General features: G+C 35.1%; 2 protein-coding genes across 5 annotated transcripts; both read right to left on the bottom strand.

Annotated features, from left to right (window-relative positions):
• Nucleotides 1–21023: 21023 nt before the first annotated feature.
• LOC143223501 (DBH-like monooxygenase protein 1 homolog) lies at nt 21024–65712 on the bottom strand. Of its 2 annotated transcripts, XM_076451568.1 has the most exons (14): nt 65375–65712; nt 60815–60961; nt 49131–49307; nt 45549–45635; nt 42592–42783; nt 40187–40286; nt 38388–38554; nt 35259–35316; nt 33540–33625; nt 32655–32693; nt 32339–32398; nt 30761–30876; nt 25453–25624; nt 21024–22932 (listed from the first exon to the last, which is right to left on the bottom strand). In XM_076451568.1, exons 1-14 carry the CDS (start codon nt 65648–65650, stop codon nt 22714–22716), a joined length of 1896 nt encoding a protein of 631 aa, XP_076307683.1. In that variant the 5' UTR covers nt 65651–65712; the 3' UTR covers nt 21024–22713. The 2 variants fall into 2 exon arrangements, with proteins under 2 accessions (XP_076307683.1, XP_076307684.1); XM_076451569.1 differs by lacking the exons at nt 60815–60961; nt 65375–65712 and adding an exon at nt 49959–50149.
• A 24705-nt stretch (nt 65713–90417) lies between these two features.
• LOC143223500 (uncharacterized) lies at nt 90418–269007 on the bottom strand. Of its 3 annotated transcripts, none has more exons than XM_076451564.1 (24): nt 268610–269007; nt 190988–191177; nt 184422–184524; nt 181328–181418; nt 179306–179351; nt 174695–174767; nt 172609–172711; nt 126440–126550; nt 125496–125603; nt 110139–110230; nt 109751–109832; nt 109241–109305; nt 108277–108426; nt 107287–107328; nt 105613–105700; nt 105396–105473; nt 103189–103258; nt 102130–102282; nt 100304–100482; nt 99852–100013; nt 98302–98411; nt 95797–95980; nt 93767–93932; nt 90418–92537 (listed from the first exon to the last, which is right to left on the bottom strand). In XM_076451564.1, exons 1-24 carry the CDS (start codon nt 268841–268843, stop codon nt 90688–90690), a joined length of 4530 nt encoding a protein of 1509 aa, XP_076307679.1. In that variant the 5' UTR covers nt 268844–269007; the 3' UTR covers nt 90418–90687. The 3 variants fall into 3 exon arrangements, with proteins under 3 accessions (XP_076307679.1, XP_076307680.1, XP_076307682.1); XM_076451565.1 differs by lacking the exon at nt 268610–269007 and adding an exon at nt 213213–213576; XM_076451567.1 differs by lacking the exons at nt 172609–172711; nt 174695–174767; nt 179306–179351; ... (2 more) ...; nt 190988–191177; nt 268610–269007 and adding an exon at nt 129730–129777.
• Between the last annotated feature and the right edge of the window lie 19351 nt (nt 269008–288358).

Here is a 288358-nt window from a genome sequence, read left to right as displayed (position 1 = left end):
CATGTTTGGTGTGACGGAGATTCAAAGCCTCGACCCTTAACTTGCGAGTCGAGAGCTTTAACCACCTGACCAACCTGGGGCAAGAATAAAAGAATAAACAGAAAGAATTCCAACATAATTTTATTGCTTCCAGCAATAGTTAAATTTGTGTGTGTGTAACAAAATGATAATATTAAATGAACTCAAGGTTTTGGATTTACAAAATTGATTAAATAGGGCATACATTAGCGAAATTTCTTAAATTTAGTATATGACTCTAGTAAAGTTATATAATGAAATCATTTCACTTTATTAGTATAATCATATGACATTTATAAATACCCGATCACATTCAAATCTAAGCAAATATGATACCGAATTAGTTCCACCTTTACACTACATGTCTTTATATCAACGTCTAAACGTTTTTGATACAAAAAAAAAAAAAAAATCACTAAAACGACCCCTCAAAACCTAAGAAAACAAAACAAATCTGGTGTTGTTAAACCTGAGACATGTTAAACTTCATAATTTGAAATGTGGCACTGTTAACCTTAACGATGTTAAACTTGGTATTTTGAAACTTAACATTGTTAACTTTAGTGATGTAAACTTGGTGTGTTGAAACTTGATTTATTAACCTTGGTGACGTTAAACTTGGTGTTGAAACCCAACATTGTTAACTTTAGTGATGCTAAACTTGGAGTGTTGAAACTTCATTTGTTAACCTTAGTGACGTTAAACTTGATATTTTGAAACTTGATTTGTTAACCTTAGTGACGTTAAACTTGATATTTTGAAACATAATATTGTTAACTTTAGTGACGTTAAACTTGATATTTTGAAACATAATATTGTTAACTTTAGTGACGTTAAACTTGGTATTTTGAAACTTAACACTGTTAACCTTAGTGATGTTAAACATGGTGTGTTAAAACTTGATTTGTTAACCTTAGTGATGTTAAACTTGGTGTGTTGAAAATTAACACTGTTAACCTTAGTGACGTAAAACTTGGTGTGTTGAAACTTGATTTGTTAACCTTAGTGATGTTAAACTTGGTGTATTGAAACTTAATTTGTTAACCTTAGTGACGTAAAACTTAGTGTGTTGAAACTTGATTTGTTAACCTTAGTGACGTTAAACTTGGTGTGTTAAAACTTGATTTGTTAACCTTAATAACGTTAAACTTGGTGAGTTGAAACTTGATTTGTTAACCTTAATGATACTAAACTTGATAGTTTGAAACTTATCATTGTTAACCTTAATTAAGTTAAACTTGGTGTTATCATAGCATGCTGAAAAACGGCTGCAATGTTTAACGTAACGGTACGAAGAAAACATGTATAACCAGCTGTACCAAAAGTTTCTCACAAAACGTGTCTTTTTTCATGTGCTATACTGGTGGAGTAACCACTTATTTAAGAGTTGCACAAATTTGTTTTCAGCTGATTCATGTATCAAACACCGTAATTTAATCAGAAATGAGAATCAATAATGAAAAATATTGCACAGGTTCCATCGTCAGTAGCATGGTGGAACAAAACGTACACAATACTATTATAATGTGATACACAAAACAAAAACCACGAGGAAAAACTCTAGTATAAGAAGTTTTAAAAATCATTAAAACAAATTAAACGGTAAGTTTGCACAATTGTACCAATCACGGGTATCGAAATTCTATTTTCAGCGTTGAGCTACCAGAAGCTAAAGAAATAAAGAACTAACTTGTTAAGCGAAAGAAGACGTTATGCGATAAACAGAAGGTTTCTCTTATTAAAAGTTTAAAATACATTTTTTGTAATGTAAAGCAACCTTATCATTGAAAATCAGCTGCGCTATTGCCAAGTTAAAACACTATTAACATTGTTTGTACAAACACACACACAAAATACAGTTGTGTTCATCGCATTCTTTTATTGTCAGTATATGAATGAATTTTGGTCAAACGTTTGTTAAAGACTGAAGGTTTGGTTTGTAACAAAGTTACACGAGAGTTATCAGCGCTAGTCGTCCTTAATTTATCTGTTTAAAACTAGGGGGAAATGCAGCTAGTCATCACCACCCACCGCCAACTCTCGTGCTACTCTTTTACTAACTAATAGTGGGATTGACCGTAACATTATAACGCCCCCGCAACTGAAAGGGCGAGCATGTTTGGTGTGACGGGTAAAGGACAATAGGAAAAGATACAAACCATGTGTAATAGAAAATAGCAATATAAAAATTCCAAGGCTATTAATTTTTTTGTTTTGTTTTTATACATAGTAAATGATCAGATCATGTGGCGTTCCAATCATACAGTTCTCCATTAGCCTCTACTCTTACAAAAAACAAAAGGTTTAAAACGTGCCTTTTGTCTCGAATAGGCTGCTAAATCAACACGAGGGCTCTTGAAGTAAGTTAATTATTTACATTTTCGAGGGCCTAGCGCCGTAAGGCGTGCGCTTCGTACTCTGAGGGTCGCGGGTTCGCGCCCGAGTCGCGCCAAACATGCTCGCCCTCCCAGCCGTGGGGGCGTTATAATGTTACGGTCAATCCCACTATTCGTTGGTAAAAGAGTAGCCCAAGAGTTGGCGGTGGGTGGTGATGACTAGCTGCCTTCCCTCTAGTCTTACACTGCTAAATTAGGGACGGCTAGCACAGATAGCCCTCGAGTAGCTTTGTGCGAAATTCCAAAACAAACAAATACATTTTCGATTTTGTTTCTGCTATATTCTCTTCTTTTACAACATAGCATCAGATATTTCGAAAACAATAAATGCTATTTTCGGATTTCCGTTTTTGTATATAATAGCCATGGTCTTTAAAACTGGGCAAATTTACATATCGTGGAAACACCGTCAAACTCTTATTACAACCTTCTAGTTGAACACAAAACAAACGTAGGAAGTTGCAATCCCTTAATGTACACCTCCAGTCATAAATGTTGCACGCATAATAAATAAAGCAGGAATAAGTAACTACTTTGTATTTACTGTTTTAACACTATAACCTTACCTAAAGGTGATTTAAACATGTGAAAATTGGAACACGTGTTCCTCGCGAACATCCCCATAGCTTGAATTAAAAACTTCGCAACTTTTCTGTAATGTTAACGAGGTACGTACAATTAATTTTAATCAATGTCTTCTTTAGTAATAATTAGATTCATAATAAGACAAAATTTTAAAGATTTTTGAGTTAAAAAGATACTAAAGCTGTGGAAGAGTATAATATCAACAAATGTGTTAATTTTATGCTAATATTGGCTTTAATGGTTATCGTGTTAATAAATTGGTGACCCCACTGAAACCCGCGCTTTGAAAATATGGCCGTTGAGACAGAAGTGAGTCATTTATATACAAAATGAGGTTAAATTTATTATTTTAAGCTAATTTTGAAAAACGTGATTTTTGAGATATGGGGGCGCTCTTTTAGGGTCAGTGGTACCTTAAACAATAGAAAACGCTTACGAGACTTCGAAAAACTTCATAATATCAAAATGTACTAAAAAAAAGTGATTTTTATATGTTCTTTTTTCATATCTTAAAACTGGACATGTTGACTTATGTAACCATAAGTTTCGTACTTATTTTACACTCAGTGTAGCTAGGTGGTTAAGGCACTCAACTCGTAATCTGAGGGTGGCGGGTTCGAAACACCGTCACACCCAACATGCTCGCCCTTTCAGCCGTGGGGGCGTTATAATGTGACGGTCAATCCCACTATTGGTTGGTAAAAAAGTAGCTTAAGAGTTGGCGGTTGGTGGTAATGATTAGTTACCTTTCTTCTAGTCTTACCCTATTAAATTAAAGACAGCTAGTGCAGATAACCCTCGTGTAGCTTTGCGCGAAATTCATACCATTCAGTGCAGGAAAACATTGTTCATTTTTAAAATGTCATACCAGCCACTCAACACTACTGACAGCTAACTCTTAGATTATTCTTTTACCCACGAATAGTGGAATTGGCTGTCACATTAAAACACCCTCATGACTGAAAGGGCGAGCACGTTCGTTGACGCCGATTTGAATCTGCGACCCACACATTGCGACTTGTACACCCTGATAATCAGGCCATGACAGACCATAATCTGTATAGAAAGTCTGCTAATTATAACACACATAGGTCAGATTTTGACAACGTGTTCGAACAGGCTATCCAAAAATCCGAATTTAACTAAACGTTTATGTAAAAACTTTGGTAGAATAAAGTCATTAAACTTTACGGTTATTTTAATAGAACCTTTCCATCAGAAGTTGCTTTTGGTTGATACAATAGAGTAATTCCCGTCTTAAAAAATAAATACTCAATATTTCTTTTCTCGTACTTCTTGGAATCCTGGCATTTCGCCCTATTATGTATGCACTTTTCATGTCATAATGATACTACTGTTGTAATGGGTGTATGATATTTACAAAGGTCTAATTTCTTTCCGAGTCTTATGCCAGAGCAGGTTTAGCTGTTCCTTCCTTTACATTCCAATGTCTAGACGCCCTCTGTCTTCCAACGTTCATTCTTCCTTCTGAGTCTTGACAGCATAATTAGTCTTCAGTATTTTTTTCATCCCTCAAGTTCCAACATTTGAACATCTCCGTTGTATTCTTTATTCACGAAGACCGTGAGCATTAGAACAAGAGAAGGAATAAATTAACCTTTCTCTTCCCGACATAAATTTCGATTACTTTAACATTTCCCTAAATTGCGTTTTGTTTCCAAGCTAGAAATTCGTGTGATTTTGTCATTAAATTTATTATTTGGGTCCCCATTAGATCAAAATAGATCCAAACTATCGCTATACTATAAAATCTTTCTGAGGGGGCATGAATCCTACCTTGAGTCTACAGAATGAAGACGATCTTTCAAGAAGCTTCATGAAGTTTCAATCGTGCTTTCACTCCACTCATAGTTTGTTTCTTACGAATTTGTGAACTTTCCAGCTATTCAACTTTTTTTTCCTGTGCTTAAAACCTTAAAATAGTCCATTTTTAGACTATTGTAAAATAGTCCATGTAAAGTATTTCTCGAATGCAACATAAAATCTATATACGTATATATTACATGTTTAACATCAAATGGCCCGGCATGGCCAAGCGCGTTAAGGCGTGCGACTCGTAATCTGAGGGTCGCGGGTTCGCATCCCCGTCGCGCCAAACATGCTCGCTCTTTCAGCCATGGGGGCGTTATAATGTGACGGTCAATCCCACTATTCGTTGGCAAAAGAGTAGCCCAAGAGTTGGCGGTGGGTGGTGATGACTAGCTGCCTTCCCTCTGGTCTTACACTACTAAATTAGGGACGGCTAGCACAGATAGCCCTCGAGTAACTTTGTGCAAAATTCAAAAACGAACATTAACATCAAAATGAACATTTTAATGTTTAACAAACACATTTAGAGGAAACTAATTATACCAGGGCCCAGCATGACCAGGTGGTTAGGCCGTTCGACTCGTAATCCGAGGGTCGCGTGTTCGAATCCCTGTCACACCAAACATGCTCGCTCTTTCAGCTGTGGGGGCGTTATAATGTGACGGTTATTCGTCAGTAAAAGAGTAGCCCAAGAGTTGGCGATGAGTGGTGATGGCAAGCTGTCTTTCCTCTAGTCTTACACTGCTAAATTAGGGACGGCTAGCGCAGATAGCCCTCGTGTAGCTTTGAGCGAAAATTCAAAACAAACAAACCAATTACACTAAATTTAGTTCTATTGTGACAATGTTTGTTTCCAAAACTTAAGCTGCTGTTGTGACAGAATACTGCGGTTCATTTTGAAGAAACAAAAACTTACAAATACATCAGGAGAAGCTGAATTAAAATCACGGTAAGCCGATTACAAGAAAGTCAAATACAGTGATGTAATACATAGAAGACAATAAATACTGCCTGAAAATTCTGGCATTTTAAGATTTTTAGTGAAGAACATGTTTTATTGAAAAAGTTGCAATAGATCCAGGGAGTTTATTCAAAAGGAAAAATCCCAGATTTTAGTGGCTTATTTTTTATAAGTTTGGAATCGAAACCAGTACTTCCAAATAGGCCTCGTATGACAGTGTGTTTAAACCGTTTGACTTGCAATATGCGAATCTGTGATCGAATCCCCGTCGTCGAACATACATTACAGTTGTGTGGACGTTATGAAGTATATTCAATCCCATTGTTTGTTAATAGAAGAATAGCCTAAAAGCTAGTGGTGGGTGGTATTGACTATATGCACTCCCCTTAGTCTATAACTGCTAAATTAGGGACAGCTGGTACAGATAGTCTTTAAGTAACTTTACACGAAATACACTAGATCAACTATTCCTTATTCGCACATCGGTAAGCTTGAGGGCTTATAGTACAGAAAATTCGGAACCCGATTCCTGCAGTGAGAACAGTGCAAACAGCCCACTCTACAGCTATGTGTTTTAAAAAACAAACAAACTAACTACAGGGTGTTTGAAAAGTTTGGAACCACAGGCACTTCAATAAATTTCACAGAATGTGTTCCACGTGACGCCCTTCTAATTCGAAACAAGTTTGAGACGGTGTTTTCATTCTATTTAAACACTACAAGGTATGTTCGTGACACTGTCGAGTACCCCACACTCGTCGTAAATTTCTTGTTTCAGATGTTCAGTGTCCCTGATCATCTCTGTACAAGTACGTGCCTTGAGAAAGAAATCCATGAAAGCCAAGTCCGGAGGTCCTACGATTCGTTCCTGGAAACCACATCTGCTAATCCAATGTACTGGGAAGGTGTCATTCAACCATGTGCCATTCAAATTAAGAAATGTTGCAAATTACCTGTAGTTCGAAAGTTTTCGGACACCCTATGGACCTACGAGAGAGTTGAAACGGCCGTGAAGCGGCAGTATCTTTACAAAATTATGTTTTTTATGCACCACTTGAGGAAAAGCTGCATATTCCTCTTTATTATGTTGCTTAACTGGCTTTAAGTCTCCAAGTGGATCAGCAGTAAATTTATGGACTCACAACACAAATATCTGAGATTCCATTCCTCGTGGTGTGTAGTATCGCGCTAAAACAAACAAAAACAAAATGACTTTTAAAAACGTATCAAAGTGAATTAAGTATAATTTCAGGCACTTTTTAAGCACGTTTTTATCTTGTTTCACAGGTTACATTTGTCGTAACAAAGCGGTCGGCAAAAGAAGTAATATAAATAGTTTCAGCTTATAAGCGTTTCATTGTTGCCTTCTATCAGATGACCCCCCCGCTGGTACAGCGGTATGTCTATGGACTTACAAGGCTAAAATCAGGGATTCGATTCCCGGTGGTGAGCTCAGCAAATACACAAACACATTCTATCAGATGACGGTAGCAAAGAAATCATTTTTTAACTACTTCCAGCAGACAACACTTATAGATTTTGAGTGACTGCAAAGCTAAGCCAAGGGGTGAGAAATAAAAAAGAACAAACAGTTGGCGAGTGTGGACTATTGGTTAGCGTTCTAGGTTACAGATCGAAAGGTCCAAGGTTCGAGCCCGTAATATACCAAACATATGTGCCCATAGCTTATTATAAACAACCAATTAATCACGCTATTCTTTTAAAAGGTGGAGCCTTTTACTGACTGGCTGTTCTACCTCTATTAGCAGTTAAAAATTAGGAGTGCTGCGCTTGAACCTTGGAGTTTCTGTTTGTTCGTTGTGAAGCGCAAAACTACACAATAGATCATTTATATTGTGTTCACCCCGGGTATCAAAACTTTGTTGTAAATTTTAAAACTCTCATACTTACCAACTTACCGCTGAAACACCATAAGACTAGAATATCTGGCTTAGTCGTTGAGGCTTAGCCAATGAATCTTAATTAGAAACCACTGAATACACCAAATAATAACTATGAATAGTGCATGCAGTCATTCAACCAGTATGTTTTTAAAGATTGGACTCACACTCAATCCACGAATTTCCAAACTATACATTATAGCTGATAAGAAAATAATATACTTTTTATATTATAGATTAAAGTGCTCACAGTTTTATATTTTGTTGTATAATACAGTAATTTTTTTTTTTACAAATTATCTGTAAATGTACTTCATTTTGTTTGTTACATAAAATGTAGTTTATGTATTTAGAGACATAACATATAACACGTGGATAATTTTAAACAAAAAACATAAAACATATAGGAGTTCTGCGTCACTCTGAGGATATAAGATGGTACCAGAATATGTTTATATTACTTTCTCTAAGACAGCCTTTACTTATAAAAAAAAATAATTTACTGAAAACAAATTAAAATTAATTAAGTTTTAAATATATTCAAGATATCATTACTTCCATCTGTATTACTTTCCACATATGAAAGTCGTATTTTGTACTAAACAAGGAGTTACACTTGGAAGAGTTAAACAAACTGTGAAAGCATTCCTTTTTTATTATAATTGTTATTAAACCAGCAGCAAAAATATTTATATTTTTCTTTGCTTTAAACTAGTTCAGACCAGAGACTCAGACTATTCAACTCTCTAAGAATGCATTTTCCTAGTATATTCTTTGCGCAAACTTATTGATAAGTAGAGGGCGAGAAGTCCCCTCTTTTATTGCACGCACGAGTACAAGAATAGGTATTGCGGCCTGGCATGGTCAGGTGGTTAAGGCGGTCGATTCTTAATCTGTGGGTCGCGGCTTCGAATCCCCGTCACACCAAACACGCTCACCCTTTCAGCAGTAGGGGCGTTATAATGTAATGGTCGATCCCACTATTCGTTGGTAAAAGAGTAGCCCAAAATTTGGCGGTGGGTGGTAATGACTAGCTGCCTTCCCTCTAGTCTTACACTGCTAAATTAGGGACAGCTAGCGCAGATAACCCTCGCCTATCTTTGTAAGAAATTAAAAAGGAACAAACAAACAAGCTAGCGCAATTGAAGGATGCTTGCGTCTAAACGTTAGATTCTTAAGACACTATTGCTTCACCACATTATTCAATGCCTTGCGTTTCAGCTACTGAAAGCACTTCAACTGAATTAGTTTTCTACTATTCTCGATTATCATGTTTTTGTGAAGACATATTTTCACCTTCATTGAAAAAATCTTGTGTTGTTATAAAGACTAACAGCACAAATTATACAAGGAAAACAACAACATATTTACAAAAATAGAAAGTTTATTAGAAGTTTTGGTATGGTTTTTTGTTCTGAATTTCGCGCAAAGCTACACGAGGGCTATCTGTGCTAGCCGTCCCTATTTAAGCAGTGTAAGACTAGAGAGAAGGCAGCTAGTCATCACCACCCCTCGCCAACTCTTGGGTTACTCTTTTACCAACGAATAATGGAATTGACCGTTACATTATAATGCCCCCACGACTCAAAAAGCGATCATGTTTGCTGCCACTTATTTGAAGTTAAGCATAAGGCTACATAATGGGCTATCTGTGCTCTGCCAACCACAGGTATCGAAATCTGGTTTCTAGAGCTGTAAGTCCGCAGACTGTGCCAGTAGTGGTTATGTATAAAGTTAATTACCCGAGAAGTTTAGACGTACCAGTTGACTAACATTATATTTTTGCAAAGTTTTTAATCTTTATAAAATCTATAGGCAACATGAAGTACGAATAAGACTGTGATAATTCTAAATGCGCGTGCACTCAAGCAGTACTGCTGTTTGGAAAACTGCCAAATTTTTAATTTTTTGAAACAACGGTGTCAAGAAGCTCGGGGAAAGTTTTATTGGTCATTTTTATGCTAGAAACACATGTGGCCGCGTAAGAAAACAGAGTGCTCTTAACAACGTACTATGGCCCGGCATGGCCAAGCGTATTAAGGAGTGCGATTCGTAATCTGAGGGTCGCGGGTTCGCATCCCCGTCGCGCCAAACATGCTCGCCCTTTCAGCCGTGGGGGCGTTATAATTTAACGGTCAATTCCACTATTCGTAGGTAAAAGAGTAGCCCAAGAGTTGGCGGTGGGTGGTGATGACTAGCTGCCTTCCCTCTGGTCTTACACTGCTAAATTAGGGACGGCTAGCACAGATAGCCCTCAAGTAGCTTTGTACGAAATTCAAAAACAAACAATAACAAATTTCTAAATCACTCTCGTGACTAGTTTGAAAAATGAAGTAGATAAGATGTTCAAAACACAACAAAATTTTTGTATACATAATTGTATTTAAAGCACTCTGTGTTGTTTTTGTTTTCAACCCGGGTTCAAATTAGAATAACCAAAGTTGAAAGTTAAAAATATTAAATATCTCAGTTAGCACTACTTTTTTTCATTAAAAAGAACACGTGGTGTTTGTTCTTAAATTTATCCTGTTTTTTTGGCCATAACTCATGAAAAGCTTTAGAAGCTATTGTAATAATAGTCAGTTTTTTCATGTTCTGAAAATGACCGCTCATCTTAATATCTAAATATGCATGCGCGCAGTTTATTTCAACGGTTTGAACTGTACTTTCAGTTACATTTTGTACAACAACGTATTAAAAGCTTATCAAAGCTCAGGCCGTTAAATATCATTATGCTTGTTTTGAATTTCGTGCACAGCTACACGAGGACCATCTGCTCTAGCCATCCCTAATTTTGCAGTGTAAAACTAGAGGGAGAGCAAGCTAGTCATCACCATCCACCGCCAACTCTTGGACTACTCTTTTACCAACATAAGGATAGGATTGATCGTAACATTATAACGTCCCCACCGCTGAAAGGGCGAGCATGTTTGGTGTGACGGTGATTCGAATTCACGACCCTCAGATTGCGAGTCAAGCACTCTACCCACTTGGCCTTGCCGGGCCCAAATAACATTGTTTTCCATTCGTAATGGAAATGTTATCGGGCAAGTTCGATAAGGTTGATGGAAACAGATTTGATCTCTGTTTTGGTGCAAAACTAATACTTGGCTATTTGCTGTGATCGTCGCGAATGAATCCCGGTGTTTAGCGTTTAAGTCCGTAAACTCACCGCTGTACCACTGGGTAATAAACCAAATAAACCTATTTAAACTTCACTTCCTTGAAAGAAAAACTATTAAAAGGAAAACTTTAGTTCGTTAGTTGCCTTTGTGTTTCTTGACAGAATGTGTTTTCGCTTTCTTTTAATGTCAAGGCTAAGGCAGGCTGACGAGAACTTGCTTATAATAATTACCAGCGCTCAGCGAGAGTTGGCAAGTCTGGCTTTTATTAAGAATTGTTCACAGAGTTGTTAACTTGTCCTTGATTAAAACCAATGAACAGGGAACAACCGCTTTCTGAATTTTAAACACGATAATTATAATAAAAGGGGCCTTATTATTATTATATAAAAAGGGTCTTTCACTGATAAATGTAAGGTTACTCATTGCGAGGCTCTAGCAGCGTGTATGCAGAAAACTATTAGCAACCATTATCATTGGGTTTTTCCGTTTTGCAAGGGAAGTTGAAAAGAAAAGGTTAGCCTCTATATTGCTGTCTTTCAAATCAAGCTGTTAATCTATTCACAGATAAATAGGATGCTTACGTGTTTAAACATTTACATATCACTATTTGTTTTTCAACTAAAATATTATTGCAGTTTGACTCCAGTCCAAATGATGTTACGAAATTCATTATCTTTAAGAGCATACACGCATATACAAAAAAAAATAAACATTGAATTGTTCTAAAAGGTACTATGTAAACTGATAGTAACAATTATTCTGCAAAGGCTATATCAAACTTGCCTATCCAAATAGGTTAAGTTAGGTTCGTTTGTTTGTAGTTAAGAGCAAAGCTGCACAATGCCTGTCTGTGCTCTGCCCACCAGGGGTATCGAAACCCGGTTTATAACGGAACGGCAATAGGGTCACAATCTTCCCGTTTTGCCACTGGGGGCGTTAGTTTTAATATAGTGCTAGCATACACTTCAGTGGATAATAGCTACTTTAGGTTTCTTAAAAACTTATTAAACTTCTTAGAAATAAGATAAAAATACCCTAAAACTGCTTGAACTCCTTTGGTTCTTCTGGGTAGTTATTTTATCAAATCTTGGATGTAGACTGGATTCTTCTTGCATGGAGAATCCATCGTAATTATTGTTTTCTAAATTACATAATTGAACTAGTATCTGTGTGGGCCGGTTAGAGACAGTCGACTCGTACTTTGAGGGTGCGAATCCCTGTCACACCAAACATGCTCGTTCTTTCAGCCGTGGGGGCGTTATAATGTAACGATCAATCCCACTATTCGCTGACAAAAGAGCACTATTTTCGCGCGAAATTCAAAAGAGACAGACATCTGCGGAAATTGTGGCAAGCATTAATCCTCATATTCCCGACTTGTTTTATATGGATTTCAAATACTGCACCATATTGAGTAACTTTATGTTTCATCTTACAACATTCATAGCAAAAGACTGACCAAACAAATTAATTTCTGAATAAAATATATAATTGACCCCAGTAGTAGTTAGGGGAATTATTTACAATATTAATAGAGTCTTTTCTTTTTAATTTGTGGGCTGAGCAGATAGCCCTTTGTGGCTTTGCTATACGAAAAACACACACACACACTTTTTAATTTTACTCTTTGACTTCTACTAGAAACCAACAAAGTTACAGAAGTGGGTATATAAGTGATGTATGGGTCCCATTGGCGGGTGTTTGTGTTTTTTCATATAGCAAAGCCACATCGGGCTATCTGCTGAGTCCACCAAGGGGAAATGGAGCCCCTGATTTCAGCGTTGTTTGTTTGTTTGTTTTGAATTTCGCGCAAAGCTACTTGAGGGCTATCTGCGTTAGCCGTCCCTAATTTAGCAGTGTAAAACTATAGGGAAGGCAGCTAGTCATCACCACCCACCGCCAACTCTTGGGCTACTCTTTTACCAACGAATAGTGGGATTGACCGTCACATTATAACGCCCCTACGGCTAAAAAGGCAAGCATGTTTGGTGTGACGGAGATTTGGACCCGTGACCCTCAAGTTACGAGTCCGTACCAGAACTCTTAATTCTGATAATCAAATCAAATATAATTTGAAATTACAATACGTGTTCATCATAACTGAACAAATTGATTGTCGCAGGCTATTATGTACTCTCCCCCTTACTGGCTCAGCGGTAAGCAAGAAGGCTTATAATACTAAAATTCGAAGTTTGATATCTGCAATGACCACAGCGCAGATAGCTCATTATATAACTTTTCACTTGATATCAAACTTCTAAGACGCTGCAAAGTTATTTTGAAATATTAATACATTATTTGTTGTTGTTTTCAATTAAGCACAAAGCTCCACAATGGACTATCTGTGCTCTACCCGGATCGAAACCCGGATTTTAGCGTTGTAAGTCCTCAGACATTCCGCTGAGTCACTGGGGGCAATACATTAGTTAATGACCTTCAAGAGCTATTCATTTTCCTAGTCACCGTCGCACCAAACATGCTCGCTCTTTTTAGCCATGGGGGTGTTATAATGCTACGCTCAATCCCACTATTCGTTGGTAAAAGAGTAGCCACAGAGTTGGCGGTGGGTGGTGATGACTAGCTGCCTTCCCTCTAGTCTTAACCCTGCTAAATTAGGGACGGCCAGCGCAGATAGACATCGTGTAGATTTGCGCGAAATTCAAAACAAACCTTTTCCTAGAGCAGTAGGAGGAAGAGGTCGAGTGTACCTGACCCTCTTGGGTATACACATAAATATACCCAAACACCAGTGAGAGTGAGTGGTTCTTAAACTGGGTTCAATCGAACCCTAGAGGCTCGGTGAGTCACTCTCAGGAGTTCGGCGGAGATCAAGACACACATATTATGTGTGTGTCCGTTCCATTCATCCCACTCGTTTGATTCGTGACGTCATGATCCACTTGGTCATCATTGGCTGCTGCTGATTACGTCACGTCACTTGGCCTTAATATCTGTGCTGCAGGGAAATTCCTGCGCTTAGCAGTCGACTTGTGACTGTAGTAATTGTGCGTCATTTGTGATTTTTTCCCTAATCTTTCAATCCCTTCATACTAACTATGTCGAGCAAAAATAGAAAGTGGTCGGACGAATACGTACAATATGGATTCACGTGTATAACGGAACATGATGGGAGTCAGCGTCCTCAATGCATGATTTGCAATGCCAAGTTGAGCAATTCTAGTCTAGCACCGGCAAAACTAAGAGAACACTCCCTAAAGCTGCATGGAGATGGGAAATACAAGAACACAACGCTTGCTGAATTCAAGGTAAAGAGAGCCAGGTTCGATGAAAAGGCTGCTTTGCCTGTTCTCGGCTTTGTACCCATCGACAAACTGATCCTCACAGCATCGTACGAAGTTGCGTACTTTATCACAAAGCAGGGCAAACCACACACCACTGGTGAAGCACTCGTAAAACCAGCTGCGTTGAAGATGGCGAATATCATGCTGAGAAAAGCTGCTGAAAATAAGTTATCCCAAATGCCTCTTTCAAATGACACCATCAGCAGCAGAATAGATTACATGAATTTTGAATTTGAAAAAATCATATTTTATTTTTCTAATTACAAAAGGGTTCAGTGAATGCAAGTACGAAACTTTCATGGTTTAGTACTTCCAACAAGATTAATAACCACTCTCCTAGAGAATTAACTGTTACTGAAAAATAATAACATTAACATTTTTAATGAAATAGTAGTAATATGTCCAAGTGATTGTTTTTCACTCGTGATAGCAGTGTTTTGAAATGAATGTGAACCTCGACACTTGGGATTGTTCAGAAAATATAATAACTGTAATTAAATACAATATTATAAAGAATTTATAAGTAAAATCTTTGCATATTTATGCTCTAAAATATTCGAATTTGTTTCATAGTTTTTGGTGTCGTTTGATAGTTCTGGATGACGCATTCTTTAATATTGTATCTCGTGTGCGTGTCTACAGTTTAGTGATCAGTTTGGTAAAGCTGTATAATAACGGTTGGTGTTTATGAAACTATGTTTAATAAGTGATGGTTGATGGTTTCATTCTTTGTTTGAATTTAATGAAAAGCTACTCGATGGTTACCTGTGCTAGCAACCCCTAAGTTTAAGTGATAGACTAAAACGAAGACAACTAGTCATCACCACCCACCGCCAACTCTTGGGCTACTCTTTACTAACAAATAGTGAGATTGACTCTAGCATTAAACGCCTCCAAACTGTAAGGTGAGCACTTTTAAAGAATTGAAGACTTCAGTTGAGTGACTTAACCCCCAAGTCATGCCAAACCTCAGTGAGTCATGACACAAGCGTTTAGGCATCTAGTACTGATAACCAGCTGGATTAACAAAGTTGCTCCCCAGCAGCATAGCGACATGTTTGCGGACTCACACCGCTAGAAAACAGGTTTTGATACCCGTGATTAGCAGAGCACAGAGAGCCCATTGTGTGCTCTTGTGCTTAATTTCAAACAAATAAACAAACCAATGAAGTTAAAAAGTTTTATTGTGATCTATTCAACAAAAATACTCAACACAAGTTCTTAGTGTTGGTGTATTATTTGGATGTTTCCACGACAGCTAGAACTTAGATTTCGTAAAGTATTGATGTAGTGTTATTTTGTTAATGTTGTTCTGTGTAACTTACTTTACAGTTATTTCTCTTTTGTTTATTTTCTTTGTTTGTTTATTTTCTTTGTTTGTTTATTTTCTTTGTTTGTTTTCTTTGTTATTGTTTTGTTTTTCATGTGATTTTTCCTGTTTTGTTTCTTTTTTTTAACGTTTCATTTTCTTTCAAGTTTTCTAACACAATTTATCGCGCGTCCTAAACCTAACCTATTACCAACTGTAGCTTGAGCGAACAATAAACAAGTTTAAAACTACTAAATTACGTTATGTTTTGGGTAAGCCAATAAGAATTCAAAAAGAGACGGAAAATGTAAGAACGTAATATATCTGTAAAAATTTTAAAACTCCACAGAAATAATTAAACATTGAAAAAAATATGCATAACACTACGATACAAACTTTATCGATTTGCAATATTAGTTTTACAGGTAATCCTTTATTTTTACGAATATAGAAAAGCGCTTAGCGTTGTAATCCCTTCATAAAAGGTTTATCTAGTTTACTTAAAATTCGTAAGTTTGTGTTCAATTTCCCTTCTATTTATATTACTGAATAATAGTTAGTTTGAGAAAATCTTATTTCGTTCATTGCCAGCAACTTTCAGGGTACTAATTCAAAATATTTTTCTAAAACAACTGAAACTTGACATTGAAAAATGCCATATATTATATAACTTACCATGTAAAAAAAACCCAACTTCATAACAACTTAATTCGAAAATTTGAAAATCAAGTTTTTAATGATCCTTTGGTTCATATATAGTGTTTGTTCTTAATAACAAACAAATAAACCAGTTGTTCACAGCTAAAAAAACAAAACAAATACATTTAACCTAGTTAAAGGTAATATTTGGGATTTTACTGCTTTCCTCTGCCGGATTTTTTTTTCTAGTCTATTAAATACAGCTTTATTATTGTTTCGCAAATTATTTCCCCAGTTGCGTGAACAATAGCAGAAACGTTACAGAACAGCCATGACTAAGGGAATTAAAAGTCATTTAAATACTTGTTAGGTTTGCGAACAAATATATATTTATTAACACTGATTTCTTCAGAGATACATTCATTAAAACATGCTTACAATGATGTTAGGCCTCACATTAAAGAACCATTTTATTACTGTACTTTTACGATTCTTTTATCTAAACGACCTTCTTAGTAACCTTGAGTGTTAGCTAACAGTATAATCGTGCGTAAATCCTACTTAATTGCATTATCTCTTAGTGACGTAACTGATTTAAGAATCGAGATGCCCCTGGACGCCTACCGCTCGGTTTGCAAGATTATAAGGGAATTTCCCAGTCCATACAATTAATATCCTTTCTTCAGATCGTTTCTACACCTTTGTAAGATATTAACGTTTGTTGGCAAGTGAAGAGATCCGAATTAAAAAAAAAAACAGCGAGGAAAAGAAACGAAGAAGATATTTGTACTCTTTCTTTGTGAACTTAACTCATGAAAGCCTTCTCTTGGTGCAATTATTATGTTATAGCGCACAAGCTGAGCTTTAGTGGCAAGCAGACTAATTCTTTGATGGGCAGAAGATTTACAACACATAGGTCTAAAGTCTGCTGGAATCCCAAAACAAACAACGTAACAGATAATCATTAAAACTCGGCTTGTGTTAACAACGAAAAAAAGAAGGCTTACGTCATCTAGGAAGATTAGAATACTGATTTAAATTACTTATGTAGATTATTTTCTGTCGTACTTTCTGAGATTTGAAAGTTTCCTCTACGTTAATATTTTCACAACTGAATAGTTTGGTTTTATTATTATTATTATTATTATTGAAAGAAACAAAGCTTTTATTAGTGTGTTTTTTATGTTTTGTAACTATACAAAAATAAAATATTTTCTTGCAATTAAAAACTCAAATACAGTTAGGCTTAGACACTCGAACAGAAACAAAAGTTAAATATCAAGTGTGTTCCTTTGATTGGTTGGTTGATTTAGTGTTTTATGGCACAAAGTAGCTGGACTATCTGCGCCAAACATCCGGCAAAAAGTGTGTTCCTTTGACTCGTCTTGTGTTGAAATGTGATTACATGACTTACCCAATGGATCAGAAATAAGTTTATGGACGACAAACGCTAAAATTCATAATGAAATTACTTGCAGCAAACAGAGTGCAGATAACCTATTGTATAAAAAATGTAACAACAATTAATACATAGACTGTTTCAGAAGTAGGCCATAAAGTTAATAATGTCGACGTTATGTTATTACTCATAGCAGTTTAATGAACATTAGGACTAACTTTTTTAAGACAGTTTTATGTGGTTACTAGCATTATAAACAGTTGTATGTGGTTCTTAATGGGAAAGTTACACAGAATACTTTACAAAGTTGCAAAAGTGTCAAACGCATTGTAGTTTTAAAACGTTCATTTATGTCATTCGTTCAATAAATACGAATTTCAAACTTCACTTGGAATACTACATTTGTTTTGATTCATTGTTCCATAAACTGTGAACTACAGGCTTAACAAGTCAATTCAATGGCCGAGGAACACTAGTTCGGAATATGATCACATGTTGCCTTTATATTCATGTAGGTTGCCTTACAATGTAATGAATTCAATCCTGCGTTTATGAAGATTACAAGAAATAGGCCGGGTATTATTCAGTCAATTATCAAAGTGGTGCGTCTTGCGGCCAATAAATTATTGCATTGTGTATAATTAACAGGAATTATATTTTAGCAATATTATAACTTACTTAGTTCGGACTGTGCTCACCCAAACTATCACATAGTTTCAGCAGATATGCTGTACTAGATTCTTACTTCAAATTGTCAGACAATTCGTTAAAAAACTCTTTGTTCCTTTTGAATTCCGCTCAAAACTAGACGAGGACTATCTGCGTTATCCACCTCTTATTTAGCGGTGTAAGACCAGAGGAAAAGCAGCTAGTCATCACCACCCACTATTAACTTTTACCAACGAATAGTGGGACTGAGTGTAACATTATTATGCCCCTACGGCTTAAAGGGCGAACATGTTTGATGTGATGAGGATTCGAACCTGGAACCCACAGATTACCAGTCGAGTGTCTTAACAACCTGGCCATGCCGGGCCTTAATTGTGTTTCTTACACTCTTTGTTTTATTCTTTCCACTAAAGTTATAAAAATTTATTTGATTGAAAAGCAAACTTAACTTTGGCGTTTTTTTTTCTTCTCAAATTTGGAACACTGGTATATCTTTACAGTCTACAACTAGGTGTCAACTGTGGTCTACACATAAGCCATTTGTGGAAAGTTATTTGACCAAACGTTTTGCCCACACCTATACACACACACAAGAATAAAACAAACAGAAAACACGCGAGCTATCGATCTAGCTATTTTACTACTGCATCACCTAAGAGTATACGTGGATCATTTTAAGTTTTTGTCATTCGGATTAAAGACAGATAATTTAGAGTAGCAAAATTGTAAAGTGAAAGAATGCGCAAATACAGTAAGTATTGGTTAGGCCAAGAAAACCAGATTATCAGTTTCTAGCTCAGGTATTTAAAAGAATCACACCAATGAACGGTTATTATTCATATTCCTTTGTCAACTTTAAAGCACAATGAAATTTTCCTAATTAAAGAGTGTTTAGCGTCATGTAATATTAACTTAAACCAGTGAGTTTCAATGATCATGCTTGTTACGGCCGTACCGATAGCATACGAATGATGACAAGAAACTGTTCATCTGTATTCCATAGCGTTACTATAAAGGACGTTTTCAACACTTCATTTTAGAGAGGAGAAACTCGCAACATTTATTTTACAGAACCTGGTTGGTTCTGTAAAGTAAAGGTCTGTTCCGAATAATATGATTGCGATCGTAAAGCTGATATTAGTTTACTATTGAGTGTCACTTTCTTACTTGATGTAGTGATATTAGTTTACTATTGAGTGTCACTTTCTTACTTGATGTAGTGATATTAGTTTACTATTGAGTGTCACTTTCTTACTTGATGTAGTGATATTAGTTTACTATTGAGTGTCACTTTCTTACTTGATGTAGTGATATTAGTTTACTATTGAGTGTCACTTTCTTACTTGATGTAGTTTGTTGGTGTCTTTTGACAAAAAGTCATATCTAATAAAAAACACTTTAGGTGTGAAAAAAGTATAGCCAAAAAAAAAAACAAACAAGGATTCAGCTTGCGACTCAAAGAAATGACATCAAACTTGACAGCCTAACTGGTAGCTACACGTATAACATTGATTAGACGTTTACAGTAAATATTAATTTATGAGTGAACTAGGCCTTGTATTTCTTTTACTCCCCGTCAACCCCAAGTTGAACAAAAAATGAGGCTTAGCGAATTAATAATTACTGTAAAACAAATATAAATACTATAAGTGTATCAACATGTTTTGTCGTCAAGTCTGTTTTCTTATAGTAAAGCCACATAGGGCTATCTGCTGAGTTCATCGAGGAAAATCGAACCCCTGATTTTAGCGTTCTAAATCCGAAAACTTACCGCTATCTCAACGGGAGACAGCTAATAAAGGAAAAAAAATATTATACATTAATTTACTTCAATCTGCCTAACCGAACTTCAAATGCCGCGACTATTGAGGATTCCCTCTTGTTTAACAAGGAAGTGATAAATGTTCTGTAAACTTTGAAATTCTTCTGTCATTTTAGCACTGTTCAGAAACAGTTATTACACGTATAATCAAGCCGATACCCTTCCCCTCGGTGGACTCTGCAGATAGCCCGATGTGACTTTGCTACAAAGAAAACACATACACCTTTCCCTTTCGGTTCGGATGGCCAGATTGTTAAAGCACTTGACTCATAATCTGAAAGCCGCAGGTTCGAATCCCCGTCACATCAAATATACTCGCCCTTTCAGCCGTGGGGGAGTTATAATGTTATAGTCAACCCCACTATTCGTTGGTAAAAAAGTAGGCCACGAGTTAGCGGTGGGCGGTGATGACTAGCTACCTTCTCTCTAGTCTTACACTGCTAAATTAGTAACGGCTAGCGCAGATAGCCCTCGTGTAGCTTTACACGAAATTCAAAACAATCTTTCTCTTTCAAATTTTTGTCAGTAAAACTTATATGTATATCTAATAAAAACTAAAACAAAACTCCAATGATCCACAGAGGAGTTTAGGTGAATTTTTGCATACTTCCATTTATACAAATTAGTATATACCCAAAAGTCAAGCACACAAGCAAGTGGTGTAGCTACATAAAGATGTAATTGGGTTTGTATTGTTTTTGAATTTTGCGCAAAGCTACACGAGGGCTATCTGCGCTAGTCATCCCTAATTTAGCAGTGCAAAACAAGAGGGAAGGTAGCTAGTCATCACCACCCACCGCCAACTCTTGTGCTACTATTTTTCCAACGAATAGTGGGATTCACTGTAATAGTATAACACCCCCATGGCTAAAAGGAGCGAGCATGTTTGGTGTGAGGGGGATCAGAATCCGCGAGCCTCGGATTAAGAGTCGAATGCCTTATTCACCTTACCATGCCGGGCCCGAGTAATTGGGACCCCACATGTAATTTCCTATAATTGTAGTAACGATTTGGGTTCCGTTTAGGTGTGGGCACCTCTCGCAGTTGTATCACTGACTCAAACACACTTTTTCAACAATCGAAGTTTAACCATTTATTTTATATTTGAACGAAGTATACACGTTCTACTAATATGAGGCTAAGATACTTTGTGTTCGTATTAATATTTATCGCTAATATATTTTTTAAAACACTCGCCAACTGTTCAATAATATATTTACTCAGATTTTAACGTGAGACATGAATAGTGACATTGGAATAGTTTTTTCATAAAAATAAAAAAATGGCATGTTTTTAAAGTAAACTATGTATACAGATAACTAAGTATATGATACGTACATTGTAAAGTTTTGCTTACAACGGTAAGGAACAGTTCTCAGTAAGCTGATATAGTAACAGAGAACTACAGTTTTGAAAAGTCCAAAACTACAATTTTACACATAAAAACACGTATATCTATGTGATGCTAAATCACAGAGTAACCTTTTAAACGATATGCAGAATAAACTAAACTACATAATAACCTCAAACTCTTTAAACGTAACCAGTATAACTTCATTTCTACTGTTTAACAAATTACAACAATCTATGATAATACATTTAATATTTTTCATACAAACACATTCCTTCGATTACTCAAGTACATTGCCCAAGATGACTTCCCCCACATCCTCACCTGAGAAGTCTAATAACAGTATAACACCTGGAGGATCACCTGCTAATTAGTGATTAGCAGTTTCCTGTTCTGTTGTTTGAAAGCTAGATAACAAAGAGATAATTGACAAATTCGCTGATCTTCTTCAGAACCGAAAAAAGTCTTTTTGTGTGCCAAGCTGTTCCGCCATATTGATTTTCCTGAACTTTAGAATTACCGAAATTTACATATTTTCTCTGAAAGGAAAACATAATTCTAAAACTAGTGGACACGTATCCTAACAAGATTTTGTTGGTGCTTTTAGGGCAGAACGATGTTTAAGGCATAATTAGTTTAACGAAACAATTAGTAGGGAGCTAATGATAATATATTAAACTTCATGTAAGACAGTATAGAATACCTTTGCCACTTAAGCCCAGACTTAAAGGGTTTATTTTGAAATCAATGCAAAGCTTATTTTTAGAAAGAAATGAAACATTTTAAATGGTAAAAAGAACCAGCAGAGAAACCAGTGGATTCACTAGTTACTTAAAAGATTCAGGACTCGATTCGCGGGAAGTGTCGGCGTTTCAGTATGATATCGATCATGGCGTTCTGTTATGAATTTTCCATGACATCGACTGAGAATTCGAGACACTTTCAAATAAAACCGGTACAAGAATCCCGTGTGACAATGCGTAACGACTCCTAATTTCGTATAATTATTTTACAACACTCAGAAAACAGTTTCAGATTTGTTTCAGTTCTACCAGATTCAGATAAAAAGTGAATGAAATGCACTCATTACACACCAGAAAATTCTAGAGTCACGCTGTACGCCGGTATTTATGATATGAGATTACACTGCGTTCTTGATGCAACATAGTATGACGCAGGCTGCCCTCTATGTGCATTGTACTTTGGGCTCGTTTAAACCTTTAAAAATATTTCAAATCTTTATTTTAAGCAAACAAATCTATTGTGTTAATTTAAAAGTTTGATACAGCTTGGCTGACCCTGCAGTCAGCCACTTCTTAGATCTACTTTAAAGTATTAAAATCGATAACATAGCTAGAATACATATAAAAGGAAAAACATTATAATTTAACAGAGATGTTGGAACACTAAAAGCCTAACTTTTGCAAAGTGAATAGGAAAATAATTAAAGTCGTGAAAACGTGTACGTGGCTTCTCTTTAGTCTCTCCACTCCATTACGGTCTGTTGATTTTTGGGGTGCAACTAGGTCGAGATTCTGGTGTGTTATGGCATGAGCTTTCATATCTGGACTTCTACAAGGACTAATGGTCTTATAAGGCTCAGCTTCTGGATACGTTGTTAATTCCTACTTAAGGAAGAAAATCAAAAGTTTAATTTACTTTTAAAATTTTGAGTTTCTATGCTTATGATGGCTAGTCAGTGTTGATTTGGTAAGTTTTGTATACTCAAAACCTACCAAACAAAACTTTTCGAAAGTGTTACTCAATGTTAACAGGTAGTTAATGTTATCACAAACTTTAACAACGCAAAGTAAGATTACAAAATATAATAAAATATGATCATTTTCTCATAGTTGTAAATAAGTATCTTATTATTATGACTGCACTATATACAATAAAAAGATAAAGTTATTTACAATATTATCCTCTTTACCTGTTCACATTATTAAATACTTCAGTGTTATTCTGCTTGGTTCTTACTTTGTGTTATGATAGAAGTGCTAACAATAAACTGGTAACAGGAATAAAGGAAGTAATGAAACACGAAAATAACTAAGCTTCATTCAACATACTTTATTTCACCCTGACTGTTGATGGGATTTGAACCAATGTTCTGTAGGTAGAGTAGATAAGTTGTGGAAAAAGATACCACTGTTTTGTGGTATCACACTACTCTGAAATATATTAAGACGTAGTTCTGATACATGCTTATCTACCACGAGTTTATATCAGATATGATTGTCTCGTGACTTGCAATTTGCATGATCAAAATCGGTGTAATATTAGGTACTGAAACGTCTGTAGACGTGCTAATCAACATAATATTTGTGACGGAGTTACAAGCATTACCACGTAAAATTCAGCTTTGTTAGTTTCCAGATATATCGGCTGGATGCAAGTGTCAGGCCATGTAGAATAAAACTAAACGATAAAGCTGGCAAGCTCAAGAGAAGATTCCATATTGAACTTCTTTATACTAGTACGTTAATAAAGCAGCGAGGATGAAGGGCCTTTGTCAACACTGAGAAGCAAGGTAACGTACATTGTCGTTAAAAAAAAAAATGTGGAGAGCAAATGGAAATATACACCACCAGAAGGCTATTTTTAACACCAGTTGCTTTTTCCAATGATTTCTCCAGAATTTGCACCCCTTGGCCTCGGCTTGGTCGAGTTGTGTAGGAATACACCACAAGGTCAGTTGTTGGTGTGACTTTTGCAAGTGTCGCTTAGTGCTCAACTCAGTTTCTTATAGCGTCACAGGGAATTGATGACAAGCTGTCTTACCTCTCGTCTTTCATTGATAAATTAGGGGCGACTAATTCAGAGAGCCCTCGTGTAGTTTTACGTTGAATTCAAAACAATTCAAAGTTTTGCAAGTAAAGTGCTATTTTATGTACTAATTTTATAACCAAACTATAATGGAGTTAGTTCTTTTTACTTGACACGATACAAAGACAAATCTAATGCTACAATAATTCTTAAAATAAATCGTTGCTATCATAGCTTAAAATTACTCAAAATAAAAGTATTTTTTATTCTAGGAAAAGTCTGTAAGAGAAATTAGTTTAATAATATATTCATTTGCGTTTTTTGTCACTAATTTTATAAAGTCGCCTTTATAAAGTTTTTATGTTTAATATATATTATTATTATGTTTTTATTTTTGCATTGGCTCTCCTAATTGTCTAAAACAGCGGTGTCCAATTTTTCATAATCACCAGAATTTTGGAGAATGTGTTAAAATTTTCGTCACATAACAAAAAAAACTTTTTTTATAGATATAGAGGGCTAGAAAAATACATATTAATGTTTTCAATTTTTTATTAATAGACATTTTTTCCAAAAAATAGATGCTAGGAGCAAAGCACCAATTTGCCACACTTCAGTAGCCGTTTCGCCACATGTGGCGAGTGGCAACTGTGTTGGGCACCGCGAGTCTAAAATTGTAAGTTTCAAGACATTTAAAAGTTCCAGTGCACGATTGTTTTAGCAGCTCTTATCAAAATAATAGAGATGTTACTTACGACTATTAAATCTACGAATGTTAAAGGAAATACCATTAAAATCGAAAATGTTAAAATGTCCATGACAAACGTATCGAAATGAAGCATTGTATGCACTAATTTAATACACACTTTTTGCTATAGGTGTCGCTGTTTAATTAAAACATTCGAACTGTAGTTCATATACGCGAAAAGTGTCGACTTTCAATATGATATAAAATTACACTTTTCTATTCCGATTTTTCAAGACTCAAACTAAGCATTCGGGACAAGGGCCCCGTGTGCCTGTGCCTAGTAGCGTCTAGGGTTTTTGCTATTCTAAAATATATATTACATACACACATCTAATTTCTGTTCAACAAAATTTCGTCAGCACTATTTAAATTCTCAATATCACTATTGACCTGTCATTACTCAGACTTGATGTTTTATGAAAAATACACATGGAAGTTATTGAAAAATGTTAATATAACAACCCGTGCTTCATTTAGTATCGCTGAACCTTAATTCTAATGTGCGTACAATTATAAAGAAATTATACGCATATAATGTATTTATAATCTAATTTATAAAAAAAATAATACTTTTAATTAAATGCCAAAGCTGCTTGAAAAGTTTCTCATATGTATTTAGTTACCTTACCGTTTGGTATTCGTTAGATGCACCGTTGATTTCACATGTTTGTTCGTGAGGTCCATAGCGCAACGCCCCCTGGATGACAGGCATAAAAGACTTTGGCCAATCATAATCTCTAATGTATTTATAATACATTTCCTTACGAGGATAGGGTGGCGATTGAAAGCTCCGAGAATAACTAGAAGAAAAAAACAGAATTTATTGCTTTTGCTGCAGACTTATAAACATAATTTGTTCCCCGTTGGTGTCCTGGAAACACCAACATACCTATATACCATACAGTTGGTGGCATGAAAGTACATCAACGTCTAAAATTTATTGACTGTTAAGTGTAGAATACATTAAACAGACAGTGAAACAAATGTAGTTTGAAACACAAAAGGTAGTTTTTTTACAACACAGCGCTATATCACCTGAACTAGCTTGGTTTTTTTCATCTGTCTTGTATGGCTTTTAGGGTTGAGGACCACATAACAACAGGTCATTACCAAAACAAATCTAAGAGCAACAGTAAAATTAAGAAACAGCTATAGACACATACATATATAGATAGATATATAAAACTATAAAAGTTAAGTCATAAACCAAAACACATGAACATGAAATAACATACGTTGCATACTTTTAAAAAAAAAGATTCTAGGGTGCAAGCTACAACGTGGGATTATAAAATGTATCCTAGGTTTTGAAGGTGGCTGTAGAAGTAGGACCAAATTGCGGTGGGGATACATCGTCTATCAGTCTTAACCTCCAATTCGCTAGTCTCACATAAGGAAATTATAATTCAGAAGACCAAGATGTGGGTGTTCAAGCCCATAACGTCTCATATCTATATCACTTTTCACTGCCCGCAGATAGTTGTGGGAAGATGAATACTCTCCCAAGTTAAAAATAAGAAAAAGATGAAAAATAAAGAAAATAAAAGAAAATAAATAAGGCACTAACCATTTGGGAGTAAGTAAGATAAAACTTAACTCTTGAAATTAGCATTCCTGCCCCCAGTATGGTAGAGGCACTAGTTAACACAATATCAGTAAAGTAATAGTTTACTCTGACTGTCGTGTTTTTATATGTGATTTAAGGTGTACATTCGCATTAAAGTAGTGATAAGTTCTTAGATGACCTTATTTTTAACTAAAATAATTTTTGGCAATTTTAAGAAAATTTCTCTGATTTTACTTTCTTTGTATTTGTTTAATACATTTTTGTATTTATTACAGAATAATTTTATCTAATGTTTCTTTATTAAATACATTAACTGTTACTTTTTATATCAGTATATCAACATTATTAATAAAATATTGAAATTTATTACAAATTTTATGATATCTGAATAAATGTAAAATTTTAATGTTTAAAATGTGGTATGGTACATTACTACGTAAGGAGGTTTTGTTTAGGTTTGTTTAGAATTAAGCACAAAGCTACTCAATGGGCTATCTGTGCTCTGCCCACCACGGGTATCGAAACCCGGTTTTTAGCTACTCAATGGGCTATCTGTGCTCTGCCCACCACGGGTATCGAAACCCGGTTTTCAGTGTGTAAGTCCGCAGACATACCACTGTGCCACTGGGGGGCCGACGTAAGGAGGGTAAACCATAAATTGGAAAATCAAAATATTTTCTTTTATCAAAAGTATTTATATTGATATCCTTTTTATCGATTACTTTAACTTCTAAATCTAAATAATGTGTATCTGCGTTAAAAAAATTGAAGTATTTTCAATTTCTAATTCTGTTGGATAAATGGTGTTAATAACATTATATACTTCAGAATTATTTATGCTAATTAAAGTAAAAATATCCGGATTTGCATGGTTTTCAATAAATATATTTTTATAGTAATATAAATATAAATTTATTACACAAGTTGAATAGTTAGTTCCCACTGGAACTCCTATCACTTGTTTAAAAACCTGTTTATTGGAAAATTTAAATTATTATAAATACGGAAACTTAATATATCTTTTACGTTTTACGTTTTGGAACTATATTTTCTTTTTCCAGTTCCATAAAAGGATAACAATATTATTATATTAATGAATTTAAAACAAAGATTAAATCTTTTAATGATATTGTGGTATATAATGTTATAACATCAAATGTTTGAATACTATTTATCTGCTCACACTTTCTTAGACATTCTAAAACGGATTGGTTATTTTTTATTATCCAAAACACGTCTTTTGTTGTTAATACTTACATTTTGTATTTTATCAAGTAAAATATTAAATAATTTATTTAATAATATAGCCAGTTGTTTGATAATTGTTTTTATTGAATTGGAAGTAAATCTAAATTTAATTATAAAAGACAAAATATTACGTGAAATAACGAAAAAACGAACTAAATATAGAATAGCAACAAAATGTAATAAAAATAATATTCTAGAATCCCTTGAAAAAATATTGATGAGTATATTTTAAAACTGAATTATATTAAAGCTTATCCATCTAGATATTTTAGAATGGAAATTATGTATATTAAAAAAATAAAAATAAAATTATCCCACATAAATGTTTAAAAAATACCACACAGATTTGTTCCCCAGTGGCTCAGCGGTATGTCTGCGGACTTACAACACTAAAACTGGGTTTCAATACCCGTGGCGCGCAGATAGCCCATTGTGTAGCTTTGTGCTTAATTCGAAACAACAACATACAGGTTTATCATTTAATCAGCTAAAAATAAGATTAAAGAACTGCAAGAAAAATGTTATAGTTCCTATTGATAAAGTTAACCGTAATATTGGTATAATTTGCAAAAAAAAATTCTATTTATTAATTATGATAAAATAAATTAATAATACACAAACTTTCAAACCAATCCAAAAATACAGTAATTAATAATTTCGTTAAAACTTATCATAAACGTTCTTCTAAACATAATTCTTATGTAGATTTACCGTTTCTTTATGCTATTCCAAAATTACATAAATCTCCAATCACCCGGTTTTATTTGGATTAAATTAGCTTTAACAAATGTGTCCTTTGTTTTTTATACATTATTAATTTTATTTAAAATGTATGAAGTTAGGTAGCGAAAGTATTTTGATTTATTTTTGCAAAAAACCCAACAAAACACGATTAATATGGTTGATTTAATCAAAACAACTCAGAATATTTAAACCCATTTTCATTCAAGCGATGCCCGATACTCTGCTAGTATATGATAAAACACATTTCAGCAAAACAACGAAATTTGTTCGTCCAAAACTTGCACAAGTTATATACTTTTTTTCCATGGTGACACAGTTGTAAGTCTAAGGGTTTGTTATTCTAAAAATCGGGTTTCGACAGCCGCAGTGGGTACAGTAGAATTAGTCCATTGTGTGTACGCGCGCGTTCCTATAGCAAAGCTACATCGGGATATCTGCTGAGTCCACCACGGATAATCAAACCCCCTGAATTTAGCGTTGCAAATCCATATATTTACTGCTGTGCCAGTGGGGAAGTCTATTTTGTGAAGTTCTGCACTTGCGAAAAACAAGTACATCTTCAACCAATAATATAAAGTTATAGACGTTTCGCCTGATTGAATAGTCTACTATTCGTAAAGTTCGTAAAGATACAGTACACACGAACTCGAGTCTTAAGAACAAAGGTTGCATTATCTGGTTTTTACTTCTGTAAAATTATCATCAATGTGTGTTGAAGACCTTGAGACATTAAAGTAACAATATCGTAACCAGATGCACAAACGACGTAAACATTTAGAAACATATAACGTGAATATACCTTAATTAAGATATACACTACACGAGTTGTAGAATGGTAAAATTCAATACTATTTCAGTCATCACAAATGTCGTTGCGTTAATGAAAACTGTACATTCTAATTCACAGAATGTAAATATGGCATATTTCCATTTCGCTAGACTTTAAAAACTTATTGATTATACGGAATTTTAATGTTGTTACTTTGTTTCTTTGACACATTTTAATACTTTTTAATAAAAATGTTAAATTTGATTGTAAAACAAGAAATTTAGCAAAATTTAGACATTTTACCATAAGAGAGTTGCACTCGGTGCAAGATATATAATCACTTTTAACTTTTAAATATACATTAAAACAACAATACTTTATATATCACTTATTGCACCTTTGTTAATAAGTGACATTTTGAATAAAGCTTTTATTTGCTTAAAATCACTAGACATTGGTCGAAATGCGAGGTTTGGTTTAAATTTCGCACAAAGCTATACGAGGGCTATCTGCGCTGGCCGTCCCTAATTTAGTAGTGTAAGACTAGAAGGAAGGCAGCTAGTCATCACCACTCACCGCCAACTCTTGGGCTACTCCTTTACCAACGAATAGTGGGATTGACTGTCACATATAACGCCCCACCGCTGAAAGGGCGAGCATTTTTGGTGTGACGAGGATTTAAACCTGCGATCCTCGGATTACGAGTCGAGTGCCTTAATCACCGGGCCATGCCGGGCCCGAAATGCGAAGTAAAATTGGCGCTATGAACACAAAATTCGAGTAATCTAATATTAAACATTTGCAATTGCTTTGATTCCTAAACAAGTAAATACAGTTTGAATTAATTAACCAAAATAGTAGTTTGGGAAAGTCTTATTGTTCGTGTCCATTTAGTATCCTTTGAGAAATAAATCAGAAACTAAGCTGGAAAATAAAATACTAAAATACGTATATTGACATGAAAACGTAACTGAAACCTCTGATGCATACATTAGTTTAACATTAATTATTTCATATAAGCCTAAACTAACTGCATAATTGTATAACTTGGTTTTCCTTTGACATTTACATTATTTTATAATAAACAGTAAAGAAAAATGGATTAATGACAGCTGTTTTATTTTAGTTGTAACTTTGATTACTGATAGTTGTTTTCCTTCAGCTGTAATTCTAGTTAATGACAGCTGTTTTCCTTCGGTTGTAATTCTGGTTAAAGACAACTGTTTTCCTTCAGCTCAAACTTTGATTAACGACAGCTGTTTTCCTTTGGCTGTAGCAGTATCTTTGATTAACGACATCTGTTTTCCTTTAGCTGTATCTGTACATTTGATTAATGACAACTGTTTTCCTTTAGCTGTCACTTTGATTAATAGCAGCTGTTTTCCTTTAACAGTAACAATGATTAATGACAGCTGTTTTCCTCTAGCTGTAATTTATATAAGTTACAGTTGTTTCCGTTTAGTGTCATGTTGATTTTTGAAATATCTGCTAAAGCTAATATCTTAATCTTATAAATATACCTTTGATAAATTTACGAATGAAAATTTATAAATATACATAATTTCAGATCATTCTGTCATGTTAAGAACTCAAGACCAAAATTCTTACCCAGTAAGCTCTGCGATAAGATTGTTCCTCGGAGAACTGAAACACATAGACAGGTTAGTCTTGGGGTAGTAGAGAAGGAAAGCAAGACACATCTCATCTTTTGTGCTGAATCCGCCCTTAAAAAAACGGAAAATAATTCAAAGGCTCAAGTTAGAAACACTCTTACCTTGAAAAGACTACTGACAGTTTTTGTTTATTCGTAAATATTTCCCCTCGGGGGACTCGGCAGACAGCCCAATGTGGCTTTGCTATATGAAAATACACACACACACACTCATAAGTATTTCAAACAGGTCAGGCAGTGTAGCAGGGAAAAAAAAAGCTTTGAGAAAATCAAAATTATTTTTTGGAAAAACTGCTTATATTTGAGGAACGGCCATCTGGTGACTGATATGATTTGAATTTCACTTATCTGATTGTCTAAACAGACAATTTGCAGACGATTTTACATCGTGAACGGTTTTTTATACAATTTACATTAATGAGGTTTAATGATTTCCTAGTCTACATTAATAGTTACTTACGACAAAAATGTTGTATATTTAACACCTATAAACACACAAAGGAGAATAGAAAAGAGGAAATAAAAACATTTGTGCATGATTATTTGTGAGGCTATCAGTTAAGCTGGACAGACACAACCGAGACCAACTGTTCGCTCTCTCTCTTGTATGGGTATTTGGGTATTGATGTTTATCTACCCAGGAGAGTCAGGTTTCCTTATCCTCTTCCTACTAAACCAACTGTAATAGAGTGTGTTTGTTTGTTTTGAATTTCGTGCAAAGCTACTCAAGGGCTATCTGCGCTAGGCGTCCCTAATTTTGCAGTGTAAGACTAGAGGGAAGACAGCTAGTCATCACCACCCACCGCCAACGTTCGGGCAACTCTTTTACCAACAAATAGTGGGATTGACAGTTACATTATAACGTCCCCACGGCTGAAAGGGCAAGCATGTTTAGTGCGACGGAGATTCGAACCCGCGATCCTCGGATTACGAGTCCAACGTCTTAACCCACCTGGCCAGGCCGGGCCTTATAATAGAGAAGTATCAGTTATTGATACTAATTGTATACACCTCCATAGTGAAAGCTTCAGACTCGTCTTGTGAACTTCATGCATGCTAACATGTTTCACATTTCATGAAGGTAATGGACATGATGACATTTTATTGCTCAAACAACTTCTATAGATACTGTAAAAACTGTGACATTAATCACGTGAAAGAACTTCTTCAGTGTTCAAACAAATAAAAAACTATAATTTTGAACCGAATGTTATGTCTCATTATTTGCAAAATATACAGTCAGTCCCTTTGTTATCTTTTACTTCAAAAATAAACACAGTTGTTGTTATTTTCCTGATTTTCAACATCTACAACAATGTATTTCTCCGCCAATTACCAGATTAAATATATCCGCCAAAGCAAATAAAATGAAAAACTTTTATTTTAGTTCTTTGGACTTCTAATACAACTCTATTCTTCAGTTACGTTCAAAGGACAAATAATTTTATAAGTACATTCCTCGTATTTGAAGTTATTTGAATTATTAGCTTGTATATAAATTTGCATATACTTACAAACGTTGTGGTCTGACGACTGGTAGAATCGTAAACACATTCAACGGTCAAGTGATCTCCCTGGTGAAAGAAAAAGGTTTGTTTTGTCAAACAACTGTTTGTTTGTAGTTAAACACAAAGTGACACAATGGACTGTCTGTGCTCTGCCCACCACGGGTATAGAAACCCGGTTTCTATCGTTGTAAGTTCGCAGACATGCCGCTATGTCGGTGGGAGGCATTTATAAAACGACGTTTATTACAAATTTAAACACATCTGCATATTTCTGTACCTGAACTCAAAAACCAAAACAAAAATTTATAATCATATTACTTACTGGTAAAATGGTAACCTCTTCTGGTAAATATCGGTACTCCTAAAAAAAATAGAAACAAACTTATGAATAATAGAATATTTTTACGATAAAAGTGTTTGTTGAAGGTTAAACACAATGATACGCAATAGACTACCTGTGCTTTACTCAACACGGGTGTCGAAACCCGGTTTATAAGGTTGTAAATTCACAGACGTGCCACCGTCGGATTGAGAATAAAAAAACTTTCTTCCAGAAATTTAAGTGTAACAAACAAACACACACTGTGTCTTAAAACAGACCGCTACGTTTTTAAAATAAATTAAAAGTAACGTTTTGTACTTATGAGTTACGGCTATTTTTCCTTGTGTTGTAACTTTGATTAATACAAGCTGTAACACTGATTTATTTTCACAAGTAACTTATGAAAGCAAACTTCTAAATTTGTCCCTAAACAAAAAATGTTTACCTTTTGAAAATGCTCGAGTTATAGGGTTTTAATCGTTTTATATTAAGACTTCTTGGTTTGAATTAAGCACAAAGCTATACAATGGGCTATCTGTGCTTTGCCCACCACGGGTATCGAAACTCGAATGCTAGCGGGGTGAGTTCGAAAACATATCGTTGTGCCACTGAGGGGCAAGACTTCTTGAACCCACGAGTTTTTCTATGAAGAAACAACAAGTTTTGTCGACCAAATAGTCTATGTCTGTTACTGGAAACGTAATACGCTCCACAGCCCAGTTATTAAAAAAAAAAAGAGAGAGAGAGCTTTAGCAATCATGTGAAACTTAATAGAATACGTAGCTGCGCAGTATGACGAATATTTCCACCTATTTGAAATTTACTCCATGGAATGAAATAGTGATGAAAAATACCTCCATCTAGTGTTGTGTTTTGTCAACTTACCTGGTAGTTGAAATCATAATTTCTGTCCACAACTATGGGAGCAAATTCTGATCCATTTCTGAAGTGTCTGACAAACATCTCCTTTCCTGGAGATAGAAATTTAAGGATTTATTTTTATATATAGTATTGTCTGTTTATTTATCTGACTTAATTAACTGTCATTATATGTTAATGTAACTCAGAGACTGTATACAAAAGTATTACTAAGATATAAACCTGAGAAAGAAGAAAAAAATATTAATTGCTATTTCTACACCTAACACCCCATAATGTTACAGATTAAAATAAAACTTAACTAGAATCGATTTAAAGTTAGAGCACGGACAGAGTGTAACTGACAAACCAACCTTTCTGTTCACAACCCTAATTGTACAAGTACCACATTAAAAGTGTCAGGTTCGGGCATACATTTACGTATTAGCTTTAAACACATTCTATAGTAAATAAAAATTGACAAAAATCCCTTCTCCGTGTCAAGGACGATAAGCCAAATATGAAATAAAGTTTATTACACTATCGTGAATAATGTTTTAAATATAGGACATTTTTATAAATTTTTGTTGTTGTTTGTGTGCTTTCTTACAACAAAGTCACAGCGGGCTATCTGATGAGTCCACCGATGGGAATCGAACCTCAGCTTTAGCGTTGTAAATCACTAGACTTACAGCTGTACCAGCAGGAAACTCGTATTATTTGGCCTGAAAGTTTGATTTCACGTGATGGGAGTGGCTTTAAGTCTGTATTTTTCTTCAAAATGTAGGAAACTGTTTAAGCCATATATCAAAAACCAAATTAGAGTAGACTGAATTATTCGAGCTAGTTACATGGTAATCAGTGCATAATTTAATCAGTTAATTCAGTACTGTGAATATATGGTTTGGTCTTTGATGAATAATAACAAAAAACGATATAAAGTTAACAAACAAATAGCATTTTTTATCAGAGTCAGCTTATTTCTGACATTAGATCAATTAGTAAACATTGGTTACGCTAATGTGAAACTCCAAGTTCAAGAAATTGTTTGTTTGTTTTTTGAATTTCGCGCAAAGCTGTTCCTAAAACGATTTCTTCTGTAAAACCTCATCACTTAAGTCATAAAAGAGGAGTAATGTGATGTTAAAAAATGTTATTTCTTCAAGACTGCTTTCCATAGAGACCTTTGTCCCCGACATTGCTTTTCAGAGACGTCCTCGCATCCGTCTCTTATAAATATAAATTATTAAAGAAGAATTGATGCTTAGGGAATGTTTTGTTTTCCAGAACTACTCTACGCAGACAATTTCATATCTACCTCTTACTTAAGAGGAAGTTATTACGAAGTAATAATTTATGGTCCAATGGATACGGTTTTGTCAGCTAAAGATAATAGAATAAATAGTGCTTTGCCTGGGAAATGCAGTTTGTTGAACATCATTTCTTACGAGTTCAGTTGTAACATGTAACCACAAATGTTTTTTAAAGGAAAGAATATTTTGTCGCTAAGAGATAGTTTTTCTCCAAACCCTTTACAGAAGTTGTCCCACACACAAACTTTGTTAGCGTAGCTCTACAAACAGTACTCAGACAGTGAAAAACTATTAGTTAAAAAAATTCATGTCGAAAATCTTGTACCATTCTGTATTGCAAGCAGCACAACGAAAACATTACACATGACAAACAGTTATATGTGAGTTTGTAAAGTTTTCGTCTCTTACCCTGAAAAGTACTTCTGTGACTTACCCATGAGGTGAGAATGGGGAAAAACTGCGAATATTTTCACACCATCCTCAGGGATAACCTGAAAATATTATAACGATATTCTGCGTTACAGGAATGTACAGGTAAAGAAACGATGTATTTCTAAAAGGTGTCTTGTTAAAACATAAAATCATTTTTACACTACATGAGTGACATCTAGCTAACGTAACATAAATATAATATATGTTATAACTATCTGCAAACGCAAACTATTAAACAAATGATTCAAAATGGAGAATCAAATCATAAAAATATGAATAACAAACACAACTCGTCTTCAGCAAAGTTATTGGTTTGTTGGTTTGTTTTTTTATAATTTTGCGCAAAGCTACACGAGAGTTATCTGCGCTATACGTCTCTAATTTAGTTGTGAAAGACTAAAGAGAAGGTAGTTAGACATCACCACCCACTGCCAACTCTTGGGTTACTCCTTACCAACGAATAGTGGAACTTACCGTGACATTATAACTCCCCCTCGACTAAAAGTGCGAGCATGTTTTGTGGAAATGTGTTAGGAAAATGAGAAGAACGTTTTAATTTTTATTCACTGTAAGAAAAAAATATCTTCATTATCTTCAATGCTTATTAAATATAACAAGTTTGGAACAATATGTTTTATGATGTAGCTGTCAAGAGCAACGCCCCCTTCATTATCATTTTTCTGTGAAGTGAAAAAAACAACTTCTAAACTACTACACTATGGCACTTGAGTTAAAAACATTTTGGCAGTTACTTAGCTTAAAGGAGAATTCGTCAAAATCAAATCCTTGCAACTGGAATGATCATGATCAGGGTTATTTTCTCTTTCGCCTCTCTTGTAAAAAAATTGTAAATACTTTCAGTGAAAAAAAATATAGTGGTGTGTATTATGTTGACGAAAAAGGCAAAGGAAGATAAAATAATGGCATTGGATTGCGTGATAAAATAATGGTATTGGATTGCGTAGAGGATGGCGGTGATCTCTTGAACATGCTAACTTGGTTAGAAGACTAGGAAAAGGTGCTGGGAACTCGAGTCTTGGACTGTGGAGAAAGCGTGCTACCAAATACATCCATGCTGGTCTGAAAATAAAGTGTTCTGTCAAATACATTTAGGCTGGTGGTGTTTTAAAGTAAAATTTGGCCGGTTCTTGGAGCTGAAAGCTAAGAATTTGAAAAATAAATATAAACGGTACGTTGTTATGGTAGCCTGAAGCTATAACCGCTGTGCCTCATAATTTGTTGGATAGGGGGAGAGAAACGAGAGTGCCCCGAGAAAAAAAACTTGACAACTACTGTATTTTTTGCTCAGTGAAACACGAAAATGATAATTAGATCCACACAAAAATGGACTACCTTATTTAACCACTGTTGTTTTTATTCATCTGATTGTTTTGGGTATAAATGATAAGGGGGATCGCAGCTTGTAGGAAACAATGGTGACAATACGTAGAGTTGCCGTTAGAGTATCTCTTGTTTCCGTTTTCTTATGGTATTCGTGTGCTTGTTCGCAGACAAGTCTTTCTTTTAAGTGGAGGGATGTCACTTACACTTGACGTAAAGAAAGCAAAAAATTTACATTCCTTTAGAAACAAACGACTAGCGAATGTTAGGCGCCACCTGTACTCTAAGTGTATGGCAAAGCCACATCGAGCTGTCTGCTGAGTCCACCGAGGAGAATTGAACCTCTGATTTTAGAGTTGTAACTCCGTAGACTTACCACTATACCAGCGGGGGATCTTATACTCTCAGATCTGTCACAATAGAGGTAAATGTTATTTGACATACCATTCAAGTATCTTAAACTAAAGCACTTATGCGAGTAAACATTTGTTTCTGACACTTCTTCTTTCCAAACATATGTTTTGTTGTGATCCCCTCTCTATGACTTCATTGTGTGTATGTATGTGTGTTTACATTATAAATTGCAAATATTAATTATTATTACTGTATTAGTTAATAGTCGTAATATTCGCATGCTAGTTTCTAAACGTTTTTATTTGTAAATCTGTACTTTCAGCTGTGAATTATATCGTCATATGACCATATCTGCACTTCATAGTGTGAACCAAAATTTCTCGCTTTTGTTTTAGCACACACATCATACAATAAAAACCAAATCTTAAAAGGTCCGGCAAATCCTCGTGATTAGGTTTTTGTTTTTGTTTTGTTTTTAATTTCGCGCAAAGTTACTCGAGGGCTACCTGCGCTAGGCGTCCTTAATTTAGCAGTGTAAGACTAGAGAGAAGGCAGCTAGTCATCATTAGACGAGGGGGTGTTATATTGTGAAGGTGAATCTCACTCTTCAATGGTAAAAGAGTAGCCCAAGAGTTGGTGGTGGAAGGTGTTGACTAGTCGCTTTCCTTTTGTCATCACTATTAAATTAGGGACGGCTAACGAATCAACAGCCCTCGTATATGTAGTTTTGCGAGAAATCGAAAGCAACCAAGTGTATGTTAAGGATAATTATCCCACGTTTGGAGTGACTACTACCACTAACATTTCCCTAAGACCCCCCACTGTTTCAGACTGTTGTCATGGCCTCTGGAGTTTTATTTTTAAGCCATTCAACGTTTCAGCATGAAAAATTTCGTTCTTTGGATATAGTATTCATTATTCCTGCTTCTTCGCTCAACCGTGTTTCTATCGCACAATACACATGATTTAATACTTTCATGTGCTTGTTCCTGTCTTCATACAACCGTTGTAATATAATATAGAGTTTTCAGTTAATTATAAATTAACTTTTAAAATTATCTTAGTCTTGCTTAATTTTGATAAGTTACACTCAAGGTAAATACAGTAACAAACCTGATTTTAAAATCATTCTGCTCTGTAAAACGAGGGACCGGCGTGGCCAGATGATTAGGGCTCTCGGCTCGTGATCTGAGGGTCGCAGGTTCAAATCCGTGTCACACTAAACATGCTCGCCCTTTCAGTTGTGTGGGGGTTATAATATGACGGTCAATTCGTTGGTAAAAGAGTAGCCCCAGAGTTGGCGGTGGGTGGTGATGACTAGCTGCCTTCCCTCTAGTCTTACACTGCTAAATTAGGGACGCCTAGCGCAGGTAGCCCTCGAGTAGCTTTCCACGAAATTCAGAAACAAAAAAATTGTAAAGCATTTTTAAAATACCTTTTCCAAACAATGATGACCACAATGTCCAGCAACCACATATTTTTGCTGACCGGGTGGAATAATGACCGTTTTATCCACCTCTGCACCGGTCATAAGCGTGACAGCATCGTTCTTCCGTAGTTTCTTTGTGTAAAATAACCTCAAACCAGACCGGTCTACTACATCTACAAAGAAAAAAACGACCACAGTCGTTAGCGCCATCCAGGGTATTTCAGTACACAAATCGTTTTATTTTAACAAATCTTCTGGTAAACGTGAACCTCGTAAACTCATGAAGAAAAAATTAAATTACTAAAACATTGGTAACTTGTTTCTGTTTTATCTGTTAAAAATAGATCTTCCGGACAAATCAGTTTCGTGTGAATTCACAAACAAAACTGACTTTTGCTCCCGCGCGCGTTTCACGCTATATATATTTTTTTTAAATTATACATGCTATCATTTCCTAACGACATGATTTAACTTGACGTACTGCGAAGATGTGCATCTATCATTTCCTTCTAAGACTTTACGACACAAAATCATTTTGTTTTAGACGTTTTATTCTTGTCCATTACTGCAGTAACAGCATTAAAAAAGAATCATTTTTAATTATTTCTAGTCATACAATTAGTGTAGGAAAAAAGTGCTCGACAAAACGCTATCTGTACACAACCTACCGGTGATACCGTATTGAAACGTTGAATATATACAGTTTACTTATTCTTATTGTTATTAAACACTATGCTCGTATTTTAATGTACATATATATATATATTACACACATACAAAGAAATATAACACAAAATAAGAAATTATGAAATTTGAAACAAAATAAAATATTGAGTCATTTTTACAAGCTACAATCTTCCTTTATGATCGAGTTACAAAGAAAGGGTTAAGTGCGTTATATTAAAATGATTTTGGAGTCTCACCACATCGTTACAGTTCATGTAACCACGTCGGTCATACTCTATCTCGCGACCGTGCACCTTGATAATTGTCTTTCAGCAAAGTTTCTGTTTCAAAAACCATCGTCATAAGTCTGTCAAGTCTAAAGCTCGCCACTCTTCACTACATACTTCCCATAGTTCATTTAGTATCGGAGAACGATGATTCCCAATACCTGTTTCAACAGCTCGATTGTTCACAAGTCCATAAATGCTGTGTTCCGCGACTTGACCTCTATTTATTGGTATGGAATGGCGTATATAACCGTTTCATTCTCTAGCTCCTTGATTTATTTTATGATTGAACAAGAGGCGTGATTGGAAGATTTGATATATTTTATGATTGAACAAGAGGCGTGATTGGAAGATTTATTTCGATGAACTCATACCTACTGCCTCATTTCCAGAGAAAGATCATTCTTGATAATGTCACGTGCTATTGTCTGAAGCATGTGAACGATGTTTGTCACTGCCTTTTTTTTTTATTTTGCTCGTAGATTCTCACCTGTTACAAGACACTGCCCATTTCTTACCAGGATTTCGACTTGTGCAGATGTGTGGTCCTGGTGCCCCATATTTCTTTCTTTGTCAACGTCATTAAGTGCAAGGGATGTCTCCGTTTAGAAAACACCTTTACAAAAATCGTTCAATTTTTGATGGCATTACACTAATCATGTGACACCAAATAATACCAGAGTGTTGTCCTGATACATTCCCCGTTCGTATGCAGCTTTATGTTGGTTGCAATTGTCACTTGACTTGCTGATTTAAATATTCAAAATCATTTTACTATAACGTACCCAATGCTCTTTACAAATGAATTTTGAGGCAGAAAAAAACAACAGGGTTTTCTGTCGTGTTACGTACCTTTATGTAAAGCTGGATTATCATAATGGACTTCGATCATAAAATACCTGTTTTCCAAGTCACCGAAAGGTATGCCAGCATGATCAGGAAGTACCATGGTCTAAAGCAAAATATAACAATAATCTGTACTCGCATATTGAATTGGAAATGACCAAAATACCCTCCACAATTTAAAAAATATGTTGCAATGATTTCTCCCTGAAAATTTTGCAGTTCGGGTAAAACTTTTTGTTTTGTGGATTTGCATGAGAATATAAAAGTATTGTTAAACTGCACGATTGTCAGGAGCTGATTGGAACATTCTTTGGATATCATAGTACGAGATTATACTATTGTCTTCATCACTAGATATATGTGTGTGTGTGTCGAGATACGAATATTTAAAACTTTGGAACCTTTTACGTTTTTTACTTGGCACATGGTGGAATTTCTTTTGTCATATCGATTAAATCGTACATTACAATATATTGGTGCCATAAAATCTGTATTCTTAACGTTACCTACAGCGAACCTTCTGCAAAATTGCAGAAGATGGAGATTAGCAAAGCATATGTCTCATTTTATTTTCTATAACCAAGAAAGTTTACTATACGAATGTATTGATTCCTTCCTATATTGCAAAATGGTCCCTAATATACCTGTTTCAGTTACCGTAACAAATGGCGTTTCCGACTGAAAAGTCTACGTTTAATTTTGATAAATTTGAATTCAACATTACGTACACGTTGTCAACGTAACAGTAGATTCAATAGTCAAGATCTACAGTCACAAACATTTGAAATAAACTAAAACAATTTATTTTAAAAAAAGCTAATATAATTTTTTTAAAGATTTACTAACAATTCGTAAATTAAGTAAATAAAACCTAAGCAGAAACTAAACCATAGATATAATTAATTCACAAAAAACTGTCTACGTCATAAACAATTAAATGCAGGATAAAAATGTGTTCTCAGACGGCTAGTATGGGTATTAGTATGGCTGGCATGGGTATTAGTACAGCTATGGGTATAGCACGGCTGGTATGGGTATTAGTACTTTAATTAAAATAAAGTACAGATCAACAAAGAGAGTTATTTTGAATATGACCTAAGAAGGTCGAAACGTTGTCCTGTACTTTACTTTAATTAAAGTACTAATACCTATACGAGCTGTCTTGAGAATGCATTTTTACTTCAAGTGGGATTCTCATCATGACATAAGTGCAGGTTAAACAAATTATTTTGTGTCTGTGAGAAATATTTTCTAATTCCCCTGCTTCTAATAAAGACAAAACTTTCAGTTCTTAAGTATGTCCAAAATTAATTTTAAAACCTCTTACTTTAATAACTTTCCCATTTTTACTAGTTTTTACAGTTTCATTTCCCTCATCTCATGCTTCTGCCTTATTATCTACTTCTCAAATCCTGTTCGCCATAGCCCCTCGATGGTTAACATGGTAAGACTGAGGGTTTATATAGCTACAGACTGGAGTTCGATCCCGCGGTGGACAGAAAACACATAGCCTACTGTGTAACGTTGTGCTTAACAAAAGATCTCCGAGACACGTAGAGGTATCAGACAAGTCCACTAAATACGAGATTCGTATTATGAGATAATGTTAAATGTATACCTGCTGAGCTTAGATCCAGAACTAACTGTACTGAATACAAAATGTAAAAAACTAAGAACACAATTTTACTCATAAAAATTTCTAGTTTCGTAGACAAGGCGACAATCGTCACTGCTGAATGGTGTATAGGTCTTCAGTTTCCAGTTTTTCAGGACAATTTCCTGGAGACCTACGCCAGTTGAAAGCCCAAATGTAAATGTCTAGAAACGATCTTCCAGTTTGCAAGAAACTTCAGTTTCTTTGCCTTGGATTGCATCACCACGTGGTCAGTCACTCTCTCACAACATTAGTGTTTTGAGATTTACAGACATTATCCAATCAGCGAGCAGAAAACACTGCAGCATTTTCTCGTGCAGAGTGGGTGACGTCTGATACAAAAACAGAGAGGGAGACAAAGCCACAAGGTAAGCTAGTCATGAAAAACCTTAATGGTTTTCTGGACCACGCGTTTTATGCCAAACTGATACATATTCAGAACTAATAAATATTAAATTCATAGGAAGGAGAAACCTCCGGTGTATTTCTATATCACAGTTATACGGTTATTATAAATGCATTTCTGATATGTTTGTGCCTGTATTAAATATAACGCATGGCGAACAGAGTGCACGCCCACCGTCTTGCCATCCCCGGTAAGCCAACAAAACAAATACTGCGCAGGGCGAAGAGGAGTTTATTAATATATTGTAATAACCGAGTTAAAGATTCTTACAATTTAGTTATAGTACATAAACAACTATTATTGCTACAAGTCAGGAGTAATAAACAGTTATGAAACTAGTTTTAAACTTACTTCGCCACCTATGCCCCAGGCTGCCATGACCCCCTTACACTTCCTGAACACGGGAGGCATGTTGGGGTGATAGCATTCATGACCCTCATGATCCAAGTAGGTTTCCAGTTTCTCAGGTGTTTCGCCTAAGCACTGATAGAGAACAATATGGTGAACGTAACCCTCGTTTCCTGATTGGACAACTGGAACAATCTATGGAAACAAGAAATAATGCTAAAGTTTACATTCAATGCTTTTTTTTTTAAACTTGAAATTCTGTAGGAAAGCACTTGAATTACATTTATAAATGAGTAATATATGAAAAACATGAATTAATACTGATGAAACAAGGTATAGGAGAGTTGGAATTATCTACTCTATAAAGCTGATAACTTGGAATTTCCACCCAGAATACCACTTCATGAGAACTTTGATTAAATAGCTGCATCAAAAAACCCTCCCACCTCAGAGGATAAATTTCGTACTATACACAGACGTTTTTTTTTTTTGTCTGTTCAACCAATAGGAGAAAACAGAAAGAAAAAAATTATACAACCAGTGAGCAGGATTAAAGAAGAAAGTTAGAGCGACAAAAGTCGGATTTCTGTACAATTAGTTTATTTTGAAAATATTTGTATAGTCCCTTACCAAGTTTTACAGTAAACGTGATTTATTTTAGTGAGAGTTACACATGTTATGGTAAACATTGTAACTATATTGTATCTATTATTTTTGTGGTAAACGTTATATGTATATATAATATATATATATTATTTCAAAACAGTAACACAAACTGATTCACGATGGATTCCGACCCAGTAGTTTTTATGGGAGAAAATACCTAAGAAAGAGAGGAACCATACTTCCCCCTCTCGACTTTTTTAGGAGCCACAAGAAAGTCTATTTTTTATTTATTTTTATGAGATAGTAGAAATATAGGTTGTATTAGTATCATATTTTGTGAGATGCGAAATAAAAACATACCTTATATATATCATTGTGTTATTGTGTTGTGCATGTTTCATAGGTTTCATTTATACTAGTACCCTACCCCCCCCCCACCCATACACTTTTTAGCAGCAATTTGACACCTATGGTTTTGGGGCATAATGGATGTCACATATTATGTGGATTTTTTTCATATAAATTTTTCTCGATATCCTATATTATGATTCTGAGAAGAAACTGACTAAACTATGGCCAGTTAAAAAATATACTGAAATCTGGAAAAAAATGACGAAAAAACACCTTCAAGTTTCTGGTATCTGTGGCTCCTACTCCACTGCAACCACTCAGTCTTGAATGAACATGTCTCATACTATTTAACAGCATGCTTTCTTTCCACAGAGCAACTTTTCAAAGTGTTCTCCTTCCAGATTTGCCCGGCATGGCTAGGTGGTTAAGGGACTCGATTCGTAATCCAAAGGTCGAGGGTTCGAATCCATGTCACACCAAACAGGCTTGCCCTCTTAGCCGTTAAGGCGTTATAATGTGACTGTCAATCCCACTATTCGTTGGTAAAAGAGTAGCCCAAGAATTGGGGATGGGTGGTGATGACTAGCTGCCTTCCCTCTAGTCTTACACTGTATCACTCTTTACTGCCTGCAGACAGTTGAAAAGTGACTGCTCTAAGCCCAATCAGTGGGAATGTAAGTAAACCTAACATCCTGAAGTTGGCATTCCAGCCCTAATAATGGTAGTAAAGGCTCAAATTAATAACGTTGTATTAGTGGACCGGTGGGTTACTTGATTGTTTTGTTGTTGTTTTGAATTAAGTACCAAGCTACACAATGGGCTATCTGTGCTCTGCCCACCACGGGTATTAAAACCCGGTTTTTAGCATTGTAAGTCCACAAACATACCGCTGAGCCACTGGGGGCAAGACAACTGGAAGCGGACAATTGACAGTAGGACAACTGGCGGCTTTACAAGGTCAATTTTTGACTAGACAATTCATGGGTATCAAACTGGCTTTGATAAAAGAAAATAAAAACAATATTACAAATGACTTCTAAAATGTACACATATGTTATTATATAAAATTAGCTATCAACAATTTAATTAATAAATAAAAACTTGTAAACGGTTTATTGTTTTAAATTCTATAAAATCCTCCTTTTATATGTGCGTATTAGGTTTCATTTTGGTTTGTTTGTAATTAACCACAAAGCCACACAATAGGCTTTCTGCTTACCACACGTATCGATCGATACCCAGTATTAAGCACCGTAAATCCGCGGAGAAACCGCTGTGCTACCGCGGACGTTTTCTTTCGATGGGGGGCTGTTTTCGAATTTCGCGCAAAGCTACTCGAGCGCTATCTGCGTTAGCCGTCCCTAATTTAGCAGTGTAAGACTAGAGGAAGCCAGCTAGTCATCATCATTCGCCGTCAACTCTTGGACTACTATTTTACCAACGAATAGTGGGATTGATCGTCACATTATAACTTTTGGGAACTTGAATTGCTCAAATCTTTTGACTGACTGTTTTCCTATACCATCAACTGACTTACAGTTGTCCTCGCCTCAGTATTAGAAACAAAGCAGACAAATTATGTAAGAATAAGATCCCTACCAATTTATATAAACTAGTATGATACACGTCCTCCACTCGTAACTACTAAACTTTAAACACGTACCTTCGCCCTCTAGTGTTCGTTATCGAATTAACTGCGAAATAAATGGTTCTTACTTATTCACAAAGCAATGATAGAAAAATGTAACGTTCTTAGTAACGAATACTAAAACAACAAAATACAGAATGATTATAATAGAAGCATACCAGCAAATTCTGTTGCATTAATTTAATTTTTGTCTGCAGAACCAAATTTGTTTTGGAAATATCTTGAACCAAAAGAAAACTACTTGGTTTAAAACACATCACTCTACAATATAGGATTATTTCAAAAACGTAAATTATTAATTTTATTAATAATTCGAATCCTCTTATATACAAAAATAAAATAAAAATAAACGTACCTTTATAACATGATGCATAGAAGTTAGCTCTGGAGCTTTGATAATTTTACACCAATATGTAGTGTCTTTTTCATGGGAGATAGTAACCTGAAATTCAGCGCAAAAAGTTTAAAATACTACTTTACAAATATGTTAAGATTAATAAAAATAAGCAAACAAACTAAAGCTGCTCGTTATTAGTGATATACTCGCATATTTGTGATCTTTAAACGATTCAAACCTATAAATAAAAAACTGGTTTTGCTGTAGTATTAGCTACGTACTTCTATTGTTTATATTTCATGTTAGTGTCTTATTGCGACACTAGATGGCAATTCTGAGAGATGTTTTTCAGGCAATTATTACACAATTTGTGGGCTCTGTCAGATTAATTTATAGAGCTCAGGTTATCAGTCTGCATAGGTTAGAATTGATAATGCTCAAATTGCAATTAGTGATGCTTAACTCAGGCAAAAAAAAAAAGGCAAACAACAACTGTGGTTATTGATTACCTAAAGGCAAACAAGAACTGCAGTCTCGAACATTTGCAATAGGAATGTTTATAACACGAACTTCATTTGTTAGTTTAATAAAACACGTTAATAGTCAAGAAAATCTTAAATCAACTTGAAAGCTAAACAATCTCGAACATTCGTTTTTGATTGAAATAGTTTATAAATATAGGTAGAAGAGTGATTTATTAAAGTTTATAATTAAACGTATAAAAACTTAAATAACCTAGAACAAAATTAACATTTACAGAGATAAGTTGTTTAAAAAATACCACGTAATTCGAAAAAGTTTGTTTTTTATAAACTTGTCCTTTATTTCATCTGGTATTTATAAAAACATTTACACATCATTAAAAAAAAAAGAAGAAAACATTCAAAGAGGTTTGTGTGTGATGTCATCTGGTGGTTTAAATAAATATTTTTTTAAGTAACTTTTTAGATTTGTGTTGATGTACGTGCTTGCTGTACTCGACTTACAGAATACAAATTTGAACGAGTATTTGTGTGTGTTTTCCTTATAGCAAAACCACATCGGGCTATCAAAGAGGTTTGTGTGTGATGTCATCTAGTGGTTTAAATAAATATTTTTTAAGTAACTTTTTAGATTTGTGTTGATGTACGTGCTTGCTGTACTCGGCTTACAGAATGCAAATTTGAACGAGTGTTTGTGTGTGTTTTCCTTATAGCAAAACCACATCGGGCTATCTGCTGTGTCCACTCAGGGAAATCGAATCGCTGATTTTAGCGTTGTGAATCCGTAGAGTGACCGCTGTCTTCGCGGGGAACAAATTTGAACGTATATATTTTGAACTGCATCCAGACTGGGCAAAACCAATATAAAATTTAGTTAGTTTTACAAAGATCTTTACAACCAGTGTATCAGCTTCCTGTAATACTCAGCAGACATTCGTACAACCAGTATGGACAAATTCCCCTTATACTGTGTAGTGAGTTAGTATTCAAGCATCACAAACAGAGCTTTGTTAACCTGAGATGGCCAAAGAAGGTCGAAACGTTGTTCTCTACTTTATTTTAATAAAAGTTTTAAAACCCATACCAGCAGTCCTGAGATACATATTTACCTCAAGTGAGCTTATCTTTAGCACGAAGAGCTTCCAAAATAGCTTCGTCAAGAAGTACACTATCTTTGTTGTAAAACAAAATTTTTCTTCAATAAACATTTCAGATTCTCACATGTAATAAATATTTCAAACTTGTGCACCAATATAAAATAAAAAAACATTAACAAACGCAATTTTTTTTCATAAAGTTCGAACTCTGCATTTGGTTTGAGGTCAGAAATATTTAAGTTGCATACGTATCAATTGAAATCATAACATTGAGTTTTCATTATGAGAAAACATTTTCGTAGTGAGATAATTTTCGTTTTCTGTCATCGCTAATGTATTATCTTCAGTTTATTCGAGCTGATATCAATGACTTTGGAATTTAAGTTTTAACATCGTTTGTAGTAAGTTTCATTTTCATACGAAACATTGTTCTTTATTTACCACCACTAATTTTCGTGGCGACATCTGTTAATGTTGATATTAAATTATTATCGTATGATGACTTCTTCACAGGAATTATCGCTACGAATACGAAAACTTTGGTTTTTTTAGTCAGTTATAAAGTAAATGTTACATGAAATGTTAAGTAATACCTTATTATAATTCAATTGATAAGCACTAACTAACAGTGTTTGTAGGTAACGCTCTCTTCGTTTTCATAATAAATTTCACTGAATATTGTTTAAAATAAAGTTTAAATATTTTTATTTGTTTGTTTTTGAACTTCGTGCAAAGCTACTCAAGGGCTATCTGCACTAGCCGTCCCTAATTTAGCAGTGCAAGACTAAGAGGGAAGGCAGCTAGTCATCACCACCCACCGCCAACTCTTGGACAACTCTTTTACTAACGAATAGTGGGATTGACCGTCACATTATAACACCACCACTGCTGGAAGGGCGAAAATGTTTGATGCTACGGTGATTCGAACCCGCATACTTCATATTACGAGTCGAATGTCTTAACACACCTGGCGATGCCGGTCCAAATATTTTTTAGAAGTATATGTAATTACATGCATTATAATTATGCGTAGTTAGGGTTATCTTGAATCTTTTAGACAGGTCAGAACTTGTAAAATTATATTCAGATATCGTCTGCAGGGAATGTATCCAATGATGTACAATATATTTATTAGGTGTTTGTGTGTGTGTGTGTTGATTTATAATATGACGTATTTTGATCTCTATGTTTGTTTGCTTTCATTAATGAACATAAAACTTTCAAGTTTTAATTTTCTGATGCGTTGACTGAAAGTATTTTAGTTCTAATTTACTTACCTTGTCTATTTTCCATCAGAAACTTTAATACCTTACCAGTAATGTTGCCCGTTTCATACAAGTATATAAATAAATAATCTTTCAAAGACATTTTTAGATACAAACATACTTATGCAGTTCTATAGTAACGTAACATTTATTCTTCTGGTGTTTTAAGTAGGCCTTTGTTCAAACGAAAGTGATTAATTCTACATTTGTTTGTTACATAAACTACAAATAACAAAATGTAATCTTATAATTTGCTAATTGGGCATTGAAAATGCTTTTCAAGCATTTATGTAGTCTGGCAAGGTCTGGAGTTAAGTTTGTTTGTTTGTTTTTGGAATTTCGCACAAAGCTACTCGAGGGCTATCTGTGCTAGCCGTCCCTAATTTTGCAGTGTAAGACTAGAGGGAAGGTGGCTAGTCATCACCACCCACCGTCAACTCTTGGGCTACTCTTTTACCAACGAATAGTGAGATTGACCGTCACATTATACGCCCCCACGGCTGGGAGGGCGAGCATGTTTAGCGCGACGCGGGCGCGAAACCGCGACCCTCGGATTACGAGTCGCACGCCTTACGCGCTTGGCCATGCCAGGCCCCTGGAGTTAAGACGCTCAACTTATAACCAGTTCGAATACTCTTCACAGAACATGCTCGCCCTTTATGTAATGAGGAAGGTATAATGTGAAGGTCAACCTAACCCTATCTGTTGGTGAAAAGAATAGGTCTAAAACTTGAACAACCAAATAAATCTACTCACGTTCGGAGAAAGAGCGTCCCAGTGGAGAACTCCCTCTGTTGGCAACTCTCGCTTCACCTTCGGCTGTACCAAAATAATACTGCGGGATCCCCGATGTTCATTCCCATGGTAACTGAGAGTGTTTAAATTATCTGGATCTTTCTCATGGAAAGCATACATTACTCGCATTGTGTTATTCTGAAACAAGAAAATTGTGTTATACATATGCAGTAATTCTTAATGTGTTGATTAGGCCACAACAATTATATTATACACACGCACGCTTTCGAATTTCGTGATTAAGGGCTAGCTTGAATACAGTCTAAACTCATTTATCTCTGGAAATTCTTAATGCATATTTAAAGATTAACAGTAGTAGAGTTAAGTAAACAAAATCAAAAGGAAGAATTGCGTTAAAAACAGCAAACCCAAACCTCTGACTAATTACATTAGTTTGCTATAACCACAAACAAGCCGAAACAAAAGCAAATACAAATAAAATAAATAACCTCTGCACTAATTGATAGAATTTCAGGGTACAAGCTATAATGTGGGATATAAAATGAGGTTTTGGAGGTGACTGAGGAGGTAAGATCCACGTTGCGGTAGAGGTACATCATATATTAGTCTTAACCTTCATTCGCCAGTCTCACATAAAGAAAAATAAAGGAACAGTAATAGAAATAAGAGATATAGAAATTAGGAAAGAGAGATGTGGGTGCTCAAGCCCACAACGTCCCACATCTATATCACCCTTCACTGTCTGCAGACAGTTGTGGGAAGGTGACTGCTCTCCAAATGATATATCAAGAAATATATTATAAATAAAAAACGAAAATAGGGTACTACCTTTGGGGGTAAGTAGGTTAAATAAACTTATCTTTGAAGTTAGCATTCCAGCCTCCATTATGGTAGAAAGGCAGTAAGTGGTGGCCCAGTAAACGAATTATACTGGTATGAAGAGTTCCATCCAATTATCTAAATTAACTAGTATAACTCCTTACCATCACACATTAAGTCTACTGTAACGATTGTGCTCTAAACAAGCTTTTATATGCAGTAAGGTGCACATCCGCATAAAGTAGTGCCAAGTTGTTAAATGACCTTATTCATAACTAAAAATAATTTTAATACACTACGGCTTTTCGTTTAAATATAAGAAACTATTTGAACAATGGCCTTTTAAAAAGAAACAACTGGACTTTCGTATTTTGTAATTTAACTTAAGTTTACACGTAATCTTGTATTGGCGACTGAAATGCATTTCATTCTGATTTGTTTTAGTTGTTATTGTGTTGTCAGGTTTGATCGTGATACACTTTGTTTATAGCTACTTAAACCAAATATACTTAAGAATAGTTATAATGATTTGATTATAATTATTAGTTCTTAACAATTAAACAATTAAAGAAAACGTAAAAAAAAAGAGGAACAAACAGTATATCAATTCTAAGTCGTCAAAACTTAAGTTAATTCATACACATTTACTAAAACGAAGCAGCGCGAAATGATGAGGCGCCATCTATGTCTTTAGTTTTATCATTAATAATTCACAAAAAGTTTCAAGTTTTGTTTCATATTTTTGTATCAGTAAAGTAAACACTTCATCCCTTTATGTTAACTCAAGTTTATCCGTTACAGAAATACAAGTTGGAAGGAAATATATATTTTCTTATATTTACATTTAATGATAAAGGAGCTCGCATTTTGGTACTTATTAACGTTTATATTCAGCGAAATACACCATAAATTTGATTTTAATAAATAGTTGCATATATTTTTTATTCGTCTTAACTTTAAATGAAAATTAAGATTAACTAGTATGCAAAACCAAAACAGGGTTCAAACCGGGCTCATAGTATTATACATTTCCTTCCCTTTACTTTGATAAAGAAAAAGTACACATTCAATGGTCTTTATTGTAATGCAAAACCAGAAAATATTCTCATCTTATTTATTTCTTTTTTAATGAAAATAACGTTTGCCAGTTTTCAGATTTACTAAAAAAAACAGTTTTGGTTTATAGTCTTCCTTCCTTCAAATAAAACCCACAAAAGTCTTGTTCTTGTCCCAATTAGAATCCAATTGAAAGTTTTGATGTTCTTGTTTTGACAGCATCTTAGCACAAAGCTACACAATGGACTATCTGTACTCTGCCCACCACGGGTATCGAAACCCGGTTTTTAGCGTTATAACTCGCAGACATACCGCTGTGCCACTAGGGGGCGAATGTATTAAGTTTTCTTCTGTTTTGTTTTTTTGAATTTCGCGAAAGGCTACTCGATGGCTATCTGCGCTAGCCGTCCCTAAGTTAGCAGTGGAAGACAAGAGAGAGGGCAGCTGGTCATCACCACCCATCGCCAATTCTTGGGCTACCCTTTTACCAACGGCTGAAAGGGCGAGAATGTTTGGTGCGACAGGGATTCGAACCCGCAACCTTCAGATTACGAGTCCCTTAACCCTTCTGGCTGTGCCGGGCCTTTTTTCTGTTATGCATCACATTTATTCATAGAGTTTACAAATAAATAAAACGAAACAAAGACTATAACTGATATACGTTATATTTAAGGTATTAAAATTTGTCAGTCGGAGTCAGATGGCATGAAAGTTGCTACCCCTGAAGCCAATCTGAAGCCATATGACATTTAAATGATTGATTGATTTTGAATCCCCTTTTTTGTATAATAAAGTAAGAAGCTCGGTGTACAATGGGCGCATTACGTTTTCATTCATGCATCACTTATATCTTTCCCCCAACAGCAAAGCGGTATATCTGCGGACATACCCGTGTTTCGGTACCCGTGATGGGCAGAGCACAGGTGGCGCATTGTGTGGCTTTGTGCTTGAATTTCGCGCAAAGCTACTCGAGGGCTATCTGCGCTAGCCGTCCCTAATTTAGCAGTGTAAGACTAGAGAGAAAACAGCTGGTCATCACACCACCCACCGCCAACTCTTGGGCTACTCTTTTACCAACGAATTGTGGGATTGGCCGAATATTATAACGCCCCCACAGCTGAAAGGACGATCCTATTTAGTGTGACGAAGAATCGAACCCGCGACCCTCGGAGTAGGAGTCGAGCACCTTAACCACCTCGCCATGCCGAACTAACTCCAAAGAAAACCGTTAACAAGTCATAAATGGCTTAGATTTATCGCATTATTAAAAAAAATTAACTAATCTGACGCTTCTTGTCTCAACATCTTACATATCAAACAATAGAAAAAAAAAATGTTAGTTATCGTTTCACAGCAGCGGCTGGTAGAATTTGTATATCTAATTAATGTCGTTCCGTAAGCTTTTTTGTGTTGTTTTTTTTTCAAATTGACAGCGCTCCCAGTGGCCAGAGACGCCAAAACTGTTGCCTCATTTAAATTTCAGAAATTAATATGTATTTGATTGATGACAAGAGAAATATTTTAATTAGTTTGCGACTGAAATTCCCTAAATTGATAAGATGAAAGATCGTACTGAACAAAATAAACCAACGTCAAGTGAAGTATTAGTACGAATTTTAAATACAAATTAAGAATACGAATATTCTGCTGATAACTGGTTGTATTCTTCAAGACAAAACTGAACGAAATTCTATTTTATTTAGAAAAACTGTAAAATCTATTGTCGTTTTTAGTACAGTATCTTAAAATATTTAATAAATAAATAAATAATAGAAATTTTTAAAAAAGTTTATATAATAAATACTTCTGTCCTTGCCAGTCTCTGACTTGTATTTTAAATGACAAAACTTAAAGGTTAACACTCCTACGAAAAGTGGGGCCTAATAGGCCCCAGAGCAACTTGAAAGGTTTTTAATATTAGGCTAATAATTTTGTATTTAAATGAAATTGCCATTTAAATCCATTAATGAATGGATTAACGAGATTCCCACTGTTCCTATCTACTATCTAGCGAAACCACAGCCAGGGGAACGGGCTTGGAGAAATCGGGACTAGAAACGTCTTTTCGTAGGAGTATTAAAGTGGTTTTGATTTGGCTTCCCCTTTATACAATAGGAGTTGACTTATGTCTTTGTTCCTGCTAAAGCAAGCGCATGAATTATTTCAGGGTGGTTAGACATGTTTCTATGACATAACTGGAATACAAAATAGGCAACAGCGACTGTCAAATGCCACAGAGCGCAACACCATGATAAACCCTCCTACGTTAAAGACAAACACATCCTATTCCAAGAATCTAACCGATTTCCTGTTCTTAGGGCTGGAAGCTAAGTGTTGCTCAAGTGAACATTGCGCACCACTCCCAATTGACAGATCATGTTATCACACAAAAACATGATTTTAGTACCTGCATTTAACTTACAAAACGACATTAGATTTCAAAAGTTTTTACTTAAGATGGATTAGTCATTAGATATTTACATCTACTTGTCACCAAATTCGTTAATAACTGATTTACATAACATAATTTTTTACTCAGTTAGAAATTAGTAGTAATAATTAAATTATAAGTAAGTCTGTAAAACTTTAAAATGTTGTACGACCAATTAAACAGCAACAGAAACTCAAATAAATGTGGATATTTTAATGCTAAAGACTTGATCTAATTTAATAAATAAATAAATAAGTTTTAATTATTCGTTATTGTTGTCTAGAATTCTCGAGATAAGTTGTACAAGAGCTATTCACACAATTCTGTGCCAAATTTCTGACTGATAGCTTAAAAAAAAAAACGCACTTTGACAACAACTGCACTTGCCATCAATTTTTGGAGCAATTGGTAAAAGTCAGAGATGGCCGGAGGTAGATTTCAGAAGAATTTAACACCTCAGGGAGCTTAAACTCGACCCATGGGACAGTTTAAAAAAAACATTTGCTGAAAATACTTGCGCTGCTACGTGGAGAATCCGTAGGTGCATGAAAGAGATATTCCATTTGTGTGAAACTATTTTCAAAACTTCCTCCAGATATCTGCACGAAAGAGATATTCCATTTGTGTGAAACCATTTTCAAAACTACCTCCAGATATCTGCACGAAAGAAATATTCCATTTGTGTGAAACCATTTTCAAAACTACCTCCAGATATCTGCACGAAAGAAATATTCCATTTGTGTGAAACCATTTTCAAAACTACCTCCAGATATCTGCACGAAAGAGATATTCCATTTGTGTGAAACTATTTTCAAAACTACCTCCAGATATCTGCACGAAAGAAATATTCCATTTGTGTGAAACCATTTTCAAAACTACCTCCAGATATCTGCACGAAAGAGATATTCCATTTGTGTGAAACTATTTTCAAAACTACCTCCAGATATCTGCACGAAAGAAATATTCCATTTGTGTGAAACCATTTTCAAAACTACCTCCAGATATCTGCACGAAAGAAATATTCCATTTGTGTGAAAACATTTTCAAAACTACCTCCAGATATCTGCACGAAAGAGATATTCCATTTGTGTGAAACCATTTTCAAAACTACCTCCAGATATCTGCACGAAAGAGATATTCCATTTGTGTGAAACCAATTTCAAAACTACCTCCAGATATCTGCATGAAAGAGATATTTTATTTGTGTGAAACCATTTTTAAAGCTACCTCCAGATATCTCTAACTTCTCGGAAGGCTAAAACTCGACCCAAGGGACAATTTTCGACATTCATTTGCTGAAAATACGAGCCGCTGTGCAGAGAACCGGTAGATACATGAACGAGGTACTTCATTTGTCTGAAACCATTTTAAAGCTGCCTCGGATTTTTACCCACACCCTGTTTTGGGCTGCTCTTGTCTGAACGAGTAGTGGATTTACCATCATTCTTAGAACGCATCTACGATTACAAGATACAAAATCATTTTTGTACGGCAAACGAACCAAGAAACCTCAATTTCACAGTCCAGGCACACTAACCACTAGACTTTCTCGGGTCCATTTATTTTAACACTTTTATTACTAACTGTTGTTTAAATTTCACCTAAATTCTTTTATGTGGCTGGAAATAATATCAATTAGATGAACGTGTTACCACCACGTTACCCTAATTATAATTACAATGGTTTGAATTTCGCGCAAAGCTACACGAGGGCTATTTGCTCTAGCCGTCCCTAGTTTAGCAATGCAAAACTAGAGGGAAGACAGCTAGTAATCACCATTCTTGGGTTACTTCTTTTCCAACGAATAGTTGGGTTGACTATAATATTATAACGGTCCAATGGCTGAAAGAGTGAGCATGTATGGTATGACGGAGATTCGAACCTGTGACCCTCAGAATAGAAGTCGATCGTCTTAACCACCTGGCCATGCCGGACCTCTTGTTGTTGTTTTTTCTTTTTTTTTATTACATATGTATAAACGTATACCATTTCTGGGACCATGTTGTTGATTTTAAAGACTGTTACGGAGTGAATTTTACTTTGTAAAACCAGCACAGTTTGGATTTACCTCAGTTATTTTATATTCTTAATCTATGCATAAACGATAGTATAAGGTTAAAAAAATCAATACATGTAAATACAAAGTGTGCTTTATTATATTATTCAGGTGAAGTATTATTTTGTCGTACCAGAAGTGAGTCACATACAAACAAAGAGATGTGAGATTTAAGATTATTTTGTATTTCAATAGGTAACGCTTAACTTATTTAATGTACTTCATTTTTCTTATTCAATTTCTTAATTTTTTTCGACACTTTCTCTTTACGGTTAGCGCCCTCTGCACTGAGTTCTGTAAAACGTTTATTTGCATTTTCTCATTTATATTATTAGTTTTCACAACAATTATATTCCACTTAGTGCAAATCTACACTTTGTCCACTGTGGAGAATCGAACCTCAGACTTTAGCGTTGTAAGTCTATAAGCTTGCTAGTGACTCATTTTGAGACTATTATTGTGTATGTCCCCACTTTTTTCTCTCTATTAAATATTTTAAAATATCGTTTCTTCCTACGTCTTTAAACCGTCTATTATAACTCAAAAATATAAAAGGTAAACTTTTAAGGTAATCGCCTAAAATATCAGTTGTTTTTTTTTTTCAATATGTTTGTTGTAAATTTTTATTTATCCTTAGAATGGTTTAACCGGATTCATTTGAGGAGTAAGTCTTCACGTGCGAAACAGGTGTCTGATAAAGCCTGGAACTACACGTGATCTGCAGATTTTCTTAATTTCAGATACGTGAAGGATCATGGCACTTTCAGAGCAGGAGAAGGTAAATTCTGTTGTGTGGCAGAGGAGGATGGTACCAGCGAAGGTGGACTGTCCAATTTAATACACTCTATCCAGAAAAATAACGAGAGAGAAGAAAAAATATACCATTCACAGTGCTATTGGGAAACTGCTAGCTAAAGTTAAGGTAACTAGTAGTGTAAAACTATTGGCAGGATTTGGACATGGTTCTCAGTGTTCAAAGAGAATGTAAATGTCGTCTTCAAACTAGTTTTGAATAAAAAAAGACAGCACGTGGAACATATTCTGTAAAATTCGTTGAAGTACTTATGGTTCCAGACTTTTCGGACACCGTGGATCCACTACATAGACGTGTTAATGTATAAAAACCAGTTTTTATTGTACGAAATATTAAGCGCATCAAATGGTGTTACGGATCGCTCGTGAATGAGTTTCTAAAGTATACGATGACAGATTTGTTTCTATTAAATCAGTTGTACAGCAACCTAATAACCTACGGTATGCTTGAACTAGCTGCTAGTTGTTAAGGTAAAATGAAATGATGAAACAATAGCAGGAATGTTGAAATTGGGCGCACCTGTTGGATGTGACTTACAGCATGAAAATACAACATTATATCTACATCTGTACTTCGACAGTCTCATTCTGGGTGGTAAGCCTCCTTTTCATCGCCAACAACTTATTTAAGATGGTTTAATTTCATCATTTTCCCCAGAACTAACACTCCCCCTATATTTAATACCCAAAATATTCCCTATTAGTTCGTCTCATTTACAATACTTACATTTCATTATTATTTCTCAAGTAACTCTCTTCCTTATTCCGAATTCTCCAAAATATTCTTTATTAGCGTACCTAATTTACAATGATTTCATTATTATTCAAACTTTATAAAATATTCCCTAAGCATACTTCAACTCTACACTGCCAACAGACATTATCTACAACATAGAGACGAAAAACCGTTCGTATGTCCGTTTATTAGATCGATCCTTCGGCCGTAACGGTACCAATCTACCAGCAACTTGCAAGAAACGATGGCTCTTTCTACCGTGACAAATACGTTCGTGTTTTTAAAACTTTTCAGCTTCTTTAAGTACACATTGAAATATGAGGTTAGGTTGGATCGTGATGAGTAATACAGTCGAATCGGGTATACTTATTTGTTTGTTTTGAATTTCGCGCAAAGCTACTCGAGGGCTATCTGCGCCAGTCGTTCCTAATTTAGCAGTGTAAGACTAGAGGGAAGGCAGCTAGTCATCACCACCTACCGCCAACTCTTGGGTTACTCTTTTACCAACGAATAGTGGGATTGACCGTCACAATTATAACGCCCCCACGGCTGGGAGGGCGAGCATGTTTGGCGCGACCCTCAGATTACGAGGCGCACGCCTTAACACGCTTGGCCATGCTGGGCCTATTTCATATGAAAAACATCCAACTTGTTCTAAATGAGAATATTCGTGTATTTCACCAGAATAGTACTTACTTGTCCAGTATACATTGAAATTTGTTTTTATGTTCCTGTTAAAGGTGGTTCTACTGTTTTCCAAGTCATTTTATCATGGTCTTACAGTAATAACTGATAAAATTAGTTCACCGGTGTAAACTCAATTTATAATGGAGAAATAAAAAATAGATGACGAAGTTCTGGTGCTTAGACGCGGCCCACAGAATAACTCGTAGTTCGTTTTTGTTGTTCTTTTTTCATGTAAAACTTTTAGTTCATAGCTACATCTTCTGACCGATTTGTGATCTACTTACAGCCGCGGTTGATGAGGATTCTCTGCTACACATGCTAATTTATATTGCCCAAAATAATAACTCGTATATAATTTTTAAAAAATAAAGAGTTAAAAGAAATTGTTTATCATTATTCGCATTATCAATTAGAATATAATCTGACTAATCGATATTTTTGAAAGATATATAACTTCCCCAAAGGAAAGCCTAGTTGTTTTACTTCATAAAACACCAAACAAACCAACCTAAAAGGAAAAAATCGAACTTAAAGTACATTCAATAGATTATATTTAATTTCCTTTGAAATGTAAATTCATGATGCCTTACAGTTATATGTAAAAGTTATCACATATTTAGCTTTATACAAATCCATTACTTAAAAAAGAAGATAAAAGCTAAATATGCCTCAACATTTAAATCCATTAGAAGGAAGAGAAAAAATGATACATATACCTCAATTTAATATGATCCATCAGGTGCAAGGAGAGAAATCTACGTATACTTCTATACAGAAGTTCATTACGTGAACAGAAAACTGTGTATATCTCATTGTAAGAAATGACTAGATGGAGAGTACAGAAAACTGTACATATCTCAATATTAAAGTCCATTAATGGAAAAAGAGAAAAGGTAAGTTATATGTCTTTTTCTACCTATAACTCATAATTGAAGTCCATTAGTGGAGATAAAGAAAATTACATATACCTTAGTTTAGGTCCATTAGCGGAAAGGAAAGAAGCTTCGTATATCTCAATATATGAGTTTATTGGCTGAATGGAAAGAACATTTTACGCATATCTCAACAAACAACTCCATTAGATGGCGTAAGCTAAGCTATGTTTATCTCAACAAACAAGTTCGGATTACGTTATAAACTACATATAGAAAAGCATACATTGTCATTAGGATGAGAGAGAGAAACAAAGTTCAACATATCAGCCCATTAGGTCAGTGCTTCCCAAACTGTGTGACCAGAATTTTTGAAATCATTGAGTAATTTTTTTTATTTATAATGTAACTATCATCAATTTGTTTTACAAATCCAAACTTGTTTTGTTTTCTCCTGGATACACAGTATAAAAGCAACTTCTGGCTTTCTCTTAGTCAGAGGGGCTGGGTCCCAATAGGCCGGCCATACAGACTTATTCACATGTGCTCAAAAAGTTTGGGACATTAAAAATATGCTACGAGCTGAAAGAGTTTAGAAAACACTTAATAAGATTGTGTTGCAAAAACACTGCGTATATGAAATATTACGAGGTGTTATACAAGAAAAGTAGAACATAAAATACTATTAGACGTTACACAAGAAGGGTAATGCATAAAATACTACTTGGTGTTATACAAGAAAATTAGAATATAAAATACTAGTAGGCGTTATACAAGAAAGGTAAATACATGAAATACTATAGGTGTTATAAAGAAAGGTAAAACATAAAATAGTACTAGATGTTATACAAGAAAGGTAGAATATAAAATACGACTAGGTGTTATACAAGAAAGGTAGAACATAAAATTCTACTAGGTGTTATACAAATAAAAGTAGAACGTAAAATACTACTCGGTGTTATACAAGAAAGGTAGTACATAAAATACTACTCGGTGTTATACAAGAAAATTAGAATATAAAATACTAGTAGGCGTTATACAAGAAAGGTAAGTACATGAAATACTATAGGTGTTATAAAGAAAGGTAAAACATAAAATAGTACTAGATGTTATACAAGAAAGGTAGAATATAAAATACGACTAGGTGTTATACAAGAAAGGTAGAACATAAAATTCTACTAAGTGTTATACAAATAAAAGTAGAACGTAAAATACTACTCGGTGTTATACAAGAAAGGTAGTACATAAAATACTACTCGGTGTTATACAAGAAAATTAGAATATAAAATACTAGTAGGCGTTATACAAGAAAGGTAAGTACATGAAATACTATAGGTGTTATAAAGAAAGGTAAAACATAAAATAGTACTAGATGTTATACAAGAAAGGTAAGTACATGAAATACTATAGGTGTTATAAAGAAAGGTAAAACATAAAATAGTACTAGATGTTATACAAGAAAGGTAGAATATAAAATACGACTAGGTGTTATACAAGAAAGGTAGAACATAAAATTCTACTAGGTGTTATACAAATAAAAGTAGAACGTAAAATACTACTCGGTGTTATACAAGAAAGGTAGTACATAAAATACTACTCGGTGTTATACAAGAAAGGTAGTACATAAAATACTACTCGGTGTTATACAAGAAAGGTAGTGCATAAAATACTACTCGGTGTTATACAAGAAAGGTAGTGCATAAAATACTACTCGGTGTTATACAATATAGTTAAGAATTGAAATAGCCAACAAGAAATATTTAATTTTTATCAATAGTTTTACTAAAGACATTTCTAGCAGTTTCAATATAACTATTTTTAGCACTTTCAATATCACTCATTTTAGCTTAAAACTTTATCAACTATCCTTACCATAAACATTGATTTATGACATTACTGAAAAGGGAAAATGAATGTGAAAATGTACAAGACACGTTTATTTCTTGTACAAGCTACGCTGTATTGTTTGGAGCCTATGATTAATCAGATGCTAAATTAGTTTATCGATATAGTAAGTAGTTAGCAATATACAAGTAAAACAAATTTTCCTAGAAATAGATTTATATCAATTCTTCTATAGAGCGTAGGATATCTGAACTATCCAACAACTTAGCTATTGCAAATAACATATAACTGTTATTTCTATAAGAATCTCATAACAAAGTTCCAGTCGTTCGACAAATACCTGATCTATACACCAACACATAGCATTACCGTAATGGGAAAATCCTGTTCATCGCACGTGTAGTAAGATCGACGAAACCGAAAAACAGTGTGAGTATCGTTTTCCAAACCTTTTAGAAATATCCAGTCTTGATGTCCATCAATAGAAGGTCGAGTCTCTCCTGTGGCATAACAATCCTTAAAACAAAACAAAAACAGATCAACTAAATATGTTCATAATATACTTTAACATTTTTTTTATTGTAGTGGTAAAGTAGCCAACCTTTATACCAAAATTCTTATAGCATTTTCAGTTCCTAGTTTCTGTGATAAAACTTTGCTTTCTATAATAACCATTTCTGTTTATAACAAGCACCGCTTGACTTGTTTACATACCTGATTTTACGTTATGTCTATACGAGTTTGGAGAAACTTTTTAAATGTTTTCTAATCAAGTTTATATTAAAAATAAACTGGTTTGAAAGACTGAATTTCATATCAGCTTGGAATAAGAAAGACGAACAAAAATTTTAACTCAGGGACGGAGACTTCTATGAAAATAGGGGTCTTGCTGTAGTTTATTTTAAGGCAATGTTGCACAAAGGATTGTCTACGTTGTGAAGATCAAACCCCAAATTCTAGCATTATAAACTCTCTAGCTAATCGTTGAATCACCAAGGGACAACTACAGTTTTAAAACATTAGTGCAATTATTAAAAATAAGCAAAAGTCCCAGAAATTGTGAGTTGAAAAATATAAAGAACGAATATCTGTGTTTTTTAATTGCAGAATATTTTTTACTAAATCTTGTTTGTTTTTTGTTTGTTTGAATTTCACACAAAGCTACTCGAGGGCTATGTGTACTCGCCGTCCCTAATTTAGCTGTGTAAAACCAGAGGGAAGGCAGCTAGTCATTACCACCCACTGCCAACTCTTGGGCTACTCTTTTACCAATGAATAGTGGGATTGGCCGTCACATTATAACGCCCCCACGGCTGAAAAGGCGAACATGTTTTGCACAATGGATATTCGAACTCGCGGTCTTCAGATTACGAGTCCAACGCCTTAACACGCTTGGCCATTAAATTTATTAAATCAACATATTGTGGTAATAATAACTCTTGTGAAAAAAAAAGTTTTAGTTTTAACTGAAAGAGGTTTAGAACTGCCATTTTTTTTCGTTAAGTCTTGAAACAACAAGAGAATTAATAAAGTGTTTTGATTTGTGTTTGACATTATCCACCCCCTTCTCGATGGCTCAGCTGTAAGTTACAAGATTTGTAACGTTGAAAATAAAGTTTCGATGCCGGTGGTTCGAGAGTACAGAAGCCCGTTTTGTAGCTTTGTGCTTAATTAACAACAAACAAACAAGGTTTGGGAGTAGTGACAATTAATAGGCTGTGGCTTTTAACTGTGGTTGACAGGAGTAAACTGATGAACATGATAGTTCAGTAATCTATGACGTTACAAGTAAACCCATAACCATTTAGCTGAGAACTAACATTTTTTTCTAAGTGTTTTTGACTGACGTCATTTTAAAACTGCCAAACAATGTTTTTATGTTTAGTTTGAAATTGATTAGTATCATTAACTGTGGTTGACATTAATTGTGTGTGTGTTTTTCTTACAGCAAAGCCACTCGGGCTATCTGCTGAGCATACCGAGGGGAATCGAACACCTGATTTTAGCGTTGTAAATCCGTAGACTTATCGCTGTACTAGCGGAGGGCGAACATTAATTGTAAAATGATAATTGTATTTTATGATTGTTTGATGTTATCGATGAAATGACAAAAGCCTTTTAACTATGGCGTAATTTTTCTTAAACAACATATATATATATACACACACACAAAGAGAGAGAGAGAGACACTTATGTGTTTTAAGAAGCCTGATTATAATAAAAAATGATGATACATGTAAATAAAATAAAACAATCATTAGGCTAAACGTAAATTGAAACATAATTTGAATATTTAATTTGTATATACAATTCGCAGATCTAAGCCGAGATTGTACGTCACATTTTGGTCTGATTGTGTGTCACATAAAAACAAGATGCAAAATTTGACAAATACAAACAGAAAAGTGTCTAAATTAGAGGCTCCCTTTGAGCTCGAGACCCGGGGTTAATGGTCCTCTTGTCCCTAACTGACCATATATATATATATAGAGAGAGAAAGAACTAATAAACAGTGCTTTTCGACTATCTTACACTAATGGAGAACTGTTAAACGATATTCGACAAGCTGAGAACTGATAAATCGTGTTTTACATTCACGAATCATTGATAAACAGTGTTTAACGTTAAATAAAAACTGATAAAACAGTGCTTTATCAGTTGCAAAACTGATTAACTGTTTTTCAGCCATATTGATGGAGAACTGATAAGCAGTGCACTTCAACTTTGTTTTTTGCCTGGTATTTGCGTGACATTCGCGACACCTAAAACATCATCCTTAAATTTTGCCGACGTTCAGAGAAACAGTATCCGGTTCAGTGATTTACCCGGTGTGTTTCTAAGTGAACAAAGCCCATTAAACCTGCGTAAAGCATGAGTAAGTGTGACCTTCGCTGCATCCTAAATCTATTTATCGGGTTCTAGTAGCGCTTTCATTGTCTGTAGTAATGTACCATGGTCAGAACGAATTGGATAAATAACTATAACAACTTGTTATTGGCTGCATTATAGTTATTAGCATTTTGGAACTCGTAGAACGTTCTATCTCCAAACGTTAAAACGAAAAATTCATACTGTGCGATCAACAGAAGTGTTTTGTTTTACAATATGTAGTCCCACTGGTTTATGCTGATCTTTTCAGTCTCGCATATTCCTTAAATCAATGGCTTTCAAACTTTTGTGTTTGCAAACCACAATGGGACTTGTGGACGTACTGTGCTACCACTTCCTTTCTGAAATAATGCAGCCTTTCAGGGCTACCTAGAGGAAGCCCGCAGACCACAAATTAAAAACTGCTACGCGTTAAATTCAAATCTCACTTTCGATCCACCTTTTGCATGGATTATACATGAATAGGGTTCTCATTAATTCAGCAAATCTATTATAAATATCTGACAGAATACTCTATTTTACATTTGGCGTTACGGCGTAATTAAATACGACTTTAAAAACAACATTGCTCCAAATATGGAGATTTGAACGACATTGTTCAACACTGTATTGTACCGGTTTAAAATTATTGGAAATATTTTTAATAATTCAATAGAATATAAAACTCACGTACAACTAATTAAAATTAAAAATATAAGGTTGCTTTCTTACAATACTTATGCATATTAAACACTGAGTTCGAAAATACTAAGAGGATTTCTATACTTCTAAAAGTCCATGAGTGAAAGCAAAGAAGAATGTATTAAATATGTCAGCCACACTACAACTCTTGAATGTAGTGCCGACGAGGGCCTTCGCACATTACCATGGTTCCTCTGGCTAGCTGGGATGCGTATGAGGTTTTTGTTATAGCAAAGCTACATCAGGCTAAATGTTTTCTCCACCGAGGAGAATCGAACCCCTGATTTTAGCGTTGTAAATCCGAAGACTTACTATTGTCCCACCAGTGGGCGTTTGGGATATGACAGACAGAAGCAACACATATACTTATAAACACATCATTGTTACGAACAACGACTGTTATATTGAGAACCAGATTTAGCAAGTGAATTGTAAAGTGTTGAACAGATCAAGCTAATTACTCGCTTCTGTTTAATTTAAGATTGTATAACCTTAAACATAAGGTAAACTGACACAAAAACCCATCAAAACTGAGTTTCTACAGTATAAAAAATGAAGAAAGCATTTATTTGCTTGTACAGAAAGTACGTGTGAACCACCATAATTAACCATTAGTTTTTATCTTCCATATAATTCTAAAGATTATCAGGTTACGATTGTTTTGTTTTTGAATTTCGCACAAAGCTACACGAGGGTTATCTACCCAATTTAGCAGTGTGAAACTAGAGGGAAGGCAACTAGTCATCATCACCTCCCGCCAACTCTTGGGCTACTCTTTTACCAACGAATAATGAGATTGACCGTCACATTATAACGCCCCTACGGCTGAAAGGGTGAGCATGTTTGTTGCGACGGAGATTCGAACCCGCGGCCTTCAGATTACGAGTGGAACGCCTTAACCCACCTGGCCATGCCAGGCCCGTCACGTTACGAAATAGCAAACTAAGGAATAAATTGCTCTTATCGTGCTTATAATTTCATTTGGTTTAAACTAAACATTCTGGTAAATAAAAATTACTGAAAAACAAACACTGTTTACATAAATAGAAATAACTGGTTTTCATAAGGCGCGTAGAAAGAAATTGTGTAATAACATCTAGATTTTGTGTATCTTACGCAAGTGTCCGATGAGCAACACATGGAATCTTTTGAAGGTGGTCAATGATATAAATTACAAACAACAAAGTGACATTTATAAACAGAAGTACAGCCCAATCTGTAGTAGAAGCCTACCTAAAAATGAATATCTGTTTGTTTCTAAACGTTTCATTAGCATTTTAGTCTTTCCAAAAAGTAATTTATACAAGACTTTTGTTTTTACATAATCTTATTAAAGGAAATAAATACACAGTTACTCACGTGAAAGAAGTGACTCCCGTCCTTCATCCATCCAATTACCATGTCACTTCCTTTCATTCCTCCATTAGGAGACAACCCAAAACCAAAATAGCCGTGTGTGGCAACTTCCACCTGGAAGGTTATGTCTTTTTCTCCAGGTTTCCATTTCAGATGAAAATTGTTTTCTCCGTCTAGTACCGTGTGGTGAGTCCATTCGAATAACTCACTATGAGTAGTACACAAACATTTCACCAAATAAACTACAGTAACTAAAATTCGCGCCGAAATTCGAAACATTTCTTTCTCGTCTAAAGTGCAATGATAGAATACTCTCTTAAAAGTGAGTTCCCGAGTGAGGTAGCGTTGCGCCACCTAGAGCAAATAAATCTTAACATAACATAAGCGACATAATAGGCTGTGTACCACGTGACCTTTTTACAGTTGAGCAGTCAAGGGAATCCCCGAACAGACGGGCAGTACTGCCCTTTTCCCTTTCAAACATAATTGCCAACAACATACAATGCTTACTATTTTGATATTCTAGGTAACTTTGGACAAAATGATTTATTCACCTCTCTCTGTTTGCAGTATTAAATACTTGATGTCCGAGCTATATTACTTTAATTTAGTTGTGTTAAAAATAATATAACTATTTTTTAAAACTTATGCAGATGAATTAAATTGCTTCGAATAGATACCTTTAAAAACTTATTCTCCTGAAACAGAGAAAGAAAATGCTAAAACTTGATACATAATAACGTATTCGTTAAGAACATTAGTAAGTTTAACACGAAACATTACCTTGTACTATTCTCGACTAATCTTTGTTAACTAATTTAGTTAAAATGCAGTGACCTTTGTTTACACAGCTGCAAGTGAAGAGTGTTTCAGTTGTACTGCCATTAGGAAACAAATATTAGCACAGAAGACGGTTCGTTTGTTTGTGGCCCAGCATAGTCAGGTGGTTAAGGCACTCGACTCCTAATTCGCGGTTCGAATCCCCGTCACACCAAACATAATCGCCTTTTCAGCCGTGGGTACGTTACAATGGGAGGGTCAATCCCACTACTCGTTGGTTAAAGACTAGCCCAAGAATTGGCGGTTGGTGGTGATGACTAGCTATATTCCCTCTAGTCTTACACTGCTAAATTAGGGACGGCTAGCGCAGATAGCCCTTGTGTGACTTTGCGCGAAATTCAAAACCAAACGAACAAATAGTTTGTTGAATTTTGAGAAAGTTATTTGCACTACTCGTCCTTAACTAGAGAGAAGGCAGCTAGTCAACAACACCCACCGCCAATTTGATCATTACTCTCATTTTTCTTTCTGTTTTTTTTTTGGGGTGATGGTGGTTACAGATCAAGAATTACGGAACCTCAGATCCACATTTTTAAATATTCCACGTGGGAAGTATTGAAACATGGCTATGGAAGGTGTTTAAAATAGGAAGAATATTTGTGTTTTATCACAAATCTATAAAACTGATTGCCTGTGCTTTGCCCACTGCGGATATAGAAACCTGGTTTTTAGCATTAAAAGCCCTGAAATTTACTGCTGATACCATTGGGGGATAGGTGGGTAAGCGAAACAAATGTATTGTTCCTTATTAACTATTAAAATGCAGTCATGAAAAACGCCTTAAATTACAGATATTTATTTGTTTGTTTAAAAGCAAAGCCACATCAGACAACATGTTGTGTCCACCGCGGAGAATCGATATCCAAAATTTAGTATTGTAAGTCTGTAAACTTACTGCTTTCTCACCGAGCAGACGCCGTGGCATTTTGCAAGCGATTACCTCGTTTTTGTTTTTTTTCAGATGTTGCTGATTGTAGACAATATCTGAAAATCTGCGACAGCAGATTATGTTTTAAGGTAACACGATCAGCTACGATTTAATGAAACCCAATTGATATAGAACCTCTAAAAGGTCTCGATGTGTATAACAGACCACAAATATATACGTAAACGTAAGCTAAAGCAGAATTATTGTGCGACTTCTTGCACCTAGAAATTAATTGTTGCACGAGCAGCTACGTCACAGATTTTTCTTCTGAAGTGATGCGTCATATCCTTGTGAGACATAGGTTTAGTTATAGTTAGGATATGATGTCGTTTTCAATAAGATAAATTTTGTACAAACTAAAAAAAAAGCGTCGTTTTTTTCTCAGAATGTCCAGGTTTTATTGTCATTTTTATCGACTTTACAATATTTTAGTATACTCCCTAAAACTACATGAAATTCCACTATTTTATAAGAGTCTAAATTTGGTTTTTGTTGTAGTGATCCGTGGAAAGGTTGCACAAATACAGAAACGAGGTGGCAACATAATGTATAGATTTCATTAAGATAAGCTGAAAGAAAAAATATCGTGTGGTTCGCGAATAAAAACATTTGAGAAACATTGGTTTAAAATAAAGTAGTCTTTTGAAAACTGAGATTCTTATTCGGTATCGTTTATAAAACATGAATATATAATTCTCTGCAGGTGTTTTCAGTTTTCGTTTTTCCTTAAAGTCATCATTGTAGATTGTTGGTTTATTTGTTTATGATTTAGGGTTTTTTATTCCATTTATAGTTTTCTTTGTTTCCATTTTAGTAATAATTAGGACGCGATATATTGTATTTCGTGAAAGCTATACATTGGCAATTAGTATTTAGGTAGATATATTGATTCCTAACGTAGTGTCACAGTGGTATGTCTGCGGACCTACAATGCTAGAAACCGGTAGTGAGCAGAGCACAGATAGCCCACAATAACAAAGGAATATAAAATGAACTAAAACAAATGAATAAAAATAAATTAGTGTACTGGTATTAAAATGTATTAAAAAGTTGATAAATTCTCTGTTACTGGTTCGTTGGATGTTATTTGGACTTCTTTATTCTTTAAAATTATACCTCAGAATGTAATTGGAAATGGAATTACTTTTATAAGATGAAGAATTGCTTTAAAATAAAAGTAATAGTTGTTGGTTTCATAAAATATACTAATTAATATATATTGGTTACTTCTCTAACTGAGTGTCACACTGGTTACTTTTCTAACTGAGTGTCGCACTTAGCCTGTTTCATAGAAAATCTAATTAGTTGTTGATTTTTTGCCTTTTTAGAAATCAAACCTCATCGCGATTGCAATTCAGAGCTAAAACATTTTTGTGTCTATTAGCTATGCGTATCTTTATTTCTCTATTTGCACAAAAAGCAACAAAAAACAGCTTAGTTCAAGGTTATTGGTGAAAGAGAAACGTTTATTATTTTCTTATTTTGCAAATAGTGATCCACATTTTGCAAACATGCTCCAAAAGTTACAAAATAACTGTAATAATAAACGTTTGGTTTAAAGGATGGCCATGTTTGGTTACAAAAGACGGTATTGAAACATCGACTTACTTGAAGGGATGTAAGGATAAAAACTTAACAGGTTTTGCTTCAGTCTAAGCCGTGTGTTGAATAAAATAGGTTACTACGAAACTACCTTAATACGAATGTCAATATGAACTCACAGATGATGAAGATTTCTCAAAAACATCACAGAAATTAAGTTTAACATCAAATTTTATGGTCCGAGATGAACCATCTGCATAACATCAGGCAAGCTAGTTCCCGTAGAAAAACGCACTAGTGCTTTAATAACAACTGACGCTTCTCACCTGTAAAAAATAACTTATTAACACTTACATCACAGTACTGGAAATAGATTCACTTCAAAACACGCAGATTTGAATATCGTCAACTTAACATTATTTAATTACTTAAAAATCTTCTAAACGAGACCGAAATGAAGAAACTGTAGATTTTTAAAGGAGGATAAGTGATTAATATGACCTCACTAAAGTCCACAAGGAAGAACTTGTGAGGAATACTTCCTCTAGAAGTATTATAACTAAACACTAAAGTCCACAAGGAAGAATTTGTGAGGAATACTTCCTCTAGAAGTATTATAACTAAACACTAAAGTCCACAAGGAAGAACTTGTGAGGAATACTTCCTCTAGAAGTATTATAACTAAACACTAAAGTCCACAAGGAAGAACTTGTGAGGAATACTTCCTCTAGAAGTATTATAACTAAACATTAAAGTCCACAAGGAAGAACTTGTGAGGAATACTTCCTCTAGAAGTATTATAACTAAACATTAAAGTCCACAAGGAAGAACTTGTGAGGAATACTTCCTCAAGAAGTATTATAACTAAACACTAAAGTCCACAAGGAAGAACTTGTGAGGAATACTTCCTCAAGAAGTATTATAACTAAACACTAAAGTCCACAAGGAAGAACTTGTGAGGAATACTTCCTCTAGAAGTATTATAACTAAACACTAAAGTCCACAAGGAAGAACTTGTGAGGAATACTTCCTCAAGAAGTATTATAACTAAACATTAAAGTCCACAAGGAAGAACTTGTGAGGAATACTTCCTCAAGAAGTATTATAACTAAACATTAAAGTCCACAAGGAAGAACTTGTGAGGAATACTTCCTCAAGAAGTATTATAACTAATCTCAGAACTGGTTTATCGCTTCATTTGCTTTCAACCTTCTTGAGGTTCAAGAAGCTGAATGTGAACAAGGTCTCTCATTCAGCCTAAAATGCATTTCTGAACAACTTGTTTGTTTGTTTTAGACTTTTGCGTAAAGCATCACAATGGCTATCCGCGCTAGCCGTCCCTAACTTAGCAGTGAAAGACGAGAGGGAGGACAGTTAGTCATCACTGCCCACCGCCAGTTCTTGGGCTACTCTTTTACCAACGAATAGCAGGATTGACCGTCACATTATAGTGAGAGCATATTTGGTGTGATGGGAATTCAAACCTAGGATCTTCAGATTACGAGTCTAGCGCCCTATCATAGCTTATATAGCCAGTATTTGTAAAAACGCTAGTATCCGCTGGAATAGTTTAATCGTGAACAGTGAGGTTGTTTATACTGTGTTTTCTAAAGGGAAGTAGTTTCCGCTGAAACGTAAGATTTAAGTATTTACTCGTAGTATTTTCTGTAATAATTGTTTTCATACGTTCCAAACTTATAATGCACATTGTTCCTAATTTCTGGACTCGAGGAAACTGTTAACAAAACTACTCAATTAGCTATCTATGTTCTGCCCACCACGGGTATCGAAACCCTATTTCAATGTTGCTAGTCCAGAGACCATATGAAGAACAAGCTTTTCCACTAAGACAAAAATTTAAAGCAAAATATTACTATGGGAAATTCACTTCCATACTATTTCAATATTTTCTGCAATCTGTCTCCTGGTGGGACAGCGGTAAGTTTTGGAATTTATAACGCTAAAATCAGAGACTCGATTTTCCTCAGTAGACACAGCAGATAGCGCAAAAGTAGCTTTGCTATAACAAAATACACAAATGTATTTTTCATGTAATTCTTATCGGCGGATGGTGCTCAAATAGCCATTGTGTAGCTGTACACAAAAATCTATACAGTCATAATCCCTTCTATACATTAGTCATTTATCACATATGAATTAATAAACAATATTAGTTATTCAAACTATTATTTAATTCGCCAGACATTACCCCAACTTTCCAACGGTCTTAAAACAAGCTGTTACAAAAGGAAGTTAGTTATTAATTTGGAAACAATTATGTTAAAATGTCAACAGGTTACGTTTGGTAACGACTGAGATAATGATATTACAAAGTACTTTTGTAGACTTGACACAAGATGAAAAGTTTGTTTCTTCCTTTGTCATAGCCGGACGTAGTGACCTTGGTCATAGTCAATCACCAAAAAACTGTTAGCTTAATCTGTGTTGACAGTGGACCTGTACTGGGTTCTCACGGTAACCTCAGCTATCCTATGTTGTACTCTGTACCCTGTTGTAACTGACGACTTGAGGGAAGTTTCCTACACTCACGTAATTCTGTAGAATAAACGAACCCTCCCGTCACATCTGGTTCACAACAGCCTTGGTGTTTTCTGGGTAACTGGATAATAATATACATTTACTTCAAATATATTTACAGTTGATGACACTTTAGCGTGGTAGATACATACAATTTGTATCGTGTTAGCGTCGTAGATGTTGACAATTAATGTCATGTTAGCGTGGAGGCTGTTAACAACTTATATCATTTTAGCATGGTAGATATTGACAATTTATGGTACTTTAGCGCGGAAGATATTACAAGCTATGCTATCTTAGCGTCTCGTGACTATTAAGAATCTATGTTAACATGGTGAGTGATTTTAGTGACAAATTATACCTTAGCTCAGCTATAATAGACCACTGTCAAGTCACACATTTAAGAATTCTTAAAACCTTTTTCCTTAACTACAAACTAGATGGCAGAAAACATTTCAAAGGAAACACTTATAATAAAAATATTCACAACTTTAATTAGATATTTTATTGTTTGAAAGTGGAACTTAGGCTTAAATGTTTGTTTATTTTTATGGTGATGATAACGTTTTTGAAAGGAACAATAGATTTTTATATAAAATTGTAAAGTTTATACATATATATGTTAAAATCTAAATTAAAAATAACAAAACTAGTAACCAAATAATAAAATATTACAACCCACAATCCGGTAAATTATGTATCGAATTTTATCGTAATGTTATAAACTATCACTTTTCTTTAGAATTCAATCCCACTGTTCGTTGGTAAAAACGTAGCCCAAGAGTTGGCGGTGGGTGGTGTTGACTAGCTGCCTTCCCTCTACTCTTACACTGCTAAATTAGGGACGACTAGCGCAGATAGCCATCGAGTAGTTTGCGCGAAATTCAAAACAAACAAACAAACAAATCCTTTAGAATATTGGAACACGTGGTCTGGTAAATTACGTATCAATATTTTATTCTAAAACTACAATATTTCACTCTTCCTTTAGAATATTAGAACGCGTGGTCTGATGAGTTATGTTTCAGTATTTTTTTCTAATGTTATAAACTATCACTCTTCCAAATCATAATTTCTCACAGCTGAGAAGATACGACTTTTGCACGATAAATAAACTGAATTCATAGTAAAGAATGCAAGGTTGTTTTTAAATAAATATCTTGATAAATGGAACAATCGCACATTGTCTTGCCTGTTTTTGAATAGATGACTATAATTATGTGCGCAGCTATCTGCACTAACACGCCCTACTTTAAACTTATTTTTTTATCCAGAGATACGGTTGTATCACAATATATCAGCTATTTTTGGAGTTGTCGCTTTACAGAGAAGCAGATCTTAAAACTAAACAGACAGCGACAATTAATTTGTTAATTAAATTTATTGAAAAAAAAACGAATCTTCAACAAGCAGAGCAACAGATGCACATCTGTAGACTCCGATTCACTTCATTCATTCATCGTAAACGGGCCCGGCATGGCCAAGCGTGTTAAGGCGTTCGACTCGTAATCCGAGGGTCGCGGGTTCGAATCCCGGTCGCACCAAACATGCTCGCCCTTTCAGCCGTAGGGACGTTATAATGTGACGGTCAATCCCACTATTCGTTGGTAAAAGAGTAGCCCAAGAGTTGGCGGTGGGTGGTGATGACTAGCTGCCTTCCCTCTAGTCTTCGAATAGCTTTGTGCGAAATTCAAAAACAAACAAAAAACAAACAAACATTAGTTGGTGGCGTCGCCTTTTGGAAGATTCCAGAATATCAGTTTGTAGTTGTGTTCATAATGAGTACAATTTGTCTCCGTAGTTTTAAGTCTGAATCTTAAAAAAACAAACAAAAACAATATGTTCTCTACTTTTCAAAGCCTTTTTCTCCCTACTTTTCTTACATATTTTTGTTTCTTTATAATTAATTTGACATTTAATTACCATCACGATCATAGAATATTTTATACATTTTCATCAAACTCTAAAAAAATAAAACTAAAATCTGGTGAAAGCTAACAATATTATATGAAGAACTTTGAACTTATCTCAGTGGTTTACCCTGATTCCTTCCCAACATGTACTTGTGCAGGAATCATGTATAAGAATCTCTCATGTGTAATACGCAGCTACTCGCTGTAAAACTTTGTAGATTCATGCATGGTCTTTATGCCGAAAGCAACACGCACGAGGCTTAAGTTGCATAAGACAAACAAAAGTATTTATTGGTCACTTGAACATGGAAACACATTATGTTAGAGTAATATTACATTGACAAATAAAATATTACAATGTACACAGTGACTCTTCCGAACCGAGTTATGCTTTATATTTTTTCATACTATTTTACTTTTACTGAAGGAAATTATTAGTTGTTTTCTAAGTTACAATTATGAAACATGTCAAGTCATCAGGTAGTGTTTCGGTATAATTGCTATATAATCAACCACTTAGTAAAAGCAGAGACTCTTCTTCCGTCACGTTCACGTGGTGCTTGTTCAACGCTATATCTGTGAACTGTTATCTGATTTCCAGAAAAACAAGGGATACGAGAATCTAAAATACAGATGTGCCAGTTTTTGTTGCAGGTGAAAGAAAGGAGGTAAAAGACAATGTTGAAGACAGAATAAAATAAGATGAAAACACTTCATTTGTCAAGATACAAATACAAGTAATACAAAACTACAAGAAAAAATGATCATTTAGTTGAAAAACAATTGCAGGATACAGGAATTTATATGTAGAATGACGTACGAAAGGAAACGAGACACACGAAGGTCTCGAGAAAGTAGTGACAATAAGTCTACAGCAAGTCTTAACTCATTCGGCCCGGGATGGCCAAGCGTGTTAAGGCGTTCGACTTGTAATCCGAGGGTCGTGGGTTGGAATCCTGGTCGCACCAAACATGCTCGGCCTTCCAGCCCTGGGGGCGTTATAATGTTACGGTCAATCCCACTATTCGCTAGTAGAAGAATAGCCCAAGAGTTGACGGTGGTGATGACTAGCTGCCTTTCCTCTAGTCTTACACTGCTAAATTAGGGACGGCTAGCACAGATAGCTCTCGAGTAGCTTTGCGCGAAATTCAAAAAACAAAACAAACTTAACTCATTCGGGAATTTTCTTCAATGCACCGTCACTGCACTTGCAATGCACATTCTGACCAATCATAAGAGAGGCATTAAAATGCAGAAATATCTGTTTCATATGACAGTAGCAGGGTACTCACAACATCAAGAGAGACACGATTCAACAATCCCATGGAACATTAATTTATAGACTGGTCAAAATAGAATAAACAACAATAACACTATGAGAAGTATTTTGTACACACTCTAAATCAGATATAGCAATAATAATAATAGTAGGCATCTGTAAGTTTCTCGATACTATGAATTAGGCATAAAAATGGTATACTTGTTTGGACACCTTTTCGAATATCTGTAGGTTCTATTTGGGACAAACCTACTAAGATTGTTGTTTTTGGGCATCAAGGCTGTTGCGCAGAATTTTTTATGATAGTCCTTCGTTTCTTCTGCTCGATAAAGCTCTTTTCTTGATAACCCCTTATATTATTTTTTAGGGGTGAAACAAAGACTTGTGTAAATTCATATGAGTTGGTGCTCATCTCTCTTGAATATACATAAATGTAATAAACATTTACTCAGATAATTTAAAGATTTTGACATATCACACAAGTATATTGTGATATCATTATTATTTTTCTTTTGTCTTCAACTTGTGCAAATGAAAGGCACTAATCCTGTCTGCATTAAAGACTAGGAAGCTCGCCAATAATAAAGATCTGGTATATTATACTATGTTACATGAATAGAATTTGTTTTCCTTGAACACATTACGTTTGCGTAGATCGACATTCATGTTGTTATTTTTGCATGATATTTCCAGAAGCTGCTGTAATGAATATACTTACTACTTTTCTATTGGATATCAGTGGATATCTGACTACTACAATTAGAGTTACTCAAAATGTATAATAAAGATGTTCCAGGTTTTGCCATCCATTGAAATTGAATCAAGTACTTGAAAAGAATGTGGTCGAATGTTATCGCTGTAAATCTAGTGTTGTATTCTTTTTCTTGGCTATCTTTCTAACGTAAACAATTGTTGGTTTCGGGGTGTAACTGGAAACGTTTGAATCGTTTGAGTTGTGAGCCTTTGTCAACTTTAAATTCTTGTTTATTATCTTGTTACAGATATTAGGAGATAAGCCAAGTTTCATTGTAACTTGGGTCGAAAGTTACTCTGCTGTAATCACAGTGGTAACCTTCTATTTTCGGATGAGGACGTTACTTCCGATTGGCTTGGGATGCGATTTCAGAGTCCACTGCTGCCCTACATTCTCTATTGCGTAAGTTTTTCCGCTTGGATGAAAAACATTGGAGGCTCCCTTCTTTTAATTAAAATGCATCTTGGCTCTACTTCGTTTAAAAAATTCGCTGTACAGATATTCTTCTGTGATAAATCGCATCAGATGCAAGCGTACTGCAACTGCATTGCACTTTAAATAGTCTAAAGCCTACTATCAACAAAATATACATCATAGCTCACTTCTGTGGCAAAACGCCACTTCGTTAGCAATATACGAGTTCTTGTATTACAGTCTTCTGTACTGGTATCTTAAGGCTATTTGTAAAATAACTTTAGTAGTGTTTTTTTCTTTCTATGTTGGTGACATCTGTGTGACCTCCAGGAGCTTTTTTTTTTTTCCTTTCTTCACTAAGTGTTTGCTGTGTGAGCGTCACTTAAGAATAGCGTTTCCAAACAAAAAAGGCGCAGTGCATGTTCTGATATAATTAAAGCAAATTCAGTTTTGCAGGAACATTACTGAAGGAAAACAAATTTTATTACGTTCCTCATCCGTTCTTTAAAAGCTATATATTTATATGGACTATGTATGCACGAGGAAACAGTAACCCTGATTTTAGTTTTGTACGTTTATAAAATTATCGTTATCACACTAGATTATATTAATTAAAAACTCTACGTCTTACGAAATATGCTAGGAATTACAAGTATAATTTAATATATTCACCAAGAACAAAACACGAAATTCCAATTCTTTGTTTCACGGAAACTTAATAAACTGAATGAGAACTATTATAACCTATGGTTCCGTGGAAGAATATTTGTCCGCCATGAGATTGGTTTTGATTTGGTTCCCGGAGGATATAGCTTTATTTTGAACACACCCTTTGTGCTTAACATCAAACAACCAAATGATAATGAAATGCTCTACTTCTTTCTTTCGACCTATCTAGGTATCGCTCCAAATTTTGAAATATTATGTCTCAGAAGGTGCTGATTGATAGAAATAAATTACTGGACTCTACTAATCAGAATTTTTTTTCAGATTTTAAATCTATGAAATATGAATAAAGATACAGTTGTATATAGAAGTAATGGTTTTAGAGGTTTCAGTGTTTCCATCTTGTCCAGAATCAATATCATAACGTTGCTTTCTCCTAATCTAACTTAAGTTTGACCTCTCAGGTCACTTTTCCTTTTCATTACTCTTCTTACTTCACTTATTTACTTTCAGTTAATATGAGTTACTTTATTCGAGCATAAAGCCAAAGGTAAGCAACATCTACCTACGTCACAGGCGAAGCAGTCTCTCATCTTTCTAATGTTAATGTTCCTAGTTCTGATTGGTTTTTTTCCTTGCGACCAGGAATCTTAAAAAGATCTTAACTTGAGACTGCATTTAACTATTTTAACTATGCGTGAGAAAAGAGTTAATTTTAGTTCCTTTTACAGTTCAAAAGGTCGTGGTTAATCATTTCAGTTAATGGTCGATAACAGTTTTTGTTCCTTTTGTATCTAGTCAACTTTAATAAGCTGCAAACATTTTTTTAATAGCTTATTCTATTGCTGTTTTGTAATATCCAAGTACTCTAACATATAATTATAATTACTGGCATTAAAACCAAGTTTTAGAAACTTTAATGTTCTATGGAGAAAAACAAATTTACACGGACTACAAATGAAATACAAAGGAACGAATAAACACAACATTTATTCAATAATAGAAGTATGTTAAAGTATTTAATTATATTGTCCAATCTTTATCTTTGGTATTAAGCTAGTTGGCTGCTAGAACAGAGGGAGAGGATTTATACACAGAATAAGCACAAAAGTCAGAATAATTATGCTGCCACAAGGTTATGTCAAATCACGATCCTAATGTGATATCCCACATTCACTGGTATCAACTATAATTCCCAAGATACATATTTAAAGGAGATAAACTCCAACCTATACTTTCTGGTACAAGTATCCGTACACCCTTCGAAGGTACTATAGCTTCATCCTAGAAGAGCATGACACTGAAATAATACTAGGTATAAGTCTCTTAAAACAATCATTGTGGAATGTAACCTCTGTCTAATATATAGGAATAGCACAAGTACAGGACTTTCCAAATTGGATTTTACGATATGTAATTAACTAAATGCTGTAAAACACCTACACAAGCATTTAAGACAAAGTTACCTGTCTGTTTTTAAATGTAGATACGTTTACCGCCAGTTATGAAGCGTGAGATTTAAGTTGTTTTACATTTTGGAGACGCAGATCCGATATTCTTAATTGTTTTGAAATCCGATATTGAGATTAGAATTTGGGTGAAAAAACTACGAGGCGATTGTTCATTGATTATCACAATTTAAAGTGTGTCAATTATTTGTTTAAAATGTTTTATCTTTAGAACTCAATACCCAAAATATGTTCATAATACAATTTATCATGCATACCTCACACTGAAGGTATTTTGACAATAACTACCTGTGCAATCTCACATTCAAGGTATGTTAATAATATTTCACCATGTATATAATGCTCAAAGTATTTGTTTGTCTGAAGTTGAAAACAAACTATACATTTGGCTATCTGTACTCTGTCCACCACAGGTATTGAAACCCGGCATCTAGCGCTGTAAGCGCACAGGCATGCTGCTGTGACACTGGGGAAGGGCTACTCAAATGAAGGTCAAATGTATAGTAATCGAGGCATGACGTCACCTGGCAATTAAGATTGTCGACTCGTGTCTACGTGTCGCGAATTCGAAACCCATCGCCGAACACACTTACCCTTACAGTCGTGGGGTTGTTGCAGCATTATGTTAAATTACACTTTTCATTGAAAAAAGAGCATCACGAAAGTTGGTGGTTGGTAGTTAGAGCGCTCGACTCGCAATCTGAGGGTCGCGGGTTCGAATCGTCGTTCCACCAATCATGCTCGCCCTTTTAGTCGTGAGGGTGTCATAATGCAAGTGACAAACCCACTATTCGTTGATAAAACGGTGGCCCAGAAGTTGACTGTGGATGGTGATGATTAGTTGCTTTCCCTCTATTCTTTCGCTGCTACATTATGGATGGCTAGCACAGACAGCCTTTGTGCAGCTTTATGCTAATTACATAACAAACAAACCAAATTAGATATTTGATTGAGATCAACTTTATGTTAACTCTAAATTTTATCTGTGGGGTTCATAATTCCTATGGTGTTGTAAACTATTTATGACATACGATATGACTGCATATCTTACTCTTTCTTGGCTCTTTGAAAAAAAAGGTCATATTTGTCCTTCCTCTATTAATAAACGTGTTTAGCTTTGTTTCAGTCACTTAAATAAATGCTAAATGTTAGGCACTTTTGTTATATAAAAATAATTGTCATTTTTATTTGTCACCTCCCTAAAAATAGCGAATATTTTAAATAGCTTCTCTCATCCAGGCAGAACGACATTATCACGTTGTAGTTAAAACAAAGAAAAACTCGTTTTCCCCGGTACATAATTCCTATTTAAAACAAAAAAAAAAGCTTTTAACCGTATTTCCTAAGACAGGAAATGTGCAAGTTGTTATATTTATTCCACACGTTTTGACCAAACGAAACTTGTGTATGTTTCTTCAGTTGATTTTCCGGGATGTGCTGACAATTCTGGTTTCAGTTCTAAAAGTCATGCAAAAAATAAATTGCTTCTATTATTAATGTTGCACAATACTGCTGCACCGTATCTCCATAACGTCTGAAATACATACAGCACAGGATTTCATATTCATATTTCATTAAGTGCAAAGATGCACGTTTGTACTGTAATTGTCACAAGGTCGAGCCTCAAATTTTAGAGTTATAATCCCTCAGTCTCACCGCTGAGCCATCGGAAAACCTGTATTAAAAGGAATTGTAATATTATATTCTACATTTATGGTTATTTAAACATTGTATTTGTTTATGTGATTTTATATTTCACTAGATAAACAAATCAGCAAACTAAAAACTTAACGTAACTTCAAAGAAACAAATTGTAACCCTTATCAAGAAACAGACAATTATTTTTGTTCCATTTATTTTTTCTCAAATAACGAAAAAGTAACTAAGTGTGATCAACTTCCCAACTTATTATTTAATTGATTTCTTAGAATGGTTTTCGCGAAACCACAAAAAAGCTAACTGCGTTTAGCCATTACTAATTTTAAACTGATAAACTAGAGGGAATGCAGTTACTTGCAGTACCGACAACTAACACTTGGGTTAATATTGTATGAATAACATAAAAGAACATCTTTATACCTATACTAATAAGTAACCTTACTTCCAACGTCCCCTACAATCTTGTACCTCTTTATACTCTTGTACCTAAAACGTGCTCGGCAACGGTCAGTTGCAAACCCTCAATTTGTTAACCTGAAGATGTCTTAGGAAGGTCGAAACATTGTTCTCTGCTTTATTTGTAAAAGTGTTAATACTCTTACCAGTCGTTCTAAGATACGTTTTTACAAGGATGAAGTTTGTCCAATATTCTTATAGTACATCCACTGCCTTAAAATGCGGACATATGTTACTCTTATAGGGGCCTGGCATGGCCTAGCGCGTTAAGGTGTGCGCTTCGTAATCTGAGGGTCGCGGGTTCGCGCCCAAGTCGCGTCAAACATGCTCGCCCTCCCAGCTGTGGGGGCGTTATAATGTGACTGTCAATCCCACTTTTCGTTGGTAAAAGAGTAGCCCAAGAGTTGGCGGTGGTGGTGATGACTAGACTAGCTGCCTTCCCTTTAGTCTTACTCTGCTAAATTAGGGACGGCTAGCACAGATAGCCCTCGAGTAGCTTTGTGCGAAATTCCAAAAAAAAAAAAAACAAGTTACTTTTGTATGATTTAAAGGTGAGGTTTGTCCATAATTATTATACTGTATTCATTACCTCAAAGTGCGAAGCACAATTTGGGGGTGGGATACAGGTCACGATTCTTGAATATTCGTTTGGCTTATTGTCCCATTTAAATTTAATCTTTTTTGTTATTAGAACGTTATGTAAGTTAGCTAAAGTAAAACATCTGTCAAAATCATCAAACGTAGCCAGGAAATTTTAAAATAAAACAACATGTACGAAGACGAAATTTCCAAATGTAACCGTCAGAGTTAATTTTGTGCGCGTAAACGCAATGGTACACGTGGTACTTTAAAAATTACATTTGCTATTCCATCCGATTATTCCTTAGGCGTCTGTTTGTAAAGTAACCTAGAAAAAATGTAAATAGAAACTGCACTACATCCCTGGGACGCCCTTAGGCACTCAGTATTGAACTAATTACGAAATATAAGTTTAAGAATATCTTGTATTTTGATTGTTGTTTTTTTAATTATTACAACGCGGATTCCCTGCCATCTAGTATGATTCTCTGTCATTACTGTGAAGGAATTGGTTTAAAGGATAATTCATGGGTTGAGACAACTGCAAAAAAAGAAAAACAAAACATTAATGGGTACTAAAAATTCCCGACTATGCAGTAACGGTGTATTAGAGGTAGATTTCTTTTTTAATACATATTTTTTATGTTTTCATAACTTGCTTGTTTGTTCTTTAGCGCAAAGCTACACAATTGGCTATCTGTGATCTGCACACCGGCCCCCAGTAGTACAGCAGAATGTCTGCAGACTAACAACGCTGGAAACCAAATTTCAATACCAGTGGTGGCCAGAACACAAGTATTCCACTGTGTAGCCTTGTGCTTAATTTCAAACAAACGAAATTAAATATGCACACTATAGGCATCAAAACCCGATTTTTAACGTGAAAATTTCCTCACACTTGCACTTAGTAATCTGGAATCATGAATTCACAAAACTCTCAAATACTTATTTTTCGTAGCAACGTTGTATTCTGTGGTAAGCCTTGGATTTAAGAACATTTAACTTACCTGGACAACAACAAAAACATTTTTCTCCGCTGCTAGAAAAAATGCAAGCATTTCTGAGTAACTTGATGATAGTGATTCTGAAACTCATCACTTCTTGTTTCAACTTATGATAGATTTATTCAAAATATTCTTATATATCGTGAAAATAACTTTTTCTCTAATAACTTTATTTATTCAATAAAAAGTGCAGGAGCGTAATACCTTGTTAATCACCACACCTGTTCTATCTACGATGATCGATGATTTAATATTATTGATTCGATAGACTGGAATACAACTTGCATGCTTTGATGAGTTTTTTTCATATTCACAGCATGAGCAACAAGTATCGATAGTTAGAGTTACCAGTGTGTGTGTGTGTTTGTATAGCAAAGCCACATCGGGCTATCTGCTGAGCCCACCGAGGGGAATCAAACCCATGATTTAGGCGTTGTAAATCCGTTGACTTATCGCTGTACTATCTGGGGCATTACCAGTGTGTAAAAGTACAGTTTTCACGCTAACGCTAGATGAGTTAATAAAAATTCTCCATTCTTGAAGATAATGTTCAGTATCTAATTCTTCCATTTGTACAGAAACACAAGGTATTTTACATACTGTAATAAAGACGCAATAATTTCATGGCTACTTCGATATATTGAGACCCTTATTTCTGGATTTAATATATTTCATTGCTGTAGACGAGAGTCAAGATGTTTCCCACGTTGCTTTGATAGAGACAAGTCACGATCATTTAGCTCTTGTTGTGTCATAAGATGAGGCAGTTTATGTTGAGGTGTGATAGGAATAGAATACTAAATGAAAATAATTCATTGTCTTCTTCGCAGGATAACCCTTCTGTTTACCAATTCGCTGGTGAATGTGGTACTGGAACACCATCTGGATATTTAATGTATTGTGTAGTTTTGCTTGAATATCCAGAAACATTATAATTATACAAAAATAACAGATAATATTTGGGTTAGCATCATATCATGGGAACTGCAAATGGCATACTTGCTCTCTTCTCATTCAGCCACTGTGTCAAGCTAGATGTTCAAACTGTACAACACACATGTGGAACTCAATGTTTTTTATCAGCAGTTTTACACCCAAAATACTGGTAGTAAACTACTTTTACTACTATAACATATTTTCCACAAATGTAGCAGAAACTGCCTAGGTGATTTATGTACTTTTCGACAATTAAATAATTTGTGCTTACTAAATTAATTAAAGTTTAAAATATTTAAAAACAACAACAATGTTTTGTATAAGTTGATTGCATCGCAGGTATGATGCGAGGGAGAAGATCAGACTGTTTACAGAGCGAGAAGAAATAGCCAACTGAGTCAGTGAGTAGAAAGTGCAAGAGAGAAGGTTAACCCCACTCCTCTTACGTTCAGTTGAGAGACTCCTCGAATGTTCGAATAAACTGAGTACCTGAGGGTGATTCTCGGACGGAGGAAGTGAGCATGGGAATGAAGACAGACATGTTTTTCACTGGAACTTCGAGGAAGCCAAACCTGACACTGGAGAAACTGTATTTCAGTTTGTAAAACATCTGTTGTAATATTTCATAAGTGAATCGAGAATGCCAAGTGTGAAAATACGTGCATAATTCATGATCGTGTACTCCACTGATATGTCAGTTTTTAAAGGCAAGGGAATCAAAAGACGTGGACGAGATGATCAATCTAATATAACAATATATGGAAGAAATATCTGGCAAGACCAAAAATAACCAGTTACAATCGAAACCAGGGGTGGTTAATCAGAAGTAGGATGCCACCAAATGTACAAGAGATTGAGAAATAAAAGAGAGAAGAGACGTCATAACTGTTGTAAAATAGGTCACACTGCAAGCGAGTGCAAGTCTGTCACCCACAAACAGCCACTTAACTTTTAATTTAAAGTAATTGGGGTTATCCACAAAGATGGTGCTTTAAATAAACAAGAAAAAATAACTGTCACCATGGATGATGCTGCCAGAAGAAACAGAACCGAGGCAACTCATCAAATTTGTCACAAGGGAATGCTATCACCATGATTAATCAAAGATTGATGGTCAGCTAAATTTAGCAAATAGATCAACAGCATCAGTGTTGATTTGAGCACGTGACAAACATTGTGAGGTTCCATTAAACAACAACATGCCAGTCTGTGAAAGATATTGTGGAGATAAAAAAGTGAAATCCCTACGAGAGACTGGGTAAAGCAATGTAGCAGCAAGAACCAGTTTAGTTTCTGATGGCCAAATGATGGGAAAGGTACACCTATTTGTGCTGATTAATTGAACAGTGAAGTTTTCCATAGCAAGAATAAAAATGTGCACTCCATTTTACGTGGGAGATCTGTAAGTCATATGTATAAAGGCACTCATTTACAACTTGGTGATTGACAATATTCTAAGCAGTTGAATTATGGGCGAACCAGAGTGAAAGAAGACTGATGAGGTATCTGTAGTCATCACAAGAGCTCAAAGAAAGAATAGTAAATTGTACATCAAGCCCCTTCTAGCTTTGCTCGAAAAGTGACATCCAAATGCAGATCTACAGGAACTGAAGAAAGCACAGAAGAAAGGTTCTTCACTGCAGAAACTTCGAGACAAAGCCAAATAAAACGTCAAGCATAAGGAAAAGAATAAAGTTATTTACAGAATCAAGAACTGCAAGGAAGTGCTTTACCAAATCTTTCAAGGCAGTTTTAATGGTGAGATTAAACAGATCATAGTACCAACAAAATACCGGATTCAAGTTATGAAGTTGGTTCATAAGTCAATTGTAGGAGGACACCTAGCAACAATAATGATGACAGAAAGAGCCACCAGCAATCAGAGGTCATCAGAGATGTGACCAGATTCTACAGATTATGTGTTATCTGCCAAATGGCAATACCTAGAAGGAAAGTAATCAAGGTATCACTGGGTGAATTGCATGTCTCTCATGGAAGAACTATTCAGCAAAATAGCTGTAGACTACATTGGATCACTGACACTTGTATCTGATAAGAAAAAGAGGTATGTACTGACAGTAATTGTCTATATGACATATTACCCAGAAGCCATAACATTGCCAAAAATAAAGATATAGCAAGTAGCAGAAACCCTCCTGGAAATTTTCTGCAGAGTAGGCTTAAGAACTGATGTAATAAGTGTGCAGACTCATCATCACTAGGAAGGTCTTTACCACTCCTTAAAACCCCAGATATAATGGACTTTGTGAGAGAGTCAGTGGAGTCTTAAATGGCATGCTGAAGCACGTGTGCCAGAGGAGACCGCGTGATTGAGAGAGATACCTATAGGCAGTATTACTTGCTCACTAAGAAGTCCCACAAGTGAGTGTTGTATTTTCACCCTTTGACTTACTGTGTGAAAAACAGTACTAGGGTTGACACAGATATTGAAAAAACTATAGACAGGAGAAGAAAAGTCAGAAGTAAGAAATACATACTAGTATGTACTGAACGTAAAAAACCAATTGGATTACATATATAAACTCAATTCAGGAAGTGCAGGAAGAGCTCAACAAAACGTACTATAAGGTGAAAATGGATGAAACGACCAAGATATACCATGCCAATCTGTTGAGGAAGTATTTTGAGAGAAGAAGAGACCTAAAATGTGCAGCTATTTAGGCACATGAGATGAAATGTATAAAAACATAACATTAATTGAGAACTGATTGCCAAGCAGAAGAAAGAGGTGCAAGATCTACTGTGAAAATATGTAGATTCCTATACAGACAGGCCAGGCAAGACAGACCATGTGCTACACAACATCGAGATCATGACCAGGGATCCAATCAAGGTAAGACATTACCAGATGCCTAAGGTTATGAGAGACCAATTAAAACACCAAGTAGAGGCAATATTAGAGGCCAGATTCACTGATTTCTCAAATTTAACCTACTGTTCACTAATGGTAATTGTGAAGAAAAAGAATGACTCAAACTTCTTCTGAATAGATTTTTGAAAGCTGAACCTCGTGACGAAGTTCAACTCTGAACCTATGAGCAACCCAGAGACTATCAGAATGAAATTAGATGGGGCCAATTCCTTTACCAAGATGAATCTCAATAAAGGTTATTGGCAAATCACAATAGAAACAGAATCTAAATACAAGATGTATGCTACCAGTTCATAAAGATATTGTTTAGGTTAGTCAGCAATAATATTCAACTACATTACGAGGAAGATGTTGAATAAAACCACAAACATCAAGCGTTATGTGGACAACATTCTAATCTACACAGTCAGATGGGAATACCTCCTGAAGAAACTTAAAGAGTTGTTTGAGTCAGTGAAGGCAGCAGGTCTGACTATTTGATCCTCTAAGTGCTATATTGACTATTTTGTGTTAGACTTTGTTAGACACCAGATGAGCGACTGACAGATAGCCGTGGAAGAGGAGAAGCTGGCCTGCATACAAGATGCACAAGCTCCAATGACAAAGCAGCAAGTCAGATCCTTTCTAGAGTGAACAGGGTACTATAGGAAGCTAATTCCAAACTATGCTAAAGTCACTACACCTAGGCCTGACCATGAAAGGCTAAATCAACAAGGTAAAGTAGGAAAAACAACAGAAGATGGCATTCCAGAAAGTTGCAAGTCATGTTAGAAAGTTTGCCAATTGTCAGAATGCCAGACTTTAACAAACCGTTTATCATTCAGGCCTATGCATCATACTTCGAAATTGGAGCAGTACTTACACAAAAACATGAAGACAGTTTGTTTTCCATCATATAAATCAGTAAAAAACTGTTGAACAGTGAGAATAACTAATCTGTGATTGAATGAAAATATCTGATCATCACAGTTACCACCTAAAAATTCCAGAAATATCTTTATAGTAATTAGTTCACCATCCAAACAGACCATCATCGACTTCCGTACATCCAGAGGTGTACAATCGACAGTGTGAGAATCACTGTACCACAGGACTACTCCTTTCACATTGAAGCCATCAAGGAACTGCAATTGTTGCTGCATGCTACATAATTAGACTTTCTGCATGAACTGAAAATAAACTTTGTATATAGTACAAAAAATACTGTAAATATTTGTTCTTGAAGAGGAGCTTACTGCTGTATATACATGATTGTTTCAATTTAAGTTCAATACGAGTGTTAAGTTTAGTTATTTTTAGGAGTGACAGTTTACTGCAAATTTGTTTACAAAACTGTGAACAAATTATACATTGTATAGTGTCAACTGTTGAGAATTGGCATTTGTTGTATTATTGTATCATGTTACTAGAATCTTCTAAATTTTTCTCTTTGTTGTTATTGAGTATTATTGTATCACAATATTTTGCAGTGTATAGAACATTTTAGGCTTCTGTCAGATTATAAATACGCATACAAAATATAGTTCGAGTTAGTTAGGTAGAGATATATTTAAATTGTGTGATTGTGAGTTTAGTGATAAAGGGCATATACGGGGTGTTTTTATAGTGAAATTATCAAAGACTGTATTGTAATAAAAGAGCAATTGAACCAATCAGCGTGAACTTTGACAAAAAAGAGACAGTTATTTAAAGCTATGGATACATTTGTGATAACCAACACCGTAACAAATATTTGTGTATACGTTTAACTTGTCTTAATACATCACTTTAAAACAAGTAGGCTATACTGCTGTTTAATTCTTGTTGAAATATATCAACAACAAGTCACAGACACTTACTACGAAGAATCGAGTCAAGACATACATCAAAACCTGTCATCCGCTTTACTTACCATTCCAATTACCATTCAAAAGGGAAGCTGGATTATCCATAATCACAGAGCATCACCGGAACTTCATTCCACAATGGACACATAATTACCTGCGTTTCTTTTGCTTAATTTTCAGGCAAAAAACAGTGTTGTGCATGTTGATTCGACATCCACATTACATAGTATCAACACAATCACCCTCGTTCTAATTAACGTATGACACACCACTTGTATACAGAAAGAATATATTACTGCCTCTGTTAGTTAAGTACGATTGTTCACCTGTTCCTTGGTCACATTTTACTGTCAGTGAGAGAATTTCACACCAAAATTCAGTTCACATGTTACACATACAAAGTCGCCGGACAGCTTCTGCAGTATGTCCAACACCAAAATGCTAATGCCAGAACCGAAGTCTGAAATAACAACCTTCATCCTATAGTTCACCTGGTCTCTCTCTTCACATCTATCATGTCACTGTTCCGCGGAACAAAGTGAGTATTCACTAGCTTAGGTGGTAACATAATTCAAAGTGTTTCCTGTCAGCTTTTGTATCAACCAAAAATGTCACTGTCTTACTAATATGTCTTTACAGCTAGTACCAGCGGTACTAATACTGGTACTATAGTTATAGTATATCATATGTCAAGAATAATATGTTATGACACGTCCCATCTTTGGAGTTTTGACTAAACATCTCCTGTGGCATTTCAGTTTTTCGTTTCATGGAATTATAAATGTTTGATGTTGTAGTTTTGAGTTCATACTTCAGTCGATAAGTGAATCTCATCGTGAAAATTGGAAATAACATGAAATATGGGAAGCTGGTGACTGCCACGCTCTGGAAGAGAACGTGAACGTGCCTACGTGGCTGACTGCACGTTATCTAGATATGTGCGTAATTAATCCTTGGCGTGTAGGCATGTCAAACTGCGCAAGTCACGTTTTAGTGAGTTACATTCATAGTTTAATTAAATACTTAAATGTCATGATATATGAATAAAATTGACGTCATACCATAGATAAAAAGTTAAATTGCAATATTACATAAGTTTTAAGTTCTTAATTGTATAATTAAATATTTAAGGGCAGCCTCAAATTCCCCAAATGTGAGAATTTGGATATTTGTTTTAGAGACATCAGTTTTGTCCACTACCCCTAAAAAACTACGAAGTGTAACGTAAAATATTATCTTTAATTTCGTCATTGATAATATGAAGCTATATTTTTATATTATTCGATCTCACAGCACTAAAGAAGAATCAATAAAAATTCAAAAAACACTTTCTACGCTTACCTCTCACATACTCCAATTTAAATTTCCTCTCCGTTTTTTCTAGATGTTTCATCTTGCCAATATTATATTGATATCTATTTATGCTACCATTTCTACTTTACTAATGTACTTCTGTATATACTTATCCTATGGCTTTCTAAATCTCTCGTCGATGAAGGTTTTTTTCACATTCCTCGTTTTTGTAATTCCTCCTTTCAATTCCTGTATATTTTTCTTGTTTTTCCCAGGTCTTATCATTATAAATATTTTTTTATTTTGTTTCATTCATGTGTCATAAATGTGAAGTTTCAAATCATGCAATTCTACTTCTGACATTCTATGTTATAATGATTTATACTTTTCGATTGTTTGTTTTGAATTTCGCACAAAACTACACGAGGGCTATCTGTGTCAGCCGTTCCTAATTTATCAGTGGAAGACTAGAAGGAAGGCAGCTAGTCACCACCAAACTCTTTTGCCAACGAATAGTGGAATTGATCGTCACATAATAACACCCCCACAGCTGAAAAGCGAGCATGTTTGGCGTGAAAAGGATTCGAAGCCGCGACCCTCAGATTACGAGTCGAGCGCATTGTTCGATAGATTCTTTTAGAATACTAGGAAAATAGAATAATACGAAGTTCAGTATACTTACGGCAATTACATGTTTCCTTCCTGAACAAGTTCTACGTTTAGCGCAACGATCACCGACAGGGTAAACATAAGAAATAAACTAGTTTTAAACAGAAATTTCATCTACTTGTGAATTTAGTATTTCTATTCTACATTCAAACACAAACCCAAAATTCACAGCAAAAACTATGTGGCTGATATAACAGAGAAGTGACTAAATTATGCATTGATTACACAATAAATAACAACCTTACTAATTACTTCAGCCATGTGTATACAAAGCGAGTTAGACTGCAGTGATCTGCATTTCTCTGTTATCATCAGCCACATAGTTTTTGCTGTGAATTTTGGGTTTGTGTTTGAATGTAGAATAGAAATACTAAATTCACAAGAAGATGAAATTTCTGTTTAAAACTAGTTTATTTATTATGTTTACCCTGTCGGTGATCGTTGAACTTTCTTCCGATGAAACAAAAATTTTAATTTCTAGAAATGTCGAAATAAAAGTTATAGGTGTATAGTATACGACAACAACAGCACGTGCAAGTTATATCAAGTTGATCAAAACTGAAGTTGACTAAGATTTGCCCCCTAGCGGCACAGCGGAATGTCTGCGGACTCACGCCAGTAGAAACTGGATTTCGATATCCGTGGTGGGCAGAGCACAGATAGCCCATTGTGTAGTTTTGTGCTTAATTCCAAACAAACAAACTGAGATTTAAGTAATATCTAAAGCGAAGCAAAATTTGAGAAATCATGGGCTGTTACACTTGAACCCTGGAGGATACTGACCTGGCAGTTTATCCCTCGTGTGCCTAGGGCACCATTCAAATCATAGATTATATTATATTATTAGTCATAACTTCCTAAGATTTGACGAGTATCTGTAGGAAATATTAGAGTAAAGGCGGAATGACGTCACTTTCTTCAGAAAGAAATGTAAAAAATGTTGGAAGACAAGTACCTCGTACTCAGTGAGGTTAATAAATAAATGTACGAAATAAAGTTACTTTCTTTAGAGAATGTCTGGCATAGCCAGGTAGTTAGGGCACTCAATTTTTAACCGAATGGTTGCAGATTCGAATCCCAGTCTCAACAAACATGCTCGCCCTTTCAACCGTGGGAACCTTTTAATGTGACGGACAATCTCACTATTTGTTGATAAAAGTGTAGTCCAAGAATTGGCGGTGTGTGGTGATGACCAGCTATCTTTCCTTAGTCTTACACAACTAAATTAGGGACGTTTTTGTGTAACTTTGTGCAAAAATTCAGAACAAACCTTTAGCGAAATTTTTAAAATGTGGAAAGACGATTAGTCAGGTTAATAAGCGTTTCACCAAAGTAATGTAACTGTGCTAATTCTGGCCCATGTTAACGAAGTAACCCCAAACTGACATGTTACAAATATACACGTAATTTATTTATTAATACAAAAATATCACTCTGAAATGGTGATCAACTGTCGTAGAAAATTAACTATGGATGCCAGGAAACAAAATACATTAAATGTTACATAGTGTACATATGAATAAGCTAGTTACACAGATATGAATAATGTGTTAACATAATATTGTTGACAAATAAAGTCGCCACAGTTATGTACAATTCGGTTGCACATAACAGCAACAGTTACAATAAACTGTACAGATATACAAAGTCAAGCCGTCTCACACATATGATTCCTTGCACTTCGTGTTACTTATGTTATTGAAGTCCGAATCAATTCTTTTCCGTACAGTTATCACTGAATCTGATCTACCGTGACAGCCTACTCTCACCAAAGTTACGCAGTCTTCATTAGTACGCGTTGATGACCGAGGGACGGGTGTAACAAAGGATTCCTGGCTATGTTTACGGCACTGGGGCATATCTTTTACATTATTTGATGTCCCTGAATCGAAATACTCCCTTAGTTTGGCGACGCTCCAACTTATCTCGTTTCGCCAGTCTTCTAAGGGTCTCTTTACAAATGAGGCGCCATAGCTATCAGTTACTTTGGAGTTAACAGCCTCGTGAGACGGTTGTGAGCTTTGCGTAGAATTTGTGTCACAAAATACTTTTTTTAAAGGTTTGGGTGGAGTTGGAGGTGGTGTGAACAACTTGTTTACAGGCAAGGAAAAACTTTGTACCTCTTCGTCGTAAAATTGAAGAGAATCTTCAATGACATAGTGTGGTTCATAACCCTGAGTTGACCGATCAATGAACTTTTCCTGATTGAAAACACTAGCAGCACTAGTGTCTTCGTCCGAAGCTTCATGGTAACTAGAGAACCGTTTTAAAGATCTTACTGAAACATCATCTGAACTATGTAACTGCGAAGCTCTGTCTGACATCATAGATGGCTGGGATATAAAAGAATCTCCGGACCCGCTAGATCTGTTGGAATTAGATGATTTAGAAATGACTAAGTTTTCCTTTGCTTCTGATGGAATTGGGCTTGTACTTGATTCAGTACCACAGATGCTTTTGACATTGAAATGATCGCGAAGAATTGCATTCAATTCGCTAACCGAGAGTAAATTCATTTCTTCGAGATTTTCCGTCGAAGAATCTACATTTTTGCTCTGATATTCAGAGGCAGAATATTTGATATTTCGTGAGTAGTTAGACTTTTGAAGTACTTGAGGTGAGGAAGATTTAGGACACAGTAACGTGTCATAAGTAGATTCATTTTGATCCTCATCTTTGGTCTCCTCAGTTACACACACTTCAGGCAAAACGATTCGGTTTGAGCAGAAGTATTTGTCTTCGTTCTGTTTAAAAGCAAGTTCGTGCTCCTTCTCTTGTTCATTTTTGTGAACAGAATAAATTCCCTGGTTGATAACATCGTGTGCAGAAGATGTAAGAGCTCCAAGTTCATGAGAGTGGCTATGAGCTAAACTATCTTCAGAAGCAGTTCGTCTCAACGAATGTGCACATCTCATATCATTCATTTTTGTGGATGATAAAACAGACCCTATCGACTGAACACGTCTTTTAGCTTCTGTTGGACTAGCATCGAGTGCTGGATGAAGCAAGCAGTACAAAAGCGTATTTTCTATTCCGTAACTGCAAGGTGGAGAATACTGGAGCGGGTGAACGTGGTAATAGTCAGATCTAGTCTGGATGTTATTAGCCCTAAAATGACTTCGCAGTGGTGAAGAGTTAGCACTTCCCGATCCTCTCGAGCGATAGTTTTCTTGTTCTTGTTTCCGCTTTCTCATAACCTTATAGCATGATCCATCGATGCTGGCCCCAGTGTCCTTAGAAGAGTGGATCACAGCTTCCAAGCCTACTAAATCCAAGTTGGGTGCACTCTTAACTGTCTGTTTACTGTTATGAGTAGAACCTCTAGAATCTGTATTTTCATCACCACCTTCCGGTGTGTACAACTGTGTGTCACTAAGTGTCAGACCCGAATCTCGACTGAGGTTTGTTAACGAGATGTGAACCTTGTTCGGTAGTTTCGCTATGACTTTCTTTCCTTCAAGTAGTTCTCTCTCCAAACTGTCAATGGAGGAATTATCTTGACGACATCCTAGAGAAGATGAAAAACATTAGGAAAAAAAATGGTTTTCTCAATTTTTTTTTCTCATTCCTTAACTCTACTCAGGTTATAGTTATAAAAAAAGTTTACAGCTGATGTTTGATCGATAATTCTTATAAATAACCTATTACAACATAAGTACATATCAAAAAGGTAAAATGTGTTTCAGTAAAAAAAAAAACTATTTTTTAAGCACTTAAGCCTAACTATGGAAACTACATCATCAAAATATTTAAATGTGAGAAGTGTATACAATAAGCCTAGTAAAAAGACAGAAATCTTAAATATCACATTTATCAGATTTCTATAAATTGAAGCGAAGTTTTTTTACGTCATCAAAATTGAATTTCGGTTTTGGTGTTTGTTATTTCAGCGAGAATCTGGGTACTTGTAATCTATACTTCTGAAAACTTAGGAAAGCTACTATTTTTGGCACTTGTTTCCAAACCTACGAATAAAATAATCAAAACACAAGATCATTTACTGTTACGTATTAATAAGCTGTCAATGACTTGTGTGCTCGTAACTGATTTAGGCCTAACAGAAATCTGTTAAAAGGGCTGAACCCCGCAAGGTGCTATTGGGTTTATCGCTGAAAACTCCACTGTTATGAGAGAGAATACTTAACTAACAAGTGGATGCAAATGTTATTAGATAAATTTTTATGTAGATTGTATACATATGTGTAGTCTGGGCATATATGGTATAGGTGGCATATGCATGTAAATAAAAGTGATATGAATGAATAAAAAGTATTACTTGTTCAAACTGTAGTAAAATGTTTATATATTTATACAAATGTGTAGCTCCAACCTAACCTGTTTGTCTAGTTTATTTATGTTCAGTGATATTTCAACAAAAGGAAGATGGCATTTCATTGTAACGCCAATACGTCTTACAAAGCGTAAAGAACGTTATTTTTTTTGCATCTCAACACTTCATTTAGTGAAGCAGATCTAAACATTAGACTCTATGTCACGTTTCATAACTGTTATATTCATTTGTTTAATAGATTGCTTGAATAAGTTTACATCTTGAATGAAACGTAAAAAAACCAAAAAAATGAGCCGTTTTCTTTATATTATGTTGAACATAAACTCTTACAGCGATATTTACAAACAAACTACCCAAACCTAACGTAACTAACTTTCAAACACTTGTCGAACGTAAATCTTACAGGGATATTTACAAACAAACTACCCTAACCTAACGTAACTAACCTTCAAATTCTTGTTGACTGTGAAGACTGTCAGACTCTTCTGCTCCTGAATCATTCCGGAGAACGTCCTTGTCCAAAACACCAAACAGCTGCACGCACTCTTTACCAAACAGTTCTGGAAACTTACTTATCAGATAAGCTACAATTTTTGGCACTTGTTTCGAAACCTGTGAATAAAGCAATCAAGACACAAGGTCACTTACTACGTTATGTATTAATAAAAATGTTACGTACAGAAACAGCGTTACAACATGAAAAAAACATACACAATTTAATCTACATCAAAAAGTCACGCACAACAAATTTTAATTTACTGGATAAGTTTGTCGTTTTGTTTTTTGTTTTTGAATTTCGCGCAAAACTACTCGAGGGCTATTTGCGCTAGCCGTTCCTAATTTAGTAGCGTAAGACTAAAGGGTGTGCCCGGCATGGCCGAGCGCGTTAGGCGTGCGACTCGTAATCCGAGGGTCGTGGGTTCGCATCCCGGTCGCGCTAAACATGCTTTCAGCCGTGGGGGCATTATAATGTGACAGTCAATCCTACTATTCGTTGGTAAAAGAGTAGCCCAAGAGTTGGCGGTGGGTGGTGATGACTAGCTGCCTTCCCTCTAGTCTTACACTGCAAAAGTAGAGACGGCTAAGGTTTCTCCTCCTGGTTGGGGGTTGTGCGGTGGGCTAACAATCTACTCACTTAAAAAACCAGCCTGTTGATGAATCCGCAAGAGATTGCGGCCCTATGTTCCTTCATGGAATCGAGTGGCATAAATAAAAAATAAAAATAAAGACTAAAGGGAAGGCAACTCGTCAACTCTTCGGCTACTCTTTAACCAACGAATACATGGGATTGACCGTAACATTATAATGCCCCCACCGCTGGGAGGGCGAGCATCTTTGGTGCGACCGGGATTCAAACCCGTGACCCTCGGATTACGAGTCGAACGTGTAACATACTGGATAAGTTAATCTAGTTGTTTGGGTTAATTGGAATTTCGCGCACGAGGGTTACCTGTGCTTGCCGTCCTTAATTTATCAGTGAAACTAGAAAGGATGCAGCTTTTCATCATCACCCACCGCCAACTCTTTGGCTACTCTTTCCAACGAATATTGGGATTGAACATCACATATAACGCCTCGTTGCTTGAAAGGGCAAACGTGTTTGGTGGGATAGGGATTGGTTAATCTAAGTCACGTGGAGAGACCATATTTCATAAACGTGTTATCGGGTTCATAAGTATACGTTTTAACCTAATGTATATGACGTCACTTAATGTAGCCTTTCAAACAGATGTAAAAGTTGGACAATAAATAACGAAACTATTTATAAAATAATGGTTACCAACTGGTTTGTACATATTTTATTAAAAACGGGTTTTGGCTTATTTTACTTTACATTTAAACTCTAGAACGCGCTCTTCTTTATGTATCTGGAATCAACGCTAAAACATATAACTGTGAACACAAAAGTACATTCTCAATAACTTTATGGAGCCTTTGTTTCCCTTTTTTATTAGCTGTAGTTCTGTGCGCGAGCAATACCAAACGTGGGGCGCGCGTTTACCAGATTCGATCTAATTATTCATCAGGATCTCTATCAGTCTACCATCAAATTGAAATTCTTTAAGGCAGGATTAGAATAAATTAATCTGTGAGACCTTGAACGTAGTCAAATACATCAGTCGAAAAGAATCCAAAACTGTAATTATACCTCACACCGGTCAAGAGGTGACGGAGTTGTAAGCTAAGAGTTTGTACTTGGGAAAAAAAGAAAAGAAAAAACACACCCCAGAGCCGTTCAGCTGCAACTGATGACCTTTACTTGAATTATTGTTTGAATAATTTCGGTAGGAACCTATATATAGGGTCAAAATTAAACTCTTTCGATACCCGTGGTGGGCAGAGCACAGATAGCCCATTGTGTAGCGATATGCTTAATTCAAAAGAATCAATCAATCGATAAATTAAAAAAAAACTTAATTCAGAGATCATTTACACATATTTCAAGTGAGAAAAAAAGTAAGTTTACGATACTTACCTCAGGCTGGAGCGCTAGCTGTTTCCTTCTGGACACGGAAGGAAACAGCATACTTGAGCCCACACATACAGCTAAGTTTTCAGCTGACATCTTGTTTATGGCGGAATGTTGAGAAATGTGCCACAAAACACACACAAAATGTTGTAAAAGTTTCGTGTTTGCTGGAGAAATACGACCTAGAAGCCTGAAAAGGGGGAAAAAATAGTAATATAAACATTTATATACATTAGCTTGTATTCACTGAATCAAGAAAACTCAAGTTGAACTACTGTAAAACACAAAAAACAGTTCTCTGGAATTACTTTCACTCGCGTGTATGACAGTATTCTTTTAATACAATGCAGCCACTAAAATAATGCAACTAATTCAATGAAATCACTTTCAAAAATATTTCTAAACTTCAAGAAGGCAAGAAATCTTATTTTTGAATTCAACAATCGTAGATATAAACTGGCAAAATATCCACACTGAATTACTGACGTTCAATCTTCATCAACAGCCTTATTTGTGGAACTTTTTTGTTTTATGATTCAAGATAAATATTAGCATCGCTCGATCAGTCCAGTTCTCCGGTCTTGTAACGCTAAATGTGGGGTTCAATTCCCCACGGTGAGCACAGTAGATAGCTAAATGTGACTTTGCTCTAAAATAAATAACAAACATTTTGAAGATGATTACAAGTTTTACAGTTACTTGTTTGTCTTTACCAGTTATTATAAGATACAGTTTTACAGTTATTTGTTTATGTCTTTACCAGTTAGTATAAGATATAGATTTACAGTACTTGTTTACATCATTACTAGTTAATATAAGATATAGTTTTACAGTTATTTGTTTATGTCTTTACCAGTTAGTATAAGATATAGATTTACAGTACTTGTTTACATCATTACTAGTTAATATGAGATATAGTTTTACAGTTATTTGTTTACATCATTACCAGTTATTATAAGATATAGTTTTACAGTTATTTGTTTGTCTTTACCAGTTAGTATAAGATATAGATTTACAGTACTTGTTTACATCATTACTAGTTAATATGAGATATAGTTTTACAGTTACTTGTTTACATCATTACGAGTTATTATAAGATATAGTTTTAGTTATTTGTTTGTCTTTACCAGTTAGTATAAGATATAGATTTACAGTACTTGTTTACATCATTACTAGTTAATATGAGATATAGTTTTACAGTTACTTGTTTACATCATTACCAGTTATTATAAGATATAGTTTTACAGTTACTTGTTTACATCATTATGAGTTATTATAAGATATAGTTTTACAGTTATTTGTTTGTCTTTACCAGTTAGTATAAGATATAGATTTACAGTACTTGTTTACATCATTACTAGTTAATATGAGATATAGTTTTACAGTTACTTGTTTACATCATTACTAGTTATTATAAGATATAGTTTTACAGTTGCTTGTTTATGTCTTTACCAGTTAGTATAAGATATAGATTTACAGTTACTTGTTTACATCATTACCAGTTATTATAAGATACAGTTTTACAGTTATTTGTTTATGTCTTTACCAGTTATTATAAGATATAGATTTACAGTTATTTGTTTATGTCTTTACCAGTTAGTATAAGATATAGATTTACAGTACTTGTTTACATCATTACCAGTTATTATAAGATACAGTTTTACAGTTATTTGTTTATGTCTTTACCAGTTATTATAAGATACAGTTTTACAGTTATTTAGTTACCAGTTAGTATAAGATATAGATTTACAGTTACTTGTTTACATCATTATGAGTTATTATAAGATATAGTTTTACAGTTATTTGTTTATGTCTTTACCAGTTATTATAAGATACAGTTTTACAGTTATTTGTTTATGTCTTTACCAGTTAGTATAAGATATAGATTTACAGTACTTGTTTACATCATTACTAGTTAATATGAGATATAGTTTTACAGTTACTTGTTTACATCATTACCAGTTATTATAAGATATAGTTTTACAGTTGCTTGTTTATGTCTTTACCAGTAACATATTTTATGGTTAAAGAAAACTATCCATTTTAAAAAATTGGTTTTAATATGCTTTGAATTTCACGTAGAGCGACACAAGAGTTATCTTTGTTAACCGTTCTGAATCTAGCAGTCAAAGACTATAGGAAAGGTAGTCATCACAATATTTGGACTTCTTTCTTACCAATGAATAGCGCAATTGAATGTAAGATAATAATGTTCCCATGGCTGATAGGGCGAGCATGTTTGGTGGAAAGGGGATCCAAACAAGCGGCCCTCAGGTTACAAGTTGAACGACTTAACCCACCTGGCCATGCTGGGCCATCCAAACATATGACACTTTATTAACATCCATTTCACTTCTGCAGTAAAACTCATATAAAAAAGACCTACGCTGACATGTCAGGTTAAAATAAGTTATTGCATGATATGAATTTGTACGTCATTTTTACACATGATTTCAGTCTTCCAATCTGCTCTGCAAGCTTCAAAAACTGACAAACAAGACAAGTACATACCTTATAATTTCTTTTCTTTTCTCCCATTCATCAGTGATGTTTGCTGTTTCTAACCAGTCTTTATATGCACTGGATCCAAGAACACAGTCAGGAAGACTTCTTAGAAATTCCTAACAATAAATATATTCATGCTTATTGCAGTAATCACTGCATGAGAAAAATGGGGAATATATATAAAGTATCTAAAAAGTTACAAAAACTTGAAGTCTTATTTGCTTAGGAGTAAGTATGATATATGATATCCTTTAAGTTCAACAGGGTCATTCAGATTTTAGCACGCCTGTGAAAAAAGAACAGAAACTACAAGAAATGAATAAATATCTATACAAACCATCACACTCATGTGTAGTTTTAGTTTAACAGACCCAACTTCAGTTGTTTAACTTACCAATTTGCTAAAGAGTTTGAATCATAGTTTGGAGATTCTCTCTTACCTTTCTCCAACAACAGCCCATGTCAGTAAGTAAAAATTTGTAAGCAGGTAACTACAGTTCACTGACAGTCTTACATGACTTTAAAACACTTTCTATAACTTTTTGTCACAAGTTTCCATTGGGAGAATAAAATCCTACAGAAACTAGTAAAACCTAATGTTTTTTATGATATATGAGTTTACATAAAAATAAAACCATTATTTTGAATGTTTAGTTCATTAAATTATTATAAATACTTAAATTATTAACTTGTTACACATTATATAGCCTTCAATTCTATATACAGCAATTTACTATAAAGACTTCAATTATTGATGTCTTACAGATTATATAAACTTCAATAGTATGGACGTTAATTCATTATAATTTTCAATTATCAGCTTGTTACACATTAAACAAAGTTGATTCTACACAGTATAAAATCTTCAATTATTAGCTTGTTACACATTAAACAAAGTTGATTCTACACAGTATAAAATCTTCAATTATTAGCTTGTTACACATTAAACAAAGTTGATTCTACACAGTATAAAATCTTCAATTATTAGCTTGTTACACATTAAACAAAGTTGATTCTACACAGTATAAAATCTTCAATTATTAGCTTGTTACACATTAAACAAAGTTGATTCTATACATTAAACAAAGTTGATTCTATACAGTATAAAATCTTCAATTATTAGCTTGTTACACATTAAACAAAGTTGATTCTACACAGTATAAAATCTTCAATTATTAGCTTGTTACATCCGTGTGAAACTTCAGAGAATAAATTATTACATCATTATGTATGTACTTCAAACACCAGCATGTTAAATTACTGCACAAACCTCAAGCAACTACAATGACTTCAATAACTTACCCTGTTGCCTCAAGACATAATTTCAATTTTTAGTCCCTTATATCTCTAAATGTTTTATTAAATTAATGCTTTACTACTTTACAATGGCCACAATTTCTAAGCTTCTTATGTTAATAAAAAACATTTAATTATTAGATTGTTACACTCAACTCATGAAAAGAATAAAATCGTTAGTTTGTTACATCACAATAAAAACTTCAAATGACAGTTTAAGTAATTTTAAAGAGTTGAGATATGTTAGTCTGTTGACTCACTTTAAAGAGAGCTGCTAGAACAGAAACTGGCACGTCTTTAAAGTCAAAGTTTGGGTTGGCTTCCAGTTTTTCCTTCAATTCTCTACACATTCTAGTATTAGCAGACTTGCGGAAGATGCCAACAGTAAATGGTCCTCTCTGAAAGAGCTGGTTTAAAATTGCCTAAAAAATAATCGGAAGAGAACAAATACACTGAGAATGTACAAAATGATTAAACAAAAGGTGAACTGGTGCAAAAGACTAAACATGAATTCACAAACACACAAGAATGTTTGCTCACTTAAACACTTGACGAATACCAAAATTAGATTGAAAATATGCTTTTTATTGTAATAAGTCTTAAAAATGATTCACGTTTACTCAAACACATAGGAATTCAAGACTATGAAATTCCAAAGATAGGTTACGTCGCGATGCGATGTCACATTTGGTTAAAGCATTACCCAACATACCAGCACAGGTCTTGGTAGACTTTCATCGCTCCATAGTTTGGAGAAAGACTTAACAAACGTGGACGAGATAGGAGAAGACGTCACATCTCCATTGTTATTTTCCTGTTTATTGAAATGACGTTTGAAAGGCCATCCTATTAAAGTAGGCCTTCTTGTCCTTTTCTTGTGATTTGTAGCATCTGCAAGATAAAACCAGTAATAGGAATTATAGTTGTTGTTTTTTAATAGTTCACTTCCTTTAACAACAGGCCCAGCATGGCCAGATGATTAGTATGCTTGACTCATAATCTGAGGGTCGCGGGTTCAAATCCCCATCACACAAAACATGCTCGCCCTTTCAGCCGTGGAGGCAATATATGTTACAATCAATCCCACTATTCGTTAGTAAAAGAGTAGCCCAAAAGTTGATGGTGAATGGTGATGACTAGCTGCCTTCTCTCTAGTCTTACACTTCTAAATTAAGGGCGGCCAGTGCAGATAGCCTTCATGTAGCTTTGCACAAAATTCTAAAACAAACGAACATTTTTTTAACAGTTCGAAATGAAAACAACGTTATTCTTTGAACCTGCTCTGGCTCATTTCACGAATATCTACATACCTACAGCTCTGAGGGGCTTATCTAACTACAGTATTATTAGACACTCATTTTAGAGTGCTTGAAACATATAGAATGTTACTTACAGTTTTGACAGTCACGTGTCTAGCCCAGATGAAGAATTTTGATAATGAACATACATTTAATGAAGTTCCACCAGGCCACCCATTTCCAGTGGTTCAACAATAAGTCTGGAAGCTTATGGTACTACAAACTAGATTTTGACACCCCTGGTGGACAAAGTCCAGGTAGCCTATTGTGTAGTTTGTTCTTGATAACATACAATCAAACTTGTGGCAGAGATTTTAAACATAAATGTTATATATATGTTGAATTCAATATGTGTGAAGCATATTATATGTATCTTTGATTCAAAATAGGTGAAGCATGTTATATATATCTTTGATTCAATATAGGTGAAGCATGTTATATATATATATATATTTGATTCAATCTACATAAAGCATGTTCTATATATCTTTGATTCAATACGTAAAGCATGTTATATATATATCTGATGACGAGAAACCCACTTGAAATAAAAATGTATCTCAGAACGGCTGGTATGGGTAGTAACACTTTTACTTATAGGGAGAGAACAACGTTTCGACCATCCTAGGTCATCTTCAGATTGACAAAGAAAGAGTGTTTGAATGTGACTGTTTACGGACTAATGTCTTAGGGACGAAAGTATAAACGGGTACTCATTTATATTAGTTAACTTTCGTTTTAGTTGCTGTATAAGCCATTAGTTTAAGTATAAAGGAACAACTTTATACCCATACTAATCAATAACCTAACATCCACCTGCAACGCCCCATACAATTCGATACCCGTTTATACTCTCGTCCTCAAGACATGAGTCCGTCAACAGTCACATTCAAGCACTCTCTCTTTCATAACCTGATGATGAACTAGGAAGGTTGAAACGTTGTTCCCTCCTTATCAGTAAAAGTGTTAATACCCATACCATCCGTTTTAAGATACATGTTATATATATCTTTGATTCAATGTGTGTGAATGGTGTTATCTTTTATTCAACATGTGTAATGCATTAGTCAAGCGATGATAAGTTACAGAAACAGTCAAACACGACTTGTTGCTTAAATAACCGATAGCTAAATAAACTCAGACACATCAAGAGAACAAGAAATCGAATGTTGGTAAAGATGATTAACACGTTAAAAAACATAATCGTTGCTAACAATTAAAACACAATTCACATATTTACCTGTCAGGGCAGACGCCTCATCTGTGGGAGATTGCCGTAGGATGAAAATACACTTCGTTTCAGACGTAACACTAAACTTTTGTAAATCGAAGTTCGTGTGCTGCAGTAGTCTACGGACAAAATTCATCTTAATGTAGAAAGGAAATTCATGACCTATTTCCGGAAGGTAAAAAACATATTTATTACAAAATAAAAAATATTAAAATATGAGTTGTTTGTTAAGAAAGAAAAACCATAGAGTCCATAACTTATTGTTTTTTTTTTAAATTAAGAATGTACATATATATGAAAATGTCCCCCGTTAGCACAGCGGTATGTCTACGGATTTACAACGCTAAAATCAGGGGTTCGATTCGCCTCGGTGGGCTCAGCAAATAGCCCGATGTGGCTTTGCAATAAGAAAAAACACATATATGAAAGTGAATTTTATACATGAGCTTTGTTTGAAATTTATTTTATAGATTGAACAATGAACCACTTCTGAGCCTTTGAGAAATTTTAATTTTCAAGTTCGTATCGTCACGTAAATTATTATATGGTTTTTAAAGAGGAAAGAAAAATAACTTATGTTTAACTCCCGGCCCATTTGTTGACTCTATGGTTGTCCTCATGTGAAACAAGTGTTTCATATAGGTATATATGGCCACATAAATATGTAATGGAATCATAAATACTTTTTTCTCAAGTTCACATAAAAAGAAATTCTTCATTTTGAAAAACTTCGGATGTAAAATAAATAAAGTTGTGAAACTAATATGTAAATATTTCTAATTTTTAGATATATTAATAATTCTCGATAAGAGATGGCACTTATACTTGTACTAACTTAGCATACATTTTTAATTAGGCTGATATTAAAATACATGTAAATAATTCGAAATGAATCAGGAGAATAAAGTTCTAAGCAGTACAGGCTACATTGTTTTCAAGATGTGTTTTAAAACGGAGATCTTATAATGTTACTTCCTTGAAAACACAAAAATTGCTTGTGACCTAATAATAATAAAACACCACAAAAACACTAACGAATTTCATGAAATTTTTGTTTTATACACATACCTATTAGGGGATAAGGGGTTTCGTCTTTCCCGGTCTTGACCCACAGTTGGAAATCTTCTGTACCCAAAGACTGAAATAATCCGTATTTTATTAATATTTTGATCATTGAATACAAATGACTTTGATCATCGATTTTTTTGTAAAAAAATGGGAGATAACCACATCTATTGCTCAAACAGATTAACTAAAAGATATCATACATGATATGCTAGTGTTGCTGTTAAAAAACAAGTAAATTCCATATGATATCCTAATCTTGTTGTTAAAAAATCAACCAATTCTATATAAGATCGAAGTCTTGCTGTTGACAAATAAACAAGCATTGTGTAGCATCGTGAGCTTGTTGTTTATATATTATAAGGCCCAGCATAGCCAGGTAATTAGGGCGCTCGACTCGTAATATGAGGGTCGAGGGTCGAATCCCTGTCACACAAGACTATGCTTGCTCTGTGAACCGTGAGAAGATATTAACGTAACGGTCAATCCTGTTATTCGTTGGTAAAATAGTAGCCCAAGATTTGGTGGTGGGTAGTGATGGGTAGCAGCTACCTTCCCTCTAGTCTTACACTGCTAAATTAGGGACGGCTAGCGCAGATAGCTCTCACGAAGCTTTGTGCAAAATTCTAAATAAACAAACCACATCATCACGTTTTGTAAAAGGCCCGGCATGGCCAGATGGGTTAAGGCGTTCGACTCGTAATCTGAGGGTCGTGCGTTCGCATCCCCGTCGCGCCAAACATGCTCGCCCTCCCAGCCGTGGGGGGCGTTATAATGTTACGATCAATCCCACTATTCGTTGGTAAAAGAGTAGCCCAAGAGTTGGGGGTGGGTGGTGATGACTAGCTACCTTCCCTCTAGTCTTACACTGCTAAATTAGGGACGGATAGCGCAAATAGCCCTCGAGTAGCTTTGCGCGAAATTCTAAAAAACAAACAAAACAAACGTTTTGTAAAATAGCTTTGTCTGCTTGTAAACAAATGAATGACACTGATATTATACTGTTACACAGTTTAGAATTATATGTAATATTCTTATCTTGCTAATGACAAATTTATGAACACTGCATGGTATCTTTGTCATACTATTAAATATTTTTGAATCCTACACAATAAGTTATTACTATTATAAAGTCAACAAACACTCTGATATGTACTTGTCGAACTATTAACATATTAACGAGCACTCTGTGATGTTCTTATCGTACTATTAGATATTATAAAATCATATGTAATAAGTTCTTACTGTTAACTGTCCTTATCGTAATATTAGATAATGTCGAATAATATGTAATAACTGTTAACAACCTAAAAACACTGTGTGGCGTTCTTATCTTACTGATAAACACTTGGATTATGAAGTATAACAAGTACCACGTTGCTAACACCAATCTCAAACTAATACTGATGTGAATATCATGCTAACTTTGATTTAAAATTACTAAGTTACATTAACTGCAAAACATTTGTGTTTATTGTGTTTTAGTACGATTCAAATATACTGTTTATGTTAAAAGTTTGTTTGTTTTGTTTGATTTTTGAATTTCACACAAAGCTACTCGAGAGCTATCTGTGCTAGCCGTCCCTAATTTAGCAGTGTAAGACTAGAGTAAAGGCAGCTAGTCATCGCCACCCACCGCCAACTCTTGGGCTACTCTTTTACCAACGAATAGTGGGATTGACCGTAACATTATAATGCCCCCACGGCTGAAAGGGCGAGCATGTTTGGCGCGACGGGGATGCGAACCCGCGACTCTCAGATTACGAGTCGCACGCCTTAACACGCTTGGCCATGCCGGGCCGTTTTATGTTAAAAATAACGCTGCCTATGTAGCTGTAGTAGTCGTTTCTTATGTGCTATACTTTTTTAAAATATAAATATATATAATTCGTGTAGAACATTCCTTTCAAATTGATTATAAATATTTCAAATAAAATTAATATTTAATAAAAACCTTTTAGAAGCTGCTCTTACTGCTTTTCTTCCATCCTACCATGTCAGAGTAAAATCGAAAATAAATGTCTTATTTCGGGCATTGATTCCATTAGCAAATATTTTATTTATTAGTTATTTAAATGTCTGACATATTAACAAACAGGATACAAACAGGTGGCTTGATTTACGTCTATATGTCTCATAATAAACTCCAGCCTGCCTTAAACAAAGTTAAGAATAATTATTTACATTTATGGACATTGACTGCAACTCACCTGCTGTCCAATGTCATCCAGTATGAGGCGGATGCAGTCGTTTGTTGAGTGCGTGTTGCGAACTTTCACAGTTTTGAACTAAAATAAGAAGAAAAAAAGAACATGCTTTAAAAAGTTATAAATATTCAATATGTTTCAAGTTAAAAATTCGATAAAAGCTGAGAATGAGTCATAAAGTTATATAGTTATAACAGTTATACAGGAGGAATTGACTTACAAATTCTTCGTTCACTTCGTGGTCCCAGTAGCACACTTGGAGAGTAGTCACAGAACGGTCTTCTTTCTTCTTGGCTTCTGGAATCAACCTATTGAGAATTAATTAATAAAAGAAACAAATAAATCAACTCATACTTATTTGTTTAAAGTTAATGACAGACTTATATTAAAACTTTGTTTGTTGTTAAGCACAAAGCTAAAGGACATTGTGTTACTGTGTACAACCTAAGGTTTATCAAAACTATTTACAGACATTTTGTCACTGTGTATAATTGATATAAGGTTCATTTAAACTATCTTAATGACATTGTGTCTAACGTCTATAAGGTTTATTAAAGCTACCTTGCACACAATGTGTCTTTGTGGGCCATAGTGTCAGCGTACAACTTTCATGAGGTTTAAGTAATGAAACTTCTAAATTAGATATAATATTTCCATACCAACATGAAGACTTACAGCCATGATTTACACATTTGTCAGCTGTATATTTCACGTCTAAGTATCGGTATATTTCACATCTAAGATGGGACAGGGGTGATTCTGCGGATTTACAACGCTAAAATCAGGGGTTCTATTCCCCTCCGTGGACAGCAAATAGCGTCAGGTGGCTTTGATATAACAAGACACACAAACAAACATTTCTGAAGGCCACATTGTGACAATAAGTTAAGTGAGATTACTATGGATATCGGAAGCTCATATATTTTTATATATGCGTGTTTTAACTTATTAGTATATTATTCAAATTACGATGACCTTTGACATAAGTATATACTCTGCACCAGGTACTTGCTAAAAATCAACTTACAACGATTTAACTTGAAACCTTCAAACAAACGATTAACAAACTAAAAGCATTTTTAATCCACGGTAAAAGAAATACAAATGTTGTTGGAAACTTATAATTTGAATTAACGAATATTTAATGAGATTTTCGTGACAGTAACAACTTTTTTTACTGTAACCTTTTGATCATTATGCCGAAGAAGTCCGACAAAGACTCCCTGTAGGGGGCGATAACTCATACTAAATATACATATTAATCACTGTTAGGAAGGCTTGAACTCGCGCAGATGTTATCAATAGTCCTTGCACTGCCCGAATACAAAAATAAAAGGTATTGTGAAAACTTATCAAAAACATTACTGAATACTGCGTTAATCTTGTCTTGAAATTGCAAACAGTTACATATAAATGAATCTACTGTAATTACCTTGCTTTGCTTTTGTTTGTATTAATCATGATGAACGTACACGTCAATGTTAAGTGAAACAAGTTCTTTAACTTAACGAAACGTTCCTGCCACACCAGTGATATAAGACTTGTAGGTTGAAGCTACATTAACCAGCTGGTCTTGTTATGAGTTAATTTTACAGTTTATCACTGTTGAATGGCATTATTAAACTTAAGAATAAAACAAAAACTGTTCCTCCATTTATTCACGATAATGTGTTTATGTGTTTTCTTATAGCAAAGCCACATCGGGCTACCTGCTGATCCAACCCAGGGGAATCGAACCCCTAATTTTAGCGTTGTAAATCTGTAGACTTACCGCTGTACTAGCGGGGGCTATTCAAGCGAATATTTCTAGATTAATAATTCAAATATGAGGAAAAGTTGGACATTAGGCTGTTCAAAACTTAAAAATACTAGTTGAGACTTTCTATGTACTTACTGCATCAGTTTACTCTGCCACAGTTGCATGATCTGTGGAGAACTAGAGAAAAGAAAAAAACACTTTAAAACATGAAAAACACGAACTAACCACATGCGCATGTTCGAAAGACAATATAATAAAACCTAAGAATTTAAACCCATATTAAATTTTAAGTTTTTTCTGATTGTTAAGATAGGAATGATAAGTTTTCTCCTCCAAATCTGGTCCGGGCGTGGTCTAAAAGTTTGCGTGCAAGAGAAAATCTCACAATCATGCCAGGGTGTCGCACTTTCTTCTGTGAATGCGTTATAAAATTGACAGTTCATCCTGTTATTCGATTCAAAACTGAAAATAAAGGCTCTTGTGACGGCGAGTGCTTCTTCTGGACTGCTTCTCTTCTGCTAAATAGTTGAACACTTTGAAATGGCTGTACATGAACACTAAGAGAAACTAATCTGATCATTAGATGAGTTCAGGTCCAAAATACCAAACACTATTTTATATTTTGCAAATTACCTCAAACGATCATTCAGTTTTTAAACATCAATTTAAAATACTCAATCAACAAATGAAAACAGACTTTAAAACCTTCTTCTACTGTGAAACAAACAGTTCAGTAATAAAAAACAACAAAAATTAAAACTAGTTGATGCTACACACCACTAGAGGGCAGGAGTTGCACTTTCATACCTATGTTAGTTTAAAGCAATGGGGTGGAGAAGGTACATAAACACTTTTTAAGCAAGCATATTAAATAAAAGTACATACGGGCAAACGTACACAGTTTATTATGTTACTATGTTGTAGGCAAGCTTCCTTTATCCTATGTAACAATAACTTGGTGTTACCTTACACTCATATGTAACAATAACTTGGTGTTACCTCACACTCATATGTAACAATAACTTGGTGTTACATTACACTCGTATTGTACATTCGTAAAAATACTATTGCCTTTCGATCGTGACTAAAATTAAATAAACCGTACTCATAACGTACTAATCCTACCTGAAAGAGACTACAACGTTTGTAGTTGGCCAGCCAAGAACAAAAGAGACCTCTGGTGAGCTGCTGAACTCACAAACCTCAGACAGACAGGAGGAGAGCCACAGCTCGCTGATTGAAAGCCGTTCTTTCTGCTTGTACGTACCCGAGGACCTGTGAACATGTTACGTTAAAAACTATATTATACAACAACTCTCTAAGATCTGTACAAAACTATCTGTTGAATAATAGGAAAAGCACACTAGTAGGAAGTTTGAGCTCTCCCCCCACTGACACAGCGGTATGTCTGCGGAGTTAAACGCCAGAAATTAGGTTTCGATACTCATGTTGCTTAATTGCAAATGAAATCTGAAGATATTAACTGAATGAATATATTTGACAATTTTACCTCTATCAATTTTTTCCTGATTTCAACCAAATCCTCGAAATGTTGAGAATGTTTTACTATTGTTTTATTTAGAATATGCTTTTTTTTTATCAATGATTTTCTATCATTGAATATTGTTAATACCTTGAGAACTTGGTAAAAATGAGTTTTAATTCAAACCGAAACAATCGCGTTATTGTTTCTGAAACAAACCTTACATTACTGAACATAAACAGCACATAAAAATGTGTACAGTTTTGCAAATTCATAACGTGTATTAATTTCAGTGTAAATATTTGAAAACTTCTAACACATGTTCCATTTCACCTCCACACTCCAGATGCAAAGCGACATTCTGAGGACTTCCAGTGCTAGAGACCGGCGATGGCCAGACAACAGATAGCTCATTGTATAGCTGTGCACTTAAGAACAAACATACTATTTTATCCTCTCTGTCTCTCTGAACGTTTGAAATCCACACACTTTAGTCACATTACGAATATTTGTATTGGTGGATCATCAGATTCGTAAGGATATTCAAAATATGTTACTTCTATGAATTTTTAATAATTTTATTAAACTTCTATTAAAATTCTTTACCTAGGTTTTCCTACAATCAGGATGTCACTGAAAAGGAAGAGGTGTCGCTCTTGTCGTTGCACACCCTATCGGAAAGACAAGTATATTTAACTAATAAAACAATAGCTGTTTGTTTTTTCACATCAAATCAAAAATCCAGATATAAAATTAATAACTCTCACATAATAAAATTGTCGCTTATTATTCAGATTTATGAATGTAAAAATAACGTTTAATTTGCAAATGAAATGTTATCAAAATGATTAATCATCTGATATTACTTTTAGTAAACACACAAGGATCCGTTAATGAGTTACACACTGAGACAACGATCTTCCTTTTCAGAATCTTCAGATAACATCATGGTTGCGTCGCTTCACTAACAACATATATAAAAAATAAGAATACGATTTGCAGCGAAATATTATTTACTTCATAAAATTTAGCTCAGGTGGAAAAAGAAAATACAACCGCATTAGTCTTTAGTGTAAATAAAAGGTTCAACAAACAAGGAAGGAAAATATAACTAACCATTAAGAACTGCACTGAACCCTCCATAATGAAGGAACGAGGGGACGTTGAGATGGTTGACGTCCTTGGTGAGGAAACTTTACTGAAATCAAATGATGAAATAACATGTTTATACTTCTAGAAACTGGTATCTTTAAAATTACGTGTGATTGTAACGAACCAGAAGTTTTTTCAAATGTTATTCTGTTGACAAAAGCCAACAGCTGAGTTGTATCGATAATTGTATATGTACAATAAGGTTTAAATATTTTTTATAACATAAAACAAGCTCTGAAAACAAAAAGAAGCTTTGGAAATGTCGAAACTAAAGCTAAGCATTCAATTAGGGTTCGCATTTCTGGTTATCAGTACACGGACCATTAAATTGAAAAGAAGAACCGAAACTTACGAGTCCGTCGATACCACTTTTGGTCCCTTTGTCGAGAAAGCTCGTTGGATTTTATTGGCTGTCACTGACTTTGCTCGAAATAATGTCTTGCGCTGTGGAAACAATCACCAAACATCATATATACAACAAGAACTAGGAAATCGGTTATAACGAACTAGCTTTCATGATTTAGGTAGTTATATTCTACTTTTTTGCAATGATTAAAATATCTCATATATATATATTTAGATTTATTTATTGTTATTATTATTTACATTTTTAATTACATATATATTATTTATTGACTTTTAATATATATATATATACATATATATCATTTATTATTACTATGATTCTTTTTGCATTGTTGATTTCATATTTCGCTTTGGAACGAAACCATTTCTCCTGAGCAAAAATCGCGGATTATAGATTGAAAACATTATTGATTTTTTTCATTCTGCAACTTTGCAAACACCGTTTAAGTATAGTATATTGAACTACTTATACGATGAAACAAAATTTTTACTTTTTCTTGTTCCATGCCAGGAAGTGTTATTTCCCAATTGCTTATGCCTAAAGTAAATGGAAAAGACCTATTTTTCTCTTCAAACTTTACTTTTGTGACCTGGGTAATGAAAGTTTTCAAATTTAGCCATTTTCCAGAACATTCCAGGTAGATTCAGTGCCGGGTAGCTGATAGGAAATTTTCTCCAACTTACAAGAATTTTCAAGAACCTTTTAGAATTTTCTAGAACTTTCCATAGTAATATATATACAGGGGCTCATCACTCACCACTTCAGTTTAATTTCAGCTACCTAAGTGAGCACATAGACCTATCTGATTTTATCAGAGATGGCGTCAAGAAGCTGCAAGCATTCTCCAGACGTATTCTGCTATGTGTGTGGCCAATTTATCAAGACAAGAGCGAAAAAGCACTTTATGACAGCAACTGCTAAAATATGTGAAGCCTACAAGACATATTTCGGCATGTCTGTCAGGGATCAAGACAAACCCTGGGCACCTCGTTTTACCTGAGAGCACTGCAAAAAAACTCTTAGAAGGTAAGACTAGCAATTTTTGCTTGCTTGAATAGTAAGATTTTATATTATACAAATTTCAGACTTTTTAAAATTTAAATATCTTTTAATTTTTTAAATTTCCAATTGTACAGAAAAATATCAGATATAAAATATTTTCCATGAATCTCTTACACATTAGTTGTGAATGAAATAAATTTATTCTTCATAATAACAATTTATTTTGCTCTTTCGCAGGATTATACAAAGGGGAAAAGAGAGCCATGAAGTTCGCTATTTCAAGAATTTGGCATGAACCCACTGACCACTCAAGCAATTGCTACTTCTGCATGGTGGACCTTTCTAGACGTCGGACTGGCAAAAATGCATCTGCTATCATGTATCCAAACCTTCCATCATCCATCGCCCCAGTGCCACACTGTTCTGAGCTCCCTGTACCCGCTCCACCAGAGAGAAAGCAGCCATCCTCAGAAGAGAACAGCAAACCAGAAGAGGAGGTAGGAAAATCCAGATTACAATTTCAGAGATGCAGCTGATGAGAGAAATTCATACTACTCCAACCAGAGAGACCTCAATGACTTGATCAGAGATCTTGGTCTAACAAAGTTGAATGCCAAGACTGTATTTGGGGGCTGATACATGAAAGTGATTTATATTACAGTTGCAAATCTTAAAAAGCTACTCACTTCTAAACATTTTTGTATAACTTTAGTATAAATGCATCTAAATCTTGATTCATATGTTGTTTTATTCAGACCTTATGTAAATGAAAATGTGCAAATTTGCCCTTTTTACATAGAAAATAGGTTAAATCTAAATTTTATTATTCAGGCCACAAAAGCAAAGTTTGAAGGGAATAATGGCCATTTTCTGTACTTCTACAACATAAGCAATTAAGAAATAGCACATACTATTCAGGAACAAAATCTGTGTTACATAGTGTTATTGATATGAACGAGTTATTTCTATAAAGCATAGCTCCATAATCCTACGGTTTCTAGGTCAATGAGGATGTTTACCACTTTATCAAGCACTTTTAAGCTTTATTAATAAACAATGGCAACTGTCGTTGTTTTTTATAAAGTCAGATAAAACGTCAGGTAAATGGATAAAACAGCGTGTATGTTAGCACAAAAAGGTCACGTCTTAATAATAAAGACTGTTATGTTTTGTATTCCCGTTAAGGCTACGAATCCCGGAAGCAGGGGGTGGTATTAAAACAACAGTGTATTGTGAAACGTCTACTGATACTATCACGTATAGTTCCGTTTAACATTGGGTAAGGTTAAACGGGAAAGTGATTATTACAGCTCTGTAGTCCCAAGAACCAATGGTTGTTTAAAAAAAACAACAACATACACATTGGATAAGGCATTTGTAAACACTTGCGTTCGAAAACAGTTATAGCTAGCTCTACAGATATTTAACAGCCCTCAAACACATGCTACATCATGCACGTTGTTACAGAAACTACATAAAATTGTCTAAGACTCGATCTTAAATAAATGTAGCCTAAAAGCATACAGATTCTGAAATTTATTAAATGTAAACTTAGGTTTTCATAAGCAAGTGTTTTCAGAAACTGGGTTAGTGTTGAATCTCCACAGTGGTGAATGAAATAAGGTGGAATTAAACATGTTTAAATAATGAGAGCTTTGAAAGAATAACCAACTGATAACTGGTGAGTTCGACGAATCAATTCCAAACACTATGCTATTAACAGAGAAAACACAACACTCAGAATGACACTTAAAATGGATTTTTAACAAAACAAAATTTCCAGAGGCTACAGTCATTGTTCTGTGTTTGTGTTTTTCTTATAGCAAAGCCACATCAGGTTATCTGCTCAGCCCACCGAGGGGAATCGAACCCCTGATTTTAGCGTTGTAAATCCGGAGACATACCGCTGTACTAGCGGGGGGGCAGAGTCATTGTTGTCTCTTGTTGGTAAAATCGACAAAACACTTAGAATAACACTTAAGTAACGGATTTAATGGTTTAAACTTCGCGCAAAGCTACGTGAGAACTATCTGCGCTAACCATCCCTAATTTAGCAGTGGAAGGCTAAAGGGATGGCAGCCAGTCAGCATCGCCCACCGCCAACTCCTGGGCTACTCTTTTACAAATGAACAGTGGGATTGACTGTCACGTTATAACGCCCCCACGGCCGAAAGGGCAAGCATGTTTAGTGAGATGAAGATTCAAACCTGCAACCCTCAGAGTGCGAGTCAAGCGCCCTAGCCATCTGGCTAATGACAATTAAAAGTAGCACTTAAGTAAACTTTAAGAACTACCCCTATATTGGTGAAGGCGACAAACAATGTTTAGAATGATACTTATGATCGTCTGTATAATAAAGCAGACTAATGATTAGCAAACGTTTAGTTTCACATATTTACAAGCTTCAAACGTTATCCCGTGTTGACAGCAAGACAAGGTAACACTTTATTTGAAATGTTAACATATATATACTTTATAAAGTGTAAGAGTACTATTGGTATCCAACAGTAGATCAGTGGTGTTTTTGCAGACTACTAAATTCCAGGGTTCGATTCCACGCGGTGTACAGAATCCAGATAACCCATTGTGTAGCTTTGTGCTAAGAACACAACATGAGTATCATTACCAATCTTTAAAGTTACACAAATAATAAAAAAGGTAAGTCCAAATAAAGATACAGTCATTATAAAACCCTATAAAGGAAATATTGTTTACATTTAAAATAAAATTGATTAATGAAATCTTAAATATTAAAACTAAGCTTGTGAAATTAGGTATAGATTCACCTAAAACTAAGGAAGGTATTCTAAAGATAATAGCTCAAATTTAAATAAATAAACATATATGTATACTTGTGTTTGGAATTTCGCATAAAGCTGCTGGAGGGCTGTCTGCGCTTGCCGTCCCTAATTTAGCAATATAAGACCAGAAGGAAGGCAGCTAGTCATCATCACCCCCGCCCTCTCTTGAGCTACTCTTTTACCAACGAATAGTGGGATTGACCGTAAAATTATAACGCCCCCACGGCTGAAAGGGCGAACATGTTTGGTGTGACGAGGATTCGAACCTCCGATCCTCAGATTACGAGTAGTGCCTTAACCACCTGGCCATACCGGGCCATATATATTAACTGACATGAATTACTACATAATAAAACAGACTAGTTTTATCTTTGATGTCGGAAATGTTCTTAGGTCCCATAAAGAGGTTCCGTTAAACCAATAGTGTCTGGCATGATCACAATCATAAGCTAAAGGCATTTCTAGTTCATTATAAATGGTTACACTATTAAGGATAGTCTTGCGTTTATTAACGATATAAAAATAAATTAAGTTTAGTAAAGGACCATGTTGTGCTAATTTTGATATAGAATTTTTTACACTAACACACAGTTGCACGATAACAATAAACCTATGTCGTACACGTTTGTATTAAAGTGATACTAATGAAATGAGTTTTATTAGCATATATTTCAGAAACTCATAAATTCTGTCAACCAGTGACATATATGACCTAGTTACCGGTGTTGCTGTGGGTCAAAACCAGTATATTATAGAAGACACACAGACATTATTTTTTATTATGGCCTCCCAGTAGCACAACAGTATGTCAGTGGACGCACATCGCTAGAATATGGATTTCGATATCCGTGGTGGATGCATCATAGATAGCCTATTGTGTAGCTTTGTGCTTAGTTCCAAAAAAAACAAAACTTTATTACGTCCAGCGTAACCGAAAATGTAGCGAATTTTTTGTTTAACACTCCTACGAAAAGACGTTTCTAGTCCTGATTTCACCAAGCCCGTTCCCCTGGCTGTGGTTTCGCTAGATAGTAGATAGGGACAGTGGGAATTTCGTTAATCCATTCATTAATGGATTTAAATGGCAATTTCATTTAAATACAAAATTATTAGCCTAATATTAATAACCTTTCAAGTTGCTCTGGGGCCTATTAGGCCCCACTTTTCGTAGGAGTGTTAATATCTTTATATTATGTATCCTAATATTAAATTCACTGTAAATTCGTCTTTGTTCATAACAAAGACAGTAAATTTGAATGTTAAAATTTGAATTTAAAAAACAAGACTTTTACTAGTTAGTATTTTATCTTTGAGGGTTATATACCTTTGTCTTCTTAGGAAACATCTGATTACAATATTGACTAATTGGACATAAAAATCAACCAATAAGTTTTTTCTTTCCACAAAGAGACGGAAAATACTAAGAAACGCTTACTGAAAAACCGCTCTTTAAATACGCATTGCAAATCATGTCGTTCAAAATCTATTTAAATATTTAAATGCTATTCTAATTAGCATGTTGTTGAATAAAAAGATATTTAATTCTACAATAAACAGGCTATTCTGATTAGAAACCTGTTACACAAGGTATGTGATCATGAATAATCTCATTTTGAATTGAGACATGTTTTTAAGCCTGAATACAGATTACATTATTTCTTTAGTTGTAAGGACCTCATGCCAACTTTCAAACCTTTTAATGTGATGTATGAATAAAAATAACCTAAATGTTATACTGGATCCACCACCAGGTGGTTAACAGTTTCCATACAAGAACGTGCTAATCTAAGTTCCACATCATTTTCAAGTACCAAAAAACATGTGCTGTATGAGTGTAATGAACGTATATAATTTAGAATAACATAAAATCCTTGCAAATGTAACTGGGGAATAAGAACTGAATACAGAGGAACGTCTATTGATCAAAAGGCTTAAGCTAAGATTTAATAAAAACTGAATGCAGAGGAAAGTCTATTGATCAACAGGCTTAAGCTAAGACTGAATAAGAACTGAATACAGAGGAAAGTCTATTGATCAACAGGCTTAAGTTAAGATTGAATAAGAACTGAACACAGAGGAAAGTCTATTGATCAACAGGCTTAAGCTAAGATTGAATAAGAATTGAATACAGAGGAAAGTCTATTGACCAACAGGCTTAAGCTAAGATTGAATAAGAATTGAATACAGAGGAAAGTCTATTGACCAACAGGCTTAATCTAAGATTGAATAAGAACTGAATACAGAGGAAAGTCTATTGACCAACAGGCTTAAGCTAAGATTGAATAAGAATTGAATACAGAGGAAAGTATATTGACCAACAGGCTTAAGCTAAGATTGAATAAGAATTGAATACAGAGGAAAGTCTATTGACCAACAGGCTTAAGCTAAGATTGAATAAGAATTGAATACAGAGGAAAGTCTATTGACCAACAGGCTTAAGCTAAGACTGAATAAGAACTAAATACAGAGGAAAGTCTATTGATCAACAAGCTTAAGCTAAGATTGAATGAGCAAAACTGCGATTCATTTATTGTTGAATCCCTGAGCGCAAGCACTGTGTTAACTAACCAAGAAAAATTTAAAACTGTTGAACTTTTTTTAAATACCTCGCCACTTGTGTTATGCTCAATGTGAAAACAAAAACTGAAAGAAAATAAAAACCAGATCTTAGAAATAATGGATGTGATTAAGTTGGTAGAACGGCCCGGCATGGCCAAGTGGGTTAAGGCGTTCGACCCGTAATCTGAGGGTCGCGGGTTCGAATCCCCGTCACACCTAGTATGCTCATCCTTTCAGCAGTGGAGGCGTTATAATGTTACGGTCAATCCCACTATTCGTTATTAAAAAAGAGTAGCCCAAGAGTTGGCGGTGGGTGGTTATGACTAGCTGCCTTCCCTCTAGTCTTACACTGCTAAATTAGAGACGGCTAGCGCAGATAACCCTCGTGTAGCTTTGCGCGAAATTCAAAACAAACAAACAAACTTAGTAGAAGTATGTGTTAGAAACATTTCTTTACAAATTAATAACAATGTTTATAAACAGACCGAAGGTTTAGCTATAGGTCTTCCTTTATCTCCGTTATTATGTGATTCATTTAGGGGCAGTTTTGAAAGCGAAGCACTGGAATAAGTGAATGAAAAACCCAAAGTATTGTTAAGGTATGTCGATGACATATTTTTGATTTGGCATCACGATATAGACGAAGTAGTTAATTTTGCTAATTACCTTAATAGCATTCATAATTCTACAAGATTTAATTATGAAATAGAGATAAATGGTTATTTATCTTTTTTGAATGTTTTATTGAGTAAAAAATTAAGATAAACTAGAAACTACCATTTATCGCAAACGTTTTCTGTAATCATACCGCCACATCAGAAAACTTCTCAAACTAAATCTAGAAAACTACTGGATAGGATACTAAAATTATGTTGTAAGCAGGATGATATTAAAAATGAGTTATTATTAATTAAGCAAATAGCTGTAGAAATAGGTTTTAATCCTTCTCTTGTTAACAGAATTGTTAAAATACTAAAAAAACGGATAAAGATATTCAGTTAAATCCATATGATGAGAAAAAAATAAAAAAGAATGTTTGGTGCTATCATTTATATTACGCTTATCGTGTGAAATAATGAAAAAAATAAACAAATGTTTCCAATGTACAAACCAAGGTTAGTCAAATTCTTAATACATTTAAAGATAAAATTGATTTAATGGGACATTTTGATATGTGTAAAATATCAAATGTACGTAAAATAGCTTACACAGAACAAATTTCAAATTCAAAATGAATGAACACAAAACAAATGTTGAAAACAATAATATTATTTCACCATTAGCAGAACATATCAGTGAAATTAATTAAACATACAATTCAGTGGGGATAAAAACTTATTTTAACACAACCTGGATATTTAATTAGTATGAATATACGTGAATCTATTCAGATAATTAAATGTAAAAAAAAGTAAATTTAAATTATTAAATAAAAATGTGTTTGCGTTTATAGCAAAGCCACATCGGGCTATCTGCTGAGCCCACCGAAGGGAATCGAGCCCCTAAATTTTGCGTTGTAAATCCGTAGACTTACCGCTGTACTAGTGGGGGGTAAATAAAAATGATGGGCCTGATGAAAATGTTGTAAGAAGATGGCGTGAAATTCTTTATTATCCAAATTGGTCATCTGGTATAAATGATGGTTATTTTGCAAAACGTCGTAGTACTGAAGATGAAATATGTACAGTGCACGAGTTTGTTGTTGTTTTTTTACTGATTTTGAGCTTGTATAGTACGTTATTGGTATTTTATTGTACTTTTGAGACTAGAACCTGTCTGATTTTTAGAAAAATATCGTTGTTTTTCAAAATAACTGGAATTTTTTTTAACGTTGAACTTATCCTTCATATAAAACTTACGAGAACTTTCAAAACATTCATTTAATTTGTTTTATCTATTCTTCGTCAAGCCCCTTCACTGGTACAGCGGTATGTCTGCGGCTTACAAAGTAAGAAACTGGGTTTCGATACTCGTCGTGAGCACAACGCAGATAGCCTATTGCACAGTAGTGTGCTTAACTACAAACAAACAAATTATTCATTGTACTTTCAACGCTTTTGAAAGTCTGTTTTAAAACACACAAGAGCTCAGTCACATATTTTGTTATATCGATCAAACGTGAACAATGTAGACAAACACAATTTTACTTATCTATACTTAAAAAACACAATGAAACGTAAGATATACTGTACACTGGTAACAAGTGTAGTTCCTGGTAAATAGAAACTATTCAAAACTAATCAGAGGAATAATACAATACGAGGCTTACTTTTACCCACTTCAAAAAACTATCTCCCATCTAGACACAAGTTTACCATGTAGAGTTTAACAACGCCTGAAGAGAGGGTGTTCAGACAGTGGAGGAACACTTACGAACACTTCACGTCATACTTGGTAAGTAGTTTCAGGGAACACAAAAACACAATTCCAGTTATACAAACATTTCAAGCATTTCCCTCCAACAAAAGGGATTGAAAACTACACGTTCAGCGGTTGTCTTTCCTAAGAATGGTAGTGATGTGTCGCAGTGAGTATATATGCGTAAGTGTTTTACTTATTGGTAGTAATGCCAATGCAGTTCAAAGTGCACAATCACGACCCAACACTGATAAGATCTACCTGCGTGTTTTGTCGTAACTCTTACATCAGAGATCAACTGCACTTGTGTTATCTATTTAAAAAACAAGGCCTTAAAGTATGTGAAAAAATAAAAAAGTTTGTTGGTCGTTAAGCGCAAGTTACAAAACTATACAACGGGCTATCTATACTCTGCCCGCCATGGGTATCGATACCCGGTTTATAGCGTTATGAGCCAACTAAAACTTACCACTGAAACAATGGAGGAAAGACAGAAATATACAATCCGAATGAACAAACCTTATACTATATTTCACTTTAATACATCTCATGAACAGAAATAAGAGAGATATAAAACATTACATGAACGGAATCGCTTTCTTCTGTTTACGTTGGCTAAATTCGGATACATTTTTTTTCCAATGCGAAACTAAACCCTAAACGTCGTTTAGACTTATTAAGGGTAAAGAACAAAAACATCATTTTTTTGTTATTGTTGGTTTTTGGTTCGGTGAAAGATAAAATGTTTATTAAAAATTCCAGCAGACTAATTTTGGTAACACAGTTACTAGTCCTAATTACGGTACCCATGTTACTAGCCCTGATGATGGTTGTTGGTGTTGTTTTGAATTAAGCACAAAGCTACACAATAGGCTATCTGTGCTCTGCACACCATGGGTATCAAAACCCGATTTTTTAGCGTTGGAAGTCCGGAGACATACCACTGAGCCATTAGGGGGCCTGATGATGGTAACCATGTTACTGAAACTAGTCAATTGAAATTGTTAATAAGGATTTTATTTTTCACTGCGCCAAAAAATGCCAATTTATTTTTTAATATTAATATATAGTAGTATAATGTGCCTGAATAGAAAACTATGTCAACGAAACAAAATTCAGAAATTATTATCCATCTTGAAAATAACTAACAGGGCATAATAGCCAAGATTCAACTGAAAACTCTTTAATACCCTTTGCAATGAACGTTGCAAAAGGTGAAACTACTAACACCGTAGGCTCGGCATGGCCACATTGGTTAAGGCGTGCGACTCGTAATCTGAGGGTCGCGGGTTCGCATCCCTGGTCGCGCCAAACATGCTCGCCCTTTCAGCCGTGGGGGCGTTATAATGTGACGGTCAATCCCACTATTCGTTGGTAAAAAGAGTAGCCCAAGAGTTGGCGGTGGGTGGTGATGACTAGTTGCCTTCCCTCTAGTCTTACACTGTTAAATTACAGACGGCTAGCACAGATAGCCCTCGTATAGCTTTGTGCGAAATTCAAATACAAACAAACTAACACCGTAAGTCATTTTAACTTTCCTCCATTGTAAGATTATTTGAAGATAAACACTATATTAAAAGTAGATTAATACCACGTGTAGTTATCAACATTAATGTATTCAAGTCTTGTGTCTTCTGACACTGCAGTGGTGCAGGTGAGACCAGAAGTGGTTTTTTCTATTCAGCACCCCTCTTAAATACGAACACTTCTCCCCCCTCCTGTTCTATAACAAAAATGATTCAAATTCCAACAACACCCACAACACAGAGTTGCTTATCTGTTAAATGTTCTTAAAAAGGTAACTCTACTCATAAAGGTTTTTCAATTCATAAATTTCACAGAGGACGTTGAGCTTGCTTTATCCAAATGACATTTTCTATGTGTTACTCACCCGTTTAGCACTCCCGTTATCAGTCATACGACGACTGGTTTTCGTGAAGGTTGTGATATTCAGCACACCCGCTTCTTTCAGCGATACCGCCCTTCCCCTCGGGAGATGGGCCGCACAGGTCGGAAATAATTCAAACGAGGCTTTCCATATAGTTTAACGGGGTTATTTATAATATACATAAACACATACAATAACTGCATTATACGTTCATTATCAATATACATACAGTGCGTTGAAAAGGCATTCGCTCCCACCCCTGCAAAGTTTCCACATTTTGTTGCCTTCTAAGATTGCAATCATGAAACTTTCAAATGGAATTTTACATTTAGAATCTACACAAACTACTACAAACTGAGAAGACTACAAACATGCTAATACGATGTACGTAAGTCAGATTTACAAAGAAAATTAGAATATTCTCAATTTCATAGGTATTGATTGGTTTGTTTATGAATTTCGTGCAAAACTACACAAGGGCTATCTGCGCCAGCCGTCCCTAATTTAGCAGTGTAGGACTAGAGGGATGGCAGCTAGTCATCACCACCCACCGCCAACTCTTGGGTTACTCTTTTACCAATGAACAGTGGGGTTGACCGTCACATTATAACTCCCCACGGCTGAAAGGGCAGGTATGTTTGGTGTGACAGGAATTCGAACCCGCGACCCTCTGATTACGAGACGAGCGATATAACCACCTGGCCATGCTCGCCCGGCATTAGTGGTAGAATGAATATTTTTTGCAAGGCACTGTATATCCATATTATATTATCATTGCGTTTTCAGCTATACATTAATGTCTGCTCAACTTCCTGGCAAGGCTTTCGATGAGACTCTGTTTCATGAGGATCGGATATTGCATGAGGAACTTGAACTTCCTAATTAATTCCAGCAACAGCGGAAATCTAGGTCAAGCCTGTACTCAAATTAATTTTATCAACTAACACACCAAGCAATTACACAACTTCTAGTTGATACTAGGGCACACATTTGGCATGTTATCTAGATCAGCCATATTAAATAAAGCAAGTCCGCGCTTCCAAATAGTTGGTTCTGACCGTACGCACACTCCAAGGATTTATAAACTATCACTATAAATGAACAAACACCCAATATGGCGTATGCGAGGTTTTCGCTTTCACTGTGTGTGTGTATTTGGTGAGGGTATGTGATACGAAGCTTTGGTTTGTTTTGAATTTCACGCAAAGTTACTCGGCGGCTATCTGCGCTAGCCGTCCATAATTTAGCAGTGTAAAATTAGAGGGTTGCAGCTAGTCATTACCACCCACCGCCAACGTTTGGGCTACTCTTTTACCAACGAATAGTAGGATTGACCGTAACTTTATAACGCCCCCACGGCTGAAAGGGCGAGCATGTTTGGTGTGACGGGGATTCGAACCCGCAACCGTCAGATTACGAGTCGAGTCCCTTGACCACCTGGCCATGCCGGACTGATACAAACGTGTTTCATGAAAGTTTTAAACACAATCTATCCATTATATTATCACGAAATGTGTCATCATTACTGGATCATTTGGTTATATATATTTTAGCATGGTAATTTAGTGAAGTTATGAATACTTTCACAAAACTAGAGAAGTTAAGCCTATTTTTCCTTTCAAAGTTCAGAAATCCCATAATAATTTGCAAAAAAAATATAAGGGCGGGAACGATTTTGAACTTGGGTGCTGAACGTCTTGTGTAGTGTGCCCATTATACCCACAACGACTGGGTTGAAAATCACCAAACAACCCCCGACGCTGGAAACAACGATTAATGATAAGTTTTCCAATGCATTATGAGTGTCGGTGCGGTCATATAAGTGCTGCTATCAATGACAAGGTAAAGATAATTATTTGTTGGCAAATGCGAGATTGTGATATTAGAATGACACATAAATATATATCAATTAGTGAAAAAGATAACACCAACAAGTTGCACATTCTATTTCGGATGAGATAAGATGGACTTATTTATCGTGTAGAATTAGCTCTGCAGTTAAAGTTCTGAAAACAACCATCGAGTCAAATTTTCCTATGAAAGATATAATCACATATATCACACCTGATCAAACACTAAAGCAAACATTGGCATATTATGAATGTTTGCTTTGCGTGAGACAACTAATAGGCAGAAGTAAATACACATATAATTACAGATATAAAAACAATAAAAAGGGGTGCCACACAACTCAAATTATCCAGTTTACTATTCATTTAATTGCCAAAAGAAATAAAGGCAAGTAATATTTGATAATGTCTGTCTTAGCCTACATTACGGTTGAAAGCTGCCTAACCTTTGATGGAGAAAAATTAAAAGAAGGAAAAGACCTACATACAGCAAAATAATTAGAGAGTGAAAAAACACTTCGATTTTGGCCCATTTTTAGCAGTTATTTTTGTTTAGCGAAACAACGGAAATTATGTGATCTAATGCACGAACAGTTATAAAAAACAAGACGTTGCATGGGAAGAAATTAGTAAATATATGACCAATAAACCAATTTATATGAACAATGTTACTTTCTTTGTCGTGCCTTCCATTAACGCATTTCAGAATATAGTTCTTTAGATCTGCAATAGTAAAGGAATGAATAAGTGCCCTCTATCAGTAAAACACAAAAAAAAAAGTACAATGACTGTAGAGATTTGTAAGAGTTACCTAAACTACGGGATACTAAACAATATGTGTGTGTTTCCTTATAGCAAAGCCACATCGGGCTATCTGCTTAGCCCACTGAGAGGAATCGGGCCCATGATTTTAGCGTTGTAACTAAACAACATGAGACTAGTTACATTCTTGGTTTACACTGTTTACAGCTTCAAATTCAACTATATACGTTTAAAGTTAAAACATTATTGTTAGTTATGAGATAATTTTTAATTAGTCCTCTAAAAGACATGGCATGGCCAAGTGGTTACGGCGATGGATTCGTAATCTGCGGGTCGAGGGTTCGAATCCCCGTTACATCAAACATGCAGACCCTCTTAGCCGTGGGAATGTTATAATGTTTTATCAATCCCACTATACGTCGTAAAGTACTAGTCCAAGACATGGTGGGTGATGGTGACTAGCTGCATTCTCTGTTGTTGTTTTTTTCATTGTCAAATTACGGACGGCTAGCGCTGATAGCCCTCGTGTAACTTAGTGCGAAATTTCAAATAAACAAACAAATAGTGCTTTAGAAGATACCGCCACTCACTCAAACAAAAAAGAGCACTTATACACATAAAATGATTTTGGTTAATTTTTAAGGGTGTGTTTGTACTAGCACAAAGGTACACACACAATGACTATCTACTATCTATTCGCCACGGGGAATCGAACTCCATACTTCAGAGTTGTAAGTTCGTAAACTTACCGCTGACCAACTGGGAACTTTTTGTAAAGAAAATAATGAATTAGCATTTTAAACACATGACTTACAATAATTTGTTTTAACACTTTAATATAAAACGTGTACGAAATTTAGTCACGTTTTAATCAACATTCCTATTGAAATATATAAAAAGTAGTAATTTCTTTAAAAGGTGGTGATAGGTCAAATTATGCAAAAAATTATGGTTTCTTTTATCATATGTTTTTATTTTTTTTACAAACGGACACAAAGCTTACCCGCTTATACCATCATCCAAATTATAAACTGACAGACTAAAGGGAAAGTACCTAACCAATAGCACCCACCGTCAAAACTTGAGCCACTCTACATATCGACTTAATTTCTCATTTTCCAACAGTCAACCGGTAATCTACGATTTGTTGATGGGGTTTGTTGATTAACTGGCTTCCCTCTTGTCTATCAGTGCTAAACGGGAACAGCTAGCGAATATAATCCCTGTGTAGTTCGTGATGACAAGAAACCCACTTGAGAATACACAGTCCTCGTGTAGCTTAGCGTGAAGTTTCAAAACAACCACTCATATGACGCACTAATGGGAATGGGAATCCTTGGATTCATAGTCTGGGGACGCTAATCCTAAGTAATTTCCGGACCATAAATTACGGACTATTATAAATTGTAACAAAGTGACATTTTTTAATTATGAAATTTATGTGCTTATGGCTAATTGTAAAACGTTCTTCAAAATCAGATCAAGCTAGTAAATAGGATTATATATTACATTTCTTAGACTGGGTAAATACTGTATAAGTTGTAGTTGAATGAACAATAAATTCATATAAGAACATTTTTTATAAGTCTCTTAAACAATTAAGCACTTTTCAGTTTATTTTACGCTAAAACGGTGTCATTTTACTAACAGCATTTGTGTCCGATTGAAGTTATTTTGGAGCAGAATTGTATTTTATATTAAAGCACAAATTATAAAATTTAAAACGTGTTTTTTTTTCTTAATTTTGTGCAAAGCTACATGGGTTCTATCTGCGTTAGCCATCCCTAACTTAGCAATGAAAAACCAGAGGGAAGGCAGCTAGGTCACCACCACCTACTACCATCTCTTGGGTTACTTTTTTCTTTTCTTTTTTTTTTTACAAACGAATAACATGGGATTGACTATCACATTATAATTCCCCCACGGCTGAAAGAGTGAACATGTTTGATGGAAAGGGGACACGAACCCGTGAATCTAACCACCTGACCATTCTGGGCCCACTTAAAATATAGTACCTCTGAGAATTTTTTTTTTTATTAGACTTTGTGTAAGACAACGTTTAGGCTCAACTGAAAGAGTTAAAATCAACTATAATTTTATTTTCAATAAGTTTCATACTCACTGAGAAAAAGGGATCTTGTTCATACAGGTTCAAGTTATCATGAGGAAAGAGATCTTGAACCCTATCCAAATCAGTTTCTTCCATTGCGGATTCTCCTCTTCGCACCATCTGTAAAATAAGTAAAGCATATCAGAAAAAAAAAATAGTTTTGAGCATGCAGATAAGTGTTTAATTTTTACAGTATATTTTATTAGATACTGAAATAGATTTATCTTTGTAACTTTGCGCAAAAACACATTTTTTGTTCGCGTTGTTACTGAAAATATCATACAATTTGCATGTTTTTCACTTGGAGCTTGTTACATGTTTATCATTATTATTTGTTGGGTATATAAAAAGAAAACATTTATTTTTATTCAAAGTGCTACAGAATAGCCCCTAGTGGCACAGCGGCATGACTGCAGACTTACAACACTAGAAACCAGGTTTTGGTGCCCGTGATGGGCAGAGCATGCAGGTATGTTTGTGTGTGTTTTATTATAGCAGAGCCATATCGGGCTATTTGCTGTGTCCACTGAGGATAATCGAACCACTGATTTTACAGTTGTGAATCCGTAGACTTACTGCTGTCCCAGCGGGAGACCAGAGCATAGATAGCCCATTGTGTACCTTTGTACTCAACTTAAAAACAAACATTTAATTTCAAGAATAAATTTGTGAACACAGCCAAATAGTAAAATCCTTTTATTATTTATGCGCTAACGCAAAACAAGGTCAGAAGACCAATAAAAGATTAATTCAATGTTCATACGTTCGTTAATTACATCTAGTTGGCAGACATCGGTCCAAATACTCCAATGCTGAAATATATAAAACAATTATTTTTATTCGTGTAATGTTAAATATTAACCTATAGTTTTAGTTATCCAATTATCTAATATTTTACTAAACAGACATGCAACACAAAAAGTACATTAAACGTAATTAGTTATTTAGATTCTTACATTCATTGCTTTTGATGTTGCCCGCCAACGATCGCTAAAGTCCGGATGTTCTTCAGACGTTTGTGCTGCCACCTGGGAGAGAATACTTTCATACTGGGCTAACCGTTCAAGCTGTAATAATAAAATGCCATTTATCATGTTCCCATATTTCCATTACAAATCAAAACTGGAAATGATATATTATTTACGTACTTCATATAATATATTTGTATAAATGTCTCATATATATATCTGTGTGTGTGTGTGTGTGTGTGTATACATACTCATCTACCATATTCGTAAAGCCTTAACATTCCTGAAGGAAAGCAAACCAAGGAAAACGCACGTTATCTCATAGGTGCGAAGTCCAACCATTCCTATGAATACGTCATGAATTCATACTTTACACAGTCCTATTTAAAGGCCTAAATGTAATTGTCTTCACCATAGTGTTGTTGTTTGTTTTTAAAATTTTATTCACGCATTTTCTCCGCTTAATTTCTGATAACCAATTCTTCTGACGATCAATTCTTTCAAACCAAAATTTATTTCACTATCACGACTTCAGAAACGTTATGATTGGATTACTAATAACGTTGAGGATAACAAGTCCAACCCTACAGTATTGAACTGGACAGTGTGCTCGACTCTTTGGCCTTATAACAGACGGGTGGATTTTTTTTTAGCAGAAGGAAGTGTCACAGTTCGAACACTATTAAAAATTTCTAGCCATTTAAACGGTTTATTAGAAGAATGTTTAATGACAATTCACAGCAATGGCCCTAAAACACAACAGTAGAATTGTTTATATTTCACTTAAGATTCCGATGCATAAACAAGTAAAACAGTATATTAATTACACATTATACTAACTTGATCTGGTATGTTCACAAAACATTGTGCACATGTTGCATTCTTTAAACATAACAGCAATAATACATCGAACAACACCCAAAGAACTAAAACAATACGATTGTTTATACGTTAAAAAGTAGGAAACTGAAACCTTGCTCAGATTACAAATATATGTCATCTGATTTTATTTTCACCTGTAAAAAGAACATTTCCGAGTATTTGCGTAATAATTTTCATATTTTCCATCTGAAACATTCAAACGTTTGAGCGAGCACTCACTGGTCAACGCCGTTTTGCTGGTATAGTTTACAACTTACTCCATACGCATGCGTCCCTTGTTTCGTTTATTCCTGAAGACAGATTGGCTTCGTGCAAACATCAAAATATATTCATACGTTAAATGTACACTATAAAATGTTAATTCTCAATACAATCAATGGCTGGTCAGTTTCTAGTTTTGATTACTTTTGCGGGACGTGTTCAAATTCCAGACTTTTTATTACGAGAAAACAGTTCAGTTAATACGAAGAAGAAAAAATAGACGGCACTGCTGTCGTCGTTATTGAGGTCGAACGGACAAACTAATATATTCTTTCATTGTCTACTTGCAAACTAATTAGGTTCAGATTCAAGCTACAAAATATAAGCACGCAAGCTAATTTACATTTTGTGATCAACAACCATGTTTGAAACTGTTTAGAAAAAAAAACTTAAATAATAAACACGCTTGATAGATATTCAAGTTTAATAAACATAGTACAAAACAAATTCATCAAACACAAAAATGAATAAAATTCGTGGCTTCGAAATACCACGGCCCGGCATAGCCAAATGTGTTAAGGCGTTCGACTCGTAATCCAAGGGTCGCGGGTTCGAATCCCGGTTGCACAAAACATGCTCACCCTTTCAGCCGTGGGGGCGTTATAGTGTGACAGTCAATCCCACTATTCGTTAGTAAAAGAGTAGCCCAAGAGTTGGCGGTGGGTGGTAATAACTAGCTGCCTTCCACTACTTACACTGCTAAATTCGGAACGGCTAGCGCAGATAGCCCTCAAATAGCTTTGCGCGAAATTACAAAAAACAAAGCTTCGAAATACCAGTTTTTCTATATACAACTCTATATTAATCGCATTATCTACAATATCAGCCTCCAGCCGCTATTATTATTGAATAAAAGTAAAATCCTTGAAGCACAAAGGTCGAGTGTTTTTTGGTCAGTTCGATCTCTGTTTAAGCACGGCATGGCCATGTGGTTAGGGCGCTTGTCTCGTAATCTGAGAGACGCGAATTCGAATCCTCATCACACCAAATATTTTTGCCCTTTCAGCCGTGTGAGCGTTATAACGTTACAGTCAATCCCACTCTTCTTTGGTAAAAGAGTAGCCCAAGAGTTGGCGGTAGGAAGTGATGACTAGATGCCTTCCCTCTAGCGTTACACTGCTAAATTAGGGACAGCTAGCGCAGACAGCCCTCATGTAGCTTTGCATGAAATTAAAAAAACAAACGATTCACGAACCATGGACTTTGGGACACACAATCCGGCAACGCTAACAGCCAGGTATACTGTGTTCAAGTTACCCAATTCCTCCGTCGGTTAAGGTGATTCCGTTAATAAGAAACAGGTAACACAGACGTCGTCATGTCTATGTCATATAGATGACGCAGGAATGCGAAATTAAGCTTCATAAAATTGTTTTGGTTTTAATAACGGATTATCCATAAACTAGTTACAAAGATTTCGAAAATAATTATCTTTTTTTCTATCACGTAAGAATTTTTGTAAACTGAATAGGAAAAGAACACTCTTATTCTGTTCAAACTATTATTTCATATATCACAATAAATATTTTATATAATTATATCTGTTACGGTCGTGTTCTAGAAAGTTCGATAACACTCTCACGTCGCGATTGGTCTAGAGATATCTGTAGCTAGCGGTTGTCAACACTTTAAGCACAAAGAAATTTGACCCAATTTCAATGAGAAAGATTTACTTACGTAAACAAAATATATGATATTCTGCCAAAAATCTATACGTGATGGAGAAAAATGGATATCGTTTTCGGAGTCAGCGTACAAAAATTACTGTAAAAACATGTAAAACTTAAGACAACAAAACCATCGCAGGCCCTTGTAGTCTAATCTATTTTTTCATGTTCATTCATTTTACTGAAATGTTCACAATCATGCTTCAAACCATAGGCAAACAAACTAATTTAAGATAAAGTTCCTCTTTATAACTTAGGTTCTATTTCACTGACTTATAAGAGTTGAAGCAGCTTGTAACTAGAAACCAAAGCTAGATATGGAAAGGAATACGATATTAAATAAGAACAAATATGTCTTATTAAAAATCCCAAATTATAATTATTATCTTTCCTTGCAAATCTACTATCGATTTGTCAGACAAATTGAAAAATTAAACTACAAACCAGCGTAAATGATATGTTAATTACCTTTATGTATTCTATAAATGTTTCGTTACACATCACTGAAAATGCTTAGCATAATCCTGACGTACATGTGCCGCTTCAAATACTTCCAGGGCACACACAATCCATGGAGGTCAATCGACTTCTCTCCAATAAACCTCACTCGTTCCTCCTACACCTCACAGGTGAATATAAAAATTGTTTCTCTTTTGGGGTGGAACGTAACTCAAACTATAGAAATTAGGGTTTATATAGTCTGGCCTTGTTCCAGAGATTATAAATATAATTTTAATTAATATAATTAAGAAAGCGTTACTGGTGCTAAGGGCATTTTACTCGCATATGAAGGTCTCGAGTTCGAATCCGCGACACCGAACAAGCAGACTGTGCCAGTCACCCGTGTGTAAAAACAAAACAAAAAAATCCTGACTTACAAAGTACAGACCAACCGCTCCCCATCTCTTAAAAAAAACTAGGTCGTAAGAAAACAAAGAACTGTATTATCATTATTATTATGTAAGAATAAGCGTGACTTCATCTTCTAAGTTTCCTTTACTATTGGCCCGGCATGGCCAAGCGTGTTAAGGCGTGCGACTCGTAATCTGAGGGTCGCGGGTTCGCATCCCTGGTCGCGCCAAACATGCTCGCCCTTTCAGCCGTGGGGGCGTTATAATGTGACGGTCAATCCCACTATTCGTTGCTAAAAGAGTAGCCCAAGAGTTGGCGGTGGGTGATGATGACTAGCTGCCTTCCCTCTAGTCTTACACTGCTAAATTAGGGACGGCTAGCACAGATAGCCCTCGAGTAGCTTTGTGCGAAATTCAAAAACAAACAAACAAATTCTTTACTATTTCATTTTTAAAAATCGAAAAATTTAAACTATATACGTTACTAAGAATTTCTTTGTTTGTTGTGGAATTTCGCACAAAGCTACTCGAGGGCTATCTGTGCTAGCCGTCCCTAATTTAGCAGTGTAAGACTAGAGGGAAAGCAGCTAGTCATCACCACCCACCGCCAACTCTTGGGCTACTCTTTTAGCAACGAATAGTGGGATTGACCGTCACATTATACACCCCCACGGCTGGGAGGGCGAGCATGTTTAGCGCAACGCGGGCGCGAACCCGCGACCCTGGGATTACGAGTCGCACGCCTTACGCGCTTGGCCATGCCAGACCTGTTACTAAGAAAGTGTGTTAAATATTATACATCGAATATCGTAATGTGGAAAATTCCCAATTCATTTATTACATAATACACATAAGACCATCTCATTTCACTCGGTTTAACTGACCTTGTATACAGTTGTTACTGGTTTAAGTATTATGATGCCTCTTTAAAAACAAAACAAGAAACAAACTTTCTCGCTTCTAGTATTGAAAACCTTTTATATATATGTATATATATAGTATGTTTGTCAGTAGTTAAACACAATGCTACACAAAGGGCTATCTGTGCTTTGCCCACCATGGTTATTAAAAGCCTGGTTTATAGCGATGTAAGTTCACAGACATACCGCTAGGCCATTCATATATTGTAAGCTCGTGATGTTCACATTATTATTACAGCATCATATTACCTGCAATAGTTTATTTATAGAAGCAGCTACCTGATAATTTCTCGAATCCTATGATACAAGTCGTTAGTCACGTTGAAGATGATAGCACTGGTTCATGATACTTAAATACTAAATTAGGCTTTAAGAAAGTAGAGACGCGGCCCTCCAATGAAAAATGTTGACTTAATTGAAGAAGGATGTTTGTTTGTTGTTTTCTTTTGCTATATCGCTGTTTTTCAATCACCATGCTAAAGTTACAGGTAGGGGGTCCTCAATCTTTTTCATTCTCACCAAGAGAGCCTCAGACTAAAACAGTTTGGGAACCGTTATGCTAAACAATGAATTATTGAACTGGGAAAATCACTTCAAAAAGCCATTTATGCACTAATAACTCTTTTTATTGTTTTCAAAAAGGTTTATGGGTTTGCATATGTACCCATGTGAATCGGAAAAGCTTAATAATGATTGAGAGAAACTACGGACATTCTCCTTGAACGAGTTAGTAAGGGTCTATGGAACTAATAACGGCAAATTTTCCAGAAACACTTGATGCAAGTGCTAATCGTTTCATTCACTTCTGAGAGAGCTTTTGTAGAATCTCACTTTTAATACATATTAACAATATGATAAAAAATGTGAAAATTTATCACATAAGATATTAAATATCAACTGACAAAAAATGGTTAATGTCATTTCATTCCAGTCCCAGTATAGAAATTGATGGTGCAGCAGAGGGCAGAGTCCTCTTTTCAGCCAGGAGATGTATCCAAAATTAAGAAACAGTGTGAGGATGAACGGGTACAAAAAATGCGATCTGTATAGAACAGACGAGACTGAAGAAACCGTAAGAACGGCAGGAGTGGATAGTAATGAAAGTATCACAGAAATGATATTAAACTTATCATGATATTCAAGGTGATACTTCTCTCACATAAATGATATCCTTAGCAGAAGTGGACAGTAATGATAGCATCACAGAACTGATATTAAACTTCTTATTATGATATTCAAGGTGATACTTCTCTCACATAAATGATATCCTTAGCAGAAGTGGACAGTAATAATAGCATCACAGAACTGATATTAAACTTCTTATTATGATATTCAAGGTGATACTTCTCTCACATAAATGATATCCTTAGCAGAAGTGGACAGTAATAATAGGATCACAGAACTGATATTAAACTTCTTATTATGATATTCAAGGGGATACTTCTCTCACAGAAATGATATCCTTAGCAGAAGCAGCAAGTAATGAAGCATCACAAAAATATTAAATTTCTTATTATGATATTCAAAGGGATACTTCTCTCACATAAATGATATCCTTAGCAGAAGTGGACAGTAATGATAGCATCACAGAACTAATATTAAATTTCTTATTATGATATTCAAGGTGATACTTCTCTCACAGAAATGATATCCTTAGCAGAAGTGTACAGTAATGATAGCATCACAGAACTGATATTAAACTTCTTATTATGATATTCAAGAGGATACTTCTCTCACAGAAATGATATCCTTAGCAGAAGTGGACAGTAATGATAGCATCATAGAACTGATATTAAACTTCTTATTATGATATTCAAGGGGATACTTCTCTCACAGAAATGATATCCTTAGCAGAAGTGTACAGTAATGATAGCATCACAGAACTGATATTAAACTTCTAATACATTCTGATATTGGAGAGAATAAGAGAAATGATGGCGTCCCTATAATTTTTTTCTATAATTGTGGTGGAAAAGCAGTCTTTTACCCTGGAAGTATTTTGTATAGCACGTTGTTGCGTTTTATTTTATTTAGTTTTAATATGTAACAATAATGTATTTTCAAGAAATAAAACATTATATTATCGCAAAAGTTTCATTCACTAATTAACTTCACTGATTCTCCTTTGGTGTCTACATGTTAACTAACTATAATATATATCATTTATATTTATGCAACTATGATTAAAGAAATATCATTCTCGATCTGCCATCGAGTGAAAAATACAAATAATATCAGAGTATTTTATATATATTGGGTACGTTGTTCAATACATAGTATTTATGATAAGTTAACGCGTAGCCCTAACAAAATACACAAGCTTAACAGTTGAAAAGAGTCAAAATTATTTTTGCTTGAAAGTATGGATAACAATCGAATTTTTAATATAGTAACTTTTAAATCCTAACACCACTATACTTAGTTTTATACCAGCCTAATTTTTAACTAAACAATGATGAATTTATTTATAAAATTTACACCAATGACTCACTCTTTGAACCTGAAAACATTCGATTTTAATTCGAGTTTCAAATCAACATTATAACATTTAATGAACAGGCTTATTAAATATTGCAGCAATAAAGATAGGACGTGTAATGTATGAAGTAATATTTAATGTATTTTGGCGATTTTCCATTTCGCGAGTTCTTTGAGACATCAAAGTAATGTCATTATCGTGTTTTCTCTTAATTTTTCAGCATTCAGAAAGTAATTTTTATAATACTAAACCGTTATTTTCTTACCTTTATACTGGTCTAACGCATATGTTACTATAACATAAGTAACCCGTTAGGTCAGTGATAAATGTGAACGGTTATAATGATAGAATTCGTAGTACGATACTCACAGCGCAGAATGCCGATTGTGCATATTTGTGTATGTTTATTTGAACGTAAGCACAGAGCTATACGATTGGCTATCTGTTCTCTGCCCACCCAGTTATCGAAACCCGGTTTTTAGCGTTATGTGATACTGGAGGGCGTATCTATGCGTTAAAACTAAACAAAGTAACAAAATATTCACAGACTGTTCTCTACGTTAAACACACTTTAACTTCAAGCCTTTATCAGGCAATGGCGTACTAAACAATACAAAAACAAAGCTCGTAATTAAAGTTTTTTTCGGCGTAAAGAAACACGGAATAGGTCACATGGACGTTGTCCGTCGCGAGGAATTAAAAACCGAACTTCAGCATTACAGGTCCAAAAACGTACCGCTGACCCACGAAGAAGCTGTTTTTAAAAAAAAGTTAATGTATTAATATTTTAAAACAGTGAGTTACAAGAATTTTATTTAAAAGTTTAATATAAAATCGTTTCGTTTGGCTGAAGTTAAGCATAAAGTTACATAATGGGTTATGTTTCTGTCCACCACTTAATGTGAAATCGTGTGTGTAATTCATTGACGTTTTAATGAAAGGAGCTACGTCATAATCTCAAGTAATTTTACAAAAAACAATTCGAGGAGACTCTGACATTATTCGAAATGATATATTGGAAGTATCTTTGACGTCACGTTCTGTTAAAGTTTGAAAGATACGCTTCAATTTATGTATTCTTTAAATAGCTTGTATTGTCCCTTTTGTAATACGGAATAGCCTGTGGAGTTATTACTATTCTAAGATATATTGTTAAATTTTTAATATATTATTTAACTTTAAGTGTTGAGTCTCAATGATTTATGAACTTTAAATGCGAGTTATATTCAACACGCTTGTGTTGCCATTGAAAGATGTCATTTCCTGTGACGTCAGCTCATTTTACAATTAAGTGATATCAGTTTCTTGAATTTTAATTCGTTGGTAATAACACACTACCCATGACGTCATAATAAGAGTCATAATTTAGAAATTGGCATGAATATTACCTAGGTAAATGTAACACAGATTCCCACGAGAAGATATCGTAAAATTTTGTTTTAGGGAATCAACCTTACGTGGTACTAACTACTAAAAATACATGACGCTAAAAAAAACACAACTTTAGAAATCATGAGTAATTTATCAGTCCTTGACTCACAATTAACCTGACGCACGTACACCTTATAAGAACCGCTTCTTTCAGAAAATAATTTGTAAAATAAATGGACAAAAACAAAGTGTTGTGAATGGTTGGTCTCTCAAGCATTTCATGAAATTTATTAACTAAATTACTACAATAACTTTAGAACTGGTAACTTATCGATCAGAATAAACAAAGTTGTAAATCAACACAACTGATTAATTGTAACGAACAATGTTAGCCATTCTGTATTGACACAATGATTAATTATAATGAATATATTTTTAAATATAATTTAGCGTCACACATTAATTTCTCACATAACATTTGATTTTCTCGAACTCGTAAAGTTGCATCTAAAACATTGTTGTGATGATATGCCGCTATTCTGATAAGAAAATATTTTTCACCTATTACAGTCCACTCAGACTTCTCTCATTGCTACAATATGAAATAATAAGACAATTGAAATTGAATAATGTCACTCAGTTAAAAACAAAAAACAAAACCGGAAGAGTATTTACAATAAATTACAGAAAGACAAAATAAGGAGGTGAGCAGATGAAGCAAAATCAGCTTTCAGAGATGGGAAAGAAAATCAAAAGGGATTTCGACCAGACGAGTACAAAAGAAATAGAATTAGAAGATAAAATATACAAACTTCCCAACAGAGAAAAAGAGCAAGAGTTAACTTAGTAACAAGAGGAAGTTAACTGGACAGGAAGAAAGATGTCAAAGGATAGGAAGGAGCATCGAAAAATGGTTCAACTAAATAAAAACAACGAGGAAGTTAATAAGTCAACAGCAGAAGTTCTGTAGGAGAATAGAGAATGAATTCAACGAGACAAAAGCAGCAAGAAAATTCATAGGTCTAAAATAGAGTTGTTGAAGGATAAGAAAAAACAGAACATCAAGAATAGAATCAAATAGAAGAAAGCAACTAAAGTTAATAAGTCCAGAACAGAGGTTTTGAAGGATAAGAAAAAACAGAACATCAAGAATAGAATCAAATAGAAGAAAGAAACTAAAGTTACTAAGCCCAGAACAGAAGTTTCGAAGGATAAGAACAAAGCATCAACAATGGAATCAAATAGAAGAAAGCAACTAAAGTTAATAAGTCCAGAACAGAAATTTTGAAGGATAAGAACAAAGCATCAACAATAGAATCAAATAGAAAAAAGCAACTAAAGTTGATAGGAAGTTGACAGGCCCAGAACAGAAGTTTCGAAGGATAAGAACAAAGCATCAACAATGGAATCAAATAGAAGAAAGCAACTAAAGTTAATAAGTCCAGAACAGAAATTTCAAAGGATAAGAACAAAGCATCAACAATGGAATCAACTAGAAGAAAGCAACTAAAGTTAATACGTCCAGAACAGAAGTTTTGAAGGATAAGAACAAAGCATCAAGAATAGAATCAAATAGAAAAAAGCAACTAAAGTTAATACGTCCAGAACAGAAGTTTTGAAGGATAAGAACAAAGCATCAAGAATAGAATCAAATAGAAAAAAGCAACTAAAGTTGATAGGAAGTTGACAGGCCAAGAACAGGAGTTTTGAAGGATAAGATAAAGCATCAAAGATGGATTCAACCACACAAAAACAGCGAAGAAGTTAATAAACCAAAAACAGAAGTTTCAAAAAATAAAAAACAGCTTCAAGAGTGGGGTTTGAAACACGTTAAAGAACAGTGAAAATATCACATTCGTTGGTGACAGTTAAAGCTGGCTGCTATGATCCAAAAAGAAATTAATATGAAAATTTCTATCTACAGTCATGTGAAAAAGTTAGGACACCCTATGAAAGCCTGTGTATTTTTGTAACATTTTTAGATATATAGATATACTCTTCAAAACAAGAAACGCAAAAGGGATATGTTTTTTATTTTAAAGAGAAATATATGTAATAACGTTACAAGCTCAGAGTATGTGATGTTACAAGTGTTAAGGCACTGACTGTCAAACCAAAATGACAATAAAAGTTGTGCACTTTGAAAACGGAGGAAAACATCGGATTTTTCGCCAAAACGTATGCGTGTCCAATAAATTTGTTTGAGAGATCTGCATGTTCTGCAGTGCAACATGTGCAAAATCACTATAAAAGTGACGGGTTCTCGGTTTCCATAGCTCAGTGTTAAGCCACCGACACGCAATACAGTTACGCCAAGACTGAAGCACAACGCAACAACGTCATTGGTCGCTTGAAAGCAGGCGAATATCGATCAGATGTTGCCAGAGCTGTGAATGTCCACCCAAGCACCATCACAAGGCTATGGAATCGTCACCAACAACATGGATCAACTCGTGACCGTCCACGATCTGGCAGACCTCGTGTGACCACGCCCGCACAAGATCGCTACATTCAGTTACGTCACCTTCGGGATAGGATCACCACTGCGACGTCTACTGCCTCAACCATACTAGGGCTGCGTAGGATTTCCGATCAGACCGTACGCAACCGTCTACGAGATGCAAGAATCCGACCTCGACGTCCAGTCAGAGGCGTCATCCTCACCCAGCAACATCGTCAAGCACGGCCGCAGTGGACTCGGGCACATCGGGTATAGCTTCATCGACGATGGAGGCATGTTTGGTTTAGCGATGAATCACGTTTTATGCTTCGTAGACAGGATGGAAGGACCCGTGTTTACCGTCGCCGAGGTAAACGTTTTGCAGCAAACTGTGTGCAGGATGTTGACAGATTTGGTGGTGGCAGCGTCATGATGTGGGCTGCCATCGCCTATAATGCCAGAACAAACCTTCTGCACATTCGAGGGAATCTTACGGCTCAACGATACGTCGACGAGATTCTTAGGCCCCATGTGCAACCCATCATGGTGAACGTCAACGACCTTTTTCAACATGACAATGCCCGTCTTCACACATCCCGACTCACCACTGTCTTCTTGAGACACCACAGCATCAATGTTCTTCCCTGGCCCTCCAGATCACCAGATTTAAACCCCATCGAACGCCTTTGGGACGAGTTGGACCGATGTCTGCAACGGCGACAACCTCAACCGCAGACTCTACCTCAGCTTGCAGCAGCTTTGCAGGCTGAGTGGACAGCCATTCTACAGGATGTGATTCGTCATCTTATCTCTTCCATGAGCAGGAGATGCTAAGCAGTTATTGATGCTCACGGGGGGCATACTCGTTATTGACGTTGAGTGACGTTAAACTTCACCTAGTGAGCGTGGACTTCGCCTTTGCAGACTTTGAATGTTCAGCAGTGAATGTGCAAAGTTTCACACATGTCATACAGAACTACCCGGAATAAACTTGTTAACAATTTCTCATATTTTGCCTTTTGCGTTTCTTTTTTTGAAGAGTATATTTAATCTCAATTTTAACAATACTGAGAGATTGTAGGAATATAACTAGACAATTAAAATTGAAAAAAAAAGACTTTTCAAGATCTTCTGTAAATGTATTTCTACAAAAATGCATATTCTAACTGAGGAAAAAGTTAGGACACCCCCACATTTATTCCCACTTAAAATGGCTCAACTCACACATAGGTGTATTACACCAGGTGCATATGATTAGAAGATCGTTACTCAGCATTTTGAATGAGGCTTGCCCTATTTAAACCTCAGACATTTAGTTTGGTGTGCTCCTGAATGTTGAAGTGAGAGTGCGCACCAAAAGAGCTGTCTGAGGCCTTCAGAAAGAAAATTGTAGCTTATGAGTCTGGTAAGGGATTTGAAAGGATCCCAAAAGATTTTGAAATCAGCCATCCCACTGTCCGGAAAATAGTCAACAAGTGGAGGACTTTCAAAACAACTGCCAACATGCCCAGGTCTGGTCGTGTTGATAACGATAACCCCAAGAGCAGACCGCAAGATGCTAAAAGAGGTCTCCAAACACCCTAACATGTCATCACGGGACCTACAGCAGGCTCTGGCTACTGTTGATGTGAAAGTGCATCCCTCTACAATCAGAAAGAGACTGCACAAGTTTAACTTGCGTGGGAGGTGTGCAAAGAGGAAACCTTTGCTCTCTAAGAGAAACATCAAGGCCAGACTGAAGTTTGCCAGAGAGAATGTAGACAAAGACCAGGACTTCTGGAATAATGTTCTTTGGACAGATGAATCCAAAATTGAATTATTTGGACACGAGAACAGAGGACATGTTTGGCGTAAACCAAATACAGCATTCCAGGAAAAGAACCTCATACCAACTGTGAAGCATGGAGGTGGAAGTGTCATGGTTTGGGGCTGCTTTGCTGCAGCAGGACCTGAACAGCTCACAATCATAGAATCCACCATGTATTCTACTGTGTATCAGAGGGTGCTTGAGGATCATGTGAGATTATCTGTACGAAAATTAAAGCTGAAGCGGAAATGGACCCTGCAACACGACAATGACCCAAAACATACCAGTAAATCCACCAAGGAATGGCTGAAAACTAAGAAATGGAGAGTCCTGGAATGGCCGAGTCAAAGCCCAGATCTTAATCCCACTGAGATGCTGTGGGGTGACTTGAAACGGGCTGTATATGAAAGAAACCTCTCAAACATCTCACAGCTGAAAGAATTCTGCATTGAGGAATGGGGCAAACTTTCTTCAGACCGATGTCAGAGACTGGTAGATGGCTACAAGAAGCGTCTCACTGCAGTTATTTCAGACAAAGGGGTAACACTAGCTATTAGAGAGTAGGGTGTCCTAACTTTTTCCTCAGTTAGAATATGCATATTTGTAAAATTACATTTACAGAATATCTTGAAAAGTTTTTCTTCAGTTTCAATTGTTTAGTTATATTCCTATAATCCTATAATTGTTAAAATTGAGATTAAATATCTATATATCCAAAAATGTTACAAAAATACACAGGCTTTCATAGGGTGTCCTAACTTTTTCACATGACTGTATGTAGTTGTCTGTCTGCGTTTTTGTTTCACTACTTATCTACCTACACATACGAGGGCTGTTCAAAAAATACGCTGACTGACGGACTGACGTCATTTAGAAAACACTTCAAAGTGTTGAAACATCCCAACGGTGTTTCCACTTGTTGTACGCTGGTCTTTTTGTAATGTCCTCCAGCTCCTTCGTCGCATTTGCCTTAATCTCGGGAATCGTCTCAAATCTTCTTCCTTTCAAGGGTCTTTTGAGTTTGGAGAACAAGAAACAATCGCAAGGAGCAAAGTCAGGTGAGTAGGGAGGGTGGGGAAGAACAGTGATCGAGTGTTTGGCCAAAAACTCACGAGTTCCGAGGGCTGAATTTCGCAGCAACGCGGTGCATCTTCAATTTTTTCGGTCAAAATCTCGTAACAAGATCCAACTGATATCCCACACTCTTCAGCAAGCTCCCTGACAGTCAGACGTCGATTTGTCCGCACCAGGGTGTTGATTTTGTCGACGTGGAAGGACGTCCAGGACGCTCATCATCTTCAATGGACTGTCGACCATCCTTAAAACGTTCATGTCACTTGAAACATGCCGTACGCTTCATAGCAACATCACCGCAAGCCGTGTTAAGCATAGCAAAAGTTTCAGTCGCAGATTTTCCAAGTTTAACACAAAATTTCACAGCAAGTCGTTGCTCTTTCAGGTCATTCATTCTGAAACCGCCAAACGAAAAAATTGCACTTCACTTAAAACCGCGTAGCTAATACACAAATGACGATATCTGCAATCGGGAAATGGCGTCGTAATCAGCTGATCTGTGCAAACCTAGCGACACCAAGCGGATTCCCCTGGAACCATCTGGAGCCGCGTAATTCAAACAGTTCGCGTATTTTTTGAACAGACCTCGTGTTTATGAAAAATTGAAAAAAATTCAACCAGATTTAGTTATTTATCACTCTTAGACCATAATATTAAAATTTTATTTCATAGAAGAATATTATTATGATCTAACAGTATTTAAATCAAATACCTTAACCAAATCTAATATAAAATGAATAAATTAATAAACTGTCAGCCCGGCATGGCCATGTGGTTAAGGCACTCGAGTAGTATTCTGAGGGTCGCAGGTTAGAATCCCCATCACACCAAACATGCTCGCCTTTTCAGCCGTGAGGGCGTTTTAATGTGACGATCAATCCCACTATTCGTTAGTAAAGGAGTAGCCCAAGAGTTGGCGGTGAGTGGTGCTAACTAGATGCCTTCCCTCTGGTCTTACGCTAACAAATTAGGTATGGCTAGCGCAGATAGCCCTCGTGTAGTTTTGCGCGAAATTCAAGACAAACAATAAACTCAATGCGTATTAAAACTTCTGATAAGAATACACGTATCAAATAGATCAGAAAAACATAATACATTGGCTAGCTCTCGAGAATTTATACTAAGGATATTATCGAGCTAAAACTTAGAAAAATTATTTTTTATTCCATTGTGTTTTGGATCTTCACAAGTCACAAGATAGTGAAAACCCCGGCCTCTGGTTAATTGAACTCAATACACTAGTTTTTGTTTTGTATTTTTAAGTCCATTCTGGCAAGTTGTGAGTGAAATCACTGAAAGAATTAACTTCTGATTAATCCAAAGGAAAACACAACTTATTGTTATTTTCTGCAGTATAAATACTTGTTCGTTAGTTTTTAGCACAGAGCTACACGATACGTTGCGTACATTTTCTCTGCCTCGAGGAATCAAACCCAGGATTTTAGCGTTGCAAATCCGTATATTTAACGCTGACATACTAGATATACTTGCGCAGTCCCTGAAAGTGCTCTGTTTCAAAAGCGTATAAAACCTAGATTAAGAGTAACACATTTTTATTTCTTGCTTTTGAAGTTCATGTGTCATGGTGTGTTGTAGCCTACAGAGTATGTTATCCTTCTCGTAATTTAATGTTATGTGCACGTTTTACTGACGTCACTACAATATAAATTGTAGCGTTAAGCATTTCTTATATGTCGTCATTTTAGGGTTAGCTGACTGACAGACAACACACCACTGTAAATTAGTGCGAATGCCTTCGGTCCCTTTTTTGGGGGAAACTAGGAGACCAGTAATAAAGCTTTAAGTAACAACACATAGTTTTATCATTTCAGCGCACCTTACAAAATTCAACTCTAAATTATATTTCACGAACTATAAAACAACAGCTTCATTGTTGGAGTTTCAACCCTTCCTTCTGTTCTTTTCTATGACAAATTATATGAAATGTGTTATGTATTACTTATATGGTTTTACTACATTAATATGGATTATTCTATTTCAATTTATAGTCATTTCCTGGAGCAGTTAGAAGAAGCATTAGGCTTAATAAAGTCTTTGTAAAAAAGGTTCGGGTTCGTTTGGTTTGTTTTTCAATTTCGCACAAAGCTACACGAGGGTTATCTACCCAATTTAGCAGTATAAGACTAGAGGGATGGCTGCTAGTCATCACCACCCACCACCAACTCTTGGGCTACTCTTTTACCAATGACTAGTGGGATTGACCGTGACATTATAACGCACCTACGGCTGAAAAGGCAGGCATGTTTGATGTAACGAGGATTCGAACCGGCGACCCTCAGAAAGAGATTCAGAAAAATGACAGTTGCTTTACAAGTGTGTGCATACTGGCATTGGCTGGTCTTAGATCTGCAGTTTAACAATTGTTAGAAGGCAAACAGGAAAGTCAAGTTAAAGAGTCAATGTCTTTCGTCTTATAAAATATTTTGTTTCCTCAAATCAAAATCACTATCTAAATTTAAGTCTATCTAAATGCCATCCTCACATCCTACCGCTAACTAAATTAGACTGTTCTCATTCAAATGTATACATTAACCTTACAATTAAGCTGGTTTTATTCTGGCAGTGTTAAGTAAACTGATGTCCAAGGCTTAACAACCGGTGAGAAGAGAATTATATATGACATTGCCTAAACGTCACGACTGTTCAGATTAGTAACCACGATTCATAAACTCATCCTTCTTTACAGATTGACCTGTTTGGACTGGTAGCTAACGGCCACGTTTTTTTTTTTTTCCATCTTGAGACACAATGGCGAATAAAAGAAAATACCAAGTTAACTTAATGAATGAATGTTTACTGTAAATTCTTATCAATGCTATAAATGTAGCTACCTTACTGGCTGCCAAGTTTAATTTCATTTCTTTAAGTCACACGCTCAATTATTTGTGGCCGCAATTTTTTTTTCACATCAAGGTGTTTTTGTCAATACACACCAACAAACTACACCAAAGTAAAAAGTGACACTCGATAGTAACCAACATTAGCTTTTGGATCGAAATCCTATTATTCAGGACAGAGCTTTACTTTGCAGAACCAACCAGATTCTTTAAAATATATGGGTTTTTTAAACTCTAAAACAGTGTTAATAGCTTCTTCTATAGTATTGCCATGCAAACTAGATTAACAGTTTTTGTTATCACCTCATGCAATGAGTACAGCCGTATCAAACATCATTATTTACGCTAATTGCTTAAGCTAACATCCTGTGATGCTAAACTCTATTTAGTTTGAATAATTTCATAAACTTTAGTAAATTTGTACTGAAAAGTTAGCAATGAATAATCAACAATAACCATCCGCCCGTACGATTCTTTTTATAACTAAAGCTAAAAACTGATAATATAGTTTGCTTGGCCTAACAAACATTTATGTGTAGACTTGTCCATTCACTTTACAGTTTTGCTACTCTAAATCAGCCGTCTTTAGTCCGAATGACAAAAAAATTAAAACAATCCACAATTACTCTTAAGTGAAGCTGTAATACAAAATATTAGACCACTAGATCACGTAACTTTTTTCGTAGGCGTGCGATAAAATATTCGTTAAATTCGAGATTGTCCTTCATCAGGTTGTTTGGACCGCACGGCACACTAGTCGAGTCTTGTGTGATTAGAAAGTTCGTGGTTAAAATTAAGTATTAAAACTAAATCAAATAGCTGGATAAACAAAACTGGTTGTGGTTTGTTGTGTTAGTGTTCAGTTAGTTTCATGTTTATTATAACAAAATGTTACTACAAAATCCATTAATTTTGGTATTTGATGCACTTCATGAAATCCCGCAGTGGGACAGCGGTAATGCAAGTCTACGAATTTACAACGTTAAAATCAGGGGTTCGATTCCCTGCAGTGGACACGATGTGGCTTTGATCTAACGTAAATAGATAAAGAAACCAACATTTCACGAAATACGATTTTACTTGAAAGCATTTTCTGTCTAACGTTATCAAAAGTATCGGCAGTGAAACAGAATGGTTTTTCCTTGGAAAAACATCTACAGTAACCTATTAATGGATATATACCCCCGCTTCCTTCTGTCCTTATAAAAACAACTAATTGCGGTGCCGAAAAGACCAATAGAATACTGCCCTGCCTGACTGACCACAGACGATCAAAGTCGTAAATACAAAACCCTACAAGTTAAAATAAAGAAAGAAGTAGCATGTCGGCCACACTATATGTGTCATATTCAATGAAGACGAAACCTTCCGTTCAAGGTAGAGTTATCAGGCCGGCTAGGATGCAAGTGAAATACCAGTAGTCGAGACACGAAGACCAGACTACCTACTTATTAACCCCCAGGTCAGAATATTTTCCCGTAGGGTACTGACAACTGAAGGTCAATATATTAAGACAGTCACTGTTTAACTTTAAATCCTGTATCAGGGTTGCTTGGGTACTGATGTCGTTCTTTGATATTTTAAACATAGAAAATTTAAAGTTGTTGTTTTAAAAAAAATACCTTGAAACAAAACTCAGAGGCATCTACAATGACAATAACCTACTTACTAAAACAAATGTTCAAGCCACCAATGTTTATCAAACTTTGTGGGCTATCTGTGCTCTTCTCAATGTTGGTATCGAACGAACCCATCTTTTTTCAGCTTAATAAGTCCGCACACTTTTATCTGAGCTATTATCACACGTTAACAATATAAAACACAACTTAATAACTTTTTGAAATATTTAGCGTGGAGTGCTATATACGCTTATCCAATCAGAACTATCAATAGCAGTTCCAAGCTGTATTTAACAATACAATTGTGAACAAACTACGTCCGCAGGCTAAACACAACCGGACCAACCCCATCGGCTGTGATCTTTTCCTTGACAGGAAACAGGTGGTGTTTAGGACAGTCTTACTCTAAAAGTATGTAAAGCTTTAGGGTATATAATATATCACTGTTTATTAAAGCTGCCACAATAAATTGGAAACTATACAATTGAGAAAAGTGTTTTAATTTTTTTTTTTATTCGCAGGAGTAAAACACGAGTTTGACATTCAATAGAAGCCTTATTAATTTATTACATTTAGTATTTACAAATAGTTACTCAAACAGGAGTTCGGTTTAGGTTTCGATTTTTTAGATAAATAGTGGTATCTACAGCTTTCCAGAATTCCGCAGTATTGTTTATTTTTAAAAATGTAGCTTGGAATGAGACACACGTGAATAGAACATGCCACATCCTACTTCTCCAGTCTCAAACGAGGCACATGCTACTTCTAGTGACTAAAACATAAAACATCCTACTTCTCCAGTCTCAAAACGAGGCACATGCTACTTCTAGTGACTAAAACATAAAACATCCTACTTCTTCAGTCTCAAAACGAGGCACATGCTACTTCTAGTGACTAAAACATAAAACATCCTACTTCTCCAGTCTCAAAACGAGGCACATGCTATTCTAGTGACTAAAACATAAAACATCCTACTTCTCCAGTCTCAAAACGAGGCACATGCTATTCTAGTGACTAAAACATAAAACATCCTACTTCTCCAGTCTCAAAACGAGGCACATGCTACTTCTAGTGACTAAAACATAAAACATCCTACTTCTCCAGTCTCAAAACAGTGGGCACATGCTACTTCTAGTCTCAAAACGAGGACTAGAACATAAAACATCCTACTTCTCCAGTCTCAGAACGAGGCACATGCTACTTCTAGCGACTAGAACATAAAACATCCTACTTCTCCAGTCTCAGAACGAGGCACATGCTACTTCTAGTGACTAGAACATAAAACATCCTACTTCTCCAGTCTCAGAACGAGGCACATGCTACTTCTAGTGACTAGAACATAAAACATCCTACTTCTCCAGTCTCAGACAGAGACACATGCTACTTCTAGTGACTAGAACATAAAACATCCTACTTCTCCAGTCTCAGAACGAGGCACATGCTACTTCTAGCGACTAGAACATAAAACATCCTACTTCTCCAGTCTCAAAACGAGGCACATGCTACTTCTAGTGACTAGAACATAAAACATCCTACTTCTCCAGTCTCAGAACGAGGCACATGCTACTTCTAGTGACTAGAACATAAAACATCCTACTTCTCCAGTCTCAGAACGAGGCACATGCTACTTCTAGCGACTAGAACATAAAACATCCTACTTCTCCAGTCTCAGAACACAGGCACATGCTACTTCTAGCGACTAGAACATAAAACATCCTACTTCTCCAGTCTCAGAACGAGGCACATGCTACTTCTAGTGACTAGAACATAAAACATCCTACTTCTCCAGTCTCAGAACGAGGCACATGCTACTTCTAGCGACTAGAACATAAAACATCCTACTTCTCCAGTCTCAGAACGAGGCACATGCTACTTTAGTGACTAGAGCATAAAACATCCTACTTCTCCAGTCTCAAAACGAGGCACATGCTACCTCTCGTGATTAGAACATAAAACATCATATTTCTCCAGTCTGGTGAGCTTAATCAGTAGCTTTAGAATTTTAAAACTCAGTATTTTTGGAACACACAAAAAAGTCTCATAAGATCTAAAAAGTGTCTGTTAAAATCTAATTTAAAAAAAAGTTTTGTTCCACATTTGTATTTAATAGTAACTTTAAAATGTTTTTTTACCATGGTCTCTGAAGTCACACGTAGTGCCTCTGTAACTTACTGAGTGCTCAAACAATAAAAATGTTTCAATCGTCTTGTATTTTAAAAAAGCGAGCTATTTAAATTAATGTTCGTTAACAGAGTAGAGTTTCTCCACAAATGCAGTGATCTACCAAACAATATGAACACAAGCTGTATTTATGAGAACTAGAGCATTGTAATCACATAACAATGTAAATAATTTAACAACTCAACATCTAAACGATGCATGGCCAGTTTACTTAAACTACGTAAATTCAAATAGAAGAACGTGTAAATAAATTAGTTACCAGATATGTTTTTTTATTCTACTCTCTAACGAAAACCGTCCAAGACTGTTCTTTTTCTCTTACAAAAAAAAAAGGTAAAAATACATGAGTATTTTGTTTGGTTCTGAATTTCGCGCAAAACTACTCAAAGAGAATTTGCGCTAGTCAACCTTAATTTTGAAGTAGTAAACTAAAGAAAAATGCAGTTACCCACCACCAACTCTACTACTTAATAACGAACAGTGGGGCTATTAATAAATTGACGTATACCTGAATTAGAAGGATCGTTATTTTGTCGAAACGTAACATTTTCCAAAATAAAACCACTTCATTTTACCGTCAGACTGGAGTAATGTGCTTCTATACATGAGAAGAGTGAGACTGATATTGTTGTTTTGAATTAAGCTCAAAGCAACGTAATGGGCTATTTGTGCTCTGCCCAACACGGTTATCGAAAATTGGATTTTAGCGTTGTATGTCTTTAGACATAACGCCGGACCACTGGGAGCCAGTAGGATTAACCATCATATAATAATGCCTCATACACAAGGACAGCAGGATTGACCATCACATAATAATGCCCTATGGTTTGAAATAACGAGTGTGTTCGGGGAAGGATTTCGAACCCGCAACCCTCAGATTTGGAGTCGAGCGTCTTAACCACCAGGTCAATATGTTTGTTTTGTTTTTTTGGAATTTCGCGCAAAACTACTTGAGGGCTATCTGCGCTAGCTGTTCCTAATTTAGCAGTGTCATGCTAGAAGGAAGGCAACTAGTCATTACTACCTACCGCCAACTCTTGGGCTACTCTTTTACCAACGAATAGTGGGATTCATCGTAACATTATAACACCCCCACGGCTGAAAGGGCGAGCATATTTGGTGTGACGAGAATTCGCACCTGCGACTCTCAGATTATGAGTCAAGTGCCTTAACCCACCTGGCCATGCCGGGCCAGGTCAATATGAGTACATTGAACTTTAAAATTATCAACCTTTACTTTGAACGTTTAATACTTTTTTATTGATAGCGTGTTTTTCAGTTGTCTAAAATTCGAGGTCAAAATAACTTGTCATAAAAAAAACACAAACGATAAGATGGTTTGAAAAATAAAACCCAAAAGTGTTTCGCCAATTAATTTTTTTTTGGGGGGGGGTAAAGAAATTAGTGGATGTGGTCGGCTTACAACGTTTCACAGAGTTTATGGTGAAAAATCGAGCAGTTTGGCTAAATAATTACGAAATACAATATCATACGCAGGAAGAAGCTTTCTAGTTACTTCCCTTTCAACACATGAGTCTTATGAATTTCTAAGAACTGATGATTGAAAGAAAAAAAATGTAATAACATCAACCATACTATGTTTGCCATATCCAGTGCTAACTAGGCCTTTCGCAAAATACTGTAAGTAAATAAAGATATGCGAACTCGTAAAACGAAACTCAAATCTTCAAATACCATGTCATCTTAACTGTTGGACTACTGAATATTAGTTTACACTACACATACTAGGTTATGTAGTTTATTTCAATGGCTGGCTTCACGAGGATGGCGGGACGGTATGTCTGTGCTTCATTCGCCAGGCAAGTCTTCTGAATATTGGCATAAATTTGTATAGAAATTCTCCCCTACTGGCCAGTTTTTTTTCTGTTATTGTAATCGTTTTCAATGAATTATCTGACTTGTATTCCTGGAAAATTGGCCATACACAACAACCTTTTTAAATGTCATGAGGATAAGAATTTGGTAAATCTCTACTGAATGAGTAACAAAGGAGAAAACTGAAATGTTTGCGAAACTTGTGAAACATGAATAAAGGGTTTGAAAACACCTTCAGGGCATACTTAGAAACACCTAAACGTTTCGTGGTGGTCACAGATTGGAAAGTTGGAAAATTACCTTATAATACAAACAAGTAGAAGCCGATTTATAGTGTAGCATCGTATTTACATGGACATACAATATACAGTACTATTATATTTATATAGATGGCGTCACAGTGTTAGATTTGATTATAACCTATTTATGAAGTCATATCTGCACCTTAATAAATGAGAAAAATAAAGTTCTCCCTGGCGGGAAACAGAGACAAAACGGGAATATCGTGACTCTATTGCAAATCTAAATGCACATGGAATAAAATTTTCTAAAGGTGGGGTTGCAAATCGCGTAATAAAAAAGTTTTTCCAGTATCATATAAGCAAAAGTTCCATCATAGTTTGATTAGTACATAATAAGTAGTGATAACTAGTTAATATTAGTACATGATGAGCAGTAGTATTTAGTTAATATTAGTACACAAAAAGTAACAGTATTTAGGTAATAACTGTACATAAAGATTGATGGAATTTAGAATTATTGCGCAAAGCTATACAAGAATATTCGCGAATAGCAGTAATCATTTTTGTATTTATAGACTAGAAAGAAGGCAGCTAACAGCACTTACCACCAACACTTGTCTGAGTGAATATTGGGAGTTGATGGCCACTCTTACAGCTCACCCAAAGTGCAAAGCATGTTTTTAGCAGAACGAGATGTGAACCACGAATCCCAGAATTCACATTACAGGCACGCTTACTGACAGAGCACGTCCATTCCAGTATATGAAACGCAAATATATATATATGCGTGTGTGTGTGAACATGTCTAACACAAAGCATATGATAATAGGCCCACAAAAATTCTAAAGTGAAAAATCGAAACCTAAAGACATAACATTCGCAAAGTTATTTATTTTATTGCTTTTTAACACGTGGAAGCAAAATACTATTTATGTCATATGGTTGATATCAATAAACCAGTGTGTGTGTTTGTGTGTTTTTCGTATAGCAAAGCCACAAAGGGCTATCTGCTCAGCCCACCGAGGGGAATCGAACCCCTGATTTTAGCGTTGTAAATCCGGAGACATACCGCTGTACTAGCGGGGGGCAAACCAGTGTGTTTTTTATTTATTATTTTACATGAAACACAACTAGAAATAAACGTTGAGTGCCGAAATAATGTTACTGAGAAAAGTGTTAGTAATAACACGTTTGTTTAATGTCAAAAGATAACACGCCGTGCAATAAACGTATATAAATCAAAATTTTTCTACATACCCACAAAAAAATCGTCGATTTTCAATTTTGTTTTCACATAGCGAGTGCTCTTGGTACTTTCACTTGGTAACTTCACGAAATAAAACAACTATTTCTTTAATACTGGATTGTTTTGTTCACGCTTCGTTCTATTTGTTGAGAAATAGACCTGGAATGCACAACCAACATACGTTTGACACACAGCTAAGGCCTCCGAACATGACCACCGATATATATAAGAATCAGCACGGTTATCTTTATTCTCCTGTCGCAGCTACTGCCTCCGTTTAATGAGCTGCGCGATTAACGCTTGCCTCTAAGTAGGCCTAGTAGATGTAATACCAACCCTATCCTGTACCCACTTCCTCTCAACCAAACAAGCCGACCAAATCGAGGCTCCGGATCCTTGTTGAGCCGTGATTCCCCTACTTTTCTACCTTCACTCGTTGGCGTCAATTAGAGGTAACCACGTGACTATATACGCTTGAACAACCGCTGCTTATTACCCGAAACAAAAGGAGATATGCGGTTTCTTCGAACTCCATGTCTTTAGACCCTGTTATAATATTTGGAATTCGAGTAAGCACTGAATGACTTTAAATCTTTCACCCATCTACATTTATTACAGCTACATACGTGTTAAACATCACCTTCCGGGTACTAACGGTATATTCACATGCCTTGACTTATTTCCTAACTTTCCACGAATATACATATATATATATATATGTACAGGAAGTCAACTACCAATGTACACAAACAATACGTATATCTCAAATAATGAGAAAATGTAGAAAGCATATAATAATATGTTAGTCACACACTCTATTTGCTATATCCAGTGCCAATGACATCTTTTGTCAGTCACTATGGCCTATTAGGCCGAAAGAATTACAATAAACAAGGTGAACATTTGTTTACTTATCGTTTCCCTATTTGTAAGTGTACATTCAAGAATAAGGCCTAGACAAGATCAGGAAATTCTAGTAAACTGTTGGTCAGTTCATTATTAAGGAAAACATAACACGTAATCGGGTTTACAAAGAAGTTAAATTGTAATTACCAACAACTAATTTGCAAAGAAACAAAATCTGATATCCAGTGCCAACAAAACGGAAGTCCAAGAAAGTGCTGATTTAACACATTATAAAAACACGTGAACATAGCAACCTACCTAATACTTACGAAATAGTGTGTTAAATTTACATACAAATATTAAATGACAGTGAAATGAAATAAAGTCATATTTTATTTAAATACCGTAAATAATTAAAGTAATAAAACAAAAAATATATTTAAATTAGTTAGTAACTGACAAGACACTATTTCTAAACATTGACAACACAAATTCCGTGTGATGACGTCACACATATATTAGTGTGCAAAAAATGGAACATTTTAAAAAACGCACTTTTAATAATAAATAATGAAGATAATGAAACAAAAACATTTAATTCAGCCATTTACTGACAATATATGACATGTAAAGATTGAAAACACCTTATATAATATTGTGGCGTTACATGGATATTCAGCGTTTTTGATGTTAATTAAGACGAATATTCCACTTGACATAACGAAGCAAGTCTGCCACAGTCTGGCGGTTCTCTCGTCTAACAAAACGTAGTTGAGGTGTTCTCGCAGCTGCACGTAGCGTCTGCGAACTCTTCTTTGAGGTGGATTGCCAATAGCAACCTGCTGTATAATGGTGTGTAACTGATTTAAAATATTTTTTGTTTTATTACTTTAATTATTGACGGTATTTAAATAAAGTGTGACATATTCCTTGTCAAAACTGTGACTAATTTCTGTAATTTTTTTCTCTGACTCTTTGATCTTGATTCTATATGACAAAATAACAACACTCGCACCATCACCACGTGTGATTTCTATTGTAAGCCACATGTGTGGGAACGTTTGTACCAGTTTAGAAACGTTCTCACGTATGTCACTAAGGCATATTCATCAATAACGTATCCTAAGAGTTCACGGTATTGAAGTGTAATTCGTATATATAATGTTATATGTGTATTCTTCCGCTACTCATTAACTTGAGCGTGATAGCTGTAACAGAATGTGGTCAAACAATGATTTAAACGTACACGACGAAGATTTACACAAAACAGAGTTCAAGTGAAAATCTATCAAATTTACAATGTTTTCGGTTTCAACACAGTACAGTTATGTTATTATTCTTAAACAAAAGTGTTACAGCCAGCCTCAGACAACGCCAAAATAAAGGTATTGAAACATTGGTACCTTACAGCTAGTCTCAATAACCGCTGAAGTATAGGATTAAAACAATAGCACCTTAAAGCTAGCCTCAGTCAACGCTGATGTACACGGTTAAGATAATAACACCTTAAAGCTAGCCTCAGTCAACGCTGAAGTACAGACTTAAAACAATAGCACTTTATAATTAGCCTTAGCTAACGCTGGAGCATAACATTAAAAACATTAGAATTGTACAACTAGCCTCAGCTAAAGCTACTGTATAAGGTTAAAATAATAGTACCTAACAGCTAGCCCCAGATAACTTCGAGTACCTATATACTTTAAACAATAATATCTTACAACTAGCTTCAGCCAACACTGAAGTATACGGTTAAAATAATGACACTTTACAACTAGCCTCAACCAATATTGAAGTATGTGATTAAAATAATGGCACTTTACAACTAGCCTCAGAAAATGTTGGAGTATATGGTTAAAACAATGAAACTTTACAACTAACCCCAGCCAATACTGAAGTATATGGTTAAAACAATGACACTTTATAAATAGCCTCAGCCAATGCTGGAGTATAGGAGCACAAGGAATAAAAAAATAATTAAAAAAAAATGCCTATCTATAGCTGTTTTGTATACAAAGCAAGCTTTCAGACAAAGATCCGCAAAGAGCTTTCTAAGAGCTCTTTTAGAATAGTTTTATATATATTATATAAAGAAATTATACATATGTATTCAAACGGCTGGGTTGTTAGTGCTCTTTACATGTTCTAAAAACAAGAAATGTTAAACAATGTTTTAATAGTTAAAAAAAACGAACTTCAGTCTAGGTCCTTAGGCAAAAGGATAATTGGGAATGGATCCGCGAGGGCTTCACTTATGTCAGAAGAGTCCACAGAAGTTAGTGATTTACAAATCACTTAATTAAACAAGAAACCGACAGGTGGCTCAGCGGTAAGACTGGAGGCTTATAACACTAAAAAATCAGGTTTCGATAACCTTCGTGGGCAGAACACAGTTATCCCATTGTGTAGTTTTACGAATTACGACAAACAAACCTAAATGAAAAATAAATGCTTAGAAGTTAGCTTTACAATAAAAAAAATCATTTAATAACATGGCAAGCAGCTTTGTGTTTTTGTTTTGTTTTCTTAACGAGCCAACCGGGAAATAAAACCGCATATAATACAATATTCTTCTGTAAAGAACGTACATATAACAGACTAACTTTCTTATAACTAATTCAAACAAAGAATAAAATCACATATTTATTATCATAATACTCACTTTCTTGTCTGTCCTAAAATTGTGCTTGCGTGTGCAATTCATTTCAACATATGTAAACAAATGGTGGATGTAAATATACTTTAGCAGACATTTATATACCAGTCTCTTAGAAGCTTAGTTTTTTTTTAAAGGTCTAACGCTGGGTCGTATAACAACATTATAAATTCATTTACTGATAGTATTAAGTACGGTAAAATTTATCCTCAAGTGAGCTAAAGCAAAAAACGTACACAAGTTACAGTGTAAATTTATGTCATTGTCGGATAGAGGCCATAGTTTATAAACACATAAACTAATGTTAGGCTTAAGACAAATGGACATGTAGATTTCGGTGTTTGCGATTAGAATATTTTTCTATTATTTTAGAAGTCCTATAATTAAAGTAGTACTGTTTCAATAAATATACTAATTTAACCGCAAATGTTTTGAGGTCTCTGCTTGTAATTCAAAAATTCACCTGTGGATCGACTCAAAAAGGATAACAACGTACATAAAATATCCTACTTTTCTACTTACTGAGTCAACCGGAAAATAAAATTACACATAATTCAAATATTCCCTTACAAACAGAGCCGACCTTAACGAACAAGTAAATCAGGCATTTGCCTTGGGCGGTATAATGGTAAGAACAGCGAGAAAAGAAGTAGTGAGGGAGGATTTAATGAAAACAAAACAAAAACCACCTTCAGAACTTCTAGACGTACACAAGAGCGGCAATTTTCTGAATTTCTTCATAATTTTTGTTAAGATTGATGTTGTAATGATACACAAATTGAACAAGTTGAGAAAACCGAAACATAAGGTCTATTATATTAGGTAATTCAAAATGAACACGTAAAACTGCTAGCTAGTAAAATAATTAACAATTTCGTAAACTTGTCAAAAATATAAAATGCTATTATATCATACAGTACTACAGACACCAGTTACAAAGAAGAGTTGACAATGATCATTCGGTTCGCTAAAGTAGATTGTTATGAAATTTACATTAGAAAACATTTTAAAACAAAAGAACCAACGATTATTTATGATTATTACTGTTACAGAGCTACTGCTGCAAAAACGTCAGTAATTAGGGCGCAGTCGTGAAGACGTGAGGAAACAAAAATACATGTATACGACAACGGAAAAAATATAAAAACGAGAACAGCGGATTTCAGTCTCGAACACATGTTTTCAAGCATGGTAAACACTCCTAAAACGTTGAAACCAAAAACAGCTGCTCCTTCCTATTGTTTACGGTGTAAGACGTTGTTTGGGAAGATCTATACGAAGTGTCATAGAGTGCTACCTGACAAGATAAACAAGTTATTCCCAACATTTTGTATTTTCTTTGAGTTATGTTTTGTGAGAAATGTTATTTCAAAACACAAAAAACATTCTTAAATTAAAAACACGACTTACACAGAACAGAAGCACTTCTAGATATACTCAGGGAGAAACGCCCCATAGCTTAAGATTCGTTGGTCTAGAGTTCTGGCATTAAATCCAAGAGTAACTTTTATTCTATATTGTGCTTACTTTACTTGAATGTCCTTTCTTGAAGCTGTAGTTTATTTCCTTAGCGATTTAATGTGGTTCTTTTCTGGACTTAAGAGTAAATGAGATGTTTTCAAGAAGTTTGTGGTTACACTAATTGTGTGACTAGTCTCAAACTGTCTTTAGAAAAGGAGACCAGAAGTTGTGCATGCTATTTGATACCAAGTTATATGACGTTTCAGTAGCCTCCCTCTCCCCAGCAAAACAAAGGACTCGACAAATACCGAAATTCGTGGAATATTAGCTCTGAAGTTTTGAATTGCTGAGTTTTGTGGGTTTTTTTTTTTTTTTTGTGATTGGGTATGGTGTGATTTTTCGACAGATCAGCTGTTCAAAATCATTCGTATACAATTTTGAAAACCACCATTCAGCCTCTGCAAGGAATATTCGTTCAAATATAATAGCGCTCTTACTTTTTCTTCTCTTAAACGATACATCAAAATTTAGAATGAGGATTCAGATGCTATCAGAAAACCATGGCATTGTGAGGATTCAGAAGACACCAGAAAACCATGACATTGTGAGGATTCAGAAGACACAAGAAAACCATGGCATTGTGAGGATTTAGAAGACACCATAAAACCGTGACATTGTGAGGATTTAGAAGACACCAGTAAAACCATGACATTGTGAGAATTCAGATAACACAAGAAAACCATGATATTGTAAGGATTCAGATAACACCAGAAAACCATGACATTGTGGTAATTCATATAACATCAGAAAACCATGACGTTGTGAGAATTCGGATGACACCAGAAAACCATGACATTGTGATTAATTCAGAAGACACCAGAAAACCATGACATTGCGATTAATTCAGAAGACACCAAAAAACAATGACATTGCTCCTACAAATCAACGACACTGCTGCGCTGTGGTGAACTCAAAAATTGTCGCCTAACACAACCTTCCCCAACCCACCCTCAGTTTATGCAATGGTGTAGAAAGTAACAAATAAAATCATTTCTGTGTTTTCGGATATATATACACTGCATTGAGGGTGATTCTGGCGCTGCTAGGCAAGGTTGCTAGCGGGAAACGTAGGTTGAAACTAAAATCAAACATTAACTGAGATCTATGATGACATATTGACTAAAATCAAACATTAACTGAGATCTATATTGACATATTGGCGTTTCCAATATACTAGTTGAATATAAAACCGCTGAATCAGTGGACTTGAAAGAATAGTTTGTTGAAGAGTTTGCTTCTTTAGAAACTCGTAAGATGAATTTTAACGAAGCATTTTATAATTTTGTTTAGATACGAAAATTTTGCACTTTTAATCCTACATTTTGAAATCCAATGAAAATATCAAAGTTATATCCCCCAAAAATAATTCTCTGTTGCATGTAATAACAAATACATCTGCTTTCGGTACTGAGCACATAGCTACACAATAGCCTATTTGTGCTATGTCCATCGCTGGTATCGAAATCCTAATCTTAAAGTTATAACAACTCAAACCGCTGAGCCACCAGTTTCTAACACACACAATGTACCTGTTATGTAAAATAATGTGCTTTTTTTTTTTGCTCTGCGCCATTTAGTTAGCCTAATGTACACCAACCTAACAGATAACTTTTACATATTGCCTACAGCAGTAAAATACGTCTCTGACAAGGACGGCAAAAACTCTAAGGGCGGTTCTGCTTGTACATTTATTTAGTCAAAAAGAATAAAAACACAGTCATAATAACATCCTGCTATTCTTCTACGAAGTCCAAAAGAAAATAAAAACAAAACATAATTGAAATATTTTCACTCTAAATCTACTCAGCTGAAAGGGATAAAAACACACGTAACTATGACAGCCAACATTCCTTCTCCTGACCCCAACGGAGAATAATGACCATAAATAATTGAAATATTCCATTGTAAATCGACTCAAAGTGTTAAAAAATCACTTATAACTAAAACGACATTTTCATTGGTTAATTATTGAACCGAAAATAAAATGAAAGGTATTCACGTATACATTTGCACAAAAAACATAGAGACATGTATTCTGAGACAGCTTATACGGATATTAAAACTTTAATTAAAATAATGCGCAGAACAACGTTTCGACCGTCTTAGGTTATCTTCAGGTTAACAAAGAGAGTTAAAATACAGAAGTGGGTTTCTCGGTATCATTAACCGTAGAAACTTATCTATTATAATAATACTTGGTTTTTCTGTCCCTACTATCTAAATGTGCATGCGAACGCATTTCATTTCTACAGATGTAACAAAAGGCAACTGTTCTCGTTGTCTGTGGTAGTTTTAACAGAGGTAAAATAAAACTAAATAATAAGGTATCTTTTTATAGATTTCCAATCGCGGCGAAAACAGTTTGTTTCACAATTTCGCGCAAAACTACGCCAATGCCAACCTACATTTATCCCTGTTCTGGAGTACCACAAGGCCTACCTACATTTATCCCTGTTCTGGAGGAACAGACAAGAAAAAGGGCAAATATTAAAACAGTGGACTACTCGCTGGCCTAGCAAAACTAAATGGTTAAAACACTCAACTCACAATCTGAGGGTCACGGGTTCAAATCCTCGTAATACCATACCTGCTCGTCTTTTCAGCCGTGAGGGTGACATAATATTTAGTCAATCCCACTATTCGTTATTAAAAGAATAGACCAAGAGGTGGCAGTGGGTGGTAAGGACAAGTTAGCTTCCTTCCCTCTAGTCTGACACTTCCAAATTATAGACGGCTAGTGCGGTTAGCCCTCGTGTAACTGTACGTTATATTCAAAATTAAAAAAAACTTGGACTACTTATATACACAACAACGGTACACAAACCATGAATCGACGAACTCACACTTCCGTAAAATGATCAGTAGGCCGTGCCCGACTCCTCGAGCAAGTTAACAGTTAACGTGTTGTTTCAGATGAGTGAGTAAACAAAGCAGCTGATAAAACATCTTAATAATAAATCAGTTAAAGCGTAAATTCGACATTAGAAATAAAAGAGTTAAAACAAGCTTTACAAACATCCGTACTGTCCAAATTCAATCGTTTATTATATATCATAGCTCTATGAACTTTGACTACCTGTTGAAAACATAGTATTATCAAAACAATTTTTTTTTCATTGGGGTTCCAAAATGTGCGAAAAATTCCATACAATTTATTTTGTATATTGTTTCTTACTATAATTTTTAATGGATTTTCTGTAATACTCGTAATAGATAGCTACTTTTTTGTAATCATATTTTTCACATTCGACCGACAGATGGCAATAACATAGGTTTTCTGATAGAATACTTTGTTTGTTTTGGATTTCGCACAAAGCTACTCGAGGGCTATCTCTGCTAGCCGTAAGACTAGAAGGAAGGTAACTAGTCATCACCACCCACCGCCAACTCGTGAGCTACTCTTTTACCAACGAATAGTGGGATTGACCGTCACATTGTAACCGCCCCACGGCTGAAAGGGCGAGTATGTCTGGCGCGACGGGGATGCGAATCCGCGACCCTCAGATTACGAATCGCACGCCTTAACACGTTTGGCCATTTCAAGGTGATCCTATGTTTGGCACACGTTTGGCAATGCCGGGCCTATACTTATTGTAGATTAACGGTAGTTATTCTTGTTATTACACTTATTGTAGATTAACAGTAGTTATTCTTGTTTTTACACTTATAGTAGATTAACGGTAGTTATTCTTGTTCTCGCATTTATTGTATACCAACAGCAGTTACTCTTGTTCTTAAACTTATTGTAGATTAACAATAATTACTGTTATAAGGGTTAATGTATTATACGATCTGATTAGCAGATTATACAATAATCTAAGATAAATCATTAATTATTTCCTTTTCTTACCAGATACCAGTCAGTAACTCGTTTATAACCTACTTTTCGACTACTCAGAAGAGACCTGAGAAGGAAAGGATCTGTGTGTTGTTAATTAAAATCCACCGGTTATCCGGTGGATAACCGGACGAGTGGATAACACACCAGGCTCCAATCCTGGTCACTTACAATCAGAGAAAATTGTTATTTTTTCTTTTCCTTTTTTTTTTTTTTCAGGCTCTCTCTGAAGATGGTTGTATAGTAGTAACTGAAACGTAAGACACTTTTCAGTAATTAAAATGTCTAATTAGAGCATGAGTTTCCAAATCTTAGCCCATTGTAAATATACAAAATATTCAGTATTGATTGTAGCACAAAGCTACACAGTTGCTACCTTTGATCTGCCCAGATATCGAAATGCAGTTTCTAATGTTGTAAGTCTTGAGACATACCGTTGTGCCACTCGGATATCAAATATTCAGTATACAATACTGTTAAGATATTCAGTATCTATAGCTTCAGTCAGTAGGGATTACAGTGAAGATGCATAATGTTTGGAAGTTAGAAATTCTAGGAACTGATGACAAAGAACAATGGTGCATAAATTGTTTTTTTTGTTATCCCCTTCTAAACACGTATTTTTGTGACCCCACTCCCCGTATAAACCATCTGTGTATATACCGTACATGTTTATTCTCCCGTATTAACTGTTGTTACTACAGTAAAACCTGTCTAAGGCGGAATCGCATGGGACCGAGTAAAATTTCCGACTGAAGCAGGTTTTCTGGCTTAAGACATAGTAGTGAACATTTTAGTGTTTGAGCGAAACATTATACCTGCTTGACTCAAGGAAAGTGAAACGTTGTGAGTAGAGTTATTACACTGCTTATTCTATATTTATTGGAATAAGAACAAAAATAGACATTCAACATATACATAAGTACACAAAATCTTAATCAAATTTATTTGAAGAAAGTGTCTAGTTTCAACTATTTTCTTTTTATAATGAGCTTTCTTATATGGTTAAAAGAGAACGCCAATTCTACAGCCTTTTCATGAAGTCCATTTTCCCCCTTTATTTTTACATACAATTTAATAGCGTTAATATAACTTAACACTTGCGATGAAGTAGGAACTTCTATTTCCCCATTATCTTTTCCGTTTTGTTCATCTTCTGAATCTCTCACATTGTTACCATCTTGCAATTTTATTATACATTTTAAATCAATTTCATCAGTTTCTGTTAAAACTTTCTTGTCAGCATTCACAAAATTTTCCACGTTCACAGAAACATCTGCATCAATCTCCTCAATCAGAGTTAGGATTTCACAAGAATCGTCATAACAAACAACTTCTCCACAATCTCCGCCATTATCAAAAAATAAATCCACGGTTTCGAAAACGCTTTATTACACATTCATCTTTTACGCATTTGATTGAATGACTTAAAATGCAATTGCATCTAACACGTCAATTTTTATGGTCATTTCAGATGCTCTCTTACAGTCGCCCATGTTTGCATCAGTTTTCTATATTTCAATTTTATAGACAGTATAATTCCATTATCTAGTGGCTGTAGAACTGATGTTGAACATGGAGGTAGAAAAACTAAACAAACATTTGAAAACTGAACTTTTGGGTGACAAGTTGCATTATCTACGAAAAGTAGAATATTTCTATTTTCTTGTTCCATTCTCTTGTTTAATTTGTTAAAAACTTCCTCGAATGTAGCACTTGTCATCCACGCTTTATTATTCGCTTTCCATTCCACAGGAAATTGATTCCTCCTTAAATTTTTGAAACAGCGCGGGTTTTCGCTTTTACCTATTAACAATGGATTCTCTAGTTTTCTATCAGCAAATAGCACAGCGACCTCCGGAATAATGACGGCAGAAAAAAAAACAGAATATATTCAGCCAATACTTATTGTAACAAAATGTTCGAGAATTTATCAATATTTAAACAAATTATTAATTAAACTAGAATTTATTAATATTTAAACAAATTATTAATTAAACAAGGATTTATTAATATTTAAACAAATTATTAATTAAATAAGACATTAATATTTAATCAAAAACATTTTTCCGCCTTACTCAGGTTCTATTCCCTTGTTGATAGACAAGATAGGTGAAAGATTGTTTTCCGTCCGTGTTACACAGGTTCCGCTACATAGAGGGCCTAATATGAGAAATCTTAAAGACAATACTGAAAAATTTTGATATTTCCGGCTTGTACAGGTTTTCACCCTATGTAGTTTTCGGCTTAGACAGGTTTTACTGTATACCATTTAACAGTAGTAAGATTTAAACAGTGATTTTTACATCTGTATTTTAAAACATAATTAACATGTCTTCTATAGTTATAATTACGCTCGCTCCCCTTCCGACTCTCCACGTCTCACAGTTTGCATAGCATGAGTACAGTCTCCATTACTATGCATGACAACAGCTAATATCCGCTAACATTCCAAGGATAAAACACTGAGACTTTAGGGTTGAAGTCAGTTGTAGAACAAATGGTTTAGTACTACGTAAATCTTGTCAGAAAGTCGAATGAGGCAAGTTTTGACTGGAATTGTAATTCATTTGAGATAAATATTGTTTTATTTCATTATATATATATAATCTTTCTTTAAATCATCTGGCTTTGTTTTTCTAAGCCCTTGACTTAATATTAAATTTGAAGCATATGTGTAGCATGTTTATTATTTATTCTGTAGGTTACACTCCCCCTTTTTCCCCACCCTTCTAATTTAGTCTAGAGGGTAATGAGACCCCGAAGGCTCCTGAAGTTCAAACAAACCCTTTGACATGGAAGGATTATATGGCATGACCTGTTGGATTTGAAAGTTTCGAAGTCTTGGTGCCAGAACTGGGCGCCTTCCGCGTTACGTGCTTAACTTATCTGGTAGATGAAATTATAGTTTCACAATGAAACCTATCTTTAGAAATTAATTAAGCCTTTGTTAGTTGCTTTTACTTTGGCAATTAATGGATGTTACAACGTAATGTAAATTTAATGACTTTTGTACATTATCTATAATCAGTTCCTTCACTATCCTCTAACCCAGTGTTTCTTAAACTTTTCGAAACCAGTGAGCGGCATGCTATTTACTTAAACTGTCGGTCGACCACTTAAATGCAAATACAGAGAAAAACCATTATGATTGTTACATGAATATTCTGTCAGTTCAGTTCCTTGTTTATGTGAAATTCCACAAACCAGCATCTTGATTATAATGGACCAGTAGTTGATAAACACTGCTCTAAGCAACCGACGGAAACTGTAACTTTCTTAAAGACCCTCCTAAATTTTCTGGACGTTCTACTGTTTGAAAACAGTCACCGGGGCCGTAGAAAATGGTGAGGTCAGTCAATCCATGGTCTAACCACGTTTTCATGTATGTCTACAACTTATGTATTAAAACACGCTTGTTTTAACTCAGTACATTAAGTTGTGTGTACGCAATATTCTATACTTTTGGGGGACATATCCCCCGGCTCCTCTATAAATGACAAAGTGGCAATTAACTGACCTCTTTAAAATTGTTTGGTGCGACAGTGGTTACGGAACCTTTTAGTTTTTAGAGGCCCGGCATGGCCAAGCGTGTTAAATCGTGCGACTCGTAATCTGAGGGTCGCGGGTTCGCATCCCCGTCGCGCCAAACATGCTCGCCCTTTCAGCCGTGGGGGCATTATAATGTTACGGTCAATCCCACTATTCGTTGGTAAAAGAGTAGCCCAAGAGTTGGCGGTGAGTGGTGCTAACTAGCTGCCTTCCCTCTAGTCTTACACTGCTAAATTAGGGACGACTAGCACAGATAGCCCTCGAGTAGCTTTGTGAGAAATTCAAAGAAAAAAAAAAGGTTTTAGAATATTTTATTAAAACTGTTATAACTAAGTTACTAATATTATTAATTAAGGACGATAGAAATATTGTCACTAAACCTTTCTGTTAAAGTTAGTTTGTGTCGTTTTAGCGCAAAAACCACACATTAGGATATTTGCACTCTGCCCCACGTGAGAAACTGAATCCCGAATTTTAGTATTGTAATTCCCTAACCTTACCATTGGCTCACCGGAGGGCTCTATAGAAACTAGGACTAAAGCTTGTTATCTCTTCTTATGAAGTTATTTCTTTGATATCAACTGCTTATCGTTAAACACAAAGCTACACAATGGGCTATTTGTGCTGTGCCTATCACGGGTATGAAAACCCATTTTTTTTAGCGTTAAAAAGTAACTTTAGAAGTAATGATGAACCATTGAGAGGCGATGTTAAATGTCAGCCATGTATGTAAATTTAAAACAAAATGAATACTATTTCGTTCGTCATAAAAATCTTCGCCTTACGAAGTTGAAAAAAAATTCAATTCTTCGAGGGTTAAATTTAACATCCATGACTTATTTTTTAATTATGAACAAATTTATTATAAACTAGAGGGTATAACTCTACAAATAAAAACTGCACCTACATATGCATTTTTTAAAACAACTTATTTAACTTTTACCGCCATTTTAAGCTTCATCGCGTAAGCTATAACAAAATTATTTTGAAAAAAAAAATTCAATTGTTTATTCTATTATCTGAAGTGTTAATTTTAGTCTAGTCTTGTTCCATAAGGATTTGATTCAGATTAATAACTCTCCTATTTACTTATGAAATGTATAGTAATATTTTATACGGATGTTCTTGTTAAAGTAAATGCAATTGAAACGATTAAAAACAGATGTTTTCCATAAGACAATGAACTGTCACACATACTTGAAGACTTTTATTGTAGTTGTTAATAGCGCACGAGCTTAAATATGTCTGTGTATTTCAAACAGAAGCTTTATTTTCTTATATCAGACTCTTGAGGTTCCTCTAAAAAGATTATAAGAATTAAAGAAAATATTGGTTATTTGTTTGCTGATGTCAGGAATATATGGTATACAGCAGTATACGGTTTCGTGGTTTTTGATTCGTGAGCTGTATTTACTTTAGTTGGTTGATTTTGCTTTCTGTCAAGAAAAATAATACACTCTTTACTTTTCGAGCGAATTTTATTTATAATCAACCTTTAAATATATTTTTATATTGCTTGCGTGAGAGAATAATTTTAAATTTTGGAAAATATTTTAAACTTAACCTCAGTGAGTTTCATTAGGTCAGTTTTAATACTATTATAGTAGACTTTAAAGTTTGGAGAATAAGTTTAAAATATTTTCCAAAATTTAAAATTATTCTCTCACGCAAGCAATATAAAAATATATTTAAAGGTTGATTATAAATAAAATTCGCTCGAAAAGTAAAGAGTGTATTATTTTTCTTGTGAGAAAATCAACTGTGACCTTTGTTAGTACGAATATCTTTACAAAAACAAAAGGATCTTAAGCCCTGCTGGGAAGATATTATGTTACCCCAGACAACCAGACAACGTCTTAAGCCTTCACAAATCAAGCTTAAGAAACCCCATTAAAAGTCCTACACCACTAAGCAAATGTGTTCGAAACGAAAGTTCAATGAACTTCGGTGAACCATTCTTTATGAATTTCCATTCTTGGCTTGTAAAAATAAATAATACACATTATTAAAATAATCCCTCATTATTTAACGCTGAATTAAACGAACATGGATAGAATCAAGTTATTCAACTGAATAAAGGGCGTTACAAGGTTCAAGGGCGAAATTACCACTTTTTTACCTGTTTGTTGTTAAGCGCAAAGATATACAATGATGGGCTTTCTGTGGTGTGCCCAGTCGTTACAATAAACCGAAGGATTTACTGTCTGAGCCACTGATGGACCACAAAGTTTCAGCAAGGGTTACCAATGTAATATTTTTCTTGTATATGTTATTCATTACCATACGTAAATATATTTATGTTGCTTAGGTGTTATATTTTGTAATTTGTAAATTATGTTCATATAAAAAGGATTTTTTTTTTGGGAATAAATGGATTTGTGGCATTTAGAGGTGTTTGTTATAATTTTGAAGCCGATTTTTAATATAATGTTAAAGTAATTTTAAATCTATTCTTTATTCTTTATTTATATATATTTCAAAAGTTTCATTTAGTTTTTAACATGTAATTTAACTTTATAACTGTGGTTTGGAAACTGAGCACTTCGTTAAGTTTATGAGTTCCTATTTTTTAGTCCATGATTGCTTTTGTGAAGATGAATGCCCTCCCCTCCCAACTTGCCTGGCCCGGCATGGCCAAATGGTTGAGGCACTCGACTCGTAATCCGAGGGTCGCGGGTTCAAGCCCCCATCACACCAAACATACTCGCCTTTTCAGCCGTGGGGGCATTAAAATGTGACGGTCAATCCCACTATTCGTTGGTAAAAGAGTAGCCCAAGAATTGGCGGTGGGTAGTGATGACTTGTTGCTTTCCCTCTAGTCTCAAACTGCTAAATTAAGGATTGCCAGCGCGAAATTCAAAACAAACCATATCAAACTTGCTAGGTAACTTAAAATTGACAGAAAATAATGTACTACCGCTCAGTAAGTTAAAACACATGGTAAAATAACACAGTTATACCAAAAAAAACATTAGAACTACTCTGTAAATTTTAAAACATTGGTTCATAAAACAAACGTGTAGAATACTAAAAGGAAGGGCCGAGCAGAACTAAGTGGTCAGTGTGCCTGGACTGTGAATAAGTGGATTCATGATTCGTGTCCCATTGTGGCAAAAAAATCTGTACTATAAAAATTGCGGTCAAATCCCTCCGCTTGATCAGACCAGAAGTAGTTTAATAAATGGCGTTTGGCTCTACAGTAATTGTTTTCCCTCTAGTATCTCAGTTTAAAATTAGAGACGGCTATGCTGTATTAACTTTTCTGTAGTTTTGCATAAAAATCTAAAACAAACCAGACAGCAAATATAACACACACACATATTTGTTAAGCCTTTCCAGTTCTTCTGTGGTTCTTGCAACTTTCTGCGGGATTGCAACCCATAGTTTGTGAAATGTTATCATCTGTTAACATGTACTTTGGCTGTCATGTACGGATGTTACGTACATACGCTGAATATTTAGCTCTACAGAGAAACAAAATAATAAATAGACAAATAAGTTGAAAGATAATAATGCTGTAAACAAAGTAATAAAAAACAAACAATAATTCGTTATACTCAAGGCATGACTCTGAACACTGACTCTAAACATTGACTCTTAACACTAAAACTTAAGACCTAGTTTTTGGTGGGAAAAAATAATCACTTTTATAAGGCGTTGTAGAATTGTTCAAGCTGCACTTTCATTTGCATTTTGATCTATGATCAATGTGAAATTCCTCATATTCTAATAAACAAAAGTATACTAATACTTTAATTACGTATATTTCGTATGGCAATGCTATAAAACTAATGTTACTGCAAAAATGATAATTAAAAAATGGACACATTACTGATATAACCAATGTTCGAGAACCTAACCTTCCCCCGCGGTCAAGATTCACATTCTTAACACTAAGTAATCCAGTGAAAGTTTATTAAAAACAGAAATTTAATCCATTAACTACGTTAAAACATTCTCTATCAAGATTCTATTTGAAAGAATATTTTCATCTGGTGATAAAAATAAATCAACTAAGGAACCATTTAGTGATGGAAGGATTATTTTGACTTTGACCCTTTCCAGGTTTCTATCTTAACAAATAATAACTTCAGTTCACACATCCAGTTAAATCTGCTAAAAACTTAAGTGATTGTGCCAGAAAGTAGGAGAGGATACACAAATTGATCAACATAACAGGTGGCGTTAGAGTATATACATTTTTGACAGAACAATGACCGTGTCTAGATATGAATATATTCAATGGATTTCTATATCATTGAGTAACAATAAAAAATAGTTAAAATAAAAAACAAACAAACGTTGATCAAGTTCCAGGTTTTTTGGTTTTAAAAACATTTTTGTATTTAAGACAAAACTGTTGTCAAAAATAACTCCGCTATATATATGTGTGTGTACATATATCCACACCAGATGTAGAGAACAGCTAATTAAAAACACAAACAACGTTAAAGCATATAATTATTTGCGCTTGCATACTCGATAGCATGGATCTACTTTAATCTCCCTTCACTAATTTCCCTCCTCCCCCAAAAAAAGTTTCGTATACAGCCTGCCGTTGTGATAGGCTTATTGAAGAGAATGTGTGTGCTTATTAAAATTTCGTGGTCTCTGAAATAATTGGTGACGAAACGAATCTGAGCAACAGAATATTACTGAAACATTTCATGTACCAGATCTGGAATTTTTCAAATAAGATAGACAAAAGGTTCTACTGTAGATAATGGAATAAAATATTTCCCCATTAGGTCCAATAAATATTCGAACTCTAGTAGAGCTTGAAATATGCTCATAAAATTTAGGACAAACCATTCTACATGTAATTCACCTGAGCATACTTTTAAGTTTACGCTAAACGAGCGTTGACACTTTCACGGCTAGAAAATTTCTTACGTAATACATCAGCGTGCACGAGTATTAACCCATAAATATGTACACACGCACAGACACAACATTACTTTGCACGCAACTAATTTTCAGTAGGACAAATGTACAAATATACGCCACGTGACTGACCAACCAAAACCATCGTTAGTTACGATAGTTACACACACGATAGAATGCAGACTCCAATTAAGGATTTCTTCAATTTGTTTGTTTAGAATTAAGCACAAAGCTAAACGATGGGCTATGTGTGCTCTGCCCACCACGGGTATCGAAACCCGGTTTCTAGAGTCAGCAGACATACCGCTGTGCCACTGGGGGGGGTGATTTCTTCAGTATCAGATAAGTAAACGCCTCTGTCAGATTTTAATTGTTACAGTTTCAGTGTGTTATTATCCTATCACACTTATCCTTACCTATTTAATTCAAATATTACTCCTACTTATTTTCTTCAAAGATCATCACTGTTTATTTACTTAAAATGTTATTCCTGTTTAAGTACCGTTGTTAGAAGCGCTTATATAGCTCGAGAAAAACAAATAAACAAGAGTATATAAAAGTATATTAAATCAAAATAAAATAATAACCTATATTTCCAGGGGCATTTTCTAAAACAAAACTCGAAAAATTAAAAATTCACAAACATCTGAAAGAGTACGTAGAATACATTCGAGAAGACAGTAATCGCAGCATATCGTATCTCACTTTTTTCTCTCAAGTAGATGTATCAACATAGTGTTTAAACGCTGCAGTGAGTTAGTGTTATAACATTATTCTATCGCTCATTGGATTCTTCTGGATTATTTGGTAGAATCAGTGTGAGGTATAGTCCATGTAACAACAGAAAATTCTTCTTTCTACTTTTTAACGTTTACTATAGCAACTTTCACCTGTAGGCCTAACTACAGATAAAAACCTTTCAACGGATACTACTATAGGCCTAATACATTAATAACGTTTAACAGTTTCTTCATTAACAGTAAGTACGTCTAACTCAAATAAAAATGTTCTCTCTAATCCCTGAAAACAACTCACAAAATCGTTGAACATATTTCACATCACTTGTATTTATAAATTGTGTAACTTCGTCTCTCGATATCCCGTGAAGCTTTTTGGTTATTACAACATGGCGATTAGCAGATTACTCTAGCAAACATTGAAAATATAGCCTATAACAGTAGATTGCTTTAAAGTTCATGGCCGAGCGCGTAAGGAGTGCGACTCGTAATCCGAGGGTCGCGGGTTCGCGCCCGCGTCGCGCTAAACATGCTCGCCCTCCCAGCCGTGGGGGTGTATAATATGACGGTCAATCCCACTATTCGTTGATAAAAGAGTAGCCTAAGAGTTGGCGGTGGGTGGTGATGACTAGCTGCCTTCCCTCTAGTCTTACACTGCTAAATTAGGGACGGCTAGCACAGATAGCCCTCGAGTAGCTTTGTGCGAAATTCCAAAACAAACTGCTTTAAAGTTTTATAAATTGAATTGTTAGGAAATAAATGTATAAAATAATGGTTAAATAAGATAAATGGCAGTAACAATGATAGTTCAAACAATGTTACTTCAACAAATCTTAATTATTAAAAATGGACGCAATACATTATTTCTTAAATTAAATCTAATGACCTATTTCGGTTTAAACGCTAAAAAGCAATGAAATATCGGAAAGTCCATTGGCCGAGAAATTGTTATAAATTATAAAAACAAGTTCACTGCAGGTTTCTTTTATTGTTCTTGTGTTTTTTTTATCCGCATTCTTTAAACTGTCTGCTGCATCTTTGATTGCGAACTACAATGACAAATTAGGGGAAGTACTAAATATATATACGGTTAATTTGTTTTTATCACAAATTTTAATGACCTCTTTGTTCATCTAATAGAAAAATTGTAGTAAAACAATGCGTAAGTCAGGTAAGTTGATGGTAATTGTATTTTCAACCTCAGCAACATCTTACATAATATTAGGCCTAAACTACCAGGACAAAGACCTACAACGTGCGTGTATAGACATCCTATGTACCTAACATGAATACATCAAAATGTATATTAATAAAGTATAAATCAAACGGATAGACAAATGTAGTTAGTGGATACAGGAAGGATAGAAACGAATGAGATTAGTACGAACAGCCAAGAAAGTAAAATGTGACATGAATAATAATATATTTCCAAACGTACCTTGCGAATTTTAAAAACAAGTGGCCAACCGAGACCGAGGCTAATAAGCACGGAAATTGTGTCAATACATGACTCGTTAGTACAGTAAATAATACTCATACCTGACAAAGATAACAAAACATACAAATCTAGATCGGATAGTTAGTACAACAAAGAATAGCCACACTTAAGTCGTGAGCCTAACACGTTATGCCAAATAGGAAAACATAAGTTTAAAACTGATCCCGAAATGTGACAAGTGGAGATACGATGTCCAAAGGTCATGTAAACATCAAAAAACAATTTTAAAAAAGTTGACAAATATGATCATGTACCTTGTGACTAGACTGTAATTAAAATTTTCGTTTTGAGTTTACTTATTGATGAAGCATTACTTTACTACAACTTACACCTTTTACAGTAAGGAAGATTATTTTTTAGAATAGGTACAACATTTAAATCACTGGTGTGATAATTCTCAAGTACACCTGGTAGGAAAATTACTCATGAAGTTGTTCTTGTGTTTAGGAACGTTGAATGTTTTTATTAATTTTTCGTCGTCTTTCGATAAATTGGACGAGGATTATTCTTATGGTCTCGGGATTGGTTGTTGTTTGTTTGTTTTGAATTTCGCGCAAAGCTACTCGAGGGCTATTTGCGCTAGCCGTCCCTAATTTAGCAGTGTAAGACTAGAGGGAAGATAGCTAGTCATCACCACCCACCGCCAATTCTTGGGCTACTCTTTTACCAACAAATAGTGGGATTGACCGTCACTTATAACGCCCCCACGGCTGAAAGGGCGAGCATGTTTGGTGTGACGGGGATTCGAACCCGCGACCCTCGGATTACGAGTCGAATGCCTTAACCCACCTGACCATGCCGGGCCTGGTTGTTATTGATTGAACTTGCCATTTGATTTTATTATTAATTTTCTGCAGAATCCTTCAAAGTGTTCTTGAGAATGATCGGATCAGTGATCAGAATGTCGTAACTGTTCTAAAAATAATATTCCGTACAGTAAGAGATGTAACTTGAAATAAAATATAATTAACAATTTGCAGCACATGAAGAGAATAAAGTGTGTTAATTGCAACCCGTGAGCACAGTAAAATATGTTAAATGTAGGCCTAAACACAGTTAAATATACTTAATACAAGCCATGAGCACAGTAAAGACGTTAAAAAGAATATTATTGCAAGTACCTCAAATATTTTACAAACGTGGCAAGTGAGCATAACAAAGAAGGTTAAAATAGGGTTAACTAGTACCAAGAAATAATGGGTTCAAAGAGGGTAATGAGTTCAGTAGATAATGTTCAAACACTAACAAGATTAACAAAAACTTGGATTTGATAAAAACAAAGAATGTTTATTATTTTTTTTAAAGTAGTAAATAATTACAACATAAGATGCCGCTAGTGATCTCAACAAAGGATATTGATATTTATTTTGTGAACACATTCAAGGATACTGATGTGTATCTCGCTAGTGTATCAAAACATGTAACATTGAACTTAAACAACTTAATTCAATTTACACCGAAACACTTTATTCACACTACATGACGTTCATCTTGGTGGCCGATAGAGGACGCAGCCCTCTGATATCCAGCCAGTTCTTTTGTGTGTGGTTTCTTACAGTAAAGCTACATCAAGCTATCTGCTGTGCCTACCGAAGGGAAGAAAGATTATACTGAAATGATTCAACAAATCTGTAATGCACCTGCAGACTGCCAAAAGGGCCCTGGTCTTGGCGAAAGACTTCGTTAGCGCTGGATGTAACAGTTATAACGTAGTTGACATATTGTCATACATGCTCTTTTACTTTGACTCGGAATTTCTTATTAACATGGTGATACAATGAATGTTTTGTTTCTCTAGGGAAACAGTACACATTGCCGCTGCTTTCATGTAAAAATACTAATTAAAATAGTAGTTCAGAGAGAAAAATTTAGGCTTAACAAAATCATATCTGAGGCAGAATTAAGAAGCAACGCTAGTTACTTAGGAAACAAAACTTTACGATTTTTTTAGGAACACAGCATTTTAAGATTTCGATAGCTAAAAACTATGTTATCATTAAAACGTGGTTAACTAATCCTAAGGCACTTTCTTAGAAAGTTACTTAATAAAAATACTGATTTTGTTTTTAGCGTTAACTGATTAGACTTGTGTTTTCTTCAGGAGTAAAGCAAAAATGTTGTCAGTAACCTTTTCCGGTTGTGTTATCCTATTTATCATGAAATTAACATAGTTCACCCTAAACAAACAGAAAATTTATAAGTGGTTTTGCCATTACCTAACTTTCTAAGAAAAAACATGATTAATATACGTGTGAAATTTATACAGTTGTTGTTTTAGCGCAAAAATACACAATGTGTTATGTGCGCTCTGTCCACCGAGGGGAACAGAACCCAGAACTTTAGGCTTATAATAAGTCCACAACATTTCCGTTAATCCACCGTGTGACAGATGGAATTAATTATCTATAGAAAAAAAAAGAAATTACGTAACCTTTCAGTTCATTATTGCTATACTTAACGCAATTTATTTCTTTTTATAATCGCGCGATCGTAGTTGATTTGACCTAATTAAACAGATTATGTTATTGTTTTCAATCCAAACAACGCTTAAAAACGCTTAATTATGTTCAAACTAAGTACGAAATAACTCGCTAGTTCGCATAAAATCAACCTACATCAGCAAAACTAATACATTAGTTTCTTCTACGGTAAGTACAGAAATAGAACCTGAAAAGTACATTTTATGACACCATTTCTTTCTCGAGTTATGTATTCCAATGTATCTACTTTCTTTTATTTTCCCATTAGTTAAGTGATAAGTTTAAAGACTTATAACGCTAAAATTTTGGATTACATATTTTCTGCAATGGTCACAGAGCAGATTTCACAATGTGTATTCTTACGTTGAAAACAGGCAAAAACTTTATCGACATTAAATACGGAGCACCACCTACCGGGAGAAATAACAAATCTTGAAGAGAATATTTCGTTGCTCCTTGTCGTTGTTGGCATAAGGTCGTAAACTCGTTGTCATTAGCTTCCTTGTCTTTCAGCAAACTATGAGAAAAGAATACAGTTAGCTGGTGGTAGACAACATTGAAAAACGGAAGTAACAAAATATACTAGTTAAAATCAGGAGAAAGAAAAAAAATCGTTAGTTTTTGTTTGTTTGTTTGTTTTCTAAATAACCAGGAAAGAAATTGACGTAGCAAGCAACCAGACACGTTTCTGAATGTCACACAAGTTACAATCTGAGATTAAGCTGAAATTTTATATTACACACAATGATTAAGCATCTTTGAATTGGATTCTATCTTCTTCGATGTGATAATTTGCCTGGCATAGGGCGTTCGATTTGCACTCTGAAGATCACGGGTTCGATTCCCCGTCAGACCAAATATGCTCGCCCTTTCAGCCGTAGGAGTGTTATAATGTGACAGTCAATCCCACTATTCGTTGGCAAAAGAATAACCCAAGAGTTGGTGGGGGTGGCAATGACTAACTACATTTCCTCTGGTCTTACACTGCTAAATTAGAGACGCCCAGCACAGATAGCCCTCGTGTAGTTTGTGCAATATTCAGAACAAACAAACAAACTATCTGATAATCACAATGATATAAGAATATTATGCTCTAACATTACAAGAAATAAAGGAGAATTGTTATTCCTAACAAAAGCAAGTAACAAGTCACCTGTCTATAAATATTTGTTTCCACATCAGTGATTTGGATCAACATCTTAAAGTTGAATTACTTAGATGCTTATAACGCATGTTTCTTTTCTTCTTAAATAAGCAATGATCACTAGAATCGTTTTGAATATTAAATTGTTTCATATACATGTTGTCAAGTTTATTAACCTATGTACGTGCAAACATATTGTGTATTTTAAATATATATTTGTTACTGCTTTTCTTTACATGTTACAATTCATCAATTTGTTTGTCTACTGAATTATTCATAGTGTACAGACTTTTTAAGCTTCTGTGTATTAGGTCGTTCTGTCAGTGCATCAAGAATGGCAACTTTTCACTTGCTCAAAAATATGAATGAAAAAAACATACTGAAGATTGGGCGCCATCTTGAGCATCCTGAATTGACTAAAAATTTTAGATTTCATCATGAGTTGTACCTTCAATTAAGTAATTTAATTTTTTATTAAAGACAGAAACTTTCTTCACTATCAGTCTATCACACAATTGAGTAATTAATTTTGTCCTAATTTCAGTGCTTGTTGTTTAACAGGATATTAATCAAAAGCCAATGGTTATCCTTGGTTGAAAAACTCACGTGCTAAACACTTAGTAATCTGTTTCTCATGGTTGAAGTTGTCAGCCATTGACTGGAATATTCAGATGCAACGCTCTTCATTAATAAAATTATTTCAATGTAAATAGATCCAATAATTTGTGTATGTGTAGCAAGTAAAATATACGTTTTTTGTAAAAAACGGATGTTTAAGGAACTGACAACGAAGCCTCCGTGTTAATAAGGTTTAAAAATTAATTCTTCTAAGTTGAATTTGGCTCGATTTATACAAAGAAATTGAAACGTTTCTGAGCTAATTTAAACTACAAAAACTACAGTAATAAAATTGGATTATAAATTCTGGGGACAGCACCTATCCAAACCAAATGAAAAGGCTTAATTTTGAAACCTATCTTTCCACTTGACTTTCAGTGTGCCGTTATACACAGAATATTACTGTGCGCCTATATATTTATGTAAACCATGAAGTTCTATTATATACGTATATAACACTTATTTTAACAACAAAACGACGTCTCCGTTTAAAATGCTTAAACAATATTAGTAGAGTGTGTCGCCATCTCTCGACAAATCTATATATAATAAAATTTTTGTTTCCCTACTGCTGTTGTTAATAAATGAATAACAGATATCGATACTTCGGAAACGTCCTATGTTTTGTAAACCTCATTGGTAAGAGTTTAGATTTTTGTCAAAGTTATCGTTCTCTCAAATTTACTTTTCCCACATATGTGATAATTAACATAATAAAGTACAGAATCATCAACTCACGGGACTGCCACAAAAGTCAGGTGATCTTGGTATTCCGCATACTTAGTCCACAGCTGCTTACTAAAAATATTCCCTATATAAAAGAATGAATACACATTGTCAAGTACTGATAAATTCTGTTATAATAACGTATTGATGCCATTATTCCCACAACCGTTGTACAAGAAATTCTGGTTTCTCTACGTTAAAAACTCTAAAGACTTAATGAGTGTGCGAAATAGAGTCGAAAGCTTGTTATCAGCTGTGAACTTGTTTAAAAATCGATCGTGTGTTACTTGTGAATTACATTCAAGCTTTTAAAAACAGCAGTTCAGGAGACTCGTGTATTCACGGAACGGAAAGGTAATATGTTACAACATCCCACTGTAGTACTTAAAATGTATGTATTTGTTTTCTTATAGCAAAGCCGCATTGGGCTATCTACTGGGTCCACTGAGGGAAATCGAACCCCTGATTTTAGCGTTGTAAATTCGAAGACTTGGAACTGTACAAGCGGAGGACAATACTTAAAACAGATCATTTAACGGCACCATTAATAATAGCATAATACCTCACTATCTGTTCAATGGATACATTGATGCATCTTCCACCACTTATTCAGTAGAGTTCGTTTTTGAAACTACACCATTTTTCACTATCTGATCAGTAGGTTCATTAAAAACGGCATAATCTTCCACTACCTATTCAGCGGATTAATTACGAATGGCATCATCTTCCATCACCTTTTCAGTGGATTAATAAGAATAGCGTCATTTTCCATTACCTTTTCAGTGGATTAAATAAGAATAGCGTCATCTTCCATTACCTTTTCAGTGGATTAATTAAGAATGGCGTCATCTTCCATTACCTGTTTAGTGGATTAATTAAGAATGGCGTCATCTTTCATTACCTGTTTAGTGGATTAATTAAGAATGGCGTCATCTTTCATTACCTGTTTAGTGGATTAATTAAGAATGGCGTCGTTTTCTACTACCTGTTCAGTGGATTTATTAGAAACGGCATCATCTGTCATTAACCTGTTCAGTGAGATCATTTAAAAAACAGCATTATCTTTTACTAGCTGTTCAGTGGATTAATTGAGAATGACGTCATCTTCCACTGCCTGTTCAGCGGGTTCATTATAAGTGGCATAAACTTACATTACGTGTTCAGTGTTTTCTTTAAGAATGTCAACTTCATAAGCTGCAGCTCAGTATACTCATCAAAAAAGACATCATGAGTCAACTTCCTTGGCTGCAGATCAGTATACTTACAGTATATTACAGTATATCTTCATGAGTTAATAGAATGCCTTAAGAACAGTTCTTTCTTCCTTGATCACGAGAAACCCACTTGAAATAAAAATGTATCTTAATAAGCCAAGAACAACGTTGTTAACCTGAAGGTGACCTAGGAAGGTCGAAACGTTGTTCTCTGCTTATCAATAAAAGTGTTAATACCCATACCAGCCATTCTGAGACGCATACAGTTCTTTCTTCCATTGTAGATCCAAATTGTTCATTAGCAGTAGAATCCTCTTCTGTCGTGGATTCAGAACGTTCATTAAGATTTCTATGACAAAGTGTTACCTCATGAAGTCAGATATTTGATTAAAACAAAAAGATGCCTTTTGAATGTCATACTAGTTTATCTCAGATTCACAGAACCCAATTATAATCACTCCGTTTTCTACAGTATGTTCAATTAGTTTTAGATACTGTCTTCTATTAAAATTCAAAAACTTCTTCAGGAACAACATTATTTTCCATCATAGAGTAAAATATCTAACAGAAAATGGCACATTTTTCTATATTACGGTAATGAGGCTCATTGTAAATGATGGTCATTTCCATTATAAGTTCGGTAGCCTCAGATGATTAAAAGCGTTCATTGAGAACTATGTCCCTATAGAAGATTCGCTGGGAAAAAAAGCATCTTCTAGTAGGTATGAAAAAGGTTCGTAAGAAATAATATGTTGTCCCATTGTGGTTTTAGAGGGCAAGTTATAAGAAAAAACATCATAATTTGCAAGTATTCATCAGGAACGGATGAATAGATTCCTATAAATCCAAGAATCACATAGTTCATAATAATGTTAAACTCTGTTATATAAGTTAAAACGGTTTGTTTATAATAAAAGTTTCATCAAATATTTGTTTAAATGGGTCGCTGGCTATGGAAATTATTTCGTTTTATATTAACAAAATTCATTTATAATGGCATTCTCTTTCACCAAGAGTTCACCGAGTACGTACACTGGCCTGGCATAGCCAGGTGGGTTAAGGCATGAAGTAGACTTGTACTTTGTGGACTCTTCTAATCAACGGGTCCATTTTAGGGGATTAACTCTGAAACAGTTGTTTTGTTATTTGAATTGTTCACTTGCTCATCATGTCTCTGCTCCATCCTTTTGGGGGAATATTGTTCCTCCAGACGATTGGAAACTCATTCGCAAATCTACCTTTTCATCATTTGTGGGTTTTGATGTCTCTACCGTGGATTATTTTTTATGGTTGCAAGCGGTGACTACTAATGTTAAGTTGGTACATATGGACAGGCATCCCACAGGGTTTATGCACTTTTTGTGCACTAACGCGGGAAACCATTGACCATTTGTTTTTCATATGTCCTTCTGTCCAGCCCTTGTGGTCCTATGTGTATGCTTTACTGGAATTTTATTATGGATGCCCTATCTCCAACTGGTTCTGGAGGAGATGCCAGTTAGTGGGATCTCATCCTCTCTTACCTGGTCGGTGTTTAAATATTTTTCGCTTATTAACTAGTTTTGCACGGCTTGTTATCCAATCTGCGAGGTCTGTTCAGTTAGCACGCAATCGCAAGCTTCATTTAATTTCGTTCTATAAAGTGCGTTTACGCAAACATATACACTTACATTATCATAGATGTGTGTTACATGACTCATTAAGTGTCTTTTATTCATTGTATCACTATAGCGGTAGGTTGGTTACAAAGGGAGTACACGGATACCTGTTATGTACTTTGTTAAGATAAAATGTGTTCTTTTCTACAATTGAGATTTCTTTTTTTATCACAGTGTTCCATTCTTTTCATTGTTCTATTAAGGTTTTTGGTGTATTTTGATTTAAAAATTACAGCTAATTATCACTTCTTTTATATTTTTAACACATTTTACACCTGTTGTAATTTTTTATCAAGGTATCTTGCAATGTTTTTTTCGTTTTTTTGGTTTTTTTCCATATGCTAATTACTTAACTAGTGTTTCATTTACTGTATCACTATAATGGTAGTAACAAAGATACCTGTTATGTGCTTTGTTAAGATGAAATGTATTCTTTTCTACAAGTTTTCTTTTTTTATCACAAGTGTTCCATTGTTTTCTTTGTTTTATTAATGTTTTTCGTGTAATTTGATTTAGATACTTACCGCTAACCATTACTTCTTTTATATTTTCTAATTCATTTTATACCTTATGTTGTAATTTTTTAACAAGGTGGTATCTTGCAATGTTTTCTCTCCATATTTAACTGGTGTTTTATTTCATGTATTTTTATTTATACCCCCTCTTTGAGGTGGGGTGAATAAAGAGAAAAAAAAAGTTCGACTGGTAATCTGAGGGTCGTGGGTTCGAATCCTCTTCGCGCCAAACATCCTCGCCTTTCAGCCATGGGGGCGTTATAATGTGACGGTCAATCCCACTATTCGATGGTAAAAGAATAGCCCAAGAGTTGGCGGTGGGTAGTGATGACTGGCTGCCTTCCCTCTAGTCTTACACTGCAAAATTAGGGACGGCTAGCGAAGAAAGCCCTCGTGTAGCTTTGCGCGAAATTCAAAAGACAAAGACAAGAGTACGTACATTTCTACCCTAAACAGTAAAATTTCTGTTACAAATTAAAAGTTTTAGTTCGAAATGAAATAACATTCTATGTGGATTCATAACAGCTTTCTTATCATTAAATACTCTCTAGGATTAGTTTGTGCCTTAACCACTTGGCCATGCCGGGCTCACTCTTGGACGTCACCAAAAGTATTTCAGAATGGAGTAACAAGTTTCAACGCTCTTTCTTACACATTGTTCGAAATAATTTTCAGTATGATTAATTTATGTCATGCAATATTATAATCAGATAAATATTGTGTTTTTTATGTTAAACTTAAATTTGAGACTATAAACTACGAAGTGGCTTTTTGTAAACAGTTGTAAAACTTCAGTTTTTTTTATTATTTACAAAAACAAAAATAATTTTGTTGTACTAGAAACCTAAAGAGGTGCCTTGATTACAACCATAACGACCTCTGAAAACGTTCTTTGGAATGAACTTAAGTTAGAATAAAACCAAAAATTGAAAATATTTCATGGTAACCATTTTAGTATAATAATATATCCATATTAACACTAATTTACAACATATTTTTTCCATCTTATAAAATATTTTGACTTAAATGCTATATTCCACTCTAAAATAAAAAAGCATACTAAAATGTTAAACAAAAATGCATATTTTTATTAGAATGAATCAAATTTACCACCTGTTACGAGATATTCCAAGCGCCATCTGGCAGATCAACTTAATAACGTAACTGAATGGAATTCGTAAAAAAAATTTAAATGTAAAACTGAAAGAATATTTATGAAACTAATTTCTAACTTACCGATTCTCGACCTACAAGGATCCCAATCTCGCAGCGCCACCTGTAACTGTTGAAAGTATATTATTAACTATAGTTTATCACAACGACTTATGGTCGCTCATATGAACCTACCATGTATAACAATCATAATATGAGATGCACTTATTTGATTTTATAATCAATTGTACCATGTTGACTTGTTATTAAAACTTTAATATTTCCAATGGAATTAAAAGTGAATTAATATTATTTTTATTATCATAATTTAATTTCTAAACGGAGTTTCATATTAAAAGGTTTGAATTTGGCTTATATGACTTTGTTAAACGTTTTGACAATATCAAAGGTTGTTGAATAGTTCTAGCTTACTTTAATGTTTCATTTCATACAATGTATATTTCTGAATTTATATTCCAGAAAATAATTTCTGAAAGTAAACCGATGACGCATTAGAATGACTTATTTTACACAGTTTTAAAATATCTTGTTTTTTAAATATATTTTTACCTGTGTTGACGAGCACCATGTAACATGAGTTTTATAATATTGACACAGGTTGGCTTTTAAGATAATTATAACTGTGCTGACGAGTACCCAGTAACTGCAGCTCTATAATGCTGCCACAAGTCGGCTTTCAAGATATTTTTGACTGTGTTGAAAAGTATACCTTTTTTGTGTGTTTGTTTAATAATTTTAGTTTTGACATTTTACTACATAAGTCTTAGCATGTTTTCAGACTTACTTGGTTATTTTCAAGAATAAAATACAATAACAAAATTGTTTTATTATCAAACCCATAGAAAAATTGAGAATATGATGTTAGGATTTTAATTTTTGAGCTCGCAAAATAAATTAGCCTGTATTATAAAAGTGTGTTCCTCTATTGATTTAAATTGTTTACCGACACAGCAGAAACATGAAATGGGTGCTAAGATAAAAATGTTCTGCATGAACGCACTGGTGATAAACTATGTCATTACTCAACACAAATAACACTTAACAAAATAAACGACCTGAAACAAATAAAACAACGAAATTTCTGACACAATAGCACACTTTAATATTTGTTAGAACATTAATTTAATAAAAAGCCATTTCGTAAGCTCTTTTATCAAATTACATAATTCTGGTGAACAATAGGCCTAATTACAACATGTAAAACTGTGTAATCTTTACAAATAATTAGGCTTAACCATCATAAACCCACAATACCATGTATATTCGTGACAAATACTTAAGCCTAATAATGACGACTGATAGCACTTGGTTATATAAAATCAAGTTTTCTTTAATGGGTAATTTATACAAAGAAAAATAGTGTAATTTAAAATTTTAGAATGAAGTTATCTTTATGAATTAATGCATATTTATAACAACTAATATTGTGATATTAAAACAAGAATGAATAAAACATCTATATTCATTAGCGGTCAGTAGTTAAGTTTATATCAGTTTTTAGCTTCAATTTATTCTTATTGAGAAATGTACATTTTATTTAATCATAATAATTTCGATACATTACATTTCCATACGTTTAAATACTATTAAGATTTGTTAAAATTTCTGATTTTTTAAAAGTTTAAGAAAAATATTTCAACCCATAGAGTACAACAATATGCACAAGTTAAAAACATAATAATCAATTAAATAAAAATATTATATGCAAGTTAGAAAAGTATTAACCAATCAAATATAGTATTATTCACAAACTGGATAAATATCAACCAATAAAACAAAACATTACATGCAATAAAGAATTGATTTTTTTAACTATTATTTATTACATATTAAAAAAAAGTGTGATTTGACCAATGAGAAAAATAAATGAAACTATATCTATCTTGTGGAAAAACAGCATTGTTACCAAGTAAAAAAACTTAATTTGTGGGACTTTCTACAGCTACAAAATAGCGCGAATGTGATAAAAAAATAAGTTTAGATGTTGCAATAAATATTTAGTCCCTGAGAAGAAAAACGTAGCTACTCGTTTCTTTATTAATGTATACTGTTTTTTTTAAATAATAACTATGAAGTTGAACTCACTTTGTTTATTACCAGATTGCTTAACGAGCAAAGTGGGTCTACCCAATCAAACAACGCTTTATGTTCATCAGGTCCAAGACATAACAATTTCCTGTAAATTGTATAACATATATTACTGTTTAAACACTAACATAAAAATCTTACAACATATATACATATATATATATATAGGGTCACATAAAACTACTACATTCTGCGAAATATACGAGTTTTAGATAGTGTTAAATTTTAATGGCCTTCATGTGAGATACTAAAATGTTAAATATTTCAAACCAGTACTCCTAAAACATGAAACAGTACAATAACATATATATTCAGTGACTTCGATGATTGCACATTTAAAATCTACTGTGTATATCAAAACCTATGGATTTCGTAATACCGCCCAGTGTCAGACTCGGAGGGGGCGCTGATGGACATTTTCCACTTACTTTTTTTTTTTAAAGTCACTTTAATCGTCACACCTACTTTGTTGTCTACCTTGAATGATAGTTTTGGACGGTTTGAATTATTCTATTTTGATTCCACGTTGGGTGAATATACAGTTCACTCACTATTTTCTGCAGCAGCCTAACCCTGACACCACTGAAAATCAGATATTTTGATAGAGTTTCTTCCTGATAACAAACCTTGACCATATTCGCCCTGCTCTCAGTATGATATTTATATACACTACTGGCCAAAATCTTAAGGCCAATGAGCATAAAGAAAAATATATGCATTTTGCGTTGTTAGATTTAACCACTTATTTGAGTAGAACTTCGAAAGATGAAAATAAGAAAAGGAAAATAAAAAACTTTTTTTAGCATTTAATAAGGAAAATGTGAACACTATGAAATTAGCCTAAATACTAGCTTGTCAAAAGTTTAAGACCATACCAAAAAGAACTCATAAACAGGGTAGGAAATGCCCAACAAGAGGTCTCAGTAGTGAGTTGCACGGCCGTCATTGCGAATAACTGCAAACATTCACTTTGGCATGGTCGATATAAGCGTTTGCAGAAGGCTGGCTGGAATGTTATTTCAAGTGGTGAAGATGGCTTCACGAAGATCATGCACTGTTTGGAATTGACATCCATTTCTATAGACTTCCCTTGCCGTCCACTCCAAACATTTTCAATGGGGTTCAGTTCGGGCGAACACGCTGGATGGTCCAAAAGAATCACGTTATTTGCCATGAAAAAGTCCTTTGTCCTGCGGGCATTGTGGATTGCAGCCTTGTCCTGCTCAAAGATCCAGTCATTTCCACACAAACGAAGGCCTTCAGTCAATAAGGATGCTCTCTCTAACATGCCAATGTGGCCAGCTGCTGTTTGACGTCACTGTATAACCTGAAGCTCCATTGTTCCATGGAAGAAGAAAGCACCCCAGATCATGATGGAACCTTCTCCACTGTGTCGTGTAGAAAATGTCTCCGGTGGGATATCCTTATCATGCCAGTAACGTTGGAAGCCATCTGGACCACACAGGTTAATTTTTTTTCTCATGAGATAACAAAAACCTTCTTCCACTTTTCTACATCCCATGTTTGGTGCTTCTCAGCAAAGTTTAACTGCGCTGTTTCATGGTGTAGAAGGAGGCGTGGCCTTTGAAGACGTTTACGGTTTTTAAAGCCTTTCATTCGTAGATACCGTCTTATTGTTCTTTAGCTGCATTCTGCGTCCGTAAGGGCCTTAATCTGGTTCGACGATCGGCTGGTGTCTTGCCGGACAACCTGTCGAATTCTCCTGCTCAACGCCGGCGAAATTTTTTTGGGCCGACCACTTGAAATTTTCGTTCCGTATCCCTCAGGATCTTTTAAGAAATTTGCAACAGCAGTTTTACTACGCCCAATCCTACCAGCGACGGCACGTTGAGAGAGACTTTGATTTTGCAGCTTGACAATTCTGTTACGTTCAAACTCTGTCAACGTTTTAGCCTTTACCATGTTTTTACGCAATGTAACACAGGAGATGTCAGTGGGAGATGTTGACAACGCTAATGCTTGAACACAAATGACTAAATTTCTTCACGTGTTTACCGATTAACGCTTCGTTTCAGTATGGTTTTAAACTTTTGACTAGCTAGTATTTAGGCTAAAGGTGTTCACATTTTCCCTATTAAATGCTAAAAAGTTTTTTATTTTTATTTCTCTCTTTTCTTATTTTCATCTTTCGAAGCTCTCCTCAAATAAGTGGTTGAGTCTAACAACGCAAAATGCATATTTTTTCTTTATATTAATTGGTCTTAATATTTTGGCCAGCAGTGTATATGTACACTATAACTAAATTCTTTCGTAGAATATACATTAGTCACATGTACTCTATACAATGTGTGCTCTGTCATCTTTCACTACTTTGTACTCTATACGGTATCCAAAAGTACGCTAAATAATTTACTCTTTACAATATTCATGTCAAACCTATGTCATATTCTGAAGGCCTTGAACTTTAAAAGTGCTCTTCCTATATTCACCCTGTAACCCTGAAGCTTATCTTATTAGAATCGACTTGTTGGGAGACATATACTGTTATGTTCACCACATGGCTTTCTCTCGATACACTAGCTGCACATGGATTCCTAATTTAAAACTGTACCACTTTGAACAAATTGAAATAATTTTACACGAATCAGAGTCCCCCATCGAATTAAATTTCACATTTATTAAATTCTTACACAAACACCGATTGGATTGGTTGAATTAAAATATCAATATAAAAATTACTTAGGAGCGCTATTAAAGAAAGAAAAGGGTACACACAGATTTGTCAAATTATATATATATACATACATACACACATCTTATTTTTCTTTTAATATCATTAGGCCAATGGTAAAACGGTTTGTAAGTAATATACTCCCCATAGAACGTACGGTACATTTCCTCCACTGTTTTTGTAGTTAATTTGAATAAAGATAAGTTTATGACTTGTTAATGATAGCATTTATCGAAATATTCTTTTCATAAGTAATAGAATTTCCACAACTTAGAGGTTCTTTTGTCTAATATTTTCAGAATTCCCTCTTGAGATATGATTTTTGACCCTCACAAATTACCCTTGGTGAAATAAAACACACACACACATATAACAATTACTTAATATTGTTTGACTTACCGTAACGGCTTTGCATAAACATCACAAACACTTTTTAGGGTCTTGTTATAATCTTGTTCACTCAGGAGCAAATCCTCCACTAGGCTAAAAGTGTCATCACTCGCTGCAAGGGAAACAAACGTATATTAAATAATAATAATAAACTAGTTATATTTACTATTTTAATTATCATTTGTAAACTATGACTCTCCTGGTTTATCATAGCTTATAAAGTTGGCATTATTATCTGTACTTCTGAAGTCATTATAACGCTGAAGCTAAGCTAGAAACTAATATCACGACTAATTAACCCGTTTAACCTTTAGATGCTGAATATCCAATAGTCTTCGTTACGCTAGTACAGAAAAAATATCCTAATTCCTAGGTGTGTTTTCAGACATTTAACTATCGCATTATTTAAACTGTAAATGATTCTAATTCTTTGAAATAGCAATATAGCTAATTCGACATATAGCAGATAAAAATTAACTGAGAACGATGGTAATGAAAGAGGAAGGGAAACAAATTTCCGAACTTAAGACGAAAAAGGATAATCATTTCGAGGAAAAAAAACATGTTAAAGTGATATAATAATATTTTAATAACACTGAGAAATCAATGTAATGACATAATTGTTAAAACTGCGTCATATATATATACACACACATACATTATGTGATATATCTGTGCATCTTCTGATCGTTGAACTTTTATTATATCTTATTTTTACGACTTTAGTTGCTTAATTACGTAATTTAGTACAAACTAACAACTTCAGTGTATTTTTGAATCAAGTATCTCGTAGTGCTCTGTCCCGGCATGGCCAGCTGGTTAAGGCACCCAACTCGTAATCCGAGGGTCGCGGATTCGAGCTCCCGTTACATCAAGACATCAAACATCCTCACCCTTTCAGTCGTGGGGGCGTTATAATGTTACGATCAATCCAACTACTCGTTGGTAAAAGAGTAGCCCAAGAGTTAGAGGTGGGTGGTGATGACTAGCTGCCTTCCCTCTAGTCTTATACTGCTAAATTAAGGACGGCTAGCGCAGATAGCCCCTGTGTAGCTTTGTACGAAATTCAAAACAAACCAAAAATGGTGCTCTGGATAATTTTCTATATCGTACTTTAATCTTTTCTACACGTGTAAAAAAAAATATTATATTTACATGTCTACAAAATTGTTCTAACATTTTCATAATGTTTTACCTGTGTTATCACTAGTATTTATTTTCGTTTTTTGTTGTTGGTTTTATTATATCTCACACCATGAAGAAAACAGAAGTCTAAGAATTTCGTAGTTATTTTAAGAAGTCGTTCATATTTGGATTTATTCGGCACACAAGATATTTCATTCTTCTGTTTCTTTCATGCTGAAATGTAAAAAAATAATTCAGTTTGTTTCTCAGGGGTTGATAATAAATGTTTATGTGATTTATCAGCACTTTCAAGAAGATAATACAGCTTCCACCCCCGTAAATCACGAAATGTAGCACAATGTCCCGTTATTCCAGTTCTTCCTTATGTAGGTTTTCGAGTTACTAGGCTGAAGAAAGAATTTATTAGGCATTCAATCTTATGTGTCTGCAATGCATTAATATTCTTATTTTCTGATCTGAAAAAAAATTCTAGTGATAATAATAGTAAAATTATCCCGCTTTGACGCTAATATATAATTTACTTTTATTCTCATTTGGATTAAAGTTATATTTAATATAAACTGTTATTTGACAGAAGTCTCTGTGCATGTGTTTGTGCCCTTCGTAACTGCCGAGCTGCTGGATCGACTGTCACCAAAACGAGCAAGTACCTATAGGGACCACATGGAGTGAAACGGGGGATAGACGTTTGGACGTGGCTCCCCTCTATCACCCATCTAATGCTCTAATGCTCTAATGTCTTCCACGTGCGTTGAACGTGTACATCAACTAGTGAACTATAAAAACACGCTGTTGACCTGTTTCAACAAATATGTTACAATCACATATAAGGTAATTTGCCGTACCTTGGACTGTTTCGTTCCATGACAGCTCTGACGTCATAAGGTCACCGGCATCTCAGTGGATTGTTTTTTGTTTTTAAGTTCACAACTACACAATATACACAATTATTTTCTCTTCATGACAGGGAACCAAACCCCAGGTCTTAGCGTTGTAGCACATCAAAGGGATAGATAACACACATTAATAATTAAAGCTATTATGATTTTAAATAAATCGTTTTGGAATTTTGCACAAAGCTACTCGAGGGCTATCTGTGCTAGCCGTCCCTAATTTAGCAGTGTAAGACTAGAGGGAAGGCAGCTAGTCATCACCACCCACCGCTAACTCTTGGGCTACTCTTTTACTAACGAATAGTGGGATTGACCGTCACATTATAACGCCCCCACGGCTGGGAGGGCGAGCATGTTTGGCGCGACGCGGGCGCGAACCCGTACGCCTTACGCGTTAGGCCATGCCAGGCCCTTTAAATAAATAAAGCTGAGTTTTAATCACAGATAGTTACCATATATATGATTACTTGAAGGATGTCAAACTATTTAATTATATGTATTAATATATCCTTTGCTAAGCTCTACAATTATATATAAATATATTCTCTGTTATGTTTTATAATTATGTGTGTAAATATATACCTTGTTAAGCTCTATGAAAATAAATATGTGTTTTTATTTAGAAATATGTCCTTTCTTAATCTCTACAATTATTTGTATAAATATATCATTGTTAAAGTCTACAATTATACGTATAAATATATCCTTTCTTTACCTTAACAATTAGGTGTATGGATATATCCTTGTTTTAACTCATTACTAACGTGTATAAATATATCCTTTGTTAAATTCGACAATTATGTGTTTAAATATATTGTGACATATTTACTATCATATATATATATATATAGTTTAATATCGAGGTTTGTTTAAAATAAGTTTATATTCAGAAATGTACATAATGTATATACACTACTGGCCAAAATCTTAAGGCCGATGAACATAAAGAAAAGATATGCATTTTACGTTGTCAGACTCAACCACTAATTTGAATAAAGCTTCGAAAGATGAAAATAAGAAAAGGGAAAATAAAAATAAAAGCCTTTTCAGCATTTAATACGGAAAATGTGAACACTATGAAATTAGCCTACATACTAGGTGGTCAAAAGTTTAAGACCATACTGAAACGAAGCGTTAATTGGTAAACACGTAAAGAAATTTAGTCATTTATGTTCAAGCATTAGCGTTGTCAACATCTCCCATTGACATCTCCTATGTTACATTGGGTGAAAACATGGCAAAGGCTAAAAAGTTGACAGAGTTTGAACGTAAGAGAATTGTCAAGCTGCAAAAGCAAAGTCTCTCTCAACGTGCCGTCTCTGGTGGGATTGGGTGTAGTAAAACTGCTGTTGCAAATTTCTTAAAAGACCCTGAGAAATACAGAACGAGGATTTCAAATGGTCGGCCAAAGAAAATTTCGCCAACGTTGAGCAGGAGAATTCGACAGGTTGTCCGGCAAGACACCAGCCGATCGTCGAATCAGATTAAGGCCCTTACGGACGCAGAATGCAGCTAAAGAACAATAACACGGTATCTACGAGAGAAAGGCTTTAAAAACCCCAAACGTCTTCAATGGCCACGCCTCCTTCCACACTACGAAACAGCGTGGTTAAATTTTGCTGAGAAGCACCAAACATGGGACGTAGAAAAGTGGACGAAGGTTTTGTTCTCTGATGAGAAGAAAAATTAACTTGGATGGTCCAGATGGCTTCCAACGTTACTGGCATGATAAGGATATCCCACCGGAGACATTTTTTACACGACACAGTGGAGAAGGTTCCATCATGATCTGGGGTGCTTTCTTCTTCCATGGAACAATGGAGCTTCAGGTTATACAGTGACGTCAAACAGCAGCTGGCCAAATTGGCATGTTGGAGAGAGCATCCTTATTGACTGAAGGCCTTCGCTTGTGTGGAAATGACTGGATCTTTGAGCAGGACAAGGCTGCAATCCACAATGTCCGCAGGACAAAGGACTTTTTCATGGCAAATAACGTGATTCTTTTGGACCATCCAGCGTGTTCGCCCGAACTGAACCCCATTGAAAATGTTTGGAGTGGACGGCAAGGGAAGTCTATAGAAATGGATGTCAATTCCAAACAGTGCATGATCTTCGTGAAGCCATCTTCACCACTTGAAATAACATTCCAGCCAGCCTTCTGCAAACGCTTATATCGACCATGCCAAAGTGAATGTTTGCAGTTATTCGCAATGACGGCCGTGCAACTCACTACTGAGACCTCTTGTTGGGCATTTTCTACCCTGTTTAGGATTTCTTTTTGGTATGGTCTAAAACTATGGTCTTAAACTTTTTACCAGCTAGTGTTTAGGCTAATTTCATTGTGTTCACATTTTCCTTATTAAATGCTAAAAAAAGTTTTTTATTTTCCCTTTTCTTATTTTCATCTTTCGAAGCTCTACTCAAATAAGTGGTCGAGTCTAACAACGCAAAATGCATATTTTTTCTTTATGTTCGTTGGCCTTAAGATTTTGGGCAGCAGTGTATATAACTTTTACTGTTAAATTTGTTTTGCGAAATTCCCACCTATTTACTAAAGTTGTAGAAAAACTAACAATATATGTGTGTAGTAATCACTAGTGTACCCTCTCTATTGTTGCACAGGCTGAAATTATAAAGATCAAACCGATAATCCAAACATTTTCCTCTACTATTACTAACATTGATTTCTTCTTATGTTAATTAAACTTTTTATCCTTTTTCTATAACATTATTATTCGGGTGTGTGTGTTTTATTATAGCAAAACCACATCATCCTATCTGCTGATACCACCGAAGGGGATCGAACCCATGATTTTAAGATTGTAAATCCGTACACTTACCACTGTACTAGGAGGGACGTATTATTAGAAGAATCGTGATATAATTTTTTTCAAAATATTAGAAGGATTGTTTCTAATTGCGGGTAACAATAATATAGGTATCTGGAATAATTACACTATGTAACACAGATTTTGTTTCTGAATAGTATGTGCTATTTCTTAATTGCTTATGTTGTAAAAGTACAGAAAATGGCCATTATTCCCTTCAAACTTTGCTTTTGCGGCCTGGAAAATAAAATTTAGATTTAACCTATTTTCTATGTAAAAAGGGCAAATTTGCACATTTTCATTTACATAAGGTCTGAATAAAACAACATATGAATCAAGATTTAGATGTATTTATACTAAGGTTATACAAAAATGTTTAGAAGTGAGTAGTTTCTCGAGATTTGCGACTGTAATGTAAGTCACTTTCACGTATCAGCCCCCAAATATAGTCTCTCATCATGTTTCAGTTATACGCTCAAAGGTCACAAAAGCAAAGTTTGAATAGAGAAAATAGGTCTTTTCCATTTACTTTAGGCATAAGCAATTGAGAAATAACACTTTCTGCCCAGGAACAAGAAAAAGTAAAAATTTTGTTGCATAGTGTCATGAATATACCTCGAAGTGGTGTTATCTTACGTCCCTGATATATCATTATACACATGCTACTGTTTACGTAGTATAAAAACCTGAGTGAACAATAGGCTTACACGTGTAATTAATTTTACATTAAATTTTCAAAATACCGGGCCTTCGACAGTATGGCTCTTCGAAATATTGGGTTGTAACCGAAACATTTACCCTGTTGAAAAACGTTTTTGCTATTACGATGAATTTTTTTTTTTTAGTTAAGCACAGAGCTACACAATTGAATATTTGTGCTGTTTTCACCACGGATATCGAAGTCCAGCCTTTTAGTGTTGTAAACAAGGATGCTTCATGAGGAGCACTGATATACTTGTTAAAATAATGATTTTTGTGATTTGAAACAAAATCCTCCCTTTTACAACTAGAAAGTAAGATGTAATTTCAAAGAAAAATTTATTGAAAATATTGAATCATTATTTAAAACCCGGTCAATTATTCTAATTGATTTTGAAAACTAAACTAAACGATAGGAAATCTTTCTTGGAAAGCTTCACAGTTTCTCACATAACGTGCTTAGTTCTCTAGGGAAACGCTTATTTGTGGGTGTAAGTGACCTTAAACTACCTACAGATTCTGCTTACATTTAGGCGTTGTAGCAGACATGTATAGGTAAAAGTAAACTAAATTGAGGTGCCACGAGTAGGTCGCTACCGTAGCAGACATGTATAGGTAAAACCAACTGAGCAAAATTAAATATTTATTGATTTCGTGTTGTAGATTAAAATCGCTCCCTGACACACATCTCAAGAAAGTAATAAGATGACTTGAAAGATCGTGTACAGTTAGATGTGTACATGATAGAGGTCTTGTTGTAGCACCTTCTTAGGTAAAAGTACACTACATGCAGGTGCTGCGTATATCTGGCTACCACTGTATCACTTGTGTATTGGTGAAAGCACGTTAGATGTAAGTGGTAGCCACGTATAGTTTAAAGTAAACTAGGTGGCGCGTATAGGTAGCTATTGTAGCAGCTGTGTAGATGAAAATATGCTACCTAATGACGCTGAGTACAGTTAGATTAAAAATATTTAAACTTGTCGTCATTTCTCAAGTTCCAACTTACCTGCACGGATGTCTTTTTGGATAAATCCGTCTTCCAAAACTATTTCTTCCTCATCTAAGTGTAGTGCTTTGGCTGCCTCGTTCACTGGCGCCCCTGTGTTCGACATCCGCACTTTTGGCTTAGTTAGCCCTAACTCTTTCACCATGGGTCTCACAATCTCCCATACAAGCAAGTTATTGTCTCCCACAATCTGTAATTACACCAAGTTAAATTTATTGTTAAAAACTTTGAAATAATGTTATATAGTCTAAATATGAAGTGAGGGATTGCTACTTAGTATATTTTTGTATCATAGGAAACATTGTAATTTAGCCATTTTATATTTTTTTAACCATATAAGCCAGATGTATTCATTTTGCTTGCCTAAGATTGATGTTCCAAGAAACAGAACATTTTATGCGAAAATACAAAGCTTATTACTTATTACGTTTATTCTTTTATAAACGTAATGACGATCAAAGCGTGGTTTACGATCGAACTGGAGATTATTCTCACCAGAAATAGCCAAATAATTTAACTACTGAAATCTCACAGTGATCCTAAACGCTTATAAATAAAAGCAAATAATAATGTATTACAATATGCCAACTACACACTAAATCTGTCACATAGAATGCCGATCGACGCCTTTCGCCTAATACCAAGAGTCATTAGGCCTACTGAAATACGAGAGGGAAGTAAGAAAACAACAGACGTAAATATCATGTCGTATCCTATCTTATGTTAATAGTATATGATAATAGATAAACTCAGTGTTCCGAAAAGTACTTAATCTCAAGTCTAAGTTTAAGAGAGGTCCAGTTCAATCTACATTGTGATCAGCGTATAAACCATACACTCCACCAGTATGTTTGATACTTTCCACTATTATATAGGTCCAGCTTATTCATCTTTGGTTAAGCTGTGTTCAGAGTTATACATCAGGAGTGCAATTCTTTGAAACTAGCATAACCCAATAACACACGTTGATCAAAGTGTAGATCGAACTCGACCCCCTCCTAAACTTGGAGATTAAACAGTTATCATAATACAAAGTTTATTTATTATATCTTCTCTTGTGCAGCTGTGTAATGTGAAGATCTGCACAGTGACCAATGACAGTTTTTCTACACTTCACCTGTCTAGTCTACAGGTTTTATCTCCTAGTGACTATAAAGTACTTTCAAACCAACAATATTTTAGAGTAGTATCTCATGTTGAGAGTGAAACATCCTTGCATATTTACTATTTAGAGTAAAGTTTAGACAGAGCGTTGAAAAATACGGTTATACTTATAGTAGTTGGCAAACAAGGCCTCTAGTATAACGTCGCATCACAATAAAACTGGTATTAATATATTTCACTTTTTCCTGACCTAAAACATACCCCAAGGTAATGATTTTACTGACCTAAAGCGTACCCCAATATAGTGACTTTACTGAACTAGTAGACACCGAAGGTAGCGATTTTATACAACTAAAACTCACACCCAGGTAGTGAATTAACTAAAGTAGAGCACACATTAGGTAATGATTTTACTGAACTAAAACACACCTCAAAGTAGTGGTTTTACAGAACTAAGACTCACACACAGGTAATGAATTTACTGACCTAAAACACACCCAAGGTAATGATTTTACTAAACTAAAGCACACCCTCATATAGTAACTTTACTGAACTAACACATGCCGAAGGTAGTGGTTTTACCGAACTAAAACTCACACCAAGATAGTGAATTTACTGACCTAGAACACACCCCATGATGATAATTTTACTGAACTAATGCACATGATGATAATTTTACTGAACTAATGCACATCCAAGGTAGTGATTTTACAGAAATAATGCACATCCAAGGTGGTGATTTTACTGAGCTAAAACACACCCAAGATAGTGATTTTACTGAGCTAAAACACACCCAAGGTAGTGATTTTACTAAACTAATGGACATCCAAGGCAGTGATTTTACTGAAGTAATGCACACCCAAAGAAGTGATTTTACTGAAGTAATGCAACCCAAAATAGTGATTTTACTGAAGTAATGCACACCCAAAATAATGATTTTACTTCGTTAAAACACGTTCCAATATTTTTCCATTGCTAATTTTCTACTCCAATACATTGTTGTTTGTAGTAAATGGCACTACTGAGTGTAACACAGCTTAATATTCATCTGTTGATAACATAATGTGTTCTTAATATAATATAATATAAGAAAATATAATATAATATAATGTATTCTTACAGGTATTTAAATATGATCATCATTCATAGTTTATGAAGTGCTGTTTCTTCTCACGGACTTAACCAGAATAATCATAGGAATTACAGTTTGTTTTTGGAATTTCGCACAAAGCTACTCGAGAGCTATCTGTGCTAGCCGTCCCTAATTTAGCAGTGTAAGACTAGAGGGAAGGCAGCTAGTCATCACCACCCACCGCCAACTCTTGGGCTACCTTTTACCAACGAAAAGTGGGATTGACCGTCACATTATAACGCCCCCACGGCTGGGAGGGCGAGCATGTTTCGGCGCGACTCGGGAGCGAACCCGCGACCCTCAGATTACGAAGTGCACGCCTTAACGCGCTAGGCCATGCCAGGCCAGGAATTACAGACCACAACACGTTTGAAACTTTGCAATTAAGAATATTTAGAGAATGGGAATATGAAATACACGATGCAGAATGTTTTAACAAAAGTAATAATATAAGCACTATTATATGTCATTTTTACAAAAACTATATAAATCTTACAACATATAACAAATTGACAAATGTGATACATACCAAAGAACACGGAGCATTTTTTTTAAAAAGCAACGTAAAAACATTATGGCTCTCAGATGTAAAGCTTATTATATACTATATGATATACATGGTACTTCCACAAAGATAATACAGACTTCATATGATACTAATCTCATAGGCAAATGAAGTAGGAATTTTGAAATAAGAAGGCTAGAGTAATCTGTGTGAAAAAGACAAAGATAATTAAAGACTTGTGATGTCATACAGAAAAAGAATTACTTGAGCTTTCAGATGTTAGGCACTTATAACGTATTTCCTTAAAGCGGAATATCAAAGTGCATAATGAAAGACAAGTCGATAAATATTGTTTAACTTCGTGATACAGTACATTAAGAAAGTCTATCTCCGCTTATAATTGTCAAACCGCCAGACCAATTGTCACCAAATGGCGTGTGCCCTTAGATCCCCTCTCAAAAAAAAAAAAAAAAAGAGACATGAGGTCAGTGCTCGGATGCGACCCCTTGTGTCACTCTCGGGTCAGAGGCCTATTTCTTTTCCTTCAGTTGAACTGGCGAGACGGTAGACAATTTGTCACCGAGTCTCGAATGTAACCACAGAACCCCGAGGAATGACATGGGAATGCGATGTTCGGATGTGACTCCTCCATGTAACCTTCGGGGTTTGCTATCTCTCCCCAATACGTTGAACAGCTAGTCGGCTATGTGATAATATAAAACGTATGGTGCAGGACTTACTTATTTAAGTACTTAGTATATGTGTGCGTAATAAAACATCAAAATTGATGCGATTATTTGTTTTATTTCTATAATAATTAATAGTTTACTCCATTTCCTCTTCTTTACAGGTCTGGCATGACCAGGTGGTTCGGGCGCTCAAATCGTAATCTGAGGGTGGCAGGTTCGAAATCCCGTCACACCAAACATGCTTACTCTTTCAGCCGTTGGGGTGTTATGATGTTACGGTCAATCCAACTATTCGTTGGAAAATAGTACCCAAGAGTAGTGATGACTAGCTGTCTTCCCTCTTGTCTTACACCGCTAAATTAGAGATGGCTAGTGTTGACAGCCCTCGTGTAGCTTTGGGCGAAATTCAAAAACAAACAAAATACTCTTCTATACTCTCTTACATTCTTTGTTTCATACATAATTTTATTAAACTAATATCTGTCTTTTACTGTTCATTCAACACTTATCTCTCTCTCCACACAATAAGAACCGAAGTCTATACATTTGCGATAAGAAGTTCTATGCGTAATATAACATTCAGATTCACAGTCGTGGTGGCACCTCTACAATCCGTCTTATAACCACTCCTATATAAGTAAATTGATACGGTAAGCTGACACATATAATTCGAAAATGACTATAACAAAGCTACCAGCAGAAATAGCTTCTTCACGTTATAAGTAATGATTTAACTTACAAGGTACCGCGGTCATAAAAAAAACAACTGAATAAAACCGTTTTGCTTCAGCGAGCACTGACTGTACATCCGGTTTGCAAGTGTTATAAATATACATAGACGTGTACCATTACTTTCAGTCTCATAATGATTTTAAACCTGAACTAAGTTACTATCGACTCACCATAAATGTTTCAACAACACCGTTATTATCGTGTCTAGTTTCTTTTAATATAATGTTTGTCGACGTGTGAATTCAAATTTTCTTTTAAGTTACTTAAAATATAAATACAAACTAATTTTTTTCGTATAATTTTCTCAAGTTTTTGTGGCTAAAGTTTGAATATTATTAGAATGTGTATCAACCTCACTTTTGCATACCTCACAGTGCTTCATTGGTTGATTCCGCCCAATAAAACGCAGGATATTAAAGCTACATGGGCTTGTGATTTAGAAACAAATGGCAACCGAAACTCTCACAAGAGAATTCTTAAACGTCTGAGTAATTTACAGCTGTCCAAAAATGCCTGCCATGAAATTTAATATAATACCCTGTCACAGTGGACATCACATTTCATAAACGAAAACTGAGCCTCCCAGCGGACATAACACGAACAGCTCATTATGCAGTTTTGAGCTGAAACAAATAAAAAAACCTAAATATTAAGGCCCTCTTAACCTATGAATTAGAGCTTCAAGATTTTTCAATTAAATCTTAGTGTACTCTAATTCAGAGTTTTTGCGTTCCGAAAAACAGCCCCTGCGTCTTATACAGGGAGTTGAAAAGGTTATAGTAGAACGATTTTAGTCAAATCATCACGTCTTTACACTTCATGTCGCTACACCTGATCATGCTCTGACTGTGCATCTTCACAATACCCCTGTGTCGTACTTCTGATTTTTAAAAGCCCCGACACATATCTGTCATATCCAAAGCATACCACTCCTCCTTGTTTGCTTTCCATCATAATCCATCTAGTATAGAAGAACGATGATTTCCCATTACCATCTTCGACAGTACCACCGCACAGAAATCCGTAATCGTTGCATCAGGTATTTCATAGGGAACAGAATGAATAATCGTTTCATTTTCCACCTGCTTGACGTATGCAAAGTTACAATTGGAGGTATTTCTGAAAACTCTGGCCTCCAAACCAACATTTTTCTTCTTAATTTCGTTGCGTGTGTATTGCCTGTAGCACGTGGATGGCTTTTGCCACTGATATTTGTGTTCGTGGATTCTCATCTGTTGCAAAATGCTGCTGCACTTTGTTTATCACGGTGAGGTTATGGCTTTTGATGGATCTTGGTGTTCCAGTTGGCCATATTCCTTTGTATTCCAATGTTATTAAGAACAAGGGGTATCTCCATCTTGAAAATTCTAAATTCACAATCTAAACGCATTTCTGTGAACCGATAATATGAATATTATGCGTCGGAAAGAGTTATAATCTCATTTTCCCCAAATCAATTATTTTTGTGAGTCACATTACCTGTGGGAGATCAAGCGATGTCAAAATATAGTACAGGGTTCTCGTGTCCATATTTCAGGTTCATGCATCCAATGAATCAAGCTTCTCACTTCTTATAGTTCTAGATTCTAATTCTCTAAAAAACAGAATTCTCTTTTCATATATTTCAAGTTTTTGTCTTCTATGAATCAGGTCTCTTCCACTTTAAATTTTAGGTTCTTATGTTCAATAGAACAGGATCTCTGCGTCTCAAATATCAGTATTCTCAGGTCGTATAAAAAATCTCCACGTCTTATATTTCTGGTCCCTCATATCTTATGAAACAAGATTTCCCATGTTTTATATTTCAGGATTTACATGACCTCTGAATTAGAACTAACAACCTTCATTCTTTAGGACCCTGTGTACTATGAAATAAATCACTATGTTATACACTAGGGTTATCATGCCCTGTCAATCAGAACCTGATCACTCAGTATTTCAAGTTTCCTATGTTCCACTTACTTATAATTCTATGTTCTCATGTGCTATACCTTTGGTCCACTACACCAACAGATCCTCATGTCCTTAGAGCTAAGATTTATATTTGATGGAAACTGGTAGACGCAAATGTTAAAAATCAGAATCCACTGGTCAGAAACCTTTCGTTTCTTGTGAAAGACAACAATTCAACAGGAAGTATGACTGTACCATGAATAAAAAAAACTCAAATTACGCTTTCTCAGTACTGACGATATTATACATTTAAAAAACGTAAATTATATTATTGATTACATATATAAATCTATATTATGTTGTCATTCAAATCAGATATAAAGTCAGATTGGTTTTACTTAGCCGATTATAATGCATGCACAAGGGTGTTCTAACTTATAAAGCTAAGTTGGGCATGTAAGTTGAACATACTTCTATTATTTTCAAGTTTTATTTGTTTCTTGTTAAGCACAAAGCAGTGAACTATATATGCTCTACTCACGGCAGGTATTGTAAACCGTATTCCACGCTGATCCATCGAGGGCTCCATGTGTGGTATTCAGTTAAATGAAATGGATAAAAAAAAATCGTATAAGAAACATCTTGGTGTTATGTTTCAACTTTAGTCATCTCATTCTGACCCTTAACAAGACCTAAACGCTTTGGTTATTTCTATCAGAAGATCTATTGTTAGAGTTTTTATTAAGATTAATATTGCGACCATTGAGGATCATTGTTTGTTTGTTTGTTTTTGAATTTCGCACAAAGCTATTCGAGGACTATCTGTGCGAGCCGTCCCTAATTTAGTAGTGTAAGACTAGAGAAAAGCAGCTAGTCATCACCACCCACCGCCAACTCTTGGGCTACTCTTTTACCAACGAATAGTGGGATTGACCGTCACATTATAACGCCCCCCACGGCTGAAAGGGCGAGCATGTTTGGCGCGACCGGGATGCGAACCAGCGACCCTCAGATTACGAGTCGCACGCCTTAACACGCTTGGCCATGCCGGGCCACATTGAGGATCAAAAATGCTAGTGCAGTTTCAGAAAATGACCTTTGGACAAGTGTAGGTTGATCAAGAATTACATGAATCAGTGAAAGTAACAGTAGTTGGTAACCATCAAAACCACCAAAAGATTTTAGGATTGGCATTCATCGTGAATTTTGAAAGTTTACATAGCTTCCAAAATGCAATATAAGACAGGCGTTAGCTGATGGATGATATGGAGTCAAAATAAAATCAGCAAATACGTTATCAAAGTGATCTAGAAATAAATATTAGATTACTACTAAGATGGAGTAATAGAACGTACCTCTTTTAACACTCCTACGAAAAGTGGGGCCTAATAGGCCCCAGAGCAACTTGAAAGGTTATTAATATTAGGCTAATAATTTTGTATTTAAATGAAATGACAATTTCATTTAATGAAATCAAATCAAATCCTAAGCAATTAATGGGTACATTATGTTAATTTACAGAATTGTTGATCGAGCTTAGTTCTTGTTTTCCATTGTTCCAGATCATTCTAAGAGGTTAACACTCCAACGAAAAGTGGCCTAATAGGCCCCAGAGCAACTTGAAAGGTTATTAATTATTAATATTAATAATTAATTTCATTTCATTAAATGAAATGACAATTTCATTTAAATACAAAATTATTAGCCTAATATTAATAACCTTTCAAGTTGCTCTGGGGCCTATTAGGCCACTTTTCGTAGGAGTGTTAACCTCTTAGAATGATCTGGAACAATGGAAAACAAGAACTAAGCTCGATCAACAATTCTGTAAATTAACATAATGTACCCATTAATTGCTTAGGATGATGTGGGATCAATGAAAGACAACAACAAGCTTATAGAAATGTTTGTGGGGTAACGACATAAATCTATTAAATACTATGGAACCCCCACCTGAAGTTCAGTAAAAATTAACTACCATGTTTATGATGATTTGAGGAACAATTGAAGAAACAACATTATAAACCATTCCAAAGTGTAACAATCAAGCTCAAAAAGTGGCGTTTGAGAGTCAATAAAGGGTAGTCATTGAAATCACAATTCCTGTTTTTCTGTTTATTTGTTTGTTTTGAATTTCATGCAAAGCTACAAGAGGGCTATCTGCGCTACTCATCCCCAATTTAGCAGTGTAAAACTACATGGAAGGCAGCTAGTGATTACCACCCACCATCAACTCTTGGGCTACTCTTTTACAAACGAATAGTGGGATAGACCACAACTTATACAAAACCACACGGCTGAAAGGACGAACATATTTGGTGCGACGGGGATTCGAATCCGCGACCCTCAGATTACGAGTCAAGCGCCCTAACCATGCGTGTAGAGGGATTAAATGTAATCATTAACTTCGCCAAATAAATAACTCGGAGAAGTTAAAATAAATGTTCTCATATGTATAAATACATGTATATAAAACAAATACATTCGACGTTTCAAATAATAGTAGCAACGTTTTCGAAAAACAACAAAAACTTTATATGTGTATATACAATCAGTCTTTTCTTCGAAATTTCTCGTCTTACTCTGTCAAGTCATGCATAATACGTTTAATATTAGCAACAGTTCTACAAGGATACTATAAATTATAGAGTGGCCCGGCGGGTTAAGGCGTTCGACTCGTAATCCGAGGGTCGCGGGTTCGAATCCCCATCGCACTAAACATGCTCGCCCTTTCAGCCGTGGGAGCGTTGTAATGTGACAGTCAATCCCACTATTCGTTAGTAAAAGATTAGCCCAAGAGTTGGCGGTGGATGGTGATGACTAGCTGCCTTTCCTCTAGTCTTACACTGCAAAATTCGGGACGGCTAGCGCAGATAGCCCTCGTGTAGCTTTGCGCGAAATACAAAAACGAACAAAACACAAAATAAATTATAGTTAAAGACGCATATCAAGTGTACCAAAATGAAGTACTAAAAAGGCTGAACACGTATTACAAGAAAAGGCTTTTCATACGTATGGTTTTGTCCAGTGATCTACAGCTCTTTAAAAAAGCGTTATCTCAGTGACTCTAATTCAACGTTTGTTCCCTTGAGAAAGCAACTCGTAACCTTATTATACACACTTCGTTTAAGATCAATAGCCTTAAACGTACGACATACATGCATTTAAAAAAACATACTTTTTCTTATTTGTTGTATGTCTAACACGTCTACATCAAATTACCCGCAGGGCCAAGGAGAAACTTGTTCCCCAGTTATTAACTTGTACCAACTCACTGCTTAGTAGGTCGTCGCTTTTTCACGATGATTGCATGCTAAGTTAAGCCTAAGGCGTTAGGCCTAAAGTGTAACTTTCTTTTTACTAATGTGCTATACAACTAACTCCCAGAACAGGAATCGTTAATAAACTATCGTGTCTGCAGGGAACGTTTCCGACCGCATAACGGCTTGTACAACATTTTAATACGATTTTAATTTTTTTTTTCATTTTCTTTACTAGTCCATATACGTAACGAACAGAAAGGAAGTAGTAAGGCAAGCTGTCAAGGTATAGAGATAGTATGATTTGTGTTGAACTGTTTGGAAACAACTCGGCCTCTACAAAGTCATTCTTTTTTACAATTTAGCGCAGAAAATACTACCAAGAAAAATATATGTAACTTATAATATATATATATACATATATAACAGTTTATATTAAAATATATAGCGTAGAATATACAAAACATGGTGAGTAGTGTTGTCCAGCAACTTTCCATTAGCTTTCTATGTGTATATTAATACGTATAGTATTAAACATGAAGTGTTAAACATAAAAGATATTGTAAATAACACTATAGTTCAACTATATGTGGCTACCTCAACTAAAGACCTTCCGTGTAAAACTTTTGCCACGAATGCATGATCGCGTGGTGCTGATAAGGAAAAGATCTCAGTTTCTTTCACATACAACAGAGCTCCATGTGTGTGTGTTGTTATGAAAAATCTCATAATTCTTCAGAGAACGTATTTAATCAGATTTGCCCTCGTTTAGACCGTCTTTTTATGGTGTTTGCATCTGTCATGTGTGGATGTTAAAATATGGTTTATCTGAGGATAATGTCCTCTTTCAACGCCGTTTGTAAGTGTGTGTGTGTCAACGTGAAATATAGCATAGCACTGTACACGATGTTTTACGCAATACAGGTGTCACTTCTAGAAACTGGTTCACCTATGATTCGATGCTTGTGTCACTTCTAGAAACTGGTTCTTCTATAATTCGATGCTTGGTCACAGTAGAAAACCTGACTTTCTAAAGTAACGTGTGACAAACCCTCTTTTAATAGTGTTTCACGCTGAAGTGGGCGCACGTGTTTCCATAATACAGAAGTGGATAGATTCCACTTATCTGCATATTGATTATTCATTAAAATCCTTTACTAAGCTAAATGTTTGATAAATCGATAGCACAGCAGTATGATTCAGACGTTAGAACACCAACAATTGGAGATAAATCCCTCCTGTGAGTAGAGTGCAGTTTTGCGCTTCAAAACAAATGAATAATTTCGCCTCAGTTCAGGTTGGTTGGTTTGTTTTGTTTTGAATTTCGTGCAAAGCTACTCGAGGGCCATCTGCGCTGGCCGTCCCAAATTTTGCAGTGTAAGACTAGAGGGAAGGCAGCTAGTCATCACCACCCATGCCAACTCATAGGCTACTCTTTTAGCAACGAATAGTGGGATTGACCGTCACATTAAAACACCCCCACGGCTGAAAGGGCGAGCATGTTTGGTGTGACGGGGATTCGAACCCGCGACCCTTGGATTACGAGTCGAGTGCCTATCCACCTGGCCACGTTGGAATAAGTAACATAAGACCTATCATAAAACGTGTAACAATTATTAAGATTTGGAAATATAGTGAAGTTTTGATCTTAAATTAATATATCTACTTTTAAAATAATCTAAAATAGTTAACGTATTGTGAGATTTATTTGATTGTTAAAGTATAAAGTTACACCATATTGCATATCTTTGATATGCCCACCATGGATATGGAAACACTGTGAGAATAATTTCTGGATATATCGGAGTACAATCACATATCATATACACTGTAAATGGCAAGGCACGTGCTTCAGAATCAACAGTATCAGATACTTTTACCAATAAAAGTGTTAATACCCATACCAGCCGTTCTGAAATACATTTTTATTTCAAGTGGGCTTCTCGTCATCAAAAATATTCTATTACTGTTTCTCGGTTACCTTCTTTTATACGAAGCATGTGAAGTTCTGAAACATTCAACAAATTTCGAACACCCTTAAGTTTTCGTAAAATAAATATTGTTGATTCTTACTGTCATAAATCTTCTACATATTTAAAGAACAGGCGTAATACACATCCAACAATATACGTCACATGTATCCAACTGTTACTTACGTAGGTATTGAAATAAACGTAGCAATGTAACTGAAAGCCTGTCATTTAAAAGGCCAAAATGTCTAATTAAACTTTCTTCTGCTCAGTCCGTCTTTAAATATCAAGTACTGTCACGGGTAGCCTTTCTTGTACTATCAAAGAGTGTTTCAGTAAGCCAACCTTGTCCATTTAAACACTAAATAAGTCCGTCTTTAACTGCCAAATACTGTTAAAAGAAGCCTATTCTTGACTGTCAAACAGTGCTTCAGAATCAACAGTATCAGATACATTGGTTTATTTTACCTATCTTGTAAATTACTCAACACAGTTGGTATGAATTATTATAGCAATATTCAGAGATAAGTACTTGACTAGATATACTGATCTTGGAGATTACGCGATTGGCATATATACACCAATGATTATATGAACATGACTGGCTTGATGAAGCACCGTTTAACAGTATAGGATAGGCTTCCTGTGACAGTGTTTGCCAGTTAAAGAAAGGATTTACTACAATAGTGTTTAGCTGGGCAAGATTGATAAGGAGAGAACAATGTTTCGACCTTCCTAGGTCATCTGCAGGTTAAAAGTGTTAATAACCATACCAGCCGTTCTGAGATACATAGTAATAGAATATTATTAGTCAGCTACAGTTAGTGTGCAAAAGGCATCCGAAGCTATAATTGTGATTAGCGCCTATTAATCGGAAAATTATAGAATTATACTAGGAACATTTATAAATTTCGAAGATTACAAACCATTCAACTTTGGACGTTATTATTTCTTCGCTGAAATTAAATATTTTCATCAGTATGAAGTCAGCGGTGTGAAGCCAACCAAGCTAGCTAGCTTAAGCGAGGTGCAGCAATATCAACTCAGAATTAATTTTCTCGTCGTGAGAGCTGGATCGTCGATAAAATACTTGGTTCTAGATCGAATATAAGACTCAGCATTGTTTGCAAGTTTGTAAAACTGTTGTATATAAATCATTATTTGTAATTATGTATTGTATTGTTGTTTGTACATTGGTCTGGCATGGCCTATTGCGTTAAGGCGTGCGCTTCGTAATCTGAGGGTCGCGGGTTCGCGCCCGAATCGCGCCAAACATGCTCGCCCTCCCAGCCGTAGGGGCGTTATAATGTGACGGTCAATCCCACTATTCGTTGGTAAAAGAGTAGCCTAAGAGTTGGCGGTGGGTGGTGATAACTAGCTGCCTTCCCTCTAGTCTTACACTGCTAAATTAGGGACGGCTAGCACAGATAGCCCTCGAGTAGCTTTGTGCGAAATTCATAAACAATAAACAATGTTTGTACATTAAAATATATTTGTGTGAAGAAAAGAAATTGTGTGTATCAATCTTGTTGGTAAATATCAGAAATTGAATACATATCGAAATTCGAATAATTATTAAATGCATATCGAAATTCGAATAACTACTAAATTAAAATTAAAATTTCCGGTTATTTGAAATCCTGATACGTAACGTACGTGACATAACAGATAGTAGACTCGTCCAAGATAAATCATAATACGTAACACTACATAGCACAGATGTTGATCTCAGCGTATATTTGTCTCACCAAACACAGCAAGAACAAAAAGAAGAAAACAACAAGAAAACTAGGCCTATCATAGTAGTTGTTCTAAACTTCCGTGAATGTAATGTTTACAATTTTCTTAACTCAATGAACCTACATTTTGTTGACCTATGTTTTATTAGTTATTTGAGGATTATGTAACATTAATGCTAATAATTTACACTTCAGAATTTTTTAGCAGATAACCTGTACAAAGATAATGTAAGGGTTATTGGTAAGAAGTAGATTTCTTCGAAACCGGTCTAACTACGTGACAAATAGTGAATCAAACAACAGAATGGGTTACACTTTTTTTATTCGAAATTCACAATACACTCCGTAAAAGTCACAGTGAAAAAAACGGTTAGCTTTACCAGTAAAAATAGACGATTACGTCTTTCTTCTTTTACACAAGATGTGTGTGTGTTTTTTTTCTCGGTGCTACAATGGATAGATAGGTGAGACCTCTATCAACAATCTTTCGAAGAAACAAATCAGGCTAGCATTTCGGCACTGCCTTAAGCCTTCTTTTTCTCTAATAACTTGTCTCCAGCTTTTACGTTTTCGTCAGAGTATCAACGAGAAAGGGGTGTTCTCCACAGTTCACCGTTCCCAATTTGAATCTTGTTGTTGTGATGTTTGTACGTTTGTTTAGACTGAACATGCTCTTTATACTTGTTTGGTTTCAGGTTTAACCAGCATACAATACTAAGCTCTACAAGAAATCCTTGGTAGAGGTCGTTTATTTCTAACTTATTAGGCATAGCTTCGTTAATCACAACCGTGTGACTGACAGAAGCATGTTTTTCTTTTTTTTTCTTTTTATAATAAGAGATATATTTAGGCTAATTTTATTTCGCAAAAGTACTTAATCATTCTGTCAAAAGAAAAACTGGTCTGTGTTTAAGAAGTAATGGGACTTATATAACCTTTCTGTCACACCTTTAAAGAATAACACAGCAAAATAAAACATCTTTTGCAGAACCGCCCATTTTTTTATTTATCGACATTTCAAACTTGCTAGCAGAAAATAAGGAATCGTATACCATAAAAAAGTATTATGTCATTTAAAATGAGCCTCATATATTCTATAGAAAAACAATATATCTAAGATATTAGATATACAGTGAAATGTCTTACAGCCTAGAGATAATAAAATCACGAACTAAAAGCGTATCCCCTCTTCTTTAGTTTCACTTTTTTGGTGTGGTTGGTAAGCAACCAAGCCAATCTGATGATTCAGCTCCCTGCGGCTCATTCCTGAAAACGTCAGGAAACTATCAATTTCCTCAGAATCGTAGCTGATAATTTAAATTGTTTTTCTCTATGGAAAACTGTTCACTGGTGCCATAAGTATTTTTAGAAATGTATCAACAAACCTTCTTCATTGTTATCGCCATTGTAACAGTGGTATATTTCCTTATTAGTTGCATTCGGAACCTGATTACTGTTTAGAATAAAATCACTAAAATTGAAATAATTTCGGTAGTGGAGATGCTAAAAAAAAAATGATCGAAATCGAAAATCCCTGTATATGATAGGAACCATGTTAATTCAGGGTGTGCTGTTACACCCTCAACACCCTTAGTTCTTGTGTTCTTGAATAAAGGAGTGAAAGGAAAACGACTAAGAGCTAATAATTCGTTAAATGCAATAACTCAAAACAACGCTATCAGCTAGTCCACCCAACTAACAAATCAGTGCAAATTACTGTATATTCTTGGTATCCTTTGTTTGAGTGGCTAATATTAGTAGTTTTGTGTTATTATTATTTCCCAATAATTTAGAGGGAAGTTTCAGAGTTTACAAAGTTAAACATCGTGGTTCAATTCCCGCTGCAGACGCAACGCAAGTAGCCCATTGTATAAATTGCTAAGACAAACAACGACATTACGATCATCATTTCAACAGCAGTTCTGAGATTGTTGGGGGCACTGGAGTCGCAGTCTGAGGGTTGCAAGTTCGAATCCCTGTTCTACCAAATATTTTCGCCCTTTCAGCCGTAGGACCGCCTTATGATATGATGGTCAATCCAACTGTTTGTTGTTAAAAGAGTATTCCAAGAGTTGGTGGCGGATGGTTTTTCACCGCTAAATAACGCACGGCTAGTGCATATAGTCCTCTTATAGCTTTGAGTGAAATTCTCAACAAACTAATTTCTAAGCTAACTCTGCTCAGCCTTGGTCATTAGCTTTGACTTAAATGTATATAATCGTATTTCTTCTGATACCGACTGGTCCAAATAAAAGTCTCAAGATGAGGAACGTGTATATTTTATTGTATCTGTAATTCAAAAAGGGTTTTTATAAACGTATAATTAATTGTATAGTCTATGCACGCGAAATTCAATCGTATCGTCCAATTTCTTGCAACCGTAAAGGATAGGAAAATGTATAATAATTACTACAGCAGTTACAGAATACAGCATCTTGTTGTTAAAAGTAAAAGTAGAAATAAGTCTACAGCTATGAGAGGTTTTGTGAAAGAGTTATCACACAGGGTCACATACAAAGTGTGTAATTAATGTGAAAAAAAGACCCAAAACTCAAGCAATGTTCACTGTTCTTATTCTTCTTTATGAGAATAAATGGAATAAATGAAAATGATAACGGTACTAATCTGATGGAACATGTAAAGGGAAATATCACACAGATTATGACGTAAAGCCTATGGTGGTCAACCATACTTTAAAAGAAAAACTACTTAATTTGTAATTTAAACGGATAATAACAAAAAACCTTTAGCGGCGGAGATAAAACAGTTTGTTTTCGAATATCGCGCAAGGCTACACGAGGGTTATCTGCGTTAGCCGTCCCTAATTTTGCAGTGTAAGACCAGAGAGAAGGCAGTTAGTCATCACCACCCAGAGCTAACTCTTGGACTACCCTTTTATCAACGAATAGTGGGATTGACATAGCATAATAACGCCCCATGGCAGAAAGGGCGAACATGTTTGGTATGACGGGGATTCGAGCTCGCGAACCTCAGATTACGAGTCGAGTGCCTTAATCATCTGGCCATGATTTTCACCTGAGTGTTTTGAGAAATAAACATTGAATATAAAACATGAATATAGCGCAGTAACGTAAAGCAGTTCTTTCTCCAATGGTATAAGCAAACGATGACAGTCAGAGGTCTTTAGATATAGTCCTTAAGATTTAATTGTGTCAGGATATCGCTGCACTTTCGAATCTCACGTTTTTTAAATACCCATAGAAAGAATAAAATATTAAGAACACTGGGTTCGCTTAATCAAGTGACAAATAACATCAGGCTTGGATGGGTCTTTAACATGCTTCACAGCTGATGAATAACATAGAAAATGTTACAAAACCGGTCCCAATGAAATTAGAGTCAAAACGGTTTTGAAAGAAGACAATTATGTTATTTAATTGTTTGTTACGCATAAGGCTTTGTACCAAAATTTATTATTTATATTTATAGATATGCATATATGCCTGTATATAAATAACAAAGGACTTGCAGAATTATCTCATTAGATATAACAACCCAATAATAGCGTCATTTTCGCAGTTTTGTTTTTATCTTAGATGAAAAATTTATAAATTGCTCTGTTTCCCAGTTTCAATTTTTGGTCTGTTACGAAATATTTCGATTTTCATCATCATTGTAGCTGTTAAATGTTTTGTATCAGTTTTCTCATAATTAACAGATTAAGCTGAAACGTATCTAAAAATTCATTTTTTATCTAATAATAAATAACTAAAACTAAAAAAAATTAACTTCAAGGTATCTTAACAAAACTTTAAGAGAGGCAGATTAATTCGTCAATGGATCTTTGCCACTATCTAATCAACAAGTATCAAATACGTGACGTTTGTCAAGGACTCGTTTATAAGTGTCACCTTCTACAGTGTTAGTTCTTTTAAATCTAAGTGTTAGACAATCCAATTTATTATACTTCGGTATATGTGTTTACGATATTCATATAAACATGAGAAGATGATCTGAAATCGTTTAACAGTTAGAAGCCCTAACGTGTCTGAAGAAGGACAATACGGGTACTGTGTACTTTAAACTTCAAGCCCAAACTGCTCTTCTGAGGGATACGGTAACAGATCACACCATGAAACTATACATAAGGCGCCGAAAGATGAATCACTAGCATTCTATGAAGAATAGACTGATATCTATCAGCATCCAACTTTGTGTCTGCATTCGCGTTTCGATAGAAAGAAGATATCAACAGTAGTAAGTGACAGACAACATTAGAAAAAAGAAGTGATGAATGATTAAGAAATTAGATTCGTGATAACGAGAAAGCCACTTGAAGTAAAAATGTATTCTCAAGATGGCTGATACGAGTATTAAAACCTTTGTTAACCTGAAGATGGCCTAAGAATGTCGGAACGTTGTTGTTTTGTATTTTATTTTAATTAAAGTTTTAAAACCCATACCAGCCGTCTTGAGAATACAAATAAATTGGATTATACGACAGCCAGACGAGGAGAGAGAGAAACAGGCAGAAAAATGAAAAGTGAAAGGAAGTAAAAGAATGAAAGAGATAAAACGATAGAGACATTAATCAACGAGAAACACAAATTGTAGGGCAGGCTCGGTGGTTAAGGCACTCTACTCCTAATCTGAGGGTCACGGGTTCGAATCCCCGTCACACGAAACATGATTGTCCTTTCAGCCGTTTGTATAATGTTACGTTCAATCCCACTATTCGTTGGTAAAACAGTAACCCAAGTGTTGGCTTTGGATAGTGATGTCTAGCTAGCTGCCTTCCCTCTAGTTTTACACTGCTAAATTAGGGACAGCTAGCGCAGATAGCCCTAGAGTAGTTTTGCCCGAAATTCAAAACAAACCAAACCAAATATTATGGAAAGAAGTACAAAAATAAACGGAGAGTTAAAGAAATAAATGGAAATTTTAAACAGCGATCAAATAGATTGAGAAAGGTAGAAAAACTATTGTAAGCATTTTGAGAAAAAAGTGTCGAATACAAATTTGTAAAGAAAACATAACTAATCACATGTAAACATATAAATAAGTATATGTCTTCATAGATAGATAGACGTTTGAGCTGATGCTTATGGAATATGCTACCATGTTGAATTAAAATGCCAGCTCTGAATTCTGTGTACAACGACAGGAAACGGGAGGCCTTTCGAACTACGTAATTTAATGACTAATACATTCTTGAACAGCTGTTTTTACCACGATACGGCATGGCCAGGTTGTTAAGGCACTCAACTTAATCCGAGGGTCGTGGGTTTGAATCCTCGTCACACCAAACTGCTCGCCCTTTCAGCCGTGGGAGCGTTATAACGTGCGGTCAATCCCATTATTCATTGGTAAAAGAGTAGCCCAAGAGTAGGGGTGGGTGGTGATGACTAGCTTCCTCCCCCTGGTCTTACACTGCTAAGTTAGAGACGGCTAGCGCAGACAGCCCTTGTGCAGCTTTACGCGAAATTCAAAACCAACCAAACTGTTTTTACCACATACTGAATATGATTACTGGAACATTGCCTTTTACTCGTATGGATAATCATTATAATGACTAATATCCTCTTGATTACTTTATATATATAATAAATAACCTGGCTGATTCTTGTTTTCCTATTTTAACATCCATGCAACTGATTTGATCTAAACTTAGTAAGCAAAATTATTTATTAAGCTCACAAGAGTTGCTTGTCATTAAAACAGATAATACTTCGATCTACTCACGTGAATGGATTACAATATTTTCGCCTTTATCACAGGTTATTGCTTATGTAATGGTATCAAGATAATGTTATTTGAATGGCTGCTCTAATATCAATGTGCTTTTATTATGTCATCAGTGAACGTTGTTCTAAAGACGGTTTTCTAAATTCATCAGACGCAATTTCGACCTTAAATACACAATGTGGCTTTAGTTTGAACGTGAAGTTAATGATATTAACTTATAGTTACACAATAAGCTATCTATGTTCCTCCCACAACGGGTATCGAACCATACATTCCTGGAAACTTACCACTGAGCCACTAGGAAGGAAACAAGTGTAAGCTATAAGAAAATTGGAAAATACACTTTACGAGCTAATTAAAAAAATGATTGACAGAAACTTTAAAAATTACCCGAAAATATAGGTTGTAATTCAAAATAGCAATATAAATTCAATTATTATAAATTAAAATGGTATTGTTGGCTTGGAGGAAGATCACTCAACTGATATATATTTTTCTTTCTTGTCTGTTAATTTTCTTTACGAGTATGTTGTGTTTATAAATCTATGTAACAAACCCATCCATATTTCCGTATAACTATCAGGGTCGTGCCTGCAATACCCTTTATTTATCTCAACATAGCCCCTCAGTAGCACAACGGCATATCTACGGGCTTATAACGCTGGAAACTGGGTTCCGATACCCGTGGTGGGTGAACACAGATAGACCATTATGTAGCTTTGTGCGTAATTACAAAGAGTGTGTGTGTTTACGTTTTTATTATAGCAAAGCCGCATCGGGCTATCTGCTGAGTCCACCAAGAGTAATCGAACTCCTAATTTTAGCGTTATAAATCAGTAGACTTATTGCTGTACCAGCGGGAAACTAATTAAAAAGAAAAAAACAAAATTTCAGCATAATTCAATTTGAATAAAACAAGACGTTTCCTCTGAATGTCAGTCTATTTTTTTCCTTCATGAGATTTGTCAGATCTAGTTCCAGACTATTATAAGTAACGATGGGGAAAGTGAAGAAGTACGGATAAAACTGCACTAAGTTAAGTTAAAAAGTTTAAAATAATTTTTCACAGTTTAATTCAGATTACAATTTGGAACACCTGGAAAAGATATGCAAGTATCCACACCTATACCTGTTGAAAAACTGGAATATACATTACAATGGAGACTATATCGTGATACACTACTTTTACTTCTCTTAAGGAGGGAGGTGTAACGGATTTGCCATTATACGTTTATTTTAATATATATGCGTGTTTCAGTTTGATGCACGTGGCATATATTGTTGGATGTATATCGCGCAAGTCTCGCCTGTTCTCTAAATTTGAAGAAGATTTTGAGAGTAAGAATCAACAATATTTTTTACAAAAACGATAGCGTGTTCGAACTTTGTTGAAGGTTCTAGCAACTCATCTTAAACTATATAAACCAACGCGCTAAGAGACAGTAATATTGTTATCGGTCTGCTAGAGTCAGTGTGCTATAGGCCTCCGAAGCCATAATTGTGATAAAGGCTGACTAATCGGAAACTACAGATATTTGACCAGGAACGTTTACAGATTCCGAACATTACAAATCGTTTAACTTCAGTGAATTAACTTTGGACGTAAGTATTTCAAGGAGAACATAAGAGTTATCGCAGGTGAAACTTACGGGTCTTCCAAGTTTAGCCAGCCGTCAAAAGAAGTGCACAGGTATACCAAGAAAGAATTAATTTACTTTCCGCACATGTTGATAAAAGATTTAGTTCCATGCCGGATATAAGACACATTATTGTTTGTAAGTTTGTAAAACTGTTGTATATAAATCATTATTCGTAATAACTGTTATAAATTGTATTGATTTTTTTGCATAATAAAATATATTTGTGTTAAAAAACGAAAATTATGTTTATCAACCTTGTTGTCGAATACTATAACTTTGATACATATTAATATTTTAATTACCTTATATATTTCCGGTTATTTGAATTAGTAATACGTTAACATACGTAACATAATAAACTGGATACTCGTCCGAAATAAATTGTAATACGTAATATCATGCTAAATTGACACCCGTTTATACGTTACATTGGAGACTATAGTAAAACTGCACTGGCACCTTTCCATACGTTACACTGGATACTGTATCATAATAAACACCTATTTACCTTGAAGTTATTATGTTGTATCAATATATGTTAGGTTTTACTCTCTACAGGTAAAGGAGGAGTAAAATATTTAAATAGTGCCAAAAGGTGTGAAAATAAAGTCATGGATACAGGGGATCTGCCCCCACGTTTAGAATAACACGATTTTTTTAAAAAAAAAATTTTGGCCAACTTCTGTGAGATTAAATGTTATTTGTTTCAATAAAAATATCTTAATACCACATGACAATGGTCAACTTCCACAGGTTGAAACTTTGTTCTTTGTTGTATTAAAATGCTTTTAATAAGTTACGACAGTGTTTAAGTTTTTGTAGAATGGGACATTGATCTGTGGCGGAGCTTCCTACTATAAAGCTGTTCATTCGACAAGTGAGATCTTCATTTCATAACTAAATGTGAAATGTTTTAATTGGAACAGCCCGGTTAGTTTTGTTTTTCTAGTTTTCTAAGCATTTTAATCTTTCTCACGGGAAACGTTTTAAAATAACAACAACATAGGTTATTAGGGATATTCATAACAACCAGTAATATGCTTGTAGTATCCTCACTGGCCTAGTGAACCCTGTTATTGAACAAAAGGCCTCGTCGGCACTTAATATAGCAGGTATAATGTTGTTGACATATTACTGTCTTCCTTTTTTCTTTTTTTACGGTTCTTATAATTACAAAGTTTCTAATAGTTCTCAAAGAACTATATCTAGTGGCAGGTTTAGGCTTAAGGTCTGGTAACACAATGCAAATTCATCAAGACATGGTTTGTATATACAAAACTTCTAGGCTGTCAAAGATACACTCAAACGACAACACAATCAGGTTACCTTAATAATTACAAAAAAAAATGTTTCCAAGACGGAACAGCTTTTCGGGATAAAAATAGCTTAAATATTATTTGTCTCTAGTTAAGTACAAAGCCACATAATGAACTATCTGTGCTCTGCCCACCACGACTAAAGAAACCCGGTTTCTAGCGCTGCTAGTCCGCAGACATACCGCTGTGCCACTAAGGGCAGCTTAAAGATATATTATTATTTTATCATACTAGGATGTTAAATTTAATACTACTTTTATTAACATCACTTGTATTAAATGTGTCAAAAAATTATTCCAATGAAAATAGTATTTAGAGCATACTGTACTTAAATTATTTGTTCAGTGTTTCAGACCAGTGGATGAATAGATCAAATATCTTTAAATATTTAAGAGCTGTTGTTTTGTAACTTAAACTGCGTCTCAAACACTAATATAATGATGAATTCTGGTATTGGACGAAACGCCTCTTCAGTACTAGTTATAGCAGATATAATGTGGTTAACGTATTGTTAAATAATCTTCTTTACTTTCACTTACCTATCTTAGTGACGCTCGTTTTGTAATGCAGTAGAACACGTCGAGTTGAAATCGTAAAGTACCACTACAGTACTCTTTTTGAATGACCCACTTGTGTTCTAGCGTCGATAGTCAGATACTGAGAATTTTCAAGAGGCAAAATAACAGTGATTAACTACAACACAAACGTTTGTCAGCTTGCACTTGTTTTAGTTAAAATATAGGTAACACGTCCCGCGCAGAGCAACAGAAACGAAGTAAACTCGAAAAACAATTCTTCAGCGTCTAAGTGCGTTTGTTATATGTATATAGTAATATATATATATATATAAAGAAGAAGTCCGAACATCTTGTGTTCTGCCTTTCCATAGGCACTACTGGTTATTCGCTCTAGACTGCGAGCACAATGAGGTGGCGCTATTAAACGAGTGGATTACTTAAACAAGGGAAAGGGGTTAAGACAAGAAAAGGGGGTTCCGGGTAAGTGACTTCAGGTTGCCTGAATCAGTCATGAGCGTCATACGTGTAAACTAATCATAGTTTAGCATACAAGGACATATGTTTGGACAGTCACGTATGTAACACGTGCCTTATATGAACATGTATTTATATCAACTCGTTGATGATATGTCAGTAATTTTGCGGGTCAGTTGTCAACCACATTTTATTTGATGTTAAAAACAACACAGCTTGATTTATGTAACGCATAAACTGTGAGCATATAACTGGAGTACTAAAGTGTGCAAAAAATTTAATAATATTATTAACAACACAACACAAAGGTCTTCAAACGAAATATGAAGTACATTAATAATAATACCAACATGGAAAAGTCCAACAGGAACATAAAGGCCCGAAGAATAGAACATAAAAATAATATTAGCTATACTTAGCCATCGGCCCGACATGGCCAGGTGGGTTAAGGCATTCGACTCATATTCTGAGGGACAAGGGTTCGAATACCCGACGCACCAAGCATGCTCACCTTTTCAGGCGTGATGGCGTTATAATGTAACGGTCAATTCCACTATTCGTTGGTAAAAGAGTATCCCAAGAGTTGGCGGTGGGTGGTGATGACTAGTTGCCTACCCTCTAGTCTTACACTGCTAAATTAAGGACGGCTAACGCAGATAGCCCTCGTGTAGCTTTGTATGAGTCCCCATACATTCCCCTGTGAGAGGGGTGGAGAGCTTTCTTGAGTGAAAATTCAGAGCTATTGTGTACCATAGTTCCCACCTTTTATCACGTTATAATCAGACTATGACATCACATCTTATAACTAGGAAATGCATTCAACATTGTTTTAAATATCACTGTCTCTTGAGGTAGTACTACCTTATATACGACATAAAATAGATTATGTACAATTGAAAGATAAACGTTACAGATATCAGATACGCAGTTTTGTTTTGTAATCTAAATACCTTAATGGTGGAAAGCTTGTCTCGTCAGAGGTTAAAAAATAAGAAACCTGTGTTTTAAAACTTATTAAAAGTAAAGAACACTGTTTTATATTATGCAACATTCTTCATTAACTGGATTATATAACTAAATGATGATAATGATTTTTATCATAAAACACCTACAGAGTGTCAACGGTATCTTTATGTCATTTTAGAATAGCCAGTTGGTACACCTGTGTTATATTAATAATGTTTTTATGACATAAGACAAACTACAATAATCTGGTTAATACGGGTAAAATTTGTTAACAATATGTTTATGTTATACTATAATAGCGGGTTGTATATTTACAAGCGGTTAATTTGTGTAATTTGGAGAAAAACTCATCTGTTGTTTACAAATTTATCATTGTGTACAAAAACTACGTACGTCCCACATTAACAAACTATTAAAAATACCATGTTGATTGCGTGACAACTCGCACTCACCAAGGTTATGAAGGCTTAAAAGGAACTTGGTACGGCTGAAACTATGTAGGTTTAAACAGTTATAATTTCGCAACCCACATAAAAGAAATTATAAAGACGGCAAGTGAAAAGTGATACAGTATTATCAAGTACCCGCTGAAACAGTATGGCGAAACAAACAGACCTATCTTTAAGATCGTTAAAGATGTCTGCGGTGAAACGTTTTTTTCAATTACTGAGAACCACTTAGTGTAAGGAACTGAATTTGTACTTGATTATTAAACTGGTTTCAATAAGTTAGTTAGTATATACCACACCTGAAATTATGTGAAATTAGGCAATGAAAATGAATTACTGTTAGGCCTTCTTACAAGAGCATGACAGTTAGGCCTTCTTAGAAGGACATGTCAGCTAGGCCTTCTAACAAGAGAGTGTCAAATGATTAAATAAAACGACAATTTCGTAAACTTAACTTTTCTAGGGGTGAAAAATGCTACAGTCAGTACCGATTAAGTCACGTAGTGTTTTAAAATTGCAGTACCTTCATTAAAGTATTTTGCTTTGTTAAAAGATAAAAGTTGCAGAAGATTGAGTAACTTCGTTACAAACTGTATTAATGAACGTATTATAAACTGATTAAGAACAACTGGATTCAATGCCACCATATTTAAGAAACCACTAGTAAGTTTACGTTTTAAACAACACCGTAAACTAGCATTTCCCAGTCTTTTGTTATCGCACCTCTCTTTAGCAAATATGATTTCATGTTTGTCTCCTGTTTCTTAAATTGAGGGAAATATTGACTTAAGTGATGACATGTAATACACGTATTAAATGCTGTATATTACTGTTCTACTGACCCTACTTTAATCGCTAGCCCCCCAACACAGATATCATTTACACTTCTCTAGGGGGACACACTTTGGAAAACTGTAAATTTTCACCAAAAGATACCATTTCGAGTCATTTTCAATTTACAAAAGAAGGCTTAACAGTTGTTTTTACCATACAGCAGCTCTGATGGATTCTTTCCGTATATACATATATTGGTGAAAATTAACACCTTTTGATAAAGTCAAGTAACCAAGATCACAAGGAAGGACTAAATTAAAAACTGCAAATCCAAATCTCTGACTAATTATATTAATTTGTTATAACTTAAAAAACAAACCGCAACAAAAATAAATTAAACAAAATACGAATACGCTGCACTAATTGAAGAGATCCCAGGGTATAAGTTTTAATGTGGGATTATAAAATATACCCTAGGTTTTAGAGGTGACTACGGAAATAGGACGCACATTGCGATGGGGATACACCATCTATCACTCTTAACCCCCATTCGCCAGTCTAACATAAGAATTAAAAGAGTAGCAATAGATACAGAAATAGAAATTAGGAGAGCGAGATGTGGGTGCCGAAGCCCACAACGTCCCACATCTATATCACCCTTCACTGCCTGCAGACAGTTGCGGGAAGGTGACTGCTCCCCAAAGTAAAGAAGAAAAAATAATTGAAACGAAAATAAGACACTACCATTTGAGGGTAAGTAAGTTGAAAACTTACCTTTGACGTTAGCATTCCAGCCCCCAATACGGTAGAAAGACACTAACTGATAGCACAGAAGACGAATAATACGAGTACGAAGTGTCCCATCCAGCAATTTAAACAAACTAGTATAGCTCCCAACCATCACCTATTTATTACGTCGACTGTGACTATCATGCTCTAAACAAGCCATTATATGCGGCAAGGTGTACATCTACATAAAGTACTTAGGGTACATTTTATATCCCATACTACAGTTTGTACCCTTGGACCTTGACAATTAGTGCAGCGTTTTTTTTTTTTTAATTTATTTTTGTTGTTATAACAAAAGTTATAACAAACTAATATATATATATTTATATGTGCTCTGTACCCTCTGAACGGCCCGGCATGACCAGGTTGGATAAGGTGTTCGACTCGTAATCCGAGGGTCGCGGGTTCGAATCCCCGTCGCACCAAACATGCTCGCCCTTTCAGCCGTGGGGGCGTTATAGTGTGACGGTCAATCAACCCCACTATTCGTTGGTAAAAGAGTATCCCAAGAGTTGTCGGTGGGTGGTGATGACTGGCTGCCTTCCCTGTAGTCTTACACTGCAAAATTAGGGACGGCTAGCGTAGATAGCCCTCGTGTAGGTTTGTGCGAAATTTAAAAAAAAACAAAGCTTCTGAACAGTTACTTGTCGAAATATATATCTATAAACACAACAGAATATTTCTTTTCAATAGTACATTAAAGGAAATTATTCATTTTTTTACAATTTATAAAATTTAATATTGGTATCAACATTGAGATGTCAAACTTCACATGTGCTGAATGATCAATCTGAAAAACGAAACGCTTATTACGAACAAAAGTTTTTTGTTTTGTTTTTATATGAGAGAATTTCACAAAAACACAGGAATTCTTCCTCGGACTGATGGAAATAAATATTTCGAAGAAAAGGAAAGGCATAAAGTTTGGTGTGTAAAACTACAACAGGTATATAAGGTTAGATCAGTGATGTTTACGTACTTGAATGAAGTTTTGATCTTTCTATACAATATAAATGTTGATCAACCCCAAGTCGTTCACTGAGCGTTACAACAAAGATCAGTACTCTACGAAAGCTGATTTCTTTTCTATTTACCTAACGCTCATCGCGCAATAAAACATTGTATTCTAATGAAATGTACTAGTGTATTTTAAACGACATCACCATTACTAATTTCGAGCTACAGTTCAGATGAACGTCAACACTCAGCAATACCAGCTACCACGAAGGTTTTATGCAGGTTCCAAAGAAACAAGAACATTGACTGCCACTTTTGTAACGCGCCTACTACTGAAAGTGCAGAGCGTATTCAGCAGCATTGCGCTACAAACCTTAGACATTGCAATTCTCAGCCTGGAACACCAATTGCTGGGCCACAACCGGACCTCAAACGAAAGAAGTGAAGTGTAGAGAACCTCGAAATACATCCAGATTATAAACAGTAAGTTTCGTTGGATAATGTCACAACCGGACCTCAAACGAAAGAAGTGAAGTGTAGAGAACCTCGAAATACTTCCAGATTATAAACAGTAAGTTTCGTTGGATAATGTCACAACCGGACCTCAAATGAAAGAAGTGAAGTGTAGAGAACCTCGAAATATTTCCAGATTATAAACAGTAAGTTTCGTTGGATAATGTCTACTTTCGAAACTAGGTAACTTTTAAGGTCAAAAACTATTTTCTATGCATTGGCTACTTGCGAGGTCGGAAACAAGGTTTCCATGGAAGTGGGAATGATAAACCAGTCCATAGTGGACCAAACCAACAATTTAGGATCAAAGAGTTTTTCTCAGCGTAAAGCACAGGAAAATAGAACGTAATAACAACATTCTGATTATTGTATCTTTAAACAGTTAATGTGTTTATACAACAGGTAAAAACAAATCTTAAAAAATCCTCAGTTTTAAAATTGTCCACGTTGAAAATTTTTGAATTTTGCGCAAACCTACATGAAGGTTTCTGCGCTAGCCGTCTCGAATTTAGCAGTGTGAGGCTAGAAGGAAGGCAGTTAATCACAACCACCCGCCATCAATTCTAGGGCTACTTCTTTACCAACAAATAGTGGGATTGAGTATAAAGCCCCCACGGCTAAAAGGGCAACCATGTTTGGTGTGACGGGGATTCAAACCAAACACCCTCAGATTACGAGTCGAGCGTCTTAACCACCTGGTCATGCCGGGCCTAGGTTGAAAGTTAACTTCATATCTCCATGTAGAACCACTTGCTCTATCCCATCCTTCAGCTACTACAGACGTGGCTTCCTTTGAAAAGTGTCCCCCGCTGGGACAGCGGTACGTCTTCGGATTTAAGACGTTAAAATCAGGCGTTCGATTCCCCTCGGTGGACTCAGAAGATAACCCGATGTTGTTTTGCTATAACAAAACACATACACACATACTTTGAAAGGAAAGGCACGGTTTTCGAAACACTTCATTGTTTTTACTGCTTAAACTTGGTGAATCATCCGAACATGCATACAATTATTCATTCATTCCGAAATATAACCAGTTTTACTTGGTCGTATGCGTCTCCTGAGTATATGATTTATCATATCACATCTTTAATACAGACTTTGGTCCTTTTAATGAATTGCGGTTTGTTTTGAATTTCGCGCAAAGCTACTCGAGGCTAACCGTTCCTAATTTAGCAGTTTATGTAATGCAATAGAAAAGGCAGCTAGTCATCACCACCCACCGTCAACTATTGAGCTACTCTGTTACCAACGAATAGTGGGATGGACCGTCACATTATAACACCCCCACAGCTAAGAGGGTGAGCATATTTGGTGTGACGGGGATAATAAATATTGAAAGGGCGAATATAAAACGTAGAATGTGATTAGGTAATTAAATAGAAAAATACTATTTGGATCAGAAGCTTTTCATTCCTGCATGGAAAAAACACAAAACACAATCATGCAACTTTCAGCTAAACATAAAGCCTAGCGGTGTAGAGTGGAAACCAATCCATGAGAAGTCTTCTAAGCTTTCGTGATCGTATTATAGTTTTAGAAATTTAACCCTTCAAATATTTTAAATTATTTTCTTTAATTATTAGACTGTCAAACCATGTATTCTGACAAACTATGAATATCACTAGCAGAAGAGTTTGCCTTAAGGACTATGATGGAAAAAGTATATGAAACTGAGTTTCATCCTTCCCCTTACCTTTGTTCCCCTTCCTATGAGAGAGCATTAACTCTACATACAGATTTACAACACTAAGATCTGGAGTTCGATTCCCTGTGGCGAACACGCCTAATGTGGCTTTGCTTAAACAAAAGTAACAACTCTGAACTGCATAATTTGCAACTTCTCTTTAATGACCACAGAACTCAAATTTCAAATTATCGACTTGTTTGTGTGCTGCTCTCTATCTTTGGGTCCAAATATTTCATTATATCCACACAGTAATTTCAAGCTTTTGCAAGTTACAAAAATCATTGCAAGATCTAACCAAAAATGTGGATGAAAGCACACATTTTCTATATGAAATATAAAGATAATCTCAGAAGTAAGGAGTGGGATTAATTGCAATACTGATAGTGGTTTAGACTAAAGTTGCTTATTCGGCTCATTTTTTTTAGTAACTGTAACTAATGATGTCAATAATACACAAGCAATTTAAAGGATAAATAGGAGGGCCATGGGGATTATGTACCCCATCGATTATTATATTGTTAACATAAAATTGATTTAAATCGCTTATCAAATTTTGGCTTTTTTTTTTATTAATTTCGCGCAAAGCTACATGAAGTCTATCTGCACAAGCTTTTCCTAATTTAGTAGTAAAAGAATAGGGAGAATGTAGTTAGTCATTACCACCCACCACTAACTCTTAGGCTACTCTTTTACCAACGAATAGTGAGATTGATCGTTACTTTATAATACCTTTACGACTGAAAGGGCGAGCATGTTTAGTGTGACGAGAATTCGAAACTGCAGATGAGCGCCCTAACCACCTGGCCATGCTAGACCTTTTTTTCTTTTTTTTTAAACCACACGTGAGACTTGTATTTTTTTCTCACTGTAAACTAGACTACAATAATTTTTCTGATAATTGTATGGCATATTTATTGGAATATTTTAAGCTAGGTAACATTAACTTGAAAAGCAAGTCCCGAACGGTAACGCTAGTTGTTAATGTCTGACATAAGCTATTAGGTCGATTGTTTATTTGTTAAATTTCTCATAAAACTATTTGAGAGCTCTCTACGTTAACTGTCCCTAATTTATAATTTAGAAGTGATTGGATAGATGGAAGGAAAAAAACTCAAAACCACTAACTTAACAGTGGGATTCACCGTGATATTATACCGTTCCCACGGCTAAAAAAGGAGAACATGGTCGAACATGGAATTCGAATCCACAACCGAATAATAGCAAGTCGAACGCCCTAACTACCAGATAATCCTCTTAATTTGTGATTGTCAACAAATGCTGGAAATTTGTATAAATAAAGTTTTCGTTTTTTGAGTGTTTTTCCCGCGTGCAAAAACATCATACCTCTCTCTCTCTTATTACACAAAATCAGTAAAAAACATTAAATGTCAGGTAGGTGATATACATAGGTACATTATAAGAAAAAACGATTATTTATTTTGTTATTTAAAAAACGATCTTTGTTTGCTTGTATTTAAACACAAAGCTATTCAATGGTTGTTGTTGTTGTTGTTTCGAATTAAGCACAAAGCTACACAATGGGCTATCTGTGGTCTGCCCACCACGGGTATCGAAACTCGGTTTATAGCGTTGGAAGTTCGCGAACATATTGCTGTGCCACTATGGGTAAAAACAAAAAGAAAAGCTCAAAATGCTGGAAATAAACTAAGTAAAAATTACTATCTTATCGCAAAAATCATTTCCTTGGATGAAAACAATTATCGTGTTAAGTAATTTGGAAAAATTTTAAAAGATATTCGAGAAATCTCTACGAAACTACATTTTCTGTTTGTATTTACAATAACATTAGAAAAAAATAAATCCTGTAATCTGAAACAGCGGGCCCGGCATGGCCAAGCGTGTTAAGGCGTGAGACTCATAATCTGACGGTCGCGGGTTCGCATCCCGGTCGCGCCAAATATGCTCGCCCTTTCAGCCGTGGGGGCGTTATAATGTGACGGTCAATCCCACTATTCGTGGGTAAAAGAGTAGCCCAAGAGTTGGCGGTGGGTGGTGATGACTAGCTGCCTTCCCTCTAGTCTTACACTGCTAAATTAGAGACTGCTAGCACAGATTGCCCCAAACAAACAATTAAACATCAGTGGTTTCATTTGGCAAGTTGTCTCGTCAAAGAATAAAAAAAGAGTAAAATAAATCTCACTTAGGGTTATGTTAACGTGCTAACCTTATTTCTACCCAGACAATATAGTTTAAAACAATGTAAGTTAGCTAATGCAACGCTACCGGAAACTGTGCAGCTGTAATGTAAATCAGTTGAAACATGCTTTTAAGCTGTTTCCATGATGTCATCCTTAAAATCTATATAAGGACAAGAAAGCTGAAGGAAAAACAGCATGGCGAAGGTCAAAGGAGTTTACCACACCTTTAAAAATATTAAACGCCCTGTTACGCCCTCTGTCAGCACCCCACTTGAAGTAAAATGGGAGTCTACCCATCTATATCGATAACTAAGAAATATGAATATTTTCAAGCAATCTATACTAACCTTGTATTCGACAAACAATAGATATTCAAACAAAATATTCACATATACATGCCAGTCGTACCTTGCTGGCTACTTTCCAATTGTTAGCCAAGTAAGTTGATAACAGGCTATAAATTGTTTGTTTTGAATCTCGCGCAAAGTTACACGAGAGCTATTTAGCAGTGTAAGACTAGAGGGAAAGCAGCCAGTCATCACCACCCACCGCCAACTCTTGAGATTCTCTTTTATCAATGAATAGTAAGATTGACCGTCACATTATAATGCCCCCACGCCTGTTTGTGGAAGCATCTTTGTGGTGTGACGGGGATTCGAACCCACGCCTCTCGTATTATGAGTCGAGCACCTTGACCACCCGGCCATGTCAGGCCCAGCTATAAATAATAAATCATATTAATTTTAGTGTATGTACTACGTTATTTTATCCTGGATGTCACTCAATCAGTTGATAAGTATATTGTTACAGTGGTTATTTTAAGGAAACTCATTTTTTAAACAATTAAACTATAATTCAGTTTTACGGCTAGAAAATGTGTGTGTCTGTTTTCTTATAGCAAAGCCACATCGGGCTATCTGCTGAGCCCACCGAAGGGAATCGAACCCCTGATTTTAGCGTTGTAAATCCGTAGACTTACCGCTGTACTGGCGGGAGGCACGGCTAGAAAAACAATTACAGAATATATTCGGTAGTGTTTTATGTATAAATATATGTATGTATCAAAGGTTTTCCCCCCTTCAGTTTGAGTATTTTTTGCAAGATTTAACATATATATATTATATATATATACTTGTTTGAATTGAAAATATTGTTTTAACAGTGATGTAACAACTTTTTTATATTACTTTGCGGTTACATTGTTTTATATTTAAAAGTTACCCCCCCCACCAGGTTTGCTCAATGGTAAGCTTAGGATATCTTATTACTCTAACATCCGGGATTCGATTCTCCATGGTGAGCCCAGCGCAGTTAATCTATTGTGAAACTTTGCGCATAACAACAAACAACTAAACGCTTACATTAGAAAAATGTATTTAAAGCCTGTACACATCGATACCAAAACACCACCAATCTTAAGTATCACACTGTTACCTAATTTAAGTCTAATAAGATCCAACAGCTATCGTATGCAGCCTATGAGTCCTAGGGTTCGTGGTTCACGTCCTACTACCGCAGAAACTCGCAGCGCACTTTATGCTGTGGGCAAGCTATGACGGCCAAATTCCATTATTTCTTAAAATCAGAAACAGTTATGCTTAGATAGGCCTTGTGTAGCTTCATGTGAAACTTCTAAACGTGTTTTTTTTTCAATAAGCATAAAGCTACATAACAAGCTGTCTAAACTAGATTTTTAGCTTTATAAGTTATAAAATTTATAAATTAACAGTTAGAGGTGAAACTTTAAAAATTGCTTATAAATATTCAGTGTATTAAAAAACAAAATATGCCACTTACTTCACAGAATATATCTCATCTGGACAAGTTATCAGACGGAAATCAAAAAAGACTCAAGATTGCACGTAGTGCATATAAAGCTTATAACATTAATGAAATAATATTTGTGTTCTCTTCACTGTATAGTGTCCTTAAAATTTATACAGAGGAACTGAATCTGCGATACAGATAAACAACCAACATTGGGCGTAGGGTAAACGTCAGAACCTTTAATAAGTATACAACTACATCAAGATACAGGCGAGATTACCGAAGCTAGCAACACCCAGTCATATGTACCATATCCCTTTTCAGACAATGATATAAGTTGTATTTGTGAATAATATATCCTAAGAACTACTCAGTTTAAAACGAGGTATTTTCACAATGTCAACACAATCCCTAAATTTTATTTTGAAGAAGATCATCTAATCTTAAGGGGGGGAAAAAAAGAGAGAGAGATAGATCTTAACAGCCAAGTATAGCCGAAAGCGTTATATATTAATAATGTCATGTTGTGTTATAAAAAGATCAAGAAAATATATAGTGATGTATGATATTAGTCTTAACGACCCGAAATTGCAGACATTTCATGAGTTATTTATCATGTCTACTCCGGAATACGAAGCCCATTATCAGACTTCGATAAATCATAAAGGGAGCCTAAGAGAGCTCCATGAAGCACGTAGAATGAGTTGAACAAAACCTAAACGGCCCAAGCCTGAAGATGTGAGTGAGGTTGACCTGCCTTCCAGTGGCCCAAACCTAAGATGTGAGTGTAGTTGACCTACCTTCCGCTGGTCCAAACCTAAAGATGCGAGTGTGGTTGACCTGCCTTCCAGTGGCCCAAACCTAATGATGTGAGTATGGTTGACATGCCTTCCGCTGGTCCAAACCTAAAGATGTGAGTGTGGTTGACCTGCCTTCCAGTGGCCCAAACCTAATGATGTGAGTATGGTTGACATGCCTTCCGCTGGTCCAAACCTAAAGATGTGAGTGTGGTTGACCTGCCTTCCAGTGGCCCAAACCTTAAGATGTAAGTATGGTTGACATGTCTTCCATTGGTCCAGACCTAAAGATGTGAGTATGGTTGGCATGCCTTCAAGTGAGAAATACTTAAGTACTTAATCTTATTTCTATGATAGCAGTATTGAACAGTTTCTATAGTGGCACTCCTTGTATCATTTCAGAAAAGCAGGCGAATACACTTCCTCCTTAGGTTTTGTGCAAGAAAAGTTCACCCTACAGTGTTACAAACACTTATTCTGACTTATAATTATGTTATGTTTTACATGTTAGGTACGGTAGAAATAGTTTGTTTTGGAATTTCGCACAAAGCTACTCGAGGGCTATCTGTGCTAGCCGTCCCTAATTTAGCAGTGTAAGACTAGAGGGAAGGCAGCCAGTCATCACCACCCACCGCCAACTCTTGGGCTACTCTTTTACCAACGAATAGTGGGATTGACCGTCACATTATACACCCCCACGGCTGGTAGGGCGAGCATGTTTAGCGCGACGCGGGCGCGAACCCGCGACCCTCGGATTACGAGTCGCACGCCTTACGCGCTCGGCCATGCCAGGCCCGGTAGAAATAAAGAAACAAAAAAGTGGATATGTGCATACAAACGTATCTGATAAGATACATTATTTGTTATTGTGATGATTTACGAATTTCATCATGGTGGCTCATACGACAGAAGGTAAAATTTCATCATTCACTGTTTGTACATTATATATATATATTTGAAACGAACCTTAGCTAGACGTAGCCAACATAGTCCTCATACAGAACTCAGGTATTGTTATTTTGCCCTATACATTATTCCAGTCATTAGAGTTTCAGTTCTGATTGGTTGCAGAGATACGAGATCAGGTCCCACTGTCGTTGTCCCAGGGCGACACGTCACCTGGAGACTTTTGATGCTACATGCCATAACTAAAAAGTTGATCCATAGGAGATTGATATTAGGCTTTTAATGGAACACGTAATAACTATAGCAGGTAAATTTCACGTTTATACTGAAACATGTCATAACTATAGTAGTATCATACTTGTAATGGAACACGTCATAACTATAGAAGATTAATGTCACGCTTGTAATGGAACTTGTTATAACCACAACAGATTAATGCCATGCTTGTACTGTAACACGTCATAACCATAGCAGACTAATGAGACGCTTGTAATGGAATATGTCATAACTATAGCAGATAAATTTCACGTTTACAATGGAACATGTCATAACTACAGTAGTATCACACTTGTAATGGAAAACGTCATAACTATAGAAGATTAATGTCACGCTTGTAATTGAACGTGTTATAACCACAACAGATTAATGTCACGCTTGTACTGTAACACGTCATAACCATAGCAGACTGATGTGACTCTTGTAATGGAATATGTCATAACTATAGCAGTTTAATGTCACACTTGTAATGGAATACGTCATAACTATTAACGCGTGAAGAGTGTTCCTTGGGTATGCGGTGTCTTCTCTTAGCACTAACAAGGTTACCAGTTCATGAAAAGTTTGAAAAGGGCAGTACAACAGATGTCAAACTAGATTTCAACCATCTTCTGAAATTCATTTTATCGAAATAAAAGTGGCTGTATTTTACGTAGAAGTCTTTAACGTGTTTCGTATTGTAAAATGTGTGCACAATCCTTTACATAATCTTCAATACAAAAGACTGACAAATGCGGTCATGCATATGAGAACCCCATTGTAGAACCACCTGGTATTACGCTTTTTTCACCTGTTCCTCGTCACTTCCAGACATTTTCATCTCGATGTTTTGATAGACCAGGTTCTTCGAGGCGTATGTCGTTTATATTTTATATATTCGTATATTTACAAGTATAATTCCCATGTTCTAAAGAAAAAACATTTTACCAATATAGTGCGTGCAATATAACATTTCTGTTACTGCTTATGACAGATAACATATTCAGTATTTTTATTTCTCATTTTATTGTTTTGTCTCATTCTATATTTTGTGAAGCAGTAGTCATTTTAGGCTCATAATGACAGCCGTACATTACAAGCTTTCATACTCGTTTCCTTAACGTTTCTTTGTGGTTTTTTTTGTTTTGGAATTTCGCGCAAAGCTACTCGATGGCTATTTACGCTGGCCGTCCCTAATTTAGCAGTGTAAGACTAGAGGGAAGGCAGCTAGTCATCACCACCAACCGCCAACTCTTGGGTTACTCTTTTACCAACGAATAGTGGGATTGATCGCCACTTTTTACGTCCCCACGGCTGAAAGGGCGAGCATGTTTGGTGCGACGGGGATTCGAACCCGCGACCCTCAGATTACGAGTCGAACGCCTTAACCCACCTGGCCATGCCGGGCCTAAGGCATTTCTAATACCACTTTCTTAAACCTGTTTGAATCAGAAGTGAGACGTTTTCCAAGTTAAAAAGTACACAAAGAAACAATTTTAGAACACGTGTACTGCTGTGAGATTGAATTCTCACTGCTTGAATGTAGTTTAAAAGGTTCAGTGTACAATGTCAAGGTTGTTTAAACAATAGTTTGATTGTTTTGAAATTTTCGCTGAAACAACACAAGAGCTGTCTATTAGGAATTTTGAACTGATTGAGAAGAGAAAAAGTCAGCTTGCAAAAGCATCCACATCAACAGATGGATCTTATTGGATCAAATAGTGGAATCTTGTCTACATTTTTATAGCACCTAATAAACTCTCGGATTCACATTCTTGGCACACTAACCATTAAGCCATACCTGTCTCTTTGGGCCCGGCACGGCCACGTGGTTAGGGCGTTCGACTTATAATCTGAGAGTCGCGAGTTTGAATCCCCATCACACCAAACATGCTCGCCCTTTCAGCCATTGGGTTGTTATAATGCGACGGTCAATCCTAATATTCGTTAGTAGAAGAGTAGCCCAAGAGTTGGCGGTTGGTGGTGATGAGTAGCTGCCTTCCCTGTAGCCTTACTTAAACTGCTAAATTAGGGACGGCTAGCGCAGATAGCTCTCGGTCTTCCCTCTAGTCTTACACTTTTAAATTAGGGGTGACTAGCGCAGATAGCCCTCGTGTAGCTTTACGTGAAATTCAAAGACAAGCAAAAACAAACTTTAAAAGTATCATCGAATTTACGCTTATGATTTTACAGAATTAATCACTCAGGAGTCCTGCTCGTTTTATATTATTCTGTTAAAACAAACAAGTTTGATGTTTATACAATACGCATTGAGATTTTAAAATATATTGAAACAAAATGCTTGTATATATTTTTTCTTTTTTTTATCGACTTGCCAGATGAACGCAATGTCCTATTATTTCTTTTCCAGCAGTTATCAAGAATAAACTGATTCCTACTATCAACAGCTGCTAAGAAGCAACATCACTTAGTTAAGTGATAATGGATGACTGGGAATCATGTGCAATTAGAGGGGTGTAACCTTAAATTCTGGCCTTGAAACCCACAAACAATGCACAGTATATACAGGGTGAGCCAAAAGTAGGTGGACAGTAAAAAAACATTTATTTAGAGATCACGTATACGTACAACTATATGTAATAAGACAATTATATTAATGAAAATAAAATGTTATTTATTAACGCAAATGCTCAAATTGTTGAAATTTCCAATACTCTTTTAACACCCATATTCTTTTATCTGTATTTAAAGTATTTGACATTATGGGTTCTATTAACAATCTAAAAAAAAGAAAACAGATTAAATTAAAACAAATGTAATTATACAATTGTAATTATATAACACAAATAATATAGTTGCAACATAGTTATAATATACAATTGCATTAATATAACCGATACATAAACCTATTCCAAATGCTGTCCACCTACTTTTGGCTCACCCTGTATATATATATATATCCAGCGTTACAGTACTCACGATGTGTTTTACTTAATTTGGTAAAAAACAACAAACAAATACGATGTAACACACGCTCAATATAATCTTTTCTTGTTCATGTGCAGTATTTACATTACAGCAAGTGGATTCTAAGCTCTAACTGAAGATCTAGGCACTAAAACATAAGACGAAGAATTTCCTTTTAAATGAGAATTATTGAACATCTGAACTGAGTTTTCATAAACCTCCCAAACTTTGAAACATTAGTGACGTGTCCCTTTAAACGGGAAATTGTGCCCTACAATGGGCTATCTGTGCTTTGCTCCCCTCGGGTATCGAAACGTGGATTCTAGTGCTGCTGTAAGTCCGCAAACAAATCTCTCTGCCAGTGGGGAAGGAACAGAAAATCGAATCTGATGTAAGTATAAGAGAACGTCGTTGTTTCAACTCTGAATCAATGCGCCCCTTAAATTAAAATTTGTTTCAGAGAAAACTCAGTGAGCAAGAAGAAAAATTAAACCTCCTACTTATGAAAAAAAAAAAGATAAAACTGTCAGGCCCTCACATAAAAATTCTTACGCTAATCTGAGGTATTCCCCAAACCATGTTCATTATTAACAGTCACTGAACGATAAATAACAAAATCTCGTTGAAACTCTTAGTAATAATAAGTCCTCCTCCGAAACTGTAAATGTTATATAGAAATATCGAGAAGTTCGATATTAAATCATAATTACTCATGCGATAAAATCAACTAGATGGCGCTGTAAATATATGCTATTCTAATTTTAGTGTCTTCAGAAATAATTTGTATGTGTATATGAATATTTAAACAGGCTTTCAGAGCTTTATTTCACTGCTTTTGTAACCTATTTATGAATTATACTTAGTTGTAACAAGGTTGTACTCCGCACAGCTGTACTTATGAAATAGCACACACTGGAAGCTAGGCTGTACTTCACATAGATTTACTTATAAAATAATCACACGACAGCATCTAGGTTGTATTCCACAGAGTTTTACGTATAAAGTAACACACAACAGTAACTAGGCTGTATTCCTCAGATATTTACTTGTGAAATAATGACAGCTCGACTGTATCATTCTTCAACACTCTGTTTTAAGAGATTGTCAAAATGCATTTTCAATTTATTTTTTTTAAGTTTTAGATTCTGTTTAATTTTTTATATGAAAAAATCACTAGAAATAACAGTATGTACTTATGTTCACTCCTATCAACAAGTTACACACCACACGAAAGTTGTTAGCAGCAGAACTACAAAATTCAACATATTTAGCCTAATGTAAAGTGCGTGTGATAATTTTCCAAAATGTGTGTGTGTCGAACTTCTAGAATGTTCGTGTGATAAATTTCTAGAATGAACAAACCCGCCACCTGAAGCCTAAACTTGACTTTTTTCGATTCAAAATATCGTTTTCACACGCCTAAACTTCCAGTATACTTAATGATAATACACTTAATGTATGTTAAATTATTACAATGCACTTACGATAGGTGATTTTATTTACAACAAGACAAGTACAAAAATTGGGAATTTAAAAACCTACAAATATAGATCATAAAAAAGTAAGCAAACAAAGCTGGAGATACCACAGACATTACTTAATCAGACAACAAACCCGTATTTTGGCTCCATATTATTAATTAGGATTACGTTTGTTTCCTTACTTTTTGCAGGTTTTTTTACATTTCCAACTTTTTATTTGACTTGTATGCTGGGTTTTTTATGCTCAACTATGGGCAAGGAATTATTTGATATAGTAACTAGCTGATACCGTTCATGATGATTTACTGTAACTACTGACTATTTGATCGCATTAGTTCGAGAGGCAAAATGTTAATCTGAAGACTGTCATGGATATTAGTTTGAGAAAACAGTGAACATTTATAGTTTCTGTGTTAGTTAAATCTCTGTGTATAACACATAGCAATGCCTAGACTAAAACACAATTAACGTTAAGCATGTATAAAATGTTATCAGTAGAAAAGCAGCCTTTTCAAATGGGTTTTATTTCAAATACTCATTTCATGGTTTTAAAGTATTCTTTGAGCTGAATCGTTGTAAATTGAGTCCGGACGTTCGTTTCAGATTTTGTGCATTTCCTTGCGATCCCTATTATGAACCATTATTGTGGTTCATTATTACGCGCTATTGCACGCACATAATAATAAGATTCTTTGGTTTTAATTCTTATAAAAAGTTTTATTTTTCAAAAGTAGAACGGACTTAAACTATATTAACCCGAAATATATACTTTTTTCTGTATAAACAAATCAGAAATACAAGCAATTTCTTTTAGTTTTACTCTAAAATGTCACCCGCTAATACAGCGGTAACTCTACGGACTTACAAGGCTAAATCAGCGGTTCGATTTCCCTCGGTGGACTCAGCAGATCGCCTGATGTGGCCTTGCAATAAGAAAACACACACACACTCCAAAATATTAAATATGCTTTAAAACCCACACCACCTAGATACATATATTTAACTAATTAGTTTTATCTTTTGATACGAAGTAGAGTTAAGAGCTATAAATTTCAGTTTCAATGCACATTTGGAATATTTTAATATGACATAACATTTTAAATATACTGTAACTAATTTAATTAAAGTATTTACTCCTTCCAATTCACGCCCGGCATGGCCAGGTGGTTAGGGCGCTCGACTCACAATCTGAGGGTGGCGGAGTTGAATCCTCGTCGCACCAAACGTGATCGCCCTTTCAGACGTGAGGGCGTTACAGTGCGACGGTCAATCCCACTATTCGTTAGTAAAAGAGTGGTGATGGCTAGCCGCTTTTTATCTAGTTTTACACTGCTAAATTAGCGATAGCTAGCGCAGATAGCCCTCATTTAATTTTGAGCGAGATTCAAAACAAACAGACCTTCCAATTCTTAAGTCAATCTTTAACTATGGCTGCGCCATCTATTATGACTAAAATTAGATGGATGTAATAACTGGTTTTTAAGACTCTTAGGTATCGTTAGAACTGTCGCGTCTTTTAAATGCCTACATTTCAACCGAGGAACTAAAAAAGTTAGAATGTTACTGTAAATTTAAATCTGTAAATAAAGAAATTATTTCTGCTTGTTAGATACACTCGTTAACATTTTTAGTTTGAACTTTTAATGATAATTTTTTCATGCTTCCACCAAAATGTTCTTCAGTTATTCTCTTGGATTAGTAATAAAACAATGGAGTTTACTCAAGCAACAGTTTACCATATGACAAATCGGTGGCGTCTCTAGTATATGAACTTTATTCTCCGATTAATAAATAATAGAAATTTCCTAATCCGTCCACACTTCATGAGATACAAGGTGAAAATATTGATAACAACAAGAACACCCAATTAGTTTGCTTGTTTGTCTGTTTATAAGTTCAAAACTACACGATGGGCTATTTGTGCTCTGCTAACCATAGGTATTGAAACTGGCATTTTAATGCTATAAGCCCTCAGTCTTGCAGCAGAGGCACAAGAGAGAGAGTACATTACTTACCCACCTGTTGAATCTATACATTTCAATCATTAAAAGTTAATTAATGGCAGTGTATACCTTTAGTTAGTGGCATATTAAACCAGTTACTTTATTGCTGTACTAACATTTAGTTTTTGTCCATCTAGATAGCGTGATGTCATCAAAGTTATTTGGAAATGTTGAGTTGTCGTCCTAATACGTAGGCACCTCTAGAGAGTTTATAAATCAAATAAGGACGTGCACAAGACAGTTACGTCTAACCAAAATACTTTGGTTGCATAGACGTTTTCGTGTTTACATTTGTGCACATCATGACAGACTGGTTAGGAATCTAAAAAACATCACACTGACTAAGTCATGTTTACAACTTCTCAGTTTGAGGCTTACTACAAACAAAGCCTCATCGGATGCGTTCGTGAATATTCAATTGGATAATTTCACGGTCTTCCTCGATGAAACAGGTGTCACGAGAGCTGCGTGCGTGAATTTATTATAAAATAACTGTGGATTTAGTTCAGCTCAACTTCCACTATTAACTGTTTGTTTGAGCATGTAGGTTGGAAGACAGACTGCAGGTGAAGTTAGAAGAATATTACATGGGCGTTTGCTCCATTACACAAAGAACACCTCCCACTGGTAACACTGTAATTCTTCTCACTAGGTGGCTTCAAAGTTCTGGCACGTGCAAATCTCTGTATTTCGGCTTTTTCCTTGTCCTCTATCCTTCAGTAAGGTTGAAAATCTCTAACGTACACTGCGTTGTTGTAATAAACGGATTGTATGAATGCCTAGTTAGTAAATATTTTAAATGTATTTCAAATTATTTTAAATTTTTTAATGTAAAGCAAAAAGTCCAAACGATAATTTTATGTACAATACATAAAAACTGCTTACGAATCTAAACACGTACCCACAAACAATGATTAAAAACTTTTTTAAAAATCGCAAAAGTAATTTAGAATATAACAATATATAATGAGTTGCTGCACAACAATGGTAATGATAGATTGCATTGTGCTTATTCACTTGAGTGTTTATTTAAGGTAAGACGGAAAAAATATGTAAACAATTGCCATAAACGGAATTGTATGTTGGACAGTTATGACTTGCTCTATCTAAGATGTGATTAATTAAACAAAATACCTTTGATCTTTAAGGCTCATTCTTCACGTACACGTAAAGTTAACATGGAAGGCCTATATCCTTCATCGTGCGAATGACTGTAACGAATCTGTACAGAAATGCGACCTTACATACAAGTAGGTCCAGAATTTTTAAGAGTGGAGGCATAACCTAGTGCATTCGGATATAAATATGTCCACTTTCAAGTGACAAGAGATTACGAAAACTGTTCTAGATATATCCACTGGCATATCCACTGCAGAGTGCGCCAACGTCGCCCCCTCAAAGAATTAGAAAAATAATCAGTGGTTATTATGTGGCGACTGGTTCTCTCCAGTATTAATAATAGCGCATACTCCGGCACGATTACTTAAAACTATGTAGGGTTTGTTTGTTTGTTTTGGAATTTCGCGCAAAGCTACACGAGGGTTATCTGCGCTAGCCGTCTCTAATTTAGCCAACTCTTGGGCTACTCTTTTACCAACGAATAGTGGGATTGACCATCACATTATAATGCCTCCACGGCTGAAAGGGCGAGCATGTTTGGTGCGACGGAGATCCGAACCCACGACCCTCAGATTACGAGTCGAATGCCTTAACCCACCTGGCCATGCTGGTCCAAAACTATGTAGTGAAATCATGTTCAACATGAGCACACACCCTTCGAAAATCCTACTACAGATGACCTACGTTTCATACTTCCTACACTGGACCCTTCAACAGGGCACTTCAATACACCAATAATTATACGTTTAACTATAATTTACCAAACAACTTAAAAAAATACACGAACACGTGCTTCCGTTCATATTGGACTACAATACACCAGTAGAGACGTACAATTATTTCTTGGAATGTAGTACACCAGTGCAGACCTGTGATCGTTTGTTGGGATGTAATACACCAGTGCAATTTTCCAGTTATATAATATACTGCGACAAATTAATGCAGAGACGCCATTACGTGTTGAACTGTAAACCAACGGTACAAGACTGAAATTACATTCTAAACTGCAACATACTAAGACAAACTTACTATCATGCGCTGGAGAGAGATACAACAAACGCAGGCCTGTATCTACCAAGAGCGTATTAAAATCAAAGAAACTTCTGTAGTTGCTTCCGTCTTTCAAACCAGTTCAATTTGAGATAAATTTCCTTAGGAAATAAAGCTAAACGCACTCCACAAAGATTTACTTTGTGACCTAGTTAAGAACATATGATTTAATATCTTCATGAGATAAAATTATTGATGTCATCATATATACTGACCACATCTAATATGTATCGATTCCTGTATTGTTTGTGTTAAACGTGATTGAAAAACATTTGAAGAGACTCACATGATATAACATACTTTCTTTGTTTTTTCAGTTTTGCTCTTAGTTGGGCCGAGCGTGGCTTAATGATTAACATGGTCGGACTGTGAATCCGAGAATTCGTGGTTTGCAATCCATTACCTTAAGTATGCGCTCTGCACCGTTTGGATGTTGATGAACTATAAAAGTGATAATCAAACTTCGCTAACCAATCAGAAAGAAGATCCCTAAAGATGAAGATAACTCATGTTGATAAGCTGCCATTACTCTAGTCAATCATTTGAAAACTGGAAACAGCTAAGAACATACAGAGTCTATATGTAGCTTTGCGCGAAATTCTGAAGTACACAAACATGCAATGCTCTTGGTTTGTTTCTTTGTATTGAATTTCTCTCAAAGCTACACCAAAGCTATTTGTTCTAGCCATCCTTAATTTAATAAGGTAAGACTACAGGGAAGGCAGCCAGTCATAACCACCCACCGCCAAATCTGGAGTTACTTTTTAACAATTAATAGTGAGGTTGACAGTTTTTCGTTATTTTGAGTAGTGTGTCTGGGATCTGCGAACTGCTTTTGCCATTGAGATTTGTGTCCATGGATACCAAACTATTACGTACTTCCACACTTTGGTTACCATGGCTGAGAGAGAGCTTGTTGCAGGTCTCTTTCTGGGTAGTCTTGGTTCCCCATGTTGATCACATTCCGTTGTCTTTCAATACAATTAAGTACAAGCGATATCTACTTTTACGAAATTCTAAGCTCTCGATTTGAATATATTACAATCTTAGTGTATGAATAATTTGTGTCAGAAGGTGATGTTACATATTTTTTCCTAATGTGATCAAATTTTCGATGGTATTACATTACCTATCAAATGCCAAATAATGTAAAAAGGTTGTTCTGGTACATGCCGTTTCTTCGTGATTTTTCAATTATTTTTATTCTATGACATGCTGTTCTGCATATTCAAACTATATATATATAATTCAAAGTTTTAACGCTTTGCTATATTTCCCCTGATAATCCGAGAAGTTTCATTTTCATACAGTTTAATATATTCTTTTAATGCACCTTTTATGTCTGAAATCATTTCCGGTGTCTTCAAAGGTTATATTATTTTTAAAACCCTGTTGTAATGTTGTGTGGTTTCTTTCAGATTTGGTAAAATGATGGAAGAAAAGTTCGATCTATCTTCCCCCAGTGGTTCAAAGGTAAGCCTGACGGCATGTATCACTAGTAATCAGGTGTTAGTATCTCTGATGGATATAGTGCAAATAACTCGTTGTGTAGTTTTGCACAGTACAACAAACAAATAAAGCAATAAAAGCTTGTTTATCTCTTTTATTATAAGTTCGATGTTTTTTCATAATTAAGGTTCGACCCATCTAAATTAATTCTAATATCTTTACTACTGTTGCGAAATAAAACACAATGTGTACCAAATTAAATAACTTACAAATGTTACAGAATAATTCATTGGCCAATAAAAACTCTCTCAGTGATTCAAGGCCCATTATGGCCAGGTGGGTTAAGGCGTTAGACTCGTTATCTGAGGATCCCGGGTTCGAATTCCCGTTGCACCAAACATGCTCGCCCTTTCAGCTGTGTGGTGTTATAATGTTACGGTCAATCTCACTATTCATTAGTAAAGGAGTAGCACATTAGTTGGCGGTGGGTGGTGATGAGTAGCTGCCTTCCCTCCAGTCTTACACTGCTAAATTAGAGACAACTATAGCAGTTAGCCCTCCTGCAGGTTTGCGGGAAATTAAAAACAAACAAACCTCCCAGTGATTTACTGACTTCAATATCGCTAAATAACTCAATAATCAATAACATATCCTAGCCCATCTCTCATTTTGTGTTGCTGAAACTGTTCTAAAATTTTAACGAAAATTTTAGAAAGCCGTGATAAAATAAAACTAATACTTTTTTTGATTACTTGGAGCACGATAAATCTGAAGAACCATTTTCAGGGCATAAAGAAATAAAACTTAAACATTTGTATTAATCATTAAATAACGAAAGAGTGTATCAAGATTACCTTTGACTGGTAGATAGCACAAAAATCATACAGGGCACTACTTCAATGACTTCTTTCTAGTTAGGCCTACGAGCACAAAACTTGGTATGCAAAATTAAGCGTGATAACTGAAATATTACCAAAACTGAATTTTGTCAAAAGTGAAACTCTCAACTAGCCCAGCTGGAAAGTAACGAGCAAAATTAAACTTCCTACAGTTAGAAAATATTAATGAGGATAGAAATTTAACCATGGGTTTATAGCCGAGAAACTCGAGTATATCAAACTACTCTGTATAGCCTAGCTTCCATACATTTTTACGACTTAAAATTCGTTGGCCTACTTGTTTGAAACTTGGTATTCCTATTAAATAAAAACAAAGAACAACTGAGAAAAAAAAGTATGATTTTAGCAGTTATTTTGCACCACAGAATATTAGGCAGTCATGCACATACAAATCTTTGAACACTTATGTAGTCTACGAAAGTTAATGAACTACAGTGAAATAAAGTTACCTTATAATAATGGCCTCACAAATGCAAGTTATTACTTGAAATGGGTTATTGGTTTACACAAACAGGACACTTGGTAAAGTCCCTATTATTATGTGTTTATTTATTTAAAATATTCTTACAAAGCAATACTAGAATTATCTGTGCATTCAGAATATGAGTCCATCCCAAATGGCAGACTCATAGAAAAGTAGTTACTCAAAAGCACCTAACACCAACTCTTAGGTATTCTTGTTTTAGAAAGAGGCGGGTTTTGAAGATTATATTATCCCAAGGTCCCAAAGTGCGGAGCGTTTTATGCAGCAACGGATTCGAATATGAAATTTTGGATTCCCAAATCAAGCTTGCCAATCACAGAACGATTCCTATTCCAGCTCCTATGTACATATGTAGTTAGTTTATTGTCATTAAATTCTTGTTACTAACATTATAAATAACAAAGTACGTTCTTAGAAATGATTACAAATCGCTACCATTTGCAAATGTTATATACTCTACGCTGTTACAGATATATATTTTCCATCTGCATTTGTTTAGAAGTTCTGGTTTGAAACATCCTAAATTTGACAGAACTCGTGTATTGAATTTCCTCTGAGTTGGTACTCTTTGTTGCTTGGTCACTCAACAAGCGGCCCGGCGTGGCCAGGTAGGTTAAGGCGTTCGACTCGTAATCTTAGGGTCGCGGGTTCGAATTCCCGTCGCAACAAACATGCCCTCCTTTCCAGCTGTGGGGGTGTTATAATGTTATGGTCAATCCCACTATTCGTTGGTAAAAGAGTGGCCCAAGAGTTAGCGGTGGGTGGTGATGACTAGTTGCTTTCCCTCTAGCCTTACACTGCTAAATTAAGAACGTTTAGTGTAGATAGCCCTCATGTAGCTTTGCGCGAAATTCAAAAACAAACAAACACTCAAGAAGCTTACCTATTGTTTAATTGGGTAGTTGCAGTGTGTTCTACCTAATACTAGTAGAGTTCTATGGCTTTGCTGTTATTTTTCAGCTGCAGAGAAAATGTGAATTCTGGGTGTAGTTTTGGCTCTTCCACATAAGATTCATCACAAGGTTTTAGAAAGAAATTTGTTTCGTTTCTGAGCGTGCTAAAACCAGCTAATGAATTCCAGTCCTTATTTAGCCATACTCTTTAGCAAATACTCACTGATTAAATCCACTCCTTGTTTTGCCTTATTGTTTCCTACCTGTTGATGATGCACGTTTTATTTCAACTTCGTTGTACTTTCGAGGCAAGTTTTTTTTTCTTTTATCCCATTTAAATACAGTTTGTTTTATATCTTTTCAACTCAGTGGTCGACAAAAATATCTGGTATTTAGTTTAAATTTAAAGCATTTCATTTCATCTGCAACGAATTGTTACATCTTTATATATTAGATCCACGAATCTCTTGTTCATGCAGTGATCGAGTGACTGGATGATAGGTTTATCCTTGAATTAACAACAATACCTTTTAAAACAGTAGAAAGAGTACAATTTGCGACACAAGTATAACCGGTACTTCAGAAATACACTGGTAAATAATTACCAGATAATTATCACTGTATATCTGATAAACCCTATTATACTTCTTGTCCAAGACAGCTTGGTTCATTAGTGAAAAGCAATATAAACGAACATTCTTTTTATGGATTCAACTGATCTGTCAACCTTTTATGCACAGAATGAAATAGTAAATTAGAACTGTGTTAGTTTTCAGTACAAACAAAACCTTGATCATTATATCACTAGTTTACCTAGTTTAAAGATGTATATTACATTTAAAATTTCTCAGAAATAAGTCATTGCTAATATTATTAATCACCGTTGCTGTAAACCGGTTTCTAACGCAGTTTTCCCGACTCATAAAAATTACACTTAAAATATATTAAGAAATAAATACATGTAAAGTTTAGAATAAATGTAAATGCTTTAAAATATTTAAAATATTTCCTCGGTTTTAAATTTTAACGCCTCGATTTCTCTGTTCCTTTACTCCAGGCAATAAGGTAAAACCGCAAACGAAGTGTTAAATTTTGAAATTAGACAAAAACATATTTTATTTAAATAGTTAACAAAACAGTCCACATAACCATTTCGTTTAATAAAGAACCAAACACGTTGTCTAGATTTTTTTACGTTTCAAAATTTAAAGTAACAAAAATTTTGTACGATTAAAAAAAAACATTTTTTTAAGTTGACCAATTTATGGAAACAGGTAAATTTTGTTTACAGAAGTACCTAAATAATTATGCAATTTTAATTATTCATAAAATGATTTAATGATACTTAAAAGAAAGTCTTAGCTCTTAGTTTAAGATTTAATATTCTAAATAAAGTTTGCATATTATTTTTAAGATGTGAATAGCTTTTGTAATTGTAGTGGTCACGCCAACCTATTTTTATTTCTAATTTTGGTATAATTATAAATATAAAGTATTTTTAAATTTAAGTTCATAAAATTAATATCTTTGAATAATTTAAGTAAAAATGACTGTATTATTATTTCTATCTCTGTTAAAAGAAACAGTATTGTAATTTTGATTTATTTGTTTTGTTGTTTAGCGCAGAGTTACATAATGGGTATTCTGTGTTACGTCCACTACGAACATCGAAATCCGGTTTTCAGTGTTACAAACTTTTATATCTACAACTGAGCCACTGAATGAGTCTGTACGTTTGGATAAAGATCAAAATTTAAGAAAGTCTGAATACATTTTTAAAAGATTCAACTACGTTTTTGAAGTTACATAATAAGTCAATGGCTCAACCGATACTAAAGAGACTAGGTTACAAAGATACTTTTAAAATTGAAGGACAATATTTTAAATAAAAAACAACATTTAAGAACCAGATGATCAGGTAGCCACCCTGGAATTTTTTCAGGGACTTCTTAAGATTCGTAAAGAAAGATGTCCCTTACGATTTATCAAGTTTTTAACATTGTAACCTACAATTATGCTTTAGTTGGTTTTTTGTTGTTGAACATTTCAATATTTTTACCAACAATGAGTACATGTTAAAAGACAATGTTGAATTCTCTGGTGAAATTCAACAATTGAAGTTTGATAGCAATGTTTACTGCACCGGCATTGAAGTTGAGTCATTGTATGCAATGATCCTTGGAAGAAACATTACGTTTCTGAAATTGATGGGCTTTGCAACAAAAAGACCTAATTTTCTGCTAGATAGCAATCTTTTTGATTGAACTAATGGTGTTGTTATGGGTTCCAGATTGGTGCCTTTTTTTGCCAGTCTTTTTCTATGCTATAATGCAAAACAATGATTGAAAGACTGTTCGCAGTCTTTTAAATCGCTTTCCCACCTTAGATATTTGGATGGCACTTTTACTATTTTTAGAAAAATCCCTCAATTTCGCGAAATATTCGGCGTTTCGGTTTTCAAATCTAATTTTTAAAAACACCAACAGAGGATTCGGAGCACATTTAAATTGAACCGGGGCACTGGCCCTGTGTGCAAATGCTGATAGATACCTCTTGTTTGAACAAAATGTCTAGGCCTACATGAATCAACGTGTTTTCACTGTGCTAAGAAAAACTGTCATATGCAAAGTTCTACTTCAACGTCATGCATGCATGGAAACAGCATTGATAACTGAGCAGCATAACTAATAATCTATCTGTTGCAGATGCATTGATTCATGACAGTAGTGGTTAATTTTCAATGCAAAGTTAACCATAAAATGAACGTTTACTCCCTTGTATTGTAATTTCGCAAGCTTTCAAATAAAGATTAATGTTATTTTATCGTACATACAAAGCGTCACGTACTTATGAAGTTTTACTCAAATAATTTAATAATATCAAATAATTTTTCAACAAGAATGTTTTTTCTTATATATGTCATTGACAGAATAATTCGTAATTATTTGAATAAGCGGAGATTCAACTAACTTTACATATATGAAATTCCCAAATATCCTGCAATTATAACATTACCGTATGTAAGCAGACATTCTTTGCGTACAAAAAAATGGTTATGAAATATACTTCGTATGGTATGTCCCCAAGTGCAATTGAGATGTGTTTTGAAACCTAATTGCAGCCTACAAGGTTTTTCTTAAATTTAAGGACCATATTCCTGCATTAAAATCATCAAATAATTTATTTGTCCTTGCTGTAAGCATAGTTATATCGGGTCCACTAAAGAAAATTGTTAACTCGTGCGAAAAAACAGGCAATTTTAAGATTCACGACTAGATCGAGTGTAGTAGAACACGCCCTATATGAGTTGTCCATTCGAATTATTTTGAGATATTATCAAGGACAAATGATGAACAGAGGCTACGTATAATGGAGAGCTTATTCATACATTAATTGAGACCTCAAATTAACCAACTCAGCTTCGCGTATAATTACTCTTGTAATTACTTCGGTAAGATAATCAGTAAATTAGTCAGCATTGAAATATTATTGTCTGGTTCTGACAACAACAAGTTGCCTGAAATTATCGGTTAATAATTGTTTTATTCTACCCCTTCTACTGTTTTCATTTTTATTAAAACCTGATTAATTAGAGTCTTCACATAATATGTTTGGCCCGCATAACCCAGCTTACATGTAAATCGTAAAGTTTTACATGTCTTTTATGATTTTTATCTCATTCTAAGAATCGATAAAATTTCGAAATAAACGTATAAAGTATACATTATTCCAGCTTAACATAAAACTTGTCCAAAACTGGTTGACGAGAATTCAAACGTTGTTTATACATTAGGCCTAAACAAATCAATGTGTTTCAGCATGCTGCAACTAACTGTCGTCTGCAAAATTCTGCGACCTACATGACCTTGCAGTTTTCATCAAGAAGTAACTTAAATCTTACGCCATAAGACGTCTACTTTTATTTTAAAGTCTTGGGCCAAAGGTGTCGCTACATGCTTAAAAGACTCAGGGCTTTGGTCCACAGATGTATGAATTTTCGGCGTTTCAGTGTGATATCAATCATGGTTTTCTATTCCGATTTTTCACGACACCAACCGAGGATTCGAAGTGCTGGGATATATAAGTGGGGTACGGGCTCAGTGTGTGATAGTGCTCAGCGCCTCCTCTGGTTTGAACAAAATATTTGTCGCTAAACCTACATGAACCAGTATGTTTTTCACTGTGCTATAAAAATTGTCATCTGTAAAGTTCTGCTACAACCCATATGACAACGACAATGGTAACTGGGCAACAGTGACGTGGTCTGTTAACCAGATTTTCAAGACAATGTTTAAAATATTTCATAACACGTAAAAGCTCTAAGCCAACCGCAGTCAAGAACTCATGCTTGGAGATACTTTTTGTTCGGTTGTTTGTTTTAGTGCAAAGCCACATTTGGCTATTTGCGCTTTATTCACTACGGGGAATCGAAATATAGATTTTAACATTAAAATTCTCAAAATTTACTGCTGACCTACTAGAAGACTGCTAGTAGATAGTGCTAAATAATAGCCATCAAACAATGAAATTGTTGCACGAGCAACACGAGATTTGGAACACCGTTCTTGCAAAGAGAAATTAAAACATAATTTTATTTTTCTGAATAAGCATTGTATATTATTCTAGATTTCCTGAATAAACTTTCAATGTCGCATTTATGCGTGAAAATACGCAAATACTTAACCATTCTATCTGAAAATTTGTATATGTTTATACATATAAGTTTTTATGGCTTTGCCATTTTGGGTGACACTAAGCGAATTATCGTCCATTATTTAACGAGTAAACAAGTAATAAAAATAGAAAAAGTAAGGATGGTAATGCCTAAAGTACAGAAACACGATAGGGATGAATACACAAACCCATACAAAAATTCCTCATATAAGTAGTCAACTCTTTCCAAGAAAAACTTGTTATCTGTTTCTTTGTTTAATTTCGCGCAAAACTGCACGAGAGCTATCTGCGCTAGCCGTTACTGATTTAACAGTGTAAGACTATAGGGAAGGCAGTTAGTCGTCACTACCCACCGCCAACTCTTGGACTACTCTTTTACCAACGAATAATGGCATTGATAGCCACATTATAACGCCCCCACAGCTGAAAGGGCAAGCATGTTGGGAGTGACGGGAATTCGAACCTGGGACCCTGAGATTACGAGTCCGGTGCCTTAACAACTTGGCAATGCCCGGCCGACTTTTATCTACAACTAAATGCAGAATTCATTTTATCTGCATGAATTCAGGTTTGAATAAAATAATTTAAAGTAAATAATGCTATGTAGTCTTTTATAACCTTGTAACACTGACTCAGTGGCTACTTGTGTAGGAATATTTTGTATGGTTTTGTGCATTTATCTCTAAATTGTTTCTGTTCTTTTGGACATTGTCATCCATAGGTCATACTTATTTGTTTCAAAATATTACTACTTGTTTCTCCACTGATTTTAAGCAATCAAAATTAATGAATAGTAGTCGCTATGAAACCAGCAGCTTTAGTCTGGTGTGATGAGTTGTCTCGATGAACATCATGTGTTGAAGTTGGTGAAATGTTATGCTGCTACTACACTCTCAGAGTTAAAATGCAACATTTTAGTGTGTAAATCGTCATAACAATTTCAAAAATTGGGAAGCATATCCTTCTTACGTCAGAAGCAGAATATTTGAATGTTACACTGCACTCCTGTTCTCTACTTATGCGATATTTTGGGGCTAAATTGAAGGTCTTAACAGTTTTTGAAAACCTCGAAAACCTGGGTTAAATGTTTATAGAAATATTTTAGAGAGATAGGAGGTTATGATTATGCAAAAGAGGAGGTTATGATTATACAAAATATATGTGTTGGTAATTTTGTTTACCGCTCCATCCCTAGATACTAAGCACTATAGTACTTATTGATACTTCCTATCTTTGAAAGAGTTCTATTAACACATCTGTTTGAAACGCTGGTGCATTTTATTAGAAAAAGGCATTTGTCGTTTTCTTGTCACTGACCTGATCTAATGCCAATCCCAAGTTTTTCTTTCGTTCCCGGAGTATTAGCAGTAAGTTTACGGTCTTACAACGTTAAAATTCGGAGTCGGCTCCCCACGGTTGACAAAAGCAGATGGCCCAGTGAGGCATCACTTTAAAACAAATATCTAGTTCTCATGGTACGCATGAGAAGAAATAACATGAACAAAATCACGTGGTCTGCTGGAGGTGGAAACTGTGAAAATACTATGAAGTAACTTATTTAGCTCTTAGAATACACAGTATTGTTTATCAATATACTAATATTTCTTTGGAACGATATCTTTGATAACACAGACCTGAGATGGTTTCATTGTTCTTCAGTAATTCCTGAGCGTTGAATCCAAAATGAAATCCATTTTTCTCCACCAGATTTTTCACAAAACATGATATGTACTTCTACATAAGTGAATCATTTTTATTGAAATCAGGTCATATTTTGTTATGCTTAAAATGTTTACAACCATTAGTTATAGATTTATCTAAACCAATAGCGACGTGAGAGCCTTATCGATCGTTCTAGAACACAAACATAATAATAACAAAATAATGTTCACTGTGGTAAACGAAATAATAATTTGATCTAAGTAACAATTTTTTTCCTTCCCGATTTGTTAAGAGTCGTTACATGATAGAAACAAAATGAATATTATTTTCGAAATCTGAGTAGCCAATTTATGGAAAATCTATTATTAAAACCAAAACTTTTAAAATACATATTCACAGGCCTGTGTACTTTTCTGAAATGTTGCGTGTGTGTTTTTTATATAAATATTTTAAGTAATCTTTTTCACTTGTATGTTTAACCGAAATCTGTCGTGTTTGACGTAACTTCAGCTTAACTTTGGAAACCCTAAATAAAACAGTGCATCGCTAATCCCTATTTCTGGCAGCCTGGTCTATTCAGTTTGTTTGTATTGGATAATCGCGTAAAGCTATACAAGGGTAAATTGTATCAGTTGTCCCTATATTTGAACTGATAAACTATAGGGAAAACAACTAGTCAAAAGCACCCTTGGTGAATTACTGGGCTGCTCTAATTAAATAGTGAAATATGACTGTCACTCTTATAACGCACTAATATCACAAAAGTGGACAGCATGATTTTGCGGCAAAGGAAAGGAAACCATGAGCCCTTGCAATCATACTCCAGCATGTTAACCAGTAGGACACGATCCAGTTAACTCAATTATAACTCATTCGTCTGAATTCAAAGAAATGCAGAGTCAAGCAGAATTGAGAGAAAGTAGGGTAGCAATTAATAAATTACTTTGTGTCGCTCAGTAACTGGACAGGCTTAGCGTTGAAATCAACGAATTACAAGCAGGTATCTAATTAACTCTGTGTAAATACGAGTATGCAATAGCCGTATATAGAATACTGAACATTTTAAGCCATATTACATGTTTAATAATGTGAACCTAAAGATTTCAGTAGATTGTCTTGTCGTATTCTTGAACTACATATGAGTTGCTACAACAAGATCGTCACATTTTATTTATCCGATTTAAGTTTTGGTTTTGTGCGTTATCAGCCATTCGATTTTTTATTATTAAGCAAAAAGCTACACAATGGGCTATCTGGGCTCTGCCACTGTAGATATCAAAACCTGAAATACAGCATGGTAACCTGTAAGATTTAGATTATCTACGAGTCTCAAAATATCCACCAGAAGTACAGTCTTTGAAAAGAATATCTAAAAAAAAAATGTGATATTTTTATTCTTTCTCTGTAGGAAATAAATAAGTCATTATATATACCACTTTTATAAATAATATTTTCTCACGATAAAATAAATTCTTATGCAACTGTAGGATAAACGTGGCTGCCCTCTCACCTCTCCCTCTTCTATGGGCCCTGCTTGGCCAAGCGTGTTAAGGCGTTTGACTCGAAACCCGAGGGTCACGGGTTCGAATCCCGGTCGCACCAAACATGCTCGCCCTCCCAGCCGTGAGGGCGTTATAATGTGACGGTCAATCCCACTATCCGTTGGTTAAAGAGTAGCCCAAGAGTTGGCGGTGGGTGGTGATGACTAGCTACCTTCCCTCTAGTCTTACACTGCTAAATTAGGGAGGGCTAGCGCAGATAGCCCTCGAGTAGCTTTGCGCAAAATTAAAAAAAAACAAAACAGCCCTCTTCTAGGTGAGAGGTACTGATTATAAATAATGACCACAATAAGAAAAATTGAGAATCAAGTTGTGTTTATGGAATTTGAAGTACTGTAACAACAAATTAATTAATAATCGGAATTCCCTCGGTGACCTACTGAAGTTTGATATAAATTTATTACGATATAAATTTTCAGTTTTCCAAATGTGTGTAAGGTGACTAAACACGCAGGAAAAAAGCCCGACTGACAAAAACAGTAGGATGGCTGGGTGGGGTGGCTGTTTGATCATGAATGACGCTACCCATACACCAAACCAAGTAGAAGGGATAAATGCCAGAGTAAACCAAAAACTTTGTTTTCATGTACTGTGATATACATATTATAGGTATTAATATATTACGACTACTAATTAAAAATACCTGTTGATAGAAAAAGTGGAATATTGTATTTTGTTTTTCATCGGCAATGTCACTGGTATGTTCATGACTGCAATTTTTGTGGCACTTTAATAATGATGTAAGATGTCTAACGCAAAACGTTTTCTGGGTTTTCCAAGGACAAGGTCAGTTTTTGTTGTTGTTTCTGTGTGCGTCATAGTTGTGTTCTTTTTCTTCTTTTTTTCGTACAGCTATCTCTATATTTACGTCACGCTGATGGGCTCGAAAATTGCAGGTGTCCCACTCTTTCAATCAACGATTAAGGGATTCTATCTGGGTTCTCCGATTTGAAGGAGCCAAAATCTGACGTTTTAATATTTGTACAAGGTTTAACAGTACGAAACTTTACAAATTGTGCTTAATTAAGTGGAGAGTTTCATTCAACAAATAGTCATAAATATAAATCCCTTCAGAGAGGGAGAGAAAATTAAAAATTGAAACCTAATTGTATGCGGGTATTATAAGCTCATTTATATCTATATAAATCTATATAAATGGTGTGTTTTAAATAAATTTCAAATAAATCAACTTACTTCAACATGAATACTTCTAAACTCCCTGTGACATTTTGCTTATTAGGTCATGAATCAGTTGCGTGTCAAAGTTATGAAGATCAGGTTGATCCAGTACATATTAATGTGTGAATTAACGGTTGGTTTGGTTTGTTTTGAATTTCGTGCAAAGCTACACAGGGGCTATCTGTGCTAGCCGTCCCTAAGTTAGCAATGTAAGACTAGAGGGAAGGCGGCTCCACTGGAAAGACATAAAAACAAGAATGTAAAGTTGTGGGGACATTTCCAAAGCATTACTGAACAGATGACCTTGAACAGTTACCTAGGTGAGATTTATATCTTCTAGTCTGTTAAATCAGGCCCGGCATGATCAGGTGGTTAAGGTACTCAACTCGTAATCTGAGGGTCGCGGATTCAAATCCCCGTCACACCAAACATGCTCACTCTTTCAGCCGTGGGGGGCGTTATAATGTTACGGTTAATCCCACTATTCGTTGGTAAAAAAACAGCCCAAGAGTTGGCGCTAGGTGGTAATTTTAGAAAAAGTAAACACATTGCATAAATTCATCTACAGAGATTTTTCCATATCCTCTATATCTGTTTATTTATCTCAACGCTACCTCATGCACACAATGGAACAAACGGACAGATCAGAAATCTCTGTGGCTCAGGCATAACTGACCTGATTTTAAAGTATGAACGAAAGTAAAAGCATTCATTTGGAAACTACAGCGCTACTTTTAACCGTAGGCAAGCCATGGCCAGGTGGTTAAGGCACTCAACGCGTAATCTAAGGGTCGTGGGTTCAAATCCCCATCACACCAAACATGCTCGCTCTTTCAGCCGTGGGGACGTTATAATGTGACGGTCAATCCCACTATTCGTTGTTAAAAGAGTAGCCCAGGAATTGGCGGTGGATGGTGATAACTAGTTCTCTTCCCTCTAGTCTTACACTGCTAAATTAGGGACAGCTAGCGCAGATAGCCCTTATGTAACTTTGTGCTAAATTCATAAAGAAACAAAAACAGACTTCTAACCATATAGCAAGATTAGCTGTCACTCTTATAACACATCCATATCGAAAAAGTGCAAAGCGTGTTTCGTAGAACCACGTCTCGAACTCAAGACCATTGAATCTCTAATACAATAAGCTAATTCAGCCAGACTTGAGTCTACTTTGTGTTATCTCTATGAAACTTATTTCGTCAGTTCTTTCGTCACGAAGAAACCTGACTTTGTTTCGCCACGTTTTTGCCTTTCTTCTAATGAACTTTTTCTAGGAAAAGTGTACCATAAGATACTTTTCAGGTACCATTGATGAGAAGAGCACAGATAGCCCATGAAGTTGCTTTGTGCTCAGCTTCGAGCAAACGATCCTTTTCAGGAAACTTATTTCGTCTCTAGGAGTCTTGTTTGGTCAGCTGTGCTGTTACTAGAAAATTTGTTCTGTCAACCCTTTCGTCTTTAGGAGAACTGTTTTGTTATCTGCCTTTTTTTCGACTGTCTCTTGAAAATTTGTTTCATCAATTCTTTCACCTAGGATCTTTCAGTGATGACGAGAAACCCACTTGTTGAGAAATTTATATGCAAAAACGGCTCGTTTGGGCTGAGAAAACACTTTACATAGAAGAGCGAACAACGTTTCGACCTTCTTCGGTCATCGTGAGGTTCACGATGACCGAAGAAGGTCGAAACGTTGTTCGCTCTTCTATGTAAAAGTGTTTTCTCAGCCCAAATGAGCCGTTTTTGCATATAAATCTAGGATCTTTGTTTCGTCAGCTATCCCGTGTCATGTAAATTTGTTTCGTCTGTTGTTTAATTTCAAAGAAACGTATTCTGTTTGATGTTTGATCTCTAAAAAAAATTTTGTTGTTGTTATCTGTGCATTTCTTTAGTGTACTGATTCTAGGGACTTGTTTCTTCAGTGTTTTATCTCTAAGGGTCTTGTTTCGTTAGCTCTTTCGTCTCCTGGGAATTTATTTCGCTGTTTATGTCGTTTTTATGAATCATGTTTCATCTACGTCATAATTTCTTTAAAATTATATTGTCTCTTCACAACCTGCTTTATAATCTCTCTATTATTTTGAAAATTTCTGAGCAACATTTAGTCGTAAGTTGAATTCAACATAAAATACACAAAAACTGCAACAGAAGGTTTGCTTACGGATTATTTCTCTTGATATAAACTGCGCAAGTGGTTAACAAATGGAAAGAAAAAACAAAAAACATCCATGATGTGCATTATAATATCCGAGATTAGCATCTTCAGGAACAGATTCAATATTCCAAAATTAATTATAGGTGAGGGACCTTATTAACACTAATGTATTCAAACTAATCTATTCATTGCCTGTCAGAGGCCCGGCATGGCCAGTTGGATAAGGCGTTCGATTCGTAATCCGAGGGTCGCGGGTTCGAATCCCCGTCATATCAAACATGATTGCCCTTTCAGCCGTGGGGGCGTTATATAATGTGACGGTCAATCCCACTACTCGTTGGTAAAAGAGTAGCCCAAGAGTTGGCGGCGGGTGGTAATGACTAGCTGCCTTCCCTCTGGTTTTACACTGCTAAATTAGGAACGGCTAGCACAGATAGCCCTCGAGTAGCTTTGCGCGAAATTTAAAAAAGAATCGAAACAAACCAGCTATATATATAATATTTTTACCTTTGTCCATTGAAATCAACTGCTGCATAATTTCAAATCTCAACACAAAAAAAAGTAAAAGATTTATACCTTATTGTTCCTATCCTGCTTAATGATTCTATAAATAGTTTATTGGCTCTCAGCTCGCTTAAAAACACAGCCGACGTGCTCTTGCATTATCGTTTTTAACTTTGCTAGTTGGGGTAATGATATCTATTGTCTTCTAATTTCTCAGATTCCTGCATATTAAAAATTCCTATAGTTAGTTTTCATAAATAAAAATCACATAGTAACAAGTTTAAAGGTCTTAAACCTCTAATCCTTTTATTTGATAGATCTACTAACTGTAAGTTTTTAATGTAAAAGGTTTGTTTTAGTTAAGCTTTTACTACGTTTCATCATTGCCTCTCAGAGAACTTTCACTTACCAGTTTATTGTTTGTTTGTTTTTTATTCCAATCGCTACCCAGATCTTTGAAATAACTAGCAACAATTACAATAACTACTAACCACGAGTGTTTAGAACTCGAACTCTTACTCGTATAAATTATTACTCGTATAAAACTAATTCAGTTGAAATTTCTACAATTCATCTTCTGAATTAAATAAAATAAAGATTAACAAAAAGTTCAGCGACTAAAAATTCGACTCATGTTGATAAAAGTACCAATCACAATTGAATTTAGACAATTCAAACACCTTACTAATGAGATAATGTGTGTGTGTGTGTGTCTACAATACATTTTTTAATTTCTTGTGTGTGTGTCCGAATTCATTCTACATTTTTGCACAATTGTAAACAAATATCTTTGAATCTATAGAAAAAAACACTTAAAATTATACTTTATGCAGTTTACTAAAACAATGATAAAAAAGAAGGAAGGACTTTAATGCCTACTGCGTTGAGTAACATTTTTTTATATAATGTAATTTAGTAAACAATTATTAACACCACGTGGAAAAAATTTTATTTTCCTTTTTTAGTTTTCGATAAACGTTTCTAATTTATGGATTCGAAAATAAATTTGCATGTAGTACACTGACAAGACGTGAACCTAAAACATATGTATGCCTTAATATAAGCTAATTTAATACACCGTATAATAGAAATTTTTGTTTTTCTTAATATTTATTTGTTCGTAGAAGAAAGCGCTTTTATTCTTAGCTTTATGTTATAACACCTAACCAACAGTCAGTTGGTTCTCCTTGTTAGTAGATTACTCTAACAGTCAGATCATTAGTTAACAGTCAGAAGAACCCGTTGTTGATGTGCCAACAGTTCCAAACTGTTGTTGATAATTTTCTTTATCTTCACCCCATGTCTCCACGAATGAAAGGTTTTTCCACATGTGAAGCAACTAATATTCACCTATTTCACCACGATACGAAACCATTGGAAAACATACAGATTAAATACTCTTTCAACATGATTACTTTGAACTGGAGGCGTTAGGGTGCGTTGGTTTTGTCTGTTTGTTTTTGATCGGTACAGGTGGTACTACTATAACGACAATCTATTATTAATTCATACATAACTGTCTATTGTTTTAATTCCTTCTCGTACTAGGCTGTCATTATAGAATTGTCCTTGAATTACGTTCGTTTCTTCAAGATCGCTATTAATTGCAAATAGCCGTTCTTACGTCATTAACTGCTTGTAGCCTTCACATGAGGCCTAGATTCAGTTGCGCAGTTGTTCAGTAAAGCGTGTGTATTCATATACGTCATACGTGTATCATGTATTTGACATGACGAATTTTCCTTATATATTTTCATAGTTACAAATGAACACGTGTACGTGTGTTCATCCATGTTACCCAAACAACACATTTACATGACAATTATTTTATAAAGCACGTTTCGAGAAAAAGACACTTCTTTTGTATGCCACTTAGAAACTTACTAATTAGCTTTGGTTTTGATTTTTAGTAAGTGCTACTAGCACACATAATAATAGGGCCTTGATCTTGCCAACGATAGTCTACTGTTTTGGCGCTTTTGATGTTTTGCTAATTCTCCTCTATCTTACATTTCAAGAAAACTTCATGATTTTAGTTTTACTAACCGATTAAAACTTACAGACTACATATATATAAAGAAACTACATGTTAAAAATAAATTGAAATTGAAATGAAAGTTAACTAAATCTAAAGATAAATAGGGAATCAATGCATTTATACTAAACGTCCAGTGAAACATTAGAACTTTAAGAGACATTTTATAATATACAACCACACGCCTTGTGTCAAGTTTCAGCCCATACTCACGGAGTATGGCCACAAATATTGAGATTCTTTGTTTGAAAGAGATGTTTATTAGAAATACATTTTAAAAACGGTGTTTTTTTTTCTTGGTAACACTTTCTTAGTGTTTTTTTAACACTTCAAGTTTGTTTGTGTTTTCTTATAGCAAAGCCACATCAAACTATCTGCTGAGCCCACGGAGGGGAATCGAACCCCTCATTTTAGTCTTGTAAATCCGTAGACTTACCGCACTACCAGCGGTGGGTAACGTTTTAAGTAAGTTTCTTTTTTTTTTTAGTTTTTCAGTTTCCAGATGTTTTTTTCCTTCCTGGTTTATCTTATTTTTAAGTTAGTTGTTGTTGTTTTTGAATTAAACACAAAGTTACACAATGGGCCATCTGTGCTCTGCCCACCACAGGTATCGGAACTCGGTTTTTAGCGGTGTGAGTCCACAGGCATGCCGTTGTGCCACTAGGTGGCTTTTAAGCCTACCTTGATAATATTAGTATTAGAATATTATTTTGACGCCTTTGCTGTTTCCTTCACCATCTGTGAATCTTATCTCAACTGGCATAGCTGAATATGTAAATAACACCAAAACGATTTTGACGCCTAACCACGTCGTTACAGCTCATGTCGCTTCGCCAGATCGTTTTCTATCTGTTTAGATATAAATGAACAGTTTTCAAAACATAGCAGAATTAGCTCTTTTTTCTTTTTTTTAATCAAAGTCTGTAAATAGAAATATTTTAACAAGGAACAATTGACAAAAAAAACCTTTTGATCACACTCTGAACAAGCCATAACGTTGAATACAAACCTTCTGAAATACGTAAGAAAAAGAAAAACAACACGGTGCTGTACAACAGTAATAATATAAGTTGTGAAAAATGTGCAGACAGGAAACTATTTGGTTACAAGATACCCTTATCTGCGTGACAACGTACAAAACACGTGCAGTAAACTGGATCAAACATTCTTGATTTAATTCAAAGGAACTGCATTTTTTAAAACAATAACATTTTTCATAAGTCCTAACCGCAGGAAACGATTAATTTTCCACAATATCACTTCTCTAAAGTTATCCAAGTGGCTTACAGCATTAGATTTGACTTGTTCGCATCTGATTAAACGAATATCTAATAAAACTGGATAAATATATTTCTACCTAAGGACCGTAATTATATAGACTATATATTTCTACCTAAGGACTGTAATTATATAGACTATATATTTTTACCTAAGGACTGTAATTATATAGACTATATAGTTCTACATAAGGACTGTAATTATATAGATTATATATTTCTACCTAAGGACTGTAATTATATAGACTATATAGTTCTACCTAAGGACTGTAATTATATAGATTATATATTTCTACCTAAGTACTGTAATTATATAGACTATATAGTTCTACCTAAGGACTGTAATTATATAGACTATATAGTTCTACATAAGGACTGTAATTATATAGACTATATATTTCTATCTAAGGACTGTAATTATATAGGCTATATATTTCTACCTAGGGACTGTAATTACATAAACTATATATTTCTACCTAAGGACTGTAATTATATAGGCTATATATTTCTACCTAGGGACTGTAATTATATAGGCTATATATTTCTACCTAAAGACTGTAATTATATAGGCTATCTTAGGTTTGCTGGTAGCATTCAGTTTTACCGCTGATATATCATCCTCAATTTTTTTTAAGTAAACATTTTTTATTTATAAAAACAGATGTATCTGATGTATGACAACATTTTCTTTAAAGGAAATGTTTATATGTAGATATATATAACACTTGTTAAAATCTGTAAGTTAAAATATTCACTTTAATTTGTTTCTATCAGTTTGCTTTCCAGTGGCTCAGCTGTAAGTCTGAGGGCTCACACCACTGAAAACCCAGCTGCAATACTCGTGGTTGATGCAGACAGATAGCTCATGATATGGCTTGGTGCCTAACAGCAAACAAATAAACAAATTTTATCATGAATGAGAACACAACAGAGATGAATGAACGGAATAGTGCTCACATCACGATGTAAAGAACTCTGCGAAGAGTAGAATATGTGAAGCTTACACTTGTGTAGCTAAGTTACGAGAAATAATCTCTGGTGAACCTAAGGTGAACCTCTTTCGTTTCTTTGTGAATCTAAATTAAAACACGTGTTCTCACTTAGGCGAAAAAAAAAATAGGGAGGGAATAGGGCAGATCTTAAACAACTATTAAAAGCTTGTCGCTGAAAAACAAAGAGGAAACTTTAATATGTGTTTAAAAGATAGAGGGGGGATCATCCTCCATAACAGTAAACAATGAAATATCCATTTACTAACTTAACGTAAAATAGCTATTTTATAAAACGAACATTAATTGACACAGAAATGTATTAGTTTACATTAAAGAACCAACAATGTTGATGATGATGACATCTCTGTAAGAAAACAAACTGGTTTTGGTTTTAAACAATGAAAATATTTGATATTTAAACTACGTATACATTCAAGCATGGCTATCCGCTGTTTTAAACTTTGCCGTTTCCTTATTCCTTACATTGTTACCTTCTTAGGCCCTATTCATCCTACAAACTCTGATTGGATCTATGTCTGCTACAATGTTATCAAACTGAAGATCTTTCCAAGTGACTAGTTATGGGAAAACAGTTTTATTACGCATATACAATCTCTACTATTAAGTGAACTATGCAACTCAGGTATATGACTAACACGTTTCTCAGTAAATAGAAACTCGTACTACACAATGAAAGACTTCTATTACACAGCAGCGTTTCTGAGTCTTTGACCTTTCATATTTACTCACAGAAAGATTTATCTGATATTTACTTAATTATTAACACATTTAGACGTCAAGAAACTTTGTACTATTAGTTCTGAGCAATTCACGGATTTATTGGACCTTAATGAATGGAATGTATTGTATGTTTCACTTCATTAATAGTAAACAGTACAAAACACGAATCTGTTGTGCCTTAATAAACATTATTTACTAGAAAGAGTAATAAAACACAAGTTAATTGGACTTCAGTGAACACTAATTATTGAGTTTTACTACGTTACAATTAAATATAGCACAAACTTGTTGGATTTTAATGAACGTTATATGAATGCTTTACTGTATTATTTAAAACAGTACTAAAACACGATATAGTATACTTCACTGCATTACACTTGTAAAACATTATTAAACCAAATGAACATTAAATTGTTTGTTATTTAAGAATCTCTATTTTAAAATAATTATTTTTTTGCTTGTATCTTGTAAGTAACGTATTTTGGTGATTAGCAAGTAGAAATCTATTAAAGAATCAACTGGTTGTGCGAGGTTAAATTTAACACTCGTTTAGTTAATTCTTTCCTACTGAATGAGTCAAAATCACAAGGCAAGTAGAAATAAACCCATGAATAATCAGTTCTGAAAAGGCTACAAGAAACAATGTCGCTACTTACCGTATTCTTAATACACTGAATCATACTTAAGTGAGATTTAGAATTATTACTTTCTCGTAAAGTTTCCACGACAAAACTGAACTTTACACATTAATCGTCTATGATCGTTGTTTATATTGGACTATTAACCTGTTCAGTGTCGTAAATGAGATAACTTGTCCAAGCCGATCGGTAACACAGTGCCACGGACGAGCTAAATCGTTCTCAATAAAACCTAACTTCAACGCTAGATGTCAGCACCATACATGCATTTGACCTACTTACATATTGTTTCACTTTCGATCCAAAATGGCGTCACGAAAAAGGTTACAAAATGAAGAAGCATTAGAGTTGTACTTTGAATTTGGTTCAGAGTTGCTGCAGCAGCTGAAATACTTGGCAGTCAACAGGTTAAAGACAAGAACTTCACAAACGAATGAAAGGATGACGGGTAATTTTGCTTCAAAAGTGAAATCATGATTGGTAGTAAAGAAATGTCAGTTACTACTCTTTTAGTTTATAAGTCCCTTTGTTACGAAATTTTATTGTCGAATAATCGGGTACCCATAAACACGTACTACATGTTGTCCTTATTCCATAACTTGTTCCTTTGGCGTTATGTCACTGTATTATCACATTCAAGTCACTTTTATAAAATATATTTAACCTTCTAAGTTTGTGGTGGTGTTCTTATATTATTAGCTTTTGCTCTTTTTGTAGATGATTCTGTTTCTTTTCCATTGCAGGAAATTGCTGCCATTTTAATAAGTTTCATTAAAACTCTATTTTGGAACCTCACCACGTCATTAGAGTCCATATCACCACGTCCGGTCATGCTCTATAAAATTATATGTACAATTATGTTAATTTATAGACTTCTACGCTCAATCCTATTTTCATATGATTAAATGACAAGATCTGTCTATATGTTTAATTTTTTCTTCACATTTCTGAAATGACTGCACGCTGCTAATAGCTGAGTACAATGAACATTCCTAAATATAGTATCACTTTATGTACAACAAAATGTCATTTATGTGTCCACTTTTTGACCAACTCCAACTTTACAGTGTGATCCATGGTGGGAATTTGGGTTCTTATTTATTTAATTCCCCCAAGGGAACTTAAATATAACAAGGAATACCAGAAACTTCAGTTTCTCTTCAATCCATTATGTGAGTTAAGGTTAAATGACACCTAATTTTAGTGGAAATTTAGATTTTGATATTGAGATTGGTTCAAGACATCGTGAGAAGTTATAAGTGTACCATGGGGGAAGTTGGAACTCGGATCTCAAACTCCCCCCCCCATGGTACTCCCAAGGAGCCTATGTGTAATTTTTCTAACTCAACCCAAATTGACATGCGTCCTTAGCCTCCTCCGGGGGTATAAAAAAGATGTCACTGTACAATCTACGTCTATAGTTGTTTTTGAGAAATCTCAAAGAAACTTGATATGTACCCTTAGGACCCCTAAGGGAAGTCGTAATTTGGATTTGACTCCCTATATCACCCACTCTAGGGGACATCTTTTGCAACTGCTCTGATTTCTGCCAAACTTCTTAGGCACCTGTGATAAGACATAGGTTACCCTTACGTCAGTCCCTGAGGTACTTTATATATCTTCCCAGTGCGTCGAATAGATAGCTCAGCTAATATACTATAAACAAAACTACCCAAACTGCGGACATATGGCCCATATTTACTGGGCCTCTATAATGCAAATTTATTGCTTGAACTACTATTTTGGGCCTAAGATGGCCAAATGGTGAAGGCGCTCCAGTCGTAATCTTATGGTCACCGGTTCGAGTCCCAGTCACACCAAACATGTTCACCCTTTCAACCGTGGGGGCGTTATAATGTGACGATCAGTCCCAGTACTCATTGGTAAAAAAAGTAACCCAAGAGTTGGCGGTGGGTAGTAATGATTGGCTGCTTTCCCTCTAGTCTTACATTGCTAAATTAGGGACGGCTAGCGCAAATAGCCCTCGTGTAGTTTTGCAAAAAAAATTCAAAAACAAAACTACTATTTTGTACTTTTATCAATTTAATGATCATTGCTACTACTTATTTAACCTAGTTACGAACAGTAATTAGTAGGTCTACTTATTTATGCGCCCTAATGTAAATCAATGTCATATTCGGGGTCCACTTTAGGGGAATCCCCGTAAAAGTTCTTCCGCGAAATGCCAGGGTTCCCGAACGGGTTGGGGTAGAAAGTTTTTCCTCTATGCAAACCTCGAGGCCAAAACGGACGCGTGGGCCTGTGGCCCACATTTACAGGGCCTCTATAATGCAGATTGAATTCATGAACTCCTACATTTACATGCAGTGCTATAACGTAAAACACTTCTACATTTAGAGTCAGCTTTCGGGGAATCACCATAAAAGTGATTTCGCGAAACACTCGGGGTTTCGTAAAGCCATAGTTGAAAATTTTCACCTTTGTACAAACTTCGAGGCCGAAACTATTCGTTTAGCGCCTATAAATCAGCGAGACCGGAGATTCAGAAGGAGTCACGTGACACGCACGCAGACATTGAATCTTATTACACAAATATTTCATTTTGAACTCATCGGCTGCTTAGCAAATAATTTCAACATCAGAATCAAATCTCTATATTTCGAAATACGTATGTAGAAGCTTTTTATAAAATATGAAACATTTGCTTAGAAACCAAAGACAAGTTAGGGTTTAAAGACGAAGCGTCACTAACTGCAAACTTTGATAAATATTTATAAATCTCGCTCAAACAAAGTATTTCTGGGGTTTTGCCGATTTACAAAATAACACATGCTTCTTAATAATCTCAAAATCTTTAAATAATGTTTTACATTTTTCTTGTTTTTATATTTGTGAGTAAAATTAACCCCCTCTTGTTGTTTTATAAACAGAACGCGTGGTTGACCAATTCTACACGTGCATTCTTAATACGACCCTTTCAAGAAATGAACACGTCATTTACAAAGCCTCTTTTACAATGAATCATGTATTTCGTACAAAGTTTTTATTCCCTTTTTGCGTAGTTGACGGTAATTGGGATATTACTACGCGTGTATATAAAAACAAAAACTCGGTTTTGCTGAAAGTTACCATAATTTCTCTTTTAAAGCTGAAATTTCAGTAAATTAAATAGAAAAAATTATACTATTACATTCAATTTTTCTGGAAAAAACTTGAAAACATCGATTAACTACAAACAAGGATATCACGTGAGCCCAATCCTCTAAGCGTCTTCTTACGTCACAAAAATGTATAGCTTTAAAAAGTCCTGAAAACTGCATAGTTAATGGTGAGTCTTGGCACAGAAACAACTCTCATATTTAGGTCGTGACAGATACCCTAAGTAATAGCCATCGGTATTTTCCATGTTTTCTTCCTGGTTCTTCGTACACATAATGAAGAATATATGTTAGAGAAGGTTGAATATACAAGCGAACATTCATGTTTTTATCGTTTATTCTTCTATTGGAAAGAAATCAAGATATGAAAACAATGCAACAACATTCGTACAACATTTAATACAAAACAAGAAAAAAAGTTTCTTGATTTTGAAAGTTCACAAAACATTCACAAAGTCTATTGACATAGACAGGCTATTTAACAACACCCATCGACAGCTCCTGGACTTTTATAATTGACTACGAGGATTTTGACCGTCCATTTTCTAACATAATTAACGGCACCAAAGAGCGATGCACGTTTTTGCGGCCACGGGATGAGAACCATGGACTCTCAGATGTACAATCCGTACGTTAACCACTACCATGCTAGAAAATTATTAAATGAAATATCTGAAGATATTTTCTTAAGAACAAATAGTATACTTAGATTTTTGTGTTCAATTTTCACCTCAGTGGCGTGTCTGCGGTCTCATATTTTTAGAAATTTGGTTTCGACACTCATAATGGGCAGAGCATAGATGGTCTTTTTTGTAGTTTGTGCGTAATAACATATAACGAGTATTTAACATAGTAAATTTGACTGAACTGTGGATGATGTATACGGAAACAGGACTATATCTTTATTCTCTTAATAACTTGAGATCAGTAAAGACAATGTTTCAAGCCGTAAGATGAAGCATGAGCACCTTAACAACACGTCTAGTGGAACTTAACTTAGCAACATCAGGTCGGATTCCACATCTAAAAACATATCAAGTTCTGTTGGGCCGATGGAAAATGACGATGCTTACATAACTACTCATCGAAATGGTTTTGTTACCTCAAGTAAACTACATTACAACCAACACGACCACAAATACGAAGAAAATTCCAGTGTTGTAACTGACTGGGCAGCATTAAACACTCTTTTAAAATAGAAGAAATAAAAATCAAACCAAGAACTCTTTAATTTTGAAACACGCGTTCTCGTTTCCAAGAAAATGGACTATGCCCGATATCAAAAGGTCAAAGTTTAAAGTCACGATTTACTAAAAGGTTTTATTGCGATTGTATTTTTTAATTTGCCCTGGTGGAACGACGGTTAGTTTACAGACTTACAACCCTAAAATCCGAGGTTTTATTCCCCCTGGGTAGTTACCAGAGATAGCCCAATGTGGCTTTGCTCAAAAACAAACAAACAACCTTCCGTCTTTTCCGTTATAGGATAATTTATAACTGAGTTGCTAAACTATTAAAAAGTGAACGTAATCAAAATAGCTTCAGTCATGTGTAACCTGGCATGGCCAGGTGGTTGGGCGCGCACTTTACTCATACTTTGAGAGATGTGGGTTCGAATTCCCGTCCGACTAAACATGCTCGCTCTTCCAGCCGTGGGGTCATTATAACGGTACGGTCAATCCTACTATTCGTTGGTAAAAGAGTACCCTTAGAGTTGACGATAGGTGGTAATACCTAGCTACCTTTCCTCTAGTCTTTCATTATATATTAGTGATAGCTTGTGCAAGTAGCCCTCGCGTAGCTTGGCTTGAAATTCAAAGCAAACTAAACCACTCACGTAGGTGTTCTTAGGTCAGTTGTTTAAAACCATGACACACTGTGAAATAAAAATAGATATATTTAGTACTTTCAAAAGATAAATTTGAAGCTTATGTTGCATTCAGTATGATATACATAAAATCAACTAATAAGAGGTAATAGAAATAAGATTCTAATAAGTCATTAACATATTCGAACGTTTAAAAAACGATTCATTCGATTACAGTGAGGTTTTATACGACCTTGTTTTGCTTATTGCGATTACATTAATAACATTTCCACTGTTAGTCCATTTATTACAAAGCATTTTTATAAACACGAACAAATATTTCAGTGCACGTGCCAATATTCCTGTAAAAAAAACAACAACCCAACTGTCATCAACTTCCTATTCTCGTGAACTAACGTTTGAAAAATGTATGGTCTATATTGGAGTTTTTATTCTTTGTTGCGCAAATCTTTGGACTTTAGAACTTTTTCTTTAAAACGTGAAGTGAACTGCCACTTGTGGTAAATATAAATTTAGACGGCCAGGCATGACCCGGTGGTTAAGGCACTCGACTCGTAATCCGAGGGTCGCGGGTTCGAATCCCCATCGCACAAAACTTGTTCGCCCTTTCAGGTGGGAAGCGTTATAATGTGACGGTCAATCCCACTATTCGTTGGTAAAAGAGTAGCCCAAGAGTTGGCGGTGAATGGCGATGACTAGCTGCCTTCCCTCTAGTCTTACACTACTAAATTAGGAACAGTTAGCGCAGATAGCCCTCGTGTAGCTTTGCGCGAATTTCAAAAATAAACAATAAATTTAGGCATTGCAGACGACACTAAATATTGTTAGTGAAACTATATGATTTGTATACATTTATATATGATCCTTTGTAAAGAAAACGTTCATCAATACATCTTGTCTACCCTGGTATGAAGATAATTAGCACAAGTATATTTTGTACATATAATTCTTCATAAACACCATGCTCATCCACACGTCACACCCACACTGATGTAAAGATTATAATAATACTACACATTTTCCGCCTTCTTTTGTAAGTAACATGCAATTTGATAGCGTTAATATAACTTAACACTTGCGATGCAGTAGGAACTTCTATTTCCCCACTATCTTTTCCGTTTTGTTCATCTTCTGAATCTCTCACACTGTTACCATCTTGCGATTTTATTATACATTTTAAATCAATTTCATCAGTTTCTGTTAAAACTTTCTTGTCAGCATTCACAAAATTTTCCGCGTTCACAGAAACATCTGCATCAATCTTTTCAATCAGAGTTAGGATTTCACAAGAATTGTCATAACAAACAACTTCTCCACAATATCCGCCATTATCAAAAATAAATCCACGGTTTCGAAAACGCTTTATTACACATTCATCTTTTACGCATTTGATTGAATGACTTAAAAATGCAATTGCATCTAACACGTCAATTTTTATGGTCATTTCAGATGCTCTCTTACAGTCGTCCATGTTTGCATCAGTTTTCTATATTTCAATTTTATAGACAGTATAAATCATTATCTAGTGGCTGTAGAACTGATGTTGTACATGGAGGTAGAAAAACTAAACAAACATTTGAAAACTGAACTTTTGGGTGACAAGTTGCATTATCTATGAAAAGTAGAATATTCCTATTTTCTTGTTCCATTCTCTTGTTTAATTTGTTCAAAAATTCCTCGAATATAGCACTTGTCATCCACACTTTATTATTCGCTTTCCATTCCACAGGAAGTTGATTCTTCCTTAAATTTTTTGAAACAGCGCGAATTTTCTCTTTTACCTATTAACAATGGATTCTCTAGTTTTCTATCAGCAAATGCGACCAAAAGTACAGTCAATCGTTCTTTTGAATAGCGACCTCCGGAATGTTGACGGCAGAAAAAAGAACAGAATATATTTAACCAATACTTATTGTAACAAAAGGTCCAAGAAGTTATTAATATTTAAACAAATTATTAATTAAATAAAAAAATAATATTTAATCAAAACCATTTTTTCCGCCTTAATCAGGTTCTAATCCGCGTTCCTGATAGATGAGGAAAGTGAAAGTTTTCTGTCCGCGTTACGCAGGTTCCGCCATACAGAGGGCCTTTTTCAAGATAAATCTTAAGATAATGCTACAAAATTTTGATATTTCCGGCTTCTACAGGTTTTCTTCCAATGCAGTTTTCGGGTTAGACAGGTTTTACTGTATTTGTAATTCATAATTTTATTTATTTTAAAACGGATGATCTTTAAGTGAAGGGAAAGGCATTCTAATGAACAAGATTTTACACAAATTTTATTTATCCTCCGATGACCCGCTAAAAATCTGTCATTATTTGCTACCTTACACAGCATACTAAGCAACTAATAATCTTGAACGAACAGCTGCAGTCGAGTATTTTTATTAAGCTCATAAAGATCTCGTTAACCACGAGATTTTAGATATAAAAATAAAAAAAAAACAAACACGGAAGAAACGTGATGAATATACACCTACTTTATTTGTTTTATACTAGCAGCATTACCCGACGTTGCCTGGGTTTCAAAAGACCCTACTCTCTCTCGGTTTCCCCGTTCCATATTTTAATTGGCAAAAAATATTTTATGAATGTATGAAAAAAAATACGAGTTAGGTTTAATTTTTGAAATTAAACTATGAACCTGTTTTAAATTAGGGCATCCTTATAAAAGATATTTTCGTTTTTCCTTCACTGACAAGAAGTATGAGTACCTGTTCTACCGAACAGGATAAGCCTAACTATGTCCCCCCCCCATCTCCGTAATTCCTCCTCAAATATTAAAATTTCAAATGCAAATATATATGTAAATTATGTTTAATTTCCTTTAATGTTAATTTAATATATTTTTATGAACGTCACACAGTATTCATATTGATGTACGAAATGTACTACAAACAAAATAGAATATTGTTCTTTGGGTTTCGAACCACCTGGCGAAAAAAAGAATAAAATACATTCGCTGACTTGACTTCAATCTCATATTAAACAGTAAGTACTATAACGTGTATCTTACTCTTTTTTTTTTTTCTTCACGTAATCTAGTTTCTGGTAAACAACATAATTTTATATTATAGGCTAGGCCTACTGTTTGCTTTTTCACATAAGACATTTTAATTCTGAAACAAATTCTTCTGTATGAAAGATTAAATACAGGATGTATTGTATATGTACAGTTAATGATCTATAAATAAATAAGCCTATAATGCTGTATTCTAAATCAAATGTTAAATCAAACTTACCCTAAAGTGTCGAGTCTACATAGAATTTATTCATGTTATGTATATGCTAATGATAAAATTACTGGTTCGGTATCAGATGATAGAAGAAAAATTGTCGTTTTACACATCTTCTCGAGGAAAAAATGTGATCTGCGTAGTGAACACAGCGGACAAACAAGCAAACAAACAGATATTTTAAATTTTGTATATAGATTTGTTTGTTTGTTCTTAGACATAAAGCTACACAAAGGACTATCTACACCGTGTCTACCGTGAAGAATCAAACCTCGGAATTTTGCGTTATAATCCATTATACTGATTGCTAAGCTACTGGGAGTGAGCTTTTCTCTATCTGGAGTATATAGTCAAAATGAAAACGCGTAAATATTCACGTCATGTGTAACAAACATTAATAATAACTTCTAACCGTTTCGACTAATAACTTCAGTATCAGAATCAAAACGTGTCTAGATATTTGGAATGTATACATTACAAACAAAAGTATAAACTTCTCGTTCTTTAAGGACACGATTAAATTTATAGTATGTGCTACAGAAACTTCAGTTATGGATACATATGTGTTATTAGATGCGCATATTACTGGGTATACATCTTGAACAAGAGTGTAACTTGTCAATCAAAGTAATTAGAACATCAAATAGGGTAAAATACTTTATATCTATGTCAGTTAATTTAGCTGTCAATCAAAACTGTAATGTTTACAAATCAATATAAAAACATCAACAATCTTCCCAAACTGATTGAATCAATCCCTTTGTTAATAATGTTTCAGTGGTGCCTCACTTATTATACGCACATTCGTCGATGCCTTGCAAAACACAGTAAATATTGAAATACACCATAAAGAAACTCAATTGTGAATTTAACCTTTTTTTACTCATAAATTCATGTTTTAATGTACTATTCTGTGAAATACATTAGAAACATCTGGAAATGTTTTGATTTGTTTTTAAATTCGCGCAAAGCTACTCGAGGGTTATCTGCGTTAGCCATCCCTACTTTAGCAGTGTAAGACTAGAGGGAAGGCAGCTAGTCATAACCACTCACCGCCAACTCTCTTTACCAACGAATAGTGGGATTGACCGTCACTTTATAACGCCCCATGACAGAAAAGGTGAGTATGTTCAGTGACGGGGATTCGAATTTGCAACACACAGTTTGTGTGTTGATTACTCTAACCACCACACCCAACTAGGACAGAAAGGAACTAAGTTCTACAAATATATAGTTTCCCCTGGTGACTTAACTGTAAGCTTGAGAGTTGAAACCTGGTGTCGGATCCATTAGGTGAGTACAACGTGGAAAACCTGTTATGAAACTTTGCTTGAAGAAACAAACAAATAATATCAACATTATTTCACATATCAATAAATCTTTGATGGTTTCGATATACAAAAGTCAAAACATTTTATCAGGTTTTATGTTCTAGTCTATTCTCCGGTGGATCAGCGATAAGTGTATGGATTTATTAACGCCCAGAAAGATAGCCTATTCGGCAGTTCCGCACTAAAGAACAACGTATTCTAACCTCTGTTTTTATTAAGACTAGGACTAATTTGTTTCTGTGACTGGAATGACTGGAGAACAGAAATGAAAAATATTGATACCAAATTTTATATCGCAAGCAGTTTATTTTACACTAAACCACAATGTCATTCACAATTCAAAATGTGACGTAACCTAAAGAATAAAAATCTAAATTTACTATATGTTACTGTTGAATGACCCTTAGCATGAATGAAATGTTCAACAATTACTTTTTTCTGTTAGTGGTATACAAAGCTTAGAACTTAGCTCTGGCCACAACTAAAAGTATAGCACAATCAACCTTTAAAAAGTCCATGAAATAATTTAAACTGATGGATTAACTTAAACTTTTCCAGTCATTAGGGACTGGTACTTTTTCTTGTTGCACTTCAAGTTGAACACTGAAAAGCAGACAAAAATTTAAAATAATATTGTTCAAAGTTGTCAAGTGAGGACGCTGTAAAACAACAAGCCGAACGTCAGTTGTGCCGTAGACTTGTTTCTATAAAAATTGAAATATTCACATTTGTTTTGAATATTATAACTTCAAAATATGAGAACTGTGTTTTGAAAGTTTTATTTTTTTTCTTCCAGGTTTGTGAATACACCATACAATGTCAAATACAAATTCAATACATATTCATAAAACTGTTCCCTTTAAAGACTAGGAAAACTTTAAGGATCCAAGAAAGTTATGGTCAAAAGTTTACTTTTAGCATTTGTGAGCTGCATAACGAAAAAGAAATAGAGAAACTAAACTTCAAGTCGACATTAAAGTTTTTATACAAATCTAAGGCCCCAGCATGGCCAGGTGGATAAGGCACTCGCGTCGTAATCCGAGGGTCGCCGGTTCGAATCCCTGTCACACCAAACATGCTCACCCTTTCAGCCGTAGGGGCCTCATAATGTCACGGTCAGTCCCACTATTCGTTGGTAAAAAGAGTTGCCCAAGAGTTGGCGATGGGTGGTGACGACTAGCTGCTTTCCATCTAGTCTTACACTGCTAAATTAGGGACGGCTAGCGCAGATAGCCCTCGTGTAGCTTTGCGCGAAATTCAAAAACAAAAAAAACAAACCTAAGACAGGAAAACTTCTTAGAAACTGGAAAAATCAATGCTGCTCCTACTTGAACTGCTTTAGTTTGAATTTTACTGCGCAACACAAACAATAATTTGTTTATTTGTCTTTCTTCTAGCAGATAATTTTGAACTATCACATTGCAAAACTATAATTTCTGTCTAGCGAACTTTGTGGAAAAGAAAGAAAAAAAACGTGGATGAATAATGAAACATTTATTATTACATCTTTATAGTACTTTAATAGTGCAAAAAAGTACTTTATATTACAAAAAAGGGTGCCTGATTTAGTTTAAACAGTCAACGCGAAGAAAAAACACAGCATCTGTGAGATGCGTAACCAATATTGTATGATAAATTATTACACTTACGAGGGCTGTTCAAAAAATACGCGGACTGTTTGAATTGCACGGCTCCAGTTGGTTCCAGGGGAATCCGCTTGGTGTCGCTAGGTTCGCAAAGATCAGCTGATTACGACGCCATTTCCCGATTGCAGATATCTTCATTTGTGTATTAGCTACGCGGTTTTAAGTGAAGTGCGATTTTTTCGTTTGGCGGATTTCAGAATGAATGACCTGAAGGAGCAACGACTTGCTGTGAAATTTAGTGTTAAACTTGGAAAATCTGCGACTGAAACTTTTGCTATGCTTAACACGGCTTACGGTGATGTTGCTATGAAGCGTACGGCATGTTTCAAGTGGCATGAACGTTTTAAGGATGGTCGACAGTCCATTGAAGATGATGAGCGTCCTGGACGTCCTTCACGTCAACTGACGACCCACACGTCGACAAAATCAACATCCTGGTGCAAGCAAATCGACGTCTGACTGTCAGAAAGCTTGCTGAAGAGTGTGGGATATCAGTTGGATCTTGTTACGAGATTTTGACCGAAAAATTGAAGATGCATCGCGTTGCTGCGAAATTAAGCCCTCAGAACTCGTGAGTTTTTGGCCAAACACTCGATCACTGTTCTTCCCCACCCCCCTACTCACCTGACCTTGCTCCTTGTGATTTTTTCTTGTTCCCCAAACTGAAAAGACCCTTGAAAGGAAGAAGATTTGAGACGATTCCCGAGATTAAGGCAAATGCGACGAAGGAGCTGGAGGACATTACAAAAGAAGCGTACCAGGACTGTTTCAACAAGTGGAAACACCGTTGGGATGAGTGTGTGCGTTGGGGAGGAGAGTACTTTAAAGGGGTCCCAGACCTGTAACTTCTAAATAAAGTACATTTTGTTTTATGACGTCAGTCCGCGTATTTTTTTAACAGACCTCGTATAGGTGAGGAAACGCATCATTTGAAATACACTCATTTTTTATTCATTTCATCTTACTTAGTGAACCTAACGTTTTCCATTAAATACAAAAATATCTTCGTTTAATTGCGTTGCTCTGATTAAAACTGACCTTCAAACAACGGATTGTTTGTTTGTTTTCGCATTTCGAGTAAATCTACAATAGAGCTATCTACGTTGGCTTTCCCTAATTTAGCAGCATAAAACTAGAGAAAAAGCAGCTCGTCAACTACATTTTTACGAACTAATAGTGGGATTGACCGTTACGTTATAACGGCTCTACGGCTGAAAGGGCGTGAATATTTGATGTGACGGAGAATGGAACCCGCGCCTCTTAGGTTACGAATTGAGCGCCTTAACCACCTGGCCATGCCGGGCCATCTAACAACGGAACAGAAGAAACAGTTTCGCAGTTGGTGTCTTATGAAGTGTTCTTTATTTCGTAAATAATTGGCACTCTAACCTTTTAAGGAAAATTTCTAGATTTACTCAATTTTTTTTTTCTGCGATTTAATTAATGAATACCAGGCTATCTTGAACTTTCAGGGTAATTTATACATTTCTAACATTTACCAGCTAGAGATTATTCTACCAAAAGTTAAGACTGCTAAAGCTCAATCTACCAGAATTCAACACAATTAAATGATCTATCAGAATTCAACATAGCTTAAGGTTAACATTTTCCCCACTGATCGTAGTAATTTAACCCAATTCTTACAGTGCTGGACGTGTGCGAAATAGAAACACAAATGAACTAACACTAGGCCTTGCGTCCGCACTCGACAACACAAATTCTTGTATGTGTGTGTTTCTTATAGCAAAGCCACATCAGGCTATCTGCTGAGTCCATCGAGGGGACACATGATCTCACCTGAATTGTTACTTGTTTTTAAGATATTCAATACACAGGCAATATAAAACGACTGTATAAAAATTCAAGCATAATATTTCGGCGGTCCGAGACTACAATAAGGAAGATGATATTTGATTAAGTCGAAAACAATATTTAATTTCTTTGTTATCCTTTACTCACACATTAAAAAACAACTTTTGTGCCAGTGTCAAAAATATATATCATCCTTACAAACAGTAAATAAAATTTGTGGATTCCTACCCGTCTAACAGTTCCATCTGGAAGCCTAACGGTGACTTCTAAAATCCGTTCTTCTAAAGATCGGTACCTGCGGCACTCTAGACCTTCCCGACGATTACGACGAAATCCGGCCGGTAATGCAACGGTCGTGGAGTAAGATCTGCGAAAAGAACTTGCCCAGCGTTTTATGTTGCTCGCATTCTGGACGTGGTAAGTAGCAGAGAAACGACAAGAATCTGGGCTTATATGAATCATTATTTCCTAAATCATACTTCCCGGCTTCTTCATTTTCGAAATTCCGAGTGTATAGTTGATACATATGTCAGCATGTATAGAATTGTGAACAATGTTGTGGCACGTAACGTCGTTCCCAAACATGCGTATACGTATTTTGTCCGGCTCTCGTGAGATCGCCTTCATGAACGTAGAAATCAATGCTCTTTCTCAACTGCTTGATCGGGATATCGCGTGTGAACCACGTTTTTCTAAGCACGTGACATTTCACACCTTTTTGCAGGAAAGTGTTAAAGAACATATATACGTGATGAAGCAGTTGTCTATCATAATTACTAAACAGTATTAGGTATAATTACTTTGTCACAAGTTAACAAAGCACTCAATTGATGATGAAACTCTAATTCTTACTAACAACCAAAACTTTTAATTTAATTTCAAAGTTGACAGAAAGGAGTTTGGTAATTTATTACGAAAGGTATTTCCCATAGACACCTTGTTTTTTCACGTGACAGAAGTAGAAAATTAATTGAAGCTAAGCCTTTAAATGAAAAGTATCTAAAATAGCAAAAAAACAAACAAAAACGACATGACCAGGTGTGTTAAAGCGTTCGACTTGTAATCTGAGGGTCGCGCGTTCGAATCCCCGTCATACCAAACATGCTCGCCCTTTCAACCATGGGGACGTTATAAAGTTACAGTCAATCCCACTATTCGTTAGTAAAAGAGTAGCCCAAGAGTTGGCGGTGGGTGGTGATGACTAGCTGTAACCCCTCTAATTTTACACTGCTAAATTAGAGACTGCTAGCACAGATTGCCCCCTCGAATAGCTTTGTGCGATATTCCAAAACAAACAAATAGTATAAAAAAAAACATAACATGAAAAACACATAGTGTAATTTTATTTTCGCAAAATGTCTTGAACGTTTGAGAATCGTGATTAATACATTAAAGGAAATAAAACAACATTTACGTGGACTATTTTGGAATGTTTGTGAAAATCAAAAACAAAAGAAACTACAACAATAATCGAAACTCAGTACACTATGATAAAGTAACCCATCTCTGATTTGCAAATCACTCAGACAACAGGCATGGTGGGGCTAACGAGCCTTAGCCTCCAGAATTTCATGGAGGATATATTTCTAGTTCCTTCCTTTGCATTAAACATTTTTTTTGAGTGGCAAATATACCAGACCCTCACACCCCCTCTAATCCAGATTTTGTGGTTTTCGTCTGACCACAGCACTATGTTGACATCTATCACCGACATCAGTACTCGGTAATTAAGACATGTTTGTTTGTTTGTTTGTTTTTTTGAATTTCGCACAAAGCTACTCGAGAACTATCTGTGCTAGCCGTCCCTAATTTAGCAGTGTAAGACTAGAGGAAAGGCAGCTAGTCATCACCACCCACTGTCAACTCTTGGGCTACTCTTTTACCAACGAATAGTGGGATTGACCGTCACATTATAACGCCCCCACGGCTGGGAGGGAGAGCATGTTTGGCGCGACGGGGATGCGAACCCGAAACCCTCAGATTACGAGTCGCACGCCTTAACACGCTTGGCCATGCCAGGCCCTGGTAATTAAGACATATAATTTAAATGGATTTGTAATAACTAAATTTAATGGTAATTTATTTTTGAACTTCTCAGCTCGAGTTTGAACCTACGACCTCTTCTATGTTTGATGACTACTCCAACGACGAAACCAAAAGGGTTAACCTACCAGTATTCCATGGTAAAACACTTTTTAACGACTTAAAATACCACATTCCCACCTCACTCTCATACAAGGACTGAATGTGACAACCACTGGTTGGCGACGATGCTTCCGCACCAACCCACTTTTATTTCTGGTAGCACCTGCTAATGCGGATTTTTCTGAATACCTCAAACTACAACCGTTGTGTTTCCTATATGGATGTGTAACCATTCAGACCTATCATTAATATCTCAACCAAAAACAACTCACCAGTTTTTTAAAAAATTGCGGCTATATAAAAAAGCAAAAAAAAAAGCAGCGTCTGAAAGATGTGACATCAAAACTGGTAGACAAACCAGTGATGTAATACCTTTGTTGATAATTATAACAATGACAGTTCAGGTACACATCGTGTTACAATCTTCACTGTAACACAATGTTTACCTGAATTGTCATTGTTATAACTTTCACTGTCACCAACAGTAACACTGCACTGGCTCTTGCGCCAGTTTTGATGTCACATCTTTTAGTCCCATTTTTTTTCCCTTTATCACTTTTTTTTTTCTGCTGAGCTGTTTTCGGCTTAGATACCACGACTTTTTAACGAGCATAATGCACGAGTGATTGTGAGCACCATCATCACACATTTTTATGATCAACAAAACCTGAAAAATGCATGTGTGTACAAGTGTTCGCTGTAAATGCATGCGTTTTACACACAATTACATACATGGATTTAACATGTTAAGCAGTATCTGACCTACGTATCAGTTGAGTGTTTACCATGCTGAGAAGATGTAAAATATGACGAATACATTCCAAGTGGCATAGTACAGTATCATATTGTTACTTATATACCTGCAAATATCACACGTTGAAGAGACAGCGTGGTTTACGCTATAGAATAAGCTACATACATCCATTACTGTTGCAGGTATGGACACCCTAGGCAATTGAGATCCAATAAAAACCGCAGAGCAATCGAGTTTTATTTTGAGATTAGTGGAATTCATCAAAGAAATTTCAAAATTACTCCATTCATTATTTATCTTGCAGATCGTTTTATTTCTAAGAACCGAACATTGTGTTCGGTTTGCGATAAATTTTGTTCAGATATAGAATAAATGGCATGTTAAATGTTTACAATGTTTCGTAAAAATCAAAGTTTTGGGAGTGTGTTTTTATAAATTAAAAGAAATCGTACACAGTTTGCAAAAGACGACAAAGAAAATCAGACGAACTTTGACACCATATATCTCAGTTTTGGCTCCACATATTTTCTGGAAATTCAGAATGCGAGATAAACAAACTAGAGGATTTGTTTCTTTGTTTTAAATTTAGCACAAAGCTACACGAGGGCTATCTGCGCTAGCCGTCCCTAATTTAGCAGTGTAAAACTAGAAGGAAGGCAGCGAGTCATCACCACTCACCGCCAACTCTTGGGCTACTCTTTTACCAACAAATAGCGGGATTGACCGTCATATTATAACTTCCTCACGGCTGAAAGGGCGAGCATGTTTGGTGTGACGGGGATTCGAATCCGCGATCCTCCAATTACGAGTCGAGTGCCTTAACTACCTGACCAACTAGCTGGAATTATATATGAAATAATTAATGTAGTGAGTACTTAGTTACAGATAGCTGAAAATAGCAGTTCTTTGGTTCATATAAATTTATAACGGATTTACTAAACTGTTAAAAAGTGAACGCAATCAAGCTAGCTTCAGTCACGTGTGGCCCGGCATGACCAGGTATTAGGGCGCTTCATCCGCAGTCTGAGGGTCGCAGGTTTGAATCCCTATCTCACAAAATACAGAAGTGTAATTTTTTAAACTCTTCTCTTACTTAAATGTGCAGTTAGCCTTTAAAATGATCAAACAAGTTTATCTGCAATTGTGGAGTCATTGAAATGTATCTTAGAAATGAGAGAGTCGATTTTTTGAATGGTCAAGTCAATCACCTTATATCAATCCGATTAAACATTTATGGGCTGAGTTAAACTGATCAACAAAAGACTGCAAACCAAACACGGAGGATGAACTTTCTGATGTACTCGAAGAAGGATGGTAGTCAATCACTCGGAAACATCTGCGCAAACGCATTGAAAGCATGCTACGCTAAGGTGGAAAAGCAATGAAACCCAAGAGAATGCCAACTAAATATTAACTTGTGAAACTGGTTTGTGTTATTTTGAGTTTCATTTTTGCATTCGATTATTTCAGAGAAACTCGTTTGATCATTTTGTAGGTTAATTGGGATAAGAAGACCTAAGAAACTACAGCAGGTGCAGAAAACGTTTATGAGAATATGTAACTAAAATCATGAGTGCGTTCTAAAAACATACAGTTTTACATATTTTCTGTTATCTAATAAAATATATGGCAAATTAACATTTTCAAGGGGGTGAGAACCTTTTTTGTTCACCCTCTGTATATATGTAACAAGAACCCAAGTTTCCCTGTTTTCGAGAAAAAAGTATTTTAGAATACATCTAGTAATTTAATAAGAGTATATTGGTAGGTATGCTAACTTGGAAATCGTGTTATAATTTACAACAGTGCCCAGCAAGAGTGACGTTTCGTGGGCAGTAGCTTATATATAATGTTTGCAAAAATTTAAAGACCCGGCATGGCCAAGCGTGTTAAGGCGTGCGACTCGTAATCTGAGGGTCGCGGGTTCGCATACAGGTTGCGCCAAACATGCTCGCCCTTTCAGCCGTGGGGGCGTTATAATGTGACGGTCAATCCCACTATTCGTTGGTAAAAGAGTAGCCCAAGAGTTGGCGGTGGGTGGTGATGACTAGCTGCCTTCCCTCTAGTCTTACACCACTAAATTAGGGACGGCTCGCACAGATAGCCCTCGAGTAGCTTTGTGCGAAATTCAAAAAACAAACAAACAAAAATTTAAAGATAGTAAGGTTTTCATGTGTTTCATTTTTCAAACTCGAAGCAGAAATACAGACTTTCAGTACTGACGGAACCTGTTTATTACAAATATCATAAGTAAACAATACCAAAGAAAATGGAAAAAAAAATCATTTATAAATAAAAAAGCAATTTTTATTTCAAATATATAAGAGAAAAATATTAATATATTCTAACAAAATAAGTTTTGTTAACTTTATGACTTCTCTACACCTGTTCCCCATGCTGATGACTACATTTTGGATGACTTTATAGAACTGCATAATCCACTCTTGAACGAGGACATCTTTAAGTTCATGGACAGTCGTAGGAGCAGGTTGTCTGTCTCTTACTGATCTCTCTTGCAAGTCCCACACATGCGCAATCAGTTTAAGGTCAAGTGACTTGGCAGGTCAGCCCATTATCTCTATTTTATCATCCTGAAACATTGCAGTGATCCTGGCGTTATCCTGTTGGAACAAGAATTCATCTTTTTACTGTAAACAGTGAACGTTGGGCATCAGGATCTCACTTACTTAACGTCAGGAATTCTCCATTTACCACACAGAGGTCCGTATGTTCCTGCATGCAGATACCATCTAAACCCATGACTGAGTCAATCCCATGAATTAAATAGTTATTTATGTTATCCCATACAAAGATAAACAATTCTATGGCTTTCTGTGAGACCTGACTGTTGAAACTGGCGCCAGAAAACAGTTGTCCTCGCACACTGGTTGGATTATGAAGAACCAGCAATAAGAAGTGGTGTGCATTGGACATGAAATTATTTCAACGGGTTGTTTTACAATAGAACATTTACTGCAGAGCAAGGACGTAAAAGGAATTTTATTGGTCCTAGGCTTTTCAACTAATAGAAGTCCCCTCGTGCAATACATTCATAGTCATAACTTGAGGCCCCTTTGAAGCCATAGGCTTCAGTCCAGTAAGCCTCTGCCTTAATCAGAGTTTGCTGCAGGGTTATTGGTCAGATGCACGATCGGCAAATAAAGGATGACTGGCCGTAGCTGCATATATTATAATGATATGGTAGGACTCCAAAATCGTTTCAATATAATGTACGCAATTTCTGCAGTTAGTGAACATTATCAATGTCCCGTTTCATACAGATAAGAAGAAGGGAAGAAAGAATTGTTTTTCAGTAAAAAGTATTTTCAGATAAGCAGTAACACTCAAAATATACTTCATTGAATAATACAAAAAAAAAAATTTTTTCAGAGCCCCCAGTAGTTCGGTAGTATGTTTGTAGAGTTACAACGCTAAAATCAAGTTTCGATACCTGTGGTAAGTACAACACAGATAGCCTATTCCATAGCTTAGTGTTTCACTAACAAACAAACAAATGCGTTATAAGAGTGCCCGTCAAATCCCACTATTTGATTAGAATGGTCCAAGAATTGCTAGTGAGTGATGTTGACAAGTTGTCTGTTCTTTAGCCTATCATCGAAGATTATGAACGACTAGCAAAGGCGTCCTTTGTGTAATTCTGCGCGAATATTGTTTAAACGCTGGTTGTAAGAAAAAAATGTAAATGTATAAAATGATGTTTGCACTAATAGAGAAATGGGACAAAACCGGTTCAGTATACAAATGTACAAACTAAATATCTAGTGAGTAGAAATTTGTTTGAACATCAAGCTTGGGTTAAGTCTGTGGATTAACTCGTAAACGAGGTCAAAGTTTAAACTCCCCGTAGTTATCAACCTCGTTTTAAAATAAAAAAAAAAACTAGGACTTTTTAATTCCCTCGTTTTGGTTGTTTTCTTTACCTTATCTTGTGGAAAAATCATGTGTGACGTCCTTGAACTATTACGTATTTATTTTGAGTTCCCAGTCCTCTTTATAACATATATATATATATATATATATATATATATATAAGGTACGTTTTGGTATTAATTCAACTAAATAAGATTAAATTTTAAGGTAATAGCATCGGTATTTTAAAATCTATTTTAAATTTTAAAATATTCTCGTTTACTTGGTATCAGTGATTAAAAGATATCTCGAAATTAATGTTGTCAGATTGAATCGAAATATGATGACCTAAGATAGTGTTCTCAGCATATATTGGTAAGGCTGAAATGGTGAAATATCGGTGTGACTGTTGAGTAACAACCTGGCTTAGTCAATAGAAAGTGCTTTACATTTTGTATTGGTTATGTAATGGTTAGACTGATCCACTAAAAAAGTTTTTATATCAGTATTATTGGTATATAATGGTCAGACCGAGTCAATGATACACGTCTTTATATCAGTATTATTAATTTCTAACAGTCAGACTAAATGATTGATGAGTGTCTTTATATCTGTATTATTGGTGTGTAACAGTCAAACTGATTCAGTGACGAACGTTTTTAGGTCAGTACTACTGGTGTGTAACAGTCAGACTGAGACAATGATGAACACATTTAGGTCAGTATTATTGGCGTATAACAGTCCAGTTGAACCAATGAAAAGTTTCTTGAGATCAGAGAGAACCTTCAAGCTATTGCGATAGAAAAAAATTGTTTGTAATTAAACTTGAATTATTTCCTAAGTGGAAAAAAATTCTTTGAATTTAAAATAAATCTTAAAATTTGAAATTTAAAATTACCTAGTTTTAAGAAATAGCATGAGTATTTATACTATTTGAAGAGTTTTCCCTTGAGGAAAGAAAGTGGATGCTAAAAAAATTTTATATGTCAAGCAATTAATTCAGTTTTACACCCTCTACTATACTGGTACAGGTATGTTGAGGGTACAATTGCTGGATTCACATCTACAGAACACACACTCAGTTTTTACAATCATGTTAACTCGATACACCCCAACATTAAGTTTAGGAAAACATTAGGAAAAAACTAACCAAGTAGCATTTCTTAACCTTAAGATCACTAGAACTGATACACAATTCAAAACAAAAATCCACAGAAACATTACCCATACTGGATTATACATTCCCTGGGACTCAGCACATGAAACAAAACAAAAACTCAACATATTAAGAAACCAAATAAACATAGACACAAAACTATGTTTACCCGATAAAATTAATGACGAAATCAACAAAATAAAACAACACTTCATCAACATCAACAAATTTCCTCAAAAAACCGTGGAAAAAATTGTACGCACACACCTAGATCAACAACAAACAAACAACAATAAATCACAAGATACAACAAACTACAAAACCTTATACTGCTGTATACCATATGTTCCCGACATCAGCGAAAGATAACCAACATTTGGGAAAAACTTAACTAAACACAACATTCCAGTAAACACAAAATTTATTCAAAAACCAGGTGCAAAACTAAAGTCCATGCTATGTAAAAACTACACTGACAAACACAAAACCAACATAATTTATAAAATACAATGCAACAACTGTCACGACTTTCATATTGGAGAAACAAGCAGAAAAATGGAAACTAGATTCAAAGAACACAAAAAACACCTTCATACGTTTTTGAATACTGCAAATCAAATAAACACAACATAACCATAAAAAAACACCCAGATACTAAGAAGGGAAACAAATGTAAACAAACGCAAAATCAAAGAAGCCCTACTTATACAGCAACTAAAACCACAATTAAACCAATATAAAGGAACACCTTTATACCTATACTAATTAATAACTTAGCATCCAATTGCAACATCCTCTACAATCTCGTAGCCGTTTATACTATCGTCCCTAAGACATGTGTTCGGCAATGGTCACTTGCAAACTCTCTCCTTCTCAACCTGAAGATGACCTAGGAAGGTCGAAACGTTGCTCTCTTCTTATCAATAAAAGTGTTAATACCCATACCAGCCATTCTGAGATACATACAGAATGTTTATCACATACTGAAAGAAAAACAAACATATCGACTTACCGATTGCCTCTTCCAGCGCTGTATGTTTTACATGCGGTTTAATATGATTTCGTTTGTTTTTTGTTTATTTGTAATTAAGCACAAAGATACATAATGGGGTATCTGTGCTCTGCTCACTACGGTATCGAAACCCGATTTCTAGCGATGTGAGTCCGCAGACATACTGCTGTGTCACTAGGAGGCAGTTTTATACGAAGAAGCAGACACGTTTCTTCAGTTGTCATTTCTGTTTCGATCTGAGTACGAGTTTCCAATCTGAAGGTTTATGTCCCCCGCTGGGACAGCGGGAAGTCTACGGATTTACAACGCTACAATCAGGGGTTCCATTCTTCTCAGTGAACAGAGCAAATAGCCCGATGTGGCTTTATTATAAAACACACCCACAAACATACGATCTGAGTACGAGTTTCCAATCTGAAGGTTTATGTCCCCCGCTGGGACAGCGGGAATTCTACGGATTTACAACGCTACAATCAGGGGTTCCATTCTTCTCAGTGAACACAGCAAACAGCCCGATGTGGCTTTATTATAAAACACACCCACAAACATACGCTGAAGGTTTATAAAGAATGGAAAAGAAGAATTTGTTTACTGATAACTATTTTACCCATTCGGCCGTTCATTTCTATCAACACATAATATCTGGAGCTTTGGTTGGCCTTTCGATCAGAGATCAACAAAAGGGATATTCAAATCGTAATACCTAACTTGATTTATTAGATACGATATATTCCTGTTTCATTAAGCAACTAGGACAGTTACCTTCTGGCCTCGATTATTCTACTTTCCTATTGTTTATAGAATGTCATGACATGAACAAGGATAGTTCACTAAAGAATAGAAACCCATGATTTATTATCGTAAGTGCTGGATTAAAAACTTCTGAGGTGCTATACGCTGTACAAAATTTGTCTTTCCTTCCTTAAGCTAGACAGAACATAAAGTATATACAACCTCAACAGATCAGAACGACTCTCTATATTATTATTAATAAAATAATTTTTTTAGTAGCAAACACACAAGTATCACTGATATAGCAAAGATTTTGTGTCCTTGTTCTAATAATTTGGTGTCAAATATAAATAATTAAAAATCCTTTTAGACTGTCCTTGAACTTATGGGTAGCCTGCAAAAGCATTGTGATCATCGTATAACATAAATAAATGAACGAAGTTTATATGTATTGTTAATTAAGACTAGTTGAGGTTTTTGTACATACCTCTCTATATAACCTCATTGAAGTGTTTTTTTATCCTTGTGAGATCCGTGAGGAAGTGCACTATGATAACGTAGGTTAATTGAGGCATGATTATTATTGTTACCAAAACAGACTATGTTAATACGATGAAATAACGAGTTCAACAACAGTGATTGGAGTTAAATATTATTATTTCATTTCAATACGAATGCCATCAGTGTTAGACCAATAACGTAAGTGAAAAGAAATTATCTTCCTAATTTTCACATACGCAGTGCAAACCATATGCCAAAGAGACTTTCCAATACTTGAACCTTACAATGTTATTATAATGTCAACGTAGTATGTGTGTCTGTAATCCGCAACATAAAGTCGAAAACAATAGTGAATGCTCAATCACGCGAGCTCAAGCTGGAGGTCAATGACCTGCTCTAATAACCAATATTTCACGTACATTCTTACAAACAAGCTGTTTCATTCGCTAAACTCCCCTTACAACAATTTCAGTAACAACCGCAAATGATGTGGTTTGGGTTGTTTTGAATTTCTCGCAAAGTTACTCGAGGACTATCTGCACTAGCCGTCCATAATTTAGCAGTGTAATACTATAGGGAAGGCAGCTAGTCATCACTACCCATCGCCAGCTCTTAAGCTACTCTTTTACCAACTAATGGTGTGATTGACCGTCACATTATAACGCCACCACGGCTGAAAGGGCGAGCATGTTTGGTGTAACGGGGATTCGAACCCGCGACCCTCGGATTACTAGTCGAATGCCTTAATCACCTGGCCATACCGGGCCCTGACGACAGAAAGGGGTTTATTAAGGAAGGAATACAATTATCAATTATTAAGTACTGAAATTATCAGTTACTCCTTAAAGGAAGACTTGATATCATTATAAAAACATTCAGGATATCTAAGTCCACGATCTCCACCTTAAACTACCAGTTTAAAAAAAAATGTAACAACCAAAAAATATTTTATAAAAGGGCGTTATTAGCCTTCTTTGGAGTAACCTAGTTAATTAGCCCATTCCAGTCAATCTGCCTTGATTTCAAATATTTTCAGATACCTAAACCGTTACTACCTGTAGATGTTTTTGCATAGATCTGGATTTATTTTACATTGTTGAAACTTCTTTCAGTTATAGCCACAGTACTCAAACATCGGAGTACCTGCTAGCTACGTTTCTAAAGCTACATCTTTGGAGTTCCACTGCTGATATTTGTCAGTTTCTTGCCAGTGAAAAGAAAATCGAACTTTTCTCTAATTTAATCTTCGATTTTAGTTCTCTCTCTTAGAGTGAGTTGGAAACCTCGCATTCAAAAACTTTATCCAGATCTGATGATCAGTTCACTTATCATTATTTTATTCCTTTGAGATCGTTTCTTTGTTTGTATGCTTGTTATAGAGCTATCTACATTGGGCTATCTTTTGTGTCAATTGAGGGAATAGAACCCCGGATTTTCAGCGTTATAAGTATATAAACGTACCGTCGTTTCATTCCTATGTCTGTCGTGTTCTAGGCGACCGAATGAGCATTGAGATGATAATATATGTATATCCCTGATGATCCTTCATGTTTAAGCGAAAAACCTCGTCAGCACTGGACATGGCGGATGTTATAACATATTCTACTTTGCTTTCACTCATAAGTGTTTAAAATTTAATGAAACCAAATATTATTGTTGGTGAATTAGTCTCAATAATTGCAACAAAAAAGGAAATTTTGTTCTAATAAGAACAAGGAATCCACAGTGGTGTTTACTAATAAGAATGAGATACATCCGAACAGTAATATTATACATACGATGAATTTCAAAAACGCAGCGAGCGTTACTCAAAATCATCTCTCGTTTTGGGTTGAGAATTTAAGATGCCGGTCTATGGAGCACATTTATAATCAGATTGAAATTAATCACATCGGAAAAAAAAAAACAATGGCCATGGGAGTCTAAAATCAGCCAGTGACAACATCTAGACAGAGTTACAATGTTCAGGTTTCAGTCATGATAATATGGTATATTGTTATAAACTGAACAGAAAATAAAACAAATAGAAGCATAACCATAGTATACGTTTCTGTTAGAAAGGCTTAAAATAAGAGGATCCATGACAAAGTGAAATGTTTTATAAACAGTTAATGTTTAGAACCAAAAAGTCTTCATCTTGACCAGCAGCATGATTACAACACAAGGATATAAATGTCTTGCAGTAACATTTCAGTTTTAACGGTCCTTGTTTGAAGAAGTTTTTTTTTGTTTATCACGTTATAATATTATTGAGATGATTATAAATTTCCTGTAGACTTGTAACGTGTAAAACTTTTTCAAAATTCTTGAAGAAAGATTTTATCATATTAATTCACATACAGCAAGAGAAATTTATAAAATTCTTATACTTTTATGATGTATACTTCTTATAGATTTTTTCTATTTAACATTAAGTGTTTAATATTGTTAGCGAGTTACTTAAAATAGGCTTAGTTACGTATATTCATGTATCTATCTAAAATAGAAGAAGTTATAACTGTGAGTGAATAGATATAGATTGGCAATAATTAATGCAAAGAAGGAAATGAAACAAAAACCCATTGTTGTGATTAAGGGCTATTATGCAACTCATTGTATTTGACTGGGGAATTTATATACACAAACAATATTGTAAATAATAAAAAAATTGTGAGAAAACGGGATATACAAGGAAATGTCACCTTTTAGTGTCCTGAAAATGAACTATATTAATGGCCACGTGTTGATAATGCAGATGATGACTGATTGTCATCAGGCCAAACAAACTAATGACATGACAGTAGAAAGTCTTTTAAACTATGGTAGCAACACTATGCATAATAGTAGCAGTATAAACTCAACTATATTTTCCCAGATTGAAACACTGCATGATAAGTGTGTAGAAATAAAAGTTTTTTATTGCCCAAGGATGTGACCAAGCTCCATATTTCAGTAGACGCTATGTTCAGGGTGTATCTGCTGTGTACACCGAAGGGAATGGGGTTTCTGATCTTAGGGTTGTAAACTGGCCATTCGATGTTATATCCCTCTTCATAGAAGCCCCAATCGCTGAAGCCTGCAAGATAACCTTAGAACTCTATATTTGAGACCCTAACGCATCAATAGACATTCCAAGCAACCAGTGAGCAACCCTCATAGAATTCACCATGATGAAGACAAACTTCATGTTCAACAACCACAACTATATACAAACAAATGGCCTAAGCATGGGCAACCCAGTATCACCAGTTCTAGCCAATATTTTTATGACCCAAGTTGAAACACAAGCAATTAACACAGCATTACATCCACCACTATATTAGTACAGATATGTAGACGACACGGTTGCGGGATTCAAATCTACAGAACACATACTTAATTTTTTCAATCACATTAACTCTATACATCCCAACATTAACTTCACATGTAAACAGGAAGAAAGCAATCAAATATCATTTCTTAACCTCAAAATTACAAGAACCTATACACAATTTAAAACAGAAATCCACCGAAAAATCACCCATACTGGACTATACATTCCTTGGGACTCAGCACATGAAACAAAACAAAAACTCTACATACTAAGAAGCCAAATAAACACAGCCATAAAACTATGCTCACCAGATAAAATTAACGATGAATTAGACAAAATAAAACAATACTTCATCAACATCAATAAGTTTCCTCCACAAACCGTAAAAAACATTATACGCACACACCTAGACAGAACGCAAAATCAACTAACTAAAGTAAATATATCCCACAATTTAAAAAATCATGAAACCATATACTGCTGCATACCATATATTTCTGACATGAACAGAATAATAACCAACATTTGGTAAAAACTAGTAACAAAATATGACATTCCAGTTAATACCAAATTGATTCAAAAACCAGGCACAAAACTGAGGTCTATACTATGTAACAACTACACTGACAAACACCACACCAACATTATTTATAAAAAAAAGTGTGATAACTGCCACGACTTCTATATTGGAGAAACAAGTAGGAAAATGGAAACCAGATTCAAAGAACACAAAAAGTCACCTTCACATGTTTTCGAACACTGCAAATCAAATAAACACAACATAACCATAGGAAACACCCAAATACTAAATAAAGAACAAACATAAACTCAAAATTAAAGAAGCCTTACTTATACAACAACTCAAGCCCAAAATAAACCAACACAAAGGAACACCTTTATACTTATATTAATAAATATAATGAAACATCTAAGCATGCCTTCTACATTCCTACACTCAGTTACACAACCCCCCTTCAAACATGTAGTCAGCTATTGGTCAGTTACCTCTTTCTTTCTTTGAACCTGATGATGACCAAAGAAGCTCAAAACGTTGTTTGCTCCTCTACGTAAAAAAATTTTCTCCACCCAAACCAGCCGTTTTTACATATATATTTTTCTTACAGCTATGGCTTGGCTTGCACAAAGTCCTAGTATGAGCATGACTGAGAATTATGTACTCATGTAAAAACTTGGAATGTCAAATGCACTCAAACAACTTGGTGGGATTGTGAGGAGTAATAAACAAGCTTTGGAACAATACTCCATAATCAGAATGAAAAGAAAATTTAATATATTATATAAGGAGAATTTGTTGTTGTTTTTTTAATTACGCTCAAAAATATTCAAGGGCTATCTGCGCTAGCTGTCCCTAATTTAGCAGTGCAAGACTAGAGGTAAGGCAACTAGTCATTACCACCCACCGTCAACTTTTGGGCTACTCTTTTACCAACGAATAGTGGGATTAACCGTCACATTATAACGCTCCCACGGCTGAAATGGTGAGAATATTTGACGTGACAGGGATTCGAACCCGGTATAAGGCGAGAGACTCGTATATAAAACAGTGGGGTATCATGCAACTTAACTGCTTTCCCTTTTTTACTTTCTGTGATAATCTTTCGTACCTGTTAATAAGTTAACAGTACAGCTTCCATTGCTCGCTGTTTACTTTTACTTGCACATTATATCACATTTTACAATGAACACTTGATCACACAGCTAATACGGGTATTAACGTGACAGATTACTGAATAAACATGGCATTCTTTGCATTCCAACTATCTGATAATATTATGAAGTATGATATATGTACTAATGTGTGTGACTACCACTCGATTATAAAAGCTATAAACTTACTGGTCGAGGAAGTTACAACATAACGAGGTTTGTGACTTTATAATCCTTGTTTACCGCGCTCTGAGTGATCTTTATTTTGAAATTGCACTCAAACATCTCGTGAAAATCGCATTCTTCTATCTGTGTAACAGAAGTTCCCATAAACTAGCTGTAGGCTTCTCTCCAAGTGCAGTTATAGAGCTGTTTTCTCTACGACTGGTTGACATTTTGGTGGAATGGAGTTAATTTCATTGAGATTACCTATATATTTTACTTTTATGCCAGTTGAAATGAATGGATCAATTTATGTAAGATGATATGGTGTCTCAGCGGTTTGTGTTAATGACAATATAAAATAGTAAAGGATTTTTACTCTGAACAACTGGGTTTAGCTGAAGTTGGTTAGAGTAAATATTCAAATATAATGACAAAACGAATTTTAATATAAATACCTTTACAGAAATTCATTTATAAGTGTTGTCCAGTAGACTTCATTTAGAACATGAACAGAAGGAAAACATTAAATGATAATGCTAAAGTTTGATCTGTATCTATAAAGTTATTTGTGGGCACCGACCTATAAAGCTTTAACAAAAAGAAAAACAACATTTAGCAAGTATGATATTTCTAGTGAAGAAATCGCGCCACATTTTCAGGAAAATACAGTTTGAATCTGTATTGTACAAGTGTTAACTAATATCATTTCATTTGTGTAGTTGAAATATAGGAAATGATGTGAAACTATCAATCAATGGTTTTTGTTTTCTGAATTTCACGCAAGTCTACACGAGGGCTATCTGCGCTAGCCGTCTCTAATTTAGCTGTGTAAGACTACAGGAAAGGGCGCTAGTCTTGGGCTACTCTTTCACCAATGAATAGTGGGATTGACCGTCATGTTATAATGTTTCTACGGCTGAAAGGGCGAGTATGTTTGATGTGATTGGGATTCGAACCTGAGCCCCTCAGATTGCGAGTCAAGCGTCCTAACCACCTGGCCATGCCAGATCGACTCAGTGGGAAGTAAAATTCATGAACAGTGCATCTGACATTACAGATACAAAATTCGTCTAACAATTGTGTTGTTTTGAATATGATGGAATAATTTCTGTCATGTAGATTGGAATAACACCTACAAATTTGGTTCTCTGAATTAGATATAAACATTCTTACAGGACAAATTCAGTTACTGCCCATAAAAAATGCAGACTATACAGGAATATTATAAGCAAAAAGTAACACCTTCATGTAAGATGTAGCAATGCTTTTTTATGTTTAACGTGTACCTAAAGTGGCTGGTAAAAGGAAATGAGACGTGTAAGGCTGTAGACACGAAAACTAGTAATCATATAACCAGGCCTACTAAGTGGGTTTTCCCCTAACCTTACAGAATTAATTTGGCCCTACATTTTGGATCTTGACTTTTCCTATTTAGGATCAGATTTTTAGTCCTTATGATATTGTTGTTAACTATCCAGTTGTGGATGATCTTATTAAAAGATCTACAGTAGACCATGGAAGTGAAAGCTGACTATGGTTTTGGTTACTCCTGGCTCGGGCATACAGCCGCATAAGCTGAACCAAAATTAATTTTGAAGGATAATTTTCACTGTGCCTATTCTGCCTAATAAATAATCCAGCTCTGATGTTCAGTGACGTATTTAGGTAGGAGAAACAGGGGGATCAGACCCCTAGCCAATGGTCTTAATGAGGACTCATTGATAATTTTATTCTGTGTAAAATTACATTGCGAGTCACGATAAACACTACTAATATTATTTGTTAACCCATATGTCCGGTGGATGGTCAGAGTACACATGCTACAACCTTTTACAGAGTCTGGATGTAATTGGCTCAATGAACCACTCTATACATATTTGATTAAGTCATCCATGTTTTTTTCTATTAATTTTCTGCAAGGTGTCATGAAGTCATCAAGCCACAAAACTTACTTCATAAACCACGATTCAGGGATAAGAGTACCGAAGTTGCTATAAGTAATTGTCTCCCAGTAAGTCTGTGGTGAGTTGACAAACTTACAGCTCCAAAATTAGGAGTTTGGTTCCAACCAGGGGACACAGTAGGTAGATCAAACACATGAGTAATCAGACACTATTCTTGGTTTATTTTTATTGTTACTAAATGCTGCCCCTTGTTCTGTGTTTCAATGTGAGCACGTTCTAAATCACCCTAAAATAAACCAAATAGTTCAACTTAGTTTCTCACGGGCTAACTACAGTTTTTGAGCTAATGGCTGTATTGTAAAATATTAATCAAACATTTCAACTTCCTTTACAGCAGAGTTTTGCATCGACTTAGTTAAGTAATGGATTTGAGTTATACTGTGAAATACTAAGAAAAGAAATAGGGTCTGGGGACGTGTTGCAAATACTAACGAAAGATGAACATTGAACAAACTTGTCAAGAACAACTAACATTACATGCATATTAGTGATAATGGAGAGGATTCTTACGTAAAGTGGTTCTGACTAGACGGGTACATAAGTTTAAACAATTATGTTCAGGGATGTAAAATTTCACCTGATATCACTTAGTTGGAAGAAGGTGTTTACTCAAGACAGACTATATAAGATGAGAAACTTGGTCACTGGGCACCAATCACTAACAAAAGATGAGTCCACACTAATTGCTGGACCAATCACTTCAAAGTCTACCTCCATGAGTTTGAATGGATTATGGTGCCAAACCATACAAAAGTTGATGTATCTGGACCAAAGGTAATATTGTCCCCAATATCAGGGTTGCTCCAGAGGATTCCAGGTTGTTTAAGGCTTTGCCATTGCTTCTGTTCTCTTAGCTAAGTTCCCGAAATACATAGAAAATGTCGATTTATCTGTAAGTGCAAGACTTGCACGAACTCCATGTAAGTTTTAATTGTTACTTTCCTTCTACTAATAATATTTCCGTGTGGAAATATGATGAATAATGCAAAAGTCGTTAAAGTTAAATAAGTGATGTTGATAGGGTTATAAACATTATAGATCTAATATAACTTACTGAATGAGTAAATTTTTATGTAATCTATGTCATTGTTTTCATTCATCATAAGCCTTCGGATGTTATGTTAACAAATGTTAATAAATGTATATCTTTTATATAAAGTTAAAGACGGTATCATTTATTCCTTGCTTTACTTGTAAATTTCCTCGAGTTGGTTGGCTTGTGTACCACTCGCGACTGCAATACCTGAGTTTTAAAATCAATCCGTTGTGACAGATGTCTTGTCACTCCAAACAACGCTCTCTCGTTTTCACAATAGAACAGCCTGTAAAAGTACTGATCTTTTTTGAGGGGTTTTAGTATGTTTTAAGTACTGAGAATTTTAAATGTTTATATATACGTATATATATATAAGCTTACCTTCATTATATATACAGAGTAGTTTAAAATAGTTTTATGTTATGTATTATACTTTGTTTCAAACTAGTCTCCGATTTATTATGTCACGTACGTTATGTATTACTATTTCAGATAACCGGAAATTTTAATTTTAATTTAGTAGTTAATTAAATATTAATATGTGTTATTAGCCAACAACATTGATACACATAACTTCCTTTTTAACACAAATATATTTTAATATACAAACATTAAAACAATACAGTTTATACTAATGATCATTACTAATAGCTATTACAAATGATGGTTTATATAAAAGAGTTTCCAAACTTACAAACAATGGTGAGTTTTATATCCGGTCTAGAACTGAATATTTTATCGGAGATCTATATCCACAACAACAAATTAATTTTGAGTTGATATTGTGGCACCTTGCTTAAACCAACTGGGTTTGATTGGCCTCACACCACTTACAAGTTCACTTCCAGCTGATGAAGATATTTAATGTTCTCATAGAACTGCTAACGCCCAAAGTTATTAACTGAAGTTAAACGGTTTGTAATGTTCGAAACCTATAAAATATCTGAAGTTTTCTGATTTATAGACGTTAATCACAATTATAGCTTCCTAGGCCTATAGCACACTGACTGCAGCTGTCCAATAATATTATCCTCTTCCGTCTCTCGGCTAGCCGCTTTCTGTAGGAATCATGCAAGTTTGTAGAAATTTCAACAATATTCTAGCGCACTTTTGTCAAACAAGTATTGTTGATTTTTACACTCAAGAACTTTGTGCAAATTTCGAGAACAGAAAGAACATGCGCGATACAGTCACGAATATACATCACATGCAAAAAACGACACCTACACAGAAACATGCGTAGGCACTAAAACAAATATACAACAATAAATCCATTATAATAGCAATAGTGTTAGTGAAGTTTTGTGTTATTATTTTTTCATATCAAATACCATTGAATGAAAGCTATTTTCATTTTTATAATTATTCCTGTAAATGTTTTATTTTAAGGTGTTCTGATTTTACGAAGGGTTTATCTTGCCATTGTGTTGAAGATTCGCTGCTTTTAGAAAAGTTTTAAGGCGATTTTGAGATTTATAAAAGGTTTGTTTGTTTGTTTGAAATTAAGTACAGTTTTACACAACAAGGTATCTATACTCTGCCCACCACAGATATCAAAACGCGGTTTCTTGTGTTTTAAGTCCACAGACATACCGCTGTGATACTGAAAGGCATTTGTAAAGAGATTTGTTTTTGTTCTGTTTTATACTTAAAGTATTTTTATGTGTTAATTTAGACCCTTA

This window comes from Tachypleus tridentatus, chromosome 8, assembly GCF_004210375.1.
Source record: "Tachypleus tridentatus isolate NWPU-2018 chromosome 8, ASM421037v1, whole genome shotgun sequence".
NCBI lineage: Eukaryota > Metazoa > Arthropoda > Merostomata > Xiphosura > Limulidae > Tachypleus > Tachypleus tridentatus.
Note: the sequence above shows the minus strand (reverse complement) of the source record. Positions and strands in the feature narration are given on the sequence as shown.

Coding starts and splice junctions, on each gene's coding strand:
- LOC143223501 (XM_076451568.1), bottom strand. CDS start 65,650: ATGTTTCGAATTTCGGCGCGAATTTTAGTTACTGTAGTTTATTTGGTG. Junction 49,308..60,814: donor AACAGGATTTTCCCATTACG/GTAATGCTATGT, acceptor TTCTTGTTTCAG/AATAACACAATGCGAGTAAT. Junction 35,317..38,387: donor GTCATCATTGTTTGGAAAAG/GTATTTTAAAAA, acceptor TAATATTTTCAG/GTTATCCCTGAGGATGGTGT.
- LOC143223500 (XM_076451564.1), bottom strand. CDS start 268,843: ATGATTCATATAAGCCCAGATTCTTGTCGTTTCTCTGCTACTTACCAC. Junction 103,259..105,395: donor TGGATGACATTGGACAGCAG/GTGAGTTGCAGT, acceptor GGATTATTTCAG/TCTTTGGGTACAGAAGATTT. Junction 100,014..100,303: donor GTCTACCAAGACCTGTGCTG/GTATGTTGGGTA, acceptor ATTATTTTTTAG/GCAATTTTAAACCAGCTCTT.